Source organism: Oenanthe melanoleuca, chromosome 19, assembly GCF_029582105.1.
Source record: "Oenanthe melanoleuca isolate GR-GAL-2019-014 chromosome 19, OMel1.0, whole genome shotgun sequence".
Lineage (NCBI taxonomy): Eukaryota > Metazoa > Chordata > Aves > Passeriformes > Muscicapidae > Oenanthe > Oenanthe melanoleuca.
In genome coordinates this window covers 9,819,037-10,094,986 of record NC_079352.1, presented here as the reverse complement: position 1 = coordinate 10,094,986, position 275,950 = coordinate 9,819,037, and the positions used below count along the sequence as shown (strand labels likewise).

The 275,950-nt window shown below is 56.0% G+C and overlaps 6 protein-coding genes across 21 annotated transcripts; 4 read left to right on the top strand and 2 right to left on the bottom strand.

Annotated features, from left to right (window-relative positions):
• The first annotated feature begins 51,573 nt into the window (after positions 1 to 51,573).
• ELN (elastin) lies at positions 51,574 to 76,867 on the top strand. Of its 8 annotated transcripts, none has more exons than XM_056506527.1 (42): positions 51,574 to 51,754; positions 57,727 to 57,780; positions 58,230 to 58,256; positions 58,414 to 58,446; positions 59,831 to 59,875; positions 60,414 to 60,506; positions 60,836 to 60,895; positions 60,994 to 61,059; positions 61,142 to 61,189; positions 62,125 to 62,196; positions 62,348 to 62,374; positions 62,582 to 62,653; positions 65,211 to 65,237; positions 65,649 to 65,714; positions 65,971 to 66,015; positions 66,157 to 66,237; positions 66,326 to 66,385; positions 67,070 to 67,174; positions 67,258 to 67,302; positions 67,886 to 68,023; positions 68,107 to 68,148; positions 69,447 to 69,584; positions 69,668 to 69,709; positions 70,987 to 71,124; positions 71,208 to 71,249; positions 71,833 to 71,970; positions 72,054 to 72,095; positions 72,313 to 72,438; positions 72,520 to 72,576; positions 72,735 to 72,869; positions 72,955 to 73,002; positions 73,691 to 73,813; positions 73,979 to 74,032; positions 74,187 to 74,321; positions 74,487 to 74,534; positions 74,888 to 74,929; positions 75,132 to 75,170; positions 75,588 to 75,614; positions 76,003 to 76,044; positions 76,229 to 76,255; positions 76,349 to 76,399; positions 76,515 to 76,867. In XM_056506527.1, the coding sequence occupies exons 1-42, from the start codon at positions 51,676 to 51,678 to the stop codon at positions 76,562 to 76,564; spliced, it is 2,829 nt and encodes a 942-aa protein (XP_056362502.1). In that variant the 5' UTR covers positions 51,574 to 51,675; the 3' UTR covers positions 76,565 to 76,867. The 8 variants fall into 8 exon arrangements, with proteins under 8 accessions (XP_056362502.1, XP_056362501.1, XP_056362505.1 ...); XM_056506526.1 differs by having other exon boundaries at positions 66,154 to 66,237; XM_056506530.1 differs by lacking the exon at positions 59,831 to 59,875 and having other exon boundaries at positions 66,154 to 66,237.
• Positions 76,868 to 78,113: 1,246 nt separating this feature from the next.
• Positions 78,114 to 92,223, top strand: LIMK1 (LIM domain kinase 1). Of its 3 annotated transcripts, XM_056506547.1 has the most exons (17): positions 78,114 to 78,305; positions 80,452 to 80,548; positions 80,977 to 81,090; positions 83,376 to 83,514; positions 83,970 to 84,079; positions 84,155 to 84,346; positions 84,746 to 84,851; positions 84,930 to 85,114; positions 85,186 to 85,369; positions 85,449 to 85,535; positions 85,724 to 85,855; positions 85,965 to 86,024; positions 86,123 to 86,188; positions 86,290 to 86,446; positions 86,546 to 86,601; positions 87,059 to 87,216; positions 87,309 to 92,223. In XM_056506547.1, the coding sequence occupies exons 1-17, from the start codon at positions 78,248 to 78,250 to the stop codon at positions 87,457 to 87,459; spliced, it is 2,052 nt and encodes a 683-aa protein (XP_056362522.1). In that variant the 5' UTR covers positions 78,114 to 78,247; the 3' UTR covers positions 87,460 to 92,223. The 3 variants fall into 3 exon arrangements, with proteins under 3 accessions (XP_056362522.1, XP_056362521.1, XP_056362520.1); XM_056506546.1 differs by lacking the exon at positions 80,977 to 81,090; XM_056506545.1 differs by lacking the exons at positions 78,114 to 78,305; positions 80,452 to 80,548 and having other exon boundaries at positions 80,874 to 81,090.
• Positions 92,224 to 94,804: 2,581 nt separating this feature from the next.
• Positions 94,805 to 108,092, top strand: SEPTIN4 (septin 4). 3 transcript variants are annotated; one of them, XM_056506549.1, is made up of 12 exons: positions 94,805 to 94,882; positions 99,438 to 99,737; positions 99,947 to 100,040; positions 100,148 to 100,234; positions 101,033 to 101,156; positions 101,682 to 101,816; positions 101,898 to 102,015; positions 102,320 to 102,421; positions 102,796 to 102,892; positions 102,969 to 103,131; positions 105,192 to 105,291; positions 105,530 to 108,092. In XM_056506549.1, exons 1-12 carry the CDS (start codon positions 94,880 to 94,882, stop codon positions 105,587 to 105,589), a joined length of 1,383 nt encoding a protein of 460 aa, XP_056362524.1. In that variant the 5' UTR covers positions 94,805 to 94,879; the 3' UTR covers positions 105,590 to 108,092. The 3 variants fall into 3 exon arrangements, with proteins under 3 accessions (XP_056362524.1, XP_056362523.1, XP_056362525.1); XM_056506550.1 differs by lacking the exon at positions 94,805 to 94,882 and adding an exon at positions 98,869 to 99,192; XM_056506548.1 differs by lacking the exon at positions 94,805 to 94,882 and having other exon boundaries at positions 98,770 to 99,737.
• Positions 108,093 to 113,492: 5,400 nt separating this feature from the next.
• Positions 113,493 to 118,837, bottom strand: CCDC183 (coiled-coil domain containing 183). 2 transcript variants are annotated; one of them, XM_056506551.1, is made up of 14 exons: positions 118,613 to 118,837; positions 118,403 to 118,524; positions 118,187 to 118,258; positions 117,291 to 117,458; positions 117,079 to 117,183; positions 116,842 to 116,949; positions 116,098 to 116,226; positions 115,903 to 115,960; positions 115,720 to 115,820; positions 115,294 to 115,454; positions 114,812 to 114,971; positions 114,604 to 114,723; positions 114,338 to 114,434; positions 113,493 to 113,715 (listed from the first exon to the last, which is right to left on the bottom strand). In XM_056506551.1, exons 1-14 carry the CDS (start codon positions 118,710 to 118,712, stop codon positions 113,600 to 113,602), a joined length of 1,617 nt encoding a protein of 538 aa, XP_056362526.1. In that variant the 5' UTR covers positions 118,713 to 118,837; the 3' UTR covers positions 113,493 to 113,599. The 2 variants fall into 2 exon arrangements, with proteins under 2 accessions (XP_056362526.1, XP_056362528.1); XM_056506553.1 differs by having other exon boundaries at positions 114,604 to 114,720; positions 118,613 to 118,810.
• A 319-nt stretch (positions 118,838 to 119,156) lies between these two features.
• SBDS (SBDS ribosome maturation factor) lies at positions 119,157 to 125,273 on the bottom strand. The gene is made up of 5 exons (XM_056506560.1): positions 125,077 to 125,273; positions 124,273 to 124,402; positions 122,874 to 123,074; positions 122,169 to 122,333; positions 119,157 to 121,539 (listed from the first exon to the last, which is right to left on the bottom strand). Exons 1-5 carry the CDS (start codon positions 125,202 to 125,204, stop codon positions 121,411 to 121,413), a joined length of 753 nt encoding a protein of 250 aa, XP_056362535.1. The 5' UTR covers positions 125,205 to 125,273; the 3' UTR covers positions 119,157 to 121,410.
• LOC130260813 (S-adenosyl-L-methionine-dependent tRNA 4-demethylwyosine synthase TYW1-like) lies at positions 125,267 to 215,307 on the top strand. Of its 4 annotated transcripts, XM_056506542.1 has the most exons (17): positions 125,277 to 125,334; positions 126,996 to 127,079; positions 127,222 to 127,388; positions 127,986 to 128,126; positions 128,665 to 128,766; positions 129,642 to 129,836; positions 131,191 to 131,472; positions 132,338 to 132,445; positions 143,082 to 143,184; positions 155,295 to 155,347; positions 158,563 to 158,681; positions 166,876 to 166,985; positions 172,310 to 172,487; positions 176,568 to 176,703; positions 196,105 to 196,215; positions 201,871 to 202,038; positions 214,332 to 215,307. In XM_056506542.1, the coding sequence occupies exons 3-17, from the start codon at positions 127,254 to 127,256 to the stop codon at positions 214,551 to 214,553; spliced, it is 2,163 nt and encodes a 720-aa protein (XP_056362517.1). In that variant the 5' UTR covers positions 125,277 to 125,334; positions 126,996 to 127,079; positions 127,222 to 127,253; the 3' UTR covers positions 214,554 to 215,307. The 4 variants fall into 4 exon arrangements, with proteins under 4 accessions (XP_056362516.1, XP_056362519.1, XP_056362517.1 ...); XM_056506541.1 differs by lacking the exon at positions 126,996 to 127,079 and having other exon boundaries at positions 125,267 to 125,334; XM_056506544.1 differs by lacking the exon at positions 126,996 to 127,079 and having other exon boundaries at positions 125,272 to 125,385.
• The last annotated feature ends 60,643 nt before the right edge of the window (positions 215,308 to 275,950 follow it).

The window sequence follows — 275,950 nt, the reverse complement described above, 5'->3', positions numbered from 1 at the left end:
CAGCCGAAACCCCTGTTTGCAGTTGTTTATACATCGCTCAAAAAATATCCTTTTGGATTGAATTTGTTCATGCTTGATCTCAGCCCAAAAAAACGAAGAATTATTTGGGGATGGTTTGAGCAAAATCAGTTCGACTGTTTCTGTGTTATGTAAGCATCAGAATAAATATGTTTTCCTATTTTCAAACATTTTCCTCATCCTTACTAGCTGTCAGATAGCTCAAAATCAGCTTCACGATTTGGAGGAGTTGTACTTAGCCCATGCCTGGCTCTCAGTGAGAGACCAGCCTGTTCCTCAGCCAGACAAGCTCTCCTCAGGAGTGAGAAAACCAGGAAGGACTACAGCTCTTACATGTGCTGCTTGACATCCTTAAAGGTGATCTCCAGGGGCATTGGATCACAGCTGGGCATATTCCAAGAGTGTTTGACAAGAAGGGATTGGCCAGTGCCAAATGAGAGTTAAATAAACAGGTATTGAACAAGGATGTGGGAAAGAGCCATAAGTTTTTGGGAGAAAGGGAGGTGAGTGCTGTTCACAGACCAAGCAGCAAGAGGAAGACTCAGTTCCCACCACCTACCTCCCAGCTCCAGGGGAGCTCATACTCCACAGGTTGTGCTGGAGTGTGTTTTTGTGCTGTGCCTGTGCGTTGGTTTTGGTGGATCATGGTTTTGGGAGAGGAGAAGTGAAGGAAAAGGGCTCTTAGCCTTGGACAGACTCTTTGACTCCAAGATTGTGCCCAGATGCAGAGAGGTGATGGGTGATGGTCACTGCAGGAGGATGAGGTGAGGTGGATGAGTCAGATGTTGGCAAGACTTTGTGCCAGCATCACTGGGGTGGGGCAGAGCTGTTGGAGGTGAATTACAGAAATATCCTTGCAACCCAGCTCCAAGGCTGGAGAAGATCATTGTCCAAGTTTCAGGAGTTCACACTAAGCCTGTGGAGAGGTGACCTTGACCCAGGTTCTTCAGACTTCATCTCTGGAGGAAAGGATGAAGAGGCAACGCTCACCCCATTATGTGCTCCATGGAATGAGGGTCTCCAAAACCTTTGGGTCTCGCTGCTTCCCAGTGAGAAGAGGAGTTAAATACCTGAATGCCTGGCAGAGGCTGGGATGTCATTCTTCACCCAGCACCTACAGAAAACCAAGGAAGTCTGTCCAAGTGCTGATTCCTAACTCAGGGCAGTTGTTCAAGGAATGACATTCAGGCAACTACATACAAAGTGCTATAGCAACGAACCCTGAGTGCCAGGAACAGGAACTCCAGTGTCCTGTCAGTGTTCTGTGGATGAACCATGGGATAAACCATGGGAGAGGATCAAGAAGCTGATAAAAATGCCTGAAGCACAAAAGGAATTAAATTAAAGTCCTCCAGCTGAATGTAGAGGCTGCTTCAACATCTGTACAAGTCACAAAGGGCTCACAAAATTTAAGCGAAGAAAGAGGGCAGGAACAGGAATCACTTGAGGCCTGTCAGTAGTGAAAAGGTTTTGAAACCATGAGCAGGGAAAAAATTATATCAGGAGAATTGCAGAAACATCTTGATTTTGACTGAATTCCCCAACCTGGGTTCTGGGGAAGCAGAGAAAGGTGTCCATAGGCAAGGGGAGATCTCAGTGCCTCCAAGGGAAGCATCCTGGAGCTACTGTGAGCCAGAGATGGCTCCTTGGAGCAGTGGCATCACTTGGATCCACAGGATCCCCTGACACCTTCCAGCACCTCTAGTTTGGCTACCCCAGTGAGAAACCAGCATCTCCAGGGCCAAAGGAATTATTTAACTGGAGAGGGAGTGTTGAACACTGGCCTGGACTGAAATGGAATCATAACCTCTGCCTCCTTCCTCATTCCATTGGAAGATCCTGTCAAAGGCTACAGGGATAGAAAAGGATGTGTGAGCACCCCAGATTTGCTTTAGGGAAGCACCTGGAAACCCAACTGTATCCTTTGTAAAGTTCAGCTTAACTTTGTGCTGAAGCAGAGAAGCAGTGCTTCCATGATCCATCCCATGAGCAGGGAGAAATCTGTCCTTAAGCCATCCCAGATGTTTGCAGAGCAGACGTGGGTCTCAGTCCTGAGGTAGCAGAAGGAAAAGCGCTGGAACAAAATGAGACGTTAAAAAAGAAACTGCCAGATCCACGTGGTGGAGCTGAGACAGCCTGGGGAGACCAGGAATGCAGCAGCTGCTCTGTCTGCTGGAGCAGACAATTTAACATGGAAGCTACTGCTTTCCAGAAGTCTGGAGTGAAGCAAATGCTGTACTGGTCTGCAAAAACAGCAGTAGCAATGATCCTGGGAATAGTCCGGCAGCTTTTGTGCAGGAAAAGGCACTGGACGGAACAATCATGCAGGTTCTGATCAAACCACTCAAAGGGACCTTGAGACCCCACTGTCTTTGACAGTCTCGATGGGTAGGACAGTGGGAAAGTCAAGAGGGTGAACAGAGAGAGAGAGATATCAAGTCCTGAGTCTGGGATGGAGCAATCTGCACCAGGGGAGCCTGGAGAACAAACAGCACAGGTGGGTGAGCTCTGCAGCACAGAACATGGAGACAGGGAAGGGAAGCTGACCATGAATCAGCAGTGAGCTCTTCCAGTGAGGAAAGCCAACTGGTGTGCTGTGGTAGCCAACTGGTGTGCTGTGGTAGCCAAAGCACAGCCAATATCGGCAGGGAAGATGTGTGAGAAGAGACAGAAAGGTGAGGCTGTTCCGCCTGGAGGAGAGAGGTGGAAAAGGGGATCTGATTGTGTTTTCCTCTGCCTAAAGGGAAACTATAGAGGAGACAGAGACAGACTTTCCTCAGGAGTGAAGAATAAGGGAAAAATGGGCAACAAACAGGAGTTGCAAGCAAGGATGGACACAAAAAGTGTGTGCAGTCCTAGCACAGTTCAGATTGCTCTGGACAATTCCTTGATCCAATAGATTCAGCTGGAGAATTAGACCTGCTCTGACCACAGCTGACTGGAGACTTTGGATGTTACTCCAAAAATCAGTTATTCCAAGAAAATCAAGGAAAATCACTTTTCTCAGCCTGTTTTCTCAGCCTTGAGCAAGTTGGAAGAGCCACATATGGGGAAACACTGCAGTGTGCTCCCTCTGCTTTAGGGTGGGATTGTGCCATCACTGGAGAGCACCCAGAATTTCTCTCCAGCTCTGGAGAAGCATGTCTGTCTTTGATGAAGGTAGGACAGCAGATGATGTGCTCCCTCTACTGCATGGTGGGTTCCTCTTTGTGAGGAATACCAGAGCCCCAGGTTCTCAGATGCCCACAGAGGTGCTGCCATCCCACTGTTAAATTCCTCAAAACCTGTGGTCACAAACAGAGTTTCAGGAGATGCTCCATCCCAGGAAGAAGAAGGAAGGATACAGTCCCCAGGCTTGCTCTGCTTGGTGTGTGCTCAGTGTGCAGACAGAGGCTCTGGAAGAGCTCTGGCAGAGCCTGAGGAGCACTTGGCACCTCTGGGCAGCACAGAACAATCTCTCCTCTGAATGGCACCTCCAGGCTTCTTTCCCCCTGTTCAGATTTCTCACTTCTTGGGCAAGGTTCCCACCCCATCATCTTTCCTTTGCAACCCTGAACAGGAGCAGATGTGTCCCTGGGTGCCCAGCACAGCACAGCACAGCACCCAGCTGACCTGAACAGGTTTTGTTGAGGACATCCTCACTCCCCTTCACACACTGGGATGGCCCCAAATCCTCACAGACATCTCACATGTTAACTGTTGCTGGCCTTATCTCCAGGATCAAGACCATATTTTTCTTCTCGTTCCAGGAAGGACAAGTTTTAATAGGCCTGGAATTGGAAACAACTCTCTTTGCTTTCCATGCTTCCCACCCGGTTTTCATGTGGGGAGTTGTTTATCACAGTTATGCAAGCAGAGGCAGATGTCTGGGGTGACAGCCCTGGTCTGGGGGCACAGAGGAGGAGGAGGAGGGCTGGGGTGACAGTCCTGGTCTGGGGGCACAGAGGAGGAGGAGGAGGGCTGGGGTGACAGCCCTGGTCTGGGGGCACAGAGGAGGGCTGGGGTGACAGCCCTGCTCTGGGAGAACAGTGGGGCTCCCACTGCCCTGCACATCCACCCTGGCCCTGCACCCATGCCACACATCCTGATGCTGCTGGGGATGCACAAGTGAGCAGAGGGAGAAGGAAATGTTTTGCTACCTGGCCAGGGGGAACAGCCCTTGGGACTGGAAAGGATGAAAGCTCAAGGAAAAATTGTGGAACATGTTCTGGTCTCTGCAGAGGGGACACCCAGAGGTGGCTGAACTCCCCAGTTGTCCTCCTTGGATCTGATGGCAAGCCAGGGACAGTCACCATGACAGGTCAGCACAATGTCCCTGTTCCCTGCCAGAGGCCCACAGGGGCAGTGGTGATGGAGCAGGGAATGTGGAGGGGACATGGCATCTGTCCTGTGTGTGGTGTAGGGCTGGGCATGGGCTGGAAATGGGTCAGGGACATGCTGGCAGGAGTGGTGACCCTCTGGAGGTGTCCCCCCTTTGCACAGAATCTGTTGCCCATGCTGGGGTAACAATGGGGCAAGAGGCACAGGGGAGGACCCTCAATTCCCACAGCTGTGAGAACACAGCCTGGACAAGGATGCCCAGAGTTGATGGTGTCGGGAGAGGCTGATGTGGTGAGACATGAAAAAGAGGCAATGGAGACAAACTGTGACATGCTGTGACAAATCCCAGCTCCTACAGGACTGAAGACGATGGTTTCCATGACAGTGATGCAGGAGGACAGGAACTCTGTGGCATGGCAGCAGGTGGAGGGGACAGTGAAGCTCATGACAGCCATGAGAAACTGTCCTGGCTTTAGAGGGAGAAAAGAGTCCATGGGTGAAAGTTGCCTGAGCACACAGCTGGGCTTGGCACAGGAAGAAATGAATGTTAACAGCTCATGGATAATGATGTGGAAAAGCAAGTCCATGATGCCTTGGTGTCACAGAGCTTTCTTTAAGGAAATGTCCATTCAAGAGGAGGTGGCACTCATGGAAACCACTGAGTGGTGGAGGCAGGCTTAGGACCACCCTGGTCCCACGTTCCCATGAGTACAGGGCACAATTGGATGTGATGAAGGGACACTGGCCTCTACCCCTGTCATGGAGTGGGCTCTAAAGCACCCACAGGTGACAGGTCCCACTGGTGACAAGGACAACCTCTGCTGGTGTGCTGGCCAGATCATGCAGCCCAGCCTGCACTGTCTGGCTGCCAGAGGAGCCCAGTCCTGCCCCCTGTCCATGGCACTAACTTGTCCTGTCCATTGACATCTGCTCCATGGATGTCTCTGCCCAGCCCTGCCCAGAGGGTGGCACAGTGTTCCAGCTGTGCAGGGACATCATCCTTTCAGACATATTTTCCATCCATCTCTCACCTTGATGGGCTCCACTGGCAGAGCTCCCCGGAGTTCTCCTCTAATTGCTTCCCTTCACACCCCACTCCTGATGTGCTTTGTGCAGGAGGGTCCAGCTCTCCCACCAGCATCCTCCCCCTCCTGCATCCTGCCCACCCAGTCTTGTTGCTGGGGCTGCAGTCAGCCTTCCTGGAGTGGTGGCTCTTCACTTGTGGATGTGTTCCAAGTCCTGCTCCTGGAGGATCTCTCAGTCCCTCCTGCCCTGGACCAGGTTTCTCCCAAGCACAGTGGTCCACGTGTTGTTACAGGGAAGTTCTTGTGACACTGTCCCAAACTCCTGAGCTGAATGCTGTTTGCCTGACATCCACCTGGTTCTGGCAGATGAGCTGGTGTGGACATGGAGGGGTGGGATGGGCCAAGCCCCCCATGGGCTCTTTGCCTGTGGTTTTGGCTTTCTGGGTTACATCCACAGAGCTCAAAGTGGACTGGGCCAGGCTGACCTGCTGCTCCAAAGTGGGCTGCTGGTCCCCTGGGTGTGACAGCCAGCCCCTGTGTGACAGTCGGGGGCTGTGACATAGCTGCTCCCTCACTTCAGGGCACAGAGAGGGGCTGTGTTTGCAGCAGGAACTGACCCCCCTGAGCACAGTCTGTGAGATCTACGAGACTCTGTATGGCTCAATCAGGATTTTGGAGAAACCCCCCCACATTTCACACACCCACCCACCCTCCTTCTACCTGCAGTACACCCAGGGGTTTGTATTCTTATCCTGAATTTGTCCCAGTGACTCTCTTCCAGTCTCTCTGGCCAGCTCTGCTCTGGTGAGGGCTCCTGCAGAGTCCCTGTGTCTTTGCAGGGGTAGAGAAAGAAGAGAGCAGCCTGTGCCAGGGCAGGACTTTCTGCACAGCCTCGTGGGGACCATCTGGGACCTGCCAAGCTTCCCCCACACTCCTGCCCTGGGCAGCGTTCCCAGCTCCTGCTCAGGGCCACCAGCCCGGGAGGTTTGGAGGCTCCAGGCTCAGGGCTGATGGAGATGGTGCTGGTGCAAATCCTGCCATGGTGGGGTAGTGCTCGTGGATCAGGTGAAGGAAAGGGCAGTGGGATGATGATCCTGGTTGGTGCTGGTGCATCCTGGACCTGCAGGGACCAGCAGACAGGGTGACCCCAACCAATGGCCTCATGTCCTCAGTCCTGGCCTGGGGAAGTGAGCACAGTTTGGAGGACACTGAGGAACAGCCAGAGCTCTTGGCAGCCCTTGTGCAGCCAGAACAATGGCTGACGTCATTTTTATTTAAGAGGGAGAAGGGAAAAAAATTGTGACCAGAGGACTGTAGCCCTAGGAGAGATGGAGTTTATTTTTCCTGCCTGCTGCTTTCTCTCGCGCTCCCCCCAGCCCTGGCTGTGGCACAGCACATTCCTTTGCTGTGATCTCCTCCCTTCCATGCAACAGCACATTCCTCCTGCGCTGGCTGCTCCCCTCTGCTCTGGCCACCCCAGCCTGGCCGGTGTGGAGGGGACAGTGGCCCCTCCTCCCCTGTGCCCGTGCACTGCTGGATGCTCTGCTTTCACCTTTGCCAGAGCTCAGGCTCAGGCACTGTGTCCGTGTGCTGCCTGCTCATGTCCAGCTCCACCCTGGGCACAGGTGTCTGTCCAGGCACTGGCCTCTCCATCCCAGGACAGTGTCCAGGAGGGATGGTGGAGCCTCACCCTCTGCTGCCTCCAGGGCAGGTGCACTGAACCCGTGGCATGGAACCTTCCAGCAGGACTTCCCACACACCAATGGGCTTGGGAAGCATGGGGTGCCAAGCAGGCACCTGCTTTCCTGACTGGGTGGAGCAAGACCAGCCTGGGCTAGGGTCATCCCTTCAGATCCCAAACAGGCAGGAAGGAAGGTGTCTGCCAAGCCCTGTGAGCAGTGGGGAGATGAGCTAACACCTCGCAGGGCTGAGTTCATGGGGCTGGCACAGCTCCCAGTGCTGGGGCCACCCCAGGCAGGGCAGGTCAGGTCACCCCAGAGGGTTGGGCAGGCGTGGGTGCTGCAGCCCTTCACCCCAGGGTCATTGTCCCCTCTGTCCAGCACTGGTGTGGGGTGAGAGGGTCAGGCTGTGGGTGCTGGTAACCAGTGCATCCAGCACATCTGCACACCCGGCCCTTGTGCTCCTGCTGGCCTCCCTGGGTTTTGTTTGAGCTGCTGGGAGCCCAGGCATGGGCCTAGCTGCCTGCTTTGTAGCATTTTCTCGGTGCAATCAGTCTAAATGAGATGTTACCTTCCCTCAGGACATTTTCCTTTGCTTACCCCAACACCCCTCCCACGACTTTGTCTGACTCCCGACCACACAGGACACCAGCAGCACCCCCGTGCCCCCCACCCCAAGATGTCAGGGAAAGCTCCTTCCTCCTGGCTTTTTACCCATGCCAGAATTGCCAGAATGGCTGGGGCCTCTGATGAGGGCTGGGGGAGGCATGGCAGGGCCCTGGGTATGAGCAGGGCTCTGGTGTGAGCAGGGCTCTGGGCCTGGGCAGGGCTCTGGGTCTGGGCATGGCTCTGGGTCTGGGCAGGGCTCTGGGTCTGGGCATGGCTCTGGGTCTGGGCAGGGCTCTGGGTCTGAGCAGGGCTCTGGGTCTGAGCAGGGCTCTGGGTCTGGGCAGGGCTCTGGGTCTGGGCAGGGCTCTGGTGTGAGCAGGGCTCTGGGTCTGGGCAGGGCTCTGGATCTGGGCAGGGCTCTGGATCTGGGCATGGCTCTGGGTCTGAGCAGCGCTCTGGGTCTGGGCATGGCTCTGGGTCTGGGCAGGGCTCTGGATCTGGGCAGGGCTCTGGATCTGGGCATGGCTCTGGGTCTGAGCAGGGCTCTGGGTCTGGGCATGGCTCTGGGTCTGAGCAGGGCTCTGGGTCTGAGCAGGGCTCTGGGTCTGGGCATGGCTCTGGGTCTGAGCAGGGCTCTGGGTCTGAGCAGGGCTCTGGGTCTGGGCATGGCTCTGGGTCTGAGCAGGGCTCTGGGTCTGAGCAGGGCTCTGGGTCTGAGCAGGGCTCTGGTGTGTGCAGGGCTCTGGGTCTGAGCAGGGCTCTGGGTCTGGGCAGGGCTCTGGGTCTGGGCATGGCTCTGGGTCTGAGCAGGGCTCTGGTGTGAGCAGGGGTCTGGGTCTGGGCACAGCTCTGGGTCTGGCCATGGCTCTGGGTCTGAGCAGGGCTCTGCTGTGAGCAGGGCTCTGGGTCTGGGCAGGGCTCTGGATCTGGGCAGGCCTCTGGATCTGGGCAGGGCTCTGGGTGTGAGCAGGGCTCTGGGTCTGAGCAGGGCTCTGGGAGCTGGATTAGACCAAAGGGTAGAATGGGGCCACGTGTGCCCCATCTTCTGACAGATTGGGCTACACCAGGGTTAACCAGAAGGGTGGCTGGGAGCTGCCACATGCCAAGAATGTTTCCAGACTGGGGAAGGGCTGGACATGAATCACCCGGTGCCTCTGCCAGACGCTGTGTGCAGGCTGGGCTCTGCTCTGTGCTGTCCTGCTGTGAGTTTGGGGATCCAGTGCACACCAGGGCTCCATCAGCCCCACCAGCATCACCTGCTCAGGTGGCTCCAGCCTGATTTTGTGGCTCCTGGGGAGTCCCAGCTGGATGTGGCAGCCGTGTGTGTGCATCAGGCACTGCTTGTTTGGGAAACCCACGTGCAGATGTTGTTACAGCCACAGACTCGCTCCTCCCACGCTGCTCCAGCCCTTTGTCTCCGTCACTTGTGTGAGCCTGAATTTTCACAAGTTGTAACTCAGCCTCTGGAGATCTCCAGGTCTGTAGCAAGGTACTAGGCTGGCACCAGGACCCCACTCAGCCCAGTGCTGGCTCTCTCACTGGGCAGCTTGTCTGTGCCTGTCAGTGTGAGGGATGCTCTTCCTCCTCTTCTGAGGGACACCAGTGTGGTCCTGCTGTGATCCCAGGGAAATCCAGCAGCTCAGGAGATGGGGACCTGCAGCCTTCCCACAGCCAACAGGAGAATCAGTGCTGAGGAAAGGTTTGGCAGCCTAAGGAGCTCCTGTCCATGCCCAGCATTGCTGGGCTCCTGCACTGGCTGCCCTGGAATGTGGGTGGATGGTTTCACATCCAAAGACACCCACACCCCTTAATGCATCCTATATCCATAGGGCTGCAGCTTTGGGAAGACAGGCAGTCAGTCCATTCTTGCTGCTGGAATCCAATGACAGCAGTGGGGCAGCCAGAGTCTCCCCACAGCTTCTGTCCCTTGCAGATCCTTCAGGGCAAGAGTGGGAGGGGGTTAGGGCTAAGAATGAGATAACCTTGGGCTTCCCAGCAGCCAGAACCCAGCACAGACTCCACAGCTGCTCCTGGTGCACAGATGTCTCTAATTCACCTGCTCACCATGTGCAGGGAAAGGGTCTGAGCACCAGACCAGCCACAGGGACATCTGTGAGGCAGTGGCTGAATGGAGAGAGAAGGAAAACACAGGGAAGGAGGGCAGCGCCCCAAACTGCTTAGGCCTAAAATCCCAATAACTCCATTCAGAACATCTCCATTCCCATCAGGAAATAAAGAGGTTTCCACATCCCACATTCCTCCTGGAGCTGGAACCACTGTCCCTGTGCATGGTGCTGGGGTCCCTGCCCAGGGTGAGGGAAGCAGCATCATTCCCTGGCAGCACCAGGAGCGAGCGGCACCGGGACACGTGTTTCAAGCTTTGTGCAAACGCACCAGGCCTGACCTCCCTCCAAGGTTTCTGGTCAAGGATGTAATCTCAAGGGCAGTAATTTTCCCTTGCTTTCCCAACACTTTCCAAACAAGCACATCTGAAAGCCTTGACTCAAGGGTTTCAAGGAGCTGGGCTGAGCATGACACGCAGCCAGGGACCAGCTCAGAGGCTCAAGAAATAAACAATAAAAGGAGCAGAACTCAGAACATCTGGTGGAAAGTAGAAGCATGTTCCACAGTCTGGGTGTCTGAAGGATAAATGGGGCTGGACAGAGTCACAGCTCCTTTCTTGTCCACGTTGGGAGCAGGGCAAGCGTGATATTTATGGGCTTCAGTGATGCTGTGACTGCAACATCTTGGCACTTCTCCTTCACTGGCTTCGAGGGGAATAGGAACACATATGTGAAAAACATGTGTTGGGGCACAACAGCCCAGGCCCAAATGGCAGCAGATGCAAGGAGGGAGAAGCTCTGGGGACAAGCTCAGCTCTTACCCAAAAATGTGATGGGGTAGGGCCCCCTGTGCTGGGGATAATGAGAAGCTGTGAGCCTTGGAGAGCTGCAGCCACCTGGAGAACACAGAAACCAGGCAACAAGGAGCCTGGCAAGCAAGGCTTCCCTAGAGGTGGGTAAGGAATACGTGGGACTGACCAGGAAAGCTGTACTGAGCTTCTCACTGCTGTGCCTCATGGCTGGGCTCTGCACCTTCCTTGTTTTCATGGGTCTGGACAAAACAAAAATTAAATAAAAACAAACCAAGTCCTCAAAGATCTGTATCCAAGAAGCAGGACATGGGCTTTGGCATGGAAATCTGTAAGCCAGTGGTTCTGGTGATCCCTGCCTTGGAATTCAACGCGTGAGTGGCCCCACTGGTTCCACTTAGGGAGGAGTGAGCACTCTAAGTGCTTTGCTGGATGAAGGCCTAGGAGAGGGGAGGGCTGGACTCCAAGTGGAGCTGGGCAGGAAGGAGCCTACGCACTCTGCTGCAGTGGTTGGGATTTCCAGCCTGGACACAGGGAAGCCGAGCAGGCAGAGGGTGGAAATCCAGTCCCGGAATTCCAGGCAGGTCAGGGGTTGGAGCAGCATCTTGGATAGCCCAGCTGGTGTTCCCAGGGTGCCTGGGATGGGCTGGGGAGCTCTGGCTCTGCAGAATGATGGGGCCATGGCAAGATCCCCACCTCTGTGCGGGCCTGCACTGTGCAGAGGGGAAGCTGTTGGTGCCCTTGGCCTTGGCGGTGGCACTGACCTGTGCCCAGTAGTGCCCATCTCTTGGTGACCTTGGAGATGAGGTCCTGGGCTAAGGGCAAAGGAGAAGGAGGAGGAGGCAGCACTGCCCTGGGGAAGGGGCAATGTGATTTGAATGAGAGTGAAGGATGATGATCTGGTGTTTGCTGAGGTGGGACCAGGCCTTGATCTTTGGAAGTCACCCCACCCCTGCACCCAGAGTGCTTCTTGGAACTTCAGGAGATGCACCTGGAGCAACACCTCTGTCTTACAATCCCAGATCTGGGGCAGGGGTCTCACATTTCTCCCACAACCTGAAGGATGCTCTCTGCTGAGCCTCTTCCCAATTCCCCCTGCCCAGACTCCAGCACACCTCCAGCTGCCCCAAGGCCATGGACACATCCCATGCCAGGCAGGGGATGCCATGGCTGGCTCAGCCCTGTGCCTGCACTTCCTAGGAACCTGGCACCATGGAACCCTGCTCCTGAACCACAGCTCTGCTCATGTGGGCCAGGAGAGGCCAAGCCACTGACACAGCAAGGCTGGGCACAGGCAGGACACTATGCTTGGTGCTCCTGGTGGGGGTCACCAGGATTGTCACTGTGGAAGTGCAGCAAGTGCCCCAAATCACGGAGAGCTCCTCCACAAGAGGTCCACGAGCTCCTGAGTCCTCTTCAAGAGAGGGATGTTACCTGTGTCTGGACACTGCCCATGGAGAGCTGGACAAGAGCTCCTCTGACACATCCACCTTGGCAGGCACAGGATGGCCGTTCCCTGGACACCCGCACGGCCAAGGGCTGTGGATGGGGAGGAGGGAATGGCTCCTTGCAGCTGGGACTTGGCAGAGGTGAGGTCTCATGCCTGGTGCTGATACTCAGATATCATCTCTGGTGATTTATGGCCGGAGCACGCAAGCACCACTTTGGGAAGATCCTCATAAATAAATAGCTGCGGCGTGACAGAGGGCTGCTGGATAATGGAAAACCGCGGGGCCAGCCCCTGTGACAGCTCCGTGCAGTGTCTGGTGTTAACCCTGTCGTGACAGCAGGGAGGGGCACACAGCTCCAGCTCTTCCCTGTGGAGTCAGGGCCTTCGGCACCCCCATGCCAGGGCTCACACCCCACCTGCTGAGCTCTGCTGGTCACGCCATAGGTGCTGCCTTGCTTATCCAGCACTGCCACGTCCGCCTCTTTCCAGCCCCCTCCTGCATCCCATATGGATTTTGCAGTACTGAAGTGGAACAATTTTTGTCTGGAGGCTCTGCCACCTGTTATCAAAACTCACTGAAGCCTGGCTTCAGAGGAATTGGCTTTCCCTCAAATGCCAGACAGAAATCATGGAATGGGCTGGGTTGGAAGAGACCATAAAACCCATCCAGTCCCACCCCTGCCATGGGCAGGGACACCTTCCATTACCCCAGATTGCTCCAAGCCCCATCCAACCTGTCCTTGGACACTTCCAGTCACTGTGTTTGTCCCGTTAAGTCCTTTTTGAAAGCTTTTTGCTCCAAAGGTCACCTCCTGCTCCCTTCTGCCATCATGCAGGGATTGTCCTTTGCATGACTTGCACAGGACCTGTGTCTCCCTGCCCAGGTCCCCACTGACCTCCCTGTGCCACCTCCACAGGCTGATCCTGTGCCTGCACAGTCTGCCCAGGACTCATCCAGGTGTTCCCAGTCGATTTCCTGCTCATGCTGGGGAGTCCTGGGGAGATCCCACCACAGCTGAGCCAGAGCAAAAAGGGGAAACTGAGATCAGAGCAGTGTAGAACCCATCAGCCTTCCCTGCTCTCCTCAGAGCCGCCCTGCTCACCCCTCTCAGACATCCCTCCCTCCCAGCACAGCCCCATGGCTGATGCCAATGTCTGGGCTGGGCTGGGAGGGAGAGGAAGCCCGGGGAGGGGCACATGGCACATCTCTTTGACAAGGGGCACCCAGTGCCCGCTGGGCAGGTGCCCAGGCAGCCGGGCTGGGCTGTCACTGCTGGCTCTGGTGCTCGAGGACCAACAGATGGGATCCATTAGCAGAGATTATTTAGGTATCTCCAAAGGGCTCCGTCACAACCCATTAAACTTAGACAAGCAGACATAATGAGGGCTTAACACGCCGCCGGTGACATGCCTGGCACAGCTCCGCACCAGCGGAGCGCTCAGGGACAGCGGCACGGGCGGGGGGACCCGTCAGAGCCCAGGTCTGGATGCTCCACCCTGGGGTGCAGGTCTGGTCTGGTCCCCCCATGTGCACCTCCACTCCTGTGAGGCTCAAGTGCCTCGGGATGGGGGGACGAGCTCTCTGGATGTGTTCCCTGCTCCAGCCCCACCTTGCTCCCTCTGGCATCGCCCAGAGCAAGGGGAGGCCAGCTGCCAGTGGCCCTGGCTGGCTCGGATCCCAGGACCCCTCCAGCCCCGGGAGCCCATGTCCTTGACCGCCCCCCGACAGGCCCGGGTGCCTCCGAGCCCGGAGCCGAGGAGCGGCAGCTGCTGCGGGCCATTCCCGGCGCCTGCATCCCGGCGCGGTGCTGGGGCCCGCAGCATTCCCGGTGGGGCCGGCGTGCTGCTGGGCCATGCCCGAAGCCCCTGAGGCCCCGCTGCCGCTCAGCTGCGGCTCCTCCTGGTCCCCGCTGCCACTGACTAATTTCTGCTCCTTTGCTTTGTCACGGCCTGTCCTGTGCTCTGGGAATGCTGTGCTCTAGAGGGAGGTCTGCCTCAGCAGAGACGGATCTGTGCCCTCTGCCATGGTGGATTTGGCTGTCCCAGGAGATGGAAGTAGGGCAGGACGTTCCCTGGGGATTCCCGCAGAGGAGTGGATTTGTCTTCATTAACTCTGGAACTTAGAGCAGCCTTTAATCTAACAACAATTTGCAAACATCAGAGGAAAAAGGCTGGAAGGGATTGGATGGAGATCCACCACAGCACAGGGACAATCCCTTGAACCAGGGCAGTGCAGGAGCTGGTGCATCCCTGGATGTGTTCAGCGGGAGCAAGCTGGTCTGGTGGAAGGTGTCCCTGCCCATGGCAGGAACTGGATGGGCTTTAAGGTCCTTCCAACCAAAACCACTCCGTGTTGTGATTCCTACTCCCAACCCATGAGGGCACAGCTGCTGTCCCCCTGGTGCCACAGGGAGTTTTCCCCAGTGTCCTGCCCGGTGCTTCCCATTCCTGGTGTCTGCAAACCCTGGAGAGCTGTTTCCCACCAGCACGTGCCTTCTGCTGGCCCCTCCGTGGGGGTTTGTGGGGCTCCCCACATTTCGGCAGGGTAGGTTTTGGAACCAGCTCAGTTTTCTCAGCCTCTCTAGGTGAGGGCTGCAGTTTCAAGGCAGCTCTCCAGGAATTCAGCGGTGCTGAATGGGATCCGGATGGGAAGGCTCAGGTATCTGAAGGTGTCAAGCCTCCACTCAAGCATTTGACAGCGTTTTCCATGACCTCATTAGGCTGAGGCTCATTAGCCTGTTCTCAGAAACTGGAGCTCCTCCCAGGGAATTCTGGGCCATTCTTTGTCGCCAGCACAGTAGGTGGGTCATGGCTCAGAGTGCAGCTCTTTATGTGCCATTACATGGCTGGGCGCTGCAGTCTCTAATAATGCTATTTCTGGATTGCAGCGATGCTAATTGAGAACTAGTGTGTCATTAATTATACAAATGACCTGATGCCAGCACTGGATTGTGTCTCTAATTTCTGGAACTACTGTCCTCGTTTGTTTGGTTTGACAGCTCCTAGCACTCGAGGTCTTGCATTATTTGACATTTCATGCCTGGATGTGCATGTCCCTTATCCTGATCCCAAGCAGAGCCAGCCTGGGATGCCTGGAAGGATTCCTGTCTGTGAGCATTCACTCCCACGCTGCCAGGACAGGCGGCGTTACCAGGCTGGGCTCCACCTGTGCAGGGGCTCTGCTGCCACAGCACACAGTCCCCGTGCCAGGGAACACACCCTGCTGCAGTTCCCTTCTCCCTCGAGGCCTCTGATGGCTCTGAAAGGAGGATCAGCCAGCACAGAGGCTTTCCCAGGTTTCTTTCTTAGCCTGTGCCCTCTGGCTTGTTCCAGTAGCCCCAGCCCCGAGGCTCCCACTGTGGCTCCAGGGGCTGAGCAGAGCCTTGACTTCCCTGCAGAGGAGCAGCCGCTGCTGGAGCCTTTCCCAGTGAGTGACTCCATCCATTTCTGTACATTTCCAATGGGAATGAACTGAATCTGGTCTGGGATGAACCAGCAGGTTCAGGGAGCGTTGCTGGCTTGCACTGGCTGTGCAGATGGGAGACCAAGTGATGCCACCGGGGCAGCAGGTCTGGGTGGGCAGCTCAGGCAGCTCCTGGGGGCTGAGGCTCAACCTTCCCTCAACTATTTATTTCATTTCTTTAATTTGGAGGATTTGCCTGTTTTAAGTCCCTCCCAGAGCTTTTCAGGACTTTGGTTCTGTTCTTTTGGCATTTTTCCCTGTAGTACAATATGATCCCTGTGAACTCCGCTGCCTTCAGCATCCCAAATATTTGCAGTATCTTTTAGTGAAATATTTTGGATGCACAGCCCAGCCCCAGAGAGTCCCAGGAAGCACCTCTTAGGTTAGACATTAGGAGCATGCATGCAGGAAGGTTGGGCTTTGTCCAGTGGAACCGGTGAGGATCCAGATGAAAACATGGGAACATCTGACCTCTGCCACTTCTCCAAACCCTGTCCCTGGCAGGCAGAGCAGAACAAGCCATTTTCACACCAAACTCAATCTCAGACTGAAGAGTTCCCTTCTCCTTTGCACAGAGAGGCTCTGCAGTGCTTTGCTATCTCTGTCTCCCTGTTGCCATCTGGTTCCTCTGTCGGAACTGCTGCAGTGCCAGAGGGACATTTTTAGCTGCTCTTATGAAAGGACAATGTGATTTTCTAAAATTACATGTTACCCGGTATTTCCTAAGCTTCCCCATCCCTGTCCTCTCCTCCCAAGGAGGGCACTGGAGCCAGGTCCAGGCGTGGAGCGGGCAGCTGGGGAGCCGGGCTGGGTTCCCCCATGGGTTCCCCCCAGATCTCTGTACCCATCTGAAGGTCAGCACGGTCCCACGCTGCCATCTGGCATATTCTCCCCCCGAAATGTTTCCCAAAACAGCCTCCAGCAGTATCTTTTCCATGCTGCCTCTGTGTCCCATGCTGCAAGATCACCCCACATCCAGCTCTGACGTGGTTGTGCTCAACACGAGGAGTTTTTTCCAAAAGCTCCTTTCAGCAGCTTTTCCAAGCCTTCATCAATGGTCACCAAGGGGATTTTCCAGTCCCTACGAGTACCATTGCCTGGGTGCCCACAGGGAATCCTGCACTGAGAGATTTTCCTCTCTCTGAAGAGTCCTTCTTTGGCTTTTCTTTTCTTTTCTTTTCTTTTCTTTTCTTTTCTTTTCTTTTCTTTTCTTTTCTTTTCTTTTCTTTTCTTTTCTTTTCTTTTCTTTTCTTTTCTTTTCTTTTCTTTTCTTTTCTTTTCTTTTCTTTTCTTTTCTTTTCTTTTCTTTTCTTTTCTTTTTTTTCTTCCTCTTCTCTTCTCTTCTCTTCTCTTCTCTTCTCTTCTCTTCTCTTCTCTTCTCTTCTCTTCTCTTCTCTTCTCTTCTCTTCTCTTCTCTTCTCTTCTCTTCTCTTCTCTTCTCTTCTCTTCTCTTCTCTTCTCTTCTCTTCTCTTCTCTTCTCTTCTCTTCTCTTCTCTTCTCTTCTCTTCTCTTCTCTTCTCTTCTCTTCTCTTCTCTTCTCTTCTCTCCTCTCCTCTCCTCTCCTCTCCTCTCCTCTCCTCTCCTCTCCTCTCCTCTCCTCTCCTCTCCTCTCCTCTCCTCTCCTCTCCTCTCCTCTCCTCTCCTCTCCTCTCCTCTCCTCTCCTCTCCTCTCCTCTCCTCTCCTCTCCTCTCCTCTCCTCTCCTCTCCTCTCCTCTCCTCTCCTCTCCTCTCCTCTCCTCTCCTCTCCTTCTTCTTCTTCTTCTTCTTCTTCTTCTTCTTCTTCTTCTTCTTCTTCTTCTTCTTCTTCTTCTTCTTCTCCTTCTCCTTCTCCTTCTCCTTCTCCTTCTCCTTCTCCTTCTCCTTCTCCTTCTCCTTCTCCTTCTTCTTTTTCTTTTTCTTTTTCTTTTTCTTTTTCTTTTTCTTTTTCTTTTTCTTTTTCTTTTTCTTTTTCTTTTTCTTTTTCTTTTTCTTTTTCTTTTTCTTTTTCTTTTTCTTTTTCTTTTTCTTTTTCTTTTTCTTTTTCTTTTTCTTTTTCTTTTTCTTTTTCTCCTTCCCGATGTTTTCCCCCAAGCTATGATCTCCAGGCTGGCAGAACCAGACTGGCTTTGTGGGTGTTAAATGAACATTCCCCAGTCAGCTCCCTCACTTTGATTTTGGGATCCTCATTAATTCCTGGGCCTAATTAGAGCCCTGAATACTCCCCAATGCTGCCTTTGATCATTCAACAGCCTCCAGTTTGCTGCACATCTCCAAAGTTTCCTTCTCTCCAGGCTGCTCCTCCCTTTCCCCCCAGCACCTTGGTGCTCTCTGGATTCCTACAGTGCTGTCTCAGCCTCTTCCCTCTTTTACATCCAGAGCAGCTGCAGCTGCCCCTGGATCCCTGGCAGTGCCCAAGGTCAGGTTGGATGGGCTTGGAGCACCCTGGGATTTTGGGAGGTGTCCCTGTCCATGGCAGGGAGTGGTACTGGATTAACATTGAGGTCTCTTCCAACCCAATCCATTCTATGATTCCTTGATTCCATTATTCCCCTCCAGCTTTGTGCCTCCACCTCCACACACTTATCCTGGCAAGGAGACCAGTGAGGGGTCCCAGGAGAATCCTCTGCCCAGAGCTGATCTCAAGCCACTAGCCCAAATCTCAGGCACAGACTGCCCCAGGAGATCTGTAGCACCAGGAACACCTCTCTGGGAAGAGAGTCACTCTGCTGGGAAGGGAAGAGACTGGGTGCCCAGAGGGAAGAGGAGGAACTGCAGACCCTCCTGGAAAGAACATCAGGATTTCTGCAGGATCTAGAGGGAAATTTCTCAGTTCTCACTTGCAGGTTCTTAAAAAGTCCATTTTAAATATCAGCATGATGCCAGGATGTCCACTGACAGCTCTGCAGCCATGCAGGAAAAAATAACGTTGGAGAAGCAAATGGTTTCCAATGTGTTTTCTTGGGGTGCTCATCCTCAGTGGCTGAGACAAGTGTTTGGTGGCTGATGATGCCCCCAGAGGGTGCTACAGTGTCCCCATTCCAAATGTATGATCCCAGAGCTCTCATCTACCTCTCCAACCCCTCCACCTTTCTGTCAGCTCTATATAACCCAGCCAGGCTCCCATTTTCCCTGTGAGTGCTTTCTCTTGCTGTATCAACACAAGTACATGGCCTTACCAGCACTGCCTTCATGGATTTGGTGCAGTAGAAGTCAAAATCCTCAGTCTGCTGTCCCAGTACGATCTCAGAATCCAACAGTATTAAACTCTGGGCTGTCATGGTCAGGACCACCACTGCTTTGAAACCAATTTGTGCAACATCTGTCCAGAATAGTTTGAGATTGCATTGAAATATTCTCAAGAGCCCTTCAGCTGAGGCTTAAGCAGGAGTAAAAAGTGCACACCCTGATGTCAGATGAAAGAGAAAGCCCTTTGCCTATGGAAGGGAGGTGTGTAATTGCAGAGACATGAACTGGATCTGGTTTTAATCCCACTGGACAGACTGAGCACTGTCAAGTGCAGTTTCTAATCCCAGTCCCGCTCGGCTGTGTTGGAGTACGGCTGAAGGTGTTTTTCAAGTGTTTAGGAGGCTTTCCAAAGACAACAGTGTCATCTGGAGAACATCAGCCTGCAGGCTGGTTGCTGTGAACGGGACGCTCTTTGAAAAGCTCTCGGTGCTGATGCAAGTCCAGATGTCTGGTGTTGAACCTGGGGCTGGGCCATGTGCAGAACATGCCATGAGGTTCCTGTGGCTCCACCATGCTCAGCCTGTGAGCACAGCACAGGGGTGCTGGCCCCTTTCCCTGCACTCACAGGGCTTCTCTGACCCACAGATGTGCCCAGATGTGTCTCTAGGTGCAGCCTGCACCCCTCCAGGTGTCGCAGGTCTGTGTGCTGTGCACCTGTCCTGTGTGCAGCACTGAGCTTACCCCTGTCCTGCAGCACAGCACCAGCAGTCCAGGAGAGCAGGAGCACCGTGGGAATGGCTCAGTGTGGGAGTGGGATCCTCCAGGGACGTCCCTGGGCTTGAGGAGTGTGGGTCCAGGGGGTGCAGAGGTGGTGCTCAGTGTCAGCTCAGATCCAGGGAAGAAGGGCAGTTCTCTGTCCACTTCTCTTTTCCAGTGACCACTTCCAGGCACATGGAGCTCTCCCTGCCTTTCTCTCCACCTTCATCCCCACGACACCCCCGTGCCAGCCTGGGGGATCCCATCCTCTCACAGTCCTTCTCCATGGGCAGCTCTGCTCCTGCCCACACCAGTCCTGCTGGACACAGCAGCCACTCCTACATGCTCTAAGACCGAGGGCTGAGCCCACTGGGGGCATTCCACAGCTCCCACTGCCCCAAGGAAAGGCTCTGTGGCTCAGCATCCTCAGGCTGTGGGGCCAAGGGCTGGATCTGGCTGCACGACAGCATCACACAGCTGATCCTTGTGGGGAAGAGGATCTGTTTCTCTCCAAACAACTCTGAAGAGGCTTTTTCCTCTGTCCTGCTGATCCTCTCAAAGTCCTTATACTTGGCACAGCCCCGCTGTGGTGCGTTCCTGGGTTTCAGTTTTCCTTTTGCTGCTTCTGTAGCTCTTCCAGAGGTGAAGAGGTTTGGAAAAGCTGCGGGTGGAAATGGAAAAGTGCAATGAATACATATCCTAGACACACTGGATTTTTATGGGCCTGAAAAGTGGAGGGGAAGAAAAGAAAAATGGGTGGATATTCCTGTCTGGAAATTTCGAACTTGCGAGTAACAGGGAGGTGTTTGAGATCAGAAAAACCACCATGGTGGTGGAGAGTTATTTCTGACTGCAGTGACAGTGACTGCCTGTCACTTTAGAGAGCTCAGGCTCTGGGTCTGGCCAGAACAGGGGGGATCAGCTCTGCACACCTGGCGCTCCCCTGGAGCAGCAGAGCTCCGCTTTCCAACCAGCACCTGCATCCAGAGCACAGCAAGTGGAGCAAGGCACAGAGGGGCTCAGGTCAGACCTGCTGACCTGCCTGGGCTGGGCTGGACATTGGCCCAAGAGCATCGATCTGCTGGGACCCAGCAGCGCCAGCACAGGGAGCCCCTGGCTGGGATTAACCTCATGTCATTGGACCTGACCTGCCTTTGGGTCCCCGGAATAAATCACTCTCTGGGGAGCAGCTGAGTGAGACACAGGTCTTTGCAGCTTCCCTTCCTGTTTGCATCTGTTCTGGTGTGTCTCCCTACGAGGGTCTGGTCCACGTTTGCAGAGGACGAGGCTCAGAGGAGCACACATGGGCACCAAATGCTGCAGCTGCATAACTCATGGTCAAGCTCCTGGGAAAAGACTCCCAGGTGCAGATGCCAGCACTGCTGTCCCCATGGAAAGGTAGAGAGTGGATGCTCTGGTGCCTCTGACCCCTCTGCTGTAGCCAGGCTGAGTGCACAGAGCTACCCCCAGTACCCCTACCTGGATCCCACCAGCCTTTGAGCTGTTTGAGTTCCTCTGAAGCCTCCTGGAGCAGCACTGGAAAGTGCTGATGGATGCTCAGGAAGCACCCTCTGCCCCAGAGTTGCTCCTGTACCCAGATAAGGGACAAGTGACAATGTTGCAGTGCTGGCAGCCACCATCGACTTCTTTGGAGCAGCACCTGGAGCTCCCTGTGCCTGTCCTGGTGCCACAGCACCGTCACTGGGAGGGAAATATTTGGCCATCACCACTGCACCTGGAGCTCCTCCAGCCCCCTCTCCCCATAGGGGGGACCTGCCTGTATCCAAATCCAGCAGCAGTGATGGGTGGAAGAGCTAAATGCGAGGATGTGGCTGCTGCCATGGAGAACAGCAGAGGCAGGGTTTCCTAACAGAAATTAATTCAATTTTATAAGCAAAACTCCTATATTGCATTAGTAAAGTTAAGACATTCTGTCTCTTTCCTAACAAAATAAACATTTTTTGGCAAAGCAAATGAGTGTTTCCTGTTTAAGCTTGGCCTGGCACAGGAAAGTCTCCAGGAACTACAGCTGGATGCCCACCTGGCATTGTGCTGCCCCTGCTTCTTTCAGTCTGAGATAACCCAGACACAGCTTAGCAGGGGTAGAAATGAAGTTCAGAGAGTTTTCACCTTTCCCAGAGCCCACCATGGCCTCTCCACGGTGCCACTCCCGTGGCCCAGCTGGGTCTCACTGGGCTGACTCCTCACCATCCTCCACAGGGGTGGTGCCTCTCTGTATCTTCCTTCCAGCATTAGGTGCTGACAGCTCAAACCATCTCTTTTCCATCTGTCACAGGACCTGTGTTTGCTGCATTTGTGTCTTTAGCTCAGAGAGGAGCCTGTTCCCACTGCTTGGGTGATGTCCATCCATGAGTATCGAGGAGGGCCCTGCAGCGGGGGTGCCGGGCTGTCTGCACCCAAAGGTGACACCAGGTGGCTGCCAAGTGTCCCTGGGGACTGAGCAGCTCTGCTGGGAAGCCCTGGGCCAGGTGGGACATCCTGGGCAGCCCTGGCTCGTTGTCCTTGCTGTCCCAAGCTGTGTCTCTGGAGGAGGAGGAGGGCTCTGGGACGGGAGCTGCAGCACAGGCAGCCCCGGGGCTGAGAAAAGGAGGGGAAAACACGAGAAAACAAATCCCCTGCTGTGGCTGCTTCTCCTAATGAGGAGCAGGACTTTGCCCAAGCCTCAGGGCACAGAGGGAGGCCGAGCAGAGCTCCACTCTCCCTTCAAAGCCGGGTGGGGAGTCAGACAGACAATTTAGTTTGCGAGCCCCGGGGCAAACCCTGCTGGCTGCTGCTCCCGGAGCCGCTTTTCCTGGAAAGCAGCGGTGCAGATGGGCACGGTGTGAGCAGCAGTGCCAGCAGCAGTGCCGAGCTCTCTGCCGGCGGGGGGGACAGGGACAAGCTGCCAGTCCCGGGGGGTCCGATGGCTCTCGCAATTGTCCAGGCTCCGCTGCCTCCAGCCAGCACTCGGGCTCGTTGGAAAGTATTTCTGAATGGTTCCCAGCCATGGTTCCCATTTTGTTCTGTTTAAATTCTTCCTCCAAGACAATCTCGGTCGTAATTGTTCTCAGATTTAGGAAACTGGCTCTTCCTGAGCCCAGAAAGCACCGTTACTGGTTGGGATAGTATCCCTTATCCCTCTGGCTCACAGCGAACTCCCTTGAGCCACATTTGTGCTGCTGCAGCCTCCCAGGCCAGGCTGGGACCTCGTTTGTGCTGTCCCTGTGAAGTTCACACAGCCACCAAAGGCAGAAACCCTTTGGCTTCAGAATTGAACTGGCTCTTGGCAAGCCCCAGGCGGCAGGGAGAGCCCTGAGGAGCCGTGGTGTGGAGATTGGTGCCTGTCCCTCTGCCCCAGGAGTGACAAAACCTCTGCAATGTGACTCCTCCGGCAGAGATCACCCTGTGCCGGTCTGCAGGGAGGGGCAGAGCAGGGCCCAGGAAAGGCTGAGGGAGCTGGGGCTGCTCAGGCTGGAGAGGAGCCCCAGCTGAGAGGGACCCTCAGCCCTGGGTGTCCCTGTGTGCAGGGAGGGGCAGAGCAGGGCCCAGGCTCTGCTCCAGGGCCCAGCAGTGGCACCAGAGCCACGGGCAGGGACTGAGCCCAGCAGCTGCCCCTGCACAGGAGGCACAACTTGTGCCCTGGGCAGTGCCCAGCCCTGAGCAGGTGCCCAGGGAGGGGCTGGAGTGTCCCTCAGCAGGGATATTCCAGAGCCACATGGACACAGTGCTGTGCCCTGTGCTCTGGGATGGCCCTGCCTGAGCAGGGGTGGGTGTTGGACTAGTGACCTCCAGTGATTGCTTACAAACTCAGCCATTCTGGGATTGTGTGCAATATCCTGAGTCTTCAGCAACCCCGACCTGAGCTCCCCAGGCTTTGATTACACCAGGAGTAGCTTTCCTTTAAAAATGTATCCTGCCAGGATGTGGGCTAAACCAGCTGATAAATGGACTGAGGGCTATTTTACTGCTGCCCCTGTTCTCCTCACCACCACACCAAACCAGCCCACTGCTCCTTCGGTGGCTGCCAAGCTCTAGACAGGGACCTTGAGGGTGGTTGGACCTGAGGCATCAGTGTCCTTCCAGCCAACAGGTGCCAGGGGATATCAGGAGTCAGTCCCCAGTGTTTGGAGCCCTGTGCCTGCACCGATGGGAGCAAGAGCTCCTCTGTCAGCCCGTGGACACAGAGGTGCCTGGTGTCCCTCAGAGCAGTGGGCCCAGGAGGCTGCCCATGCTCCCTGCAGCACCACAGATGTGCTCGGTACATCCACTGGGCTGCTGCCAGGGTTTGTCCATCTGACCTTCGTCTGGCAAAGGGGGTGGGAAAGAGCTGCATGGAAATAGAGCAGAAAGGTGGGGAAACAGGGACAGAGGCTGGACTGTTGGATGTGGAGGAATTGGGAGGGAGGGCAGTAAGAGAATGTGCTGCAGGATGAGCTGTGGCTTGAAGGCAGGTGCTGGAGCTGGTCCAGAGACTGTGGCCTTGCTAATGGAATTTGATGGAGTGCCAAAAGGGAGAGATACCAGACACAGAGAATCAGAGACTCATGGAATCACTGAGCTTGGAAAAGCCCTTCAGGATCATGGAGTACAGCCTGTGTCTGATCCCTACCTTGTCCCCAGCCCAGAGCACTCAGTGCCATGTCCAGGCCTTCCTTGGACACCTCCAGGGATGGGGACCCCAAACCTCCCTGGGCCCCTTTCAGGGCCTGAGCATCCTTTCCATGGAGGAATTCCTCCTGATATCCACCCTGAGCCTCCCCTGCCCAGCCTGAGCCCGTTCCCTCTCCTCCTGTCCCTGTTCCCTGGAGCAGAGCCCGACCCCCGCCGGCTGTCCCCTCCTGTCAGGGAGTTGTGCAGAGCCACAAGGTCCCTCCTGAGCCTCCTTTTCTCCAGGCTGAGCCCCTTTCCAGCTCCCTCAGCTGCTCCTGGGGCTCCAGCCTCTTCCCAGCTCCATTCCCTGCCCTGGACACGCTCCAGCCCCTCTGGGTCTGTATCCTGAGGGGCCCAGGACTGTCCCCAGGACAGGATGGGCCTTGGCAGTGCCAGCACAGTGGGACAGGCACTGCCCTGGTCCTGCTGCCACTCTACCTTTGACACAGGCACAGAGAATGATCAAAATAGCCTGGAAGGGCAAGGTCAGCTATCTGCACAGTCCTCCAAGAGGTGTCCATGAAAGGTGAAACAGGAACGGGAGAGCAGTGTGGGAACACAGGAGCTGCCACCATGGCATCACCCTGTTGGCAGGGTGGTCACAGTGGGGACTGGCTTGTCCCCGTGCCATTGAGGGGGCACTGCCAAGATCTGGCCTTGCCCTGTTCTCCCACAGGCACCGTGAGGGGCAGAGGACGGTCAGGCAGGTGGAAGGAGAGAGGGTTTTAGGAGAGAACATGAAAATGCTAGGCTTGTTTAGTCTAGGAAAATGAAGGCTGGGAGAGAGCTGGTCTATAAATACATCTGGGAGTAAACAGCAGGAGGGATCAGAGCTATTTAGGCTGGAGGAGCGTGCTGGCAGAGGAGCAGATGGCTATCAGCTGGCCGTGAACGTGATTACACTGCAGAGAGAGGACCCATCTCCTCCCTGCTAGAGGCAACCCTGGGACAGCCTCTCCTGGGGTCAGCGAGGGCCAAACCTGCACTGAGCCAAAAACTGCAGCCCAGCAGCCTTGTCAAAAATTATCTTCAGAGGCTTCAGCACCTCCGTGTCACCAAGGAAGGGGACAAGGGTTGGTGAGCCCTTGGTGGGCTCCTGGGAGAGTCACCTGGAGCAACCCTGGGATGCTGCTCAGAGCCCTGGGTGCTGCCAGAGCTGAGGTCACATCACACTCCTGCTGGTGTGAGGCAGGAAGGGTCTGAAGGCTTCGATTCCCGGAGCAGCTGTGGGGCTGGGAAGGCTGTGGTGCACCGGAAACTTCAAAAAGCCCTGGTGTGGATCCAGCTTGGCCATGGCCCAGATTAAAAAAACAAACAAACACGACATTTCTGGTGAACTACAAACCCTGGCACGTGGCCAGCACTGCAAATAGCCCGACTGGTTTCAAGATGGAGCTTGAAAAATTTATGGGGAGGATTTACCCGGGCGGATGCCTGTGGTAGCAGGAATGGGAATGGGTCCCTCAGGAGCACTTCCCAGGCCGGCATTCGACCTGTGGCTGCAGCCTGGAGCACTGAGGCACGGACACCCTGCCATGGCAGGGCACTGGTGTCCTGGGCACCCTCCTGTGGGACCTCTCTGCCCCCTCCTGTGCTGCCCAGCCCTGCTGCACAGCCAGAGACACCCTGGGGGATCATCCCTTGGGAAGGAAGAGAGAATGAATCCTGGGTGGATCCCAGCTGTGCTGCCTGGGAAGGTGATGCTGCAGGAGAATCTCATATGCTGATGCTGCAGAGAGGCTCAGGCACAGCTGTGTGAGGGTGATGCTCCAGGGCACTGTTCATATCATTCCCACTCTCCTTGGTGCCATTTCATCCTCCACCTCCCTCCTCCCATCACTGCTTTGCAGAGCCCAGAGCCTCTTCTATCCCATTTTCCATCCCCACATGCCTGGGATCAAACCTCTCCTCCCTATCCCGCAGTGGCCCCACATTGGGGGCTCCCTCAGCAGCCCTGCTTACGTGCAGGGGATTCCTGCTGCTTCCCAGTCACCTCCAAGCCCTTTTCCTAGGTTTCCCTATTGCACGTTCTCCTTTCCCCTCCTGCCACCACAGCCACATTCTGGTGGGACATGGATAAAGCCCTTGGTGAAGGTAACCAGAGGTGCTGTTACCTCCCATGCCAGGATGCCCCAGAGCCACTCCCTGTCCCTGATAAGGGTCAGGATGAGGTTGTTACACTGCATCCATGGCTCCCAGCAGGTTTTTGGCAGGAATGCCACAGTCCTGCCAAAGCATCAGTACCCAAAGCATCAGTGATGCAGAGCTGTGGGGAGAGCCACACACACTGGCAGAGAGATCCTGCCCCAAATCCTCCCCCTGCCTGTCTTGGGTCAGGCTCATGGAACTGCCACTCACTTTCCTGGGCCATCATTACCCTTCAGCATTTTCAGTTACTCAGGTTTCCCGTTTTCCCCCATTTCCCCACCACATGGGATGACATCCTGCTCTGTTCCTGCTGCCCAGCCCCTTTGGATGGGCAGTGGGAGTAGAGAGCAGGGCACAGCCCCTGACAGGGGGTACAGAATTTGTGACACAACATGCACATCCAGCACAGGTGTCTGCACCTGCAGGCCCCAAGGAAGGAGCTTCCTACACCATTCCTAATTATACCCTCTCATGATGTGCTCCCAAGGGAATTCTCACCCAGCCTCCTGTTGGAGGAGTTGGACTTGATCCTTGTGGTTCTCTTCCAACTCAGCGATTAGGTTGCCCAGAGCAGGGAAACCTGTGGCTGGTCCTGGATCCCTGGCAGTGCCCAAGGCCAGGTTGGACACTGGGGCTTGGAGCAGCTGGGACAGTGGAAGGTGTCCCTGCCCATGGCAGGGGTGGGTTGAGATGGGATTTAAGCTCTCCCCAGCACAAACCATTCTGTGATTCTATGATTTGCTACCCGCAGATTTTTCCGTGTGACCCTTTTGCTTCACATTCCTTATCAATTTCCTCTTTCCTCCCAGCCCATTTGGAGGCTTTGTTCAGGCTCTCCCCTTCCCTGTCCCGGGAAGCTCTGGGAAGCAGGAACGAGCTGTGCTGAGGCTGGGCAGTGGGGATGGCTGCTGTGAAGTGTTTGAGGAGAGATGAGAAGCATCGCTCATGCTCGGGGAACTCAGGGCCTCCTTCCAGCTGCTTGGGCTTAGAGCAGGTTACAATTCTGGGAAATGGGGCCCTTTTGCAGTGTCAAATACACGGTGCTTTGGCATTCCCTGAGCACAGGAGATGTAAAGCTGCTCCCTGAGCACGGCACCACTCCTCTCCCCACGTCACAGCTCAGTGCCCTGGGACCCCTCCTCAGGATGGGCCTGCCTGTGCTGCATTCACAGCTCTGCAGAGTTCCCAGCACAGGATTTTCCCTGATACACTGGAAGCCTCTCTCCCCTATGTGGAAATAAGGATTTTGTCTCTTGTCAGCTCTCAAGCTGCCCGTAACCTGTGGCCATGTCCTTCCATTCCTGGGGGACCTTCAGGTGTCCCTGTCCTTTCCCTGCTGGATGTACTCAGCTAATATCCAGTGGAGAGCAGGGTGGAAAGGGGTCACAGACAGGTTTTTGAGTCACCAGGCTCTGCAAGCCCTGGCAGGGCACAGGAATCCTGACCCTCCATGTAGGGGACACAGTTACCCTTGGGGACACCCTGACACCTTGGCCCAGGCTGCTCAGGCATCACAACCTGGCTCCAAACCCCTCTGGCTCCGTGCAGCACCCGGGGTTTGGCAGTGCCAGCAGCACTAGTGGGTGCCCTGTGCTGCAGCACCCACTGCCCCAATGTCCCCAGCACCCCCAGCTCCTCTGGACTCCTGCACACCCAACAGGACCCTGGATGTCCCAGGCTCAGGGCTTGTCCCAAAAAGAGTCCTCTCTCCTCCATATCCTGAGGCCTGTGGAGAGGCATCAACCTGGGCTGTTCCCACACTCCAGGGTGCTGCAAATCCATCCCCTGGGGCGCTGGGCTGGTTGTGTCTGCTCACCACGAGTCTGAGTCACTGCTGTGCTTTGTCTGTCCCAGGTGGCCCTGCTGGATCCAGTTAGGGCTGTGCTGGCCTCACCTGCTTGGGAAAGCAATCACTTAAAGCAATGACTTGGTGTGGGCTGCACTGGGGCTGGGCAGGGTAATTTCAACCACCCTGGGACCAGGATGCTCTGGGAACACTGGCCAAGGTGGCTTTGACCACCCTGGGAGCTGTGGGAATACTGGCCACAGCACTGCCAGTGTTGCTCTGGGCAATGGGCCATCTTGGGTGTGCAAGGGCACATCCTAACCTCAACCCTACCACTAACCCCAGTCCCTGCTCCAGCAGCACTTCCCTCTCCTACAAAACTTCAGCCTCCCTTCTGGGCCCCCATCCCGCCCCAGGCACCTGGACCAGCTTCTCCTGCTGCCCCAAACACCAGCAGGGTGTGTGGTGGGTGCAGGAGAGGCAGCAGTGCTCGATGCTCATCTCTATGTGTGCCTGAGGACAGTGCCACCCCTGCCACAGCTCACTCGGGACAGGGCAGCTCCTGTCCCCACACACCAGTGACAGACACAGGTGCCATGAGAACCTGCCTGGGGTGTCCATGTAACACCTCTCAGCTCGAGGAAGTCATCTGCTGCTCGATGCCAACCCCCCTTTGTTATGTGCTAAGATGCAAAATATTTTAATCCACGTTTCTCTTTCGCGTTTCTTTTCTTTCCCATGCTGGATTCCTAGAAGACAGGGAATTTATGGTGTGAGTCTGCTCCAGCCGCAGAGAAAACCCAGCCAAGGTCAACACCACGAGACAGGCAGCTCCTGCCAAGGGGGGAAAGAGCGATTGCTTAGTGCTTGGCGGAGGAGGAAATCAAACCAAAACGCTTCCAAAAACATTGAGATATGAAACACCCCCCACCCCAAAACCCTTTGGTGGAAAAGGACCAAAAGCTGTAAGGACAGTGCCTGCGTTTCCCCCGGCCGGCCTCAGGCTGGCCCTGCTTTGCCTTGCCCCAGCCCTGTCCCCTGGCACTGTGCAGGGAGGCCAGCAAGCAGGGCTGGAGCTGGTGGCACGGGGACATCCCTGCGGTGGCACCGGGACATCCCTGGCCATCCCCAGCTCCAGCCCTCACCCACAGCTCCAACACCAAGACCAGCTCTTGCCACCACATTCCAGGAGAGCTGTTGTGTTCAGGGACTGCTCCTGGGTGGCTGTTTGGTTTAGCATCACTGCCCAGCACCTTTCCCCACATCCCACTGGTGCCAGATGCTGCTCCGTGCCTGTGGGGACTGCAGATTTCGGCTGCTCAGGCACTGCTGCCAGCCTGGCCTGGCAGGTGTGGGGAATTCCAGCCATTCCCATTAATGCCATGCTTTGGGGTGCTGCCCAGCAAACCCCCTCTGGTGCCCCCCTGGGGTGTGTGGGACCCTGAGCATCCTGCCAGGCCCAGCTGGAGTGACCCACACGTGTCAGTGAGGCTGCAGCGTGGGATGGGTGCCAGGACCCTGCCCGTGCTGCCTCTGCTCATGGCAGGGCAAGGAAAGCAGGGAAAAAGGGCATTGTCCCTTTTGGGACAATGGGATGGACAATGGACAGTGCTCTGGAGATTGGGATGCTGCTCACAGAGCCTTGGCAGGGTGGCTGTGCTGGTCCTTTCAAAGACGTAAAATAGCTCCAGAGGGGAAGGAACAGACTGTTCTCCTCTCGTGGCAGACAGGATATCAAATGGGCTTTAGTGGCAGAAAGTCAGGTTAAACACAGGGAAAAGCAGTCAGAGCAGAGCAGCAGAGCAGCTCTGCCAGTGAAGTGCCTGGGCCCAGGCAGGGGCAGGGTGATGGCAGAGCACCCAGGAGCCTCCTGTGCCATTCCTCTTGGATCCTGTGGGCATCCCTGGGCGCTGGTGTGGGCACCAGCTCTGCTCCAGTCCCAGCCTGGGCCATCTGCTTCGTCCCCCTGATCTCCTCTGCTGTGCCCACATTTTTTTATCCATCACCCCTTCCCCACCCCCTGTGAGCTGGGACAGGGTTTGTGTCTTGGCCAGGGAGCTGCAGGAGGTGCTTTTGTCTGGAGGTGATGGGGTGTGGAATGGGGCAGTGCAGAGGTCCCACAGCCATTCCAGCAGTGGCTGAGCCCACACTCCAAGGGTCACTGTGCTGGCATCACGCACCATTCCCAGTCTCCCTCCCTGCCTTCCTTTACCCCCTGCTTATGTCAAAGCCTGCATTTCCATCCCAGTGCCAGGCATGTCCCATGCAGTGGCCCAAAGCCACTCTCAGCTTGTGGGAGCTTGTTGGAAAATCTCAGCCTTGCCAAGGCCAGGCCAATCCCAGCTCAGTCCCATGTGGCTCTGGGACATTTCTGTGGCTGCCACATTTGCTTGCTCTGGACCCTTGTCACCATCCAGAGGCTCAGCTAGAGGGTGTCCACAGCTTGTGGGCCCCTGTGTGGCCCCAGCCCTTGGAGAAGGTGCCTGTCCAGGACAGAGGGGCTGCAGAGCCCTGATGGGCAGCATGATCTGCTCTCCTTCCACATTGGAGCTACCTTGTGCTGTTCTCCAGGGCTTGTCTGGGGACAAGCCCAGGGTGACCCACTGGGCAGGATTTCCACAATGTGCTCTGAAATACCAGCTCCATCATTTTACAGGAGGTGTTTTGGGGAAGTCAGGGGACACTGTTCTTCCTGTCTGCTGGGAAGGACAGAAGGAAGGACATTGAGCTGTTGGAGCAAGTCCAGAGGAGGCACCAAGTTGATCAGAGGGATGGAGCAGTGCTGATTTGAGGAAAGACTGGGAGACTGGGATTGTTCAGCCTGGAGAAGAGAAGGACTCAGGGTGATCTGACTGTGGCCTTCCAATTCCTGAAGTGTTTACAGAAAAGATGGAGAGAGGCTATTTACAAGGGCCTGGAGTGATAAGACAAGGGAGAATGGGTTCAAATTGACAGAGAGCAGGGTTTAGATTGGATATTAGGAAAAAAATCCTCCCTGTGAGGATGGTGAAGCCCTGGTACAGGGTGCCCAGAGAAGCTGTGGCTGCCCCTGGATCCCTGGCAGTGCCCAAGGCCAGGTTGGACACTGGGGCTTGGAGCAGCCTGCGACAGTGGAAGGTGTCCCTGCCCATGGCAGGGGTGGAATGAGATGGGCTTTAAGGTCTTTTCCAACCTAAACTATTCCATGATTCCAACCTAAACTAATCCATGATTCTCCAACTCTGCTGGGACATCCATCATCCTTCTCCCTGCCCAAACCAGGGCACACACAGGAGGAGCCCTGGTTTTCCTGGACTTCTCATGTACAAGCTGCACAGCAAGGGCTGAAGGTGTCCTCTGGCCATGGGGCTGCTGGGGACACAGGAGACACAGCAGAGAACCCTCCAGTCCTGGGGCAGAACATCAGGAGCTGAGTAAAGAGCTGAGGAAGGTTTCTGCTGGCTTCTGTCTGGCTCTGCTGCTCATACATGTGCTCTGCACCCAGCTGGGGACAGCCTGTGCCCAGGGCTGGTACCAGCCTATCCCTTGCACCTTATCCACAGGAAAAGGTGTTTCCTGTGGGTATCCTGCCCATCAGCTGCAATGACTCATGCTGCTGGTTTCCTCTCTCAGCCCCTTCTGCACCTCCTGGCCTCTCCCTCCCACTTCCACCCTTCCTTGGCAGGGAATGGTGTGAAATATCCAGCTTATCAAAGCCCTGCTCCCCAGGGATTTCAGTGCTTGTCCTGGGCAGGCACCTCCCTGCTCCACACCACAGGGATGGGGGATTGGGCAGGCCATGGGGCTCATCTGGCCACAGCCCTCCTGCTGCTCTCTGGGCATTCTGGGCATGCTGGGCACCCTGAGCACCTGGAGCACCTTGGGTACCCTGGGCATCCTGGGCATCCTGGGCATCCTGGGAATTCTGGGCATCCTGGAAACTCTGTGCATCTTGGGAACTCTGTGCATCCTGGGCATCCTGGGAACTCTGTGCATCCTGGGCATCCTGGGCATCCTGGGCATCCTGGGAATTCTGGGCATCATGGAAACTCTGGGCATCCTGGGCATCCTGGGAATTCTGGGCATCATGGAAACTCTGGGCATCCTGGGTATCTGGGGCATCCGGAGCCCAAGAAGCTGCTTTCCAAAATTGCCCTTTTGGGAAATCTTCAAACCTCGAGTCTTCCTTGGCCATCTCCTTAGGGAAATCCCTCCAGCGCAGCCATGCACCTGTAGATGCCCCAGCTGTGGGCTGGGGTGAAAACTGATTCCCCAGTTGATATTTTGGGCACAAAACATGCAGGTTTAGTGGCAAACATACACTACCCACCTGGCCAAGTATGCTCACTTCTCCTGGGGTGTCTTGTGGTGACTCCTCATTCCATGCCCATTTCCCATCTCGAGGAGGGGAAGGCAGAAAATTCCAGCAGTGAGATTCGTGTGGTATTGACACAATTCGTTTAGGGAAGAAAGAAGGAGGTTGTGGTTACAGGTTTGGTGGCTGAGACTTGGCTTCTTTCCCTGCCTCTGCCACGCTTCAGTCCCAGGGAGCCACACGGAACCCCCGGAAATGTCATGGAGCAAACTGCTCCCCATTGCCTCGGGGTGGTGACACCAGCACAGTCCCAGCTGCTGGGCCACTTGGGGTGACAGTCCCTGGGTCTGCCCTGGACCAAGGCAGGGCCCATTCCCTGTATTTACTCTGTTGGACTTCAGAAGCTGAGTGATGTCTCCCTGTTCGAGGCCCCCTCAGCTCGGCTCCATTTAAGGGGCTTAGGAAGAATTGAACATTGCTGGAATTCTTCTCTTGCTAACTTTAAACATTCATTACTTTAAATGCTAATCCCCTGGGATTATCCCATTGGAGAGAGCGATGTAAAGCAACGGGGGAGAGAACAGAGTGTCTTCTTGCCCGTTGCACACCACTCGATGGCTCTTTTGGGGAGGGAAGCGTGGAAATGCCAGTGTGAGCTTCTCCAAACCTGGCGTGATTTTTACACCTCAGTGTGGACTCTCAAACAAGCCAAGTCTGAAGTGTCTTGTTCCAGCTGGTTTTGAGTCGTACATGTCCAAAGTGTCTCCGTGGAGCACGAGGGGGAAATGTGTATTTTTCCATGTGTGTGACTCAGAAATGACTGAACCCAGTCGGTTCCAATTTCTTGAAAAATCCGCTTTTGGCTTGAACCCAAGAGTGGAAACTTTCAACCAAAAAGGAGTTGATTTGAGCTCTAAATAACATGAAAAAAGGCTTAGAAGGGAAACTGGATTTCAACCATCATTATGGCAATCACTTCTCATGGCCCTCTGACAGCAACAGCAGAGCAAGTAGTGAAAGTAATTCCCAAGGAAAATTCACTTGGATTCCTTGGGCAGATTGGGATTGGGCTGCAGATGCTTTGTACAGGCCGTTCACGAGCCCTTGGAATGGCTGGGGAACAGGAGAGCTCAGCTCCAAAGGGATGGAGGTCAGCCCTGGGCCTTGGCACAGGGCACCGCTTTGGGACAGAGGCACTGCCCTGCCCACCGAGAGGTCCTCTGCTCCCCTCCAGCTTGTGCCTTCCCTGCAAAAGGCCCTGTTCACTCAGGGAAGATTTATTTATTCCCTGAGAAGTGCCGGCATAATTTGAAGCCACAATTAATTAAAGACTGCTGCAGCCTGCTTGCAAACAGGAAGCGAGGCAGAGAAAAGGACACAATCTCTCAAAAACAGACATGTTGTGAATTAGCTCTAATCAGCCTAACAATGATGGATGCACTCCCCCAGTGGCTTTCATCTGTGAGCTGATTATGCTGATGGTTGTGAAGGCCCTACGGTGGATTGGGATGAGATGGACAAGCTGATAGCCTGGGTTTCTCCTGCCTTCGAGGATGCTGGATCTCGGCACGGCGACGCTGTCCAACTTGGCCGTGGTCGCACCAATAAATCAATGGCCGGGCTGTAACTGGCGATGTGGCTCCCTGGCTCTGAAGAGAGGCCAGCAGATTTCCCTGAAAGGAGCAGACTGTTTATATTTGGGGAAAAAAGTTCCTTTAATTGGAAGGAAAGCCAGGACCATGTGTTGCAGGACATTGTAGTATGGCACGGAGCTGCAGGCAGGGAGGGATCGCTGCCTCCGAGCAGAGCCAACTCCAAGGAGAGACCAGGTGGCTTTGGCCTTTGTCCAGGCCAGTTGTGAACATCTCCAAAGAGGATTTTCACCCTTGCTGTGCAAATCTTTCTTTTTCTTCACCTCATGCTGGATTTTCTCTCATCACAACTAGTGACGGCAGCCCCTGGATCCTTCTCACACCCCTGAGAAGAGTCTGGCCCTGTATTTGTAACTCATTAGGCAGCTGAAAACAGCAATTAGGGAGTCCCTTACTGATGAATCCCTCATTGTCCCCTCAGACACCATGTGCTCCAGTCCCTTCCCATGCTGGTGAGGACAGGACTCACCCCAGCACGTCACTTTTTACAGCCATCCCAACCCAAAGTCCCATCAAGAGTAGATCTGGGCATGGCACAAATTTGTGAGGGTAAAAATGGCTGTGACTGAAGTCACTCCCAGGTTCCTGCTCACAGCGTGCTCAACCAAGCACCCAGCTCAAGGGGACAAGGGGCTGGGCAGGGCTGGGCTTGGGGGAGGGCAAGGCTTATGGGGAAACGTGACTGAGGCCAAGCCATGAAGAGAGGTGTGTGCTGTAGCAGGAGCCCATGGAGCTCCTCACAGGACACCTGGCAATGTGAGAGGACACAGAGGATGAGTGAGGGCATGGGATGACCCCTGGGATGGGGAAAGCCACGCAGAAAACCAATCTATCAGTGAGGATATTCCAGAATCCTGCTCAGAGGAAAGGGCTTTGAGGGTTGATGTGCTGAGGTTTGACTGACTTTGGCTGCAGGCTCTGCTTTGGGAGGAGAAGTGTCTCCAGGACTAGAGACACTAGGTGGGAGAAACGGGCACCTCCAGAGCACAGTGGCTGCCTCCAGACTGGGATCTGCAGCTCGGAAAAAGGAGGCTGTGGACAGAAGTCCCTGGGGATGCTCAAGTCCACTTGGAGGCTGCTGTAGTTGCTGAAGACATCATGGAGGAAAAGTGGTGGATGGGATGAGGTCTGTCCCCATCCCCCAGAGATCTGGGACAGAGAGACCCTGTGGAGGGATGTCCTGGCTGAGCTGGGCTCAAGGGGCTGCGGAGCAGGAGCCCAGCACAGCCCCAAGGGGCTTTTCCCACTGGTTGTGCTCAAGTCCTTTTTAGGCCCTGGAGCAAGCAGTCTGCACATGTCCCTTGATCACAACTGCTCATAAATCTTGCTGTCACTGAGGGAACCTTTCAACTTCCAGATATAGATTGGAGAGCAAATGCTACTGGCTATTCTGGGATGTGGCAGCTGATAGATGGCTCCAGAATTTACTATTTTAGACTTGGACTTTGCTGTCGGGGGAACACGATGGAGAAGCCAATTGTGGAATGTGCACGTTGGCCACGTAGGATTCATCTAAAAGAGACTGAAGAATAATCACTGCCAGACCAGCAGTGCAGGTGGAGGATTCCTCTTTCCTGTATTGGGAGATTTTTAGGGATTCAAGTCAACTGAGCTGAAGAGCCCAGAGGCTGAAGGTGGTGGGGGATTACAGGATTTTCAAGGCAAAGGTTCAAAACCTCTCACAACACTGGCTTGCCCATTAAAATCACAGTGAGAATGAGCAGAGCTTAGAGAGACCAGGCAAATCTTCAGTGAAAAGTCTGTCTGAGGAGCTGGAAGTGCCCAGTGGAAATGAGAACTGCCAGAAGTCAAGCTGAGCTGGACCTTGGGAAGGTGCAAACAATGACAAACTCTGTGGCTGGGTCAATAAAGGGAAGGGGTAGATATGAGCAAAGAGTGGAGATGAAAGGTGATCTTAGGATGGCCCTACCCTAAATACATCACATTTCTTGTGACATCAACTCAGTCATCACAGGGTGGCTCATGGTGATGTCCCCAGGAAACCAAACCCAGCGGTGGTCTCAGCCCACCCACCCCAACCCTACAGGAACTGGCTCCAGTTCCCCATGGCTCCCATGGGAATAAGTCAGTGTGAACTGGTGAGGGCCAGCAGGGGTGGGGCTCCTCAGCCACCACCAGCACTGGGACAGGTGTCTTTGGAGCCCTGGGAGTCTCCTGACCCTGACTCAGGGGACTGGAGGAGCTCCTTGCAGAGCTGGGGGGATCGCTCTTGCAAGCTTCTGCTGGGGCATGCTGCTGGAAGAGGCACAGAAGGATTCAGGCTGGTGGAGAACAAGAAGGTAAGGGCTGGACCAAACCTTCCAGGACTGAAATGTGGGAATGGGAAGGACCATACCGTGGAGTGTGCTTGGTCTGTGGTACTGATGCTGCTGGGAGGCAGTGAGGTCTGGCACATGACATCGTGTGGATATTGAATCCATAGATTTTATTAGCATGGATTTTCCCTCTGGGGCTCATGAAGAACATGGAAATACTGACCTTGGAAAGGCCATCCTGAAGGAGCCAGCTGAGTAATGAATTTTAGCTGTTAGGGCAATAAATGGGAACACTTGGAAATCCTTGAGAAATCCAGGCCTCACCAGAGTGAGCATTTTGTAGATGTTGGGAGGAGGAAATCTGTTCTCAGTGGGCAGAAGGGAGAGGAGTCCTTGCTCTGGTTGTAAATGAGGTGCAACCTCCTCCTCCCTCCTTGGACCAGCTGAGCTCTGTCCCTTGACCTCAGTTCTGGCCCTTCCAGCACCCCAGAAGGGATTTCCAGTTCACCAAGACTTTCACTGCTGTCCCACCACGGATTCAGCCCAGCTTGCCCCAGGGTGCAGGCCTGGTCCTGTGTGGCCCCTGTGCACATGCACATCGCCTCCAAGGAATGTGCTTTCTTGGGTGGAAACTGTGTCATCAGAGAAATATTTCATATTTTCATTTGTTCACATTCCCCAAATGAAAAATGAATCGCGAAGTCTCATAAATAAGGGGCCGAGTTTCTCATTTACATATTTCTGTGGTTCTTGGAGCAGGGGTGGCCGTGGCCCTGCCAACCATGTCCTAAGCCTTCCCCTCGTGCACCTTGGCTCCTGCTGGCAGCTGCCTGCGCTCCCTGGAATGGGAAAGCTCGGAGCAGCTCCGCGTCGCTGAGGTCACTCTGCCTCCTGCCAATATCCCGTGCAGCTGCTGGCACAAACGGGGCAGGGAAGGCTTGGAGAAATCCCATCCCCAGGCAGGTTTTTGGGATGCAAAGCGGGGTTTGCATAGAGCAGGAGGAGGGAACCGCACGGCATGGTCCCAGCTGGGCTCTGTTGGCAGGGCCAGGTGATGGCACCGGCGAGTGACGGTGCGGGGCTGTGCCGTGCTCCCTCCTCGGGCACAGCCCAGCTGCACTGCAGCTCCATCTCCTCGGCCCTCTCCCCTCGCTCCTTGCACTTGGCAGTTTGCCTTGCCCATCCTCTCCCTGTCCCTGTGGGAGCTCTGCACCCCTGCAGTGGAATGTGGCCCCACATCCAAGCACCTCCTCTGAGCTGCAGCACCTGGCACAGGCAGGTTGGAGTGAGGAACGGAACCTCTGGGCATCCCCTGCCCAAATTGATTCCCCCAAAATGTTTGTAGAAAAATGTGTTGGGACTTCTGTCTGGGGCCAGTGTTTTCCTCTAAAGAGAGCAAGGGGCTCCAGGGAGTTCAGGCAGCAGGGAGCCATTCTGGGTGCTCCAGGAGACTATCCCAGGGTGTTCTCCTGGACAGGGAGGAGATCTCACCTTTGGGATGCTGCTGACCTCCAGCTGTGAACACCAGCATCCTGACCTTCTCCTGTGCACTCCTGGGTGTGGACATGGGGCTTGGCAGATGGAGATGCTCCACAGGCACCCGCTGTGGCCACAGCTGTCCGTGCCCAAACGCCAGGCCAGTGCTGGAGTTTCAGGTGGGCCATTTCCTCCTGGCACTGCAGTGAGAGTCCAGCTGGTGTCACCCAAGGGTTAATGGCAACAAACTGTGCTGCTAAAGGGATCTTCTGGTTTCAATTTAACTTAGCATTTGCGTGTGGATTACACTCCAGGATGTTCATACTCACTTAATAACCTCCCCACTCAGGCACTGCAGAGATGAGCGGTGCCAGCGCCTGGGGAGGAAGGACAACGTTTAACACTTGTCCCCCTGAAAGGTGACCCCACTTTCCCAGGCCTCAGGAGCAAAGAGAGCTGGACACCTGGCAGTGAAGCCATAGTGATGTCCAAGAAGGAGACAAGAGCTCAGCAGAACTCCTGTGCTCAGGAGAGACATGTCCATGAGCTCTCCATTGAGCTCTTCCAAGAGTGGATCAAAAGCAGGGGACATGGGGTGGCCACAATCTCTCTGTCCTCCTGCAGAGCTCCATCCATGATAGGATGCCCCAAGCCCTGGCAGTGCCATGTGTGAGGCATGGATTTTGCACCCCAATCCACTGGGAAAGGAACAAGAGGACCCCTGCTAAATTCAGGGAGGCTCAACACCAACATTGCTTGTGCTATCCACCTGGCCCAGGCACACACAGAGCCTGAGGCCTTGCCTTGGCTTTCACCTGTCCTCTCCCTTGTGGGGATTCAGTCATGCAGAAAAAAGGGTTTGGAGCAGGAGTGCATCCTGCAAAGTTGTCTAAACATAGCCCAAGGTCAGAGGAATGTACGGCAAGACCTGGGCACAGCAAAAATAGCCCAGGGCCTGCTGCTCACAGCTCAGCATCCTTTGGGACAGCCAGGTTCCAGGCATCTGGGCAGGCACAAGCAGCCAGGGCTGTCCTGGAGCCAGGCACTGTGCCAGGCTGGCAGGGACAGACTGTACAGTTCTCCCCCTTTCTCCTTGGCTGTGCTGGGGCTTGGGACACCAGTGGCCCTGGTGATCCTGAAACCCAAGGCAGAAAGGGCTGTAAGAGCACCAGGAATGTGCTGGGGCTCTGCTTGTTCCTCATCCCCTGCCCATTCCCTGTCTCTGACCCTGTCCCTGGAAGAGGGCAGGGCTGAGGTCCCCCTGCCCAGAGCCTCCCCAGCAGACTGGGGAACGTACTGGGGAAGTTCTTCCAGATACCAGTGGCAATACTGGGGCTACAGGAAAGGGAAGTCACAGTGCCATGGGTGTGCAGGAAAAAGACCTGCTGGGAGCCCCAGACAGGACAAGGAGGATTGGCTCCACCAGAGGAGTGTCCTGGCCTTCTTGAAGTGTCCCAGGGTACAGCTCCTCCCCTCTGTCCATCTAACAATGGGCCCTGAACCTGTTCCACCATGGACACAGTCCAATGGACACGATCCATGGGTGACTGGCTCCAGGTGTCCCTGCCCAAGCAGGGGGCTGGTGATGACCTGGCCAACCTCAGCCAGTCTGTGATTCAGTGACTTTCCCTCTCTTCAGCTACCGAACATCCTCTTCTCAGAGGCATCTCCCTTCTCCAATCCCAGGTTCCTCGAGCACTGACCAGCAGGATGCTCCTATCTCCCCCTATTTCTGTGCTTGGTCAGAGGACACAGAGCCCACATGGCCACTGGTGGACCCTCCCCAAGGTCTGTTCAGCTGGGCTGGCACACACATTTCCTTGGGGAGCATCTGGAGGGTTTTTCCTCTCAGTTTAGACCCCTTTGTAGATGGTCAGCAGGTCCCCAGTGCCAGTGACCTCCTCAGGCTGCATGGTCCCACAGCACTGGTGACTCTCCACATCCTTGAACTCCTGGATACAGCCCTGTGGGCTTGCAGGATGCTGCAGGCTCTGATTCAGCAGCTCCACAGCTCTCTGCTCACCCGATTTGCTCCGTGGCTCTGTGCCCAGGGCTGCACTCCATCTCAATATTCAAATGTGGGGTTGATGGCAGCCTGGATGTGCCTCGTGCCAGAAGGGACCTGATCAGATTAGGTGGTCCTCAGCAGAGCAGACAGGGTCCTCACCTCCCCGTCTGAGACTCTTTAAAGAAAGCAGAAAGGAGGAAAAGGGAGTTTTTAACATGAAACATCTGGCGAGTTGTTCTGCCCTGCACACCAGGATGGGAGGGAAACATGTCCTCCAGGCAGAGCTGAGGGAAGAGGAGCTCTGTGGATATTTACAGTGACAGGCACGAGTGCAGCTGGACCAGCTGTCCCTGTATGCTCACTGTCCCATGTCCCCATGTACCCCAGGATGTGCCCAAAGCCATTCTCGGGACATGCCCTGCACCCTGCGTGCTCAGGGAGGGGACAGGGGCTGCACTGTCCACAGACACCTGGAAAAGCCTGAAGCCATCTAGGAACAGACCTGCTGGCCACTACCACGAGCTGGCACCAGGCGAAGTCCCAGCTTTCCTTTGGGAGATGGAAACTCAGCACCCGGAGCGGGAGGGAGCCAGGAGAGTTATGCAGGGTCGGGCTGTAGAACACTGCTAGAGAACAAAGCGTGCTTGAGAGAGAGCTGTGAAATACTTGGGAGTCTCTCAAGGAAGCTGGCAGCAGAGCAGATTCAGATGGACTCAAACATCGCTCCCACCTGGTCTGAGAGCGGGCCAGGGAGCGGCAGGCGGGGCCGCGCCGGGCTCAGAGCCTGCAGTGACCCAGACTAATGCTCCCTTTTATCGCCCGGCTTTAAACACGCTTTTATGATGTGCGAGAAGGGGGCAGATGGTTCTCTAATTAACTCGGGAGTGCTGAGTTGTGAAGTGCTGCGAGGAAAAGCAGCTCCAGCAGGGATGGCAGGGCGAGTCAGCAGAGCAGCCCGAGGCTCTGCCGGGCAGCGCCGGTGCTGCCCGGGGGCAGGTGCCGCTCCCACGGGCACTGTCTGTCCCGGCACTCCAGCTCCGGAGCGGCTCTGCCGGCTGTTCCCTCTCAAATGCCACCCGAAAACCTCCGTCTCGCGAAAGTGATGCTAATCCAGGGGATGTTCGCATGCAGCACCCCCAGGGGAGCTCATATTGTCACTGCTGCTTCTTCAGCCTCGTCTTGCTCTTTGTTTTTGTGCTTGGCTGCTTCTCACATCCCCCTGGATTAAGGGCCCTGCAGCCCCTGCTGTGGGTGTCTCATCCATCTACACCTGTGGGGAGACACAGGAAGCCACCACACAACTCCCCATCGTCTCACCTGACCAGGCTGGAGCTCCCCAGACCCAACACTGGGGCGCCTCTGGGACTGGGAAACACCTTCCCTAAGCAATTCCAATGGACCTAAAAGCCTGATGCTTCTCAGTTTTACCTAAACACAGTATCTCTGTGATTTCTATCCCTGAAATCAAAACTGAATTCCTAATAATTTGGATTCAAAGTGAAAAAAAAACCAGTTTCAGCCTGAGATGCAATGACTGGGTTTACTTTATGTGTTCAGCCCTGAAATACAATACAGTTCCAGGATGGAACAAAAAATCCCCCAAATTTTCCTTTGAAATGGTGAAATATTTCATCAATGCTCTATTCGTCTGCAGCCTCTTCAGCGAGCAGCTCACCTGGCCCGAGGCAACATTCTACAGTCAAAGATTAATTGATTTAATTAAATTGAAACACCATCCATGTGCTAGTCACAAATGACATCTTAACTGGCCGAGTTGGCCCAAAGCATCACCCTGGGCAACGGGATCTGGGTGGCAGCGCAGAAACCTGAACGCTTTCAAACCCTCCATGCCTGCCCATCCCTGAGGCAGTTTTTGGCACAGTTTTTGGGGAGCAGCAGCTTCAAACACCGGCAGGCAGGAGCGTGAGGCAGGAAGAATCGCCCCTGTTCAGCCTCTGCTCCCGGGAATAAAAGAGAGAAGGACAGTGAAGCCTCTGTTATCTGAGCGGGGATGAGGGACTTGAGGGATGGAGATGACACCGCTTGAGACAGCAGGTGAAACTCGGCAGCTGGGAGGAAAATTTAGCGATGGTTGTGCAAGAGGGACAATTTGGAGGGAACGGGCTGCTTGTGTCTGACAGCGCGGGAGTTCTGACACTAGGGAAAAGCCCCAGATTCCAGAGGCTGCTGACGGGCGCTGGCGAAGAACGGAACCAGAATCACCCCAAAGCCTGGCGGAGGAGACGAGCGGCGCATCCGGCAGCGGGACCCACTGCAGCAATTCCCAAATTCCCGCTGCCCTTCCGTGAGGCTTCTCCCTGGCACTGCCAGCACCGAGCCCAGCCTTCCGTCACCCCTTCCCCGCAGTGCCTGCGCTGCCGCTCGGCTGCTGTCCTCAGCTGACTCCTCTTGGCCGGGCTGCCGGCAGGAAACAGCGAGCGAGAGCTGGGGCAGCGCCAGCGCTGCGCTTGTGCCGCAGCTGCTGCCAGAGCGCAGCGAGCGCCTGAGCCTGGGGCTGGGGCTGAGCCTGGGGCTGAGCCTGGGGCTGGGGCTGAGCCTGGGGCTGGGGCTGAGCCTGGGGCTGAGCCTGGGGCTGAGCCTGCGGCTGGGGCTCAGCCTGAGCCTGAGCCTGGGGCTGAGCCTGGGGCTGGGACTGAGCCTGGGGCTGAGCCTGGGGCTGAGCCTGGGGCTGGGGCTGAGCCTGGGGCTGGGGCTGGGGCTGAGCCTGGGGCTGGGACTCAGCCTTGGGCTGGGACTCAGCCTGGGGCTGGGGCTGGGGCTGGGGCTGAGCCTGGGGCTGAGCCTGGGGCTGGGACTGAGCCTGGGGCTGGGGCTGAGCCTGGGGCTGAGCCTGAGCCTGGGGCTGGGGCTGAGCCTGGGGCTGGGGCTGAGCCTGGGGCTGAGCCTGAGCCTGGGGCTAGGGCTGAGCCTGGGGCTGGGGCTGAGCCTGAGCCTGAGCCTGGGGCTGGGACTGAGCCTGGGACTGGGGCTGAGCCTGGGGCTGAGCCTGGGGCTGGGGCTGAGCCTGGGGCTGGGGCTGAGCCTGGGACTGGGGCTGAGCCTGGGGCTGGGGCTGAGCCTGGGGCTGGGGATGGGGCTGAGCCTGAGCCTGGGGCTGGGGCTGGGGCTGAGCCTGAGCCTAGGACTGAGCCTGGGGTTGGGACTGAGCCTGGGGCTGGGGCTGAGCCTGGGACTGGGGCTGAGCCTGGGGCTGGGGCTGAGCCTGGGGCTGAGCCTGGGGCTGGGGCTGAGCCTGGGGCTGGGGCTGAGCCTGGGGCTGGGACAGCCTGGAGCTGAGCCTGGGGCTGAGCCTGGGGCTGGGACTGAGCCTGGGGCTGGGGCTGAGCCTGGGGCTGGGACAGCCTGGAGCTGAGCCTGGGGCTGGGGCTGAGCCTGGGGCTGAGCCTGGGGCTGGGACAGCCTGGGGCTGAGCCTGGGGCTGGGACTGAGCCTTGGGCTGGGACTCAGCCTGGGGCTGGGACTGGGGCTGGGGCTGGGGCTGAGCCTGAGCCTAGGACTGAGCCTGGGGTTGGGGCTGAGCCTGGGGCTGGGGCTGAGCCTGGGGCTGGGGCTGGGGCTGAGCCTGGGGCTGGGGCTGGGGCTGGGGCTGAGCCTGGGCCTGGGACTGATCCTGGGGCTGAGCCTGGGGCTGAGTCTGAGCCTGGGGCTGAGCCTGAGCCTAGGACTGAGCCTCAGCCTGGGGCTGGGGCTGGGACTGAGCCTGGGGCTGAGCCTAGGGCTGCGGCTGGAACTGATACTGGAACTGGGGCTGGGGCTGGGGCTGAGCCCCGCGCTGCTCCCAGCCCGGACACGCCGCTGGGAACCGGCACACCGAGCCCTGGCAGCAGCGGGCAGCGGCTCCCAGCGCTGCTCGGAGCGAGCCAAGCTCCGGCGGACGGACAGAGTCACGGCTTCCCTTGGGAAGCTGAGACCTGGAGTGGGGCTTGCTGGAGTGAGACAAGGAATTCAGTGAAACAGCCCCAAAAAGGCTGGCCATCATCCCAAACGAAGGGGCTTCTCTCCTCCAGCAGTGTTTCTCTCCTCAAGCTCCAGGAGGATGCAGCAGCAGTTGGCTCTGCCCTTACACAGCCCTGGGAGGGAGACGGGCAGCTCGTGATCCCTGCCGGCTGTGCCAGGCACCCGTGGGGTCTGGAGATGTGGGGGGCTGCAGGCTGCTGAGCTGGCTCCCCTTCCCACGCCGTCCCTCAGAGGGTGGCAGGGGCTGGGACGCGCTGGGGAGGATGTTCCCAGCACAGGCACTGCTGGCCAGCGACCCCACAGCGATGGGCAGAGGCGGCCGGGGCTGGCCAGAGCCCGTCTGAGGGAGGATCTGGTTCTGCCGCTGCTTCAGCTCAGGGTGGACGATTGGAGAGCAGCATTGACTGGAGAAGAATGGCCAGAAACGGCCAGGAATGCACTGGCAGAGTCCTGCAGGGATGCAGCTCTGGAGGAGCCCAGGAGGTGTGAGGGAATCCTGGCTGGTGCTGGGATGAAAGCAGGAACCTCCCTGCTCAGCTCTGTGGCAGCTGCCGTTCCTGATGTCAGCCCATGCAGGGACTTTCGGGCCACCATCACCTCTGCTTGGTGTCACCAGCCCTTGCTCAGCCCCTGGCCCCTCTGCTATCTCTGGCACAAGGTCTCAGCTCTTCTTGTTCCCTTTTTTCCCAGCTCTGAGAGCTGTTCCCTTCCATCCCACAGGGTGTTTGACCTCTCCTCCTCAGTCTCCCATCTTGGACCAGACCCATATCCCTTCCTTGGTGACTACCCATCCCTTTCTGATCCCTCTTTTCCATCTTTCCCTCAATTTTGACACCTGGTCCCCCCTCCTTGGCCACTACATCTCTCCTGTATCCATGATCCCATTGCAGCATGTCAGTCCATGTGGCTCCAAATCATGTTCCAGCCCTCCTTGCCTTGGTCCAGCCACCTTCTCAGCCACTCCCTGTCCCCTCTGCCCTCTCCTCCTGTCCCCAAACTCACGTTGCTATGGAGACCCCCCAGCCTGGCAGTCCCCCAGACCCTCCTGCACCACTTCCCCAGGTTTCATTTTATTTCATTAAAACCATTAAATCCCACAGTCACATCTCCAGTTGCAGGACAGAGCCAGACCAGCTATGGACAGTGACCCTCCCCAGCAGCAGGTGCTTTCCCAAGTGGGAAAATAATGGGAAAACTGCAGGTCCCTGGGCAGCCCTGGGAGGGTGGCAGAGGGACCTGGCACCAGGGTGGTTGGCACCAGCCTGCACAGACATACCCAGCCGCAGCCCTGGGCAAAGATTTTTGTAGCTTTTTGCAGGGTCATTTCCCAGCAGAGAGACCACCACATTCCAGATCTCAGGATTGCAGGGCTTGTAATCACACATGCAGTGCCTCTTTGGGAGCCAAACAAGGAGGCTGGAGGTGGCTGCTGAGCTAGATCCCCACCTTGACAAGAGTTTTGGCACAGGGAACTCATTTCAAGGTCACCCCATGGCTGAGCTGGTCCCTTCCAGCCTCCAGGTCACCTCAAAGCAGGACAGGCTGGTGTGCTCCAACCTGTATGAGGAGTTACAGTTCCCCACAAGGGAGTTTTGGGAAAAGAACATCTGTGGATCCACAGCCTTATTGCCATCAGCAAATGCATCACTTGCTTCTCAGGTTCTCTAATCCCCATCTCCCAGAGTCCTGTGTCTGAGGGAGGCTCATATTTCACATTGCTGAAAGCCAAACTGTGAGCCCTTCTGGATGCACAGAAAAGCTGGAGGCATAAACCTCACAGCTTAAAAAGCAAAAAAGGTACCCAGTATGTGCTTTTTTTTTTTTTTTTTTTTTTTTTTTTGTCGTTTTGTTGTTTTGGTTTTTTTTTAATAATTCTTAATTTGAAGCTCTGCTCTTGATTTTTGGTCTCTGAGTCATAGTCAGAATTATCAGGGCTCTGGGAGCCATCGACTGGCATGTGCAGGGTGCACTGGGAGGGGAGGGAGGCAGCCCAGCCCTGCCTGCTCTGTTTCCCCTCAGCACCACAAGGATCTGGCTGTGAGATAACAGAGCTCCACCGCCTGCTCCTCAGGGCCCCTCTGTGCTGCAGACACAAACTGGAGCACAGGCAGTGTCTAAAGTTCATGTTCTGGCTGAGTGGAACCAGTTACATCTCTGGGCTCGGTTGCCCACGATTTGCTTCAGTTTTCCCCTTCTGGGTTGAGATTTTCCAGCCCTGCTCCCTGCACAAAGGAGGTCTGAGAGTCTCTTTGAACACACTTTGGCCATCGCAGAGCACACAGGCACTGGAAAGCAATATCTCCACGATAAACATACCCTGCTTTTTTTCCTTTCTTTTGAGAATACAAAACAATCTTCCAAATTTTAAGCGGATCTGCTGCCGAAACTGCTGGGGGTCAGAGCTGACATCTGGCAGGGAATCGGTGCTGACCGTTCCAGTAAACACTGAGTCTCCCTTGCTGAAAGCTCCAGCCACTCAGGCACAGCATGTTTTGCAGTGATGGTACCTTTTAATCAACACTTGGAAAGCCCCAGACAGTGGGAGCAGGATGAAAACAATCACTTGAAAGCTCCGAGGGCAGGTCAGAGCTGGGGATGGAGGCAGGCAGAGGTTTCACACCCAGGAGGGAGCAGCGGCCTGGAGTTACCTATGAGCAGCACATGTTCAGCTGTCCTTGAGAAGGACAATGTGAATGAGATGGAAGGAGCCAGGACCACTAAATCCCTCCTTGGCCAGCATCGGGTCAGAGACGTTCAATGATACATCACTGAAGGCTTCCCAGAACTGCAGAAATACCAGAGAGAATTTGATATAAATCATGGAAGGATTTAGGTTGGAAGGGATGCCTGGAGGTCCCCAGCCCAGCCCTGGAGCACGGGAACACTCCAAAGCTGGGTCAGGCTGCTCAGGGCTGGGCCAGGCACGTTTTGAACACGTCCAAGAATGGACATCCCACCACTGCTGTCCCACAGCTGCACCACTTCCAACACAATCCCAACCTCACACATCCACGGCTCTTCCCAGCACATGGAGAGCTGGTTATCCACAAGGCAAGGGCAGAGGTGAGAGAGGCAAAGCCTGCAGAGAAGGCACCACCACAAACATTGCTGTGATCAAGGCAAGGAGAGCTGGGACAGGGCTTGCAGCCAAGTGTGGCCAGAAGTGAGAGGGTCATGGATACAGGAGAGATATAGGGGGCCAAAGCGGGGACAGAACCAGGCACCAAAACTGGTGGAAAGATGGAAAAGGAGAGTGTCTTGGAGGGACAGGAGAGGGATGGGTTACCAAGGAGGAGATATGGGTCTGGTCCTGGTTGTTCAAAACAAAAACTTGGGATGGGGTCTCTACCAGGGGCTGGGGAAGGTGTCTCCCCTTTCCTCATGAGGAGACTCCAATGACAAGCATTCCCAAGAGATTTCAAGTGGCTCTCTGGTGCTGGAAGTGTGATGCTGTTTCCATTGGTCATGTCAAGGGAGAGCATCCCCCATGGCCCTGGGTAGCTCTGCTCCCTCCAAGCAGCATCCTTGTCTTGGCAAAATGTCTTCCCATAACAACCATGGCAAGAGACTGCCAGGGAAAGAGGAGCTCATGGGAAGTTAAAGATAGGTGAGGTACAGATGGGATCACAAGAGCCTTCAAACCCAACAGGCAATGGGACCTGCATGAGCCCCTCCAGCCTCCAGACAGCCACTGCAGAGTGGCAATGCTCCTCCTGCCTTGACAAACACCCCAGCACCAAGTGTACAGGGACAGCTGGGAAAATCCAGTCCTGGAAGTGTCCCAGGTCAGGCTGGACAGAGCTTGGAGCAACCTGGCATAGTGGGGGCAAGGGGATTGGCACCAGATGATGGTCAAGGTCCCTTCATGCCTTCAGGCCATTCCATGATTCGATGATTCTATCCTAGGATCCTGCCTGTGGCTTCCAGCCTCACTCTGAGGACAGGATGACTCCCTGGCTGTGCCATGTGGGTGTCCTGTGGGCTGTGGCATGGGCTGTGCACGGGTCGAATGTTCCCCCAGGAGAGATGGAGACCCCATTCCCAGAGCACACTCAGAGCACCCAGAGATCCCAGGTGTTTTAACATCAGGAGAGCCACAGGGACAACAGTGGGCTGGTGAAAACACCTCTGATTGGGGCACTTGGCAAAACGAAAAGGCTTCAATTGCTGAAAATAAGGCTGAGCAGATGTCCTGATTGTCAGGTACCACAGAGCCTGTCCGTGCCTCACAGTCTTCCTGCCCCATGTCCCTGGAGGATTTTCTCTGGGATGTCTGACAGAGATGTCCTTTTCAGACTGTCTCTCTAGCTTGGAGTTTCCTTCCTACAGCATATCCAGGGGTGATGATCTGTTGGTCAACAGTTAACAGTGGGGAACCAAGGCAGGAGAACCTAAGGTTACCAAGCATTGGAAGAGGCAGCTCCCTTGTCCCTTCACCACCTTCCCACACACCCCAAACACGGAGCATTTGCTCAGCAGAGACACAGGAAGAATAAGAACTTGAGGCCCTCACGATCGCGGTGAGTTTGGCTGTTCCAAAGCCACGTACCAGCCCCAGCTTCCCTGGGACAGTGGCGAGGCCACTCGGTGAGCTGCCCCTCGCACATACCTTTCCTTTGAGCGCATCCGGCGCAGGCACCGCGAAGCCCCGGCACACCCCGCCGGTGCCGTTTCCTATGACAACGCCGTCAACAGCGCCCGGAGCAGGGTTGGGGTGCGGGGGGCCGGGCAGGTGTGGGGCTCCTCGTAGCTATAGCGAAGGGGTGTTTACTTCTGTGTTTTGCATGTCGGTGTTACCCCCGGGACAGCTCCCCGCGCGTGTCACAGTAACGTAAGGCTCTTTGGCATTTCTCCCAGCAACTACGTCAGTGTTTGGGGGAGCCGTGTGTAACCTGCAGCTACCCCGATCGGCTGCAGGCAGCATCCATCCTTGCCGGGACTGCCACGGCCCCCAGGAACCGCCCGTGCCGGTACAGGCTGCGGTACAGGTGCTCCTGCTGCAGCCCTCGCCGTGGCTTTTCTCACCCCGCTATTGCACCATTGTGCAAACCCCTCTTTTCCGCACGGGCTCCTCTGTGGAAGCGTTTCCTGCCTTGCCCCTTTCCCGTCAGACCGTGCCCGTGTCTGTGCCTTCCCCGCAGCTTCTCCTGACACTTTGCGAGCTCGGGGGAGCGCTCCCAGCCCATCCACGCGGGCGGCTCACGGAGCGCTTCGGCCAAATCACGAAGGGTTTGGATCCCGCTCCCCGGCACAAGTGCCAGGGGCGGGGAGATCTTGCCTCACATCTATTCTTTCTAGGTACAAAACACGCATTCAAAAGTCAGAGCCGTTTCACTGGCAAGGGCTGGGAGCTGCTCGGAGCCGGCCAGCTGCCCTAGTTCTGATTCCCAGCGAGGCCGCTTTCCCAGCCCTCCTCTCCGCATGTTTTGCAGACGCTCGCATCGAGGATGCATCACCCGGCCAGCCCCGCGCGGGGGCTGCATCCCGCGGGCCACATCACAGCCCCGAGGCTGCCGGAGCCGCTGCAAAGCTGCCGGTCCCCGCATCCATCTGCTCCCGCATCGCTCCTCTGGAGCGGGGAGCTCGTGTTTAACGACCGCGTGTGTTTTCGCTCAAGCATTACATCACCTGGCAACGCCAGCGGACGGAGGGGCCAGCCCGGCTGCGCTGTCCCTGCCCGTGCTCGGCCCCTGTCTCGTGCCCCGGGTCCCCAGCCCGCAGCCCTTTGTCCTGTGCAGGTGAATAGAAAACGCTCCTCCATGCAGAGCCCACCAGGGGCTCATCACAGCCCTCCCTCCCCATCTCCTTGGCGAGTCCCAGCGCCGGGTGTGGAGGGCAGAACGCTGCGTAATTTCCACCTCACGGAATTCCTGCGGCCGTAGCCATCAGCACTTTCCCTAAAATAAAGTGGGAGCTGAGATAAGCCAGACAGGCAGGCTGCGGAGGGCCGGTCCCGAGCGTGGATTGAGCTCACACTTCTTTAAGAGGGCGGCCAGGTCGGGCCTTCGCACCTCCCCAGCCGGAGAGGAACCGGGTGGATTTGCTGATAATTGCCTGCCAATTTCCGCAGCGGTGGAAAGAGCCTGGGGAATGGGGGGAATGATGACAGGGAGCCCTGCGGGAAGGGGGTGCAGGCAGGACATTTTTGTGCACGTGCTCCCACTCCCAGCACATTGGGGTCACGAGGAGTCAGGTACTGGGATAAGCAGCATCTCAAACCCTTGGCATGTGGGGAAGGGGCAGGGCTGGACCTGCAGTAGAGAGGGTGATTTTGCATTCCTTGCCCTTCATCCAACAGCAGATTGTCATTCACGTCCACCCAGATTCTCCTCTTCTACTCTGGCCCACCTGCAGTGTTCTATCCACCTTTGGAGTCCCCAGCATAAGAAGGATGTAGAGCTGCTGGAGGAAGTCCAGAGGAGCCCACAGAGATGCTCCAAGGGCTGGAGCCCCTCTGCTCTGGAGCGAAGCTGTGAGAGCTGGGGGTGCTCACCTGGAGAGGAAAAGGCTACAGGGAGAGCTCAGAAACTATTCCAGGGCCAAAAGGGGCTTCAGGAGGGGACAGGATAAGGGACAGGATAAGGGCAATGGCTTCATATCGACAGAGGGGAGTGAGAGGTTAGATGCTGGGAAGAAATTATTCTCTATGAGGATAGGGAGGCCCTGGCACAGGGTGCCCAGAGAAGCTGTGGCTGCCCCTGGATCCCTGGCAGTGCCCAAAGCCAGGCTGGATGGAGCTTGGAGCAACCTGGGACAGTGGAAGGTGTCCCTGCCCATAGCAGGGGGATGGAATGGGATGGTCTTAAAGGTCCCGTCCAACTCAAACCATTTCATGATCCTGTGACTGATGTCACCTTTTAACCCACTGACACCCCAACTGCTCCCCAAGCCCTGTCCAGAGACACCCCTCGAAAAGGGGGATGAGGAGTTCAGTAGGGACACGCAGGGCCGGGTTTGGGCTCAGAGCTGATGGAACCCGGAGCCCCTGAAGGGGCTCAGCTGCCAGACCCCCCCTCATGCCCTGCTCTGGGGGTCGCGGGGGCCGTGCGTCCATCACCAGCCGCGGCCGGCCGGGCGCTGCGTGTCCCCAGGGCACCCCAGGGCACGTTTTCCTGCAGAATGCCCGGTTTTCCCTTCCTGCCGGCGGCCGCACACCCCGCGCCCGCCACCTAACGGCCACCGCCGGCGGACACCGGCATCGGCACCGGGATCCAGCCCCGGCGCGGGGATCAGGGCACTGGCACCGGCACCCGGGCGTTGGGCACCGCTACCGGTACCAGGATCTGGGCACCGGGATCCGGACACTGGCACCGAGACCAGGGCGTTGGGCACCGGTACCAACACCCAGACACTGGCACCTGGCACCGGGGCCCGGGCACCGGGCATTGATACCGGGATCCGGACGCCGGGCAACGGTACCGGCACTGGCACCGAGGTCCGGACTCCGTGCGCTGGGCACGGGCAGCGGGCACAGTACCGGGCATCGGGCCGATATCCCGTCCCTCGCGCGCTGCGACTGGAGCGACATCCCCCAAATTCCCGCCTGCACCCCCCGACACCACCAACCCTTCACCCCACCGGTCCCCACCTGCCCCCCAATCCCCTTTCGGGCCGATACCACCCGGGATGCGAAACCCCCCGTGTCACCCGGGATGAAAGGCTACTCAGGTGCCATCACCCGTGGTCCTCGTGCCGGTGGGCGCAGCCCCCCCGTCCTCCCCCACCGCCTGCCTTGGCAGCTCCCCTGCTCTTCCAGCTTTTTTGGCAGAGACGCGCAGTCTTGGAGAGAGCAGCGAAGGAAAAAAAAAATAAAAAAAGGGGTAAAGGAAAAAAACCCTCCCCGAGCAGCCAGCCCAATCGGCGGGAGAGGCTCGTGTGTGTTTGGCCTTTCCTCATGACGTAGTGTCCTGTGCCTCTCCCCCCCCCCCCCTCCTTTTCCCCTCCCTCTCACCCCCCTCCCCTTTCCCTCGCATCCTTGGAAGCAACAATTAAGCAGCTCTGGGATAAAACACACAGCCCGCGGGAGCACGGGGGCATTGCTTCAAGAGATGGCAAGGCAGGCAGCTGCACCCCTCCTCCCCGGAGTCCTCCTCCTCCTCTCCATCCTCCCGGCTACTCAGCAAGGAGGTAAGGAACGAAAGGCTCCTTCCCGTACCCCGACAGCGCTTCGCTGCGGGGACCCTCCGCGGGCACCGGGGCTGCGACACCCCCATCCTCCTGGCGACCCCTCGCCTGCCCCTCAGCTGCCCCTCGGCTCCCGGCTGCCTGGCCCCGAGCAGAGACAGTCATCCATCCACCTTGCCCTGCCTTGGGGACATCCCCGAGGGTGGGTGGGCAGGCCCCCGGGTGCCACCTCCGCCGAGGGCTCTTTTCTCCCCAAAGCGAGGGGTGGTTTGTGCCGTGCCCCGGTGGGACGGGATGTCACCGAAGGTGGTGACACGGGCAAGTCGGTAACGGCGCCCCTGCGCCATAGCACTTGTCAGGGGCAGGCTGCGAGGGGTGTCCTGGTGAGAGGCTTGGGGACACGAGAGGCTTGGAGGCACGAAAGGCTCAGGAATACGCAGGCAGGACACCGGGGGTGGCCACCAAACTCCCATGGGACCTAGAAGTGCGAGGGGCCGGGGGGAGGTGGCAGCTGTCACCGCGGTGCCATGGCAGCGGAGCTGGGTGGCAGCATCCCGCGGTCGCTGTGTGCGAGCTGCTGCTCAGTGTGTGGCCGCCACAGCCCCGGGGCTGCCGCAGCTGCAGAGCGGCCCGACCCACCCGAACCGCAGGCTGGGGGTGCCGGGGGCCCTCACACCGCCCTCATCGCCCTTGTGCCACCAGCGGGGGTCCCTGTCCCGGCGCGGTCCCAGGGCTGTGTGACAGCCCAGCCCAGGCGCACGCAGGTGCGGCACTCGAGGCCGGGGCGGGGAGGTGACAGCCAGCGCAGGGGTCCGTGTCCCAGCCGTGTGACACAGCCCGGCCAGCACAGCCGGTGCCCCTGCCTCGGGGTCAGACTGGGAGCTGAGCTCCCACCCAAGCGGAGGAAACAGCTGAGCACGGATTCAGAGCCCCCACTGCCGTGGCCAAACGGGGCAGAGTGCTTTGAGGAGGCGACACCACCGCCAGGGAGGGGACAGTCACCTCCGGGGAGCCGGGTGGTTTTGCCGAGGAGAGTGTGTGATGGGCAGAGCCGCCATCGGCCGCGGGTCGGTGCCGGGGCTGTCGTGCCGGGCTTGTTGGACAGAGAGGATTGAGGACCAGAGGAGAGGGGCAGGATACCATGGGCAGTGCCAGGCTGGGTGGGCACCAGGGCAGCCACAGCTGGGCCACCTGTCACCAAGGGCATAGCCCTCAGCAGCTCGATCTGCCCATGCCCTGCAGCTCACAGGACCCTGTCCCCAGGCTGGCTTGTCCTGGCTGTGCAGGCAGTGGGACCCCAGAGCTGCCTGGGAAGTCGAGCTGCTGTTGGTGCCTAATCCTGCTCAGGATGCTGGATGGGCTGTGCTCAGTCCTGGGCCGTCTCCATCTCTGGCAGTGAGACAGATGTGGCTTGCTGATCCAGGCTGGCTTTGTTCTGATCCTTCAAGCTATGGCCAGCTGGGACAGTCTCTGGAGGACTTTGGACCCTGAGTGAGACCCTGCAGCAGTTCCTGAGCAGTTCGGGACTGTTGGCCCCGCTCCAGGCCCTGGCTCAGTCCCCAGAGGTGTTTGCTGGTTTGGGAAGCAGCTCACAGAGGAGGTGAGCTGACCCTGGAGATAGTCCCAGTGCTGGTAGGACACAGGAGAAGGTTGTCCCATGGAGGACTGGGCATGTCTGCAGCCTGGTGTCTCAGCCCTGCTCCTGGCACGTCAGACCCTGGGGACGAGCTGGCACAGAGGCACAGTGCCATGGTCAGGGGGGTCCCAGGGTGCTGGAGACAGACAGACTCCAGCACTGGCTGCCAGTGCAGCTCCAAATCAACCTGGCAGGAGAGGGAACCCTGAGACATCCCAGGGTTGAGGGGTTCATACCTAGAGTGTCACCTCAAAGAAGTGCCAAGGAGCTGAGCTGGCAGCTCAGGAAACCCCCAGCAGCAGGTCAGGATCAGCCCCTGGGGATCTGGCCCTGGGAGCAGAGCTGTGCTGGCACTGTGGGGACCTGCACAGCCAGACACAGGTCGCTGCAGGGGAAGGTGCTGTGATTCCCCTAAGGTGCCGAGTACAGCCTGTCCCAGCATCTGGAGCAGGGCATCCATCCCTCAGTGCTTCCTGTGTGGAGCACAGGGGATCCCCTGGCAGTGACACCCCCGGGAGGGACAAGAGGGACCCCAAGGAGGTGCCAGCCCTGCAAGCTCTGGGCCCACAGGGAGTAGCTGGGGTGGTGCAGAGGGGCGGGCACTGGGTGTGCCAGCACCCAGCCTGGGGCTGTGGGGACCCTCTGAGGACAGCCAGGGTCCCCAGGGTGGGGCTGGGGTGGCATCTCCCCTTCCCAGCTGGAGCCTGGCCTCAGAGCTGGCAGGGTGCAGCTGTCTGCCAGCGCTGGGAGATGAAAGCTGGAGCTTCAGGGGGGCTGGAGAGCAGCCAGGCCCCGGCAGCAGCCCCGCTCCCCCCGAGCTGCTACCAGCCAGCTCAGCCCGGGATGCACACAGCTTCAAAGTCGCTTGGAGACTGAATGTTTCCATAACTTTCTCCCAAGAAAAAGAAAACAGTGGAATGAGGGAAGAGGGGAAATGGTGGTGGCTTTGCACTGAGGCTCCTCCGGGAGCGGGTGCTGTGGGCGCAGAGAGGGGCTGAGGTATGAGGGTGGTGGATTCTCCATGCTGCTCTTGGTCTCCAAACCTATGCAATAGAGAAACCCTCTGCACTTCTGGCTTCTGAAGGGAGCTGCAAGCAGCGGTGCAGAGAGAAATGGTGCAGCTGATCCAAACGGGATCGGAAGCAGCTCTGGCAGTGAAACAGCATGGATATCCACACCTGTGGATGGAGCTGTGGGGGAAACGTCACATTCCCATAAACAAGGAGACTGCACACCAGATCCTGAGCACCTCCATGGCTCACACCCTGACACAGCTGGGGCTGCACGAGTGGCTCAAATTCTCTGGCCCCTGGATTGCATCCCTGGGGTGGGATGCAGGCTCGCAGCCAGCCCAGCCCAGGAGACAGGCTGGGAGCCCAGGAAAATCCCCTTCCCAGGGTCCTGGCAGGCTCAGAGCAGAGGCAGCACAGAGCTCCTTCAGCTCTGGGAAGCTGCTGACTCAGTCTCCCCTTCCCTGATGTGCCAAGGGAATGAGTGGAGAGGACAAATGGGAGCACATAGACTCCAAACTGGGCTGGGGACTGCTGGCCCTGAGGCTGGGCAAGGGCAGAGATGGCCAGAGAGGGATGGCCAGAGCCCACTGTGGTCACAGTGTCACCAATGTTTGGGCTGTCACCAACGCCTGTGCTCGGTGGTGCTGCCAGGGGGAGGGACTGGGGGGATCTGGAGAGACTCCCCAGCAGTGCCTGCAGCAGGGAACAGCCCTGAGCTGGGCTCTGGGGGAGCAGCTTGTGAAGGAGTGTGCAGGGCAGTGCAAGTCCAGCCGTGCCTGGCAGCAGAGCTGGTCAGGAAGAGCTCGTGAGGGAAAGGTTTGTCTCCTTGGCATCACCATCCAGCCACCCATCCCATTGCCTCTGGGCCATCCCATCTCCTGCCAGGCCGTGCTGACCTGCCTGCTGCCCACTCCTGATCTGGGCAAGGAACAGCAGATAGACCACCAGAGCCTCTGCAACCCTCCCAAAAGTGTCCAGGCACGGAGCCCTGCCTCTGGGATGGTGTCTGGGAAGGGGGCAGTGACAGTGTCACCACAGTGGGACCCTCCTGGCAGGACCCCCAGTGCCCCAGGAGGGTGGTGATGATAATAAAGGGCTGAGTTTGGCAGCTGTGGCTGTGGGCAGGTGACACCTGGACATTTCTGTGGTCCCCACACTGCAGGGATGCTGTGAGAAATCCTTGTCCCAGCTTCCCTGGGGGTCTCCATCAGGCAGCACAGGCACAGGGTGGCAGAGGGGTAGGAGAGGTCAGCCCGGGTCCCCCATTGTCACCTCAGCACCAGGGACCTTGCCTGGCTTTGGGGGGCTGAGGCTGGGCAGTACGATGGGGGCTGAGCACCCTGTCTGGGGTGGGGACAGTCCCTGGCCGTGCCTCGGGGGTCCCTGGCTGTGCCTCGGGGGGGGTCCCTGGCTGTGCCTCGGGGGGGGTCCCTGGCTGTGCCTCGGGGGGGGTCCCGGCTGTGCCTCGGGGGGGTCCCTGGCTGTACCTCGGGGGTCCCTGGCTGTGCCTCGGGGGTCCCTGGCCGTGCCTCGGGGGGGGTCCCTGGCCGTGCCTCGGGGGTCCCTGGCTGTACCTCGGGGGTCCCTGGCTGTTCCTCGGGGGGGTCCCTGGCCGTGCCAGCACTGGCTCCCAGAGGCTGGACGGGGAACTGGCGGGTGCTTGGAGTTTGTTTGGAAACAAGGCAGGAGTTGGAGTTGTGTTTATCCAGCCTGGGGGCGGGTGGTGTGGGCGCGGAATGTGCCGGGAAAAGGAGCCGCTCTGTCACCCCCTGGCCGGGAAAAGGAGCTGCTCCGGACCCCCCTGGCCGGGCTGGGCTGGGCTGTGCCAGGGGGCTCAGCACATGTCCCTTCTATCCAAGGCACACTGGCAGAACCTCGGGAGGGGCACAGACTCCGGGGCTGTGTGATGAGTCCTGGCACGGCTCCTCCCCAGCATGTTGCATCCCCGGGGGTGTCCCGTGCTGCCACTGAGTGTCCCAACAACTCCTGTGCATGCACAGCCCCACACCCCAGTCACACACGGGTGTCCTGACACCCTGGGACATCCCTGCGGGGGGCTGGGCATCGCTGCCAGGCGCCCAGGGTGGAAGGGACAGGTGAGCAGGGCTCAGGGGACACCCTCACCCCTGTCACTGGTGGGGCACAGTGTGGGGGCACAGACACCCCCCAGTTTGCCCCACATCTGCGATGGAGATGTGCAGCACAATGTGCTCTACCGTGGTGTGCCAGCCCTGCCACCTGCCTGTCCCCCCGGGCTCTGGCGCTGCCCTGCCCAGCCCCTGGGCATTGCCCAGCCCGTGGTGGTGCTGCCAGGGCTGTGCCATGCATGCTCCCACCTCCCGGGCCCCTGGGGAGGCCACTGCAGGTCCCCAGGTCCCGGCCACAGTGTCCCCAGTGCCTGTGGCCCCTGGCTGCTGGCTACAGCTTCCCATGGGGACTGTGGCCATGACAGCCCCCCCACCCTCCTGTCAGCCCCCCTGCCTGGCTCTGCCCTGCAAACTCCACCACAAACCGTCTCCCTCTGTCAGAAGAGAAGCTTCCCTCTGCACTTGTGTCCCCAATCTAGCTGTCCCCAGCCCACCCATGGCCCTGGTGGAGCTGGGAGGCCAGCCAGGGGTGGCAGCCTGGTGGCCTGTAGAAGACATGTCACTGCCAGCATCCAAACCAGCCAAAAAACCTTGGCCAAAAAGCCTTGTGGCCTCTGAGCACAAGCTGAGATGCCCTGGAGAGCACTGGCACCCGTTGGTGACCCAAATGCCACACAGACTGGCAGAGGGACACAGGGGGTTTCCATGGGTCTCAGCAGTGTCCCCCCAGTCTGTCACCTCAGTCCCACTGGCCTGAGCTGGCTCTTCCCATTGGCACCTCAGCAGACAGGACACATCCAAGGATCCTTGGGGCAGCCCCAGAGGATGCTCAGGCATGGCTGGGACCAGCAGGGACAGTGGGGATCCACTGGGACAGTGCCAGGACCCATCCCCCAGAGCCACATGAGGCTGGAGGTGATGGAGACAGCCCTGGCTGTGGAATGGAGCAGGAGCTGGGAAGCAGAGCTGGACTGCAGCCAGCCCCACATCCCTCCCTCCCTTCTTTGCAGGGTCGGGTCCTGCTGACTCCACCGAGGTGCCATGCCTGGGTCCCAGCTGGGACCTCCCAGCCCTGTCACCACTGTCACCCTGGGCAAACAGGGATGCAAGGAAAGGCAGGCACCTTTCCAGTTCCACATCCCAAATCCTCCACAGGGAGCAGCAGGGGAGCCAGGAGCAGCCCCCACCCCCTGCCTTGGACCTCTGGAGGGATTTTAACAAGGGTCTCTTCTCTTGCAGGGGTTCCTGGTGCTATCCCAGGAGGGGGAGTCCCAGGAGGAGGCTTTTTCCCAGGTAAGGGGGTCCAGGCACCATTGGGAGGGGGCACCACCCTGTCTGCAAGGATGGGCAGGTGCCTGGAGGGTCTCAGAGTGCCTTTGAGACACCATGAAACGCTGGGGACCTGCCAGCCTGGATCAGGTGACATGGGGACACCCTGTCTGGCTGCTCAGCACGGACTCAGCATCAGCCCCACAGTTTGGGGACACGACTGGGTGGCAGTGCCAGGCTTACCCCAGGGGCCCCTAGCCCAGGGCTGGCACCTATGCCCTGCCCAGCCCTGGCCACAGGAGGCACTCAGAGGTCACAGCCCACCCCCAGGGCTTCAGCCGAAATCCTGGGGTCATCCCAGGGAGGGATGGCCCATCCTCTGACACCCGTGGGACCCTCCCCACCTCCCCAGGGACCCCTGGGAGCAGCTGAGTGCTCCCAGAGCAGTGCTCAGACTGCGCCCTTGCTCACAGGTGCTGGAATTGGAGGTTTGGGAGCAGGTGAGTGCTGGAACCCCTGCCAGGCTGGGCTGGGGAGAGGGGCAGGATGCCCAGTGATCTGCCTTGTTTGGGCAGGGGGTCTGCCAGGAGGCTGGCCCTGTCCCCCGTGTCCCCCTGCCGGGCTCTGACCCCTCTCCCTCCGCTCGCTCTCCCCTAGGACTCGGGGCTGCAGGAAAACCTCCCAAACCAGGTAAGAAGCCTTTCCCTGCTCTCACCACCTCCAGGCATGCCAGTGGCCAGGACATTTCACAGCCACTGCTGCCCTCACGCTGCTCCCCCGTGGCCAAGGGGAAGCCCTTAGGCCAAGGCACACCCAGCCCTGCCCTGCCACACTAATGCTGCTACAGCCTCTGGGAGCCTCCCAGCCCGCTTCGGCGCTGCCCTCTGCCCCCAGCCCCCCAGGCCACCCGCTGGGGGTGCTTGCTGCCTTAAAGCTGTGCCAGAGCTGCGGGAGGAGACGTAAAGCCGGGAGCCAGTGTCCTGGTGGGAAGCTGGCAGCGCCTCCGCCTGCCTGCCATCGGGCCAAGCAGCTTTTGCAGAGGCTCCTGCAGCCCACGCTGGGCTTTGCCCGGCCTAGGGATGCTGGGGAGAGGGGACATCACCAGGAGAGAGGGGAGATGCTGGCAGGAGGATGCGCAGCTGGAGAAGGCACAGCTGGAGCCTGGGGCAGCAGGGACTGAACATGCGACATCTGGGGCCAAGGGAAATCATGGAATCATAGAATGGGCTGAGTTGCAAGGACCTTAAAGCTCATCCAGTTCCACCCCCTGCCATGGGCAGGGACACCTTCCACTGTCTTAGGCTGCTGCAAGCCCTGTCCAACCTGGCCTTGGACACTTCCAGGGATGGGGCAGCCACAGCTGCTCAGGGCACCCTGTGCCAGGACCTCACCACCTCCAGAGCAGAGAATTTCCTCCTAACATTGAGTCTAAATCTCTCCTTTTTTGGTTCAAACCACTCCCTCTTGTCCTGGCCCTCTCTGCACGGTGCCTGTTGATCCCCATGCAGAAATGCTGCTCCATGTCACCAAATGCTGCCTGGGGTCCCCCCGTGCCCATCCCAGGGGTCCCTCCTGTGCCCAGGGCAGGGGCACCGATGCCCCCGGGCCCCCGAAGCGGCCGGGCTGCGCAGTGGGAGCCGCAGCCCGAGGCGGGGGCCAGCAGCCTCCGTTCGCTCAGATTTCAGCTCGTGGAAAGAAAAACAAGGCCCTTTATTTGGGCGTAATTAAAACCAAACGCGGGGCGGCTGCGAGGGCCCAGCCGGAGCGGTGTCCGCGCCCGGAGCCAGCGGCTCCGGAATTTGCGCCTGGAGGGAGCGAGGGCTGATGAGCCCCAGATGTTGGAAGGCAGCGCTGGCCGGAGACCCAGGGACTCATTCCTCAGCCATAAACATTTTGGTTCCGTCCCCTTGTGGCCTGGCAGGGTGGGGGGTGGGTGAGGCAGAAGAGATGGGATGAAGGACCCAAGGACATTTGTCACTGTCCCCGTGCCTGTCCCTGGGCTGTTCTCCCGTCCCCCACTCCTCTGTCCCTCTGGGCCTGGCCACCACCCCCCTCACCCCACTTCTCTTTCTAGGGGTCGGAGGACTTGGGGGACTTGGCCCCCTTGGCCTGCAGCCAGGTGAGCACTGACCACTGTCCATCCCTGCTCTGGGCCATCCCCGGGGCGATGTCCCCAGAGACCCACCTTGGGGGCAGCACATCCCCTGTCCCCATCTCCACAGCTCTCCAGAGTGTGCTGGATGGGCCTCATCTGGGCTGAGTGCCCTTCCCAGACCTGAGCATGTGCCCCAGCATGGTGACATCGGCCCCAGTGGGGTGACCCCAGAGGAGAGGAGGCACCTGGGGTCCCTGCAGGGCTGGCAGCAGAGGGACAGTGCCTCTGCTGGTGGTCAGCCAGTGACTCCAGGGGTGTCAGCACCCACTGCAGGGCTGTCAGGTGTCGTGTGTGCCAGGTGGGATGTGGATGGGAGCACGAATTTGGGGGATGCAGGACAGGGCAGTCAGTGCCTGCTAACACCGCCTTGCCCAGCCTAACGCCAGCCCTGGCACTGCCACGCAGCCCCCACAGCTCACCACCCCCGTGCCCACCGCGAGGGCAGGAGCCCCTGTTGGCAGCTGTTTTTTAGGGGTGCTGATGCTGGTTGTTCTCCCCACAGGTGCTGCGGGACTGTTCCCCGGAGCTGCCTTCCCCGGGGGCGCGTTCCCGGGAGCCGCCTCGGCCGCGGCGCTCAAGGCTGCTGCAAAAGCTGGTGAGTGCTGGGGGGGTCTGGGCAAGGCGGCCCGGGGCTCGGGCAGCCCCCAGGGACTCGGGGCCAGGACAGCTTTCCCCCGGAGCCGGGGCTGCAGGCAGGAGCTGATGCTCTCACTGGGCTCCCCAGTGACTCGGAGGGACCCAGGCGCGGGGGAATTGGCCAAACCTGAGCCCCCAGGAGCAGAGACCACCCCTGGGACGCCTCAGGGTGTCCCCTTCACCCCCAAGGGCCATCCTGAGTTTGTCCCTTCTCTGGGTCCGTTCCGGCCGGCCGCAGCCCGGCGGCGGCAGCTCCCCCTGGTACACTCCTCTTCCCAATGCCCCCAGGTGCTGGCATTGGAGGCGTGGGTGGAATTGGTGGTCCTGGTGGCCTCGGGGTCTCCACAGGTAGGAAGCACTCCTCGCCCCCAGCAGAGCCGAGCCTGGGGCAGAGCTGTCCCCGGCGTGGGCAGGAGCGGGGGCTCAGGGGTCTGTGCTGCCCGCAGGTGCCGTGGTACCGGGCGCGGTGCAGCCCGGCCTGGGCGCGGCAGGGAAACCCCCTAAAATACCAGGTAGGTGACGGCCCCGGCGTCGGGGCCGGGGCGGGGAGCGACTCCATCCGGCCCCTCATCCCCGCATTTCTTTTGCCGGCAGGTGCTGGGATTCCTGGAGCTTTCCCGGGCGGCGTGCTCCCCGGTGCAGGTGAGCTGGGGGTGCCACCCCACCGGCAGCACTCCAACCTCCGAGGGGGTCCTCACCCTCCCAGCAGCACCCCAGTGCCGAGGGGGTCCCTACCCCTCCGTCAGCACTCCCAAATGGTCCCTGCCCAGTGCCAGCAGCCCCCGTGGGGAGAGCACCCTGCCCCGCTGCCCGCTTGCCTCCCGCTGCTCCCTGCAGCTTCCAAACCCCTTGGCTGAGGTCACAGTGACATTTCCACCGTGCCAAAGACATGGGGGGACCCGGCACCTCCATCCCGTGCCAAGCTTGGCGGGAGCAGGCAGCATCAGCACTGGGAGAGGAGCTGGCACAGCCACCAGGGCTGGCAGCGTGGGAAGGAGGGGGAGGAGGTGGCGGGAGAGAGGAATTCCTCAGTGCAAAGTAATTTGGAGGAGGAAAACTTGTGAAAACAAGATGTTTCAACACTGTCCGAAGTGTGTTGCTGGTCAGGAATGTCTTTTCCATGTCTGAAAATCTTGAGCTGTAATGAAAGACATTTGTAAGAGGGGAAAAAGAATCCCAAACCAAAAGGAAATTCAAAACCCAAAATTCCAACCCAAAGGACCGCAAGGCCCTAACACTGTCTGCTACCCCTGGAGGGCTGGAGAGCCCCATCTGGCCCCAGGCCACTGAGCCTCACCAGGGCAGAGTGCACTGCCCGGGCCTGGCTGGGGCTTTGCTGTCACCAGTGAGACTCCTCTGGAGTGCCGTGTTCCCTGCAGGCTCTGTTCCACAGGCAGCTCAGGCCTCCAGCAAGCCCCTCCTGGCAACTGGAGGTGCAGGCAGCTGGCACAGGGTGGTCCCAGCATCCCTGAGGATGAGGGTGCTATGGGTGACAGGGATTTGGAAGCTGGGTAGGGGGGTGTTGGGTACCAGTCACATCCTGAGGCCCCAGCTCACCCCTCTGGTCTCTGCTCCAGGTGTTCGCTTCCCTGGTGTGGGGGTGCTGCCTGGAGTCCCCACTGGAGCTGGAGTCAAGCCTAAAGCCCCAGGTAGGTCCCCCTCAATCCCCTTGGAACACAGGGGTGGGTTCAGAGCTGGCACTTAGCAGGGAAGCCAACCTTCAGCTGAATTCACTCAGGTGGATTTGGGCCTCCAAGAGCAGCCCAGGATTCACACAGGTGTCATTGTGTTTCCTTTTAGGAGTTGGAGCCTTTGGAGGAATCCCTGGTGAGTGTCCCATCTCTCTTGCCTGTTGTTCTCTTCCTTCCCAAGCCTGCTCCTCACAGCCATGGTATCCCCACACCAGAAGATGCCTCAGGGCTTCCCAAGCCACCCACTCTCCTCTGCCAGGGTGCCCTGGGGCACTCCCCTCTGTCCAGGACTGGTGGCAGCCGTGGCGCGGGCTCCAGGTGAGAGTGTGCTGTTGGTTTGCAGGACTGGGAGGTTTTGGAGGTCAGCAGCCCGGTGTCCCTCTGGGGTATCCCATCAAAGCTCCTAAGCTCCCAGGTAAGCTCCACAGCCAGCAGAGTGGCTTCACTGCAGTGCAGGATCCCCAGGAGAAGGACCCGCCGTCCCCTGGGGCTGAGGCACGGTGCCCACTGGTCCTGCAGACCTGGCAGTGCCAGTGCTGGCCTGGGACAGCAGGACAGGGCCAGGAGCTCTGCTGTGCCCTGCCTGTGGCAGCCCCATGGGCAGCTGCTGGGGGTCTTGCCCCTGGCTCATGTGGACAGTGCTGTGGCTCTCCCCAGCTGGTGTAAGGTAGGAAGGCTCATGTTCTGGGGACATGCTCTAGGCCAGGCCACCCTGGGATGTCCCTGCCAGCTCCTGCTGGCACAGGGCACAGCCTGTGCAGGGACAGTCTAGTTTCTCTGGCTCCTGGGGGTGGGCTGGGCATTCACCTGGGCCAGGTGTCCTGGCTCAAGGAGCTGTAGTGAGCCCACCTGAGGGCTCCAGGCAGGTGTCCCTCCCCACTGCCCACCTGGATGGCACTCAGCTGCAGCCCAGCTCAGCCTAGGGGAGCTCAGCACCCCTTTCCCAGCCCAGGTTGCTCTGCACACATTCCTCTCCCAGCCCTGTGCCAGGTGCCAGCTCTGCCTGTGCCTGGGCAGCTGTGCCCATGGAGGGACAGTGGCAGGTTCTGTGCCCTTCAGGGGCCATGCTGCCACCCAGTGCATCCTGAGAAGGGGGGCAGCCACATCCAGGCAGGGCCCCCATCCCTGGGGTGCTGGGGAGAGCATTGGGGATCTGCAGGCATTTCCCATTCACCCAAACAAGTTGCTGGGGGCAGGAGAGCATCGGTGAGAGGAGCCCCCCAGGCAGCACATCCTAGCCCAGCACATCCCAGTCCAGCTCCAGTCCCATCAGCTCTGCTGCCTTCCCCCCAGCAGGGCTCATGGCCACAGGAAGCAGCAGGGATCCCTGGTCTGCTCTGATTTCCTGCAGTGGAGCAGAGTTATGATCCTTCAGAGACTCAGCCCTGCTGCTGGCAGATCCTGTCTGGGTCCCAGCCCCAGGATAGGGATCAGGACAGTGAGGGTATCTCCAGACCTCCCTGGGATTCTGGGGGATGCTGGTTTGTCACCTCTGAGGGCTTGGGGCTGGCAGTGCAAGGACAGACTGTGCTGCTGGCTGTGGAGGCTCCTGTCTTGATGCTGCAGGTGGATCTGGGGCTGCCACAGGTGGGGTGTCCCCTGCACTGTCCCCATTGCAGTAGGTGCAGGTTGAGAAGGGATGAAGAGACAGTGGGATAAATAACATTTTATGTGGAAAAATGCCTCTTTAGATGACTTGCTCCTGTGCTGTCCCCACCAGGAGGTGGCCCTGGGCCTGGTATCCACCTTGCTGGAGGTTCAGTCTGCAGCTGTGGCTGAGGTCAGGGTCCCGTTGATGCTGTAGGGATGGGGTGTCCAGCTATGCTTGGGTGGCATCAGTTTGTGCAGAGCCCTTCCAGTGTGTGCATCGGCCTGAGCCCCCCTGGCAGTGTGGGTGACATTCTCATGGGCACAGCCCCAGGGCAGGGGCTGCCCTCCCACCCAGCTGGGGGTGGTGGGGAGCTGGGCTTGGACCCGCCAAAACCCTTGGAGACTCAAGGTTTGGACTTCTGGCCCTTGGAGTCACCTCCATGTGTGTCACCCTTTCCCAGCTTTAGGGTTAGCAAGGTGCTGATAAGGTGCTCCTGGTTGGGCAGGGTGGCCCTCAAGGTGGGGGACACCTGACACAGCTCACTGTGAGCCTCTGTCCGCCGTGTGCTGCCATGGGACACCATGGGATAGCCTGGCAGGATGGAGGCAAACCTCGTCCGCACCTGTTGGCTGCTGGGATGGTGTCTGGTGCCTGAGGAGATGCTGTGCCATGAGTAATTCCATCCTGGCTGCAGGCAGCCACGTCCCTGCCCACGGCCCCCTTGCTGGAGGCACCCCCACCCTGCGTGCAGCTCGAGGTGTCCCCCCATGTGGCAGCCCGTGGTGTCGGGCTGCTGCCAGCAGTGATGGGAGCTGAGCTGCTGGCTGCCCAGCCCGCGGTCCCCCCTGAGTCAGGGGCATCCCCACGCCACTCAGAGTGCGGGGATCCGGCTCTTTCTCAAGGAGACGTTTTCCTGGCCACGATGTTCCAGCTCGTAATCCCTCCCCACCCCTTCACACCGACCTCCTAATGAGGTCACGTTTCAGCCGAGGCTCTCAAGCCCTGATTCCAATTAAAATCTTGCCTTCGGAGCTGGCCGGGGTGCAGCCAGCTGGGTACAGCTCTTGCCGTGGGGCTCCCGCGGGACCCCTTGCTGGAGCAGGGTCATGGGAGGCTCCTGCAGAACCAGCTTCAGGCGCCACAGCCCTCGGCCAGGGCTCCGAGGGGGCGGCTGCTTTCAAGGTGAGGGAGAACAGCATCTCCTGGCCCAGCTCCACCGCGGGGGTTTGTATCCCGGAGGATTCACTGCCACAATGGATGGAGCCCCTGGGCTGGTGCTGCACAGCCCTGGCAGAGCGGGGCCATGCCGTGGGGCAGAGGGGACAGGGCCAGCAGCAGCCAGGTGTTAACGCCCCCTTCTCTCCTCTCCTCTTGTCCCCAGGTGGCTATGGACTGCCCTACACCAATGGTAAGCTGTCCCGTGGTGAGTGCTTGTGTCCTCAGTCCTCGTGGCTCCACTGGCTGTCACCATGGCCTCGTGGCCACCGACCCTCGGGGTGGTGTGAGGGGTATCCCGCTCCCAGGGCGAGGTGGTCCCTTGGGGAACTTGTGCCTTGCCCTTGGTGGCTGTGGACCAGCCTGGCAACTCAACTTTCCTGGCATCCCTGGGAGCTGTTAATCCATAGGATACGTCCTGAGCCACTCCAGCTCCAGACAGGGATGTTTGAACGGGGATCTCAAGTGGGGAGGAGCTGGTTTTTGGCATCCCTCTGCATCCTCTGGCGCCAGGGGGAGGAGATCCAAGGGAGCTGCTCCGTCTGTCTCCTTGTCCTTCCCCTGGCCGGTGCCTGACCTCGCCCTGCCGCTGTGTTGATTGCAGGCCTCCGGCCCGGCGGGATAGGAGCCGGCCTCCTGGCAGGAAAGGCAGGATACCCCACCGGGACAGGTACTCCGCAGCCCCAGGGTGGGGACAGGCACGGCCACGGCAGCGGGCCACGCACCTGTCACCGTGCTGGCCCCTGGGCGGGGGTTAGGCACTGTCTGGGGACTGCAGGGACAGCCCGGAGGGGAGCGGCACGTCCCCCAGGAGAGGGGGACAGCTGCTGGCAGGAGTGCCGGGTCCCCAGTGTGCCTGTGGGTGGAGGAGCTGAGGTGGGAATGGTCTCAGCACCTCAGCTGCTCTGTGCCCGTGTCCTCCGCAGGGGTCGGCGCACAGGCGGCAGCAGCGAAGGCAGCAGCGAAACTCGGTGAGTCGCCCTTTGTGGCACAAATACCACCCACCTCCCCAGCAGGGAGCTGCTCCCTCCCTCCCTCGCTGCCAGCCCCGGGGATGCTGGCTGTGTCCCCGTGTCCCCGCACCACGCTGACCGCGCTGTCCCCCGCGGCAGGAGCCGGTGTCTTGCCCGGCGTTGGCGGCATCCCGGGAGTCGCGCCCGGTGTCGGTGTGGGCGGTATCCCAGGAGTTGGAGGTGAGGCGATCAGAGGGCTCTGCCCTGGCTCGGGGAGGGTTTCCTTCCCTTATCCCGCATCCCTGACTCTCTCCCGCTGTCCCGGCAGTCGGAGGACCGGCAGCGGCGGCGGCAGCGGCGAAGGCAGCGGCAAAGGCAGGAGCTTTTGGTGAGTTCCTGCTGCTCGGACAGATCTCGGCACAGGGAAGAGCCGTGCATCCATGCCAGGGGCTGTGTGGCTCCACAGCTGCCTCAGCAGCCCCTATCCCACCCTCTGGGTACTCTCCCTGCCCCCTGTACCGGCTCCAGCAGTGATGAAGGGCTGATAGGCCCCTCGGGATGCAGCAGCCTGGCACAGGGCAGGGCATGCCCATCACACGTGGTCTCTCTGTGAGATGTGGGTTTGCTGTGCCAGGTGCCAGTGGAGTCACCAGGGACGTGGTGTCTGTGCTGAGCTGTCCTCACATAGTGAGGGATGCTCCTGGTGATGCAGATCTCTGCTGCTCCCCCCTTTGGCTGTTCTGTGGGGGAAAAGTGAGGAGCAAACCACATATTGGAGTATTCAGAGAAAACGTGCCAGTACTGGGACAGGTGGGATGTACAGCCACAGCCTTGGGGGACCTTGAGAGTCATTGGCCACCATTCTGGTGGCCGGGCCCCTGATAGGTGTAGGGAGCTGGGAATCAAATTCCCAGGTCCATCCCAGGTTCCCTGAGAAGCTGCTTTAGGATGAGTGAGGAGCCCACCACAAAGCAGGTGCCCAAGAAACTCCTGTGACCCTGGAAGAGATCATGTCCCCACCAGTGGCAGAGTGGGATGTGTGAAGGTGTCTGACAACTCTGCTTCCCTCCAGGTCCAGGGGCAGTGCCCGGAGTCGGAGGTGTCCCTGGCCTGGTACCTGGTGTTGGAGGTGTCCCCGGGGCGGTGCCCGGCGTCGGAGCTGTCCCCGGGGTGGCAGGTGACTGTTCCAGGAGCCCTGTCCCCACGGCCCAGCTCAGTGGGGCCGTGGTGGCTGAGGGTCCGTGTCTCCCTTGTCCCCAGGGGTGCCGTCGGCAGCAGCAGCAGCAGCAAAGGCAGCTAAGTACGGTACGTGCTGCGCGGGGCCCAGCCCCGGGACCCCTGCCCGCCCTGCCCACCCTGACACACGGGGGGTGCCCAGCCCAGGGTGTCCCCTGGGGTCACTCCTGATGGGGAATGGGGAATGCTCAGCCCAGCTCCCGGCTGCTCCCACCTGGGCCTGGCTCCATCCCCAGGGCAGAACCTTCTCCCTGTTCAGGGGTTCTCCCAGCTGCTCTGTGGAAGTGAACAATGAGCACCAACTGATGGCTTTGGATTTATCTGAATTCTTGGATTTTGTACCCAATCCATTTTCCACCAGCTGATCTGTTGCAGGTTTTGGTGCTCAATGGCTCAGTGCTGCTTCCTTTAGGGCAGGGATTCCTGACATAGGGGCCACTGCCCAGGTCACCATTCTCCATAAACTTTCTGGGGTCCAGAAACAAATCAATTGGGTCTAGCAATCCCCGTCCTGCTCCGCTGGGGTCTCTCCTGGATGAGGCCATGGATGCTCTGCTCTCCAGGACACGATGAGCAGACAGAGCCATGGCAGGTCCCAGCTTTGAGCTCCTGCTGCAGCCAGCTCTGACTTGTCCCCTGGTGTCCCCGGCAGGCGCCGGCGTTCCCGGTGTCGGTGTGGGCGGCGTCCCCGGCCTGGTGCCCGGAGTCGGAGGTGTCCCTGGCCTGGTACCTGGTGTTGGAGGTGTCCCCGGGGCGGTGCCCGGCGTCGGAGCTGTCCCCGGGGTGGCAGGTGACTGTTCCAGGAGCCCTGTCCCCATGGCCCAGCTGAGTGGGGCCGTGGTGGCTGAGGGTCCGTGTCTCCCTTGTCCCCAGGGGTGCCGTCGGCGGCAGCAGCAGCAAAGGCAGCTAAGTACGGTACGTGCTGCGCGGGGCCCAGCCCCGGGACCCCTGCCCGCCCTGCCACATGGGGAGTGCCCAGCCCGGGGTGTCCCCTGGGGTCACTCCTGATGGGGAATGGGGAATGCTCAGCCCAGTTCTCGGCTGCTGCCACCAGGGCCAGGCTCCATTCCCAGGGCAGAACCTTCTCCCTGTTCAGGGTTTCTCCCAACTGCTCTGTGGAACTGAACACTGAGCCCAGATATATGGCTTTGGATTTAACGGAATTCCTGGGTTTAGTGCAAAATCTGTTTTCCAGCAGCAGATGTGACAGAAGGTTGGGTGCCCAAGCGTTCATGGCTGCTGCCATTAGGGCAGGGATTCCTGGCAGAGTGGCCCCTGCCCAGCGTCACCGTTCTCTTCAATGTGTTGGGATTGTTGGGATGGTGGGATTCATCAGGTATAACCACCCCAACAGAGCTCCAGTTGGGCCAGGATTCTTGGCTCAGCAGCAGGGTAGTCTAGAGCTTGGTCCCAGGGAGAAGGTAATATTGGCCTTGAGCTTTCACACAGCATTGGGGGTCAATGTTCTTCTACAAAAGGGGGAGCCAGCACTTAGCTCGCCAGGTCTCAGGACCTTTTTTCCCATTGTTACTGTGGAGCTCTGGGAATCTCCATGTGGAGCCTTGGGAGTCCCCAGGAGGAGCCATGGTCAATGGCAAGTCTCCATTGAGGTCTGAACCACTGATCCCCATCTTGTGGTTACTGTGCAGAAAAAAATCCCTCCACAGGCACAGGGAAGGATGGGATTCAGGAATTCAGGAGGGAACTCAGCAGTGAGTGCTCTGTGATGTGATGCCTCTGCCTAGCAGAGTGCCATGAGGACAAAGCCCTCTGACACTCAGCCCTTGCAGAAGGACCGCATGCTTATCTGTGTGGCACTAACGTGTGCCAGCAGGTGCAGGCTGCCAATGCCCTGGGCAGCTCCCCAGTCTGAGCAGTGCCCAGGCTCCCAGGCCTCGCAGACACCTGCTGGGGAGACCCAGCCCCTTCTCCTCCGTGGCCTGTCTGGCTGCAAGGCTTGATGTCCCGATGGCATGGAGCACCTTGTGCCTCTGTGAGGATGAGGGTGGTTGTGCTCCCTGTGCTGGTGACTGCCTGGCAATCGCTGGGAGAGTCAGGGGGCTGATCCCTGCCCTGCCCTGCTGGGTCTCTCCTGGATGAGGCCGTGGATGCTCTGCTCTCCAGGACACGATGAGCAGACAGAGCCATGGCAGGTCCCAGCTTTGAGCTCCTGCTGCAGCCAGCTCTGACTTGTCCCCTGGTGTCCCCGGCAGGCGCCGGCATTCCCGGTGTCGGTGTGGGCGGCGTCCCCGGCCTGGTGCCCGGAGTCGGAGGTGTCCCTGGCCTGGTACCTGGTGTTGGAGGTGTCCCCGGGGCGGTGCCCGGCGTCGGAGCTGTCCCTGGGGTGGCAGGTGACTGTTCCAGGAGCCCTGTCCCCACGGCCCAGCTCAGTGGGGCCGTGGTGGCTGAGGGTCCGTGTCTCCCTTGTCCCCAGGGGTGCCGTCGGCAGCAGCAGCAGCAAAGGCAGCTAAGTACGGTACGTGCTGCGCGGGGCCCAGCCCCGGGACCCCTGCCCGCCCTGCCCACCCTGACACACGGGGGGTGCCCAGCACGGGGTGTCCCCTGGGGTCACTCCTGATGGGGAATGGGGAATGCTCAGCCCAGCTCCCGGCTGCTCCCACCTGGGCCTGGCTCCATCCCCAGGGCAGAACCTTCTCCCTGTTCAGGGGTTCTCCCAGCTGCTCTGTGGAACTGAACAATGAGCCCAGAGATATGGCTTTAGTTTTAACGGAATTTCTGGGTTTAGTGCAAAATCTGTTTTCCAGCAGCAGATGTGACACAGGATCTTGTGCCCAAGCGTTCATGGCTGCTGCCATTAGGGCAGGGATTCCTGGCAGAGGGACCCCTTTCCCAGAGTCACCACCCTTCAAACATGGGATTGGTGGGATGGTGGGATCCATCAGGTATAACCACCCCAATGGAGTTCAGTGGAGATGAGGGACACGATCAAACAGCAGGGACACCTTGAGCTTGGGCCTAGGGAGAAGTGCAGAACTGGCCCTGAGGTTCCATGCAGGACTGGCTTCCACATGCTTCTCCAAAAGGCAGAGCCAGCAGTTGGTACCTGGCCAGGTCCCATGGACCTGCTCTTCCATCGTAACTGCAGAGCCTTGGGAGTCCCCAGGAGGAGACAGTGCCTGTTCTCCTTTGAAGTTGAAACCACTGATGCCCATCTCGTGGTTACGTACAGAAAAAATCCCTCCACAGGCGCAGGGAAGGATGGGATTCAGGAATTCAGGAGGGAACTCAGCAGTGGGTGCTCTGTGATGTGATGCCTCTGCCTAGCAGAGTGCCATGAGGACAAAGCCCTCTGACACTCAGCCCTTGCAGAAGGACCACATGCTTATCTGTGTGGCACTAACGTGTGCCAGCAGGTGCAGGCTGCCAATGCCCTGGGCAGCTCCCCAGTCTGAGCAGTGCCCAGGCTCCCAGGCCTCGCAGACACCTGCTGGGGAGACCCAGCCCCTTCTCCTCCGTGGCCTGTCTGGCTGCAAGGCTTGATGTCCCGATGGCATGGAGCACCTTGTGCCTCTGTGAGGATGAGGGTGGTTGTGCTCCCTGTGCTGGTGACTGCCTGGCAATCGCTGGGAGAGTCAGGGGGCTGATCCCTGCCCTGCCCTGCTGGGTCTCTCCTGGATGAGGCCGTGGATGCTCTGCTCTCCAGGACACGATGAGCAGACAGAGCCATGGCAGGTCCCAGCTTTGAGCTCCTGCTGCAGCCAGCTCTGACTTGTCCCCTGGTGTCCCCGGCAGGCGCCGGCGTTCCCGGTGTCGGTGTGGGCGGCGTCCCCGGCCTGGTGCCCGGAGTCGGAGGTGTCCCTGGCCTGGTACCTGGTGTTGGAGGTGTCCCCGGGGCGGTGCCCGGCGTCGGAGCTGTCCCCGGGGTGGCAGGTGACTGTTCCAGGAGCCCTGTCCCCATGGCCCAGCTCAGTGGGGCCATGGTGGCTGAGGGTCCGTGTCTCCCTTGTCCCCAGGGGTGCCGTCGGCAGCAGCAGCAGCAAAGGCAGCTAAGTACGGTACGTGCTGCGCGGGGCCCAGCCCCGGGACCCCTGCCCGCCCTGCCCACCCTGACACACGGGGGGTGCCCAGCCCAGGGTGTCCCCTGGGGTCACTCCTGATGGGGAATGGGGAATGCTCAGCCCAGCTCCCGGCTGCTCCCACCTGGGCCTGGCTCCATCCCCAGGGCAGAACCTTCTCCCTGTTCAGGGGTTCTCCCAGGTGCTCTGTGGGAGTGAACAATGAGCACCAACTGATGGCTTTGGATTTATCTGAATTCTTGGATTTTATACCCAATCCGTTTTCCACCAGCTGATCTGTTGCAGGATTTGGTGCTCAATGGCTCAGTGCTGCTTCCTTTAGGGCAGGGATTCCTGACATAGGGGCCACTGCCCAGGTCGCCATCCTCCAAAAACTTGCTGGGGTCCAGAAGCAAATCAATTGGGTCTAGCAATCCCCGTCCTGCTCCGCTGGGGTCTCTCCTGGATGAGGCCATGGATGCTCTGCTCTCCAGGGCACGATGAGCAGACAGAGCCATGGCAGGTCCCAGCTTTGAGCTCCTGCTGCAGCCAGCTCTGACTTGTCCCCTGGTGTCCCCGGCAGGCGCCGGCGTTCCCGGTGTCGGTGTGGGCGGCGTCCCTGGCCTGGTGCCCGGAGTCGGAGGTGTCCCTGGCCTGGTACCTGGTGTTGGAGGTGTCCCCGGGGCGGTGCCCGGCGTCGGAGCTGTCCCCGGGGTGGCAGGTGACTGTTCCAGGAGCCCTGTCCCCATGGCCCAGCTGAGTGGGGCCGTGGTGGCTGAGGGTCCGTGTCTCCCTTGTCCCCAGGGGTGCCATCGGCAGCAGCAGCAGCAAAGGCAGCTAAGTACGGTACGTGCTGCGCGGGGCCCAGGTTCATGTCCCTGCAAAACCTGGTGGGATCCTGGAATGCACACAAGGGTCTAGCACGACACAGAATTTATCCCCCTCCTGCCCTGGAAGTGGCTGTGGATATTCCACTCCAGGCCGCAATGATGAGACAGAAAAGGCCTGACCTTGCCACTGTTTCTGCATCAAGATCTGACTTCTCCTGTCTCACTCCCTGCAGGAGCTGGCGTTCCTGGCATCGCTGGCGTTCCTGGTGTTCCTGGTGTTCCTGGAGTTCCCGGTGTCCCTGGTGTCCCAGGTGTTCCCGGCGTGCCTGGGGTTCCTGGAGCTGTGCCCGGTGTTGGAGGTGAGCAGATGGGCTGTCACCAGCTGCTGTGGGGATACTGGTCTTAGCAGTGCCTTGACTGTGTCCCTTGTGTCCCTGCAGTGGGTGGCCCAGCAGCAGCGGCCGCAGCCAAGGCTGCGGCGAAAGCAGCAGCAATCGGTGAGTCCCCACTGTCTCCACCGTCCCACCACTGTCCCAGGGAGGGAGGAGGTGTATTGGCACGCAGGAGAGGAGGGGACACCCCGGTGCTGTGGAGGGCAGTGGGATTCCTGCTGTGGAGTCTGCCCCCTCGGGCACATCCCTGACCCTCTCTGCAGGTGCAGGACGCGTGCCCGGCGTTGGCGTGCCCGGCGTTGGCGTGCCCGGCGTTGGCGTGCCCGGAGTGGGTGTGCCTGGAGTGGGTGTGCCTGGTGTTGGCGTGCCTGGTCTGGTGCCCGGGGTCGGCGTTCCAGGTGAGATGGTTCCCAAGGGATGCTTGGATGTCCCCAGCAGTGCTTGCTGGACGTGCTCCTGACCCTCTCACTCCCTGTCCCTCAGGAGGTCCGGCAGCCGCTGCCAAAGCAGCCGCCAAAGCAGCCAAGTACGGTAAGCTGGCATCTCTCTGGGGTATGTCCTGTCTCCTGCTCATCCCCACTCCAGGCTGCTCCCCTGTCAGGGCTGAGGCCCAGCAGTGCATGGGGTCCCTGGGGTCGGGGTGAGGGATGAGCTCCCTGAAGGGCTGAATGTGAGATGAGGTTCTGGCTGTGTCAGGGCTGCTCTCCTGAGAGGTGAGCCCCGTGGAGCGTTCGAGTTCACCATCCAAACACCTTCTCATACGTTGGTCCATCCACACCCCGTTCTGCCCACCCACACCATCACCACCTCTGTGTCCATCTGTCCCCTTCTCTGTCCATCCCTCTGTACCTCCTCCATTCATCTATTCAGTCACTCCACATCCATCCACATATCTATCCTTTCATCCCTTCAACCATTAGTGCATCTCGTCATCCCTCCATTCATCCATCCATCCATTCAATCATCCATTCACACTCATCCATCTCACCACCCCTCCATCCATCCATCTTGCCATGCCACCATCCATGTGTCCATCTCACCATCCATCCAACCATTCATCCATCCTACCATCATTTCAACCACTCCTCATCCAGCCACATATCCATCTCATAATCCATCCACCCACCCCCTCCCCTAGCCTGCCATGCCTTCTCATCCAACTCCCTCTACCATGTTTCCTCCTGAGCTGAAGCTCCAGTCCTTCTCTTTCTCCTTGCAGGAGCAGGTGGCCTGGCTCCCGGTGTGGGTGGCCTGGTTCCTGGAGTAGGTGGCTTGGTTCCTGGAGTAGGTGGCCTGGTTCCTGGAGTAGGTGGCCTGGTTCCTGGTGTTGGAGGTGTCCCAGGTGAGGAGGAACGTGAGGGTGGGGGCAGCCTGCTGGTGAGGGCAGGACAAACTTGAGGAGAACCTCAGCAGTGTCCCCTGGGGGGATGCAGACAAGGCCTGAGGGATGGGCTCTGCCCAGATTTGCTGTGAGGCCTCCCCAGGGTCACTTGCTGTCTCTGCCCAGGTGTTGGAGGTCCAGCAGGAGCAGCCAAGGCAGCGGCCAAGGCAGCCAAATTTGGTGAGTCAGCCTGGAGAGCCCCTCAGTCTCCCTGCCAGCCCTGGTGTGGCACTGCCCAGTGCAGGGGATGCTGGTATGGGCACCCAGGCCTGGCACATCATCCCACATCATGAGCACGGGGATCACACCTGCTGCCTCACCCCTCTCTCCGCAGGTGCCGGGGTTGGAGGGGTGCCAGGTGTGGTGCCTGGCGTGGGCGGAGTGCCCGGAGTGGCACCTGGCGTTGGTGGCGTGCCCGGCTTGGTGCCAGGGGTGGGAGTACCTGGAACTGGCATCCTTCCTGGGGCAGGTACATGCTTTGCCCCACCCTGCTTGGGGACAGTGGTGGCTGGGAGTGCTAAAAGCCGCCAAGCCACATGAAGGAGTGGCAGGGAGGGGTGCGGGTGGTGGCACATGAGCGTGATGTGGGGGTGACTGTCCTGTCCTGACTGTGGTGTCCTCACTCACTTTGCAGGCATCCCCCAAGTAGGGGTGCAGCCTGGTGCTAAACCTCCCAAATTCGGTACGTACCCCTGCCCCTCTGCCCCAGGGCCACCTCGGACTGTCCCTGGGCCATCAGGGTGCTGATCTCTTTTCCTGTCCCCTGTGTGCCACCGTGCCCCGATGGCCCAGGCGTGGTGTCACCCACGGGTGCAAAGGGCCACCTGTACTCCCTGCCCTAGACTCACTGGGGACAGTTTTGTCCTTCATGTGTCACGCAGGGGCTGAAGCCCCTCTGGGTGCTGTGAGATGGGTGCTGGGGACTCCCAGCATGTGTGCCAGGGCCACCCCAGCAGGCTGGGCAGTGGCTGGGAGCGCTCCGAGCTGGGGGTCCAGGCTGGGCGGGGACAGGTGTTAATGATGTCTCTCTGGCAGGTGTTCCTGGGGTTGGAGTCCCAGGGGTTGGTGGCCTCCCAGGTAAGTGCTGGCAGGAACTGAGCCCAGGCAGGGGGATGTGCAGGCAGAGGGATGCTTACCCAGAGGGGTGGAGCAGGGGGGTGGTCCTTCCGTAGCGGGGCTGCCCGAGGAAAGACGGGCACACTGGGACTGGGTGTGGAGCGGGTCAGACACTGCCCTGCTGTCTGTCCCTGCTGCTACTCACCCAGGCTACCCCTTGTAGGTGGCCTCGGTGTCGGTGGGCTCGGAGTCGGTGGCCTCGGTGAGTGATGCTGGTCCCGGTGTGGGGCTCCCAGGGCTGGCTGCAGGGAGCAGCAGCAGCAGCGTGCTGGCAGAGCAATGAAAAGGAAAGGGAGTCTGTGGGTCACTTCTGTCCCTCCCGGTCTCACAGTACAATCCCATCCCGCACTGTCACCGTGCCTTGTGCCCTGTCCTGTTTGCCACCTGCCCTGTTCCCAGGGGTGATCCAAAGGGATTGCCATTGCTGAGCAGGGACCGAGGGCCATAGCGCCAGCCTTGCCCATGCCGTGTACTGTACCATGTCCCCAACGTGTGGAGATGCAGGTCCCTTCTGGGACCCTCCGGGCCCCTCCTGAAGGGTCTGGCTGTGGCCCTGGGGCAGTGAATCCGGGCAGGGGCTGCACTGGTGCCCCCTCTGACATAGGACTCTTGTATCCAGGAGCTGCTGGGAAACCTCCCAAGCCAGGTAAGGGACAGCCAGAGGGGCTGGAGGAGTGACTCCAGGCCCTGTCCCCATCCACATTCCATGGCTGTGCTCACGCTCCCCACCCTCACTGGGGCTCGCCCACCTGCAGGTTTTGGTGCTGGGGGGCTGCAGCCAGGTGAGAGCTGCAGTTTGGGGCTGGCACGGGACTGTGTCCCCTACCCTGCCACGCTCATCCCCGCTTGCTGTCCCCACGCTGCTGCCATTCGCTGCTGGGCATGCGGCTGCCTGGGAGAGCACTGGGAAGCCAGAGGGTGGGGACGGCGGCTTTTGCATCAGCTGCTGTCCCTGGAGTAAGCCAGGCTGTCGCCAGTCACGTTAGGGTGGCACTGCTATCACCGGCTGTCACTGGCTGTTGCTTTTTCCCCAGGGGTTGGAGGTCCCGGCTTCGGCGTATCACCGATCTTCCCAGGTACCAGCCCCGGCCCCAGCTCGGCACCTCGGCGCACCCCCGGGGGCTGTGTCGGTGCCTGGCGGCTCACGGAGACACGGCCACGGGCCGGGGAGGGACCCGGGGGGCTGGGCTCAGCCGGGGGGGTACGGGGCAGAGAAATGGGGGTGCTCCGTGCGTGCTGAGGGCTTCGCTCTCCTTTCAGGTGGGGTCGGCGGCCTGGGATTTGGTGGTGAGTATCCATCCTCCCCGCGGGACGTTTCGGGGTGGGGGGTGCGTGTCCCCGCGGGGGTCCCGCTGACGCCGCTCTGCCGTCCCGCTGCAGGGAAGCCCCCCAAGCCCTACGGAGGAGCCCTGGGTGCCCTGGGCTTTAGAGGTGAGCGCGGTGCCGGCCCTGCCCTGCCCTGCCCTGCCCTGCCCTGCCCCCCGCGGGCATCCCCGGCGGGGTGCGGGGCAGGGAGGGCTCATCCCGCATCCCCGCATCCCCGCAGGCGGCGCGGGCTGCGCGGCAGGGAAGTACTGCGGGAGGAAGCGGAAGTAACGCTCCGCCACCCATCACCTCATGAACTTTGGTGCTACTGCATGGTCCAGAATGTAAATCCGAAGCAAAGCTGAGACACCCCCTCCTCAAGCCCCCGGAGGGACCTCGCGTTCCCCGGCAGCGTCCGGCCCCCCCCGCCCCTCGGTCCCGGCAGGGAGCGCGGAATAAACTGCGGGGAGCAGCCGTCCCCCTTGGTGCTATCGCTCTCTGCGGGATTTGGGGGGGCCTGGGCTGTCGCGCCCCTCCCCAGCCCCAGAGCTGACCCCCAGGGGGGACACAGGGTGAGGGGCACCCCACATTGGAGGAAGGGAGGGAGGGAGGGAGGCAGGGAAGGGGATGCCGGCGGCGGGGGCTCTGCGGGGAGGGATGCTCCCGACAGCCTGGCCCCCACCGCGGTCCCCGCGGTCCCCCCGGTTTGGGGGGGCCGCGGGCAGGAGGGGCTCGGTCCCTTCATGTTGCTCACTTTGCTATAACTGGGTCGGACGCCCTCTACGGAGGGACTCGCTTCTGACAGACTAATAAAGGACAAGTTTTTAAAGGATTCTGGCTCCAGCCTGTGTCCCATGTCCCTGACCCCTCCCTGTGGCGGTGGCAATGATGCAGGGATTCACCCCAGCCCGTGGCACTGCACAAGCTGGAAATGTGCTGGGTCCTTGCTTCAGGGATGTCCCTTGTCCCACTGCATGGTCACAGCCCTGGAACACACGGGAGGGGTGGGGGGACAGCCTAGGGACCTAGGGGTTGCCCATACCTTTTCCCACAGTGACAACCCAGAGTCCCAAGGTCTTCAGTCTGTGCGCTGGTGTGAACTGTCGAGGACATCTCTGCCCTGTCTTAGTGTGACAGCCTCGGGACCCGGGAAAAGGTCTCTGATCTGGCTCACAATGGGGGACTGGGGGTGCAGGAAAACGCCCATGCCTTGTGCCCCGGTGACAGCTTGAGGACCAATAGGGCTGTGCCTGCCCTTGGTGACAGCCCGAGGGGTGACATCCAATTGCTGTTCCATGGTGACAGTGCAGGGAATGAAGGGGACGTGCATTCCCTCTCCCACAGTCACAAGCCTGGGATCCAGGATGAGGTCCATGCCCCTTGCCATGGTGGCCCGGGGATGCGGGAGATGTCCACGCTCTATCCCGTGGTGACAACGTGGAGAATGATAGGGACACCCATGTGATGCCCCACGGTGACATCCCAGGACAAATGGCGACACCTGTGCCCTGACCACAGTGACGGCCCGGGGCACGTGGGTACACCCGTGATGGCCAGTAGTGGGTGTGGCGACACCCGTGCCCTGCCCGTGGGGCTGGCCTGGCGTGGGAACACCGGTGACGGTCAGGGAAGGGTGAGCACGGCCCCATCGCCCCGCGCCCTCGCAACCCCCCGGGCCCAATCGTGCCCCCCGAGCCTCGCCCCGGCCCCGGCCCCGGCCACGCCCTGCAAACCGCGCCCACGGCCCCGGCCACGCCCACAGCCACACCCACGCGGCCCCGCCCCCGGCCCCGCCCCCGGGCGCGCAGGCGCGGTGCAGGCGCCGCGGTCCCGCCCGGAGCCGGAGCCGGAGCCGGAGCCGGAGCCGCAGCGGCAGCGGCAGGGCCGGGGGGGCCCGACCGGGGCTGCGCCCGCGCGGTTCCGCCAGCGCCTCCGCCTCAGGCCCGGCCCGGCCCGGCCGGCCAGCGCGCCTGCATGAGGTTGATGCTGCTGTGCTGCACCTGCAGGGACGAGCCTATGGGAGAGGACAAAGGTGCGTGACCACCCGAGCCCCCCCGCCTGACTCAGCGCTTCCGCCGCCGCTCGGGCCCCGGGACCCCAGCCCGGCTGGTGCGGACCCTCCTGCCGGCCTGCAGCCCCCGGCGTCCTGCCCGCGTCCTGCCCGCGTCCTCCCCGCAGCCCCCGGCCGGCCGCATCCTCCCCGCTGTCCCCGGGCTCCTGCATCCTCCTCGGCATCCCCATCCCGCCCCCTTGCATCCCCAGCACTCCCAAATGTCCCCGTGTCCCCCAGTTCATTCTTCATCTCCCCCCTGCACCCCTCACCCAGCCCGCATCCCCCACTGCATTCCTCGCTAGTCTGTGTCCCCCTTGCACCCCGACACTCGTGCCCCCCGTCCAGCCTGCACCTTCCCCACAGCCCCACTGCATCATCCTGCACCCCTACATCCCCCTCTGAAACTCTTCTCCTGCACCTTACATCCCCCGTGCCCCCCACACGTCCCCTGCATTCCCCAGCCACCCTGCATCCCTCTTGCACCCGCAAATCACCCCCTGCACCTCTCACTCATCCAGCCCACATCACCCACTGCATCCTCCACTGCACCCCTAAATGTCCCCCTGCACCCCTTACCCAGCCCGTGTCACCCCCTGCATCCCACCCTACATTGCTTCCCTGACCTGGATCCCCCTGCACTCCCATCCAACCTGCATCCTCCTCACATCCCCAAATGTCCCAGTGCAGCCTCTGTTCATCCTGCATCCCCTCTGCACCCCCCAGATCTTCCCTGTACCCCCAGTTCAGCCTCCATCCCCCCCATCCTTTCTTGTAGTGCCACCCAGCCTGCATTCCCCCCTGCACCCCCAAATCTCCCCCATCCTCCCTGTCAAGAGCTCTTCCCCCGTGCACCCAGCCTGCATCCCTGCCTGCATCCTCCCAGCACCCCACATCTTCCACTGCACCCCTCTCCAGCCTGCATCCCCTCCTGCACCTCCACATCCCCCCTGCACTCCCACACTTCTCCATCTCCCCCTGCACACTCCATGTGCCCCTTCCTGCACCCCCCATCCCCTCCATTCTGCATCCCTCCTGCACTCCCCAATCCCTCCAGATCCCTGCTGTGCCTTCCTTCCCCTCTGCACTCGCTGGGCCCCTCATCCCTCCTGGCACACCCCAAGAACTTGCACCCTCAGGACTTCTGCAGCCACCCTGCACCTCTGTGTCCCCCCATGCACTGTGCATCCCTCTGTGTCACTATATGCAGGGAATAATAACGACTGACGACTTTTTAGGCAAAAGAAGCAAAAGAAGCATTTTACTGAAAAACCAAACTAAATTTATAGAGTGGTTCACAAACCTCAGTAGTTTAGGACAGTAGTTTATCGGATAATAGGAGAAAACATCTACTGTATGTGCATTATGAACTGTCCCTCAGTCAACAGCAGGTGCTAATCTTTGTTTATTAATTCCTTTCTATTTACAAGAAAGCTATCATCCTGGGAAAAGCTCAGGCTGGAGCTGAGAAACTGTCTCAGCCTGGGAAACATCCTCTCAGTCTGAGAAAAAAAAAAAGAACTCAGAACCTGAGAAAAGGCCTGGCTAAAATCTGCCAAGGCTTCAGCTGTGTTCACACCTCTGCACGCCTCTGTATCATCCTGCATCCCCCAGCACCATCCAGCATCCCTCTCCGTGCTCCCTGTTCATCACCCAGCACCCATCCTGCATCCCTCTGTGTCTTCCTGCATCCTCCAGCACCCACGCTGCACCCCTCTCTGTGTCCCCTGTCCATCCCCCACCCTGCACCCCCTGTGCCCCCTGGGACCCCCCAGCATTTATCCTGCTGTTCCCCCACGCACCCAGCAGCCATCCCAAGCCCTGCCATCCTCCCTGGATGTCTTGGTGCACCCATCCTGCCCCTTTTCACCCTCCCTGTACTCTGTGCACCCATCCTGCCCCCTCTGCCCCCATCCTGCACTCACTGGGTGTCCCCATCCTGCACTAGGTGCCCCCATCCCACCCCTGCCCTGTCACCAGCCCTGGGGCCATGGGTGCCACGACCTTGACCCGTTGTGGGATCAATGGGTGCTGGATGGAATTCACCACCCCGGGCAGAGGATTTACTCCCTGGTGCTGCTGTGGGCCGGCTGGTGTGGTGACAGCCCTGTCACCTGGTGTTCTGCAGGGAGCCAGCTGCCGGTGTGTGCGAGCTGCGGGCAGGGCATCTTCGATGGGCAGTACCTGCAGGCGCTGAAGGCTGACTGGCATGCCGACTGCTTCAGGTGGGACCCCTGGGCGCGCTGGGCTGGATGGTGTTGGGAACGCTGGGATGGCGTCAGGGCTATCGGGATGGGTGGTGTCATGGACGTGGATGGGTGGCCTTAGGGACACCGGGATGGCGTCAGGGACAGAGGGCTGCTCTGCAGGCAGGGACATGCGTGAGGCCATGGCGGTGTCACTCACTGGAGCGTGGCTGTGGCTCCTGGAACCCGGGGGGGGCTGAGACCAGGCCTGGCAGAGGACTCTGCTGCCTGTCCCTCGCTGTCCCCTCCTGCCGGGTGACAGGGTGCGTGTGGCTGATGTCACCCGCTCCCCTCCCTCCCTGTTTCCTCTTTCACTCGAGCCCTCCCGGCAGCTCCGGCCGGAGCTCCGAGGAGCAGGAGGAGAAAGGGCCCGGGCCGGGGGCGCAGGGGTCCCCGGGACCTGACAGGTTCCCCTGGGGCCGGGGGTGCCCAGGGCTGTCCCCGGGCTGTGTCCCTGTCCGGTGGATGAGGATGCTGGCGGCGGTGCTGAGGAAGAGCCGCATCCTGAGCGCCGGAGCCAAGTGAGTGGGAGTGGGATTGCAGTGGGAGTGGGTCAGGACGGGCTGTGCCTCGGGGGGCTCAGCCTGTGTCCTCCGTGCTCGGCTTCCCCTCTCTGGGCCATCAGCCAGAGCGGAGCCACTGCGGGGCCGCAGCTGGATCCGGTCCCCTCGATGGGTGAGCGGCTTCCGGCAGCGCTGGACTCCCTCAGAGCCTTCCTCCTCCTGCTCCTCCTCCTCCTCCTCTTCTTCCTCATCTTCTCTCTGTCCCCTTCTTCTCCTTCCCCCCCTCCCCTTCCCCTTGTCCTCCATTTCCCCCTCCTTTTCCCCCTGCTGCTCTTCCTCCTCCTCCTCCCCGCCCCCAGACCAGTGGGGGTTTCGTGCTGCGCCATGGGGCGGGGGAGTCCTCGCGCGGTGACGTCATGGGGTGGGGAAACTCCGCGCCGTGACGTCACCGCTGGTTGGTATTCCACCTGCGTGGCTGGGGGCGGGCGGGGGGACTGCGACAGTCCCCGGCATCCCCTGCAGACTGTCCTGAGGCAACCCGACACCCTACAGCATCCCCGCACTGCAAATCCCCTACAGGAATTCCCCTACAGCACCCCCTGCACCCCTACAGCATCCCTGTACTTCAAATCCCCTACAGGAAACCCCCTACAGCACCCCCTGCATCCCTACAGCATCCCTGTACTGCAAATCCCCTACAGGAAACCCCCTACAGCACCCCCTGCACCCCTACAGCATCCCTGTACTTCAAATCCCCTACAGGAAACCCCCTACAGCACCCCCTGCATCCCTACAGCATCCCTGTACTTCAAATCCCCTACAGGAAATCCCCTACAGCACCCCCTGCACCCCTACAGCATCCCTGTACTGCAAATCCCCTACAGGAAACCCCCTACAGCACCCCCTGCACTTCTACAGCATCCCTGTACTTCAAATCCCCTACAGGAAATCCCCTACAGCACCCCCTGCACCCCTACAGCACCCCTGTACTACAAGTTCCCCTGCACCCCCTCAACCCTCTCCCCCAGAGGATGTCCTGCCTTGCAGCCTCCTGCACCCCTCCCACAAGCATCCCCTGCACCCATTCAGCACTCCCATAATAAAAAATCCTCTCTAGCCTCCCTTCTGCACCCCCAGCCACTCCCACACCCCCACACAAATCCTCTCTGGTACCCTCTGTCCCCTCCTGCACAGTCTGATGTGCACCCCTGCTGCTGTATCCCAAAACTGACTGGCTCATCTGCATGCCTGGGCACACCCTGCTGCTGTCACCCCCTGCACCCCCCAGCAGCTCCCCCATCCCCTGTGCCCCTTGCAGATTGTCCCAAGGCTGGCATGTCCCTCTGGCTGCCTGTGCCAGCCTGGGGTGTTTGTGACCAAGAGGGCACGTCCCTCTGTCCCTGACCAGGCTGGCATGTCTGTCACCAGGGTGGGACATGTCTCTGTGTATCCATGAGCAGGCTGGCACGTCCCTGTGTGTGTCTGTGACCAGGCTGGCACATCCCTGACCAGGCTGGGACATTTCTGTGTCTGTGCCAGGCTGGCATGTCTGTCACCATGGTGCCGTGTCTGTGGCAAGTCTGGCACATCCCTCTGTGTATCCATGACCAGACTGGCATGTCCCTCACTAGGCTGGCACATCCCTGTGTGTGTCTGTGACCAGGGTGGGACATCCCTCTGATTAAGGTGGCATGTTCCTCTGTGCATCCATGACCGCATCTGTGAGCAGAGTGACAGACCCATGACCAGGGTGGGATGTCCCTCTGTATGTCTGTGACCAGACTGGCACGTCACCCTAGTCATGGATAGGGGGACATGCCTTTCTGTGTGTCTGTCACCAGGGTGGGAGGTCCCTCTGTCCGTGACCAGGCTGCCACACTTGTGACCAGTCTGTCTCATCCCTCTGTAAGTCTGTGCCAGGCTGGCATGTCTGGCACCAGGGTGGCATGTCTGGCACCAGGGTGGCATGTCTGGCACCAGTCTGGTACCTCCCTCTGTGTGTCTTTGTCCAGGCTGACACATCCATGCAGGGCTGCCACTTCCCTTCTCATGCCTCTGCCTGCCCCACATCCCCTGTCTACCCCAGTGTCCCCACATGTCCCTGCAGCCCCAGCCTGCACTGTCACCCCCAGAATCACCTGCTGTCACCTGGGGATGGTGACACATCGATGCAGCAGCGCTGCAACTGTGTAGGAAGTGGGGGAAGCAGCTTGCTCAGAGAGCTGTGGAGTGGGCGAGCACTGGCTATGCCCCAGGGTGACAATGGGGACGAGGTGACAAGGGGATCCCTGTCCCTGCTGCAGGTGCTGTGACTGTGGGGCCTCCCTGTCCCACCAGTACTACGAGAAGGATGGGCGCCTGTACTGCAAGAAGGATTACTGGGCACGCTTCGGGGAGCTGTGCCACGGCTGCTCCGAGCAGATCACCAAGGGGCTGGTCATGGTGAGCACCATGGGGTCCTCAGGGTCCCTGGGCTGGTCATGGTGAGCACCACGGGGTCCTCAGGGTCCCTGGGCTGGTCGTGGTGAGAACTACAGGGACCCCAGGGGTGGGACATGCGGCCTTGTCCCATGGCTGAGCTCCTGGGGAGCAGAGAAGGTGGGGAAGGGGTGCAGACCCCCAGCATCACTGGGTGTGGTAAGGGTGTCCTCTACATTTTAGGGGACCCTGGAGGGCCATGCTGGGGTTGGGGGATGCAGTGGAGAAGCTCAGGGTGGTGGGAGATGTTCCTGCAACCACCCCCAACCTGGCAGCACTCCCGTCCCCACCATGCCATGGCTCAGCCTGCCCTTCCCAGGGCTCTGGTGCACCCATGGGTGCTCCCAGCCCTCTCTGAGCCCCAGCCCCGCCCTGGGTGCCCAGGCAGGGGGTCCCGGGGCTGATGGCATTGCCCGCAGGTGGCCGGGGAGCAGAAGTACCACCCCGAGTGCTTCAGCTGCCTCAACTGCCGCGCCTTCATCGGGGATGGGGACACCTACGCGCTGGTGGAGCGCTCCAAGCTCTACTGGTACGTCTGCTCTGGGGGAGCTGGGGGGGCACGTGCCCCAGCACACCCACCCACGCTCCCGCTCCGCTCCCGCAGCGGCCACTGCTACTACCAGATGGTGGTGACCCCGGTGATCGAGCAGATCCTGCCGGACTCGCCGGCCTCCCGCATCCCTCACACCGTCACCCTCGTGTCCATCCCCGCCTGCTCCGACGGCAAGCGCGGCTTCTCCGTGTCCATCGACCAGGGCTGCGGCAGCGAGCACCCCCGCACCGTGCGCGTCCGAGAGTGCGTCCTGCCCCCTCTGCCACCCCCTCCCCAGGGCTGGCCGTCTCATCTGGCTTCCATCCCAGGGACACCTTTTAGAGGAAGAAGGGTGGGGCTGGGTTGTTCCCTTTGTCCAGGGGTGGCCTGTGGGGACCTTGGTGGAGTGTCCCCAGCTGCAGGAGGGTTTGTGGGGGCTGTGCTGGTCTGTCCTTGGCCATGCTGGCATTGCCTCCTATGGCAGAGTGGGCTGTGGGTACCACATGTGTCCCTTTGTGGTTGGGGTGGCTTGTGGAGACTGTGCTAGCATGTCCCTGTCCAGGAGAGAGGGTGACAGTGGGGACTGACACAGCCGTTGGGAGTGTCCCAGCAGACCCTCCTGATGGTGACAGTGTTGGGGGTCTGACCCCACTGTCCCCACAGGGTGGACCCAGACTGCATCAGCCCTGACATGAAGAACTCCATCCACGTTGGTGACCGCATCCTGGAGATCAACGGGACCCCCATTGGCCACGTCCCCCTGGACGAGGTACTGTCCCCCTGTCACAGCCCAGCCAGCCCCGCCGCCATGTCCCCAGACCCACCCCATCGTCATTTCCCTCTGCAGATCGACCTGCTGATCCAGGAGACGAGCCGCCTGCTGCAGCTGACCATCGAGCATGACCCCCATGAGCCGCTGGGCCGGGAGGCAGGGCTGGCGGGCAGCCCCCTGCCCGCCCTGTGCAGCCCGCTGTGCTCGCCAGCCCCCGCGCCCTGCGGGGACCCCACTGCCGTGCGCCAGCGCGCTGTCACGTAAGGCCAGCCCCTGCCCCCGTTCCTGCCGGGCCCCCCCAGGCACTGACCTGTGCCCGCCCGTCCCGCAGGAGGAGCTGCAGCACGGACAAGTCCCCGGGCTCGGGCTCCGCGGGCTCTCCCGCGTCCCAGCGCAAGGACATCGGGCGCTCCGAGTCCCTGCGCGTCGTGTCCCGCGCTCACCGCATCTTCCGCCCCTCTGACCTCATCCACGGCGAGGTGCTGGGCAAGGGCTGCTTTGGCCAGGCCATCAAGGTGGGACAGGGGGCACGAGTCTGGGGGTCTCAGCTCCCCAGGATGGAGGGCGTGGCTGAGTTCCTGCACTCCCGGCCAGGTGACACATCGGGAAACTGGCGAGGTGATGGTCATGAAGGAGCTGATCCGCTTTGACGAGGAGACACAGAGGACCTTCCTAAAAGAGGTGAGAGTCCCCTGTCCTTAATCCCCCAGGCTGGGGGGACACGAGGGATGGGTCTGTCTGATCCTGGCCCCAGCTGGGCACAACCCCTGGATAGAGGTGACCAAGCCCTGTGGGTGCAGCCCTGTCCACTGAGCCCATGAGCAGCTCTGTCCAGAGTGTGTGGGAGCCTTGGGGTGCTTCTCCTGCAGGTGAAGGTGATGCGCTGCCTGGAGCACCCCAACGTGCTCAAGTTCATCGGGGTGCTCTACAAGGAGAAGAGGCTCAACTTCATCACAGAGTACATCAAAGGGGGCACCTTAAGGAGCCTCATCAAGAGCATGGTGAGCACTGGGGGGCTGGTTGGTCCCCCACGACCTCACAGCCCCAGTGGAGCTGGGGGACCCCTCTTCCTTTTCCATTCCCTGGCAAATTCCCCCTCCTGCCCCCCAGGATAGCCACTACCCCTGGAGCCAGCGGGTCAGCTTCGCCAAGGACATCGCCGCTGGCATGGTGGGTGCCACCATGGGATGGGTGGGTGGGACAGGTTCTGGTGGGTGGGGGGACCATGGCATGGGGGTGCCACTGCTCTCAGCCCACCCTTCCCACAGGCCTACCTCCACTCCATGAACATCATCCACCGTGACCTCAACTCTCACAACTGCCTCGTGCGGGAGGTGAGTCCCACCTTGCTGCTGGCCTCCCCTGGCCTGACGGGGGCTCTCGGAGGCCACACCCCTACACACCCCCAGGCCTCACCCCTACCTGTGCCCCCCAGAACAAGAGCGTGGTGGTGGCTGACTTTGGGCTGGCACGGCTGATGGTGGACGAGAAGAACCAGCCCGAGCATCTCAAGAACCTGAAGAAACCAGACCGCAAGAAACGCTACACGGTGGTGGGGAACCCCTACTGGATGGCCCCCGAGATGATCAATGGTGAGAGGAGTGGGGCCAGCCAGGGCTCTGTGCCCAGGCAGGGGATGGTTGGTGGGGCCAGGACAGGACGTGTGACCTGGCCTGACCCTGTGTCTACAGGGAGGAGCTATGATGAGAAGGTGGACATCTTCTCCTTCGGCATCGTCCTCTGCGAGGCAAGTCTGCTATGGGTGCTGGGGTCCTCGTGGTGTTTGGGGTCACTCCCCCAAGGTTGAGGGATCTCCCTGGGGGTTGGGGTGTTTCGAGTCTTCTCCTTAGGATTGGAGCCTCTTCCCTTGAGCTTGGGGTCTCCCTAGAGCTTGGAGTCCTCATTGTGTTTGGGTTCCCCTCCAGGGTAAGGTCCTCCTGCTTGGGGTTGAGGTCTCCCTTTTGGGGTTGAGGTCCTCAGTGTGCTTGAGTTCCCCCTCTTATGCTTGGAATCTTCCCTTGGAGCTGGGGCCTCTCCCCTTCGGTCTCCCTGCTGGGGTGTCTCCCTTGGGGTTGGGGTGTCTTCACTGTGTTTGGGCTCCCTCCTGGGATTTGGGCATCTCCCCCTTGGGGCTTCGGGGTCCCCTTTTGGGGTTGTAGCCCCTCCTTGGTGCTGAGCCCGCCTGTCCCTGCCGCTGCCCCCAGATCATCGGCCGGGTGAGCGCTGACCCCGATTACCTGCCCCGCACCACCGACTTCGGCCTCAACGTCCGGGGCTTCCTGGAGCGCTACTGCCCCCCCGCCTGCCCCCCCAGCTTCTTCCCCATAGCTGTCTGCTGCTGTGACCTGGACCCCGAGAAGCGGTGGGTAATGGAGACCCCCAGGGGTCCCTGGGGCAGGGGACAGGGTGGGGACAGCACCAGCGGAGCTGCCACGTGTCCCCCTCGTCGCTCAGGCCGTCCTTCGCCAAGCTGGAGCAGTGGCTGGAGACGCTGCGCATGCACCTGGAGATCCACCTGCCGCTGAGCTCGCAGCTGGAGCAGCTGGACCGAGCCTTCGGGGAGACGCACCGGCGGGAGGGGGGGCTGCCTGCGGCCCCGCGGTAGAGCCCCCGCGCCCCTCTCTCTGCAGCCACGGGAGGCGGAGCTGCGCCCGCCGCCAGCCGCTCCTGGGGCTGCCCCACCCGGGGCTGGATCCCGGGCCTCTGGACGCGCCCCCACCCCGCTGCCCACCCCGGGGAGCCGGCTCTCCCCGGGGCCGCATGGCCCTGGGCACCCCCACGCCGTAGCTCTGACCGCCAGGACCAGCCCGGCCGGCCGCACCGCGGGGACCGTCCCACGGCCCCGTGTCCCCCCCGGCTCACCTCCCCTTTGCACAGCGGGGCTGCCCCGCCCGAGCCCCGGGCTCCCCGGACAGAGCCGCGGCCTCGCGGCGGTGCCTTGGCTTTCCGTGAACTTGCACTGCGACAGGAGGGTCCCCGCGGCCCCCGGAGCGCCCTCGTAGCATCGCCCCCGCCCTCGGCCGGCCCCCGAGGCTGCTCCCGCCGGCACCCCGGGCTCGGGGGGCTGCCGGCACCCCCGGCCGAGTGCGGGGTCGTGGGCACGCCCCGTGGCGTGGGGACAGGCCCGTGGCGGTCCCTGCCGCCCCCTGCCCCGGGACAGCGCCGGCTGCTCCGGAGGGACGGGGGCTGCAGCTCATCTCGGTCCCCCGCCCCGGGGGCCCCGGGGGGTTGTGCCACGCGGTGCTTTTCATGCTCTTTATTCAGGTTCATTTTTCTGTAAGATATTTAAAGAGAAGAGTTTGTATTATTTTTTCATACAACGTAGCGTTTGCCATTTGTCACTGCCTCGGTTCTGCTTTCCCGAAGGGATCAAACTGTGAAGCCTCTCCGTGCACTTTTGCCCGGGAAGTCCAAGGCAATGTCCTCTGCGGAGGCGGGAAGGGAGCTCAAACTGTGATGTACCCCGAGCCGTGAGTCAATAAATCCTTCCTCACTCGCTGCCCGGCCTGTTGGCAATCGCTCGCCTCCCCTGGGGGGGCTGGGAGCTCCTGGGGAGACTGAGGCACGAGGGGACAGCCCCTCTGCCCAGGGTGGGGCTGTGGCACCAGCTGTGGTGGCACCCCCAGCTCGCTCACCTCCATGGGGACAATGCTGTTGTCCCTCTTGGTGCTGTCCCCACCCCACTGTGGGTACCCCCAGCCCTGAGACTGGTGCTATCCCTGCCTATGGCACCAGGGCCCCAAGCACTGTGTCCCCTCACTGGCCCGGTGGCCATGCCACTGTCACACCAGGGTGGTGACAGAGGTGACCATCGATGCCATGGAGCTGATTTGCATTTTGTGTCAAACCAGCCCCAGGGAAGAATGAAGTGGCTCATGCTGGGGTAGCCCATGGCCCTCCCATGCTGTCCCTCTGTCCTCAACACCTTCCTGGACCAAACTAAGGTCCCCAAGCTCTGTCATTGGGGGATGCTGAGCTTTGGAAGCTGGAGAAGACCTGGAACCCAAGGAGCTGAGAGGGGAGTGACAGGGAAGGGATGGGACTGGGGCGATGTCCCCAAGGATGTCCCCAGTGATGCTGCTGCTGTGGAAGGAGCCTGAAGGGGCCCAGGATCTAGGCTGGAACCCCCATCAGGGAAACTTCATGATTTATTGCTCTGGAGGGAGTGGCGGATGTAGTGACAGTGGCTCTGTCCCCCCTCCTGGGGGGACAGTCAGGACAGGCTCCTGACTGCCTGTTCCCCAGTACCCCAGTAGGGACAGGGACCAGCACCTGCCTGGTGTCACAGGCTGTCACACCACCCTTGGTGACACCACACTGCCCCTGCTGACACCCCACTGTGCTGATTCTTCGCTCTAGGAGCAGGACACTGTCACTCCCTGGGAACACTGGGATGAGGGACCCAGTGTGCCCTTCACACCTGGGAAACACCACAGTCCCCAGTCCCCTGCTGCCAGAGGACAGCAGCACCCCAGGAGTCCCCCAGCCCTGCAGTAGGAGCCCCCAAACCCATGGGACCTCCCCAGCCCCTCACCCAGCTGGGTGCAGCTGTGGCTGTGGTATGCCTGGTGGTGCCAGGGACACCACACCCACTGGGACACTTGCTGGTGGCCCTTGGGGCAGGAGCCAGCAGCTGGCCACAATGCCAAGTGGCCACCCAGTCACCCCCGTGACCAGCAGCTCATCCCAGACCAAGTCAGCAGCTGGGACACCCCCTCACCAGGCAGGGAGGTGGCTCTGGCACAGCTGCAGTGGCCCCAAGCTGTCACTGTCATGTGAAAGTCCCCTTCAGAGATGTGCAGCACTGTGCCCAAATCCAGCCCCAGTCCAGCCTGACCCAGTGCCTGACCCTCTTCATCCCATCACCGGCACCTGGCTGTCCCCTCCAGCCCAGGAGGGACAAGGCCACCCAGACCATGTCACAGGCCACTAAGAGCTGCCACTGCATCCACTGTCTCTGCCCAGGCCCTGCTCTGTGCTCCCCCAAGGATGTCTCTGGTAGAGTCCTGCCCATGCCTGTCCCCAGTCTGGAATGGTGGTACTTGGGAAGCCAGGTGTCCCCACCAAGGGGGTGGCCAAAGGCACCAGTGGCTCTGGTAGGGACACACTGAGAGCTCCAGCATGAACCATCAGCTGTGGGTTTGTCGCCTTCCTCATGGGGAAGTTTGGGGCTCCAGGGGAGAGGAGGAAGGGCAGGTTCTCCCAGAATCCTGCCAAGGTGGGCACTGGTGCTGTGGGGACCCTGCTGAGGGACATCTTGTGACAGGGGTAACAGGCAGAGGGCCCTCATGAGGCTTGAGATATGCAAGGAGAAGAGGTGATGGGGATCAGTCAGGACACCCAGCTCCATAGGGGTGTGTGGAGCTGGAGGAGGGTCACTGGGATCCCACCAAGGCACCCAGCTCCATAGGGGTGTGTGGAGCTGGAGGAGGGTCACTGGGATCCCACCAGGGTGCCCAGCTCTGTAGAGGGGTCACTGGGGTCCAGCTGGGGTGTGCAGCTCCATGGGGACTTGGGATCTGGTCACCATCCCTGGCCACAGCAAGACCCCCACATGAGGATTTTCCAGTGGTGAGCAGGCAAAGGCTCTGGGATCCTCTGGAGCCCTTTCCAGCTCAGCCAGAGGCTGGATTAGAGACATCCTGGAATCATTTCTGTCCTGCACCCCTCTGATCCCCCATCCTGCATCTGGCACATGGTTCTGCAGGGTGTCTGTCATGGTTGACCGTGTCCCCAGAGCTGCCTCTGTCCCTTGGGTACAGGATCCCTCCCTCTGGCTCAGGAATAGGGGCTTTGTGTGGTTCTGGAGCAGCCTGAGCCCTCCTTCCATGATTTGGTGTCGCTGTCACACCTCCCTGCTGCAACCTGAGCTGGGATAAGGAGCCACCTCCTTGGGTCATACACGTCACCAGGACTGGTGGCTGCATGGGGAACATCCAGACACCCAAAACTGGTGGAGCTCTGAGGCCAATGGTGAGAGGTCAGTGCCTGTCTGCCTCAATTTCCCTCAGAGCTGGAGCAGGCTGTGAGATATGAGAATGGGAAGCAGCTCCTGTCCCCTCTCCTGTGTCCTCTGGTCCCCAGCCAAATCCAGGCAAGAAAATCCTATGGGACACAGTTCCCACCTCATTTGCTAGCAGTTTTTGTAACTACATAAACGTGGCATTTATAAACAGAGCCCTGGGAATACAGTTCTGCCATCCTGCCCCTCTTTGCCAGCACGTGGGGCCCATCCCTGACCCACCTGCTGGTCCTGTGGGGACACAGGCACCTGGGAGGGGACAGCTGGGGGACCCTGAAAGCCTCAGCTGCTTCTGAAGGGAAAAGTGGCTCTCCTCAGTCCCACTGCCATCCTCCCCCAGCTCCAGCACAGCCCCTTCCCAGTGGGGCTCCAGACAGGGAGGTAAGGGATGGGTGCTCCTGATTCCCTGGTGCCACCAGGTCCCCAGGCAGGACCAGAGATGGGCAGCACTGACTGATGAGTCCTTTGTGAGGGATTTGGGGGCGGGTGACACGAGATGAGCTGTGGGAAGGTTCAGTCCAAGAAGGGAAGGGGGGCTTTGTATGGGCAGGGCTTGGTTGGGACCACCTGGGCTCATGTTTGGATGGCTGTGACCATGTCCCCACCGCTGTGACACCATCCATAGAGCTCATCCCATGTCCAAACCCCTCCAAGGGGCTGCTACTGCCCAGACTGGGGATTTTTGACCCTTAAAACCCCTAGGGCCCCCTACTCTGAGCAGGAGCTCTCTGCAGAGACAGCCCAAGGATGGAGAGACCCTGGTATGTGGGTTTGGGGAGCTGTGGGACCCTGATGTGTGAGTCTAGGGAACTCCCCTGTGTGTGGGTTTGGGGAGCTGTGGGACCCTGGCATGTGGGTTTGGGTTTGGGGGACCCCAGACTGTGGGTCTAGGGGCTATTGGTTGTCCTGCAAGACAAGCACAGGGAGCCCTCCAGGCATGGGCAGCCTTTCTGGGCTCACACCAAGGGAAGGAGGCCAAAAGGCAGGAGTTTCACCACACACCCCCCAACCCACCTCATCCCTGTGCTGGAGCAGATCTTGGGGAGCACCACAAGAGCCTGATGTGGCTCATCCTTTCCACAGTGTGAAAAATGAGTTTATTCCCAGCTTAGAGACTGTTTGGCTGCTTTGGAGAGAGGAGAGCAGAACTTCTGTCTGTGCTGTGGTGACTCTTGGGGTTTTGTGCCCTGGGATGTGTCACTGGGAGCAGCAGTGAGGTGCTCCACTCCATGCACACGGCATTGTTTGGCTCAGCCACCACACTGGGAAGGCCCCAAAACGGGACCAGTTACAAGAGAAAGAACTAAAAATAGAGATTCTCATGGTGGATGCAGGGAAGCATCTGAACACGTGGCCTCTGGGGCTGACCATCCCCATCCCCATCCCACGCCTGGCTGACACCCTGTGGTCTCTGCGGCCCCAAATTCCCCCCCGACCCTCCTCTGAGCCCCGAGGGCAGCCCAAGCCGCAGGGCGGTGCTGGGTGTGGGCGGGGGGAGCCGGCAGCCCGGTGCAGGCACTGAGGAGGTTAAGCTCCCCACGCCCGCCGGATGCAGCATCCTGGGCTGGGCTCTTTCCATCTTGTTTTGGTTTGGAGGAATAAAAGCTCTGGCAGCAGCAAAGCCGCTTCCCAAAATAACTCAGCCTCCCATGGTAATTATAGAGCTCCGGGCCCCGGTAGCAAGTGGAGACTTCCCAGCCGGGCCGGACCTGGGATCGCTGCTGCTGCCGGGCTGAGGGACCCCAGGGTGCCTCGGGGACCTCCCCAGCTGTGCCACCCTCCTTGGGTGTCACCATCACTCCCCTTTGCGTTATCTCCCAGGCAGGAATGTGCAGCCCCTGTGTCCCCTCCCGCTCTGAAGCTGATCCTTTCAGCTTTTAATGCTCTGTGTAAAGCCCAGGTTGCGGCTCCCCAGCCTCATGGGCACTGGGCTAGCAGAGCAAGGCCGTGGCAAGTGTGGCTGCTGCAGGCTGTGCCCGCTGGGCAGGCTGAGAATACCCAGCTGATCCTGGCAGCGGCGGGCTGAAAACGCCCGGCTCAGCCTGGCAGTGCCCTCCCGCCCCCGCGGGGCTCAGCGCTGCTCCTTGAAGGGCAGGGAGAGCCCGGGCTGAGCTCCTGGAGCCCCCGAGCCCCTAATCCCCCGTAATCCTGGAAGAAAGCGCTGGCTGTGGGGATTAGGGATGTAAACAGCCACCCTCACCTGCCTGCCCCTGCCTGCCCCTACCTGCCCCCTGCCTGGACCCCCCAGCCGACCAAGATGAGATGCTGGGAGAGTGGGATCCCTGCCTCGACCCCTCCAATACAGGGTCGAGGTGGCCACCGGTGCTCTCTGAGGCTGTGTTGAGCCTGTGATGGTTATTTATGGGAATAAAGGGAATGTGCAGCCATCTGGACACAGCCTGGATCTATAACGTCGGAGGGAAAGAGATTCCAGGCAGTGACAAGGTTGGGGACAAAGCCGACATGGTCCCCGTGGAGTCACACAGCTTCGGTCAGAGCCTGACTGGGGCTGGATCCGTCTTTTCCTCCTGGGGAATTATCACTGGCTTTTTTCATGGACAGGGAAACTGAGGCAAGGGAGGAGAAGCCCGTGAGAGTGATGCACTGGGAGTGCATGTGACTTCGCCAGCTCCCTGGCTTGGAGTGAGTTTGAGGTGGGACAAGGGCAGTCCTGAGGAGCAGCTGGGCCGGGAGACCGAAATCTGGGGAGGACTGAGCTCTGCCAGCTGCTCGCCACGGGGAGCAGCCACGGCGGCCAAGGCTTCCCCGGCCCCTTTCATGGCCGGAACACAAGCGCCCCGGCAACCCCGCCCGCTGTGAGAGCATCCTCCCTGCCCTCGGGGACACGGGGACACAGCCGCGTGTCACTGCCACTCACATGGGCTCGGGGCCGGGGGCAGCCCGGGAAGGCGCTGGGGAGAGTGGCACAGCCAGCCGGTGTCTGGGTCCCTTTGCCAGCCCGCCAGCCACGGGCAGGATGGCTCAGCAGCAGCCCCAGGAAGGGCTTCAGGAGCGGGAGGCAGGCTGGGATTTTGCAGACTGTGCACTGGGAGGCTACCCGTGCCCGGTGCAGTCGCCAGCCGGTGGTGTGGCATGTGTGGTGCTGGGGTGTTTTCCCGGTGCATAACACCCCCTAACTGGTGCCCAGTGCTCCCAAGAGCCAGGGCTGGTTTGGAACCTCCTGTGCAGTACCTGGTACCCGCAGGGCCATGCCCGATGCTGGTGACACTGCCAGGAGGTCACTCACTGTCAAGGGGGCCGTTCTCTCTTACCTGCACCAGTAACTGGCACTGGGGCCTTGTACCCACTGCCTGCACGGGGCCGTGCCAATGTGCAGCACCCAGCACTGGTGCCCTGCATCCCGTGCCCTGTCCCTGGTACTGCTGCCCTGTCCCTGCTGCAGTGACTTGCTCCTGGTGCTGGTGCCTCAGCGCTGATGCTGGAGCCCTGTGCCTGGTGCTGCTGCCCTGTGCCACCACCCCGTGCCAGTTCCCGGTGCCCGGTGAGTGCTGCCAGAACTGGAGCCCAGTGCACGGTGCCCGGCCCCTGTGCAAGCTGCCAAAGCAAGTGCCTGGGGCCGGTGCCAGCTGTTGATGCCAGAGCCGAACGCCAAGGCTGGAGGCTGATGCCCGGTGCCTGGTGCTGGTAACCCGTGCATCGTGCCGGTGTGCGGGGCCTGGTCCTGGTGCCCGGTGCCCGATGCTGCTGACGGTGCCCGGTGTACATCGCTCAGCCCCGGTGGCGGCTCCGAGTGCTGGTGCCGCTGCCGGTGCCCGCGGGCAGTGCGCGGCGCCGGGCGCTGTTCCCGGTGCCGGTGATGCCCGGTGCCGGTGATGCCCGGTGCCGCTGTCGGTGATGCCGAGCGGCCGCCCCGCCCGCCCCCCGCCCGCCCCGCCCCGGGGCCGCCCCCACCCCCGCCGCTGCTATTTCTGCTAATCCGCGGCGGGGCCCGGCCGTGCCCATCGGCAGCCGCCGCTCCGGGACGGCGCCCGGCGCCGCAGCCATGGTAAGGCCGGCGCGGACATGGGACCGGCCCGGCCCGGGCTGCCCCGCACGGCCCCGCAGAGCGGCACGGCCCGCTCCCGCAGCCCGGGCCCGCTCCCGCAGCCCGCTGCCCTCCGTGAAGGTGACGGTGCGCGGGGGCGGAGCGGACCGGGGCCGCCGGTGCCGCAGCGGAGTGCGGGGGGGACACGGGCGGCGGGGCAGCACCTGCCCGGGGGAGGCGGGGAGGCCACGGGCCCCTAACATGGCATTCGGAGGGCAGCGCTCGGGAGCGTTACCTGCGTGTCTCCCCGTCCTGCGCTGCCCCCACGGGTGTCCGTGCGTGGGCAGCGGGAGCTGCTCTGCCGCGGCTTCGTGCCGAACATCGGTCCCCAGCTCTCGGCAGGTCCCAGGGCTGCGGCGCTGGTGGCACCGCCAGCCTGGCCGGGCCCTCGGCCGGGACCGCCGCACGCGTGGAGCCGGCTCTGTACTCACCGGCACGGTCCGGAGCCGCCGCTGGCGTTCCCAGCCTGGGGGAGCTTGTTGTGCATCTCCCGTTGTGCCTCTCCGCCGCGGCGGCGGCAGGTCCTCACAGCCGTCCGGCTGGGCCACGTCTCCGCGGGGACCTCGGGCAGTGCCCAGGGTGGGTGTGAGAACGGAGAGCTGCGGGCGCGGCTCGCGTGGCACCGGCTGCGGCCGCTGGGACCGGTGGCCTTGGTGGGGAGCGCTGCGGCCGCGCTGCCCCGGCAGCCGCCGTGGGAACCAGCCCGGCACATTCCTCCGGAGCTGGACGCAGTGAAACCAGAGAGGAGGGCGGCTGGCGGAGCGTGTCGCAACGGAGCGCCTTCCCGACAGGCTCCAGGCTGTGGCTTTGGGATGCACACATCAGCTTGGAAACATCGCGGGGGGGACAGCAGTCACAGCTGGGGACCGGGGCCAGCTGGGCTCCCTCACCCGTGCACGTGGAGTGAGCTGGGGCTGGAGGTGCTCCAGAAGGATACGCAGAGGCAGAGCCAGTGTCCCTGCCACCGGTGCCACATCCGTATGTCCCCAAAGCAGTTCCCAGCTGGCCCGGAGGAGCAGCATGAGCACCAGGCCCCCCCGGGCTCTGCCCCTGGCTCTGAGTGGCTCAGATCTTGCCCAGCCCAGGTTTCCAGCCTGGACAGACCTCGCTGTCCTATCCCAGCTCACAGGGAGCCACTGCTCATGGTCGCATCCTGGGGTCCCCGCTCAGGTGCTCACAGGTCCTTCCAGATGAAGGATTCCCTGCGGGAGAGGGACTGGAGCTGCTGCACCAAGGGCTGTGGCTCTTATTCCCAGTGCTCCTCTGCCTGCTGCTGACCCCTGCCCAGGGCTGGGACCCACACCACAGCCTGCCCCACATCCAGAGGCGGGGCCGAGCAGGCACAGCCAGGTCCTGTCTCCCTGGGAATGAGCTGGCCTGGTCCTGCCAGCACTGGGCTTCGCTGGGGGCTTGTCCTGCGTGGGGTTCGTGCCTTTGGGACAGCGTTTGTGCCTGGGATGCTCAGCCATAGTGACACAGTGGCTGTGCCGCGGGTGGCATTCTGGGTGTCACCTTTAGAGGGCTTGGGAACGCTTCTGTCAGTCTGGCGGTAGGGACAGCACCTCGCCGGGATGTTCCCTTTCCTTTCCCTGCAGAAGCTGGGAAAACACCTCCCGTGGGAATGTGGCACCCGTGGAACCATGCTCGGGGCAGCCGGTGGCTTTTCTACGTCAGGCTTTGCCCGCTGCCCCCGTGCCCCCCCCGCCGCATCCCTCGGGCTGTCACCGCGCGGGGACGGGGCGATGCAGAGTGACAGGCGGGGACGAGGCGGCGCGTGTGGCCCCGCGCTGGGGCTGCGGAGCCGCTGACAGCCCGGGTGTGAGGCCGGCTTCACTCAGCCGCGTGTGTAATCTGCTTACGGGGGCACCGGCACAGCCCCGGGCTCTCGCTGCCGTAAATCCCTGCTCCTGCCCGGAGTGCGGGCCGGGACGCGCGGAGAGCGGCCGAGCGAGCCTGCTTCGCGCCCGAGCTGCTCTGATGCATCTCGACAAGCATCAAGGTGAATCACCGTCCCTGGTGACCCCGAAGTGACTGCTGGGGGCCCCTGATTGCCACCGACGGCTCCTCCTGGGGCACTGTTAACCCTTCGCCTCCCAGGGATGAGCCGGGAAAACCGAGGCAGGAATGCTGGAGCTTCTGCCTGGGATCCCTGTGGTGGGCAGCGTCCCTACTTCTCCTAGTCCAGGGCTAGGTCCTTTCCCCACCAGGCCCAGCTCCAGCAAGAGCTTGGAGCCACGTGGGAAAGCTTCAATTATCAGGCGCAAAAGTGTGGGAAAACTGGGTTTCTGACCTCAAAGAGGCTGTGGAGCCCTGCTGGGGAATGCTCCAGGTGGGCAACGGGAGTGGATGTGGTGTGCATTGGGATAGAGGGGCATTTTGTCCCGGGACGGAGGGAGTTTTGTCCCAGGATGGAGCGCTTTCTTGTCCTGGGACAGAGGCGTTTCCAAGGACTGAGTGTCCTCCTGGGCTGTAGCCAATCTGTGTGCTCAGCCCAGGGGTGCTGGTGATGATGGTGGTGGTCCTGCAGCCCACCCAGGACGTACCTTTGCCAATGGTGGCCGGTCCTTGAAATCTCCACAGCCGTGCAGGAGCTGGGTTCGGCTCTGCCCGGGGGTCCCTCTCCCCTCCCGTGGCCCTCGCAGGGGCCGTGCCTGGCTCCTGGGTGCCGCGGGCGCCCGGCTCGCAGCCTGCCCAGGGTGGAGTTATGCTAATGCTGCTCCCCAGCCCTCGGCGCAGCCGGTGCCACTCGGCATCTTCTGCTGGCCACGGGCGACACCGGCTGCGCCATGGCCACCTGCCCCGAGCTGCAGCATGGGCAAGAGGTACGGGGGCAGCGCCCGTGCCCGACGGGGCGAGAGAGGGGGCGGGGGTGGGGGACACGGACCACCCCGGTTCTGCGGGAAGGTGCCACAGCTGATCCCCTGTCCCTGGGACAGCCCTGCCGAGGGCCGCACTTGCTGCAGGACCCCCAAGAAAGCTGCGCAAACCTCGGTGTGGAGGCACTGCCGGGGTCATCGGGTTCCCCGGGGTTGGGGAACGAGGGCGAGCCCCAAAGCGCTGGAGCCCCCAGGGGTGAAGCGGCAGCAGGGCTGAAAGCGCTCGCCGCTGGTGGTGGCATCACCTCCCGTCCCCGAGCGTCCCCGGCCGGGATGTGCCGTGCTGGGGGCTGGCGTTGAGACCCCCCAGGTCAAGGGCGGTGAGGAGGAGGATGCTGCGGTCACGCAGACCCACCGAGCACTCGGGACCAGCTGGGGCAGAGGGGAGCACGGGGGTCTCGCAGCCCCTCGGTGGGGCCGCCTGCTGCCCCCCAGGCTGGCCCCTGGTCCCCGTGCTGTGGCCGCGGGGGCAGCGGGAGCGGGGCCCGGCGTGCGAGCGCTCAGCCCCGCAGCGCCGTGACCTTGTTTCCAGCCCGCTAATTCCGCGCTTCTCGCCCTGCCGCCGGCACCGCTGCCCGCCCCGCCAGCGAGCGGGGACACGGCGGAGGGGAGGACACGTGTCCCCACGGAGGGAACTCGCCTCCAGGCCGGCTCTGGGGGGACACTGACCCCCAGCTGGGACTGCAGGCTCACGGCTCCCCCGGCCGCTGCGTGCCTCCCGTTTGGGGTCTCACTGCCCGAGCGGCTGGGCTCGCCTGGCAGTTGCCTTGGGACCCTGGGGACATGGGTGCCTGCTGGCAGCAGGGCTTGGTCCCACGGGAGCCGCTGCCGGACGTGCCCTCGGGAGCGCGTCTCCTCCCGCCATCGCTTGTAAACAGGATGTGGAGCCATCCCAATCCCGGCGTTCCCGTCCCTCATCCCAGCCCCGCCACCCCACGGGGCAGCAGCTCGGGGGCAGCTGGGCCTGTCCCCTCCAGCCCCTGCCGGGCGCTGCTGCCCGCGCCGGCTCCGGGACGGGCAGAGCCCGGGGAAGGAGCTGTCGGGTCCTGGTCATGTCTCTGGGCCGGGTCCCTGCGGGGACGGGGCCCCTTGTGCCATGGCCCCTGCTGACACCCTGCGCACGGCAGCGGGCGGGGACACGGGCACCAGGGGACCCTGCCACCATCGGCCTTCCCCTGGCTGCAGCCCCGCTCGGGTCACCCCCCAACTGCTCTTCATCTCTTGGTGTCTCTGCCTCCTCCCGGCCCCTCCCTGTCCTCCTGGCAGGCCATGGGGCGCGGGGGGATCCTGGCTGCCCCAGAAGACCCCGAGGAGCGGCGGGGTGCCCAGGGGGAAGGTGCCCGCCCCTGTCCCCCGGAGTGCCAGGAGCTGGCTGCCGTCCCCACGCCACAAGTCGTAAGCGCCCGAGGTGCACGGGACCGCTGTCCCCACTGCCATCCCCATGGCTGTCCCCGTGGCTGTCCCCAGGGTGGTGGCTGGTCCCCTGGGGTGGCCGTGTCCCGTCTCTCCTCCCATCCCTGCCACCTTTAGGCTGCATGTGTCTGGCTGCTGCAGCTTGGGGGTTTGTGAGGCTGAGCTGGGTGGTGCCATCTCGGGCTGGCACTGCCACCACCAGTGTCACCTCCTCCCTTGGTCCCCAGATAAAGCGTTTCCTGAAGGAGGACTCGGATGAGGCTGAGCTGACCCAGTTCCTGCGGGATTGCCCACCAGCCGACAGCTCCAGGAAGGTGGAGGCCCCGGAGAGCCGGCGGGAGCCTGGCCACCCCTTGGGCAGCGTGGCCAGGGTGCCCCCGGACGAAGGCAGCGACGAGAGGGACGCCAGGATCTTCTCCCGCTCTCGGCCCTCGGATTTCCAGCAGCACATCGCTGCCCCCCCGCCCCCCAGCCCCAACCGCCCGCGCAGCCCCTGGGGGCAGCTGGACCCCTACGACTCCTCCGAGGTGCAGGACTGTCCATGGGGAAGGGGGACACACAGGTGGGATGAGGGGCTGTGGGATGGAGGGTGTTCCCGTCTTGTGAACACAAAGGCTTTGAGCAGGCATGGCCTCGTCCCCTGGAGCTCCAAGCCTGGGAATCCCTTTTAGGTTGGGGAGAGGGGGGCAGGGCGAGGCTCTCCAGTGTCCCTGTCCCACGTCCCCTCTGCCCTCAGGATGACAAGGAGTACGTGGGCTTTGCCACGCTGCCCAACCAGGTGCACCGCAAGTCGGTGAAGAAGGGCTTCGACTTCACCCTCATGGTGGCAGGTACGGGGTGCAGCCAGCCTGGGGGTGCTGACCCCACTCTGGATCCCAAACACCTTGGGGAGGGGGCCATACTGGCTGCCACCCTCATCTTTGTCCTGCTTTCTCAGGGGAATCTGGGCTGGGCAAATCCACCCTGGTCAACAGCCTCTTCCTGACGGACATGTACAGGGACCGCAAGCTGCTCAACGCCGAAGGTCAGGGGACAGCCACGGCCCAGAGGGGTGTTCTGGGTGACCTGGGCAGGGCAGAGCCCAGGGATGCTCCAGGGGTCTGCAGTTCCTCTCCCTGCCCAGCCAGGCTCCCCTGAAATGGCATGTGCTGTGTTGCTAGCTGCCCCCTGGCACTGGGGACCATTCTGAAGCAGTGGGGACCCCCCTGCACAGGATGGGAATCCCCCACAGGGCCTTTATTTCCATGGGGAAAACAAGCCTTGGCTTGTTGGTGATTGGCTGGAGCCGCAGCATTTCAGGGAGGCTGGGGACAGTCAGGACCTGGGGCACAGTGCCAGTTCAGCTGCAGCCAGTTTTTGAATTAAAATGGCCCAAACTTGCCCAAATCCCCTGGAGTGTGAGGGGTTTGTTTGATTTATTTCCGTTGCTTGGAGTGAAAGCCAGAACACACAATGCAGCAGGAGCATCCTTGGGGGTGCAGGGACATGGAGGGTCCTGGGGTGAAGGGGCACATGCAGTCTGGAGCTGTGGGGTCACCTGAAATGCTCCTGAGCAAAGCCCAGCCCCAGCAGAGCCCAGTGCTGCCTGACCTGGGGTCCTGGGGTAACACTGGCACAGCCACCAAGGGATGGGTGCACATCCATGGGGATGTGGAGACCACAGCATGGAGCATCCCCTCCTGGGCTGGAGCGTGGTGTGGGCTGGGACTGATCCAGCTGGGTCACCCAGCCCCAGGTGGGGATAACACCGGGGGTCACAGCATGTCCCCGTGTCACCTCCACCCTCCCTGGTGTCCCTCTGGTGACGTGTCCCTGCCCACAGAGCGCATCACACAGACAGTGGAGATCACCAAGCACGTGGTGGACATCGAGGAGAAGGGGGTCAAGCTGCGCCTGACCATCGTGGACACGCCAGGCTTTGGGGACGCCGTCAACAACACCGAGTGGTGAGTGCCATGGGCTGGGGACTGTCCCCAGGGTGGGTGGGATGGTGAGTGCCATGGGCTGGGGACTGTCCCCAGAGCAGACACCCCACGGTGGGTGGGATGGTGAGTGCCATGGGCTGGGGACTGTCCCCAGAGCAGACACCCCACGGTGGGTGGGATGGTGAGTGCCATGGGCTGGGGACTGTCCCCACGGTGGGTGGGATGGTGAGTGCCATGGGCTGGGGACTGTCCCCAGAGCAGACACCCCACGGTGGGTGGGATGGTGAGTGCCATGGGCTGGGGACTGTCCCCAGAGCAGACACCCCACGGTGGGTGGGATGGTGAGTGCCATGGGCTGGGGACTGTCCCCATGGTGGGTGGGATGGTGAGTGCCATGGGGCGGGACTGTCCCCAGAGCAGACACCCCACGGTGGGTGGGATGCCCATTGTTCCTAAGCTGGGCTTAGGTGCTGAGCCATGGGAGGTATTGAGCTGGGGGTCCGCAGAGAGCGGGGGGGTCCCACAGAGGACTCGGTGTCCCCGCAGCTGGAAGCCGGTGGCTGACTACATCGACCAGCAGTTCGAGCAGTATTTCCGTGACGAAAGTGGCCTCAACCGGAAAAACATCCAGGACAACCGAGTGCACTGCTGCATCTACTTCATCTCGCCCTTCGGCCACGGGTACAGGCAGCGCTCCCGTGCTGCCGGGGCAGGGCAGGGCAGGGGCTCGCCGGGATGGGGCTCACCAGGCTCCCCCCGCAGGCTCCGGCCCCTGGACGTGGAATTCATGAGAGCTCTGCACCAGCGCGTGAACATCGTGCCCGTGCTGGCCAAGGCTGACACCCTGACCCCCGCCGAGGTGGAGCGCATGAAGAACAAGGTGAGGGGGGGTGGGCTGGCTGGCAGCTGTCCCAGCAGGTCTCTGGGCATGGGAGTGCCGTGTTCTCTGCCTGGAATTTGCCCTGGGGCATTGTCCAAGCTCATGGCACTGTAAAGGACTGTGTTGCCCCCATGGCCACCAAGGACACACCTGCCCAGGGCTCAGCTGGGGGTTGGAGACACTGGGGGTGTCCATGACACCTGGTCTGGTGGGAACAGGCCCTTGGGGGCCATTGGCCCTGTGTGGTGCTTCCCACACCCTCCCCAAGGCCGGAGCCCTGCCCTCAGGGGGCTGTTTCCTCCAGATCCGGGAGGAGATCGAGCACTACGGCATCCGCATCTACCAGTTCCCTGAGTGCGACTCGGACGAGGATGAGGAGTTCAAGCTGCAGGACCAGGCACTGAAGGTGGGTCTGGCTCCTCCAGCACCATCACTGGAGGGGCAGAGCCCCATGGCTGGCAGAACACGTCACCCTGGGGTACCTGCAGGACCCTTTGGGACCGCACAAGCTCTCCAGTATGGAGGGGCTGGCACATATCTCACTACTCAGACAACATCACCAAAATCCCACGGGTGATACCTGCAGCGTGGTGGGGTGGGGCTTGGGTGGAGAAACCCAGGCCAGGACCTCTGCTGTCCCGCTGGGGCTCTCCACAGCTGGGCCTTTGGGACATGTTGGCAACTGGGTGCTGGACACAGCCGAGGAGGGCACGTGGAGGGGTGTGGGTCCTGGCAGGTGGGGGTCATGGCAGGGCCCCGCTGACCCCCCACCCCTTGCAGGAGAGCATCCCCTTCGCTGTCATCGGCAGCAACACGGTGGTGGAGGCCAAGGGCCGGCGCGTCCGCGGGCGCCTCTACCCCTGGGGCATCGTGGAAGGTAACGCTGGCTGTCCCCCGGCCTTTGGGGACAGGGACACGCGCTGGCCGTGGCCCTGACCCCGCCTCGCCCGCAGTGGAGAACCCGTCCCACTGCGACTTCGTGAAGCTGCGGACGATGCTGGTGAGGACGCACATGCAGGACCTGAAGGACGTGACGCGGGAGACGCACTACGAGAATTACCGCACGCAGTGCATCCAGAGCATGACCCGCATGGTGGTCAAGGAGCGGAACCGCAAGTACGGGCCGGGCCGGGCCGGGGGCTGCTCTCTTTGGGGTGACCCCGCCCGCTGCGAGCGCGGTGTCGGCGCGGCAGGGCCGTGCGTGGGTCCGTGGGAACCCCAGTGGGGAGAGGGGCCCCTCCCTGGGCTGGCAGTGCCTGGGGAGGGGATGCTCCGGCAGCGAGGGCACCCTGCATCCCCCGAATCTGGGTCTGTCTTTGCTGGGATGCTCGAGCAGTGTACCTGGTGGGACTGGGGGGTGCTCTGGTGGCGAGGGGGACCCTGCATCTCCCCAGAGCTGGGGCTGGTTGGAGGGGCGTGTTCAACAGAAAGGGGGACCCCATGTGGCCCCGGGGCTGGGAGCCAGGGGTGTACTCCGGCAACAAGGGGAGCCCTGTGTCCCCTCTGGGCTGGGTGTGTCTCGGGGGATGCTTCGGCACTGCGGCAGATCCTGGGGCTGGGTGCGGGGGGATGCTCCAACAGGGAGGGGGCCCTTGCATCCCTGCAGGCTCCGGCACCAGAGCAGGAGCCCAACAAAAGCTGGTGCTGGGGCTCTGCTCACGGGTCAGCCGAATTCACGGCACCCACACCCGCTTTAGCCACCCCGAGGTGCTGAGGAGCCCCCGGTGGGACCCTCCACCAGCTCGGAGCAGTGTGGGAGCGAGTGGGAGCTCTGTGGGTCCCGGGGGCTGGAGCCGTGCTGCGGGGGCTGGCAGTGGCTGTAGGCAGCTCTCCAGGCTCTCTAAGTGTCTCTCCCTGTGTGCCCCGGGGCAGGAGCCATCCCTCCGTGCTGAGGCTGTGCTGCGGGGACTGCTCCGCCGACTGAGCCGGGACTGGCCCCGCCCTGCTCCCCCTGCTGCCCCCTGCCATCCCTGGCCCCTCTATAAAGTGCTTGTTGGTACCCAACGCTGTCTTGGTCCTTCTGTGCCCATGCAAGGGCCAGGCAGCCACCCTCGGCTGAGCCGGCCCTGTGGCCACCCACTTGTGCCCCACTCAAGCTGGCCTTGGGGTGCCAAGGGACGCTGTGTGCTGGTGGTGTCACCCCGGCTCACCCAGGTTTGGGGGATGTGTCACTGCTTGGTGGCACTGAGCCCCCAAGGCTGCCCAAGGGAAGGGTGTCCCCGTTGTGCTGCCCTCCTGGGGATGCGATTTTGGGGTGCTGAGAGCCTGTGTTGCTCACCCCATTGACGGTGCCCAGCTCCAGCCCCGTGTCACTGCCAGGGCTGGCAGGAGCTCCACGTGCTGCCCAGGTCCCCAGGGCGAGAGCCAAGACAACGGCAGCGCCTTCCAAAGCGGCTCCCGAGGGGGCAAGCCCTGGCCCAGCCCTGGCCCAGCCCCTGGCACCCCGTGGGGCAGGGCTGGCCTGTCCTGCCCGTGTCACACCCATGCCTATCACCCTGTGCCGAGGGGCTGTGGTGGCTTGTGGCGGTGGCACGCGGCAGCACGCGTGACCCTGCCCGCTGCTGATGGTGTCCCGGCCTTGTCACCAGCTGGGCTGGCACGTGGCACCCACAGCGACGGGTGGGAGAGCTGCTCCCTCCCAGAGCCCTGGGCGTGGGAGAAGCCATCGATGGGCTGGCCCTGGTCCTGGGCGGTGGCGTGGCCTCAGGGGGATGCTCGTGGCTCTCCCCAGCAGGAACGGGCTGGAATGGGGACAGGGGCTCTGGAAGACGGTGTGGAGCATCCCTGTGGCTGGCAGGGAGGTGGAGGGCCTGGAGAGCCCATCCTGAGGCCAGGGGATAGAGAGGAGATGCCAAGGTTTTGATATGTTAAAGCAGCAGGGAAAATACTGGCCTAGGAGAGCCCAACTCCTGTGGGATTCTCCCCAAAGTGGGAGGGTGTGGAGGAAGTCCCTGGGTCCTCCCTTGGTTGATGCATGGCAGGTTGGGGGTGCTGAGGTTTGGGGGGTGGCTGGAACCACTCACATCTCCCTTTCCTGGAAAATGTCACTCTGATGGTGGCCATGGGGCCCAGGGGCTGTGCAGGGGGTGTGGGGACCTGCAGGGCTTGGGGCATCCACGGGGGAATGTCCCTGGTGGGGCTGGGGCTGCGTCCTCACCTCCTCTGTCTGCCCACAGCAAGCTGACCCGGGAGAGCGGGACAGACTTCCCCATCCCTGTGATCCCCCCGGTGCCGGATGTGGAGACAGAGAAGCTCATCCGGGAGAAGGATGAGGAGGTGAGTGTGGGGCAGCCCGAGCCCCCAGAGCCCCGGCCCCACTCCCTCCAGCCCCAGAGATGGCTCAGCATGAGGAGCCACTCTTCCAACCAGCAGGGTCTGGAGGTGCACCCGAGGGCTGGCTCCTCCCCAGTCCCTGGCAATCCCGGTTTGTGTGGGATGCTCAGCCCCAGCCCCACGTGCACGGGAGCTGCTGGGGCCCGGCGCCATCCCCGACCTCCCCTCTGCTCCCTTCCAGCTGCGGCGCATGCAGGAGATGCTCCAGAAGATCCAGAAGCAGATGAAGGACTCGCACTAGCCCATCCCTCCTCCTCCTCCTCCCCCTCATCCTCCTCCTGGCCCCGATCAGAAATGTTTACATCACACTCCCCCTGCCCGCCCTGCTGCCAGACTCGGCACCGACACCCACCCACCACCTCACGCTGCGGCATCGCCTTATCCCAGCGCCCAGCGCCTGCGGGGCACCAGGGGACACCAGGGACACGAGGGACACGAGGGACACCAGGGGACACGAGGGGACACGAGGGACACGAGGGACAGCGAGGGGACACGAGGGGACAGCGAGGGGACACAAGGGGACACGAGGGACAGCGAGGGACAGTGAGGGCCAGCGAGGGACAGCGAGGGGACACGAGGGACACGAGGGACAGTGAGGGACAGCGAGGGACAGCGAGGGGACACGAGGGGACACGAGGGACAGCGAGGGGACACGAGGGACAGTGAGGGACAGCGAGGGGACACGAGGGGACACGAGGGACAGGAGGGACAGCGAGGGACAGTGAGGGACAGCGAGGAGACACAAGGGGACACGAGGGACAGCGAGGGGACAGGAGGGGACAGCGAGGCACAGAGCACCCAACCCGGGGTCCCCTGCCCTGCTCCCCCTACTCACACCCTGTCCGGTCCACAGGCTTTGGTTTCCTGTTTCTCCACAGCTCTTGGAAGGACCCTGGCCCTGGTCCCCACAGCATGGCCCTTGTCCCCATGTCACCCCACGTTCCCTGCTTTATGCTCAGCTTGGCCCTGGCTTAAGAGAAGAGGAAAGGGGGACGCTGGTGCCAGTCCCCCTACGGCCCCAGCTGCCCTGCTATCAGGGACAGGGCTGCTTCCCTTGGCTGGCATGGAGGAGCAGCAGCTCCTGGGGACCACTGGGGACACAGGAGGGACAGTCACCATCCTGCTCCATGCCAGCAGCAGTGCAGGGGGACTGAAGCTTGCCAGTGTCCAGCCCTGTGTCCTCAGCCTGTCCCCACTGAGTGACAGCAGGGCTGTGGCATGGGGACACTGGGGAATCGATGACCCCAGGGAAAATCCCTTGAACCCCAAATCAGAGGCTGGGCACCCCCAGCCCTCTGTGATGTTGGCCCTGTAAAGCAATAACAAGTGTCCTGTGCTCATGGCACCTCTCACCCCATGGCAACAGCACCGGCTCTGGCTGGAATTTTGGCCCCTGCTGCCACTTGCTTGTCTGTGGTGTCCCTGTGTGCCCAGGATGTCCCTGTCCCTGCTGCTTCTTGGCAGCCCTGTGTATTCTCCAAGGATATCTCCATCCATGTTGCTTCCCAGCTAAGCACTGCTGCATGTCCCCATGTCCCCTGTGCTGTCCCCGTGTTCCCCCCGTGTCCTGTTGGTGTTGCTGCCCTGCAGAGCACTGCAGCTTGTCCCCCCCAGACTCCCCATCTGCGTTGCTTTCCCACAGAGCTATGTTGCATCCTTGTGTGGGATGTCCCCAGCCACGTCTCCACCCTGCAGGGCTCTGTGCAGTGTCCCTGTGTCCCCAAGGATGTCCCCAGCTGTGCTGCTCCCTGCAGAGGCCCACTGTGTCCCCAGGGTGAGCCCTGGCCACCTCTCACAGTGTCCGTGGAGAGATGGATCCCAACCCCCTCCTGCGTATGGGAGAGCACAGGGGAGTGAAAGATGCAGGACTGGGAGCACTGGGAGCAGTGGGATCACTGGGAGCAGTGGGATCACTGGGATCAGTGGGATCATTGGGAGCACTGGGGTCACTGGGATCAGTGGGATCATTGGGAGCACTGGGATCAGTGGGATCACTGGGAGCAGTGGGATCACTGGGAGCAGTGGGAGCAGTAAGATCAGTGGGAGCAGTGGGATCACTGGGAGCAGTGGGATCATTGGGAGCACTGGGGTCACTGGGATCAGTGGGATCATTGGGAGCACTGGGATCAGTGGGATCACTGGGAGCAGTGGGAGCAGTAAGAGCAGTGGGATCACTGGGAGCAGTAAGATTAGTGGGATCACTGGGAGCACTGGGGTCACTGGGATCAGTGGGATCATTGGGAGCAGTGGGATCACTGGGAGCAGTGGGAGCAGTAAGATCAGTGGGATCACTGGGATCACTGGGAGCAGTAAGATTAGTGGGATCACTGGGAGCTCACTGCTGTGGGGATGTGTCCTGTCCCCATCAGGGCCCCCGAGTCGGGGTGCCCCAGGTGGGGTGTGGCTGGCGGGGGCTGTGCCCAGCCAGGGCTTGGGGGTGGGGGCTGCAGGGTGCCAGGGCAGCGCCTGGCCTGTGTCCCCGTGTCCCCGTGCCAGCAGGGGGTGCCGTGGCCCCGTGGGCAGGGCCCCCCTCCGGGGCAGGGCCCTGCAGGGAATACTTAACGCTTTCCTTTTTTTAATCTCGCTATTTTCTTACAGAAGCCCCTCCCCTGGCATGACGGTCCTAGAGGCGTTTATTAACAGATCAGAGAGTATAGGTTTATAAATTCTTATAGAGTAGTGGAAATATTTTTATCCCTCCACAAACATTCTCAATAAATACGGCTGACCCGGCTTGTCTGCAACCCCGCGTGGCTTCCACCGAATGGGGGCACCCTGTGGCCCCGGGCATCCCCTGGTCCTGGGCATCCCCTGGTCCTGGGCATCCCCTGGTTCTGGGCATCCCCCATCCCTGGGCATCCCCTGGTTCTGGGCATCCCCCATCCATGGGCATCCCCTGGTTCTGGGCATCCCCGGGCATCCCTTGGTCCTGGGCATCCCCTGATCCTGGGCATCTCCCATCCCTGGGCATCCCCTGGTCCTGGGCATCCCACATCCATGGGCATCCTTCATCCCTGAGCATGCCCCATCCCTGGGCATCCCACATCCATGGGCATCCTTCATCCCTGAGCATGCCCCATCCCTGGGCATCCTTCATCCATGGGCATCCTTCATCCCCGGGCATCCCCCATCCATGGACATCCCCCATCCATGGGCTTCCCCCATCCCTGGGCATCCCCCATCCCTGGGCATTTTCCATCCCTCGCTACCCCACAGCCCTGGGCATTCCCCATCCCTGGGCACTCCCCATCCCTGGGCATCCCCCATCCAGGGGCATCCCCCATCCAGGGGCATCCCCCAGCCCTTGGCATCCCTCATCCCTGGGCACTCCCCATCCCTGGGCATCCCCCATCCAGGGGCATCCCCCATCCAGGGGCATCCCCCAGCCCTTGGCATCCCTCATCCCTGGGCACTCCCCATCCCTGGGCATCCCCCAGCCCTGGGCACTCATGTTCTGAGGCTGGTGGTGGCCACCCCGTGGCCTTCTGTTTCCTTGGAAAAGGCTCAAAATGGATATTGGGGATTTGTGCTGCACTCACAGGGACAGCCAGCTTGGGCTGTGGTGGGAGAGCCCCTTGGGATCAGCTGTGGATTGAGGGGCAGAAGGAGGGGTCTCCCCCTCTCACGTGCCTTAGGGTGCTGGGTGCTGCTGTGTGGGGCTGGGATGGGAGTGGGGAGGGCAGAGGCTGAGCCAGGGATGGAATTGTTCTCCATTCCTTGTGTTCCCCCTGGGGGGGGTCACTGCCAGGAGACACCACCAGTACCTGTGCCCAGTCACCCCAGTTTGGGTCCCCTGGAGCTGCTGGAGTGGAGGAGCAGGAGAGGTGGGCACAGCAGCACAGGGCTGCACCTGATGAGCTGCATCTGCAGCTGTGTCCCAGTGGGCATCATCCACCTGCACCCCAATAGCCCACCCTGCATCCCATTATCCCACCTTGCACCCCAATAGCCCACCCTGCACCCCAATAGCCTGCCCTCCATCATCCATCCATCCATCCATCCATCCATCCATCCATCCATCCATCATCCATCATCCATCCATCCATCATCCATCCATCATTCATCCATCATCCATCCATCATCCATCCATCCATCATCCATCCATCTATCATCCATCCATCCATCCATCCATCCATCCATCCATCCATCCATCATCCATCCATCATCCATCCATCTATCATCCATCCATCCATCATTCATCCATCATCCATCCATCCATCCATCCATCCATCCATCCATCATCCATCCATCATCCATCCATCCATCATCCATCCATCCATCCATCCATCCATCCATCCATCCATCATCCATCCATCATCCATCCATCCATCCATCCATCCATCCATCCATCCATCATCCATCCATCCATCCATCATCCATCCATCATCCATCCATCCATCCATCCATCCATTCATCATCCTTCCGTCAATCCATCCATCCCCCATCCATCCATCCATCCATCCATCCATCCATCCATCCATCCATCCATCCCTCCCTCCCCAGTCTGTGCTGGCCCTGGGATGTCCGTGCCCCAGCTCCCTGACCCTGCTCTCAGCTGGGCTGGATGGATGGATGGATGGATGGATGGATGGATGGATGGATGGATGGATGATGGATGGATGGATGATGGATGGATGATGGATGGATGGGTGATGGATGGATGGATGGATGGATGGGTGATGGATGGATGGATGGATGGATGGGTGTTGGATGGGTGATGGATGGATGGATGATGGATGGATGGATGGATGGATGGATGGATGGATGATGGATGGATGGATGGATGGATGGATGGATGGATGGATGGATGGATGGATGGATGATGGATGGATTTATTAAAGGAGGGATGGATGGATGGATGGATGGATGGATGGATGGATGGATGGATGGATGGAGACCCCCCACCCCGCTCTGCTGCAGCCACTTCTCCCCTTGCTGTGGCTCAGAGCATGGATCCCACCTCCTTGGGGTTCTTCCCTGCTTTACCAGCACTGCCTCACCCCCACCTTGCCCCACTGTGGCTGTGGTGCCAATTCCTGCTCTTCACAAGGCCAAACCCCCATCCCCCCCATGAAGCCTCTTATCAACATGGGTATGAAAAATGTTTGTGTTTCTGTGGCTGGAAGCAGCTCTCACCCCAAATGCAAACCTCCCACACCCCACCACTGCAGCTCCAAGAGGGATCCCCTGGCTGCTTCTCCATCCCCAGAACAGCCAACAGAGCCTCTGCTTTTGGCCCCAGCCTGGCTGATTCACCTGGTTCCCCTTTTCCCAGAGGATAAAACCCAGCACTGATACTCCAGTGACAGCCCCAGCTGTGCCCACCCTTCCCTGCACTCCATTCCATGTGATTTTTATCACACCTTTAAAAATAAAAAGGCCCAAACCCACTCAAACACAGTCTTCTCAAGGCAGAGATTGATATTTCCACATGGCAAATGCTTTTATGCAATTCCCCAATGTCCTATTTTTGGTTTCTCACCAGTCCTGGCACTGGTTGCAGCATCCGTGCTGGAGCTCCAGCTGAGCTCGGGGGAAGGGAATAAAGGTTTCTCAGGGCAGAAAAGAAAATCTCTCATCTCTTTCCTTGGAGAGGCTGTGCCACCCATGCCTGACACCTAATGAGATCTCATGGTGGCATCACTTCTGTTGTTTCCCTTTCCCTTTTCCCCTTCTCTTCCCTACTTATTCATTTGTTCCTTGTATAATTAATGATATTTTCCCCTATAGGAAAATGCAGCCACGCCTTTTTGCATCTTTTAAAATCCAGAAACCAAGGCACTGCCTACACTTCTTTAAACTCTCTCTCGTACCCCTTCTCCACTTGTCACATCCATTCCCAGCTCTGTCTGTCTCAGATCCAGGGGAGCCAGGAGCAGTCATTCTGATTGCACCCAGCTCTGTCTCTGATCCAGGGGAGCCAGGAGCAGTCATTCTGATTGCACCCAGCTCTGTCTCTGATCCAGGGGAGCCAGGAGCAGTCATTCTGATTGCACCCAGCTCTGTCTCTGATGGATCCAGGGGAGCCAGGAGCAGTCATTCTGATTGTGCCCTGCTTTGTCTCTCATGCATCCAGGGGAGCCAGGAGCAGTCATTCTGATTGCACCCAGCTCTGTCTCTGATGGATCCAGGGGAGCCAGGAGCAGTCATTCTGATTGTGCCCAGCTCTGTCTCTGATGGATCCAGGGGAGCCAGGAGCAGTCATTCTGATTGCACCCAGCTCTGTCTCTGATCCAGGGGAGCCAGGAGCAGTCATTCTGATTGCACCCAGCTCTGTCTCTCTCATGGATCCAGGGGAGCCAGGAGCAGTCATTCTGATTGCACCCAGCTCTGTCTCTCTCATGGATCCAGGGGAGCCAGGAGCAGTCATTCTGATTGCACCCAGCTCTGTCTCTCTGATGGATCCAGGGGAGCCAGGAGCAGTCATTCTGATTGCACCCAGCTCTGTCTCTCTGATGGATCCAGGGGAGCCAGGAGCAGTCATTCTGATTGCACCCAGCTCTGTCTCTCTGATGGATCCAGGGGAGCCAGGAGCAGTCATTCTGATTGCACCCAGCTCTGTCTCTGATGGATCCAGGGGAGCCAGGAGCAGTCATTCTGATTGCACCCAGCTCTGTCTGCGTGCCTGGGAGCTGCTGGCTGGGGGTGACAGCCCTTCCCCTCTCCTGGCAGCTGTGATGAGGGTTTGGGATGCAGTGTCTGAACAGATTCAATGGATGCCCCTGATGGAGCAGGTAGTCCTTGGATCTCCTGCTCAGGGCAGGAGTAGCTCAGAGAAGTGAAACCCCGTTGCTTCTCTGTCCCTTGTGTAAAGGCAGCTAAAACAGCCCTGAATTACCTTCCAGCCAGAAAATGGGCACAGGCTGGAGCCTCCAGCCAGCTACAGCTCTTCCATACCTTTTCCCACTTCCCTGCTCCCCACAGCCAGTGTGGAAAGACCAGACCAAGAGCTTCACACATTTCTCAGGCTGGGGGAGCTGGGGGTGCTCACCTGGAGAAGAGAAGGCTCCAGGGAGAGCTCAGAGCACTTTCCAGAGCCCAAAGGGGCTCCAGGAGAGCTGGAGAGGGACTGTGGATAAGGGATTGAGGGACAGGACAAAAGGAATGGCTTCCATTGCCAGAGGGCAGGGATGGATGGGATACTGGGAAGGAATTGTTCCCTGGGAGGGTGGTGAGGCTGTGGTGGGCACACAAGAGCACGACATGAACAGATGGAAGTGCATTTACAGCCTGGTCTTTACTTGCAGAAGAGCCCACCTGTGGCTGTGGATTCTGGGAAGCTCCGTGAAATTCCTTTACTGGCACGTGATGTTATTTCTGGAGCTTCCCTGAGAAACCTCACGTTGTGCTGTATTTTGTGAAGATAATGCCCATCCCACAGAGGCTGGGGAGCAGCAGCCGTAGCTGCGGTCGGTGGTGATGTCACCGATGGTGGCAGCACAAGCACGGGACCCAGCAGAACGGGCAGGGACAGGCTGCTCTGACGCCGGCACTCCCCTGGGGAGGGGACAAGGTGTCCCTGTCCCGGCTCCCTGCCCAGGAGCACAGGCAGAGCCCCTCGGTGCCGGCTGCTCTTGGACAAGCAGCACCATGCACTTGCAGCAGGGAGGAGACGGGGCCAGGTGGCCTCGGGGGCTGCGTGGCTGTGCCCCAGCAGGAGCAGGGACCCCGCCCTGCAGAGCAGCCCCGCTGTCCCGGGTCACACCGGACACTCCTGAATGCCAGACCGCCCTGCAGCCCACAGCTCACACCTGGGGCTTGCTCCGAGCCGGGGCAGGAGCTGCAGGAGGGGAGAGGGTCCAGGCTGGGGGCTCAGCTCAGGTTTGGGTCTGTCTTTCCCGGGCAGGTTCTGCCCTTTGGCTCCCATGCACAGACACGAGGACACCCGCCCTGGGGACCCCACAGGACTCAGCCATGTCCCCATGATTGCCTTGGACAGGCTCCAGCCCCTGGGGCATCAGAGATCCTGGGAAGGTGCTGGCTCTGCAGCAGCAAAGGGGAGCAAGCCAGGCTGGCCCCAGCTCTGCTCCAGGGGCTGAAGCTGTGCCTAACCAGCCCATCCCCACCTCCAAACCCAGCTCAGAACCCCTCAGGATGGACCCCAACGTGTTCTGAGTGACAGAAGTGACCTAGGACCACCTGTTCCAGCCTTACCATGGAACTGGGAGGAATGAAAAAGATCTGATTTATTAACTGCTGGGAAAAGGGTACAACGGGTGGCCTGGAGTCCTCAAAACCTCACATGGAAAAACTACTGCTTCTTCTTGCGGCGTCTGGTGTTCATTCTGATCAGATGCAGCCCCTGCTTCTTGATGTCCTCCCGGCTGGGGACGTAGTCATGGTCTTCATCCTCAAAATCCAAGGTGTCTGGAGGGGAGAGTGGAGAAGAGGGGCTGGGGAGGGTCTGGAGGCCACCTCTGCTGTGCCCATGTCCCTGGGAGAGCTGGCACATTTTGTCTGGCTCGTGGGATCCGGGAGAGTCCTTGTGGGCTTTTCCACCCCAGCATCCCAGGGTGACCTGTGGGACCTGGTGATGCCACTGTGGCCCCTCTCCAGTGCTGCTGGGGCTTCCTGTAAAGGTCTGGAGCTACAGTGAGGTGGGCACAGCTCCTGCTGTGCTGAAGAAAGGTGGTGAGCAGCCAAAAGCTCTTTGCCTCTTTCAGGAGCATCCATGGGAAGAACCAAGCACTGATTATTCTTCCCAATCAGGTGATTTTGAAAATGAGGGTGTCCCCTCTTGCCCCACAACATCTCTCCTTGTTCCTGCAGTGGCTTAGTGCTCATCACATCACCACCTGCCTTTGTTCTCCCACATCCTTGCCTGAAACCACCACCCGTGTGTGAAGCCTTGGAAAGGTCAGCCTCAAGACCTGGAGGCAATTTGTGAGTTTGTGTCTGCTGGGCCAGTGGGAGAGAGACAAGAATTTCCAAAAATCCCAGGGGGCAGGGGCTGGGACATTGTGGGACACGTCCCCATGTGCTCTCCTACCATCTTCCATAGCCTCTTCATCCTCAAAGGAAATCTTCAGGTTTTTGGTTTCTTCTGCAGTTCTTTTCTCCAGAAGGGTTCTGACCTTGGCAAAAGTCTGTGAAAGACAGCCTGGGTTAAGTGCTGGGTGCCACATGGAGGTACTCTATGGGTGGCTCAGCCACCTGGGGCTGAGCTGCTCCATGGCTTTTCCCTGTGGCCTTGCTGAGGAAGGGCATGTGAGTGCCCTGTGTGTGTCCCCAGGGGCACAGAGGGGACCCCTGTACCTCGCTCTGCTCGTCAGTGCTGTCCTCGGGCCGGGCTGCCAGCCTCTCCTTCAGGAACTGCATCTTCTTCTCACACTCCTGCAGCTTCTCCTCCAGCCCCACCGCGGCAGCAGAGCCCTGCTGGGGGAGACAGAGCCACCCTGGTGGGGACAGCGGGGCCCTGGTGGCAGTGGTGGCTGTGCAGGGGCTCCCTGGAGCCCCGTGGTACCTGGCCAGGGATCAGGATGCCCTGCAGGTAGAGGTACAGGTTGTCAATGATGTTCTCAAACTCGATCAGGCGCTTCTGGTTCTTGGACATCTGGGCTCTCATGTGCTCCAGCCGAGCCTCCTCCTGCTGCAGGTTCTGCCTCAGCTCCTCCTCCCGCAGCCTGGGCCAGCCACACTGGGTCACACAGGCACAGGGGTGCAGGGACACCCCAGAGCTGTTCCAAAAGCTGCTCAGGATTCCCCACCCCCAGCTACAGCCCAGCTCCTGCTGCTGGCAGCGCTTCCCACACCAGGCAAGGAGAAAGGGAGCTCAGGGACCCCAGTGGGAGGTTTGGGTGCTCTGCCAGCAGCAGACTGGGAGCTCAGAAACCCTCCCAGGGCGGGAGGAGTGGTGGCTGCAGTGGGAAGGTCAGGGTGCCTGTTGGGACATGTCCCCCCCAAGGACATAGCCTGGGTGGCACAGTTGTGTGAGGCCAGCTGCACCTGGTGGTGCTGACAGGCTCGTTAAACTTCAGTTTAGCCTGCTGCAACTCCAGCTCCTCCAGTGTCTTCTTCAGCTCCGTCTTCCTCTCCTTGCACTCATCGATGTGCTGCTGCAGGCTCCCCAGGGATTTCCTCTGGGCCTCGATGCTGCTGGGGATGTCCTGGCCAGGGGAGACACAGGGGCTCAGCCCCAGGTGCTCCCTCTGGAAGCAAAGCCTGGTGGGGTTTCAGCAGCACGGAGCTCTGCAGCCTCTGGCCACGGAGAAGGGCAGCAAAGAGGGGCTTTGGGGGCTCCAGGGACAGGACAGCAGGCAACTCCACAGGGAAACGGGGGGAGCAGAGAGCTTGCAGTGCTCCAGCAGCCCCAGCAGGCTTCAGCAGGGATGGGTTAAGGTTAGGGTTCAGCAGGGATGGCTTTGCCATTACCCAGAGGCGGGAGCACTGCAGGGCAGTCTTTGCCTTCTCCATCTTGTCGGTCACAAAGGCCTCGCGCTGCATCTTGGCCTTGGCAGCCTCCATGTCAGTGCCTGGGGCGGCAGGGAAGGAGCAGGGCAGGGTGGCAGTGCCTGTGCCCACATCCCCCTGCCCTGCCCCCTGCCAGGCACTCACCCACCGTGCTGTCCGAGGAGCTCAGGTCCTGCTCTTCAGAGAGCATGTTCACAGCTTGCTGCAAGGACACTCAGTGTCACCCCTGGGGCTCAGCCCTGCAGGCTGTCCCCTGCCCCAGCCCTGCCTGCCCCATGCCCCAGCTCACCTGTCCCACCCCCAGCTCACCTGTCCCCAGCTCCCCTGTCCCCAGCTCACCTGCCTCTGCTGCCTTTCGCTCTCCTCCTGCCTCCGGAGGCTCTCGATGTGCTTCCTCTGCTCAGCCAGGGACTGGTCCCTGAGCTGCTTCTCCGCACGCACCTGGGGTCCTGCCTCAGCCATGAGTTTCTGGAGCATAGCAGAGAAGGGAAGAGTTGCTGCCAAAGTCAGCTGGAGCTTTCTACAGATTGGTTATTAGGTTCAAGTGTTGGTTTAGACTGAGATAAGGAAGAAATTCTTCCCTGTGAGGGTGGGGTGGCCCTGGCACAGGATGGCAATGGCACAGAGTGCCCAGAGCAGCTGTGGCTGCCCCTGGATCCCTGAAAGTGTCCACGGTCAGGTTGGACGGGGCTTGGAGCAACCTGGGAGAGTGGAAGGTGTCCCTGCCCATGGCAGGGGGCTGGAATGAGATGAGCTTTAAGGTCCCAAACCAGATTCCATGAATCTGTGATGATCTACTGGGATCTACAGTGTCAAAAGTGACCCTAGTCCATGCAAACAGGCTGTGAAGGCGGGCTGGGGTGTGGGAACACACTGCCTTTGCCATGGCTGGTACATCAGACAGACTGACCCCAGCCCCAGGGGACAAGAGGGAGACCCAGGAGGACCTGTGGAGGCCTCTGGGTGCTGTGGGCAAGCTCAGCTCCATCTCTTTTGCCCATTGTGGAAGGAAGGCTCTCAGGCCCTGGTATGGGGTGTTGTCTGTGGGCACTGGAGGGTGGGAAAGGGCTCCAATTATCTCACCTTGATGACATTGTTGGCTTTGAGGCTACTCCGGGATGTGAGCTCCTCGTGGTACATCACAGTCATCCCACACAGGAGGTCCAGGTATCGAGGCAGGTACACCAGCTCCTGGCACACAGGGGCCACAGCAGGTCACCCACCGGGGTCCCCCATGCATGGAGGGGATCAGCCCCTTGGGCACCCTGGGCCTTTGCAGGGAGAGCAGGCGAGCCAGTGGCCCAGTGAGGAAGGGCTCACCCTCCTCAGGACCTCCTGCAGCCGCAGGTACAGGTTGGTCACGATCTCTCCACTGTGAATTTTCATGAGCATCTTCTCAATGTCGTTGCCCAGCTGGCGAATGGTCTGGGGCAGACACGGGGTGGGAAGACACAAAGTACCACGTGTGCCATGCAGGGGCTGGCTTAAAGCCCCCCATGGGTGTTGGCACAGCAGGAAGGGCTCCTGGGTACCTGCAGTTGTGGCTCTTGCCACTTAGGATCCACCTCAGCATCCTGCAGCTCCTGCAGGTGCCTCTGGCGCTCATCCCTGGCTTGGCTCCACTGCCTCAGCTGGTGCAGCAGCATGTCACACACCTTCACCTGCTCATGGACTTTGGCCTCGATCTTCTTTATGACCACCTGGATGGGCATGAGACCATTTTCCAGGCTGGATGCTGCAGGAGAAGGGAGTGCTGCCCAGAAAACTCCCCCCACGGTAGAGCTGGGGACATTGCAGCTCCAGAGGGGACACATGCTCCAGGATGTTGTCACTGGTTTGACAGGGTGGGGTCTGGGAGAATTTTGCTCTGGGGGCTGGCTGGAGTAAGGCAGAGGGGGACAACTGCTGATGGAAGGGCCGGGTTGGGCTGGGCTTAGAGACTCTGCATAACATGCAGGAGGACTGGGGATCAATAAAATCGATCAGGACCCAGATGGGGATGTTGTCAGAATGCAGCAGCACCACTCTATTCCTGCAAGAGGCCCCTGGGCAAAGGCAGCTCAATGGGCACAGTGCCTCGATCTCCATGGGTTTATAACCAGGGCACAACCTTGGGACAGACAGTGAAGGGCAGGGACAGCATCTCTCTGCCAGGGATGCAACTGGACCCTGTAGGAACCCAGGCAGTGCCAGGGACACGTGGGGTGGGACAGCCAGGATGTCTGCTGGGACAAGGGGCTGCATGGATGTGTTCCATGGTGGAAAGGGACCCATGGGACCAGACATGAACATTGTGTCTCTACAGCAGCCCTGTGGGGCTGTCCTGGTGGTGGCACCATGTCCCTCTGCCATGCACTGCCAGCTTCTTCCCAGTGTCCCCAGAGCCCCAGCCCCTGGGAGCAGCCCCTGCTCCCGGCCCTGCCGTTACCTCCAGGCTCTCGGTGGCTGAAAAGAGCTCCTGGCCCTCTCCGAACGCATCCTTAATGGGGAGTTTGTTGTACTGTGGGCAGGGGAGGGACAGAGACGGTCACTGTCAGCCTGGGCATGACACTTCCTTTGGCTGGTCTGAGCTGCCCGCTCCTGCAGGAGCTGCGGGTGCAGGGCCAGCACCAGGCAGGGGGCAGCAGGAGGGACCTGCTGGTACCTTCAGGACAAACTTCAGGACACTGGAATCCTCCTGCAAGGCCGCCTGCAGGCTGGGGAGCAGCTCCCTGTTCTGTCGGAGCTTTTCCTCGCAGGACTGAGCGAAAATCTTCCCGCCTTGCTCTGGGGGACATCAGGCAGATGTAGCAATGGCACAGTGCGGGATGCGGGGCCGGGACCCGCCCCGTCCCCGAGCAGCCCGAGGCAGCACCTTGCAGGCCCACCAGCGCTCGCAGCTCCTGGCTGCGCTGGCTCAGCTTGGCCTTGGGGCCCCGCGCGCTGCCGGGGGCCTCCATCCCCTGGCCCACCATTCCCAGATCCCTGCGGGACAGACGCCGAGGTCCGGCAGCCCGGGAGGCGTCCCGGCGTTGTGACTGCAGCGTTCCACCCGCAACTGTCACCGTGGCACTGCCAACTGCCACCGGCCACACGGCTCCTGCTCAGCCACGGCCCGGCCCCTCAACACAACACGCTAATTAACAGCTCGTTAACAACAATCAGCTCTTAGAGGAGGGCAGAGAAGCATTCCAGCTTTGTCTTCCATTGGCAGTGGCAGCTGTCAGGGACCATTCTGAGCCCCACCAGGAACAGGACAACTTCAGGGCAAACACATGTGCACCCCAACACACCAGCAGTGCTCTCCTGGAAGCTGCCAGCTTATTTAAATGCCCATCTATTTGGAAATTCCAGTTAATTACCAGGAGATGGTTGTGCAGGGAGTTATGCTCTTGTTGGAATGGGCAAAGACAAACAAGTTACCAATCCTGAGCTTTATTCTGATGCTCATCATACATTCTTGCTGAACTACAAACATAACAAGAAATGCCAGCATGTATCTTTATTTGTCCATAAATAAACTCAAGCTCGCTCTACCAGAGAAAATCTTTAATGTTTGGATTTGCAGAAAAAGACTTTATAAAGAAATTGCCTTCCAAGCACCGAGCTTACGAATCAGCTTAGATTCAGGTTCTGAACCCCAGATCTTTAACCTGCTGCCATCCTGTTGTGTTTAAGGTGTTAAACACAGCAAATCAGGGAATTAAAGAATTGTGAAATCATGTATTACTGACACAATATCCTCTGATGGTCTTGCTCAGCATCTCGTTTGCGTATTCATGAATGGCATGTTAGTGCTAATTGCCAGTGACAAACTAAATATCAACATGATCTCCTCAGTGCTTCCCAAAGTGTGCCTGGAGAGAGGGGCATGTGAAGGCAGCAGCTCAGGGTGGTACTCAGGGGGAGCCGCCTGTGCACACAGAGCTCTCCACAACGAGCCCTGTCTGCATGGCATATCCAGTCACTACACCCCTGCATTTCCTAGGTGGCACTTCAACCCCTGGGAACAAACAAAAGCGTTTTAAAATCCGTTCCACCTGCCCTCAGCAAACCTCAGGCTCTAGAGAGGCAGATCCTCCCAAAACACTGCTGAAGGAATTGATCTTGCCTTGCACGAGTGCACACTAATTAGCTGCTGCAGAAATCCACTCCCACGGGGCAGCCCTGGACTGAGGCTCCAGCCCTGCAGCCATCTCATATGCCAAACTTCCCTTTCTCTCCAAATGATTTCCACTCTTCCTGATGAAATTCCAGGAAATTCACAATGAGTTAAAGATGCAGAGGAAAGGTCAGCAGCACAAACCCAGCTCTATTTAACTGTCACATAAGGGGGGTGTCTCTGGAAGGCAACAGCAACTAACGAGCACCACGCTCACCCAGGAGAGATCTCCTCCTTGGCTGGCCCACAGCTCCTCACCTGCTGCCTGCTATCTGCATGCAAACAGAAATGTCATATTAAAGGCTCCTCCAATTCCTGCTGATTTAGCTTTTAGTCACTGAACCATATCTGCTTTGCCTGGTGGTTTGTATTTTTAGTATCTCCTTCCCCCGTTGTTGTCCTCTCTTCCCCTTTTCTTTGAAATACCCCGGTTCAACCTCAAATCATTTGTTTAACACAGCTGCAGCAAGATTTAACAGAATTAGCAAGAACTATATCCCATGCCCCAGGAGCTGGCTAGAAATTCCGTGCATGGATTAGAGAGCAGCAAGAAAAAGGACAGAGGATAAAGGACAGCTGCCAGAATTGTTCTGCTGCACTAAAAAGCAAAAGGGCACACACAAACAATTCCTGCTGGGAATTACTGCCCAACAAAAGCCTGTCTGGCTCCATGGCCAGAGGCCACCACTGCCTGAGATTCATTTTATCATGTGAAAGCAGCAGCTCCCAAGCACAGGCTACTCCCTCAGCCTACAAAAGCATTGCCACAGTTGGGGGTATCTCCTCCACTATTAGCAAAAATAAGTATCTTATTTCTTTCTGTATCTATAATATATAAATAGATGATAATTTGTTTTTATTAATGTAGCTAAATATATTCTACAAATAAGTTATTAGGAGAACATCATCCCTACACCAGCAAGTGCTGCTATAGCCAGTGATGGAATTCTTTATGAATGGTCCTTTGAAGTACTTTTAATTATCAAACAGCCAATTATGGAAGCCCACGTCAGTTTTTTACACTGCCAAGAGACTGATTTTTAGACATGATCCACACTTTGCACCTGTTTAGAAGTGAAAATGCAGCTCTCTTTTTTTAAGGTCCCTCTCCTCATATACAAAGCCACTCTTCAGTGACCAGTGCAATCTCCCACTTGACACTGACAACCTGAAGGTACAAACAGTTGGCACCAAACCACTCAAGCACTCTTCAACAGCAGCCCTGAAACTAAAGCAAAGCCAGAGTAACCTCCTTCCACACCCTAACTCAGTCCTTATTAGTGCAACTCTGACACAAAATCTTCTTACAGGCAAAGACATCTGTAAACCAAGCAAGTGTAAAATGACAAAAAAACCCCAACCAACACTGCATGGAAAAATCCCAAAGGATTAGTGTCAGAAAATATTTGGCAGCAAGAGATTGGAAAAAACCATGAAGGCCTAACAGAAGAGTGGCTACACCAGTCACTGCAGGGAAGTTGTTGAAGCAGATCTGCTGCAGGAAGGTTTTGTTATTCAAGCTTTTCATCTCCTTCCTCCACATCCTTCAGACTGAGCACTTCCAGGGATCCTTTCCCTTTTGTCTCACAGCGGATCAGCTCGTCGATCTCCCTGAAGCAGCCTGGGTCAATAAGGCACACCTGGAAAGTTCCACATTTCATCAGTCAGCCAAGAATGTTTGAATTTCATCAGCCCCTACCCAAGCCTAACGTTCTGTTTCATTAAAACAATCCTGGTTAGTTACTGAGGAGGATTCTGAAGAGTTGACAAGCTCTTTCTGGCAGCAATCTTTCCACAGACCTCTACAGTTCCAGTTCCCCATGCTGGACATGGCTTTTGCCAGTTGGGATTGCTGGATTCCAATCTGTTTGTATGAAGATTTTCATACCAAATTTTGCTTTACCACACACTGACTTTAAAAAAAATAAATTAATTACTCTTAAAATCCAGAGCCAAGCTACCAAATAAATAACAGTAACATTCCACATACGAGAGAAACTTGTCAGTGTTGCAGGATCACCACTGCTAAGAGGAATTGCACTGTGCACTCCTCAGCTTGGAGGAGCAACCTCTGGGTACCAAATGTTGCTTCCATGCACGTATCACTAGGATTGTGTGAAACTAAAAATTCCCAACTGCAGCTCTGATTAAGGATCTTTGGTAAGCCTGCAGTTTATCTAAACAACTTCCATCTATGAATTCATCTCCTAGCAAAATACACATGTGTAGTCAAATCAAGCCTGAACCCCAGGGACTGCTTTTTGCTTACCATTTCCAGCTCTTCCTGGAAGTCTTCACTCTCAATAACTTTAATCAGTGGCTTGAGCTTCTCTTTCAGCTTCTTGCCCTCCTTTGCTGGCAGGATAAACCTCAGCCTCATGTGAGCACGTTCAATCTGCATGGTCTCCTTCAGCTGCCTGATCACTTCCAGGGCCTGTTGGACAAGAAAAAGAGCATTTACACACCTGCTTAAAACCCAGCACCCAGATCCAAATCTTGAACCTTTTTCCCAGCTTCAGAGCCATCTCTCAGTGCTGGTCACTGCCACTCTGCTGCAGGGAGGTTGCCATCATGCTCTTTTGACAGATTAACAAGAAAAGGCAGACTTCTTGTTGTTTGTGATCACTTTGAACACTTAAAAGCTATCTGAAGTACAATTAAATAGCTATACTGCAAAACACCACAAACTCATGTGGCTCAGATGCAAACCTGATATACCACCTCAATTAGCATAAATCATAAACCTTTTATTTCTGTTCTAACTGTATCACTGTTGGGTTTTTGCCTTTCTTTCTCCCTTCCCTGAATTCTCAGTAAACAAATAGTTTCAGGGGTTGCTTCTCTCCAGCACCCAGCTGCCAGATGGCTGAGTAATCCCTGTGCAGGCCTCAGACCCCAGGGCTCTTCTGATCCCTCTGTGGCTGAGACCTGAGGAATTACACTGGATGGCAGTACCTCGGAGCAGGAACCTCACCTGCTGCTTGGTGCTCTTGTTGGGTTTGACAGAGTAGTGGATGTCCTTCATGGCCCTTTCGATGAGGATCACTGTGTAGGGCCGCTTCGTCTCGGGGTTGACGCACTTGTCAGCCACGATGGTGGCGATGTCTCGGAACATCTGCTCCAGCTGTGTGTGCCGCTCCTTGTCCGACACCTGCAGCTCCCCTTTGGATAAAATCTGGAAAACAGGGAAACCACTTAGTGACCATCCTGGATCTGAAGAGTGACAAGTGAAGTAACTTTGGTAAACTTGACAGTTGCTTGAAAGGCTGGGTGAGATCTGAAGTGCAGCAAACAATAATCAAATTAATAATGTGAGACATTAGAACAGACAGCATAGGAAAGGCTTCAGACAAAAAAAACTCACCACAGAAACATTAAATGGCAGCAAGAGAAGCACAGATTTCACAGAATCACAGAGTATCTTGAGCTGGAAAGGATCTCCAGGGGATCATCCATTCCAGCCCCTGGCCCTGCACAGGCACCCCAGCAGTCCCACCCTGGGCATCCCTAGGAGCTCCTGGAGCTCTGGCAGCCTCAGGGCCGTGCCCATTCCCATTTCCCTCAGGGAAAAAACCTTTCCTTAAAATCCAAACTAAGTCTGCCCTGGCACACCTCCAGCCATACCCTGGGTCCTGTCCCTGTTACACAGAGCAGAAATGAGAGCTGTCCCTTGGGAGGAGCTGCAGACCCTGATGAAGTCTGACCTCAAGTCTCCTCAGGCTGAACAAACCAAGTGCCCTCAGCTGCTCCTCACGTGGCTGCTCCAGGCTCTTCACCTCCTTTGTAGTTTTCTCTAGACTCGACAGCTTTAGATCTTTCTTACATTGCAGCACCCAAAACTGCCCCAGCACTGGAGGTGAGGCCACCCCAGCCCAGAGCAGAGCAGGACAATCTCCTCCCTGGCCTGGCTGTTGATGGAGGGCCTGGTAACCCCAGGAGAGAAGTGTCCCTCCTGGCTGCCAGGGCAATGCTGACTCAAGGCACTTACTGAAATCTCATCACCCACAGCAAGTCCACAGTTCATATCTCACCAATAAGGAGAAAGAAATTAAATCTGTTACTAACAACTAAGTGAACTCTCCAAAGTAACTAACTTCCCCTGGCCTTCTCCATACTCCTAATAACTTACCTTATGTGAGGGACTCTTCAGAGATGGCTGTGTCCAGACACATCTGTGCATGCAAGCTGTGTGTTAGGCCACACACAATGCCAAATTTAAAACCATAAAACAGAGCTATTGCTCCTTTTTACCCATTTCTTAATAAACAACCCTTCCACCTATAGCAGCATTCTATAAACACCCTTCAGTACAGACTGCCCTACGTGACTAAATCTTTTCACATCTTTTACAAAGCAAAGTGTGTGAAACTTACCATCTTACAGATTTCTGTTTGGTCATCTGTCCCAAATGCTTTAACCAGATCTTCCTTCTTTGCCACCTGGCCTTTGGAGACATTGACAAACACTGTGTGTGTCTGCAGGACCTCATCAAGATCTTTCTCCCTAGAGATTGAGACAAATGTAGAAAACTCAGAGTAACCCCATAATGGTGCCAGTGCCACCCCTGTCACGGGCACGGACACCTTCCACTGTCCCAGGCTGCTCCAAGCCCCAGTGTCCAACCTGGCCTTGGACACTGCCAGGGATCCAGGGGCAGCCGGTGCCACAGCCTCCCCACCCTCACAGGGAACAATTCCTTTCCGATATCCCATCTATCCATCCCTGCCCTCTGTCAGTTTGGAACCATTACTCCTTATCTTGACACCCCATGCGTTGCCCAGTCCCCCTCCAGCAAAGCGGCAATGCCAGGAGCACAGCTGTGTTCAGCGAGGAGAAACAGCTCCCGCTGCCCCGGGCTGAATCAGCACAGCCCAGAACCTTCCAGCACAGGTGTCACTGCCCAGGCACGGGCACGGTGCTCCCGTTACCGGCCCCGCGCCTCCTCCCGGGTCAGAGCTCGGGCCGCGCACGGTCCCCGGCCCACAGCCGGGTCCCACACGGGCCCTGCGGACTCCCCTCCCACACCCCGGGCCCTTCCCGGTCCTCACACGGGCTCCCCTCCCGCGTCACCACCGAGTCCCACACGGGGTGCCCGGGTACGACTCTCACACCCGGGCCCCACGCCGGGCCCTAGGCCGGGCCCGAGCCGCCTCCCCGCCGGCTCCCCGGGCACTCACGCTCCGCTGCGCCAGCCCATAACCTTGTTGCGGTAACAGGCAATCTCGAAGCGCTTCCCGGCGCGCCGTGCCCGCACCACGGCCACATTGGTGAGGCGGATCTGGTTGGTGGGGGTGAAGATGGACATGGCGGCGGCCGCCCGCTCCGCCCCCGGCCCGGCCCGGCAGTGGATGGCGGCCGCCCCGGCGCGGGCGGAAGGGGCGGGAGCGGCAGCGGCGCATGGCGGCGTGAGGGGAGCCCGGCGGGGAGCGGGACAGGTGGTGGCTGTGGGAGAGAGAGAGCCGTGGTGCGGGGAACAGAATAGCCGTGTGTGTGGGGTAATAGTGTGTGTATGGGCTAATAACTGTGTGTGTGGGGTAATAGTGTGTGTATGGGCTAATAGCCGTGTCTGAGGGGTAATAGTGTGTGTATGGGCTAATAACTGTGTGTGTGGGGTAATAGTGTGTGTATGGGCTAATAACCGTGTGTGTGGGGTAATAGTGTGTGTATGGGCTAATAACCGCGTCTGAGGGGTAATAGTGTGTGTATGGGCTAATAACCGTGTGTGTGGGGTAATAGTGTGTGTATGGGCTAATAGCCGTGAGGGGGGATATAATAACCGTGATTGTGGGATATTAATGTGTGTATGGGTTAATAACCGTGAGGGGGGATGTAATAACTGTGTGTATGGGTTAATAACCATGAGGGGGGATATAATAACCGTGTTTGTGGGATATTAATGTGTGTATGGGTTAATAACCGTGAGGGGGGATGTAATAACTGTGTCTGTGGGATATTAATGTGTGTAGGGGGTAATAACTGTGAGGGGGGATATAATAACTTTGTGTGTGTGTGCAGTTGTAATTGTGAGGGGGTGCTGTGGAGGGAGATGAGGGTAATGACTGTGGGGATATTTATTAACAATGAGTGGTTAATATGGGGTAGTAACTCTGTGGTGGGTGTGGGGTTAATAATTGTGAGGGTGGTGGGATGATAAGTGTGAGAGGCAGGGGAAGGTGGGGTAATAACTGTGGGGGGTATTTGGGGAGAGAGGGGCATTACCACGAGGATGGGGTGCATGTGTATGGGGGTGATAACCATGGGGGGGGGGTGTGTAGTTGTGTAGGGAATAATAGTGAGTGTGTGTGTGTATGTGTGTGTTTTGGAGCTAAAATTGTCTTGGATATGTGTAGCATCTGCTGCATTTGAGGGAATTGTATAGAAGTTAAGGGAATCCCTATATCTAGTTTGGGTAAAACTGGGAACACTGGGCAAGTGCTCTTGGCTCTTCTCCTTTGTGAGTCTCAGTGTTGCTGCTGGAGGGGTGAGGGACATCTTAAGTCTTTGCTCTGGTAACTTTAGTAACAGCCAGTATGAGTTTCTAGCCTCTTGGAAGTACTTGGATTCTTGACTGATATCTGCAAAAACAGGATCCAAGCTGCAGATGACAGTAAGGAGGGTGTCAGCTGTGTTCCTCAGTCAATAAGTATAACAAATAAGCCTTTTTGGAATGCCTGAATATTCCATATGAAATAGAGATTCCTAGGTATCACACAGGTGCATTCCTGGCTGTACCCTGGCTTACTGTGCCCTGAATGTTCTGAACCAACCTGAAATATCTCAGTGGTTCCAAATCAAACTTCACTTGCATCATACAATTCTGTGAAAGCATTTCCAATTGCATCCACGTTTCAGTCTGCCCTTGGAACTCTGTTTGTGGTCAGTGTGACATCTAATGTGTGTAAGCAAGGGTTGTGTTCAGCAGAAAGTTCTGTGCAGGTGATTTCCCCCGTGGACTGGAGCTTTTTCATTCCAAAGAGCTGCATTTGTTGGGTTTGTGTAAAACTAAAGTCAGTGTGATCCACTGGATTCTTCACAAGGACTTTTTCCTTTCAGGGACTTGGATAGCACAAGTATTTTCTGCTTTTCCCTGTAACAGAGCTGTCTTACCAAAGGAAAACCCAGAGTTTCCCTCTGACAGTATGGAATGCTAGTTTGGAGCTCAGCTGACATACCTGAAGAGGTGAAGGCTTCTTGATTCAATTTCAGTGCTTTGTCTGTAGCCAGAAGCTGTTTTCTGCAAAACCTGGGCAATAGCTGGTGATGTGAGGCTGTGGATACTCTGTGATTATTTTGTGTGTGCTCATTCTATATTCACTCTGTAGGAATCTGTGACATTCCAGATTGAGATGTCTCAATGGATACTTGGAGCTTCTTCCATACTTGCCTGGTGTCCATATGGCTGCACAGATTTTACATCTATTCTGCTATTGCTTTTGGGATCAGCCTTTGGATTGTCATTCAGTTCACCACCACCAGAACCAAAAGAAAGGTAACAGCCTGTCAGCACTTCTCTCTGAGAAAACCCCAAAAACCTGGGTGGAATGGGGTAATTCTGGATACAGGCACCTGCTGTGGGCCTGCTGAAGGTGTTGCAAATCCCAAATGAAGTTTGGTTATCTGGTTAGGATCCTCAGCCTGGATTGTTTGTGTCTGTGGGTCACTAAATTCTCTTGATGGGGCAGAGCTCAGCAGGACACTCCTCACACTGTTTCTGGGAGAATGTGTCCCCCTGGATCACTCTGTCACTCCAGGCAAACCTCTCTGCTTGTCCCCAGTTTGCACCTTCATGTTTTCATGATATTAATGGCAGAGTTGGGCTGGTTTTGGGATGGGAGGGAATTATGCCATTGATGAATTGAAAACCTCAGGACTTTGGAGGTTCAGCTGGGTCCTGTTACCTCCCAGAATGGGTATTGCAGCATGGCCTAGGTCAGGAAAGCAGGTCCTGGTGTGTTTGTCTGGATGTGAGAGGAACCAAAATGCTTTGACTGTTGCTGAGAGTGGCCCCAGGATTTGAATTTTAAATGTTCTTGTTTTGACAGCCCTTGGAGAAGGGACTGCATGTGACACAGCTCTTTTTTAATAGGGTGAGAAAGCCCATGGGAATCCCTCTTCCCCTGAGGGAACAGCAGACAAACTGGGAAATGGATGTGCCCCTCCTCAGGCACAGGAGGTCCATGTTGCTGGAGTGAAGATTTTCTATGGCTCTCAGACTGGCACAGCAAAGGTATCTGTACTTTTATTGCACATCTGTGAAACTGCTTTGAAATATTGTTGTGATCTGAGAACATCACTTGCCTTAAGACATTGCGCTGGGTACAGATGTGGGAGCTCATCAGCACATCCATCAGCTTGTTACAATCATTGCCCAACATGCAAGATAAGTGAAAAATTAAATAAAAATAACAATTTATCTCCTCCTTTTAAGCAAGGCGTGTAGTAGAGATTGATTATAAAGCTAAAAGATCACTCTTGCACTGTAATTTTAATTTTCTAGCAAGGCTTCATAGAGAGAAGTGCTGGTTTTGGTGCTTTCTCAAGAAGAAATGTAATTTGTGTGTGTAAGTGTGAAGTGATTAGTCATTATAATGTTGTAACTGTTAGCCAGTATACTCCATTTTTGTTTTAATGTGAGGAATTGCAGTGCTGGTGTCCAGGCCTCCTGTGTCATTTTTCTTCCTGTCCTGGGAGAAGTCTTGTGCCTGAGCAAAGCAGGGCTTGTGTGGCTTGAAGTAATTGATAACTTCTTACATTTCTTTGTTCAGAGATTTGCCAAAGCTCTGGCTGAAGCTGTTACTTCTCTTGATTTGCCTGTGGAAGTCATTAACATGGGAGATTATGATCCAGAAGATGGTTTATCTGAGGAGGTGGGTATGGCATAAACACCAGTAGTAAGCACAAGTTTTTCCTGGGGCTGTTTCCCTCCTGTATTTCTCTCCTGTTGTTCTGGAAATCCCCAAAGCTGTGTGTTGAATTGCTTCCCTACCTATGCAAATGTAGCCCATCAGCAGAAAATACATAAATTTTGAGAATTTCAAAGCACCAACTGGACATTTTGCTGTGACAGTGACTTTGTGTGAGCCAGTTCTGTGACTCAGGGATGAGCTGGGTGAGAGTGGCTGCTCCAGATGCCCTGTATACCTGGGCAAGGTTCAGAACCAGGACAGGAAGGTGGTGATGCCTCTGCAGCCTTTTTTTGAGCTTTTTTGAGTATTTTGAGTTAGAAACTCCTTGTGAGGTATATTTATGTGGAATAATCCTTGATGGGTTTTTCTTCTGCGAATATTGATAGTTGCTCCTTGAGAGTTTTAATTAATCCTAGCATAAAATATTGGTGGGAACTGTGTGCTGGGAATTCCTTAGGGTTTCAGTATGAATTGCCAGCATTTGATACTGCCCCTAACACACCTGTAAATGTGGGGTTGAGGAGTTTGAAGTATTTGTCCATGGAGTACTTCCCTGCTGAAGGACTTGGGTCAGGAAGCTGCTGATGGGGCTGGATGTCCAGTTTGCTCTGTCACTGTGTTCCTGTTCAGCTTGGCTTCTCTCTGCTAATTTAAGGTGCTGTGCAGATTGTTCAGCACCCTTGGGATTGTCACCTGCACCATCCCACCCCAAAGGGAGACAACCCTGTCTTTTGATTTCTCCCACCTGCCTGGATGTTGTAACTCTGCTTTAAGAGAAAGTTCTGGAAAATGCAGTGATTTTTTTTTTTTCTCTCCTGCCCTGTTTGTGTGAGCAGGCCAGCAGCAGGAACATCTGTGTGTTCCTGGTGTCCACCTACACGGATGGGCAGCCCCCAGAGAGTGCAGCCTGGTTCTGCCAGTGGCTGGAAGAGGCAGCCAATGATTTCCGTGTTGGGAAGAGCTTCCTGCAGGGTCTGAGATACGCTGTGTTCGGCCTGGGGAACTCGGCCTATGTGGATCACTACAACACAGTGAGTGTCCCTGAGCTCCCTGCTTGCCTTCTGCTCCTTGAGAGGCTCAGCTGCATGAAGTGCATCAAACCTGCATGAATGAATGAGGCTGGTGGTCTGTGTGGGAATTGCAGCTGTTGTGCTGACTGGTGAGGCACTGGTGTTAGGGCATGGGCAGAATCTCAGAGCCATTGAGCTTGGAAAAAACCTCCCAGGTCACTGAACTCACCCTGTGCCAGCCCCACCTTGTCCCCAGCCCAGAGCACTGAATGCCACATCCAGGCCTTCCCTGGGCACTTCCAGGGATGAGGACACTAAAGCTCCCTGGGCCCCTTCCAGTGCCTGAGCACCCTCTCCATGGGGAAATTCCTCCTGATATCCACCCTGAGCCTCCCCTGCCCAGCCTGAGCCCGTTCCCTCTCCTCCTGTCCCTGTTCCCTGGAGCAGAGCCCGACCCCCCCGGCTGTCCCCTCCTGTCAGGGAGTTGTGCAGAGCCACAAGGTCCCTCCTGAGCCTCCTTTTCTCCAGGCTGAGCCCCTTTCCAGCTCCCTCAGCTGCTCCTGGGGCTCCAGCCCCTTCCCAGCTCCATTCCCTTCCCTGGACATGCTCCAGCCCCTCAATGTCTTTCTTGGGGTGAGGGGCCCAAAACTGCCCCCAGGACTTGAGGTGCCTCAGCAGTGTCACTGCATGTGGACAGTCACTGCCCTGGTCCTACTGCCACACCATTGCTGGTACAAGCCAGTGCCTTTGGCCTTCTTGGCCACCTGGGCAGTTCAGCTTTGAAGCAATAGGATTTCAAATGGGAAATAAGTTCTACAGGCACTGGGAGGTGTGGTAACACATTTGATAAATCCTAAAAATGAGTTAATTTCCTAGCTTTGAAAGCTTTCTGCGATCACCTGAGAGCACAGCACTGTAAACTCTTGCTTTTGCTGCCTTTTAAACTTGGCTCATTTTTGTGATGTGTGTTTTGGCTTTGTTCCCTGATGTGAACTGTGGCAGTATCTCTGCCTGGTCACTGGTCTCATACAGAAAAATGGCATCACTTGTCCCAGGTTGTGTTCAGAGCTGGGGCTGTGTGTCACATGTGACCATTCTGACCAACAAGCACCACACAGAGCAGTCTGTTCCCAGAGCCCATCCCTTCACCCTGGGGTGGCAGAGGGATTTTGCAGTGGAGTCTGAGGGAGTGTGTAGCTGTTCAGGCTGCCCTGTGTCTGTGCTGAGCCAGCACCTGGGAGGAACTCCCCAGGTCCCTGCCCTGCAGTGCTGTGCAGCTCACTGGCTCTTCCCAGGGTGAATCCTTGCTTTTCTGGTTGGCTGCTTGCACTTGGGCTTGGTTGAATTTCCTTTCCAACCCTTCCTCCTGCCCTAGGTTGGAAGGAGGATGGACAGGTGGCTGTGGATGCTCAGTGCCAGCAGGATCATGACTCGTGCTGAGGGGGACTGCAACGTGGCCCAGAGCAAGCATGGCAGCATCGAGGCTGACTTTGAGGCCTGGAAAGGCAAATTCCTCACTCGGCTCCAGGCGCTCTGCAGAGGGGAAAAGAAACCCTGCAGTGGGAAGTGCAAGAAAGGAAAGTGCAAATCTTCAGGGGAGCAGAGCAAGGAAAGCTCAGACAATGAACATAGGACGTCAGAACATGAGAACACTGAGGTACAGCCAAAATCCTTGAGGCTTTGCTTTACATGGAGCAATGTTTGACTTCTCCCTTCCTTCCACAGAGGGCTGTCGTGGGAGCCTATGCTTATTCTGGAGTGGGGGGGAAGAGAACTGGGGTCTCATGGCAATAACAAGTAGAATGAGCCACCTGAAAGGTGGATCAAAGATTTAGTGATGGAGCCAGGCTCAATGGCATTTGTGTGATGAGGGAGTCTTGTTCCTGGCTGGGGACAGGTGCTCCAGAGAGCCAGGCTGGGTTCTCAGCAGAGCCTTTGCCTTGTCCCAAGGCCAAGGGGATCGTTCAGTTCTGTGTGAGTCATTAACCTGCTTCCACTTCAACCCAGTGAAGCTCAGCTGCTCTGCCTGCATTCAAGGGTTTTCCAAAGGCAGCTGGGGCTTGTTACCTGAGGAAGCCCTGTATGTCCTTTGTGTGTCTGCCTGTAATCATTCCTCTCTTCTGGAGTGTTGATTGATTGCTGATTTTGACTAAGAAATCCTCTCTATTGCTCTCCAGTGCAAGACCCAAGCTGCTATGGCACATTAATCCTCTCTTGAGCCATTTACTGTGGGCTGGAAGTTATTGCTGGGTTGAATTTTATAGGAAAGTAAGTGGTTCTTCTGGCTGGTTTTGGGAGCTGCAGCTGGCTGCTGCAGGGCAGGAGGAATAAGTCTTACTGTCAGCAAGGCACTTGGGTTTAAAGGGCTTCAGGGTTCCATATCCACCCTATAGGTTTTTGGTAGGCTATTTCTTGTTTTCACTGGTCTTTACTGATGAGGAGAGCTCATTTCCCTGGTTAGCTTAGTCTTGCATTTAATGTGAGCTAAATTCTTAATTTTTTTCCTCTGCTCTCTCCCACAGGCAGAGGAATTGTTTGAAACCAGTAGTGAGGAGGAAGCTGGAGGCACAGATTCTGTCATCGATGTTGAAGATCTTGGCAATATCATGGGCCACATGAAGAAAGCAAAGGTACTGCTGTTAGAGGGGGTATGGAGTGGTCAGGTCTTGGTCACTGAGCAGCTGGATTGATTAAAATGTAACTGGCTGGATTTGAATCTGCAGGGTTTGGTTAGAGGGAGAGTAAAATACGATCTATTGAAGAACCTGTCCCCAAAAAGATCTTCTTTAGAGGTGTGTTGGGTGTAGTCACAGACTGACTCTGGCTTGCTCACCAAGCAAATGCTGCAGTGGTAATCTTCCAGTGACTTCCAGTCTGAGGGAGGATTTATTTGCAGAGCTAACACTGGATCTGGCTGCAAATCTCTGCTCTGAGATCCCCAGTCCAGTGGCTGAACACAGGCACTGCTCCTATACTGCCTGTGGATTGTCACTGAATTGCAGGTGTGTGAGGACAGGGCAGAGCTGCAGGTGCAGCAGGAGCTGCCAGAGCACCTTGCCTTGCTCACTGCTGCCCTAGGGTGAGGTCTGTGCATCAGACACTGGGCCTGTCACACAGCCCCAGTTCCTGCTCCATCCCAGGCTCTTGCTGGCTCTGTTCCCAGTGGTTCTGTTGGTGTCCCTTTCCTGTGCTCAGTGTGAGCTGGGATGTACCACACTCACCTCACACAAAGGACTAGGGACAGGGAGCTGCTGCAGGGCTTTGCTCTGCTCCCCACTCTCTGCTGAGCAGTTGTTGCTCAGGGTGGAGGATGGCCTGTGATGTGCTCTGAGCCCTTCTGCTGATCCCCTGTGCTCTCATTGCTTGTGCACCCTTGAGCTGCTGTCCATGCCCTTCTCACCAAACTGACCTCTCTGTAATTACACCTTCCTCCCCTTGGGTGCATCTGCACTGTGGGGCTTGTCACAGCTCTTTCCCAAAATGGGGCCCTGGCCCAGGGTGCCCAGAGCAGCTGTGGCTGCCCCTGCATCCCTGGCAGTGCCCAAGGCCAGGCTGGGCAGGGCTGGGAGCAGCCTGGGACAGTGGGAGGTGTCCCTGTCTGTGGAAGGGATGTGGAATGAGATGATCTCTGAGGTCCCTGCAGATCCTGACTGCTCTGAGACTATGAAAATGCAGCAGTGTCCTTGGTCTGAGCTGAGGTGGCACTGCTGGGCTACCTGAAGCCAGGCTGTGGCTCACAGGAGGGCAGGAGCTTACAAGGGGAGCACGGGGATCTCTGTTCCTCCCCTTAGGGAGGGGAAGGAGGTGAATCAGGTGCTGCTGTTTGTAACCAGCTCTGTGAGGAGAGGAGCCAGTGATGGGGCAAGGCCGGCTGCTGTGGGAGGGCTCTGTGATCGGCCTGTGCTCTGCAGCTTGTGAGGGAAGGCTGGAGAGCCTCCTGGCTTCCCTTTGGAGGGACAAAGGACCGCGGTTGCTCATGGAGAGCATTGCTGCTGTCTCCTCTCTCCTGCGCTCACCACTAGAGGTCAGCGGCCGCAAGGGAACGGCCGGTGCTGCAGCAGCTGCTGGGCGGCGCTCCAGCCCTGCCGGGGAGCGCTGGCAGCAGCTCGTGTGAGGAATTGGGCGTTGAGCTTTCCCTGACTGACAGAGTATAGCAACATCATCATCGGGAGCAGTGTAATCCAGCAAAACCACATATCATAGGCCAGTTTACAAATAAAAAGTGGGCACAGCAGTAAAATACTCCCTGCTGTTTGCTGGAAGAAGTCAGTGCTGAGGTCAGTGTGGTATGGGTTTGTACACAGGCAGGGAAAGTTCACTGCTGTCTGTGCCTTTGCTGAGGCAGGATCCAAACTGCTTTCTCCTCAGCCTTCCTGGTGCTCTGCTGGAGCAGGGAGAGGCCTGGGTGTTGGATGTGCTTGTGTTCTGTCACAACTGTGACTCTGTGCAGATCAGGTTGCTGTGGCTGTGATCCAGGTGCCACCCTGATCAGAGGGGCAGCTGCTGTCTGAGCACAGACATTCACCTGGAGCTGGAACCTGCAGGTGTTGATCCTTTGAACCTTTTCCTTGGAGGAGCTGGCAGAGCTGTTGTGCTGTGAGAGTTGAACACTGCCCTCCTGCAGAGGATAAATCCTGAGGAGGCAAGTGTTGGTGTGGGCCTGAGAGCTGACTCTGAGTGTGCATAAGGGCACCTCTGTTGAAGTCCCATCCCCTTTCTAGGCTCTGAGTCTGCACTGAGAGGTTTCCTGTACCAGGTGAGCTGTTCTGCCTTTGGCCATTTTAGCCATTTTCCCTCTGGTGGAATGCTGAACTGTGTGAAATGGGTGTGACATTGTTGTTTTACCCTGAGCTAACCTGTTGTCCTGTAGGACTCCTTGCCCACACAACCAAGTCCTCTGGGCTTTGGGATCTGAGCTAGTCACACACTAGTGGGCAAGTCAGAGAGAAACTTGGGTATATTCAGGGTTATATCACAGACAGTTCCTCCTCAGAGTTCCTTGGGTTTGGAATGTGCCTGACACTCTCCAGCAGGAGTTCTGTGGGTCAGTGTTGGGTATTCACCCCTCAGCCTATGGGATGTGGAACAGCAGGTTCTAATTTGAAATGGTTTTGTGTCCAGCTTTCATCTCTTCTGCATGGATTGGCTCTTGTGAGACTCACCAGCAGGTAAGGCTGCTGTGCAGGCACAGATAGTCAGAATTCCTTATTGTTCTGCCTTTTCTGGGGTGGCTGTGGAGGTGATGTGAGCTTGCTCACATCTCTACAGGTCATCTTAACTTAATTTCACATCTCTCTTTTGTTGTTTATCTTGATGGAAATCAAGGCTGAGATTTGTCTTACAGCTCTCTTCCCCATATTCTGCAGGTTTGTGAAGTATTGTCAAAAGGCTTGAAGCAGGTACTGGTACCCTACAGCCCCTTAGGCCAGATGGATTCAGGGGTTCCAGGGGAATGCCAGAACCTCTCTGCCAGGTTGAATTATAGTTATTACAGGCTGAGTTAGAGAAGAGATGGATTTTTAAAGAGCTGCTGAGTGTGAAGTTACACAATTCATGGTGATGGTGCCTTCTGCACACTGAGTCTGAGCCCAAACTGACAAAAGGTTGGGTAGATATTGGTAATATATTCAAGTATATTAACTGGTAGCTGGTCCAACAGCAAATTCCACATGAGTTTACCAAATCTCATAATATGTGCTGATGGTTTTTAATGCATTTGAGAACAAGGTGGACATTGAGGTTTTGGAGTTGTGGCACACTTTGCCTGTCCTCCAGAGTTCTTCCCCTGATGTGGATTTGTCAGGGAAAGTGAACTCTGATGGTGTTTGTGGCCTGCAAGGTGCCATTAATCACAGGAACACCAGTTCTTAGTATGGATTATCTCCCCCAGCTGGGAGATCAGCTGAAAGGACAGATCTATCTACACTCATTCCCAGGGAATGGAATGACTTTATTAACCTTCACATTTATAAACTTCAGGCATGAGTAATAGCAATAATAATATCCTGATTCCTTGTTTAATGGGTTTGGAAGCAGTCAAATGAGCATATTTTGTTGATGCAATTTTGAGATTAATGCTCATGTTTTCTACAACAAGCAGTGTAATGATGATGACAGGCTCATTTGCAATGTAAAGAGAGGGGAACACACAGAGAGTTTCCAGGAACCAAACCCTGCCCCAGAGAGTTTGGTTTGTGTCCCTCTGTATCCCTGGGCCCCTTTGGCACTGAAAAGTCAGCCTGGTTTAGCCATGGTAAATCCTACCCCTTGCAGTGTTTCCTGCTGTGGAAGCTCAAACCTTGCAGGCCCTGGGTGATGGAGCTCTTAAGGAAGCAGGGTTTGGTTGGAGTTGGACAATCAGGTATTTAAGGCCCAAGGTTTACAGACCAAGGGTTATGTGCAGCTTTGTGCTACAGCTAGAAAATTTTTATATGTTAACCAAATGGAACAAAATTTGGGTATGTAACTTTCAGTTAAAACTGATGTGACAGCTCCAAAAGCTTCAGCTTTTAATGGGTGAAGGATTCCTTTATGAAAAATGTGCCCTTATCTGCAGCAGCTGCTCTGGGCCAGATTCTGACCTGTGCTGCTCTGGTTCAAATTCAATGTAAGCCTACATTTTAAAATGAGCTTTAAGAAATTTAATTTGACTTCTTGGGGACTACTTCTGTCATTAACAGCAGGATTTGCCATAGGGGTGTTTTACTCTTCTCCTTTCATGGGTTCAAACCTTTTTTCTCTAAACCATGACTGATGGAAAGGATTACAATTACTAAACAACTAAACAAAATTACAAGAGGTCTTGAGGCTTTTTCTGAGTAAGGCTTGTGAGTGATAAAAGGGAAAAAAACAACCCCAAAATAACTTTAATGTAACCTGTGTGTGGATGTGTAGTCTCTGGCATGTGGTGTGGCAGGGGCTTCCTTACAGAGTGAGAGCTGAGTGTTTATTTGCAGCCTTTTCCTGACCATGTCCTTTGGTGGAAATAGTCAGGACTGACCCTGCAGCAGCCCAGCCCTCCTGCTCACCATTTCTCACCAGCTTTGTGCTCCATTTCTGCTGTGGTTTTCTTTTTGCTGTGTGTTTTTAAAGTTTCCAGCATGTCTAATGACAAATTTGAGAAGACTTCACCAAATTCTACAAATCAATGCAAAACAGATCCCCAGCTATGGATCCAGGCAGGGAGAGCTGGGGGTGCTCACCTGGGAAAGAAAAGGCTCCAGGGAGAGCTCAGAGCCTCTCCCAGGGCCTGAAGGGGCTCCAGGAGAGCTGGAGAGGGACTGGGACAAGGATGGAGGGACAGGACACAGGGAATGGCTCCCACTGCCAGAGGGCAGGGCTGGATGGGATATTGGGCAGGAATTGTCCCTGTGAGGGTGGGCAGCCCTGGCACAGGGTGCCCAGAGCAGCTGTGGCTGCCCCTGGATCCCTGGCAGTGCCCAAGGCCAGGCTGGGCAGGGCTGGGAGCAGCTGGGACAGTGGGAGGTGTCCCTGCCATGGCAGAGATGGGACTGGATGGGCTTTAAGGTCCCTTCCAACCTAAACTATTCCAGCATTCTGTGGGATTTTTTTACCACCCAAAAAAATGCTGTTGAAATGAAATGTTCTTTTTGTCCTGAACTCCTTGGAAAAGAAAGAAATGGAGTGGAGAAGTCTTTACAGAGCCATTTAAAAAAGAGTCTGCAAAAGATGGCAGGAGTGTGGAAGGATGTGTGCTGCCCACTCTGTGTGTGAAAGAGCAACAGAGACTGAATGGAAAATCTTACTGGTTTGAATTTGGGCATTTGGGACACTTGTTAGACTGTATTAACTGGGTTTCAGTTGGGATTTTTTTGTAACACAGAAGAAAGAAATAAAATGTGAAAATATGTCTCAGTTTTCAAGTATAAGCAGTCCCTTTTGGGTGGACACAGACACATTGTTAGTTTTTACTCCTTTGGTGCCTTTGAAAATCAGTCTTGTTCCTGGCTTGTCAAGGAAGTCTCCCAAATCAAACAAACTCTGGCAGGGCCTCTCAGCAGTGTGTGAGTTGGAGCTGTGCTTCAGCAGCACCTTGTAAAAGCTGCCCTACAGCAGAGCAGTGCTGGTGGAGCTCAGTGCAGCACTCTGAACCCCCCTGCAGCCCTGCAGATACATTGCAAAGTTGTGACCTGGGAGCTTTCTTGTCCTTGAGGACTTGTGCTGATGTTGAACCTTCAAGAAAATGAGGTTGGTGGGATCATTTTTGCTTCTGCATTTCATGGGAGATGCTCAGTGCCCTTTCAGGCTGATACACTTGGATGGCAGCATAAGCTCTTGTCACTGCCTGTCTGCAGGAATTTGGGATTTTAAATTCTGCTCAGAAATCTCAGCACTGACTTTTCAGACAAAAGGCAATGGAAAATTCCCTCTGTGAGGATGGAGTTGCAGGTCTGTTTTCCATTGTTTGGGTGGGAGCTGGGGCTGCTGCCTCAGAATAGCACCAGGAACCTTCTGTTATCCAACAGCACTGGGAGGGAGCTGGGGATTCCACCTCCTTATTTAAATTTCACAGGGATTTCTACTTAGGGAGAGAAAAGTCCTGTTTCTGAATTTGGGTTTTTTTGGTCTCAGTCAGAACTTCTCAGGGACTTTCCCCATTTGGAAGGGAACCTACAAGGAGGATGGAGTGCCAGGACAGGGAATGGCTTCCCACTGCCAGAGGGCAGGGATGGATGGGATATTGGGCAGGAATTGTCCCTGTGAGGGTGGGCAGGGCTGGCACAGGGAGCCCAGAGCAGCTGTGGCTGCCCCTGGATCCCTGGCAGTGCCCAAGGCCAGGCTGGGCAGGGCTGGGAGCAGCTGGGACAGTGGGAGGTGTCCCTGCCATGGCAGGGGTGGAATAGGCTGAGCTTTAGAGTCCTTCCCAATCCATTCCATGATTCTGTGACTTTTGGGCCACTTTTTGAGAGCACTTGCCCCAGTTTTCCCTTCTGCCCCAGGCTGATGTTTTGATCATGGCCACGTGCTGCATTGCCCTGTTCCCATCTCAGCTCCTTGTGCTGCTCTCAGCTCCTTGTGCTTCACTGGGCAGTGCTGGGGTGGGTGTGTAGCCTGTGATTATGTAGGCTCTGGCAGCTGTTTTTAATAAGATTTTCTCTGTTGGGCTGTTTGCTGGTTCACAGCTCCCTCACTGAGTGCTCAGTTCTCCCTGCTGCAGGAGCTCCTGGCTGTCTCTGCTGGGGACTGACAGCAGCGAGGGCCAGGGTGCTGTGGGATTGACAGGGTGTTCATCCCTGGGCTCAGCAAATTGCAGCTCTGTCTCTGCCTGTCACAGCTGAATTGTGACAGCCACAGCTGTGTTCCTGCAGGAGGACAGTGCCCACAGTGCACCCTCTGCTCCTGTGCTTGTGTTCAGGGGTGTCTTTGTGGACTGTCCCCTTTTTCCCATGTGTTTCAGCCTTCCAGGCAGGTTGTTTTGTAAGGAAAGGAGCAGCGTTCCTGTGGGCAGCCTGGTGTCTCATCAGGTCCCCAAATCTCCACGTGCCTTCTGTCAGTGGTGCCCCTGCCAGATGAGGCTGAGCAGGGGCAGGAGCTGCCAGCATTGCTGGCTGTCCTGCTGCCCCAGGGGCATTGCTTCCAGAGCTCTGCTCTGTGAACTTTAACTCTCCTTCATATCATTCATGAACTTTAACAGTTCATTCCCCAGCTCCTGGGGAAGTGTTGCTAATCCTTCTTGCTGCCAGGCAGTTTTCCTGACAGCCTGGCCAGCGTTCCCTCAGTGCTGTTCTGTTCCTGCTGGCTCCAGCCCTGCTGTGTTCCTGTTTGCTTAATGCTCGTGCTTTTCATTTGGGAAAAGGTCCTGGAGCTTGTAGATGGATGAGGCTGTAAATCGTGGCAAGGCCAGGGGTTCCCTTTGTCTGACCCCTGGGAGGTTAAGCAGGAAAGAAGTTGAGTCATAATTGGGTGTAAATTTTGTTCTGAGAGTAAAAGCTTTTGGGGGAGCTTTTTACCCCCTGCCATGACACATCAGTAAATAAAGCCACGAGGCTAAAAGTGCTAAATTAAGTTAATTTAGGGAATCATAGAATGGCTTGGGTTTGAAGGGACCTTAAAGCTCATTTTGTTCTATGGTCAGGGACACCTCCCACTGTCCCAGCTGCTCCCAGCCCTGCCCAGCCTGGCCTTGGGCACTGCCAGGGATCCAGGGGCAGCCACAGCTGCTCTGGGCACCCTGTGCCAGCCCTGCCCACCCTCACAGGGAAGAATTTCTCCTTAATAACTAACTCTAATTTCCCCTCTGTCAGAGTGAACCTGTTACTGCCTGTCATGGTACTCCAGTTCCTGATCCTCTCTGGCTTCCAGTGTCCCCTCCAGACCCTGGAAGGTGCTGGGAGTTCTCCACACAACCTCCTCTTCCCTGGGCTTTGTGTGGAGTTTTGGTGCCTTTTTTATTTTTCTCTCCCCTGCACAATCAGTTTGAAGAGTGTTTGATGGATAAAGTGGGAAACACAGGGAGCTGTCAGGTACCTGGACATCCTGGAGAGAGCATTCCAGAGAGGAGGACAGTGGCAGGAGCACATCCTGGTGGGCACCTTTGGGGGGTGCCTGGGGCTGAGTTTGCAAGGCAGATTTGGAGGAAGCCCTTTGGAACACTGGCACTGGGATTTGTCCTGGGACAGGGAATGCTGAGGCCCTCACTTGTGCCAGGGGCTCTTGGTCCATGGAAGTTGTGTTTGCCTTGCCATGGGAATGTGTTGCCTCTGCCTGTTGTGCTGCCTGTGTGAGAGAGAAAGGGAGGGGATTCCTTTTCCTCTCAGCTGCCTTTTCCCCTCATACCTGAGTTCATCTGCCTTTATTCAGAACCAAACTCCTCCAGCCTGCAGTGGAGCTGTGCTGAGCCCTCTAGGGAATTGGGGTGTATCCAGAAGTTTTCCTCATCTCTGGGCTCACTCCTTTGTGAGCTGCACCACCAGTTTTTGGCTGAAATGAAATATTTCAATGGCCTGAAAAGCTGGCTCTTGTCACTGCTTGCTTGATTTGTTATGGAAAGACAGTGATTTGCCTTGGATTTACTGCAGGGCTTTCTACTAAATCACCACAACTGGAGATGTTTGCTGTGTGCAAAGTTAATTTTTTCCCTCCTTTCCAACCCTCAATAACAGATCTGAAAAGTTTATTAAGTAAATAAGTAAAAATCCCTGTGCAGTGAATTCCATTTCCCACCAGGAGTATGTGCAGCCAATCCCTTTCCAAAGTGAGCAGCTCAGTTATTGCAGGGCAGGGAAAAACCAAGCATGGCCTCACATCAGGGTGTGGGCAGGGAGAGCTGAGATCCCCCTCTGTGGAGGGAAGATGGTCACTGAACTCTATTTCTGCCCTGCCAGGAAGGAGTGGGATGTTGTTCTATCCAGGTGCTTTCCTCAGGTGTGCAGTGACAGAGGTAGAAATGCAAATGATTTCCATGCAGAAGGATTTTGTCTGTGTTTGGAGGCTCTTTTGGGTGGGGTCTCTCATTTTTAATTAAATTAATGGCTGCATTTTTGATATTAGGATGTGCTCCATGGTGGAGATGTAGTTCTTCTGGGAGGAGTGACCTAGCCTGAGATGGCAGAGCTAAGGCCAGGAGGTGTCCATGTTTAAATCCTGCTCAGGACCTTGAGGGGCTCCCAAATCACAGGAGCAGGGAGTGATTTGGGTGGGAAGGGACCCTAAAACTCCTCTGGTTCCACTCCCCTGCCATGGGCATGGCCTCAGTCTGTGCTAAGGCAGGGCCTTGCCTGAGCCCTGGGTTGAGTGATGGCTTGTGTCAGGACAAGGTCCTTATTTAACACTTGGAAGATGAAGTTTCTGTGTATTATCTCCTTCCTTTCTTATGCATGAAGCTTTCCCAGCAATATTAATATTTTACTGTTGAAGAGTCTTGCTGATAAATTAAGATCAAGGCTTAAGAAATGAGCTTTAAAACCTACTAAATGACAATTAATTATTAGAGGTAGGCTTCCAGGGGAGTTTTGATGTGTTACAGAAACCAATAAAGTCTTGCCTAAAGGCTGAGGAAGCTGAGTGGAAGGAAGCAGAAGGTGGATACAGCTTTCTCCTTCAGAAAGGACCATGTTGTGCTACTGACTGTTGAAAAATACATTTCTGAACAACATCCCTGAAACTGTGAGCAGAGTTTTATCCAAAACAAGTAGGGAAGGTAATAATCTCTGTCCCTAAATGTTTTACTCTCCTGTTTCCTTCTAAGTGTTAATTAGGAGCTCTGTTTTGTCCTTGAACCTCTCTGTGTGTGGGTTTTAATATTTAAATTTATTTTTCTTTGGAGACACCTTTTATTTTCTGAGCTGTTGCTCAGGTACAGAAGCAGTCTGTTTGTGTGCAGGAGCAGTCAGACTCCTCTCTCTGTTTTTGATGAGCAGTTTGGCGAGTCAGGAGCACTGGTTTCCTTAGTGATGCTGACAGTTGGTGCAGAGACTCAAACTGGAAGCATTTCCATTAACTTTTCCATGGCTTTGGCACAAAAGAGGCTTGGATGTGAAATAGCCTCAGTGTTGTCAAGACAAAATGTCCTCTGCTGGTTTTTGTTTGTTGTTTATCCATAATTCCTTCAATAAAAGCCATAAAGAACTGACAGATTACAAGTTGCATGAAATATCCAAGTAATTATTTCCACTTTGATGCTTCTTTGTGCAGACATGAAACAATAAATACCCATAAAGTCTCAGCTGTGACACTCACACAGCAGGGGAGTCACCACTTGTTACGTGCCAGGGTTTGCTTCTCCTGCCTATGACTTTATCCCAGTATCTGGAGCTCCTGCCCAGGGCTCAGCTGTGTTGGAAGCAGCTGGAAGGCAGACTTCCATGGGCTGCTGCTGGAGGGGGCAGGGGGATCAGCCTTTTCCTGCAGGCCTTTGCTGTGGCTGAATTTTGATGGTGCAGTGGCTCTGCTTCAGGGCTGCTCTGTTCTCTGAACTCCTGAGCTCTCCAGGCACACACTGGTTTGGTTGTTGTGCACCCATGAAACATTTTGGGCTTAAAACCTGGAGTCACTCTTGGATGAGATTTCACACCCTGGTTGTTAAATATCCGTGGGAATTTTATTGCTGTGTCAGTGGGACAGATCTGGTGTGCTGGAGGGTGTTCCTTTCCCAGATTACTGCCCTGAATGCCTGATGGGAAGAGGGATGAGATGCAGGATGGCAGGGAAGCAGGAACTGCTGTGTGGCACTTGGCTCAGTTTGGTCCAGCAGGTGTTTGGGGTGATGCCTTGTCTAACTGGCTGTATTTCATTGCCTTCCAACAGAGAGAGCAGGAGCTGCAGGAAGGAGCTGCTGGAGCTGGGAGGAAGGAGGCTGAGAGGAGAGAGATGATCACCCCAGCCCTGAGGGAGGCACTCACAAAACAAGGTGAGGCTCTGCCCAGAGCAGCTGGGGCACAGCTCAGAGTCTTGGTGCTGGCTTTGAGCAGGGGGAAGGGGCTGCCCTGGGCCTCATGGCAGGACACATGGAATGGCTGGGGCTGGAAGGGCCTCTGGAGATCAGCCAGCCCAGGGCAGGTGGCACAGGAATGTGTCCGAGGGGGTTTGGGGGGTGGCCACAGGGGGGCCTGCCCTGGGCAGCTGTTCCAGAGCTCTGCCACTCTGGGGGAAGGGGCTCTTCCTCATGGAGAGGGGGAATTTGTGGTGGTTTAGTTCATGGCCATTGCTCCTCATCCTGTCACTGATAGCACTGAACAGAGCCTGGCACCATCCTCTGATACCACCTGGGGATATTTTATGGATTGATGGGATCCCTCTCAGCCTTCCCTTCTCCAGACTGACCAGGCCCAGCTCCCACAGCTTCTCCTTACCAGGGAGATGCTTCAGGCCCCAGATCATCCTTGTGGCCTCCACTGGACCCTCTCTGGTAGCTCCTGGTCTTTCTTGAGCTGTGGAGCCCAGAGCTGGGCAGAGCTGCACAGGTGCCTCACCTGGGCTGAGCAGAGGGGCAGGATCACTCCCTGACCTGCTGGGATTGCTCTTCCCCATGCCCCAGGATCCCCCAGGACACTCTGCTGGCTCCTGGGCTCCTCATGCAGTGCCTGCAGCTCCCAGGGTTTGATGTACCTGCTGGGGCAGCTTCAGAGAGGTGCCAATGGTCCCACACTCTGCAGCTCCCACAGTGTAGGTTTGTCAGAGAATATTTAAAGATCAGCTTTGCATCTGTTTTGCATCTTAGGCCTTTGCTTTTATCTTGGTTTCAAACTCTGATTTGTTGCTGAAACACTGTTTCCAGAAAAGGAAGTAGTTCAAACTAATTTTAGCCATCCAGTAGATGTTTAGATCAGCAGCTCTCCAATGAGAGCAGCTGGAGTGGATTTAATGTCTTTTTTTAAAACAAAGGACCAGCATGAGGAGAGGCAGAGTGAGCCTTGCAGTTCAGGAGCCTCAACTGGGAGTGGCAGAGCCAGGAGGAGGCTGATGGGAGCTTCCTTTTGCTGCTGACATGGAGACTAATGGGATTTAGTCTGATTTCTTTTCTCTCTTGGGGTGGAGTGTGCTTGGTTTGCTGCTAAATCAGTGTTATAATGGCATTGTTAAGGTTGGAAAAGGTCTTTAAAATCATCAAGTTCAACCACCAGCACAACACCACCCCCATGTTCAGCAGTAAACCGTGACCTCAAGTGCCACCTCCTCACGTTTGTTCAGCACTTCCAGGGATGGGGATTCCCCACTGAAGCTCCTGGGACTGCCCCTGTGTCACTGAGAGCTGAGCTCTGGAGTCTGGCATGTCCTGGGTGAGTCCAGCTGTGCAGCCCAGCCCTGCTGCTGCCAGGCCTGGGCTGCTCTTTGGCCAAGCTTTGCAGTGCCTGGAATGCTCTGCCCAGAGCAGCCTGGGGCCACCAGCTTTGGTCACGGGGTTTGCATCAGCCTTGACACAGCTGGGAAGCAAAGAGCCATTCTTTAACTGTGTGGGTGAGGAATGACCCACAGCAAGGAGTGGCAGAGACTTTGCTCATGGCTCTCAGGGAGCTGCTGCTGGCTGGGGCCAGTGCAAGCCTTGGGCCAATCCATCTTTTTAGCCTCAGTCCTGAAGGCTGTGGTGTGGTGGCAGTTACTTTGGTTTTGTTTGTCATGTATTTGACTGTATTTTATTTATATTTTACTTCCTTTTGTGTTTAAGGTGGCAGCCTTTTGTTTTCTTGTATCCTTTTTATTAGTTACTGCTAAAGAAAGCAGGGGATGGGGGCAGTGCTCTGTGCTGGCCCTGTGCTCTGTGTGGTGGTTGGAGCATTTCCCCTAGGCTCAGTCTCACCAGTCCCTGCTGGTTTGGGTTTGGGTGTGAATGGAAGTGTGCTTTTGTACAAAGTGGCCATTTGGAAAATAAAGCAGTACTGGAGGCAACCAGTACCATAATTTTTTTGACTCAAGGCTCCCCAGAGAGCTCTGATGTCCTTGTGACACTCCAGGGACAGGAATTCATGATCTGGATAAGTGGGTCCACATTTCTCCCTTCCTGCAGTTCTTATGGTAGTGCCAGTATTGGAGCCACTGGTAGGATCTGCTCACATAAATCTGCACTTCCCAAGACTCCAAACTGCTGAGTCCTTAAAGCCTAGCTGCCTCTCCCAGCTCTCCCTCCTCTGCTGCTCACCAAATTCTTCAGTGGGCACTCAGCTGTGAAAAAGAGAAGCTGTGTTGGTTTTTTTTTTTTTTTTTTTTTATGTCGTGTAATATTTTCTTGTAAATAACACACCAGGAAGGCTTTTGTGGCTACAAGACTAAAACAATTCCCTTCTTCCCTTAGCATCATTCCCCCTAAAATAATAAGTGCAGTGTAGTCAAAAGATTCTCATTTATTTTGCACCAACTGGTTTCTTTGGGTGTAGGTTCAGTGTCTTTTCAAGAGTATCCCTGAGGACATAATTAGCCCAAGAGAAGGAAAATGAATATCAGTGATTCAGGGAGAACTGTTCTTTGATTCTGCAGTTGCATAACAGAGGTTTTCCTTGGTGCAGCATCTCCTCAGACCATGGCAGTGCTCGCTGTGGATTCAACTTCAAAGCAATTTACCTTACTGGAGGTAAAGGGAACAGTGCTTAAGCAAAGGTTTTTATTTTAGCCCTTGGAGCTGCATGCTTGCAGATACCTTGATAACAGGTACTCAGCAAGAGCTGCTTTTGAAAGTCCCAGCCAGAGACAACACAATTCCATTTCCATTTCCATCAGTGCCCAGCCCTGCCTGAAGCACCAGCACAGCCCTGAGGCTTTGGTGAGTGCCCAGTGCAGTGGGGGAGAGGCTGGCAGTGGTTGTGTGCTGGGTTTGCAGTGCTCCTGGTGGTGCTTCAGTCATCCTGTGTGTTCAGGTAGCCTGAAAGAAATGAAATGAACTGAAAATAGAAACTTTCCATGTTTACATTTCCTGTGGAGTTTAGGGAAGACAGCTCAATTTCACATTTGCTTTTTGGGGTTGCTTGTAAATTTTTGATCTCTTCTGGGCTGAAAGCTGCTTTTGCATGGCCTGGGTGCCAGGAGCATTTGATATAGTGTGAAGGACTTGTGAGCCTTTCCAGTGTTCCTGGTTTCTCAGGAAGTGCATTGAAATCCTTGGTGAGCTTTAGAGGGAGTCTCAAGCTGCTGTTTCAATAGGAAAGATGAAAGTAGAAAAACACAGTGGAGTTTTCTCTATCTGTAAAACAAACAAAAATCCAAAACACCCTTCTATGTGTCAAGAGAGGATTAGGGTGGAGATCAGGAAAGGTTCTTCCCCAGAGGTGCTGGCACTGCCCAGGCTCCCCAGGGAATGGGCACAGCCAGAGCTCCAGGAGCTGCCAGGGATGCCCAGGGAGGGATTGTTGGGGTGTCTGTGCAGGGCTGGAGCTGCACTGGGTGATCCTTGTGGTCCCTTCCAGTCAGGCTGTTCATGACTCAGGGACTGACCATGACTTTGTGCTCTGCTGGGGCTGGTGCCATCGTTAGTCACAAATGCTCCTGGATTTGCCAAATGTTTTATTGATCTGATGGTCTGGCTGAAGCCAACCACATCCTGCTGGGTGCTGGCAGCTGGGAGGGGGATTGTTCAGTGCCTGCCTGAGCTATTTGGAGCTCAGACATGATGAGTCTCAGTGCCAGCCAGCTCCACCAGCCCTGTCAGGTCACAGGGGTTGTTGAGCAGCCCTGGGTCGGCTCTGACGCACTTCCCTCAACGGGGCAGGAGTGGAACAGGGACAGTGAGCCCAAAGCTTTGAGAGATGAGTGTTTGCTGAGGAGGCCCCAGTGAGGAATGGCTTCCAACTGCCTGAGTGAGATGGGGTATTGGGAAGGGATTGTTCCCTGTGAGGGTGGGGAGGCCCCATGATCCCTGGAAGTGTCCATGGCCTGGCTGAATGGGGCTTGGGGCACCCTGGGACAGTGAAGGTGTCCCTGCCCATGGCACTGGATGGGCTTTAGGTCCCTTCAGGTCAGACCACTCCATGATTCCAGGATTTCTGAAGCTGCTCACACTGTGTTTCTGCCATGCTCTTTGCCTTGCTGTCTCCTGCTGTAACAGGACCAAACAAATCCGTGCTCTCCCTGCCTGGCAGCACAGTGGGAATGGGTCAATGATGCCAAAGGCTGACCCTGCTGACATGGGATAAATTATTCTGTCCCATAAGGACAGTTTGCTGCAGTCCAGTTGGTTCTGTCCTTACTGTTTAAGGAAGGCTACAATTTAGCCCCGGGGTGCCCAGGACACCTCTGTTTTACTTGTCTCCAAAGACAAGTGGTGCATTAAGAGACAGCTCTTATCTGAAATAGTGTCTTCAGCAGCTGTTTAAACTGTCCTGCTCTGACTTTGTGCTGCAGCTAAAGCTGTGCTTAGGCCTGTGGCTTTTAGCAGGGAAGGGCAGGCAAGAGGCTGACTTCAGAAAAATCCCAAAGACTGGGCTTTTCAGGGGCTCACCAACCTGGAGTTGAGGTTTTTAAAAGCTTTGGTGGCTTTTGCTGTCCCTTTTTGGGCTGAGGCTCCCAGTGCCTGCAGCTCTTGTTCCCAGCTCAGCCTGGCTCTCTGTGCTGAGCCTTTGGAGTGCCCAGCACGTGGAAATGGGATCCCAAGCCATGGCACAGACCTGGCACAGCTGGCTGAGTGCTTTGCAGGCTCTGTGCTCCAGGCTTTGGGAGGAGCTGTTTAACTGCAGGTGGCACTAGCAGCCCACAGCTGCCTCCAGGATTGGTGACACTGGTGCAGTCCCCAGAATGTGCCACAGAAATCAAATACTGGCTGTGGGCAGATTAAAAATTACTTTGCTAACTGACAAATTACTCGTGGTGAGCAGAATAAATACAGTGACCAAGAGAAGACTTGATCAGTTCCTTAGGAAATGTCTGTAAAGAAAAGGCAAACACACAGGTGACAGGAAGGAGTCCAGGCAGCAGAGGATGCTTAAGCCCCACTGTGTGAGAGCTGCCAGGAGCTGGTGGAGAGCTGACTGCAATTCTGATGTGCTGGCACAGCTGTACCACCTGAGCAGGAGCAGAGGAGATGGGAAAAATCACATTTGGGGGGCTGATTCTTCTCTCATGTGTTGCTAGAGCTGGTAGAATAACTGCATGTATAACAGAGAAAAAAAATAAACATATTTATATTTGAAGTGCATACTTTTTTTTTTGTTTGTTTTAGGTTTTGGCAGGGGTTTGGAGAGTATTGGGCTTTGAAATTAAGTCTAAGCTGGAACAAAGTACAGGATATGTTCAGGCAAGGATAAAATTTGCTGTCCTTTCTTCATAATGTGACACTTGCCCTACACAAGGGGACAGTTCAGACATGGAAATATGGAGAAGGGAATGTGCCCTGAATGACTGAAAAGTGTCTCAGGAACAGAGAACAGAAAAGAGATGCAGCTCACAGCAGTCAGCAGTTCTATCTGTTACCTTTGGGGTTTGTTCTGGGTGCTTCAGGAGGAGACTTGTGCAGGTGGAAGCTCCCATTCCACACTTCAGCCAAAGCTGATCCTGAGGTACAGCTCTTAAAAATGCCCAGTGCTTGCAGATTTCTTGAGTTTTTCTGTGAATAAAGAATTGCAGAATCCCAGACTGTTTTTGGTTGGAAAAGACCTTAAAGCTCATCCCATCCCACCCCTGCCATGGCAGGGACACCTCCCACTGTCCCAGCTGCTCCCAGCCCTGCCCAGCCTGGCCTTGGGCACTGCCAGGGATCCAGGGGCAGCCACAGCTGCTCTGGGCACCTGTGCCAGCCCTGCCCACCCTCCCAGGGACAATTCCTGCCCAAAATCCCACCCAGCCCTGCCCTCTGGCAGTGGGAGCCATTTCCCATAGGAATGGCTGAATCACCAGTGGGATTGGTTGATCTTTGAGGTCCCTTCCAACCCAGATCAGTCCATGATCCCTTTTTGGGAGTGCTCTGGTTTGGTGATGCTTTTGGGCAAAGGGGCCAGATACAGAAGGCTCATCTGCATTTTCTCTGGTGTTGATACAGGTGAGAGTATCAGTGATCTCCAAGGCTGCTTCTGGAAAAGGCATCATTTGACAGGAAATTATGCCTTTGGTTATGGCAGGTTTTATATTGCTGTGCTTCAGGGGGAAAGGTGCTCTTGGATGACAAGAGACATTTGGGTTGAAGGGAAAAGCCAGGCTTTGAGAATCCTTGAGGTCTCTTATGATTAGCTGGTATTTGTGGTAGCTCCTGGCATTCCCATCCCTGAACTTTGCCAGTCTCACTTTCCTGGCTCTAGGGTGGCTCTGGTTGCAGCTGCTGAATCCCTTTCACTGCCCCCAGGAGGCTTTTACTGTGTGTTAGAAGTGTTCAGGATGTTGTGTTGTGTACAGTGAGGGGGATCTGAGGCAGCTGAGGCCAAACCTCCCACCCCTTTGGGATGGACAGGGCTGCAGTCCCTGCTTCTGTCCGACTCCTGCTCTCAGCTCATGGCAGACATCCTTCCCAAATCACTGTTGTACTTTTAAATAGCCTTTTTTCAAACACAGAGACAATCTAAAATAGGTCTTGGTGGAAAGGTTGAGCAGTTCTAGGAGTAAACCTGGAGGTGTCTCTTGTCATGCTTGGGCAATCTGAAAAATTCCACTTCCCAGAGTCCCCTTCTTTCTAGATATGTATAAAATACTGATATAATCTGAATAGGTGCATCACCAGGGGCGTTTGTTGTTGTTATTATTACTGTTATTACTGTTGTTATTAATTTTCAAGTATTCTTTGTCTTTTGGTTGGTGACTCAGGCACAGCAGGTGTTTCAGTGAGGAAAATGGTCCTTCCAGGTGGTGGGGATGGATCCTGCTGTGTCACTGACCTTCAGCTCTGGCCCTGTTAAACTGCACTCTCCAGAACCACAGGAAATTGGGAATTTTTTTCTCTGTAAACCTTCTGCTAGTGTGAGACTGCCCTGAGCTGCAGCTCTAGCAGATAATCCCTGCCTCAAAGCAATGATTTTATTGCAGGAGAGTGCTGGATGGCCCCACACAGAGGTGTCAGCTGTACTTTGCTCCTCTCAGGGCAGCTCTCTGACAGGCAGCAGAGTTTGGGAGGCACAGGGAGGCCTTGGAGTGGCTTTCCCCAGCTCCTGGTGCCTGCACTCCTGGAAAAGGATGGCTCAGTCTTTTCCTTGGGGATTTTGGAGCCTTTAAAACCACAGATCTCCTTCTTTCTTTTGGTATTGAATGTTTTGCTTTGAGATTTTGGGTCAAAGCAAACTTTTGGTGGTGCAGAGATGTGAACTGGGAGATGTCAGCCAGGCAGGGATTGTCCTCTGTTCTGGCACTGCTGGGGCACTTCCAGTCCTGGAGGCAGTTCTGGGCCCCTCAGGACAAGACAGACCCTGGGGGCTGGAAAGGGGCTCAGCCTGGAGAAAAGGAGGCTCAGGAGGGACCTTGTGGCTCTGCACAACTCCCTGACAGGAGGGGACAGCCGGGGGGGTCAGGCTCTGCTCCAGGGAACAGGGACAGGAGGAGAGGGAACGGGCTCAGGCTGGGCAGGAGAGGCTCAGGGTGGGTATCAGGAGGAATTTCTCCTTGGGAAGCATTGCCAAGGTTTGGCAGGGGCTGCCCAGGGAGGTTTGGAGTCCCCATCCCTGGAGGTGCCCAAGGGAGGGCTGGGTGTGGCACTCAGTGCTCTGGGCTGGGGACAAGGTGGGCATTGGGCACAGCTTGGGCTCAGTGACCTTGGAGGTTTTTTCTAACCTGAGGGATTGAGTGTCTGTGAGTTCTGTTCTGGACATTTTGGCACCTGGGGGTAGTGTGCAGTCCCTGAAGGCTGCTCAGCAGGGCTGTTAGAGCTGTTCAGAGAGTGCAGGTGGCGTGACACGGCTCCTGATGGGGACATTTGTGCTTGTAGGAATTCTGCCCTGCTCTCAAAAATACCAGAATTGCTCAGTTATGGTCATAATTCATCCATGTCCAGGAGGTTGGAAAGACTGGATGTGTGTCTGGCAAACCACACCCAGAGCACCTGGATACTGGAATGTGCCTGGGGAATACAGACAGTGTTCTGGCTCAGTGCTGAGGGCTCAGCTGGGTCCCTCCATGAGTTCTTTGAGTTTCAGAGAAAGGACTGATAAACTCTTATTTCCAGGATGGAGTGGAAATGCTGCAGTGTGGTTCCAAAGAGCTGAGCACAGTCCTGCCCCAGCCTCTGGAGCAATCAGGAGCTGTGACTTTGGCCATCTCTCCAGCTCCACGTCCCTCTGTGCTCTATTAAACTGCAGTTGGCCTGTCAGGGTGAGCAATCACCACATGTTCCTCAGCCTGGTGTTACTGCCTGATAACACTCATTTCACCCCAAAGGTTGTTTAAAAGCTTAATTCACGTCTATAAAAGTGACACTTAATTTCAGTGAAGTTTGGCAAGCCTCTAGGTCATCTAAAATTTATCATCTAGAGCAGGATCAACTCCTACCCAGCCTTCAGATGGGATGTTCTTGTCCTTTATTTGGGAGCTGAGCTGATTACTGTGAGCCTGCTTATTCCTTTGCATATTAGACTGTGGAAATAATAAATAGATTGGTTTGTTCAGCTTTAGTGTCTGAAGGTACACAGGGCTGGGGAGCAGCAGGTCCATCAAACACTGGATTGTTTGGAAGGTGCTGTATCCAAATATCCACTTAGAGTTATTGGTCACGAGTCACAGCCCTTCAGAGCAAGGGGGGAGTGTGTTCACAGGGAGTCCTGGCACCCACAGCTCCAGACTTGGGGCCATCAGGAGGATTGGATTCAAGCACTCCTGGCCTTGGCAGAGCCACAGGGATGTTGTGGCAAGGCTGATGGAAGAGTGGAGCTGGCCTGAGCTTCTAGAAGGGAGGCTCAGCAGGAGCTGCAGTGTGGGAACAGGGCTGGAGACCCCCAGGCTGCCTTTGATCACAGTTTTTCACATGTTTAATTTGAAACTTTGCAGTAAGGATGTGCCTGGCCCCCTGTGCTGGCACTGCTGGGGTCACACCCCAATCCTGGGATCAGATTTGGTCCCTCACTGCAGAGGGGACACTGAGGGGCTGGAGCATGTTCAGAGAAGGGAACAGAGCTGGGAAGGGGCTGGAGCCCCAGGAGCAGCTGAGGAGCTGGAAAGGGGCTCAGCCTGGAGAAAAGGAGGCTCAGGAGGGACCTTGTGGCTCTGCACAACTCCCTGACAGGAGGGGACAGCCGGGGGGGTCGGGCTCTGCTCCAGGGAACAGGGACAGGAGGAGAGGGAACGGGCTCAGGCTGGGCAGGGGAGGCTCAGGGTGGATTTTGGGGAAATCTCTCACTGAAAGATTGTCCAGCCCTGGCACAGCTGCCCAGGGCAGTGGTGGAATGCCCACCCCTGGATGGTCACACCCTGCCCTGTGGATGTGGCACATGGGGACAGGGCTCAGTGCTGGGGAATGTCTGGGCTCAGTGATCTCAGAGGGGTTTCCCAGCCAGAACAGCTCTGTGATTCTGGGACACTCCCAGTTTCTTACTTAACCTTTTGTCCTTTCTCCCAGACTGCTCTGCTGCCACCTCCCAGGAGTGCAGCCAGTGCTGAAGGAAGGTTTTGCAGTGTTGTAGGTCTCTGCTCACCTGCAGCAGGGGTGGAACAAGCTCCAGCCTTGGGCTCTGGTATTTTCTCTCATTCCCAAGTGTCAGAAGCTTGCATTGGCCAGCACCAGTGCTGGGTGACCACATCTTCTCCCAGTTCCCTGGTGCAGGGCCCCCAGTTCTGTGGGTTTAGGAGCTCTGCACATCTCTGCTGTCTCTGTCACCACAGCTGGGACTTCTGGCAGTGACAGAGGTGAATAAGCCCTCTCTCATCCCCAAAGCTGGCTGGTGTTTGTAAGGCAGTTTGATGTTGAACATGTACAATTTTCTTGGCCTTTAAAGGAAGCTGTGGGTGCTCCACATGGTGGAAATTGATTTAAGGAACTTAAGAGAAAATGCTGGAGCTCTGGAGCTCGGCACCTTGCTCAGTTCAGCTGCTTCCTCTTCCCTCAAACAGCTCAGTAGCAGATCTGGGTGGGCATGTCCTATTTCCAGTGTAAGTTTTCTGCAAAACTCATTTGAAAGCAACCATGTTGCTGTTACTGACAAGTGATGTGTGAGAGAATAATCTTATATGACTGCTGGTGCTGGATTTGGAAAAATGGGAAAAGTAAGGCTTGGGCTGTTCTGGGTGACAGCAGCAGAGTGTGCCTTGGACAGCTGTATTAGAGGGAGGAGGAATGCAGCACCTTTTCAGCTCTCATCCACAAATCCTGTAAGGACACACAGGGCAGGGAGGTCTCAGCTGAGATTAGACCTTGCTGGACAAGCTGTTTGCAGAGAAAAGCTGCAGAAAGAGGCAGGACAGAGCTAGGGCAGGGAGGGGTTTGGTTCCAGCCACGTGCAGCTGGAACGTGTGTGTGGCTGTGCCCTGGAACCTGCACCAGCATCCTCTGGGTCTCAGCCAGTCTGAGGTAAAGGTCCCCAAGACTGCAGGTGGCTTTGGGGACTGTCTTAGAAGGGCTCTCACAGAATCCCAGAGTGGTTTGGGCTGGAAGGAACCTTAAAGGGACTGGGCAGGGACTCCTTCCATGTCCCAGCTGCTCCCAGCCCTGCCCAGCCTGGCCTTGGGCACTGCCAGGGATCCAGGGGCAGCCACAGCTGTATGGGCACCCTGTGCCAGCCCTGCCCACCCTCATAGGAACAATTCCTTCCCAGTATCCCACCCAGCCCTGCCCTCTGGAGTGGGAAGTCATTCCCTGTGTCCTTCCATCCCTTGTCCCAAATCCTTCTCAGCCTTCTTACAGCAGTGGTCACTCTGTCTGTATTCCAGTGTGAGGGGATGGATCAAACACCACCAGGTGCAGGGGGCAGAGGAGCCTGGGCAGGTCCCTGCTGGGCTTGAATGGCAGGAGCAGAGCATTGTTTGATCCCTGTTAGCCCTGTCTGTGTGCACATGGTTTAATTTCTGCCTGCTGCAGCTGGTGTGGCATCTGCTGCTGCTGTAATTCCTGTCTGGCTCGCTGTCCTTGCAGGTGTGAGGGGCTTTGGGATCACTTGCTCTTGCTGGGGCTTTGCTGTGCCAGAGCTGCTCAGGGACAGACAAGCAGGGCAGGGCACTTGTGCTGCTGCTCTGTGGAGGGGCTGAAGGCCAGTTTGCTGAAGGCTTTTTCCCAGTTAAGTTTGTGCTTGGAGGGAAGAAGACTTGAAAGTTATAATTAATCTTTTTCCTTCCCTTAAAAGTGTTAGTAAGAGCAGCAGGAAGGTGCAGTAGGCAGCTGAGGGGTGCTGAGTTTGGGGACAGTCAGGCCAGTGACGTATGAACCTCTGTCAGGGACACAGTGAGGTGTCTCAAATCCCTCTTATTTTTATGCTGATTTGGAAGGGACTTTTAATCCTTCAGACATATTGGCCTCTAAGCACTTTTCTCAAAGAGGAATATAACCCCAATTGAGCAATTTGGGTAATAATAGCACTTAGTGCTTAACATTGTGCAATTAATCCTCCTGGACCCATTGGAATGGAATTGTGTTGATCTTGGCTGGGGAGCGAGGAGCTGATGTGAGCTCAGCTTTCCTTTGGGTGTGGAGGAGCAGCTCCCTCACCCTGGCTGCTGCAGAGCCAGTGGGTGGAACTGGTGAAGCTCAGGTGGGGTTCAGGCTGAGCCCTGGTTGTGTTCCCCTCCTGTGCCCTCCCAGCTGCACTGGGACTCCTGTCCTGCAGGCTGGGACAGGGATCCTGGCATGTGGGGAGGGGGCTGTTCATGGCCTGGTTCCCTGTCCTGCCCCTTGGCTCTGTGAGCTGTCCCACAGCCTGGGTTAGACAGCTCTGCCATTCTGTCCATGCAGGAGTCCCCTGGCACCCTGATTCAAACCAGACTCAGCAGTATCAATACATGTCCCACTAAAAGAAACTATTTCCAGTTGGCTGAGATCCCTGGGGTGGCACTGCCATTACTGGTGGTGTCACCTTGGGGCCAGTGGGGAAGAGCAGCATTGAGTCCATGGTGTCAGTCACTCTGGGTACCACTTGGTATATTTTGTGTGTCAATTCCTGCAGGCTAAACTCAATTGTTTGATGAAGTGTGCTTTGTTTTCAGGTTATAAACTCATTGGGAGCCATTCTGGGGTGAAGCTCTGCCGATGGACAAAGGTATGCTCCGTTTCCTTTTCTAATTTCATAAATAAAAACAAAGTTAGAGACTTGCTCAGGTATTCCAATTTCCTGATGAAATATCATTTTAAAATCTGCTATTATTTGCACAAACCCAAATGCAGTCTTTCAAGCTATAACCTTGTATTTCCAGCTATTAAATCCCTCTGCAAAGAGTGAGAATACAGTTGAGCACAGAGCTGGGAACATCCTTTTCTGGTTTTTCCTGTTATTCTGCTGTCTGCCAAAACATCTTCTGCCTACTGAAATCCACGTGAGGGAGAAGTGGGAAGGTTGTATCCCTCGTGTGAGGTTGTGGAACAGGGATAACTCAGGGATAACTGAGCAGGCACATGAGGCTGTCCTGGGGCTGGGCTGTGACAGTCAGGGCTTCCCTGGTTCTCAGCATTTACCAGATCAGATTTCCACGGGGAGATGTTGTTAATGATTTCATTGTTGTTAATGATTTCCCTGCTCTGTGGGGTGTGTGTTCATGTGGCTGTGTACAGTACCTGTGGGTATGGGCACTCCTGTGTGCCACAGCCTCCTCCCAGCCCTGCACTTGGCTCTTGGAGGAGCTGGAACTCCATAGCTTTTAAGGCAGTTTCCAGACTTTAAAACATTCCCAGCAGAGGCACAGAGCTGTGGAGAACAAACTGCAGCCCCTTCAGTTTTCTGCTGTCCTTGGCAGGTCCCTCTGGAGCTCACAAGTCTCTAATGTTGTACATTTGGGGAGCAGAGAATCATTAAGAATGGAAAATCCCTCTGAGATCATTGAGTCTTACCCTTCCCTCAGCACTGCCAAGGCCACCACTGACCCCTGTCCCCAGGTGCCACATCCACAGGGCTGTTAAACCCCTCCAGGGGTGGGGACTCCACCCCTGCCCTGGGCAGCTGTGCCAGGCACTGACCATCTCTTCAGTGAAGGAATTGCCCCAAAATCCACCCTGAGCCTCCCCTGCCCAGCCTGAGCCCGTTCCCTCTGCTCCTGTCCCTGTTCCCTGGAGCAGAGCCCGACCCCCCCGGCTGTCCCCTCCTGTCAGGGAGTTGTGCAGAGCCACAAGGTCCCTCCTGAGCCTCCTTTTCTCCAGGCTGAGCCCCTTTCCAGCTCCTCAGCCCTTCCTGGGGCTCCAGCCCCTTCTCCCACCATGCTACAACATCTTGCACCCTTGGGCAACCCTGGATGGGAACCTCTGGAATCAGCACCTTGTTAAGATGCCAGCACATCTGTGATTCCTGTGTTGTGGCAGTGATCAGCCCTTGCTGTCTGAGCTCTCCTTTGCTGCCTGCTTAACTTTGTTTATTTTTGAAAGAGTCCTTAGGATGCCATCCCAGAGTTTTCACTGCAGTGCCTGGTGTCAGTGAACTGTTTCATCAAGAGCCTTGTTCTCCTGAGCAGCACAGAGAGCCCACTCTGGGCTGTCAGGAGTGCTGTGGGATGCACTGATCCCACTGCTGCTCTTCTGGTCACTCTTACACCCATTTCTCCCTTCTATCATTTTTAGTAGCAGACATGATCACAAAACCTTTAAAGAAAACTTGCCAAACTTCACTGTTTTGTCTGAGAAAGTCAGAGAACTTATTTTTATGAAAGACCCAGACTTTAATGCAGCACTGTAAGGCCATTTCACAAAATAAATAGCAGCTCTGTGTGCTTAGATGGGCCCACACTATTTTTAGCTTAAGCAGGAATTGAATGTAAAGTCTTCTAATAAATTGAGCTGAAATTGGTTCCAGGCAGTGGCTTTGCCTCAGGTTCACACCAGTGTGTGAGAGTCTTCAGGAGCCTTTTGGAGAGAGCAAAGCAGGAGCAGGGCTGGCAGGTCCAGTATTAAATATAGTTTCATAGAACTATCTCAGATGGAAAAGATTGGGTTCTGTCAAATTCCAGAAAAAACCAAAATCCTGTATGTTTTAGAAAGAGTCTGTTTGCGTTAGGAAAAGCCAAATATAACTTGCTCTCCTGAATTTGTGGGTCTCCTGAAGTCTCTAGCATTTGAAGAATGGGTAGAATCAACAGCATTTTCCTTGTAATTTAATCTTCCACCTATACAACCAGTTAGGGATTAGCTGTAGATTTTTCCCTGCTGCTCCTCTCTGTTGGATCACCAGGACTCTCCAGGAAGAGGAAGGCAGATTAAAAGGTGCTGTGTTATATTTCACATTTTCTCTTGAGAGTATTAGTTTCTTTCTCATTTATAATTATTTAACTAAGCTAATGAAAGACAGCTTTTTCTGCAAGCAGCCTGCATGATAAATAGGAGTTGAATCCTGTTGGGAAAGCTGCTGTGGCTGTGCTAGGAAGGGAAGTGCAGCATCCTGCTGGAGCCATTGTCAGCTGTGAATGAGGGTTTATAAGGTCAGGGCATTTATTTGATTTAGTGCTGCAAGAAATACTCTGTAAGATAAATGAAAATAATGGAGTATTCAGTAGGGACAGCCTTGAAATGGATCCTTACTGCTCCTGAGTGAGCTTTTCCAGGAGCACTTCCTTCAGCTCAAGAGGCTTCACCTGCTCTTCATGGGCTGAGTCTGAAAAGCTCAGGGGAGCACATTGTTGTGCTGGGTCTGCCAGAGAAGGGACTGAGTAGCTTAAAGTTCTTTCTCCTCTAACACAGGGATGAGTTTGACCTGCTAAATGCAGTGTGGCTGCAAGGATGCATGTAAAGAGTCACATAGGGAGCTGGGAATTTCTCAGAGCAGGTGCCACTGGTGTCCCTCAGCCCTGCTCAGGGCATTGCTGAACTTGGAACTGGAGTCACAGGTGGCTGAAGGGAGCAGATCCACAGCTGTGCCCTCAGTTTGGCTCCAGATGGGGAGTTTTAACTCTCCTGGTGTGTGGATGTGTGTGTCTGTGTGTGAGTGTTCCCCTGCCCCCAGCCAGGCCCAGGTGGGTTTGAACTCCCCTGGTGTGTATATATGTGTGTGTGTGAGTGCTCCCTGCCCCAGCTGCCCCAGAGGCTCTGAGCTCTGCTGTTCCCTGCCCTTAGCAGGCCCCAGAGGGTTTGAACTCCCCTGGTGTGTATATGTGTGTGTGTGAGTGTTCCCCTGCCCTCAGCCAGGCCCAGGTGGGTTTGAACTCCCCTGGTGTGTATATGTGTGTGTGAGTGCTCCCTGCCCCAGCTGCCCCAGAGGGTTTGAACTCCCCTGGTGTGTATATGTGTGTGTGAGTGCTCCCTGCCCCGAGGCCCTGAGCTCTGCTGTCCCTCCCCCAGTCGATGCTGCGTGGCCGCGGGGGCTGCTACAAGCACACCTTCTATGGCATCGAGAGCCACCGCTGCATGGAGGCCACCCCCAGCCTGGCCTGTGCCAACAAGTGTGTCTTCTGCTGGAGGTAAGGCACCCAGGGGCTCTGCCAGGGTGGGGCTCTGTGGGGCACAGCAGCTGTCCCTCAGCCAGCTGTGCTCTGGGCTGGCTGTGTTGGGTGAACCCCCCGGGGTGCTGAGCAATGGCAGTGTCTTTGGAAATGGGTCCATTTTCCATATGTAAAGTACTTCACCCCTACCAATTCCAGTGCTCTGAGCTAGTGAAAAGTGATCACTCAGTAACTGCTGCCTTCCTAAAACAGCTGATAAATCCCAGAATCACTGAGGCAGGAAGAGCCATCCAGGATCATCCAGTCCAAGCTGTGCTCGATGCTCACCTTGTCCCCAGCCCAGAGTGCTGAGTGCATGTCCAACCCTTCCTTGGCCCCTCCAGGGATGGGGACTCCAAACCTCCCTGGGCACCTCCTGCCAAACCTTGGCAATGCTTTCCAAGGAGAAATTCCTCCTAAAATCCACCCTGAGCTTCCCCTGCCCAGCCTGAGCCCGTTCCCTCTCCTCCTGTCCCTGTTCCTTGGAGCAGAGCCCGACCCCCCCGGCTGTCCCCTCCTGTCAGGGAGTTGTGCAGAGCCACAAGGTCCCTCCTGAGCCTCCTTTTCTCCAGGCTGAGCAACCTGTCCTCAACTCAATGACTTCCCATTGGTCAGGAATGTATCCTCTTTTCTCAGAGGACTGACTGTGTGGTGAATTCCTGAAGGAAAGGAGCTGTGCTGGATCTGAGCTGCTCTAGCACTACTTCCTGCCTTCTGCCTGGGCTTCCAAGGGAGGTGTGTGCCAGGCTGGGGGAGTGCAGGGTGGGGTTGGGAAGAGAGGCTGAGGCTCAGCAGAAATGCCAGCAGTGACGTGAGAGCACCCAGAGTGGGAGGACAGGGAGTCTGTGCTTTGAGCTCTTTTGTTTTCCACCCTGCTAAATCATCCCATGGGAGCTGTACTTCCTCTGGGACTTACACCTTACTCCAGGCTTCCAACAACACCCATTCCATCCCCAGCCTGGGGGATGGTGGTCCAGCATCCCAGTGAATATTCCCTGAGCAGCCTGAGCCAGTGGAAGGTGTCCCTGCCATGGCAGGAGGTGGAATGACATGGGCTTGAAGGTCCCTTCCCACCCAAACCATTCTGGGATTCTGTGATAATATTTACATGCAAAATCAGCCAAATTCCTCTAAGTGCTCATTTCTGTCTTTCATAGTCCTTGAGTTTTAATAATGCAGATGTTTCATGGGAGCATTTAAAGGTCTTCCCTAACTTGGAGGTTGCTTGAAAGCTGTCTCCCATGTTAAATATGATCACTGGGCATCCTGTGCAGTTTGCATTTGGGAGTCTATTCCAAAATGTTCCTTGGAGCTCTGGATGGGCTTTCCTCATACCCTGGCTGGTAAGGAGGCAGCAAATGGCACCTTTAATGTGCAGCTTCTGCTTTACTTCAGAGCAGGGCAGTGACTGGGAAGGAAAACCTTCTGCTGGTGTCTGTTTTCCACGTGGTGTGCATGGAATCCTGCAGTGAGACTGTGCTGGGAGGGACATTGCCCTGCCTGTGCTTGTCCCTCTGTTCCCACACACAAGGTACATCCTAAACAGCAAACAAGAACGTGGTCAGGATGAGGGGCTTTGTCCCTAGCATTGCTCCACAGAGCATTTCCCAGTTTCTCTTCCAAATGCCCTCATTCAGGATTTTTTGGCAGCAGCCTGGATGTGGAATAGGCTGAATCAGGGAAATCCAGCAAGTGTGACCTGGAGAGTGCAGAAACTGATAAATGAGATAGTACAGATTTATCAATAATTGATAAATCACTCCATTAATGTAGAGACCCAGAGAAGGTGGCACTGTTCCCTGTGTCTCTAACTCATCATGCTGTCACTGTCACCTGTCACTTCAGAGGGATCTGGCAGCAGCAGCCTGGTGACAAGTGCTGCAGTGCTGATTTTCCTGATGGCTGCAACCTGAATGCAAGGCAGCAGCTGCCCAGGGCACTGAGCTCAGAGGTTTTAGCATTGATTCATTTATTTCCCTGCTGTGGGTGAGGTGGGTGGCAGGTGTTGGACTCTCCCATATGGAATGCAGCCTGCTGTCTTCAGGCCTCCCCTGGAAACTGGAAGTTTAAGTTGGAAGGTGTAAGGCTCAGTTTGAGCTCATCCCAGGACTTTAAGCTTGACTTAAACCAGAACTGCTGCTGAAAGAAGGTTTCTTTATGGTGACTTTTCCAGCTCCTGTGCTGCTGCAGCCTTTATGTGGCTGTGAGAGGGATCTTGCCTCCCTCCTTGCCACACCCAATCCTACTGCTCTGTGCCAGCCCAGCTCCCAAACCCTGCAGTCAGGCCTACCTGCACTTGTTTTGTGCCCACACCCTGCAGGTTGTTCACTGCAGGCCCTGTGGCTGGGCAGGATAAACAAGGCAGCTCCTGAGCAGCAGGTGCCATCTGTGCTGCTGCAGACATGTGAAATCCTGGTTTTGATCTGCTGCTGGCAGAATGTTTTTTGTGCAGGTTTGATGCTGGGCTCCTCGTGCAGCTCTGCAAGCTGCTTTGCAGATAAGGCTGCTGGGATTCTTTCTTCTTGATCTCTTCTTTCAGGATTTTGACATTTGTAGATTCTGCCTGCACAACCACTGAGCTCTCCCCAGATGGCTGAAGGAAAGGCCAAGGAGCCTGTTTATTTTCTCTTCCTCACTTTGGCAAGAATGCTGCAGTTCAGCTGCTTTCCCTGGGAACTGGATGTCACTGGAGTTGGCTGGTCCTGACTGACACATTTTGGCCCCAAACCAGTAATCATGGAAACACAAACTGGTTTGGGTTGGGGCATTGAAGGGCATCAGTTCCAACTGCTGTGGGCAGAACACCTCCACTAGAGCTCATGGGTAGAGCCAGTATCCAAACACCCTCAGAAAATGAGAAGATTTTGTCAGAGATGTGGCTTCACTCTGCACTGGATGCTGTCCTTGTCCCCCTTGTCCCTGGGAGCTGTCACAGCTGCCAGGGCCCCCTCACTGGCTCCTGCTTCCCTGCCTGTCCCCTTCTGAGAGGCTGGAGGTGTGCAGGATTATGTGGCAGTTTTTTTGTGGGGACAGGAAAAGCAGAGTGGGAGATGGGAACAGCTGGGGCAGGCTCAGGCTGGAGATCAGGAAAGGTTCTTCCTCCAGGGAATGGGCACAGCCAGAGCTCCAGGAGCTGCCAGGGATGCCCAGGGAGGGATTGTTGGGGTGTCTGTGCAGGGCCAGGGGCTGCACTGGATGATCCCTCTGGTCCTTCCAGCTCAGGATATTCCATGATTCCCAGGATGGATTGTTTGGTGTCCCCCCAGGCAGCACTGAGGCTGTTCCAAAGGTTCCAAAGCCTTGAGGGGGACACCCCACACCTGAACTACTGCAGCATCCCTGTCATAATCCTGTTCTCCAAGGGAGTCTGCCACTCTCCATCCCTGCTCCCAGCTGCTCTCACTGAGGCTGTGTCTCTTTAGCTTAATTGCCTAAATGGAAATGTGCAAGTGACCAAATCTTTTAATCAATTAGAGCAAGTGTGGGTTTGGAGCTCTGTGACACCTCCCTGCAGCACAGGCACCAGGCAGAACCTGATTTGATGAGGGTTTTTGGCTCAGTGTCCAAAGCCCAATCAATTATTGTGAAGAGATGGAACAGCTAAATAAGATTTAAATTAATAGGGTTTATTACTTTTGCATCTGAGAAGGAGGCAAGCCAGACAGAGTGAAATATCCTGTGAAGAAATTGGCTCATATTTCTTCTGCTGTAACTTTAATGTTTATACCTGTGCTTGGAGGTTTCAGGTTTTGCTTGTAGATAGCAACTGGAGTTGAGTTCAGACACTAAATCAGTGGGTGGCCAAAAGCCAGGCAACACAGTAAGCCCTGCAAAATACAGAGATTAAAAATTAATAATTTCTCATAGGAGAAGTACTTAAGGTCTTCAAAAAATTAAGAAGAAACTGAAAACAGATGAAAACAAAAGCTTCTCCTCAGTAACTAACTCGATTGCAGAGGGTAAATTCCTCAGGGAAATGGGCAGTATTGGTATCAAACACTGCAGGTTTGGAGCACCTGGAAGCTGAACCTGAAAGCTCAGAGAGTCTCTGTGCATGTACAGCCACCAGCCCTGGCTCTGCTCAGCTGCTGCTCTTTTCTCCCAGGGTTTCAGTTTGGTTATGGTTTTGTTTCCAGCAGGGATCTGTTGTGACCAAGGTTCATCCCTCACATTGGATTATTCACTGGTTTGTTGAGTTTTGGGCCTGCATGTCTGCCAGGAGCTCTCAAAATAACCAACTGAATAGGGTGAGGAGAGCACATCTGACAGTGTGCTCAGTTCATGACCCTGGTTAAAAAAAAAAAGTAAAGAAAAAGAATCTTGGTGCCTTCATGTGCTGCCAGCTTTGTCATCTGAGGCATTTCTAGGAGAAAGTGTTCATGTGTGGGCTGAAATCTCTGATTTTCATTTTATAGCACTTTGTGTTCTCCTGGACTTGGACTTCCTGAAAGTCCTGGGACTTGTTACATTCAGCTCCCAAATTTATGGCCTCAGTAGTGAATATAAGCAGATTATGGGCTGTGAAATGTCCATGCTGGGCCTTGGGTGTCCCTGCAGGGGATGGTGCCAGGTCCAGCAGTCACTGATGTGGGACAGTCACTGGGGGCTTTGAAAGGGAATTTGCACTCTTGAGATCCAAGTGAGTTTTAGAATAGTCTGGGAAACTGTGCTGAGCAGGGTTCAGGGATGGGATGGAGTGGAGTGGGATGGGGATGATGGGATGGGGATGATGGGATGGGTGGACACAAGCACAGGACAGTGAGAATCACCTGCCTTTCAGGAGATTCTGCTCTTTTAAAAGGCAGCATCTCAGAGTTGGGATGAGCTTTTCAGCATGGGCCATCTTCCATTTTTAAGGTTTCAATTGGAAGAGAATCACAGAATTCCTTTGGTTGGAAAAGCCCTCTAAGATCCTTGAGTCCAGTTGTTCCCCCAGCACTGCCAGGCCACCAGACCCTGTCCTCAAGTGCCACATCCACAGGGCTTTTAAACCACTGCCCTCTTACAACCCATTCCATGAAGAAATTTCCCTTAATATCCATCCAGTCTATCCCTGACACCCTCTGATGCTGTCAGCCAATTTATCCACCCTGTCCAGGGTGACTTTACTCACCCTAGGGAAAGAAAACATTTCATTCAGATTCCATATCTTGGTCCTGGTCTCTGCTGCTCTCAGGAGGTGCAGAACAAAAGGTACAGCCAGGTTTCATTTTGTACCAGCAGGAACATTAAACATGGTTGGCTTGTGCATTGGCCAAGCTTTTTTTGTGGTCTCCCTCTTTCTCCTGCCATCATTCCAGGGAAAATCCTTGGGATTTCTTTTGTGTGTCCTTTCCTGATCATGGCTGATGTTTTGCTTCCCCTTTCTGCTGATTCCCCTGTGTTTTTGTGCTCTTCCTTTTGTTTGCAGCTGGAGGATCATGAGGCTGCAGAAGAGCAGATTGATTTTCTTGTTCTGTCTTTGCTTTTTATTGCTGCAGTTTGCACTTCTGTCTTAACAGGGCTTCCAAAACTGCCAGTTCTCCTGAAGTTCTTTTCCCTTAAGCTCTTCTCCTCTGGGATTTCCCTGCTGGCTCCCAGGGTTCACTGAGACTGCTTCTTGAACTCTTCTTATTTTTATTCTGCTCCTGCCCTCTCTGGGAATGTGTGCTCTGTCCTCTCATGTCACTGCCACCAGCACTTCCTCACCTTCCTCTTCCCCACCAGCTATCACCCTGGGTCAGTCAATAAATTATATTTTGTACCTGAGCTGCATCTGCCCTCAGAACTCTTAATAACCATTTGCAGAATGTATAAAGCAAAAGGTGATTTATTAAAATAGCCCCCAGGGGATTGAGGAGGCACATCACAGCCCCAGGGAAGCTGCACCTTCCCAGGGCTCCCAGGAGCTGCCAGGGACACTGGGAATGTGTCCCATGCTGCTGGTGGATCAGGGGTGTGCTGGGACTGCAGGGGAAGCTGGATAGGAGCAGGCTGGGGGGCTGGGGAGATTCCAGGAGAGCCAGCAGGTGCTTCCCATCGTGTTCCCTGGGACTGAGGTGTCTCTGAAGGAGCCAACCAAACCTGCTAAAATCAAGGTTTTCTGCTGTGTGTGGGTTTGGGTGAGATTCCATTTGACTTGTATTGTTTTGGGAAGGAAGGAGGGAATCCCTGACACAAACTGCTGCTCAGTACTGGTGCAGCCAGTGAGGTGGGTGATGGGAGGTCACAGAGCCTGGGGGCAGTGGGAAGGTGACTGAAATTCTGTCTGTGCTGGGGACTGGGGAACAATCTCCTGAGCCCAAGCTATTACTGCTTTATCCTCCTCTTGGCAGAGAACATCCTTTTTGCCAAATAAGCAGCCCTGTAGACTTGACCTGGTGTGTTTATTAAACAGTGGGATGTGTTTAAAATGCAGGGCCTGTTGGACACTAATAGCTGTCCAGGGTGCACCCAGAGCCTATTGACTTTCTGCCAGCTGGCCCTATTAAATATACAAGGTACAAGTTTTGCAGTTAAACATGGAAGAGTTTTATAAATGCCTTTTATAGCTGACATTCAGAAAACTTCTTATGTTGCCAGATGTGAAAATAAAGGGGAAATTCAAAGCTGTTTTGGCTTAAAGGATCCTTAAGGTGTTGAAGTCTGGGAGAGCAGTGTTTGAATCTTTGCTCTTGAAGTGAATGAAAAAAATGTTTGGGCCAAAAGGCTGATTTTATTGAGTCTGGGTTTGGAGTTTGTTTTTCAGCACTGTCAGGATGCAGCTGCAGGTGTTTTTCACTTGGACAATCCCAGAATCCCAGATGGTTTGGGTTGGAAGGAACCTCAAAGCCCATCCAGTGCCACCCCTGCCATGGCAGGGACACCTCCCACTGCCCCAGGCTGCTCCAAGCCCTGTCCAGCCTGGCCTTGGGCACTGCCAGGGCCATATTTTCCTGCTATCCAAGCCAAACCTACTCTCTTTTGGTTTGAATCCCTTCCCCCTCATCCAGAGGTCGTTGGGAGCCTTTGGTGATGACTGGACCAGCCCCTCATCCTGGGATCCCAGTCCCATCTCCCTCAGTGAAATGCTGGGAGTCTTGTCCTAATCCCCTGCAGCTGGAGGGCTGAGTGCAGCTGTACCCTCTCAGGTGTCCCAGGGCTGACTCCCAGGGTGGTGGAGAGGTGCAGGAAGTCACCTGGGAGTGTCAGGAGTGTGTTTTGCTTGGCCTTGTTTTCTTGTCCAGAGGTGAGTTAGTCCAAGGGCTTTTGTGAAAGATCCTGCACAATGTGCTGCTCTTAATGAACTCTGTGGGCAGCTCAGAGTAGGGAAGAACTTGAAGGGACTTTGGTAACATATTTTGGGATGAAACAGGAAAAGATGGAGAGGGAACAAGGAGGTGAAAACACAGAATTTCATTGACTTCCTTAAGATGGTATTTAAGGGCTGGATGATTCTCTCATGCTAATAAAGTAAGAAATGGGGAGGAACTCCATGGGTCTTCCAGATGCCTGGGTGGATTTACCTGGCTTGGCTTTTGCTGTTTTCCAAGAAAACAAAATATGGGGATCCTTTCCAGGCAAGGTTGGCTTCCCACCCCAGTGTGACCCAGCTGTTCTCAGATGGAAGATCTGGGACTTTTCCTCTGCAATCTGCTTGGCTCAGGGGGATTAAAATCTGGGAGATAACCCAGATTCCCCAGGAATGCATCCCTGGAACAGTGCAGGCCTCCTCCTGTCTTCAGGGGGTTTGGAGGAGCCTGCCCTCATCTGTCCTGGTACCAGAGCACCACACAAACATTGGGGCAGAAACAAATCCTGTGCTCAGGGGCTGCTTTGATACCTTTGAAATGGAACTAAAAATGGCCTGGGACCTCCCTTCTCCAGAGCTTTGTGTAGCTGTGGGCAGAAGAGGAGGCAGAAGCAGTTTCCCTTTCTTTACAGAGGTTTTTGCAGACATTATTTTAACTTAGAAACCTTTCACCTGTGCTTGAAAATAAGTGTATAAGTATTATCCACAAGGCTCATTCTTCAGAGCCTGGAAGGAGAGGGGTGTGAGAGGTGTTCAGAGGTGACACCCAAAGGTCAGGGCAGCAGCAGGAGGTTGCTGAGGATCTTTTGTTGCTTTGAGTGTGGTTGGTGCCAAATCCTCAGGTGGCAGGTGAGGTCCAGGTGGGTTGCAGGTGCAGTGAGTGACTGTCCCCTCTTCCCCCAGACACCACACGAACCCCGTGGGCACCGAGTGGCGCTGGAAGATGGACCCGCCCGAGGTGATCCTGCAGGAGGCCATTGAGAAGCACCAGAACATGATCAGGCAGTTCAAAGGTAACTCCTCTGCCCCCACCCCTGATGCTGTTAGAGGATAACCAGCAGTGACATCTTCAGAGCAGGTGAGAATGTTCTGGTCCCTTGGGAAGGAGGCCTGATGTTCAGGATATCAGGAAGAGGGGGGAGAAGAAACTGCTGTGGCACATTTAATGTTTTCTGAGATGAATCTCAGCCACTGAGTATGTGCTGCTGCCTGGAGGGAGTAGAGTGCACTTGCCTCTGGTGCATCCTGGTAGTTGTCAAATCCTTCCCCTTGGTGTGCACAGAGCCTTCCACAGTGGTTAAAGCCAGCCTGGATGATGAGGGATCCTGGCTCCTCTGGAAGAGTGAGGGCAGGTAGGAAACAGCAGCAATCAGCATCTTAGCTGATGGGAAATACACTGCCAGCCTTAGTACCCAGCTTTGTGTTAGCCATGGAACTTCTGGGTTGGTTTTGTCTCATGAATAACAGCAGCAAGCAGGGGATTTGGATTTTCAGGAATTATGCAGTACCTGTGGTTGTGACTGAAGCTGCAGTTCCACAGCACCTCTGGAAAGCACTGCACCTTGCTTCCCTTGGAAATTCCCTGGGAGTTTGATATTCTGTGTCTATAACTATAGAGAAGGCTGGAGGTTTTATTTCCCAAATGTGATGATCTGGTTACTCTGCCAAGGTCAGCTGTGTGTGCTGGCAGGGCAGGCCAGCTTGGCAGGACAGCTCCAGGGTTCTGTTCTTCCCAACTGCCTGTGAGCAGCACAGATGGAGTGGAACAGCTGTAAAACGTGCAAGATGAGCCCTGGCCTTGGCTAGCATTTTGGAAATCTGATTGTTTAGCCTGGCTGTGCTCAAAGAGAGTCCAGTGGATCCAGGATGTGACAGGCACAAAACCCTGCAGAGCAGAGCTGCTCTGTCTCAATCTCTGCAGCTGGATAATGGGTGGAAAAATAGCTCAGGTTAGGGCTCTGTGGGCTTCATTCTCCTCACATGGCTGGTTTGGAGCAGCAGCTCCAGGGAAGCTTCACTCCTGAGCCTGGGGTTTCTCTGGCACTCCCTGCCCCAGGGGATGGTGGTGCTGAACACCAGCTTTGCAGGGGAATTTGGGGAGGGTGAGAGGTGCACTCAGAGCAGGGCTTAACTCAGGGGCACCTGGAGAAACACCATGGTGGAGCCAGTGGATGTATGGAAGGGGCTGGAGCCCCAGGAGGGGCTGAGGGAGCTGGAAAGGGGCTCAGCCTGGAGAAAAGGAGGCTCAGGAGGGACCTTGTGGCTCTGCACAACTCCCTGACAGGAGGGGACAGCCGGGGGGGTCGGGCTCTGCTCCAGGGAACAGGGACAGGAGGAGAGGGAACAGGCTCAGGCTGGGCAGGGGAGGCTCAGGGTGGGTTTTGGGGAAATTCCTTCCTGAAAGGGAGGCCAGGCCCTGGCACAGGCTGTGCAGGGCAGGGGTGGAGCCCTCATCCCTGGAAATGTTCAATATTCATGTGGATGTAGCATTTGGGGACACAGTTTATTGGTGGCTTTGGCAGTGCTGGGGGAATGTTTGGACTTGATGATCCTGGAGATTTTTCCCAGCCTTAGTTATTCTGTGGTTCTGAGCACTGGGAGGTTCTGTAGGAGATCCACAACCTCAGATCTATTGTCCCTGTCCCCAGAACAAGGGACAGCAGACTTGGTTGCTGTTTGGGAGGGTCAGGTTACACATCAAAATGAGTTTGTTCAGCCAGGATGGGGCCTGGAGAGGTGAGGACCCTCCAGCCCTGGAGGCTTTCAAGTCTCTAGAGAAAAGCCATTATCGTCCTGGATTAAGGAATAACCTTCTCCTTCCCTGACCCTGCTTTCTTCTCAAAATGTATTGAGGAGAGGAAATTATTATGGATAGGCTTTTCAGCATCTGAAATGTCAGGGGGCCTGTCAGGACATCCCAATTCTCTCATTTTTTGGAGCCTATTTTCTGTTAAACAAATTCATAAATATTACTCACAGTGTGCCTGTGCATCTCAGCACAGTTACCCTTGCCCTGGAACTGTGAAAGGAGAAAAGAGAAAAGCTCTGGACCAGAACTGTGCTGTAAAGTGGGAAAAGAAAAGCTGGTTTATTTTTCTAGTGATAGATGGCAACATTCCTGTCCTGGCTGCTGTGAGTCAAAGGTTTATTAAGGAGAAGAAAAATTGGTAAGAAAAGCCCAGGAGCTCCTGTTCTATTTAGTGAATTTTACATCATTCTTCCCTCAGGTGTGTGGGGAAATGCTGTTAGGGTGGAAGCAGTGAAATCCAAATAGAGTAGGAGCAGTTGAGTGAACTGAGCTGGGGACAGACCAGAGTCCCCAGTGTGCAGTGCCAGGGCTGGGGCTGCCTTGGTCAGGAGCAGGAGTGGCTCCTCCAGCCAGCCCAGCAGCTCTGCACACAGAGCAGGGTGTTGATTTTGATTGATTTTGGAGAAAAAACCAGCAAAACCACAGGAAGCACCTGCTGGAGCAGTGAGGTGGCCCAGGTTGCTGTGGGGAATGCAGGACAGGTTGTGGCTGAGCTCTGTCTGGCACCTCCAGTCCTGGGCACCTCCAGGAAAGACATTGAGGGGCTGGAGTGTGTCCAGGGAAGGGAACAGAGCTGGGAAGGGGCTGGAGCCCCAGGAGGGGCTGAGGGAGCTGGAAAGGGGCTCAGCCTGGAGAAAAGGAGGCTCAGGAGGGACCTTGTGGCTCTGCACAACTCCCTGACAGGAGGGGACAGCCGGGGGGGTCGGGCTCTGCTCCAGGGAACAGGGACAGGAGGAGAGGGAACGGGCTCAGGCTGGGCAGGGAGGCTCAGGGTGGATTTTGGGGCAGTTCCTTCCAGGAAAGGGCTGTCCAGCCCTGGCACAGCTTCCCAGGGAGGTTTGGAGTCCCCATCCCTGGAGGGATTTACAAACTGTGTTGAACTGGGGGGTGTGGGGGAATGGTTGGGTTCCATCTCCATTTGCCAGCATTCTTGTGTCTGATCCTGCAGCACTGGCTGGGCACCCACAGGGACTCAGAGGTGTCCCAGCAGGGCTGAGGTGTTGGGCACTGGCTCTTGACAGTAGAACAACCAGTTTGGGCTTCTAGGGAATCAGTATGGGAAGTGTCTTAGCTAGGGAATCCTCAGGGCTGGAGTGTCTGGGGTGCTGTTCAGGTACTTCCCTGAGCCATTTGAATAAATTGGTGCTGCTCTTTGCAGCCCCAGTCCCACAGCTTTGCAGGTAGATACATCCACACACCCACGGGCCAGAGAAACTGGTGAGCTCATCTGGTGCTTTATTCATTCAACTCATTGCAGTAAAAATGAGATTTCCTTTGAAGGAACAGAATGCTTCTGTCCCTTTTTCCTTTAAGATACCCTACAGGATAGCCCTCTATGCTCTGGGAGCCTGGGGGTGATGATAAATCATCTTCTGCTTTAGTGTTGCCACAGTTTGTACTGGGTTTGGAGAGCACAGCCATTAAAGCCCCATAATTCTCTCTTGGAGTAAATGATGAGAGACTGATAGGGAGTGAGGCTGGGAAGTTTATTTGATGGATACATTTTTCTGGGGAGTGACTTGTAAATCTCTGTGCCCTTGCAAAGGGCACACACAGGATGGAAACATAACTCAGGAATGGGAGAGTGGGAATCTGATAATACAGAGAAAGAACCAAAGGGAAATGCATGACCTGTCCTAGGAGATCCTCAGAGTACCCACAGATCAGCATGGATGGAGCAGGTCCCTCATCCCCCTGCTCCCCAGGCTTGTGCTGCTGCTCAGGTCCTTACACCTCCCCTGGGTGCTGTGCCACGTGGTGCTGTCCTTTCCCAAGTTAGGGGAGCAGCTGCAATCAGCTTTTCCAGGGAGATGTGCTCTGCTGGGAGCTGGTGGCAGGAGCAGAGCCATAGGGATCCAGGAGAGTCCCTGCCCTCCTGCAGTACACCAGTCCTGGGCAGTTTATCCCTGCCTGGCTGGTGATTTATGTGCTGGGATGGTTGTGTACATCCTCACTCCCTCCTCTGGGTGGATGTGCCAGGTTTGGTGTAAACTGTTTTGGGAAAGTTCCACTCAAACTTTAGGGGATGCTGGGATTTTGTTCTTCTGCTTATAAAAATGGCAGGGTAATTATGAGGGTTCAGATGCAAAATGCTGAGAAAGAGAAATTAATTAATTCCAAAACTGACTTTAGGAATATGAAACTTAGTCCTTTAATCTCAGTGTGTGCTGAAGACACTGCTTTCTTCTCCAATAAAGCTCTCATTTAGTGCTGTCAGGTTTCTATGGAATAACCATTAGTCCTGTCACTTCCTCAGGACTGAGCCTGGCTGCCTGGAAATGCTTTGAGCCCTGCTCTGATTCCAAACCAGCTTTGCTACGTGAGGCTGGAGCAATATCCACAAACACCTCTTTTATCTGGGCTTTGCAGCACAGCTGTAATTTTCTGTGCTGCAGCATAAAGGCAACGAGAGGGGAGCTGAGGACCTGGATTCACACTCCAGGCTTTGGTTTTTATCTTTAAAACAGACCAGCCCCCAGTCTGAATCTTCAGATTGTATTCGAGTACATCAAGGCATGTCAGGGAAATGTGAAGTGACAGATTTGGAACAAAAGCTTGTTTGGAGGCAGCTGATTTCATCTGGGGTCCTGAGCACCTGCTCAGGTGTGGGTGGGCTCCCCCTCCCCTGGGCATCAGGAGTGGCACTCAGGTGGTGTTCTCACATGGACACTGCTTTTGAGCTCCTTGTGTTTTCCTTCTGAAAGATCTCTGGCTGTTCAGGACCATGCCATGTGCAGGGTTTTCTTTTGATCACATCCTCTGTGGAGCTGCACATTCAGTGTTTGCAGTCTGGGGTCAGTCCCTTGCTGTGTTTGGGGAGCTGCTCTTCCTGGAGGCCCCTGGGGACCAGCAGCAGCACAGCCATCACCTGGGCTGCTTTCTTAACACACCTGCTGGAAGTGGCTTTGAGTTGCCCTGTGTGTGTCTCAGCATTCAGCAGCATCCCTGAGTCTCAAATGTTTAATCTTGGCTCAGGTGTTACCAGCAAATTGCTCTCAGCAGTGCCCAGGGCACACCAGCCCCAGCCCTGGGTGCTGCAGAGCTGACCCTGGGCCCTGGCTGTGGCCTGCTGTCCTGTCTGCTTTGGGAAGCTCCAGCTGCTCTTCTCAGCCCTCCTGATGCCAGGGTGTGTTTGGATACAGATATTTGAGAGAGGGATTTGCTACAGAACCACAAAAGGGTTTGGGTTGGATGGGACCTTAAAAATCCTCTTGGTCCAACCCCTGCCACAGGTAGGGCCACCTTCCTCCAGACAGGTTGCTCAGGGCCCCGTCCAGTGTTGATTTAAGGCTGCTGTGGCCTTTGCAGGTGTGGCAGGAGTGAAGGCAGCTCTCCTGGAGGAGGCCCTGGCAGTGAAGCACTGTGCCCTGTCCCTGGTGGGGGAGCCCATCATGTACCCACACATCAACCACTTCATCAGGCTGCTGCACCAGCATGGCATCTCCACCTTCCTGGTCACCAACGCTCAGTTCCCTGAGGAGATCAGGTAAGAGCTGCAGGAAATCCCTCCTCAGCTTCCTCCTGAAGCATTAGTGTGCTGAGCTGTGTCCTAATCCCATTCAGTGGCCCGTCAGAGTCAGCTCTGCATGAGCACTCACAATGAAAAATCCCCCTCAGCATGTGATTTTAACCTCAGTCTCCCCATGCTCCTTCTCATCCTTTCTCCCCCCACCAGTCTGATTTTCTTTTCTGTACCTCCTTAACAAGCTGTGATTGCTTGTGGAAGTGGAGAGGATGGAATGTGGCACCTATGAAGGTGTGGCAAGAGGGGAGCAGTGAGTGAGCTGTGGTTTGTAGCTGGGGCAGGGATAACTCCTGTCCTGCCAGCCAGAGCAGGGCACTGAGCTCAGATTGCCTTTTGGGGCTCATCTTTGTTCTGACCCCAGAGGAGCAGCTGTAAAGGCTCAACCCAAAGCTCTGTCCAGCCCTGCATCCCCAGCAGGATAAGGAAGGCTGACAAGCACATGTTCATCACCAAAGTGGGATGCACTTAACCTCCCTCAGGGGGCTTGAGAGAAACCTACCAAACACTTGAATGAACTCTTTCAAGAGAATCCCTTTTGCTGATGCTTTGGAGCATCCATGCTACTGTTACCAAAGTGCAGAAAGGACGTGCAGCACGTGGGGAGATGCAGCTCCAGGGAGGCTGGGGCACCACAGAATCCCAGCAGTTCAGAACAGCAGCAAACCCAGCCCTGGAGCTGTGGGAGCTGTGGGCAGGGTGGCCTTGGTGTGTCACCCAGCTCTTTCCAGCTCCTTCCCTGTGTCACTGCTCCTGGGGCACCTTCATTTGCACTCCTTGTGGTCTGAATCTGGCACTGAGGGGGGCGACAGGCAGTTTGGGAGTGAGTAATTATACACTACAAGGGCATTCCAAATGATTGAATAATTGTGTAATCAAGTTACTTTAAGTCATGTATTATGTGCCTGGTAGATAGAAATTGCTCTTTCCTAAATATAGCAGTTTGAAAAAAGAGCACACACTCTATTTGGAAGCTGCACTTTTTGGATCTGCTGAATCCTTTTAAAAAGAAACAAAAAAGAAAGAAATAAAATGCTTGTCTTGCTGTCTTAAAAATTGCAACTGGTCGTGGCTCATCAAAGCAGATGATTTGCTTAATATGGGAACTGAAGTAGGCACCCAACTCACTTCTGTGCTGTCAGCAGAGGAGCTGTAGTCAAAAAGTTCAATGTGCAATAAGCAGGGTGACCTCTGGTGCAAGAGAGCTGAGAGGGACTGGGGACAGGGTTGGAGGGACAGGACACAGGGAATGGCTTCCATTGCCTCAGGGCAGGCATGGGAGGGGAAGGAATTGTCCCTGTGAGGGTGGGCAGGGCTGGCACAGGGTGCCCAGAGCAGCTGTGGCTGCCCCTGGATCCCTGGCAGTGCCCAAGGCCAGGCTGGGCAGGGCTGGGAGCAGCTGGGACAGTGGGAGGTGTCCCTGCCATGGCAGCATGAGCTTTAAGGTCCCTCCCAAACCCTTCTGGGAGAGGGCAGTGTGGCCTGGGGTGTTACTGGATTCAGGACAGGGGCTCCAGCAGGTGCCCCCTGTGCCTTCCTCTCCTCCTTCCTCTCCCCCTCCTCTCTTTGGGCTACAGCTTCACCTGCCCCAGGCTCACAATAAACTGAGGGAGGTTCCACACCCCTAAACTGAGCTCATATTGGACTCATAAGTGGCTCCTGTCTCTGATCCATGGCTTGAACAACTCCTGTGTGTGGGTTTGCCTTTATGATCAATAATAATAATACCAATAACGAGCAGATGATTATTAATGCTCACCAGCAAATGCTCATTTTTGATGTTGCTGTTCCTGGTCCTTGTGGGCTCAGTCCTGCATGCCTGGTGAAGCCACCCCAGGGCTGGAGGCCTCAAGTCAATTTATTTGAGTGGCACAGCTCAGCTGAAGATTTCAGCTCAGGATTTCTGCCCACATCCATGTGTAAATGCCATGGATTTGGTCTCCTGGGTTTCACCTCAGGTGTTTGAGCTAGCTGGGAAATTCACACCCAAATCCATCCTGGTACCACACAGCTGGATTTGCTGTAATTCTGCACTGGAGCTGCATCCCAGAAACACCAGTCTGTGTCCTTGTTCTCACTGCACCCATGGCTGCCCTCTCTCCTTATTTCCCCTTGGCAGAATGTGCCCAGCTCATCCAGGCTCGATTCCCAGCCATGCAGAGCCCTGTGCACCACTCCTGTTTGGGGCTGAAATCCCTCCTGGGATCAATTCTGATTCCTTCATTTCCCCTATGCTGACAGTGAGTCTGGCTCCTGCCTGTCCCTAAGTTTGAGAAGAGATGGTTTTTCTCAGCCCCTCTTTTGAAAAGCACCTGCTCCATCTTCACCAGGGCCCCTTTTAATTAAGCAAAGACAGCATTGAGTAAAGAAAGAGTTTGGCTCAGTATTCCTGGAAACTGAGCACTTCACTTAGGCCCAGAACATTTGGTCATTTTGAAATCTGTGGCTTTTGGTTGCCAAAACTTAGATTTTAACTGTAATGTTCAGTTTGTTCTGGGTTGTTTCAGTTTGCTGTCCAAATACACACACACAGAATGTGTTCTGACACTTGAGTGTCCACATTAAGTGGATTTTTCTGGTCAGTCTCACTCTGGCCAGTTCTTGTTCCTCTGTCACCTTTGGGTGACAGTGTATTTTTAGGTGGCACTGTTTGGCAGCTGAACAATAGCTTCCTGTTTCTTCCCATCTTCTCTGGAGAACCAAATGAAGCTGGGACTGGTGCCTGCTCATTGCAGACTTCACACAAAGCACTCCCAGAATGCTGCCCCCAGATGCTGAGAGCTCTGTGCTACACTGGGGTGTGGCTGTTGGTGCTGCAGCCCAGGGTGGGAGATGCCATGAGGGATGGGTGTGTTACACTCATTGCCTTTGTCACTTCTGTCAGTGACAGAAAGGGTTTGTCTCCATCCTGGAGGTGTGTCCCCACCCCTGGAGGTGCCCAGGAAAGGCCTGGACATGGCACTCAGTGCCCTGGGCTGGTGACAAGGTGGTGATCAGGACAGGTTTGGTTTGGTGACACTGAAGGGCTTTTCCAACCTCAGTGATCATGGGATTCTGAAGGAGCTCCTTTCTAGGTTATTCTTAATCCCTTTCATCCTTTTGCTGATGGACTGGGGTGTTGCTGCTTCTCCTTTATTCCCTTGGCACTTATGGAAGGGATCAGGCTCCACCCAGGCTCTCCCCACAGCACAGGAGGTTTAGTCCCTTCAGGAGTTCCCAGTGCTGGGCTCCCAGCTGCTGGGAGCAGCACTTGTGACCAGAAGGGCTCTGCTCCAGGATTTCTGTGCAATAAGAGCCTTGGCAGTGGAAGGAGAACAGGGTGGTGGTTTGTGCATGGGTTTATTTTCTAAACAGCTTTGAGGTCCCTTCAAAAATGTCATTGACAATCCTGCTGCAGGCCAGGGGAGTTCAGCATGTCCAGCAGTAGGAACTGGCTGAATTAGGGCTGAATTTAGAGTCACAGAATCCCTGAGTTGGAAAATCCCTCCAGAATCATTGAGTGCCAGCTTGATCTCCGCCTTGTCCCCAGCCCAGAGCACTGGGTGCCATGTCCAGCCCTTCCTCAGACACCTCCAGGGATGGGCACTCCAGACCTCCCTGGGCAGCCCCTGCCAAGGCCTGACCACCCTTTCCAGGGAAAATTCCTCCTGCTGTCCATTGCTGTTGAATGGGATTGTTTTCCCATGGGCCAAATGAATTGTGGAGAAAGGACAGAGCTTTGTGGATTGCAGAACCTCTCTGTGCCTCACCTGAACCCCTTTCTTTGGGGAGCTTTTCCCAATGTGTTACAGCTGCACTGGAGTGAAATCTGTTCTGGTGCAGGGAGGAAATGACAATGAAATTGTCAGCTAAGGGCTGTGTGTGTGAGTTCTCAGACTTGGGGGTGTTTGTTGAGGTTGTAACACCTTGCTGCTGCTGATGGTCACTTGGCAGAGGTGAACTTTCCCTGGAAATACTGTCCAGCTCCTGTTCCTGCATTTGTAGGAGAACACAAACTCAAGCAGCAGATTTGTGGAAGCAGCAATTCCCTTTTTCCCTTTGCAGGAGGCTGGAGCCTGTGACCCAGCTCTATGTCAGTGTGGATGCCAGCACCAAGGAGAGCCTGAAGAGGATTGACAGACCCCTCTTCAAGGACTTCTGGCAGAGGTTTCTAGACAGCTTAAAGGCCTTGTCTGAAAAGGTACCCACTTAAGAATGGACTTTTAAATGGCTTTTTCCTTCCTTCTACACTTTGCTGACTCACCACAGCTTTTTTCTCCCTTCTCACCGTACCTGCTTCTACTTTCTGCAGAAGTAGAAGACTTAAGAGGCTTTATGATGGACCATGGAGTGGGTTCTGGGTGTGTTGGGAGTATATTTCCATGGTTGGTACATTCAGGTGTGTGAAGTGCAGTAGGTTTGAGTAGTTTTCCAGAGCAGAATGTGTGTGTCAAATGGGGCAGTGAATGCTGTGAATAGAAGGTGCTGTGAGGGATGAAGAGATTATCAAATAAGAGATTCCCTGACAAAGGGGTTACACTAAAAACAGGCTGCTGAAGGAAAGCTGGGAGTTCAGGGAAGAGTTGTAAATCTCCTGTGTTCCTTTGCTCTGGTTCTCAGAGACTCTCTTGAAATGGCAGCACATAAAGGACATTAAAATGTGTGTGCTGGAGTTTGGTAGCTCTGACACCCTCCTGCTCCAGAGAAATCTGCTTTTTTCTGGAAGATTCACCCTGGGGATGTGAGCATAGCAGCAGGGGGGCCTTTGCCCTGTGTGGGTGGGACTCAGCTGAGCATGGCCTGGGGCCCTGGGGTGGTGTCAGCTCAGGCTCTGTGTGACAGGTGAGTTCTGGAGTAATTAGTGAAGCCCTCCTGAGCCCAGCAGCACATGAATGGATAAGAACAGTGCCTCACAAGCATGTCTGCCTCTTGTTCCTGCTCCTGGGCTCTGATGGAAGCCAGGGCTGTGTTTACTGATCTGCCAGACGTTGACACGTTACCTGCTGGGATGAACAGCCAAGAGAGACTGTTGCCTTTGAATAATGAGGTTTTGTTGGAATAATGAGTTTTCCTGCCTTCTCTGATGACAGTGTTGGACCATTCTCTGCCAAATGAACTTAGATTAGAGGATCTGTGAGACTCAGAGGAATTGAGTGGCACTTTCTGCTGCAAAGGCACGTGGGCAGCGTGGTCAGAGCTTTGTGTGTGGAAATACAGCTCTCTTGTGCAAAACCTCAGTCCACACTCTGAGGGTATTGAAATCAAGTGCAAACTGAATTCTCTGTGAGCAGGGAAATCGGTGGGGAGAAGGGGAGCTAAAATACTGAAGGCACAAAATGCTGCAAAAGCCTTTTGAGAAGTTGCTTTTGCCCATAATTCCTTTCCTGCTACCTCTCTTGACCCTGAGTGTTCATTACTGGGAGTTGTCAGAAGTTTCCTTGCAAACAATTGAAGGTGAAAGTATTGGCAAGTCTGTCCATACAGCTAAAAATACCCTGGTCAAGGTGAAGAGGAGAGGAGAAAGCAGCTCCACTAGCAGGTGCATTTTCTCCTCCAAGCAACTGCACTTTGAAGGGTCCTTGAAACACTGATAACACAAGAGCCAATTAATGGTTGTTCCAGTTGGTGAAGCCCTTCTCTGCCAGCCCTGCTCAGCTGCACGAGGCAGTGTCACACATGGGGACAGCAGGAGCTCTTGGGGAAGCTGCTGGTTGTTGGTTTTCTCTTAATCCCAGAATCACTGAGGTTGGAAAAGCCTTCCCAGCCCATTGAGCCCAAGCTGTGCCTGATGCCCACTGAGTGCCATATCCAGCCCTTCCTTGGGCACCTCCAGGGATGGGGACTCCAGACATCTCTGGGCAGCCCCTGCCAAGGCCTGACCACTCTTTCCATGGAGAAATTTTCCCTAATATCCAGCCTAAATCTCTCCTGGCACAGCTTGAGGCCATTTCTATTTGTCCCCTGTTCCTGGGAGCAGAGCCTGATCCACCCCGGTGTCTCCTCCTGTCAGGGAGTTGTGCAGAGCCAGAAATTTCTCTGAGCCTCCTTTTCTCCAGGCTGAGCCCCTTTCCAGCTCCCTCAGCTGCTCCTGGGGCTCCAGCCCCTTCCCAGCTCTGTTCCCTTCTCTGGACACACTCCAGCCCCTCAGGGTCTGTCTTGTCCTGAGGGCACAAAACCGACTCTGGATTGGCAGTGTCCCAGCAGTGCCAGCACAGGCACAGTCCCTGCACTGATCAAACACAGGATTCTGGTACCCAAAACCTCTGAGTGCTCCTGGGCAGCAGCACCTCTCTGTTCTCCTCCCAGCTGCCCTGCCCTGAGCTCACAGGACTTGTTCTGTAGGACTGTGAAATATGGGAGATGCTGGCAGCTAAAGCACCTGTGAATTCCTGGGAAATACAGACCCTTTTCCAGGATGCTGCATTGTGTTGGGAAATGATGTTAATATAGCTGGAAACAAATACACGTCCCAGTTTTTCCCAGTGCCTGACAAACCTTCCAGGCTGATTCAGTGCTGAGGCTGAGAGGAGCTGGCACTGCAGCTCCTCTGAGTCACTGCTGAGCAGCCATGGGCAGCTTTGAGCTGGGCACACTGCAAAATAACCGTGGGCAAAGGGAGCTTGTGGGAGCACGAGCTGTACCTGCTGTGCTCCCTCGGGGGCTTTGGGACGTGCTGCTCCTGCTCTCTCCTGCTGCCTGCCTGGGCTGTGGGGATGGATGGTGGGTGGCAGAGTAATCCTCTGGCTTGGTAATCCAGACTGAGAAGTGAGAGAAAGGAAGAGGGAAGGACATGGTTTTAGGTGAGAAAGGAGAGAGGATGTTTGTCTTGGCTGTTCTCTTTCCTCCAGCCAAGGCCCAGGTTTGTTAAATATGACAGGGTCTTCAAACCTCTTGCCCCAGGGAGGTGGTTGTAGAACCTCAGAATCCTGGAATGGTTTGGGTTGGAAGGGACTTAAACTCACCTCATTCCAACCCACAGGGAGCCCTTCCACCATCCCAGGCTGCTCCAGGCCCCATCCAGCCTGGCCTTGGCCCAGTTATGCTGGTAATGGATTCCATGCTTACAACTGACCTTCGAGACAAAGTTCTTTAGCCTCAGTCAAAGACTGAATTTACTAACAAATTTTTCCCAGTATTATCTGACAGCCTCATCCAACGTTTCTGGGATTAGTTGCTACATCCATTTTCAAAGGAAGCCCAGGAATACAAGATAAAAAACTTTTGTGCTATTTCTCTCTGCAGCAAACAACATGAACCCCCCCTCCCCTCTTTGTCCACTGCAACTTGGAGCAAGTTTAATCCTTTCCAGAGCTGCTCTCATTAAAATGATCTTCATGTTAAATTTTTTGTGCTGAGGAACTCTTTTTGAGAGAGGAGTTTAAATAGCAAGTGGACTCCTAAAGGCTCCTTTGTTTCTTGTCCTGAGTCCTCTACCCCTGAAATAAAGTGGAGAGGGAAAGGAAAGACATGAGCATGTGCAATTTGGACTGTGCCCTTCCCAAACACCACATTGAGTTTTGGAGCCTCACCCTCTGACAGCCTTGAGTTTGTGAGAATGATTGTGAGAGGTGACTTGGCTTTATGGACAGGTGCCTGGAGCATTGAGGATGTGAATCCTTATCATCAGGGTGAGAAATCACTGCTGAAAGATTCTTCTAGCCATTGCTGCTTCCTAATCCATATCCAATGAGGAATGGGGTGCAAACCTGTGATGAGGGTCCAGCTCAGGAGGGAAGGGGGAGATTTTCTAAACCTTGGAGGTTTTAGCATCAAGTTGATGCTGTTTTTCCAGAATACCTTTAAGCAGATGTGCTGAGCAAGAAAACAACCCATGGTCTGTGATGTCTCATCCTCCCAGTCAGATTCAGGATCCTCTGGTCTTTGGTTTGGGCTCTGTTTCCCTCAGGGTGACTGGACCAAGTTCTGCAGGCTGAGGAACTTTGGGAATTCGTCCTGGTTGTTGTCCATAAATCACCAAGTGCTTTTACAAGCAGTAGGGATGTTGGCTAGGACCAACTGGAACCCCATGGGGCCCATACTGAGAAATGGAATGGGGATGCTTATGGATTTCTACCCAAACTGGGAAAACAGCTGCATGGAAGATGGTGATGAACAGAGCAGCACATGTCCTATGTATGGTTCACATCCCTCGGCAGCAGCTCTGAGGGGGCTTTTTGCCTTCATGGAACCCCAGGCTGGGCCAGGCTGGAGGAGCACAGAGGGTCCCTGGTGCCACCTCCCTGCTCAGGCAGGGCCATCCCAGAGCACAGGGCACAGCACTGTGTCCATGTGGCTCTGGAATATCCCTACTGAGGGACACTCCAGCCCCTCCCTGGGCACCTGCTCAGGGCTGGGCACTGCCCAGGGCACAAGTTGTGCCTCCTGTGCAGGGGCAGCTGCTGGGCTCAGTCCCTGCCCGTGGCTCTGGTGCCACTGCTGGGCCCTGGAGCAGAGCCTGGGCCCTGCTCTGCCCCTCCCTGCACACAGGGACACCCAGGGCTGAGGGTCCCTCTCAGCTGGGGCTCCTCTCCAGCCTGAGCAGCCCCAGCTCCCTCAGCCTTTCCTGGGCACTGAGATGCTCCAGGCCCTCCTCATCCTCACAGCCCGTGCTGGCCCTGCTGCAGGAGCTCCCTGTGCCTGCTGTGCTGAGGATCCAGAGCTGGCACAGCACTGCAGAGCTGCCCCAGCCTGGGACCCACCCTGACCTGCTGGGAGTGCTCCTCCTGACCTGGGGTGAGCAAAGCAGCTCTTGAACAAATGACTGCTGCTCCATGGGTGTCCATGGGCTTGCTGAGCTCTAGGCTGAAGGTCCCTGACAAACAGAGTATGGTGTGGTGTCACCTCCTCTGTCTGTCCCTCCTTGAGTTCCTCATGATGAATCCTGTCCTGGGCATGGGCTGGCCTTGCAGGACTTGCTGTGCTGCCAGAGCTGGGCAGGCAGAGCTGAGCTGCTGGGACCTGGGGCCAGGTGCCAATGTTCTCCCAAACAGGCTGGAGCCATGCACAGAGCAGGAATCAGCCCTGCAGGTTAATGGGATGGTGTGGCACTGCAGGAACTGATGATGGAGCAGAACCTTGTCCTTGCTGTCCTTCCAGGAGGGTCACAAAGCAAAGGAGGCAGCTCAGTGGCACTGCCAGGAGCTCAGACTGTGCCTTTGGACATCACACGTGACACTGCTGCAGATCTGGGATCTAACCTTGCCCTCACTCTTTGTGCTTCAAGGGGATTAGGAGTTCCTGGAGAACCAGGGTCAGAGCTAGCTGGGAGGGGTGCAATAGTCACCTGGGTTTTCTTCTTTTATTGAAAAAAGATCAGGGAGGGAAATGGTTCCCTCTGCCTGTGCTGGGATATCACACACTGGCAGTGCCTGGGTTTGGTGCCTGGATGTTCCTTGCTGGCAGGAGCTAGGAGTGGTTTATCCAGGGGAAGGCACAAGGTGTAAAAGCATCTCCCATTACTGTCTCCAGGTCTGCATTTTCACACTGCTCACAGGTAGCTCCTGTTACATCCCTGGGTGATGAAGAGACCAGTTTGATATTTAAACATTCCCAGCCTTGCATCTGCTACTATTTACTTGACTCTTTGTTTTTCCCAGCATTATTCTGTCTTCCAAGTTACCCTTGTGCTTGTGTGATTACAAACAGCATAAATAGAATTGCATCCTCAGCAGGTTTTAATGCTGATTATTATGTAATAAATGACAGGAACAATTGTTTTTTATGAAAAGACACATTTGATTTGCAGGGAGATGATTTATGTGGCTCCTGGGGGAGGGGAGCCATGTCTGATGTTTCTGAGCTGAGGGACTTTTTAAGGAGAATTTAAATGTAAAATCTGCAACAGATGTTAAAATCAGTAATCAATTTTGCCACTATAAATTTAGAAGAATTTGACTCTTCTGCACAGTAAATGCTCTCACCAGCTGTGTTCTTGTTTTAATGGGGTTGCTAATGAGACTTGTGGTGAAAGCCTTTGGCAATGCAGCCTGAGGAGTGTGACACAGGTATGATGTTAATACAGAGTTATTGCTTCTGAAATCCCTCCTGTCCTTTCAGTGTCCTCACAGCAATCCAAACCAAGCTTCAGCAAGATGCTTGGCTGCTGAGGGAGTGAAATCTCATTTCTCTGGCTGTGTGAGTCCCTCCTGGTTTGCTTGCAGGCAAGGAAGGAGGGAAATGTTGATAACACAGCTCCAGCCAGAGGGATGTGTTATTCCAGCTGCTGCTGTCCTGGCTGTGCTGGGGAGGCTGAGGCTGGGGGAAGGGAGGGTTTTGTGGCCACCCAGGAGCTGGAGACACAGGGGGGTGGAATCTGTGTTCTCTCAGTCCCAGGTGAAGCCCCTCCTCTCATTCCTGCCTGGGCCTGGTGCTGTTTGCTCCTGGTGTGGCTGCAGAGGTGCCCAGTGCCACGTGGGCTGGGCCAGGGCACCCCTGCCCCCTCCCATGGCCCTGGGCAGTGGGACCAGCAGGGCCCTCCTGCTGCTCCCTTCCAGCTGCACTCATCCCTTCCCTCAGGCACATTCTCCAGCTTGCCCAGCTTTCCTGCTGCTGAGCACTAAGGGAGCATTTGCAGTTCTTACCCTCTCTTAAAGAGCACCTCTCCTTTGCCTTGAGCTCTTCTAGGAGCTGCCTGAGATGCCAACCTTGCTTGGGATTTAGGGAGCTTGGTTAAAGCCAAGTTTGTTCCTCTTCCAGGTTATTTATTGCCCAACCACCAGCCAAGGGCTGTTCCCTTCCCTGGGCTTGGCTCTGGAGCTGCCAGCTTCCCCAGCAGCCTCTGTGGCCTTGGGGACATTTGGTCACATTTTGGTTCTCTGGTTGTGAACTAGAGCAGTTTTCATGGACAGGCCTCCTGAGGAGGCTGAGCCTGTGTGTTTTTATGGGAACTCTCCAGAAGGAAAGAACAACCCTAAAATTCTATTTGTGGCAACCAGGGAAGCTCGGGGCTGCACTTTGCTTTCAGCCAAGGTTTTATTTCAGCCTATAGAGCAGAGCTAATAGGGCTGAAGGGCACAGGTTGGGCCCTGCAGGGCAGGGCACCATACTCCATTGCTAAATGCATTAACTCTGGATTTCTCTCCTCACTGACCAATTACCAACAGCTCTCACACAAGGAGTCAGCTGAGAAGCATTTATTGGGTTCATTGAATCCATTCCTTTGGATCCTTGCATTTGACATTTCAGGAAAGACAAGTTGACAAAGCATCTGTAGGAGTGATGTGTTTGCTCATCTGGGATGGGGAGTGCATAACTGAGACAGAAGCACTGCAAGCAAGGAAGGGGATTTTTCCTGTGCATTCTCCTTGGGTGAAGCTGTTGTTGGATTTGGCAATGGGAAAAATTCAGGAACTGCAGCACAGGAATTCAGAGTCCCCTCTGAAGCTGCAAAGCTGCTGGGGCATCTTTCACTGAGCTCTCAGAAACTCATATAATTCTGATTCTAATGTGGTAATTCACAGAATTCACCAGGGAAGATGTGAATGTGTTGGGGCAGGTCCAGAGCAGGCCAGGGAGATGCTCCAAGGGCTGGAGCCAGGCTGGGAGAGCTGGGGATGTTCTCCTGGAGGAGGGAAGCTCTGGGGAGACCTCAGAGCCCTTCTGGAGCCCAGGGGGACTTTCACCCAGGCAGAGGGGACAGGGCAGGGGACAGAACCTGTTTGGTGCAGGAGCCAAATGAGATGCAGTGCAAACCATCTCTAAGTGCTTAGGGCTAAACCCAACTGAGTGCTAAACCCAGCTGAGTGCTAAACCCAGCTGAGTGCTAAACCCAGCTGAGTGCTAAACCCAGCTGAGAGCTAAACCCATCTTAGTGCTAAACCCAGCTGAGTGCTAAACCCAGCTGAGTGCTAAACCCAGCTTAGGGCTAAACCCAGCTGAGTGCTAAACCCAGCTGAGTGCTAAACCCAGCTGAGTGCTAAACCCAGCTTAGTGCTAAACCCAGCTGAGTGCTAAACCCAGCTGAGTGCTAAACCCAGCTTAGTGCTAAACCCAGCTGAGTGCTAAACCCAGCTTAGTGCTAAACCCAGTTTAGTGCTTATCCCAGCTTAGTGCTAAACCCAGCTGAGTGCTTATCCCAGCTTAGTGCTAAACCCAGCTGAGTGCTAAACCCAGCTGAGTGCTAAACCCAGCTGAGTGCTAAACCCAGCTTGGCGCTAAACCCAGTTTAGTGCTAAACCCAGCTGAGTGCTAAACCCAGCTTAGTGCTAAACCCAGTTTAGTGCTAAACCCATCTTAGCGCTAAACCCAGCTTAGCGCTAAACCCAGCTTAGTGCTAAACCCAGCTGAGTGCTAAACCCAGCAGGTTGGAGTGTCTGGGGGTGATGAGCCCTGAACTGGAGAGTTGATGATCCGTAGTAATTACAGATAAGAGAAAACAACTGTTTACAGAGCTCTACAAGTGTGTGTGTGTTTGCATCATTGCTTTTATGTCTTTCTGGCTCAGGGTTGGAATTTTCTTAACAATCCTGGGGACGCTGATCTCCCTCTGGGCTTCCTGATCCAGCTTGCTGTGGGAGCAGCAGGACCTGAGGCATTTCATGGACACTGGGTCTCTAAAGGAATGCTGGAATTTGAGGTGTTGGAATTTCAGGTATCCCCTGGGGAGGCTCCTCAGGTGGAGCACACCTTACATTGTGAGTCCACAGACACTCAGGACTTGAGTAAATCCTTTGTTGGGATTTTTATCATTCCCCTGCTCTGCTCCAGCATCTGCAGGAGTTCTCTCAGCCCTCACCTATTTACCAGAATGGGCACTTAAAATGTTTAAAGCTAATAATTGTTGTTCTTTTAGAGCCCAGCTCTTGAATTAAGGCTTTACAAGAGCACTGGGTTTTCAAGGATTGCTTAATCAATAAGAGAAATTTATGTCAGACTCCTTGTTTACACTGCTTCTTGTGAACTAGGCAGGATTTTCAGCAATCCTGGTGGGGCTTTCAGATCTATTTTTAGATTATTTGGACAAAACCCAGAAGAAAAATATAAATCATTTGCTTCACAGCCTGCAAGAGTGTTTTTTAACGAGGCAATTATGTTTTTATGGCAGCTTAATCTCTGCTTTCATTGCTGGAAGTTGCATTGCTGGTTTGTTATTTCCCAGGATAACCAGTGTTACCATTCCCATAAATACAGTCACCCCTTCCCAGGCTGTGCCTGAGCTTGCCTGTGCCACCTTCACAGGAGCAATTCCTTCCCAGAATCCCACCTCACCCTCCCTCTGGCAGTGGGAAGCCATCCCCCTGTCCTGGCACTCCAGGCTCTTGTCCAAAGTCCCTCTCCATCCTTCCTGTGGAATCCTTCAGGTAATGGGAGGCCACAAATGGGTCACCCCAAAACTTTCTCTCCTCCAGGCTGATCCTGCAGTTACTCCCTCAATCCTTCAGTATTACTGGGTTGTATAAAATACACTTAATTCTCCTTTCCTGTATCCCCTATTGCTGAGCAAAACAGCAATTTTGAGGAATATTGTTTCAGGTCCCTGGGAAATCTCAGTGAGAAGTTGTTTTCCTGGCTGAGATTTCCAGCTACAGAGATCTGTGAGGAGGCATCCAAGTCTTTGGCTGGGTGTATAAATAATTGGGCTGGTTAAAACTCCTGAGCAGCTGGCAGTGCTGTGGGACAGGTTGGGCTCCTGCCCTGCATCCAGAGGGACTCTGGCAATGTTCAGTTCTGCCTCAGCCACAGCCTTTGAGCTGCTCTTCTGGAGCTGCTTTTCTCCCCAATTTCCTTTCTTTCCTGTGCAAATGCCACTCTCAGGCCTGACATCCCCATCTGTGTGTTGAGACACTGATGTGTTGTTAGAGGCCAACTTCTTCTTGCCACACAATCACTGAGGCTGGAAAAGCCTCCAGGGTACTGAGTCCAACCACTGACCCTGTCCCACATCCACTCAGGTTTTGAACCCCTCCAGGGATGGGGACTCCCCTGCTTCCCTGGCAGCTTGACCACCCACTCAGTAAAGAAATTTCCCCAAAATCCACCGTGCCCTCCCCTGCCCAGCCTGAGGCAGTTCCCTCTCCTCCTGTCCCTGTTCCCTGGAGCAGAGCCTGACCCCCCCGGCTGTCCCCTCCTGTCAGGGAGTTGTGCAGAGCCACAAGGTCCCTCCTGAGCCTCCTTTTCTCCAGGCTGAGCCCCTTTCCAGCTCCCTCAGCTGCTCCTGGGGCTCCAGAGCCTTTCCCAGCCCCTCAGCTGCACAGCTCCTCCCTTCCCAGCTCTGTTCCCTTCCCTGGACATGCTCCAGCCCCTTTTTTGGAGCTCCCTTGTAGTTTGTTCTTTAATATTGTCCTTCTCCTGCCTTCCCTGTGCTGCTGAGGTCTGACTGTGTCCTGAGGTGACAGGTTTGTCACTATGAGGTGACAGCTTTGCCATAGTGCCTCTCCAAGACCACCAAGGTCTCCCTCATCCTGGCCAGGGAGCCAAGCCTGAGACACCAGGTCATGGAGCATCAGCATGTGACTGGAGCTGTGTCTGGGACATTTTGGGAGATGTGGAAGGAGAGGAGGCTGGGGGAAGTGCCAGGTTTTGCCTTCAGCTCTTCCCCCTCTGAAGCTCCTCTTTCCCACAGCTGAGCACACAGGATCATTGAGCAGCCCTGAGGAGGTGGCACTTGGGGACACGGTCACTGCTGGCCTGGGCAGTGCTGGGGGAAGGGCTGAGCTCCACCTTGGAGGGCTTTTCCCCCTGACCCCAGTCTCTGTGCCCCTCCTGTGCCCTTCAGGAGGGTCTGTCCCAGCAGCAGAGGAGGAGCCATCCCTGTGGGCAGAGGGAAGGAGCTGGGGATTCTGCAGAGCCAGGGGAGGGAGAGAGGGGCTGGCTGAGCTGGGGCAGGACAAGGGCTGTCCCTGGGATGTGCCTGGCAGGTCCCTGCTGCTGCAGCCCAGGGACAGCAGAGTCCTGATCCCACTGCTCCCTGCCAGGCTGCAGCCCTGGGACAGGCACAGGGACTCACTGCAGCCTTTCTGCTGCTGGAAGGGGATTGTGCTCCCTCTCCCTGCCCAGGCTGGAGCCTGCCTGTGCTGTCCCTGTGGCACAGATGGGGGGGCAGCACCCCCAGCTCCTGCTGATGCTTTTCCTGCCTCTTTGGAGTTAAATACCCACCCTTTCCTGGGACAAGAACCATCTCAGCCTGGTTAACAGCAAGCTTGAAGTAGGTTTTGCTGCTGATTTGATGGGATCTGTTTTTTTGCTGTTCTATTTTAAGTCCCTTTGCATTGGGCTTCTTTTTCCCTGGATATAAATTTTACATGATTTCATGAAACTGCACTGGAAATATGGAAAAGAAAGAAATAATCACTAGAGTGTTGTTGGTGCTGATTTCCAAGGATAAGTGTGTTAAAACTGAGTCCATGGAAAATAGACAAAGAACAGTTATGGTTTGTATTTACTTAAGAACAGCCTTTTCAGCTCTCAAAACAAAGCTGTTGCTGTACTTTGTTTATTTCTAGAGATTTTTCAATAATCTGATTAATTTCTGCTGAAGTGTGAAGCAATAAAGTAGATTACAAGCAAGTACAGGAAGAGTGAGTGTGGAGGGGAGGGAAATTTGGTGGTTTTTTTCCTCCTTGGTTTCCAGTCCTGATCCCTCATTCCTGTGCTTCACACATCAGCAGGGCTGATGTTTCTGGTGTAAAATTCCAGCTTGGGAATTTGTGCTGATGAGTTCATCTCACTGCAGGACTTCCTTGTTCTTTCCAGGCAGGATTTCAGAGCTGGGGGGACACCAGGGCAGTTGGGTGATAAAAAACCTGATGCAGACCAAAAGCCCAACTTTGCTGTTTTCCTAATTATTATTCAGAACAGTTTTCATCTTATCTTCAAGGCCTTGGAAGAACAAGGAATTTCATATGGAGATCAGGCTTGGCTCCTCACAATAATTATACTTCAGAGAGACAATTTTGGTTCTTGCACATTTATATTAAGGCTGAAAGAATTAAAAACTACTTTAAAGGAGCTGCCTTGGGCTCCAGGTTCAAGACAAGATACACGACCAGTGCTCATCATGTGGACATCACTTTGTAGTTGTATTTTTCCTGATTCCCTAATTAGGTTTTTTTGCCTGATTCCCTCACAAGGAGCAGGAATGGCTTTTACATGGAAAAGTAGTGCCAGGTTTGTGTTTTGCTTTGGGGTTTATGTTTGTTTTTTTAATAAGTTGGGGATTATTTTTTAGAAACACCACGGTTTCTTTGGCATTAGCACTCAGCTCACAGAATCATGGAATGGGTTGGGTTGGAAAGACTTTAAAGACCATCCCTTTCCACCTCCCAGCCATGGGCACAGGTGCCACCCACTCCATCTGCTTTGAGGGAAGTTTTTAAATCTCAGCTAGGAAAAACTGAGCACTTAAAGAGATATTTTTGTGCTTAGACATACCTGAAACCACAAATCTTGGGTAATTTCTGAGCCCTACTTTAAATACCCATATTTGACATTTTTGTTATACCCATGTAACGAATTATTTTCTGATGGTGTTATGCATTAATAAAGCTGATTTATCCAAATCCAAAGAAAATCTCACTTTTGGAAGTGTAGTGTGACTGAAAACTCAAGGCGGACTCTCAAAATTAGAAATGTCTCAATTCCAGTTAAGCTCAGAGTTGAGAGTAACTTTTGGGTCACTGCAGGCAGGAAACCAGGGCCCAGTGATCCATCTCCAGGTTTTGAACCATCAGAAACTCCAGAATCATGGAAAATCCACATCCCCAAGGACTTTGGTTTTGCTTTTCCCCACATCCAGGAGGCACAGCTGAAATGTTGGGTGAGCTCCAGCAAGAGGGTGATGGTGGCAAGGGTGGCTTTGTGCCCATGCTGGGGATGACTTGGGGACAGCTGGGAGGTCCTGGGGGAAGCCCAGGGCCCTGGAGCTGAGCCTGGGTTGAGCACTGACTTCTCAAGCACTGAAACCCTTCTCTGAGCTGTGCTGAGGTTTCCCAGCAGTTAGTGTGTTAATTAGCCCATGCTAATGAGCACCTTTTTAGCACTGGAGACAAAGGCTGCACTTGCTCCCACCTGGGTATTAATAGCAGCTGCTGGAACAGTGCTCAGTGTCTTTGTGGGTTCCTGTGCAGCAGAGCCTGCTCAGGGTGTGCTTTAATCATCATTTCCCTCAAGAAAGGATTCTGAAAACTTCTGTGCTGGGTTCAGCTGGGAGGGGAGGAATCCCTGGTGTGCTGTGCAGTGTGCTCAGCAGGGACTGTCACAGGGGGTGGCACCTGCAGGGGTGGATGGGCCCTGCCTTCCTGGGCAGGGAAGCTGCTGCTTGACAGAAGAATGGATTCATCTGAGCCTTCCAAGGACACTGAGCCTTCCCTGATGGTGCTCTGGAGTGTGATGAGTCCTGCAGAGTCCAGAGGAGGCCACAGAGCTGCTCCCAGGTTTGGGACAGCTCTGGAGCCAGGCTGGGAGAGCTGGGGGTGCTCACCTGGGGAAGAGAAGGCTCCAGGGAGAGCTCAGAGCCCTTCCAGGGCATAAAGGGGCTAAAGGGGGCCAGGGGCTCCAGGAGAGCTGGAAAGGGACTGGGGACAGGGATGGAGGGACAGGACACAGGGAATGGCTCCCACTGCCAGAGGGCAGGGATGGGTGGGATATTGGGCAGGAATTGTCCCTGTGAGGGTGGGCAGGGCTGGCACAGGGTGCCCAGAGCAGCTGTGGCTGCCCCTGGATCCCTGGCAGTGCCCAAGGCCAGGCTGGGCAGGGCTGGGAGCAGCTGGGACAGTGGGAGGTGTCCCTGCCATGACAGGGGTGGCACTGGATGCACTTTAACATCCCCCCAACCCAAAATCATTCCAGGATTCTGTGATCTGCAGAGCTCCTGGGAGAGGCAGGAGTGACCTCCAGTCCTTTAGAGGGGCTCTGTCTCTGGGCTGAGCTGCAAGGCTTTGGAAAGCTGTGCAATCTGGGGGTGTTGGGATCTGAGATTTCCTCGGGCAATGTTTTGGATCTTTCCTTCCTGGTGAGCTTTCTGCATAAAGCAACTTCTTCCTGATTGTGGGGAAGAGATTTTGGCTGCAGGGGCTTTTTTTCCTGATCCATATCCCTGTGCCAAGTCCTTTCCAAGTGTGGAAATTGCTTTGATGTCTTTATTGAGCCCTGGCTCGCTCAGGAGCCGTGGCATAACCCGGGGAAGGGGACAGGCTCAGGCTGCACTCACCACCCCTTCTTGGACTGGCTTGTGCCACCATCACAGCAGCTCCTGCCAGCTCAGAAGCTCTGAGAATGTGTCATGAAGGGAATTTGCAAGTGGAGCCTTTCCTTGAAGACAGGAAGAAAATTCTGATGAAAGGAGCTGCCTTTGAAGTGGTTGCTGCTCCTCATCCAGTGCTGGCAGAGGGGTGTGAAGTTGTGTGAAACAAAGGGCAGGTTCTGTTTAGAGTTTGCACTGTCATTTCCTCCCCCCAAGAGTGATTTTTTCATCCAGCTGTGCTGTGTTTCTGTTGAGAATGTTGAGATTAATTAGCTTCAAAAATAGGGATTTCTGTGGAGGAGTCTGTGGATGAAATGGCAAGAAAATAATTTTATCTGTACCTAAGAAATGCATGTAAGTGTTCAGGATACCTGAGCCTAAGCCAGCAGCTGAAACAAAAGTCTGGATTTATTTCTATTTAGTTCTGAACAGGGGAACATTGTTACTCTGCCTGAACAAAACAGTGAGTTCAGTGACAGGATCCAAGGTGAGGACCTTGGAGATGCTTCCTTGCTCCCCTTGGAGAGGGGAGATCTTCTCCTGCCCCTCTTGGAGAAATGAGCTGCTCCCCTGCCCCAGCCAAGCCCCTGTCCCTCCAGCATCCTGCTCTTTGCAGGTGATGTGTTCCCCCTTCCTTCTTCCTCCTGACATTACACCTGGGCTGTGTCATGAAGAATAGTTACATTTGATCTAGCAAAAGATGAATGTTGAGGAGGAAGGAATTGAAAATAAATTATAAAAAAGAAGCAGGCCCAATCCCTCGTGGTTATTGGAGTGGAAGGGGAGCACTTTGTCAAAGTGAGTCCTCTCTGGAGGAGTCCTGGGCTCAGGCTGGGGCTGGGCCAGCAGCAAAGCAGGGACCCATTGGTACATGTGACAGGCCTGGCAGGATGTCAGGATGGCTTCCAGGGACAGTGTCCCTGCCTTGGAACAGGACCCAGAGTCAGTGCTGCCCTGTGCTCTGGCCTGGGCACTGAGCAGAGTCCCCTGGAGCTGTCCCCTGGAGCTGTCCCCTGGAGCTGTCCCATGGAGCTGTCCCCTGGAACTGTCCACTGGGAGCTGTCCCTTAGAGCTGTCCCCTGGAACTGTCCCCTGGAGCTGTCCCATGGAGCTGTCCCCTGGGAGCTGTCCCATGGAGCTGTCCCCTGGAACTGTCCCATGGAGCTGTCCCCTGGAGCTGTCCCATGGAGCTGTCCCCTGGAACTGTCCACTGGGAGCTGTCCCTTAGAGCTGTCCCCTGGAACTGTCCCCTGGAGCTGTCCCATGGAGCTGTCCCCTGGGAGCTGTCCCATGGAGCTGTCCCCTGGAACTGTCCCATGGAGCTGTCCCCTGGAGCTGTCCCTTGTGACCTGTCCCCTGGAGCTGTCCCTTGGAGCTGTCCCTTGTGACCTGTCCCCTGGAGCTGTCCCATGGAGCTGTCCCATGGAGCTGTCCCTTGTGACCTGTCCCCTGGAGCTGTCCCATGGAGCTGTCCCATGGAGCTGTCCCTTGTGACCTGTCCCCTGGAGCTGTCCCATGGAGCTGTCCCATGGAGCTGTCCCTTGTGACCTGTCCCATGGAGCTGTCCCTTGTGACCTGTCCCTTGGAGCTGTCCCATGGAGCTGTCCCATGGAGCTGTCCCTTGGAGCTGTCCCTTGGAGCTGTCCCTTGGAGCTGTCCCTTGGAGCTGTCTCATTCGAATGTCCTGAGCTGGAAGGACCCACAAGGATCATCCAGCCCTGCCCCTGGCCCTGCACAGACACCCCAACAGTCCCTCCCTGTGCATCCCTGGCAGCTCTGGAGCTCTGGCAGCCTCAGGGCTGTTCCCATTCCCTGGTGTGCTGAGAGCAGGATCTCAGATCCCCCCACTGGAAGGATTCTTTATCCTCAGGATCCTGCCCTAGGCCTGGTCAGTCTGTGTTTCCCTGGTGTCCTGTCCTGACACTGAAGGGCTGCAGTGCTTCCTGGGGTGGCCTGGAAGGATTTTGCCCAAAAGGAAAGGTTTGGGGTTCCCCTGGCTCGTTCTGCCCTCAGAAGGCTGAGCTGGATCCCCCCCCACTGAGTTGCATTTTTGGGACCCCTGGACTGCCCCTCCCTGCCAGGCTGGTCTGTGCACAGAGATAAACCCACACCTTCAGTGCCACCCATCTGAAGGGCTGTTCTGACCCTGACTCCTCTTCCTGTGTCTCCTCCTCATGGCTGGAGTGCAGCAGCTGCTTTTCCTGGAAACCCTGAGTGTGGAGCATCCTGGCTGCCTTTATATCCTGATGCTTTAGATCGTTACATTCTCACAGCTTAAGCTCTTTACTTCTTGTTTTGCTGTGCTTATGAGAGGATCTCCTGGGGCCCTATTTTACAACAAATACAAATAATCCATGAATAAAGCAGGCTGGCTTTTTGTGCTGCTGGCAGTCTGCAAGGATTGCTCCCAGATAACGTTTTGGGATATTACTCATTTTGATCTGTGCCTTCTGCCAGTGTTTCTCTGCTCAACAGCACTGCAGAGATGTTGCCCTCTGGAAGGAGGCTTCTCCAGATTAATTTCTGATTTTTCTACCTGTTTGCTGTCTGCCTGTGGCAGAGTTTCAGTCCCTGCTTTCCCTGCCCAGCCACGGTGAGTTTGTGCAGGTTTTGGGATAGTTCAGGTGCACACACAGAGGCTGCAGTTACTCCTTGTCACTGTTGCCCCAGGGGGAGAAGCCCTTTAAATTCACTCACAGCACATTTAGTTTTATGAAGTCCTTGACCTTAAACTTCTAAATGAGCTGGGATGTGAATTGGAGAGTAGTAAAATGAGATTTAAATGGGAGACAGCCACACTTCCCTGCCTGGGAGGATATGCTGCCCTTGCTGGGGCTGCTGTGAAACAGGACCAGTTGTGTTAAATATAAACTGGTATTTACTGGTGCCTTGAAGCTGCTGCACTTGTTCCCCACTGGGAGCTGCCCTTTGGGGAACCAGTTCTCATTAATTGGTGTCTGATCATTCCACAGGACTGACAGGGTGTGTGCACTGCAGGTTTTCCTCCTTAGATCTTTTTCCTGTTATGTCAAACACCATGTTTATTTTTCTGTATTAGCTCCTCTACTGTTCTGCTCTCTTCAGTAATTAACAGTTGATTTCCTACTTGTCTCTTGACCTTTCTTTTGCCAATCCATTCAAATCACAAGAATTTCTTGTTCTTTAAATAACTGCTTAAATGCCATGGGTAGAGGTCAGCTGCTTTAGTTCTTGACATATTTGGAAGAAGATGCTCCTGGTGTTCATTTGTTTCTCCTTTAGTTATTTCTTCTTCTTCCTTTCTGGAAGGTTTCCATAGCAAATGGTGTAGAAATGACTTTTCCCCCTGTGGAACACACAGGAATGAGTGGTAGGTGAGTGATACCTTGATTTTTATGCAGAGGGCAGAATTCTGACGTGGCAGTCAGAGGCTCTGAAGGACTAAAATGTTGCTTTTCTGGGCACCCTGTGCCAGGGCCTCCCCACCCTCACAGGAGGAATTCCTTCCTCCTGATCCTGTCCCTCCATCCTTTGTCCCCAGTCTCTCTCCATCTTTCCTGGAGCTCCTTCAGGCCCTGCAAGGTCACCCTGAGCTCACCCCAAAGCTTCTCCTCTCCAGCTGAACACCCCCAGCTCTCCCAGCAGAGCTGCTCCATCCTCTGCTCATCCTGGAGCCTTCTCTGGGCTCCTCCAGCAGCTCCAGCTCTGCCTGTGCTGGGCCAGGGCTGGGGCAGCTCTGCAGGTGGGGTCTCACCTGAGCACAGGGACAGAATCCCAATCCCTGCCCTGTGCCCACACTGGGGATCAGCATTAACATTTCCACAGTGTGCAGGGACAGCAAAGGGGTTAATCCAAACTGCAGATTTGCTGCAAAATTGCTCTATAAATAAAAATAAATTCCAAAAATAAGTGAAATAAAACATCAGTAGAGGATGCAGGGGAGGGGAAGGATGGAAACAAGCGGATGTGAGGAGTGGATTTGTTCCATGGCCAAGTGCTTGTGTTGAGAGGCCTTTTGTCACTGCTGACTCCTTTGGAGGGCAGCCCTTAGAGGGCAAATCAGAATAACTCCAAGCAGAGAAGTTCTGGGAGTGCTGTCTGCACCTCCCAGGAGGAAGTTTGGTCTGGGAACCTTCTCCACAACTCCCTGCCAGGAGGGGACAGCTGGGGGGGTCAGGATCTGCTCCAGGGAACAGGGACAGGAGGAGAGGGAACGGGCTCAGGCTGGGCAGGGGAGGCTCAGGGTGGATTTTGGGGGAAATTTTTCATGGAAGGGTTGTCAAACCCAGAAACAGGCTGTGCAGGGAGGTGCTGGGGGGATTTAACAGCCCTGTGGATGTGGCACTTGGGGACAGGGCTCAGAGGTGGCCTTGGCAGTGCTGGGTCAAGGCTGGACATGATATCTTGAAGGCTTTTCCAACATAAATCATTCCATGTGAGAGTCCCCAGTGCTGAGGACCCAGCTGGAGGCACTAAAACACCTGTGACTGATGGGGAATCAAAGCATTCTCCTTTGGGGAAGCAAATCCAAGAGACATTTCCTGCTTGTTTTGCCATGAAGTTAAACTCCTGTACAAACAGAGTCCCTGGGATGGGGGTCTGGCAGAGGGAGGTGCCTCAGCCCAGGGACTGCAGAGCAGATTTCCTGAAGGGACAGGCTTGGGGCTGGTTTGCTTCAATCTCTGAGTTCTTGGAATGCAAGAATGAATTTATTTCTTTCTCCTGTTTGAATCTGTGTGCAAGGCTGGAATATCTTCCCTGGGTCAGAATGGGATGTCACTGGGATTTCTCCTTTATTCCTGGGTCAGAATGGGATATCAATGGGATTTGTCCTTTATTCCTGGTCAGGATGGGATGTCACTGGGATTTGTCCTTTATTCCTGGGTCAGGATGGGATGTCAGTGGGATTTGTCCTTTATTCCTGGTCAGGATGGGATGTCACTGGGATTTCTCCTTTATTCCTGGTCAGGATGGGATGTCAGTGGGATTTGTCCTTTATTCCTGGTCAGGATGGGATGTCAGTGGGATTTCTCCTTTATTCCTGGTCAGGATGGGATGTCACTAGGATTTCTCCTTTATTCCTGGTCAGGATGGGATGTCAGTGGGATTTGTCCTTTATTCCTGGTCAGGATGGGATGTCAGTGGGATTTCTCCTTTATTCCTGGTCAGGATGGGATGTCACTGGGATTTCTCATTAATTCCTGGGTCAGAATGGGATGTCAATGGGATTTCTCCTTTATTCCTGGTCAGGATGGGATGTCACTGGGATTTCTCTTTTATTCCTGGTCAGGATGGGTTGTCAGTGGGATTTCTCCTTTATTCCTGTTCAGGATGGGATGTCACTGGGATTTCTCTTTTATTCCTGGTCAGGATGGGATGTCACTAGGATTTCTCTTTTATTCCTGGTCAGGATGGGATGTCACTGGGATTTCTCCTTTATTCCAGCAACAACGCACTGTTTATAGGCTGACCCTGGTGAAAGCCTGGAACGTGGATGAAGTCAAGGCTTATGCTGACCTGATCTCCATTGGGAAACCAGACTTCATTGAGGTCAAGGTGAGCTGCATGCAGCTGTTTTCATTTTTCCAGCAGTATTTTTCATTGTTTTGTCCCCATTTCCCCCCTGCCTTTCGTCTAAACTTTCTGAGTGAGTAAAATTCTTCTAAAGGGATGCATTAAAAAATCCTCTCTTGCTTTTAATATTAGTGAATAATAATTAATTACCATTGAGGTAATGTTTCCTAGTGTCCTATGTGTGCCTTTGGGTTTCCCTGTGCCACAAACCAAACTTTGTACCAGCCAGCCTCAATTTCTGCCCAAGAGAATCATCACTCTCTGGCCTTCTTTTGTATTTCCATGAAAACAAAGGAAAATAGATATTCCTTCTTTATATCAACTAACAGTTGAAACAAAATATTCCAGGTTAAGCTGGTAGTTTGGGGTAGGATTCTTCCCATCCTGATCTCAAATTTTGCCAGAGGAAAGGTGAAAGGTTCAGTGCTGTGGTTGTGTTTGGCTGGATTTGAGGGCTGCCAGCAGGATATGTGAGATACAGCAGGGTGAGAGGAGCTTTATCATTCTGGTAAATAGAGACTTTAAAAAAAGTTACAAACTTGTAAAAAAGACACTTTCCCAAGTGCTCTGTGCATTTTCACCCAGCAGCTCCTGCAGAGCAGCTCAGCTCCCTCAACTGTGTTTGTGCAACTCTGTTACTCCTGGACTCTCCTTTTTCTTTTCTCTTTTCCTTCTCTCTTTTAATTTTTTAAACTTTCTTTCAGTTATTCTTATTTTATTTTTCAACCTTTTTTTACTGCTGCTATGAAGAAACAGCCTGGATTTTGCTGTGAAGGTTTGATACCTTCTCTCAGCATGGAGAGTATTTCTCTCTAGGTGTGCTGTTGAAGTTGGGAGCTTCATCTCAGCTCGGGTTTGGAGTTTGGTTTGGGGAAAATCCCTCTGTTTTCCACCTTCCTGGTGTCTCCCTGGCTGTGCAGATGCTCCCAGGACAGGGATATTGATGGATCTCTGAGCCCAGTTTCTGTGAGCTGGGACAGGGATTTATCTGGATCTCTGAGCCCAGTTTGTATGAGTGGGACTGGGATATTGATGGATCTCTGAGCCCAGTTTGTGTGAGCTGGGACAGGTGTTTTCATGGATCTCTGAACCCAGTTTGTATGAGCTGGGACAGGGATATTCATGGATCTCTGAATCCAGTTTGTGTGAGCTGGGACAGGGATATTCATGGATCTCTGAGCCCAGTTTGTGTGAGTGGGACAGGGATATTCATGGATCTCTGAATCCAGTTTGTGTGAGCTGGGACAGGGATATTCATGGATCTCTGAGCCCAGTTTGTGTGAGCTGGGACAGGTGTTTTCATGGATCTCTGAACCCAGTTTGTGTGAGCTGGGACAGGGATTTATCTGGATCTCTGAACCCAGTTTGTGTGAGCTGGGACAGGTGTTTTCATGGATCTCTGAGCCCAGTTTGTGTGAGCTGGGACAGGTGTTTTCATGGATCTCTGAACCCAGTTTGTATGAGTGGGACAGGTGTTTTCATGGATCTCTGAGCCCTGTTCTGTGAGCCCTGAACACAGCTCCCCTGAGAGCTGGGTGACATGCCCAGAATCCAGCAGTGGGATGGTGGCACTGAAGATCCAGCCTCACACTGTGGTGGCCACACAGCATTTGGGGCTTGGTCATTTTCCCCAAAAAACTTGACATTTTTGATTAAAAGTCATTTTTTGTGTTCCTTTGAGAACGAAGCACATTTGGGATGAGGACAGGCCTCATCATTCTTTTCTCCATCCCCTCAGTGTGCCAGGGTATAAAGCCAAGGACCAGGTGGTGCTCAAAGCCAACCCACAAACAGTGATGAGGAGATTCTGCAAAGCTCTGCCCGAAAATGGGGCTGAGCCTGGGGATTTTCTGGTTGAAGACTTGGGATAAATGACATCCCTTTCAGATGAAGGGAGCTAATCCAGTGTTGTTCCAGAGAGAGGCTCACGGGGTGGATGGAGAGAGATTTTGATTCTGCAGGGCTTAATCCTTGTTCTCATTTCCATGAGTGCCTCACAGTGCTGTAACTCTGTGGGACCCCATTCTCCCACTTAAGCCAATAGTAAAGGGAGACTCAGACACTTAAAATGCATCAAATTGATTTATTGCCTTAATCTGTTCTAATGCCAGCATGTCACTGTCACATAGCTGATGGTTGTATTTAAGATCTGGAACCATATTACCCTCTTTGGGTTCTGAAATCCAGAGGTCTGTTTGATGTGCAGCATTTTTGTGTCCAGGGAAGGGGCTGGAGCCCCAGGAGCAGCTGAGGGTCTGGGAAAGGGGCTCAGCCTGGAGAAAAGGAGGCTCAGGAGGGACCTTGTGGCTCTGCACAACTCCCTGACAGGAGGGGGCAGCCAGGGGGGTCGGGCTGGTGGTCCTGGAGGACTTTTCCACCAGGATAATTCCATGTTGTGACTCTGGAGCAGAGGGGGTGATTCAGCTCCTCTCTCCATCCCCATCCAGCTCATCTGGAGGGCTGGTGAAAGGCTGGGTGCTGTGTTTGAGTTCAGCTTTCCCAGGAGGAGCTGCTTCCACTTCCAGGGAATCCCTGCAGATTTCCAGGCAGTGCAGCACTGCTGGGCCCTCAGCCACCGGTGTGGGGGTCTGGAGAGCTGCTGGGAAATGCTGGGGCTGTGCTGCACACCCAACCATCTCCAGCCCTCCCTGCAGACTGAAATGACACACAGGACTGATGGCATGTGCTAAATCAGCTTGAAAGTGATGATTAAAAGCAGTCAAGGAGCTGAATCCTGGCTGAATCCTCTGCAGCAGGAGCAGACGTGTGTGAGGCCTTGTGGCTGTAATTTGGGGAGTGCTGCTGCTCAGCTCAGGAGTGTTTTCATTGCAGACTGCAATCAACATGGCATTGAGGCTTTTTGTATTTGTCTGGGGTCATGGCTGCCCCAGATTTTAAACAGTGTCTCTGTCACTCAGCAGCTTGGCCCACACTTTGTTCTCTCTTAATTCGCACCAGCCTCAATTAAATTTATAATTTGTGGGCTTGGAGTGAAGAGAATTGTTTTGTTCAGTAATTAAATTGGGAAGTCTGGAGTATGAATGGAGGAACAAAGCACTGTCAGCTGTAGTTGTTTCCTTCAGAGCCCTGGGGATTGAAAGGAGTGCTGGCTGCCTTCATCCCAGGGTAGGAGCCAGGTCCTGGGGCAGGAGCCAGGTCCTGGGGCAGGAATGTGCTTCCTGTGCTTGCCACAGCACCAGCAGCCATCCTGCACAGGGCTCTGACCAATCCACTTGTGCTCACTCAGCTCCATTACAGCTGAAAATCAGCCCTGGCCCAGCACAGGCAGAGCTGGAGCTGCTGGAGGAGCCCAGAGGAGGCTCCAGGATGAGCAGAGGATGGAGCAGCTCTGCTGGGAGAGCTGGGGGTGTTCAGCTGGAGAGGAGAAGCTTTGGGGTGAGCTCAGGGTGACCTTGCAGGGCCTGAAGGGGCTCCAGGAAAGATGGAGAGAGACTGGGGACAAGGGATGAAGAGACTGGACACAGGGAATGGGAGCAAACTGACAGAGGGTGGATTTAGGTTGGATTTTGGGCAGGAATTGTCCCTGTGAGGGTGGGCAGGGCTGGCACAGGGTGCCCAGAGCAGCTGTGGCTGCCCCTGGATCCCTGGCAGTGCCCAAGGCCAGGCTGGGCAGGGCTGGGAGCAGCTGGGACAGTGGGAGGTGTCCCTGCCATGGGCTCTAAGGTCCCTTCCACCCCAAACTATTCCATGATTCTGTGATTCTGTAAAATCCAGAGCGTGCCCAGCACAGTTGCTCTGGATTCATCCTGGCAGAACCACCAAGAGCTGGGATGCTTTTCAAAGGCTTCTGCATTTCAAGGGACTTGGCCAGAGCTCTGTGGATTAGGCTGCTCAAAGCACCCTTATTAAGCAGGTAATTAAGAGGCAGCATCGTTGCTGTTCCTGCTGCAGGGAGGTTGGGGAGCAGCTCTGGGTGAACAATGGGATCCTTTCCTTTTTAATTCTTGATGTCTTAATAACTGTCTTCATGTATTACTGCACAGCAGAACGTGACCGCCCTCATCAACTCCACATGGGTTTAAGTGCTATCAGCTGTTAATTAACTCCAGTTTGAAGAAGTTGGGGAAGTTGAAAGCTGCTTTCCTTCGGTGTGCTGGAAGCTGATTCCCATTGATTTGTGCTGGGAATTAATCAGCCAGCCAAGCACTCATTTATTCCATTTGCCTCTGTGCTTCCTTTGCTTGTAAACGATATCTTTGTAGTTTACTGAGAGCATGAATCATGTTGGAGCTTCTGAAGAATTTCCCCCCTCTATACTCATACATTTTTCATGCTGCTCAAATCATAATCTGGATAATGAGTGTGGGGAGAATATTGCTGTGTGTCTCCAGCTGAACTTTGGGGATCCAAACCCCTGATTTGCATGGCTGGCTGCTCTGATACAACACTGACTAATAGAGAACGAAGATGTTTAAACTCTGGGTTCAGACTTACAGAGCTGGGCTAAAAAAGCCTGAATGTACATCCCTGGTGAGCACTCCCTGGCTTGTGCCCTGTCAGTCTTCCTCCAGCCTGGCTCTGACTTATGCTGCCTGGGCAGATTAATGGGGGGAGTACCTCATAAATTTATGGGTGAGAAAGTAATTGCTTCCAAAACTTGTACAGTTCCCAATCAGCAGCAGGCTGTTGCTCCTGCTGCCCTGTGTGTGCACTGTGCTCTGGTTGAAAGTGTTGGCAAAGATGTGTCTGCACATTCCATGTCCAGGGAAATGCAGGTAAAGCAGGGATTGGGAGCATGATGGCAGCTGGGAGCAGGTGCCATGGCCATGCCACACGTGAGCCTGGATGCAAATTCCATTGAAAGGAGGTCCAGGTGTTCTTCCCAGGGGGAAAACCACGACTAGGCCAGACACAACCATCCATAAAACTGTGTTGTAAAGGCTGGTGCTTGATGGGATTTTGTGACTGGAATAAAAGAGCTCAGCCCAAGAGCAGAGAGGCTGGAGTCACACAGAGAAGGGCAGAGGGGCTGGAAGCAGACAGAGAGGGGCAGAGGGGCTGGGTGGTGTCTGTAGGAAAAGCTCTTTGTGTTTGCCCTTCGAGTACCAGGGTTGTCACCAGCCCTGGGACCTGCTGTGTGATCTCCTCTCAGCCATGGCAGATTAGATTGGCTTTGCTGGCCACTAGCTGCAGTTTGAGTTGGAGCTTGGGAACCAGAGTGCTGCAGTTTGGGATGCAGTTTGCTGCTGGCTGTGCTGTGAGGAGGGGGGGACATGCAGCCATGCAAGGGACAGATAAGGTAAGAAGATGTGTGAGGACAGACAGGGTTAGCTGGGAAAGGGACAGGTTGGGTTTAGCCAGTCATAGAGGAGAGAAGGAGTCAGAGCTGTGTGGAGCTGCCTGTGAGGGAAGGAGTCAGAGTTGTCAGAAAGAAGTTCACTGCAAGAAGGCGCAAAACTTTTCTGATAAAGGACTGGTGGTGATGCCAGTCCAGTCCATCTTTACATAATTACTGCAACACTTTGGGGATGTGTCACTGCAGGAGGGACCCATTTTTGTGCCATCTCTGAATCTGTGACCTTCCCACGGGATCTGACTGGTGGGGCAGAGCTGGCACTGCAGGGTGTGCTGTGGGCTGGGAGGGCTGAGCTGACTGTGCTGTCCCTGTGTCCCCAGGGTGTGACATACTGCGGGGAGAGCTCTGCCAGCAGCCTGACCATGGCCAACGTGCCGTGGCACGGGGAGGTGCTGAGCTTCGCGCGGGAGCTGGCGCGGCTGCTCCCGGAGTACGGCATCGCCTGCGAGCACCAGCACTCCAACTGCCTGCTGCTGGCCCACTGCAAGGTGAGCCTGCCGCCGAGGGGAGGGAGGGGAGGGCACTGCCTGCTGCTGGCCCACTGCAAGGTGAGCCTGCCACCGAGGGGAGGGAGGGGAGGGGAGGGCACTGCCTGCCTGCCTGCCTGCTGCTGGCCCACTGCAAGGTGAGCCTGCCACCGAGGGGAGGGAGGGGAGGGGAGGGAGGGGAGGGCACTGCCTGCCTGCCTGCCTGCTGCTGGCCCACTGCAAGGTGAGCCTGCCACCGAGGGGAGGGAGGGGAGGGGAGGGCACTGCCTGCCTGCCTGCCTGCTGCTGGCCCACTGCAAGGTGAGCCTGCCACCGAGGGGAGGGAGGGGAGGGGAGGGGAGGGCACTGCCTGCCTGCTGCTGGCCCACTGCAAGGTGAGCCTGCCACCGAGGGGAGGGAGGGGAGGGAGGGGAGGGCACTGCCTGCCTGCCTGCCTGCTGCTGCCAGCCTTTTCTGCACTTGTTCAGCCTGGGGGCTTCCTGTCCAGCCTAGCAGTGCCAAGGCCACCGCTGACCCCGCATGCCACCTGTGTTAAACCCCTCCAGAGGCAGGAACTCCACCCCTGCCCATTCCAAAGCTTCTCCAGTCACTGGCCAGGAGAATCCATGCTGTGCCCCAGGATTGCAGCCCTTCACACCTCTGGATGCCACTTGGACCCAAAGGATGCTCTGTTGTTTTCCTGTTGGTCCAGAGGCAGAATAAGCACATTTGAATCAGAGAACCACAGAATCATTTGGGTTGGAAAAGCCCAGCCACTCCCCCAGCACTGCCAAAGCCACCACTGCCCAGTGTCCCCAGGTGACACATTCACAGGGCTGTTAAACCCTTCCAGGGATGGGGACTCCAAACCTCCCTGGGCAGCTGTGCCAGGGCAGGACAGCCCTTTCCTGGAAGGAATTTCCCCAAAATCCACCCTGAGCCTCCCCTGCCCAGCCTGAGCCCGTTCCCTCTCCTCCTGTCCCTGTTCCCTGGAGCAGAGCCCGACCCCCCCGGCTGTCCCCTCCTGTCAGGGAGTTGTGCAGAGCCACAAGGTCCCTCCTGAGCCTCCTTTTCTCCAGGCTGAGCCCCTTTCCAGCTCCTCAGCTGCTCCTGGGGCTCCAGCCCCTTCCCAGCTCTGTTCCCTGCCCTGGACATGCTCCAGCCCCTCAATGTTTTTTTTGTCATGACAGCTCTGAGCAGCCTCACCACCCTCATGATAAAAAATATTACCTTACATCCAGTGTAAATCGACCCTGCTGCTGTTTAAATCCATCAGCCCTTCCAGCAGGTCCTGCTGGAAAGGTTTGTCACCATCTCCTCTTCACGTACTGGAAAGGAAATGAAACAAAATACAAGGGAAATGCTGAAAAAAAATCATTTTAAAGGATGCAGGAAATTAAAAATAATGAGTATGTATTGCTTTCTGAGCTGCAGAAGAGATTAATAGAAGGACAGCAGAAAAAGATAAGTGTGCCAGTTGGGCACCTGATAAAGTTGTAGATTCCTGGAATGCTTTGGGTGGGAAGGACCTTAAAGCCCATCCCATTCCATGGCAGGGACACCTCCCACTGTCCCAGCTGCTCCAGCCTGGCCTTGGGCACTGCCAGGGATCCAGGGGCAGCCACAGCTGCTCTGGGCACCCTGTGCCAGCCCTGCCCACCCTCACAGGGAGGAATTTCTCCTGAATATTCATTCTAAATCTACTCTGGAATCTGCACAGGGAGCAGCTGGGAAGGAGCAGAGAAACCCAGGACCCCTGGCACTGGTTGTGTTTGATCTCACCTTAAATTGGCTTTATTTACAGTCTCACTCCTGGCTGTTGCCACTGGCAACTGTTCCTGAGAAAGCAAAATCTCCTTTTGCATTGTAAGGTCCAGGAAAGCAAACAAACAGATTGCAGAAACCTTCTTGAGGCAGAATTTAAGTAACACCATTAGCAAGGAGAATAAATTGGTACCTGCCCAGGAGGAATTCAGCAGCTGCTTCTCCTTCCACAGCCATTAGCAGAATGTGTCTGTGGGAAACAATCTGTCCTCGGTGCTAAAATAGCTAATAAAAAATAAATTTATTTCTATTAGGGTTTAATTTTTGAGTTTCAGGCTCTAGTGGAGAATAAAATCTCTCAGTGCCTATTATTTGCAGGAAAACCTGTGCTCTGGGATTGATCAAAGTGGAGTGAGTAATTACAAAATCAAAGGGGTCTTTAAAAAATTAAGGAGTTGCAGGAAGAGTGTAATAAAAATCATTAAGAAATGTGATTTATTTCACTGTGTTTTCCTAGGTCTGAGTTTGGAGGTGTTCAAGCAATGCTTCTGATAAATTTAATGCTGCCATTGAATGCCAGCCTGTAGGAATGATTCTGGGAATGTCAGGAATAATTCATCCTGCAGCTGCTGCCTGAGATGGATGGGACTCAGTGATTGGCACCTGCTTGTGATGAGTGACAGTTCAGGACTTGAGCTCTGAAGTCTCTTGAGTGCAGGGGTTTAGGGAGAAAAGGGATTTTTAGGAAAGCAAACTGCAGGGTTTGTGTCTGGTGTTGTTTTCTCTCTCTGGAAGTCACAAGGTGGTGCTGAGATGGGAACTGGAGCACTTGGGGGCCTTCAGGGTCCTAAAAATCTCCCATTCAGCCTGCAGGTCTCTTCCCACACCCACAGATCTCTCCTCCCAGCTGGCCAGCAGAGGGTTCTGCTCTCTGGCATGTCAGTCACAGAGGAGGTGCTTGTGGGAGCCCTCAGCACTCAGGGGATGATGGGTCCCACTTCAACCTCAGAGTTCAGGAAGTCCTAAAAACTGAATCCTCAGCAAGATGTTTGATTTCCACCTACCATTCCCAGAGAACAGCCCCTGTGCCCTGCTCCCCCTGCCCTGAGGATCCCCCAGCTTCTGGCACTTCCACAGCTTTGGGGTGATGGGTGTCAGCTCCTCAGAACCCCAGGCTGGTTTGGGTGGGGAGGGACCCCAGAGCCCACCCAGTGCCACCCCTGCCATGGCAGGGACACCTCCCACTGTCCCAGCTGCTCCAGCCCTGCCCAGCCTGGCCTTGGGCACTGCCAGGGATCCAGGGACAGCCAGGGCTCCCTTGGGGGGAGCTCCTCCTCTCTGCCCTTCCTGCATCCTTCTCCCAGCTTTCCCCTGGTTCCCAGCTCTCTCTGAGAGTTGCCTGATGTTTGGGCTCCATCCTCTTTGATTCTCTAGCAACAGTGCTGAATTCTTGAGTAATTCTCTTTGCTTTTGAGTAATTCCCATAAACCTGGTTGGGACAGTCAGTGCACCCTCAAGAGTCCCAAACAGGCTCCTGAGAAGGGGGAGGTGCAGCTGCCTCTCAGGGAGGATTTCTCTGAAGGAAATTCAATATCTTGGTCATTTCTGGCCTAAAGCCCTCTGCCCCACAGTGCTGGATTTGCTTTCCATGCATCCATTTGCTGGATTTTGCTTTGTGTTCCACCCTGTCCTTGTCCCAAAGCACTTCCTGGCACTTGCAGCCCATTTTGTTCATTAACCCTTCCCCCCCGGAGCAGGTGGTTGTTTTCCCAGCTCTCTGGGGTTTTACACCACCAATTTCTGGCCATTGTGCTGCTGCTGCCCTCAGCCAGGCTGAGCACTGGGATGCCAGAGTTCTGGGGTAGAGCAGGAGCATCCCTGTGACCCCAGGGCTGATTGCCATGTCACTGAGTGATGCACAGCTCAGGGAATGCTCCTGGAGTTCAGTGCTTGCTCTGTCTGGAGGTCTCAGCTCACAGGGTGGCATGAACAGGGTGGGCTCAGCACCCTGCTGCCATCAGCCCCTTCTGCCTTAATTAATCTGACAGGCCTGGGACTGGATGGAAAAGCTCTCCAGGATCATTGAGTCCAGCTGTCCACCCACAGCACCTGTGTCCCCTGGTGCCACATCCACACATCTCTGGGACACTTCCAGGTGTGGGGACTCCACCCCTGCCCTGGGCAACTGGGCACTGACCACCCTTTCAGTGAGGAAATCTTCCCTGATATCCAAGCTGACAATTTGGGATTGTTTCCTCTTGTCTTGTCACTTGTTCCCTGGGAGCAGGGACCAACACCCACCTCCCTCCTAAGTAAGTAAGCCTAAAGCAACGACTGCACAAGGAGAGTGTCCCTTCCTGGATCCAGACATTCCCTCCTGGTGCAGCTGTGTGCTCCAGCCCTCCCTTGCCCCACCAGCTGGATTCATTCTTTCCCTGTTGGATGTGGTCTGGGCTAGCATTGTGCTCTCCAGCATGGCAGGGTCACTTGGCATCCACAAAGGGAGAGGCTTTTGGGGACATGCCTTTAATGAGTTCATTTCCCATACCCAGACTCCCCTGTGAGGGTGGGCAGGGCTGGCACAGGTGCCCAGAGCAGCTGTGGCTGCCCCTGGATCCCTGGCAGTGCCCAAGGCCAGGCTGGGCAGGGCTGGGAGCAGCTGGGACAGTGGGAGGTGTCCCTGCCATGGCAGGGGTGGCACTGGATGGGCTTTGAGGTGCCTTTCCACCCAAATCTGGGATTCTGTGTGGCTGCAGCACTGGGGCTGTCACAGCATCTCCAGGGCAGGTGTTGGGTACAGGGAACAGCCTGGCCAGAGGTGCCCATCCCTCTCCTTCAGCCACAGAATCGTCCCAGCCAGGAGGGACTTGGCCTTTTGCTCCTGGTGTCAGTGCCATGGAGCTCAGGTGTGTCCTGGCTGTGCCCACAGGAGGCTCTGGAGCTGAGGGAAAGGCACTGGATTGTTCCATGCTGAGCATCCCATGCTGAGCATCCCAGCTATATTTAGGGAGGAGGAGGAAGCACTTCACTCCCAGCTGCACATCCCCTGATGAGGGGTAGATCAGGGACAAAGAGTCCATCACATTTAGTTCCTTCCTGCCTCAGTCCTTCAGAGTCCTTGTGATCCAGCATCCCAGATCCAGGGACAGCATCACAGGGAAAACAAGCTGGAGGCAGAGGGTCACAGAGAGGCAGAGCACCTGGGATCTGCAGCAGAGCAGGGACAGGGTGGAGCCCAGGTGTGCACAAGGTGTCTCAGCAGCCAGGCAGCCCCTGGGGCAGGTGTGAGCACGGAGTGCTGGAATTCCCCAAGGTTTTCTCCCTTTCCCTGTCCCGTGGCAGCAGGAAGGTGGCTGGATGTGTCAGTGGTTGGAAGCAGCTCTCCATTGTGCTGGAGTGACCCGGTCCCATCCCTGGCAAGGGTGAGCCCTGGCTCCAGGGGCAGCTGGGCTGTTCCACTCGGCAGCAGGCAGGGATTAAAAACCCCAAATCTGCCTTCCCCTGGAATAGCCCCCCAGGTCAGGGGGATCATCACAGGCTCCATGGGCTGTGGCACTGCTGGGATCAGCTCAGGGCAGTTCAGGTTGTCCCACTCTTTGGGAATCCTGAGCAGTGAATTCCATCTCCAGAGCATTCCATGAGCTCCTCTGGAGGTGTTCCCTGGGAGCAGTGAATTCCATCTCCAGAGCATTCCATGTGCTCTGGGCACCCTGTGCCAGGGCTGCCCACCCTCACAGAGAACAATTCCTTCCCAAAATCCCACCTAATCCTGCCTAAGAGTCCATTATTCCCATCTCTTACCTCACCTGCAATGTAAAAACCAGCTCAATTCCTTCCTAAAGCCTGAGGTTGGGACAATAATTCAAAAGGAGAAGTTTGCAGGTTTTTGCCAAAGCACTGTGACCCTGTTCAGAGTAATTGCTCCCAATATTTCTCCTTGTTTTGCTGAGTGACTCCAGTTCAGCCACTTCCCCTGTCAAACAAAGGGAGGCTTAAATAATTGTGAGCCTTGATGAGGTGAGAAAGGGGGTCATAATTCTGGGAGTTGTTTGTCTTGGAGAGGAGGTGCTGGAGGTGGGGAGGGTGCTGTGTTTGATGGCAGGTGTGGGAAAGTGAAAAGCTGCTGCTGTATCCCAGGATGGGCTCAGAGGGCAGGGGAGGAGCTCAGGGTGGAGCCACCCAGATCATTTTCCCAGGAGCATTTTGGATGCTGTGCCCAGGGGAGGGGCTGCAGGTGGGCACAGGGCTCAGGGCTGGCAGATCCCTGGAGTGGGATCTCATTCCTGGTCCCACCTGGGCACAGCATCACCTCTGCTCTGGCACCTCCTGTAATTCCACAGGGAGCTGTGCTCCCAGCTCAGGGGTGTTGCCTGTCCCTCTGCACAGCCCACGTGTGTGGCCATGTGGCATCCTCTGCCTGGGGCTCTGCAGGTGCCTCGGGTCACTCCAGGGACATTCCAAATGGCAGAAGAAAATCCAGGGATGTAGGGGTTAATGGCCAGGTGTGGCCAGGGTAAAAGCTTGGAGGGATGGATTTATTTGGGGATTTATCTATAGTATTCTCTGCTGTAGAACCTTTTCTAGAAGGTATAAATATATCCTTTTTATATACAAGAATATATATATATAATGTACATTATTTATATGTTTTTATGTATTTTTATATAGATACATAAAATATTCTTCCCTATGCCCAGAGAAGCTGTGGCTGCCCTTGGAAGTGTCCAAGGCCAGGTTTGGAGCCTGGGATAGTGGAAGGTGTCCCTGCCCATGGCAGAGGTGGAATGGGATAATCCTAAAGTCCCTTCCAGCCCAAACCATCCTGGCTTCTCTGAATAGCTATAAAAAACTATATATAAATACTCCTTTTGTATTTCATATTCATCTCTTCCCATATATCCATGGGAATATTCCCATCTCTCAGACTGATAGATCTCACTGTGTCTTGATGCTGAGTTATTCCAGCAGCTGGGAGGAGTTTTAGTCTGGTTTGGGGATTTTGGGTTTTTTTTTGTTGGTTTGGGGTTTGGTTAGCTTTTTTATTTGGTTTATGTTTTTTTGTATTGGTTCAAGGTTTTTTGGGGGGGGGGGGATTTGGAGGTTTTTTTCTGATATTTCATTTGGGTTTGGTTTTTTTTCTCGTTTTAAGGTGTTTGGTTTTGGGAATTTGGATTTCTAGGGCATTTTTTTGTTTTATTTTTGTTTATTGTGATTTTGAGGGTTTATCTTTTGAGGGGAGCTTTGTGGGGTTGTTTTTTGTGGTTATTTTTGTTTGGTTTGGAAGGGGCAGGTTTTGTTTGTTCTGGCTTGGGTTCTTTGATTTTTTTATGGGGCTGGTTCCCCTGCTGGCTGCTGATTGTTATTTTTGGTGTATGGTCTTTAAAACTCTGAAGATTGCTGATTTAACCATTAAATCCCATGCATCCTTCAGGGAAAATCAATTTGTTGGATTTGAGGACTTTGTATCCTTAAATCCCTAACAGGACAAGAGGGAGTGGCCTCAGGCTGGGCCAGGGGAGGCTCAGGGTGGGTTTTGGGGAAATCTCTCACTGAAAGATTGTGCAGCCCAGGGCAGGGTTAGTGTCCCTGCCTGGAGGGGTTTAACAGCCCTGTGGATGTGGCACTTGGGGACATGGGGCAGTGGTGGCCCTGGCAGTGCTGGGGATGGTTGGACTCACTGATCCTGGAGGAGTTTTCCAGCCCCACTGTGTGTGGGATTCTCACCAGAGCTCTGGGGTGTCTCCCAGTCCCCCTGTGCTCCCCAGGGGTGCAGCACAGCTCTGAGGGGAGTTCTCCACCAGGGATGGACCCTGTGCTTCCAGCCCTGGGGGCATGGGCTCTGCAGGAGCCACCACAGCCTTTTCTTCCTCTTCCTCCTCTTCTGCTCCACTCTGTCCTCTGCTGTTCAGCCCTTCCCTGAAGATCCTCTGGATGCTGGTGCTGCAGGGCTGGAGTGAGTGGCTCAGGAGGAGCCTCCTTGTGCCAGCATGGTTGGCTCTGAAGGAAATGCATTACCCTTGGTAGGACAAACTAATTGGTTTTAGCTGCCTTTCATTCCTCAGCGTTCCCTGTGTCACATCCCAGCCTCTCTCCCATATTTTATCCTGTTGGATACAGCTGGGATTATTTCTCAGCAGTGCTCATGTCTGGGGCAATGTAGTGCATGGTCCTCCTGGACTGTCCTCAATCTGTGTACATGTTCCCATCCCCAAAACTGCTTCTGCAAATGTGTTGATAAGAGAAGAAATCTGGAGCATGGCTCTTCATGTTGATGGATTTGGGGGACAGGAGCTGCCCCTGCTGCAGTGAGTACAGCTGCCAAAGAGAAGTGATAGGATTGTCCTGAGTTCAGGAGCAAAGGGAGGGCTCAGCCAGGCTCTGGAAATGCTTCCAGGGAACCTGGCTCTCCATTTAATGCCAGTTTCTGATTGGATATGTGGATATATCCCAGCTTGGATGTATGGAGCTATCCCAGTCTGGATGTATGGAGCTATCCCAGTCTGGATATATGGATATATCCCAGTCTGGATATATGGAGCTATCCCAGTCTGGTTACATGGATATATCCCAGTTTGGATATATGGATATATCCCAGTCTGGATATATGGAGCTATCCCAGTCTGGTTACATGGATATATCCCAGTCTGGATGTATGGATATATCCCAGTCTGGATGTATGGATATATCCCAGTCTTGATGTGTGGATATATCCCAGTCTGGATATATGGAGCTATCCCAGTTTGGATATATGGAGCTATCCCAGTCTGGATATATGGATATATCCCAGTCTGGATGTGTGGATCTCTCTGTGGGTACATGGATCTCTCCCAGTTTGGCTCAGGGCTCTGTGAGGTCCCAGGTCAGCCCAGTCCCTGGCAGTGCCTCTGTCCCTTGGCACCTCTCCTGGGGCTGTTGCAGCTCTGCTGCTGTGCTGGGGGGCCTGGGGACAAGGAGCTGTCCCTGGTCAGCAGAGAGCCCTGGGGGCAGTGGTGTCCTGGGGTTAGTGCATGGTTAATGGGTTAGCTGTCCTGACCCAGCAGGTCAGGGTGGGTCCCAGGCTGGGGCAGCTCTGCAGTGCTGTGCCAGCTCTGGATCCTCAGCACAGCAGGCACAGGGAGCTCCTGCAGCAGGGCCAGCACGGGCTGTGAGGATGAGGAGGGCCTGGAGCATCTCAGTGCCCAGGAAAGGCTGAGGGAGCTGGGGCTGCTCAGGCTGGAGAGGAGCCCCAGCTGAGAGGGACCCTCAGCCCTGGGTGTCCCTGTGTGCAGGGAGGGGCAGAGCAGGGCCCAGGCTCTGCTCCAGGGCCCAGCAGTGGCACCAGAGCCACGGGCAGGGACTGAGCCCAGCAGCTGCCCCTGCACAGGAGGCACAACTTGTGCCCTGGGCAGTGCCCAGCCCTGAGCAGGTGCCCAGGGAGGGGCTGGAGTGTCCCTCAGCAGGGATATTCCAGAGCCACATGGACACAGTGCTGTGCCCTGTGCTCTGGGATGGCCCTGCCTGAGCAGGGAGGTGGCACCAGGGACCCTCTGTGCTCCTCCAGCCTGGGATTTAAATTTTCCCCTCATTCCTGTGCCTCTTGTACCCCATCATTAATGCCTGCCTGGAGCAGTGCTCCTTGCCCTGGAGGATTCCTTCAGGGTTTTCCTTGCTGTGCATCCATGCCACACCTGTGGGGAGCAGTGGGTGGTGGGACCCTGGGGACCAGAGCTAAGGGGCTCCAGGAGCTCCAGGGACAGGCTCCTGGGTCACCCAGGGCTGAGCAGAGCCCTCAGGGAGGGAGGATTTCCCCTTCCAGCCCAGCCCAGGGCCAGCTGAAGGAGCTGTGACACTCTGTGATTCCAGCTTAGAGAAGAACCAGGGAGGGGTCTCAGCCATTTCTCTTGTGATGTATTCATCACCCTGAAGGGCTCCAGAGGCAGTGACCAATTCCCTAAAACACCTGCCCACATTAGGCTGGGACCCCAGGGGTGTTTAGGGTTGGCTCACCTGTTACATGGACGCTGTGAAGCTGCTTTGAGCCTTCAGTCTTTTGTTAGTGGTGGAACAATCCCATTGTTCAGTCCCATTGGGAATCTCGTGGGCAGGCTGTACTTCCCTGCTCTGGGTTTGGGATTTACTCCTCAGCAGGAGCCATTTCTCCCCATGACACACCTGTCCCTCTGTGTTCTACTTCATGGGCTGTGCTGCCACTGCACTAAAAATGGTAATTATTGATTGATCTGCTTTGGAATGGAACCCAGGTTGGTTGTTCTGGTGGGAGTGGGGTCACAGGATCAGGGAGTGGGTTGGGTGGGAAGGGACCTCAAAGCCCATCAAGTGTCACCCCTCCTTCCAGTGTCCCAGCTCCATCCAGCCTGGCCTTGGAGACTTCCAGGGGCAGCCACAGCTGCTCTGAGAATTCCATCCCAGCCCCTCCCCACCCTCACCAGGGAGAATTCTCTCCCAATATCCCACCCAGCCCTCTGGCAGTGGGAAGTCATTCCCCCTTGTGCCTTAAATGCTTTACTGGATCCTCTGGTTTGGGGTTTGCCCTTGTAGATGGATCAAACCTGGAGGGAGCAGAGTTTGAGCTGTGACATTGTCACCTCCCACCTCCCCACCCCTGGGGGAGCTCAGCTTTGCAGAGCCCAGGTCCTCTCTGGGATCAGGATTTGTGCTTTGCAGGTGACACCATGTCTGTGCCATTGCTTTTGTGCTGGCCTCACACACATCCCCACCTTGGCACCTTGACTTATGGCAGGACTGGTTCCCAGTGCTGTGACTCTGCAGTGTCCCCCCTGGCTCTGGCTCCAGCAGGGACGAGCTGTAATTCCATGGGCAGGGGTGGAGGAGCATCAGCCATGGCTGAGTGCAGAATTTCAGGGTGTCAGCAGTTTTCCCAACCAAAAAAGCTTTTAGCTCTTGGGCACAAAGTCAAGTGCCATTTGAAAGGCACAGCCATCAAGTTTGGGGGGGAAAAAATCCACAATAACCAAGGAGCCAGTCTGTTTTCCCTCTTTTTTTGGATGAAATGTGTAATAAGCTCTTAGCTGAGATAAATCCTAATTGAGGCTTCAGCCAAGGCTGGGGCTACATGAGCAGACAAATGCAGCTCCAGCTTGTCAAAGTGAGCCATTCTTCACATGCAAAGAGGATTTGTGTCATTAAAGCTCTTCATCTCCTCCCCCATTCCCAAACACAGCCCTCCTGCCCCTGTCCAGCCACCCAAATCCATCCCAGTCCCTTGGCACGTGGCTCTGCTGCTGCTCCCATTGTCCCAGGCTGGGCTGCCCTCACAGTCCCACACCTGGGGCTGGGTGACCTTGGCAAGGTCCCTCCTGGAGGGGCACCTGGTGTGGCCCCAAATCCACACCTGTCTCTGAGGCTGTCCCAGCTCCCCACACCACGGATTCCCTTGGCAGGGGCAAGGGCAAGAGCAGAAGGCCTGGGAAGGCTTTGGGAAGCATTTTAGGGGCCTCCCTCCTAGACAGTGGGGCTGAAGTGGGGGAGTTTGGAGGCTCCAGCAGAGCATCCAACAGTGCAGCCCTCAAGGAGATTCCACAGGATCCTGGGATGGGAAAGGACCTTCGAGCCCATCCAGTGCCACCCCTGCCATGGCAGGGACACCTCCCACTGTCCCAGCTGCTCCCAGCCCTGCCCAGCCTGGCCTTGGGCACTGCCAGGGATCCAGGGGCAGCCACAGCTGCTCTGGGCACCTGTGCCAGCCCTGCCCACCCTCACAGGGACAATTCCTGCCCAAAATCCCACCCAGCCCTGCCCTCTGGCAGTGGGAGCCATTCCCTGTGTCCTGTCCCTCCATCCCTGTCCCCAGTCCCTCTCCAGCTCTCCTGGAGCCCCTTTATGCCCTGGGAGAGGCTCTGAGCTCTCCCTGGAGCTTCTCCTCTCCAGGGCAGCACCCCCAGCTCTCCCAGCCTGGCTGCAGAGCAGAGGGGCTCCTCTGGGCTCACTCCAGCAGGATGAAGTTGTTCCAGGGCTGAGAATTCCAGAGCTGGGAGCAGCTCTGCAGGGGGGTCTCACAAGGATGGAGCAGAGGTGGAGAATCAGTTCCCTGCTGGCTCTGGCTGTTTATGCACCTGAGTTCCTTCTGTTCTCCTGTTAAAGCTCTGTCCTGCAGGAGCCTCTGGGTGGCTTCACCTGCACCTTGTGGTGCAAAATGAGAGAAACACCAGCTGGGGATCCGAGCTCATCCCTAGCATGGCCTGGGCTGGTGCTCCCTGGCACCCCCTGGCACCCCCTGGCCCCCCTGGCACCCCCTGGCTCCCCCTGGCTCCCCCTGGCTCCCCTGGCTCCCCCTGGCTCCCCCTGGCACCCCCTGGCTCTCCTGGCACCCCCTGGCTCCCCCTGGCTCCCCCTGGCCCCCCTGGCTCCCCCTGGCACCCCCTGGCTCCCCCTGGCACCCCCTGGCTCTCCTGGCACCCCCTGGCTCCCCCTGGCTCCCCCTGGCCCCCCTGGCTCCCCCTGGCCCCCCTGGCTCTCCCTGGCTACCCCTGGCCCCCCCTGGCCCCCCCTGGCTCCCCTGGCCCCCTGCCCCTCACTGTTGCTGTGTGCAGTTCCAGGTGGATGGCCAGTGGAGGACCTGGATTGACTTTGGCCGTTTCCAGGAGCTGGTGCAGGAGCACGAGCAGAGTGGTGGCTGCAGGAGCTTCTCAGCAGCCGAGTACACGGCCAGGACTCCTGCCTGGGCCCTCTTTGGGGCTGGGGAGGGGGGCTTTGACCCCCTGCAGGTGAGATTCCACAGGAGGAGCAAGGCACAGCACGTCTCGGGCTGCTGAGGCTGGGTGGCCCCTGCCCTTCAGCACTCTGCTCTGGGCTGAGCAGCTCTGCATCCATCCACCTGGAGCATCCTGATCCTTGAGAACCTGGATTCACCTTTCCCTCCTGCCTGCAGAGCTTCCCAGATGAAAGTACTGGTGACAATTTTGTCTCAAGATGAGTCAGAACTGGTTCAGCAGCAGTGCTGGGGTCTCCTCAGTGGGGAGTGTTTGGAGTGGGATGTGGGGCCAGAGGGTTCCTTGGACTCCTGTGCAAGGAGAGCCTGACAGCAAAACATTCCACATCCCTGGGGAAAAATGCCAGGGGATTTCAGCCCCACAGGGCTGGATCAGGGCAGGTGGGGTCACAGCCAGACCTCATCTCTGCTGGGAGCAGCATTTTAGGGACTTTGTTCAGGTATTTTAAACACTGGTGCCATTTCCTGTAAAAACCCCATTCCCAAGAAGCCAAAACTTGGGAATGGTGTAACAGCACCCCTGTGGATACCAGCTGCAGCTTCTGATGCCTCTCCAAGTGTCTTCCAGCCTCACTGCTTGGGAATGAGGTTTAGATGCAGTGTTAACTCACTCCCAGCAGCCCTGAACAGCAGGTCCAGTCCTTCAGTGCCCTGCCAGGCTCCAGCTGGGGGTGCCCAGTGCTGTAGGTGGAGCACCCCTGGGATGGGGATTCCATTTCTTTAAAAAAGCAACCTCTTTTCTTAAGCTGTACGAAGAGTTTCTAAAGCAGAAGGAAAATAAAGGAGTTTTGCCTAGAGAGCCTCTGGTGTGTGGCTGCTGAGCAGGGGCTGAGCAGGGAGGGTGGGAGGTGAGAAGCACAAATGTTGCATTGGAGCTCTTTCCTGACAAAGGTGGGGTGGAAGGGGGAGCATTGGGTGGGTCTGTGGGTGATGGATGGTGGGTGCCTTTCCTGAGTGTATTTTTAAAAAAACAGAGAATCCTGGGATGGTTTGAGTTGGAGGAACCTCAAAGCCCACCCAGTGCCCCCCCTGCCATGGCAGGGACACCTCCCACTGTCCCAGCTGCTCCCAGCCCTGCCCAGCCTGGCCTTGGGCACTGCCAGGGATGGGGACTCAAAACCAAGCCACAAGGTCCCTCCTGAGCCTCCTTTTCTCCAGGCTGAGCCCCTTTCCAGCTCCCTCAGCCCCTCCTGGGGCCCCAGCCCCTTCCCTGCCCTGGACACCAGACTCCAGTGAACCCTGAGCCATCAGCTGGGATTTTTTGGCCTGGCATATTCAGTGTCCACCAGGACCCACCACCTTGGCCTCAGTGGATCTCAGCCCTTCAGCCAGCACCTCTTCCTCTTCCCTAAATTCCCTCCATCCTGCACCCACCTCCCTGGCAGAACCCCCCAGTCCATCCCAGTTCCCTGCTGGCCCCCAGCACTGGCAGCTGCAGGAGCTGCTTTGGGAGAGGAGCCCCAGTGCTGGAGGATCCTGGGGCTGCCATGGGATCACTCCTGGTGTAAGGTGCTCCAGAACTCCCTGACCTGCCTTCCCTTGGGAACCTGGGGGCTCTGAAGAAAAGTGTGTTTGCCCTGTCCTTGGCATTTCTCCTGCAGCCCCCAGGACACCCAGCCCTGCTCTCCCACAGGGTCCCACCCCACTCAGGGCTTAGCTGGGAGGGGTCACTGGAGCTGAGAGACCTTTCCTGATCCTCCCTGTACCCTCCTGTGATCCCTTGTTCCCTCCATCCATCTCCTGACCCTCCCTGTGTCCTCACACTCCCTCCATCCTTTATCCTCCCTGTGTCCCCCATTCCCCCATCCTCTCCCTGTCCCCACACCCTCCCTGTGTCCCCCATTCCCCCATCCTCTCCCTGTCCCCACACCCTCCCTGTGTCCCCCATTCCCCCATCCTCTCCCTGTCCCCACACCCTCCCTGTGTCCCCGTTCCCCCATCCTCTCCCTGTCCCCACACCCTCCCTGTGTCCCCCATTCCCCCATCCTCTCCCTGTCCCCACACCCTCCCTGTGTCCCCCATTCCCCCATCCTCTCCCTGTCCCCACACCCTCCCTGTGTCCCCCATTCCCCCATCCTCTCCCTGCTCCCCACACCCTCCCTGTGTCCCCCATCCCCCCATCCTCTCCCTGTCCCCAGTCTCCCAGCTGTGGGCAGGGAGGGCAGTGCAGGGCAGTGTGGGTGACCTGGGGTCAGTGCCATGGTGTTCCCGTGGGAATTGGCACCTGCCACCTCAGATGGGGCTTTCCCTGCCCTGTGGGAAGGCACAGCCTGAGTGCCAGGCAGGTGGAGCCAGGACACACCTGGGCCACATCTGGAAGCTGCTCCCAGAGCAGTGGGCAGGGTTTGCTTCTGCAATTCCACTGGAATTGCCTCGGGCTCAGAGTGAATCTCCCAGTGCACAAATCCATCCAGGATGTGCTCACACCCTGCACTTCCAGTGGGACAGGAGAACACAAACCCCCAGAACTCAGTCCTCTGGCTGTCTGGGGACACTGAGCTGGGGACACACTGAGCTGGGGACACACTGAGCTGGAGACAGACAGAACTGAGCTGGGGACAGACAGAGCTGAGCTGGGGATACACAGAACAGAGCTGGGGACACACAGAACAGCTGAGCTGGGCAGCTGGGGACACACAGAGCTGAACTGGGGACACACAGAGCTGGGGACAAGGCTGGCACAGCTGGAGCTCCAGGATCCTGCTCTGCCCCTGCTCCCAGCAGGGATTTGCTGCCCTCCAACAGCAGCACCTCCTGCCTCACCTGGAACTGCTCCTGCTGAAGGAGAACGGGCTGGCACCCAGCCTGGATGGAGGGCTGGGATTGTGTTGGAGTCTGAACAGCAGAGTGTTGCTGTGGGGCTGGGAAGTGGTGAAAGAACACAGCAACAGGACTCCTCTTCCAAGCAGCAAGAAAGAGCAATTTATTGAACATTTATACAAGGGAGATCACAAAAACCAAAGTAGAAAAGAGTCACTGGTCAGAGAAGGCAGCAGCTCTTTGAAAACATCTCCGCAAAACATCACCAGGCACTCACACAGCTCAGTGCTCAACACCAGGTGTCTGTCTGGGTTTCCTTCCTACCTTCCCTTGTTTTGTCTCTGAAAAAGATCAGCCTGGGAAAGATCCAGGCTGGAGCTGAGAAAAGCCAACAGCCTGGGAAAAAACCAGATTTGGTTTCTCCAGAAGCCTTGAGCACTGCCCAGAGCAGAGAACTTTCTGAGTTCCTCAGAGAGAGATCAGAGTGCAGGAATTGAATTAAAACCTTTGGATGGATTAAAGTATATTAAGCCACTCATACATGAAATAGAGGTGTAAGCTTAAGTTTTAAATAAGTTAGTAAGTTTAAGTAAGAATATGTTTTAAGTGCCTTAGAAAGTAAAAGTCCTAGTAGAAAATAAATCTCAAAAAAACAAGTCTCAGTGAGAGCTCCAAAACATAGTTGTAGACATAATAAAAATATAGTAAGAATATTGCTTACATTTTCAGATAGAACAGATAGGCTATATACAGAGATTATATGTAAACCTTTGTACAAAAAAACTAGAATTCTAATAGGTTTAGAAGAAATGCTCCAGAATTGTGTTTTAACTCATTGGGTAATTTGTAAATAAGAATCTGTGTATGGGAGTGAGATCTCTCTCGCTCTCTTCCTCCACCACCATCATCATCACTACCACCACATGAAGAGGAAGAAGAAGAAGAAAAGAAGAAAAGACCAGGGAGCCCCTGCCTCTCGAGACTCTGTACCAGGCTGCACCTCCAGCCCTCTTGCACAGGAGCTGCTTCTCCTTCTAATGGGACTTTATTTCTGTTTGGGACTCTGTGCTGAAAGCTTTTAGCAGGGACTTTAAACACTGGGGACTCTTTGCCTTTTGAGACTGATGTGCCTTTACAATAAACAACTTTATAGCAACTAACAACTGCTCAGCTCTTCTGAAGAGAACAACAATCCTGACAGGATTGCACAGGGAGGCTTGAAGGGAAGGGGATGCACTCTGGGAAAAAGTGGCCCCAGTTCAGGGAGGGTTCCTGTCCTGCCAAAGGCAGATCCCACTCAGGCAGAGCCTCTCCAGTGCCACGGTTCAGAACCAGCCCATGATCTTGTGCTGCCCTAAGAGTAATCCACTCAATGACTGTCATTCTGTCCTGGTTTGGAGAGCAGGTGTCTGCTAAGAGAGGCAGGAGCTTCTCTTTGAAATGGAGAATGTAAACTCCACCCTCAAATTATTATAATTTTGAAATTAAGGGGCTCTCAGGCAAAGATATGGGAATTAGGAATAACAGTTCTTTACTAGGACAATTAAAATAGCAATGCAGTATTACACAGAACAATCCCAACCCTGCCAGAGTCAGAATCCAAGCTGACACCCGTCAGTCAGTCAGGGTGTTGGCACAGTCCCATTCAATGGTGGCTGCATCCTCCTGCAGGGGCAGATGTGGTTCAGCTGGAGCAGTGCTCCTGGAGAAGGTGCAGTTTCCTCTGAAGCTCCAGGGATGATGTGGAAAGGTCTGGCTTTCCTCTGGAATCCAGTGGAAAGAAGGTCCCTTGGTGTCCCAAATCTCAGTTTTTATCTGGGTAGGAAAGGCTTGGCTGCTCCCCTGGCTGGAGCATCTCCCAGTGGGATGATGGAATTTTATCAGTCATGCCCTGGGACTCACTGGGCCAGCAGCAGATGATATCTCCTGGAGGGAGGATGGGCTGTGGGAAGATAAAGATGATTGCCCAGCTGGTTTAAAGATGGCCCATGAGCAGATAATGTGTGCAGGAGATCAGGGGCACTGCCCCAGCTGGGGTAACAGATGGGACAAAATTCACATTTCTGGCCACATCCTGTATTGCAGCCCAAAACACATTCCAACCCATTTCCCACAGGTTTTGATCAGGATCACAGCCCATGGTGCTGTGCTCAGGGGGTTCCCCATCCTCCCAGCACTGCCCAGGAGCTGCCCCCGCTCTGCTCTGGGGGTTTTGCCCAAAGCCAAGGCACAGAGCAGGTCCTGGCTGCCACTCCCAGCAAAGGGGTCCTGGTGCTTCCAAACCAACCTGGAGATCCAAGAAGTTCCATCCTGAGGGGAGAAATTGGGCAAAAATCATTTTAACCCCTTAAAGCCAAGGAGAATTTGTGGAGCCCTGAGGACTCCAGTGGCTGGTCCAGTTCCCCCTTCCCTGGCACAGCCTGGCTCCCTCTGGTGCTCCATGGGCTCTTCCCAGCTGTGATCCTGCTGGATCCTGACTCAGGGGCTGACTCACCCAGGATGGGGGCTGTGTTTCAATTTTGAATGAGGATAAATATATTTGTTTCCAAAAAACCTCCAGCAGGAAAACATTCCCCCAAGCAGAGCATTGTCATCCATCAGCTTGGGCTTCATCTGGCTCTGCTCCTAAATCATTTATGGTGCTGGAGCTGCTGCTGTGCCCTGAGGGGAAAGGAGGAAGAGATGGGAATTAATTGAAGGAAGAGCATCATCCTCATTTTGTCACCAGCAAACTGAGGCAGAGGGAGGGACCCAACCCAGCCAGGACATTTCTGCTCCTTCACTGTGGGGAAGGGAGTCAATAAAGCCCAGGGAAGTCTTTCCAAGGAAGCCCTGGCCCTGCTGGAGCTGAGCTTTCCCAGGTGGGAGCAGGAATTGTCCCTGTGAGGGTGGGCAGGGCTGGCACAGGGTGCCCAGAGCAGCTGTGGCTGCCCCTGGATCCCTGGCAGTGCCCAAGGCCAGGCTGGGCAGGGCTGGGAGCAGCTGGGACAGTGGGAGGTGTCCCTGCCATGGCAGGGGTGGGATGGGATGAGCTTTGATGTCCTTCCAGCCCAACCCATTCTGGGATTTCTTTGGCCTGGGCTCTGCCTCAAGGATGTAGCAGCTCTGGAGCTGCTGGGATGGGTGGATGCCTCACCTGGGCATGGGGAGCCAGACCCCCAGGGCACATTGACTGGGGGCATCTTCCAAATACAAATTTTTAAACCAAAAAATCCCCATCTCTTCAGGACAGACTGAAATCAATGAGAAGGTTTGAAGGAATTACTCCAGGTGAAAAAAAAAAAAAAAAAAAAACAAACCAAAAACCAAACCAAACCAAATCCACCCAAACAAAACCAAACAAACAAAACAACAAAAAACAAACCCACCCTAAAGAAAGCCTTGAAAAAATTCAGAAAGCAGCAATTACTTGTAAAAAAGATGGTGATATCCTGATGGGAGAAATCCTCCACCCCTCCCTGTCTCTGCTGTTCCCATCAGCAGGACTTTTAGGGATGCTGATAACAAAATCCTCACCTCTGGGGCACCATCTGGGAGATCGAGCTCTGCTAAAGTCCCTCTCTGTGCCAGGGGCTGGGCTGGGCTCAGCTGAACAGGAGTTGGGTGGGAAGCAGGGAGAGCATCAAAGGCAGCAATAAACAGCTGCCCAACGAGCAGCCCGGGTGCCTTTCCCAGGAAAACTGGAGCCTCCTGTCAAATCATCCTCATCTCCTGAAACCTCCTGGGCACCGGGGGATCCCTGCATGGCGCTGGGGGAGGGGGGCACTGAACCCCTCTGCAAGGCTGGTCCCTGGGCACCCCTCAGCATCCCTGAGCATCTCTGTGCATCCCTGGGCATCCCTGGGCATCCCTGAGCATCCCTGAACATCCCTGAACATCCCTGAGCATCCCTGAGCATCTCTGGGCATCCCTGAACATCCCTGAGCATCCCTGAGCATCCCTGAGCATCCCTGAACATCCCTGAGCATCCCTGAGCATCCCTGGGCATCCCTGAGCATCCCTGAGCATCCCTGAGCATCCCTGAGCATCCCTGGGCATCCCTGTGCATCCCTGGGCATCCCTGGGCATCTCTGAGCATCCCTGGGCATCCCTGGGCATCCCTGAACATCCCCGAGCATCCCCGGGCATCCCTGAGCATCCCTGAGCATCCCTGAGCATCCCTGAACATCCCTGGGCATCCCTGAGCATCCCTGAGCATCCCTGAGCATCCCTGGGCATCCCTGAGCATCCCTGGCACATTCCAGAATTGTGGAAATGGAACCTGCTGGGAGGTTCTGCAGGGAAATGGGTTTGGTGCAGCGGCTGCTGTTGGTGCAGCCTGTCCATGGGATCCTCAACTCTGAATGTCCCCGGGGGCTGGAGCGTGTCCAGGGCAGGGAACGGAGCTGGGAAGGGGCTGAGGGAGCTGGAAAGGGGCTCAGCCTGGAGAAAAGGAGGCTCAGGAGGGACCCTGTGGCTCTGCACAACTCCCTGACAGGAGGGGACAGCCGGGGGGGTCGGGCTCTGCTCCTCTTCCCCTCCAGGGCACATCAGCTGCCCGCTGGTTTCAGGGATTTGGGGGCTCCCAGCCTCTCGGAGCCCCTCCCAAATCCATCCCAGCCCCAGTGATTCTGTGGCTGAAAGCCAGAGCAGTGCAGACGTGTTTGTTTGGGCATGGAGGTTTCACTTGGACTTTCTGTTTTATTTGCTTCTTTCCCAGGCTCAGGCTGGGCAGGTAAAACCTCAAGCCCTCTTTTCTCTTTCTGCCTGACCCCCACGCCCACCTGTGAGCCAAAATCTGCTTTCCCCCCGCTCAGCCACAAGCAGGGGCTGCTGGCAGCGTTGGGGTGATGGAATTTTGGGCAGATATCTTCCCCAGGGAATGGTCCAGCCCCGAGGATGCTAGAGCTGCCAGGGATGCCCAGGGATGCCCAGGGATGCTCAGGGATGTTCAGGGATGCCCAGGGATGCTCAGGGATGCTCAGGGATGCCCAGGGATGTTCAGGGATGCTCAGGGATGCTCAGGGATGCTCAGGGATGCTCAGGGATGCTCAGGGATGTTCAGGGATGCTCAGGGATGCTCAGGGATGTTCAGGGATGCCCAGGGTCGCCCAGGGATGCTCAGGGATGCCCAGGGATGCTCAGGGATGCTCAGGGATGCTCAGGGATGCCCAGGGATGCTCAGAGATGCCCAGGGATGCCCAGGGATGCTCAGGGATGCTCAGAGATGCCCAGGGATGCCCAGGGATGCTCAGGGATGTTCAGGGATGCCCAGGGATGCTCAGGGATGCCCAGGGATGCTCAGGGATGCACAGGAATGCTCAGGGATGTTCAGGGATGCCCAGGGATGCTCAGGGATGCCCAGGGATGCCCAGGGATGCTCAGGGATGCTCAGGGTGGGGCTGTCGGTGTGTCTGTGCAGGGCCAGGGGCTGGATCAATCTCCCAGCTCAGGAGACCCAGTGGCTGTTTCTGTGGCTGTGACAGGAAACACCTGCAGCTCCTCCCTCAGGTGTGGGTGCCCAGGAGCTCATTAAACACCCCCGGGAGCTCCTGCAGTCAGAGCTGCTCCCGTTCCCTCGTGTCTGGGTGCCACAAGCAGCTCCCAGAGGCAGCACTGTTCTCCTCAGCACTGTTCTCCCCAGCACTGTTCTCCTCAGCACTGTTCTCCCCAGCACTGTTCTCCCCAGCACTGTTCTCCTCAGCACTGTTCTCCTCAGCTGTGTTCTCCCCAGCTGTGTTCTCCCCAGCACTGTTCTCCTCAGCACTGTTCTCCCCAGCACTGTTCTCCCCAGCACTGTTCTCCTCAGCACTGTTCTCCTCAGCACTGTTCTCCTCAGCACTGTTCTCCCCAGCTGTGTTCTCCCCAGCACTGTTCTCCCCAGCTGTGTTCTCCCCAGCACTGTTCTCCCCAGCACTGTTCTCCTCAGCACTGTTCTCCCCAGCACTGTTCTCCCCAGCACTGTTCTCCTCAGCACTGTTCTCCTCAGCACTGTTCTCCCCAGCTGTGTTCTCCCCAGCTCTGTTCTCCCCAGCTGTGTTCTCCTCAGCACTGTTCTCCTCAGCACTGTTCTCCCCAGCACTGTTCTCCCCAGCACTGTTCTCCCCAGCACTGTTCTCCTCAGCACTGTTCTCCTCAGCACTGTTCTCCCCAGCACTGTTCTCCCCAGCTGTGTTCTCCTCAGCACTGTTCTCCCCAGCACTGTTCTCCCCAGCTGTGTTCTCCCCAGCACTGTTCTCCCCAGCACTGTTCTCCCCAGCTGTGTTCTCCTCAGCACTGTTCTCCCCAGCACTGTTCTCCCCAGCACTGTTCTCCCCAGCACTGTTCTCCCCAGCACTGTTCTCCCCAGCTGTGTTCTCCTCAGCACTGTTCTCCCCAGCACTGTTCTCCCCAGCACTGTTCTCCCCAGCACTGTTCTCCCCAGCTGTGTTCTCCCCAGCACTGTTCTCCCCAGCACTGTTCTCCCCAGCACTGTTCTCCTCAGCACTGTTCTCCTCAGCTGTGTTCTCCTCAGCACTGTTCTCCCCAGCACTGTTCTCCCCAGCTGTGTTCTCCCCAGCACTGTTCTCCCCAGCACTGTTCTCCTCAGCACTGTTCTCCTCAGCTGTGTTCTCCTCAGCTGTGTTCTCCTCAGCACTGTTCTCCCCAGCACTGTTCTCCCCAGCACTGTTCTCCCCAGCACTGTTCTCCTCAGCACTGTTCTCCTCAGCACTGTTCTCCCCAGCACTGTTCTCCCCAGCACTGTTCTCCCCAGCTGTGTTCTCCTCAGCACTGTTCTCCCCAGCACTGTTCTCCCCAGCACTGTTCTCCCCAGCTGTGTTCTCCTCAGCACTGTTCTCCCCAGCACTGTTCTCCTCAGCACTGTTCTCCTCAGTACTGTTCTCCTCAGCACTGTTCTCCTCAGCACTGTTCTCCTCAGCACTGTTCTCCCCAGCACTGTTCTCCCCAGCACTGTTCTCCTCAGCACTGTTCTCCTCAGTACTGTTCTCCTCAGCACTGTTCTCCTCAGCACTGTTCTCCCCAGCACTGTTCTCCCCAGCACTGTTCTCCCCAGCACTGTTCTCCCCAGCACTGTTCTCCTCAGCTGTGTTCTCCTCAGCACTGTTCTCCTCAGCACTGTTCTCCCCAGCACTGTTCTCCCCAGCACTGTTCTCCTCAGCAGTGTTCTCCCCAGCACTGTTCTCCCCAGCTGTGTTCTCCTCAGCACTGTTCTCCCCAGCACTGTTCTCCTCAGCAGTGTTCTCCCCAGCACTGTTCTCCCCAGCTGTGTTCTCCTCAGCACTGTTCTCCCCAGCACTGTTCTCCTCAGCAGTGTTCTCCTCAGCACTGTTCTCCCCAGCACTGTTCTCCCCAGCTGTGTTCTCCCCAGCTGTGTTCTCCCCAGCACTGTTCTCCCCAGCACTGTTCTCCCCAGCTGTGTTCTCCTCAGCACTGTTCTCCCCAGCACTGTTCTCCCCAGCACTGTTCTCCCCAGCTGTGTTCTCCCCAGCACTGTTCTCCTCAGCACTGTTCTCCTCAGCACTGTTCTCCCCAGCACTGTTCTCCCCAGCACTGTTCTCCCCAGCACTGTTCTCCCCAGCACTGTTCTCCTCAGCACTGTTCTCCCCAGCTTTGTTCTCCCCAGCACTGTTCTCCTCAGCTGTGTTCTCCTCAGCTGTGTTCTCCCCAGCACTGTTCTCCCCAGCACTGTTCTCCCCAGCACTGTTCTCCTCAGCACTGTTCTCCTCAGCACTGTTCTCCCCAGCTGTGTTCTCCCCAGCACTGTTCTCCTCAGCTGTGTTCTCCCCAGCACTGTTCTCCCCAGCACTGTTCTCCCCAGCACTGTTCTCCTCAGCACTGTTCTCCCCAGCACTGTTCTCCTCAGCACTGTTCTCCCCAGCACTGTTCTCCCCAGCTGTGTTCTCCTCAGCACTGTTCTCCCCAGCACTGTTCTCCCCAGCACTGTTCTCCCCAGCACTGTTCTCCTCAGCACTGTTCTCCCCAGCACTGTTCTCCCCAGCACTGTTCTCCCCAGCACTGTTCTCCCCAGCACTGTTCTCCCCAGCACTGTTCTCCTCAGCTGTGTTCTCCTCAGCACTGTTCTCCCCAGCTGTGTTCTCCTCAGCACTGTTCTCCCCAGCACTGTTCTCCCCAGCACTGTTCTCCTCAGCTGTGTTCTCCTCAGCACTGTTCTCCTCAGCTGTGTTCTCCTCAGCACTGTTCTCCCCAGCTGTGTTCTCCTCAGCACTGTTCTCCCCAGCTGTGTTCTCCTCAGCACTGTTCTCCCCAGCACTGTTCTCCCCAGCACTGTTCTCCTCAGCACTGTTCTCCCCAGCACTGTTCTCCCCAGCTGTGTTCTCCTCAGCTGTGTTCTCCTCAGCACTGTTCTCCCCAGCTCTGTTCTCCCCAGCACTGTTCTCCTCAGCACTGTTCTCCCCAGCACTGTTCTCCCCAGCTGTGTTCTCCCCAGCACTGTTCTCCTCAGCTGTGTTCTCCCCAGCACTGTTCTCCCCAGCACTGTTCTCCTCAGCACTGTTCTCCTCAGCACTGTTCTCCCCAGCTCTGTTCTCCCCAGCACTGTTCTCCTCAGCACTGTTCTCCCCAGCACTGTTCTCCCCAGCACTGTTCTCCCCAGCACTGTTCTCCTCAGCACTGTTCTCCCCAGCACTGTTCTCCTCAGCTGTGTTCTCCTCAGCACTGTTCTCCCCAGCTGTGTTCTCCTCAGCACTGTTCTCCCCAGCACTGTTCTCCTCAGCTGTGTTCTCCTCAGCACTGTTCTCCCCAGCTGTGTTCTCCTCAGCACTGTTCTCCCCAGCTGTGTTCTCCTCAGCACTGTTCTCCCCAGCTGTGTTCTCCCCAGCACTGTTCTCCTCAGCTGTGCTCTCCTCAGCTGTGTTCTCCCCAGCACTGTTCTCCCCAGCACTGTTCTCCCCAGCACTGTTCTCCTCAGCACTGTTCTCCCCAGCACTGTTCTCCTCAGCACTGTTCTCCCCAGCACTGTTCTCCCCAGCTGTGTTCTCCTCAGCACTGTTCTCCCCAGCACTGTTCTCCCCAGCACTGTTCTCCCCAGCACTGTTCTCCTCAGCACTGTTCTCCCCAGCACTGTTCTCCCCAGCACTGTTCTCCTCAGCACTGTTCTCCCCAGCACTGTTCTCCCCAGCACTGTTCTCCTCAGCTGTGTTCTCCTCAGCACTGTTCTCCCCAGCTCTGTTCTCCCCAGCACTGTTCTCCTCAGCACTGTTCTCCCCAGCACTGTTCTCCCCAGCTGTGTTCTCCTCAGCACTGTTCTCCTCAGCACTGTTCTCCCCAGCTCTGTTCTCCCCAGCACTGTTCTCCTCAGCACTGTTCTCCCCAGCACTGTTCTCCCCAGCACTGTTCTCCCCAGCACTGTTCTCCCCAGCACTGTTCTCCTCAGCTGTGTTCTCCTCAGCACTGTTCTCCCCAGCTGTGTTCTCCTCAGCACTGTTCTCCCCAGCACTGTTCTCCTCAGCTGTGTTCTCCTCAGCACTGTTCTCCCCAGCTGTGTTCTCCTCAGCACTGTTCTCCCCAGCACTGTTCTCCCCAGCACTGTTCTCCCCAGCACTGTTCTCCTCAGCACTGTTCTCCCCAGCTGTGTTCTCCCCAGCACTGTTCTCCTCAGCTGTGCTCTCCTCAGCTGTGTTCTCCCCAGCACTGTTCTCCCCAGCACTGTTCTCCCCAGCACTGTTCTCCTCAGCACTGTTCTCCCCAGCACTGTTCTCCTCAGCACTGTTCTCCCCAGCACTGTTCTCCCCAGCTGTGTTCTCCTCAGCACTGTTCTCCCCAGCACTGTTCTCCCCAGCACTGTTCTCCCCAGCACTGTTCTCCTCAGCACTGTTCTCCCCAGCACTGTTCTCCCCAGCACTGTTCTCCCCAGCACTGTTCTCCTCAGCTGTGTTCTCCTCAGCACTGTTCTCCCCAGCTGTGTTCTCCTCAGCACTGTTCTCCCCAGCACTGTTCTCCTCAGCTGTGTTCTCCTCAGCACTGTTCTCCCCAGCTGTGTTCTCCTCAGCACTGTTCTCCCCAGCTGTGTTCTCCTCAGCACTGTTCTCCCCAGCACTGTTCTCCTCAGCTGTGTTCTCCTCAGCACTGTTCTCCCCAGCTCTGTTCTCCCCAGCACTGTTCTCCTCAGCACTGTTCTCCCCAGCACTGTTCTCCCCAGCTGTGTTCTCCCCAGCACTGTTCTCCTCAGCACTGTTCTCCTCAGCACTGTTCTCCCCAGCACTGTTCTCCTCAGCTGTGTTCTCCTCAGCACTGTTCTCCCCAGCTCTGTTCTCCCCAGCACTGTTCTCCTCAGCTGTGTTCTCCTCTGCACTGTTCTCCTCAGCACTGTTCTCCCCAGCTCTGTTCTCCCCAGCACTGTTCTCCTCAGCACTGTTCTCCCCAGCACTGTTCTCCCCAGCACTGTTCTCCTCAGCACTGTTCTCCTCAGCACTGTTCTCCCCAGCACTGTTCTCCCCAGCACTGTTCTCCTCAGCACTGTTCTCCCCAGCTCTGTTCTCCCCAGCACTGTTCTCCTCAGCACTGTTCTCCCCAGCACTGTTCTCCCCAGCACTGTTCTCCTCAGCACTGTTCTCCTCAGCTGTGTTCTCAGTTTTGAGATCCCAACTTTAACCCAGGGAGGAGCAGCTCTGGAGGAATGTTGGCTCCACATCTCTAGCAGGTCTCCAGCTCACACTGGCTGCTTCCTTTGGACATTGGTGCTGAAATCCCTTTGAGAAGTGCTGAATAAACTCAGATTTGTAGCAAAATCAGTGTGAGACAGAAAATGAGTGTTCACATTGTTTAGAGATTCAGTCTTGGTTTTTATCAGTAATATTCAGGATTTTCCAGGCTGTTTGCAGACTTCACTCCTCTTTTGATAACACAGTGTGAGTTTTTGATGTTTCTTATTTTCCATCTAAAGCCTTCCAAGTGCCCAAGGAGCAGCGAGGCCCCCTGGGCTGTACTGGGGGCTGGTTCTGTGTTTTCCCTGTGCCTGGAGATCCCAGAGCTCCCCCAGAGCAGTGCCAGCCCCTCCCTGCTCCCTGCCTGGGGAGGCTGGAGGCTGCAGGCAGCTCTGGCTCTGGTGTGCCCCAGTCCCTGGAGGGTTCTGTGACCTGGACAAGCCCCAGAGTGACCAGGTGTGACCCCACTGCTGACCCCAGAGGTGCCCTCCACCCCAAATATCCAGGGATTGTTCATGGAGGAGCTGAGCTTTGTCCTGGGCCATCCCAAATGTCCACTCCTGGTTCCCACCATGGACTGGGGCTTTCTCCCTGTCCCCCAGTTCCTCCTGTGAAGACAAACCCACTCAGCAGGACCTTCCCCTTCTCCCACTGGCTCTTCTCATGGTTTTAGGGTGGTTTGGGGGGTATCTGTTTGTTTGTTTGTTTGTTTTTTCCTTCAAGCTCTTTAAGTTGTTATCAAAATCCAGCTTTCCCCGAGGCTTTCTGTGTCTAATCAGCAGCTACCACCCGATTATGAGGGGATGGAGTCACTACACTCCCCCAGCACGAAGCTTCTCCTTTCCCCAGGGGAGGACAGGCCTTCCCTCAGGATTATGGCATTAAGCAGAGCTTTAAGAGACAGATCTTGCATTGTGGCTTAAAGAGCTTCATCTGGAATCCCTCGGGAGCGAGTGGGGCTCTGCTGGGTGAGGGATGGGGCTGATCCCTGCCGGGCTCGGGTGGGATCAGCCCCGGAGCCCCCGGTGTCCTGCCCACACTGTTCTCCTGGGAGGAGCTCTGGCACAGCTGGATGGGCCCCTCCTGCCGGCTCCAGCCTCGGGGGGAGCCCGGACACCCCGACCCACCCCGATCCTGCCTCTGCCTCCCCCCCTGGAGAGGCTCCAGCACTCCCAGGAGCTGGCCAGGGGTGTTCGGATGGAGCTGCCCTGCCCAGATCCCACCCCAGGGATGCTTTCCCTGTTCCAGCCCTTCCACAGCCCCGGGGGACAGCAGCCAAACACCCAGCATCCCAAAGGAAGGTGGAAAATCATGGGGCTGCTCTGTGTACCTGCTACTTTTATTTTTATTTTTATTTTTATTTTTATTTTTATTTTTATTTTTATTTTTTAATTTTTATTTTTATTTATTTTAACTTTTTAATTTTTATTTTTTAATTTTTATTTTTATTTATTTTAAATTTTTAATTTTTATTTTTATTTTTAATTTTTTATTTTTATTTTTTATTTTTAAATTTATTTTTATTTTTATTTTTATTTTTTTTATTTTTATTTTATTTTTATTAAATTTTATTAAATTTTTATTTTTTTTATTATTTTTTATTATTTTTATGTTTATGTTTATTTTTTCTTTCCACTCTCCCAAGGCAGGAGCTTGGGAAACGCTCTCAGTTTTTTTCTCAGAGTTCCCAGCCAGCAGAGGAGCTGCTGCTGGATAATCCATCCAGTTCAGGCCAAAACACCCCAAAAGTGTTTCTGTCTCCTGGGCAGTAATTTGCCATGTTCTGCCACGTTCTGTGCATTCTGGCCCAGTGGAAGAGCTCTGGCTGTGAGCTTGTCCCACCCTCCAGGGCATTTCCCCCAGAGCATCTCCTGATGGAACATGGGGGCACAGCTCTGCCCCTCCTTCCCGGCCTGAGCCAGATCCAGCTGGAGCTGTCCCGGCTGCCCTGGGCTCAGCTGGGGATTCCTCAGCAGCTTTTCCTCTTCGAGAGGCTCAGGAGCAGGGCTGGGAGCTGTACGGGTGGAAATCTGGGAGGCGCCACCCAAGCCCCTCCCAAAATTTCCTCCTGTTTGTGTTTGTCTTTCAGCTGGTGCTCCCCAGGACTGTCACTTGTGCCACAAGGAATCTCCTTTGGGGGAACTTTTCTGGTCTGTTGAGCTGTCCCTGGGGCTGGGAGGGACCTGCAGCTCATCCCCAGCCCTGCCCTGGGCAGAGCCCCCAGCCTGGCCTGGGGTGCTCCCAGGGGCAGAGAAATGCAATGGGAATATCCAGCCTGGGAATATCGTCCCTTCCAGTGCTGTGGGGCAGCTGCAGGGACACCTCGGTGGCCTGTGGGTGCTTCAGCCCCAGTTCAAGTGCAGCTGGAGCAGGATCAGCACGGCTGGGAAGGCAGCACAGCATCCCTGAGCCTTCCCAGAGCTGGGAGAGCATCCCTGAGCCTTCCCAGAGCTGGGAGAGCATCCCTGAGCCTTTCCAGAGCTGGGAGAGCATCCCTGAGCCTTCCCAGAGCTGGGGGAGCATCCCTGAGCCTTCCCAGAGCTGGGGGAGCATCCCTGGCACCTCCCAGAGCTGGGGGAGCATCCCTGAGCCTTCCCAGAGCTGGGAGAGCATCCCTGAGCCTTCCCAGAGCTGGGGGAGCATCCCTGAGCCTTCCCAGAGCTGGGGGAGCATCCCTGAGCACTCCCAGAGCTGGGAGAGCATCCCTGAGCCTTCCCAGAGCTGGGAGAGCATCCCTGAGCCTTCCCAGAGCTGGGGGAGCATCCCTGAGCCTTCCCAGAGCTGGGAGAGCATCCCTGAGCACTCCCAGAGCTGGGGGAGCATCCCTGAGCACTCCCAGAGCTGGGGGAGCATCCCTGAGCACTCCCAGAGCTGGGAGAGCATCCCTGAGCACTCCCAGAGCTGGGGGAGCATCCCTGGCACCTCCCAGAGCTGGGGGAGCATCCCTGAGCCTTCCCAGAGCTGGGAGAGCATCCCTGAGCACTCCCAGAGCTGGGGGAGCATCCCTGAGCCTTCCCAGAGCTGGGAGAGCATCCCTGAGCACTCCCAGAGCTGGGAGAGCATCCCTGAGCCTTCCCAGAGCTGGGAGAGCATCCCTGAGCACTCCCAGAGCTGGGAGAGCATCCCTGAGCCTTCCCAGAGCTGGGAGAGCATCCCTGAGCCTTCCCAGAGCTGGGGGAGCATCCCTGGCACCTCCCAGAGCTGGGAGAGCATCCCTGAGCACTCCCAGAGCTGGGAGAGCATCCCTGAGCCTTCCCAGAGCTGGGAGAGCATCCCTGGCACCTCCCAGAGCTGGGGGAGCATCCCTGAGCACTCCCAGAGCTGGGAGAGCATCCCTGAGCCTTCCCAGAGCTGGGAGAGCATCCCTGAGCCTTCCCAGAGCTGGGGGAGCATCCCTGGCACCTCCCAGACGATTCCAGCACGTGCCCACACTCTGGCCATGAGTTAGTGCCAGCCCAGCCCAGCCAAGGCCAGGCTCTGCACATTGAAGTTTGATGGGTGTCTCCCAGGTTTGTGTGCAGGCTGCTCTCCTCCCTCCTGCCCTGCTGTGCATGCAACACGCACTGAAAAACTCCAGGGAAAGTGTGTGTGAGTGCAAACCAGGGCAAGGCAGCAGGAGAGGAATTCAAGGAGATCTGCAGCTCCCAGAAGGCTGCCCTAAAACAAGGCACTAAGCTGGGATGAATGATGCATGAGGTAAAAGCTGGGCACAGCAGGGAGGGGGAAGGAAGGGTGGTGGAAATGGGGAAATGGATGAGAGAGACGAGTGGAAGAGCCAGAAAAGCAGGGACAGCCTTTAGCAGGAGCAGTTTTGTGTTTGCAAGGGAAAAAAACCCATAAAATCATGAAGCCAAACCAAAAACCTCGTGGCAAAAGTCCCAGTGAGGCTCAGGGTGCCTTGTGGAGGGTGGGAGGTGGGATTGGTGACATGACCAGTGTCACTTGGAGCTGCTTTCCATCTTCCCAAGGGAGGAACAGTCCAGCAGCCCTGCAGGGCCAGGTCCCTCCAGCCAGGCCAGCAGGGGTGGGTCTGCTCCAAATGGGCTCCTCTGGGCTGTGGGAGTGGGAAGGGACAGGGAAAACAAGGGGACTGGGAGCCCTTGGGTGCTTGGAAATCGGTGAATTGAAAATGTTGGATCTAATCTCTGTTAATGATGTGGATTTCTGGAGTGTGGGAACACATTAGTGTGCAGGAGCTGGGGCTGGGAGGGCTCCCAAAGCCCCTCTCCTCAGGGACCTGAGCCCAGGGATGGGGATGGACAGCACAGGGGCTGGGAATTGGGGAGAGGAGGGGATGGGCTGGGGGTGCCACTGGTGCTGCTGGGCTGCAGAGAGGGGCTGGGGGAGCTGGGCCAGGGCTGGGGCTTTGCTGAAGGGTCTCAGAGCCAGGGAAGGAGCTGCTGAGCCAGGAGGAGGAGGAGGAGGAGGAGAGGCAGTGCCTGTCCTTGCCGAGGACAGGGAGCTGTGTCCTTGCAGGGCTGTGCAGATGAGGCTGTAAATCTGCTGTGCAAGGAGAGGCAGCTCCAGGACGTGCAGCAGCTCCTTTTGCACGGGGCAGGAGCCCATAAACACCCCACACAGCCTGGGGTGGCTGTGGCTCCAGGTTATCCGGGGTCTCACACACTTCCCATGCAGATCCAGCCTGGCTCCAGGTGCTCCTGGGGGATGCTCCAGCTCCTTGGGCCCAGCTCTGCCTGCCCCACTGCCCCAGTGTGTTTCAGCCCAGGAATGGATCCAAACAAAGCAATTCTATGAGATTTTAAACCTTTTGTCTGGATTCATTCCTGTGCCCTCAGTGCTCCCTGGAATTCTGGCCGTGGATTTGTTCTGCTGCTAATAAACCTGGAACACCAAACCCAGACTTTGGGAGAGAGGGCTGTGATTCCGTGGTGTGAGTGAGGAAGCAGCTCCAAAGCTGGGTCTGCCTCTCCCACCCTGCTGGGCTTTTCCCAGCCCATCCTGGAGCCCCTGCTGGCAGGGATGCTCCCAGCCCCAGGGATCCCTGCGGGACCATCCCAGCGCTGCTGTTCACCACCTGCATTCCCGTTCTGTGGCCAGGGCAGGATCCCCAGCCCTGCCCTCCTCTCCTGGGCTGGAGATTTTAACGATGGGGACAAGAGGAGTCAAGTGGCCGCGTTAATTATTCATCAGCTCCGGGAAGGGCGGCTCTGTCTGTCTGTCTGTCTGTCTGTCTGGGGCTGGCTGGGGCTGGAGCCGCAGGTCCAGCACATTCTGCACTAATAAACCACGGCGAAACCGAGCTCCCCTCCAAGGCAGCTCCTCCAGTGAGAGCTCTTTGGGGCTAATTTTGGTGCCTGGCCAAGGGATGGGGGCTCCCTGGCCCAGCTGTGCCTGCTCTCATCCCCACTGAAGTGAGGGGCCAACGCCCCCAGCCCTTCCAGCACAGCCTCCCCTTTCCCTGGGAAATCCAGCAGCTCCAGAGGTGACCTGATTCCCTGGAAACAAATGGAGCTGAGCCCTTAGTGCACCCCAGCCTGGGTTAAATGTGCTCACAGCAGCAGCAAAGCAAAGGCAAAACTCTGCCCAGGGGCCAGGAACCAACTTTTTATCACTCTGCCTCCTGTTGGAAGGCTGGAGTGATAACTGAGGCTCAGCACCACATGAGCTGAGCAGAGCTTTCCTGATAACCCCACACTGGCATGGTCCTGAAATCCAACAGAACTCGGGGAAAGAGGAAGAACACTCGGATTGAAAACTGGAAATAGTGCAGCTGGCACATGCAGAGAAGGCAGGACTGCTGTGCACACTCAGCCTGGGCAGCTGGGGCTCCATGGCAGATGCATTTGGGAACTTGGGTTTAGGGAATTCGTGGTGTCCTCCCCAGCACATCCTCCTGTGCAGAGCAGGAGGAACATTTCTGCAAAGCCAGATGTCCTCCCTGCTTTGAGAGAGGTGCTTCATGCCATGCCTGAGCTCGGCTGGAGGATGAGGGGCTTTGCTGTGAGCTCAGCAGGTTCCAGCCCACACTGGAAACCAGGGATAACAGGAGAGGGTCACCAAGGAGAGCCAAGAGAGGCTTTGGGCTCTTCAGGGTAACCAAGGGAGTCCTGCTCTTCCTGGTCCAGGGCTGCCACCTGAACCCAGCACCTCCCTCCCCAGTCCCAGTGTCCTGCTGGTCCTTGGGGAGGGGACAGCTGGGGAGCTCTGTGGGAAATACAGCTTGAAACAGAGCCAGCCCCACCTGGAGAGGTGCAGGGAGCTGGGAAGGACAGAACTGGGCCATGGAGAGCCTCCCACTCCTCACAGGTGCTCTTGGGTGGCAGCTCATTGTCCCCTGGTGTCACTGATGATGGCAGGGCAGAGGGTGACAGCCACATCCTGGGTGTCCTTGGGACACGTGTCCAGCACCTTCAGCTGGTCCTTGTGCAGCTGGAAAACAGGGAATACAGCCCTGACCCACTGCCCTGATTGCTGCTGCCTGGGAGAGGATCCAGTCCCTTGGGAGAACAGGAAAAGGCTCTGCAGAGCTTCAAAATGAGGAACTTGAGTCCAAAGTGCCACACCATCAGCACTGCAGAGATCCTGGGGATGGCAGGAATTCTTCAGGGAAACCTTCACTGGGGAGAGAAAACTGGGCCTTTCTCCAGCTGGGACACCCAGAGGCCTTGGCCAGTCCTTCCTGTCCTGTCCTTTTTTAGTCCCTTGCTCCATAGGCTCAGGTCTGGAACCACCCCAGGCTCCTGCTGCAGAAAAGGTGTCCCAGCCCTTTGGTTTTCCATCTCTTGTCCTTTCTGATCCCTGGCACTGAGGTGCCTGGGGCTCCTGGAGGGGTGAAAACTGGGCAGGGTGACCTGTGGTGGCCTGGGCTCTGTGTGGGTGTCACCCCTGCCTGGGCTGGCACTGCCCTGCATCTGCTCAGGCACAGGGATGAGTTTGATGAGTTTAATGAGTTTGATGAGTTTAGTGAGCTGGGCTGAGCCCCTGCTCCAGGGGGCTCGGTGGGAGAGGATCCAGGTGGATGTCCAGGCAAAGCTGGGAGAGTGGGAGGATCCCACTGGAGTGAGCAGGAGCCCAGTGAGGCTGGAGAGCATCAGGGGAAGGGATGCAGGTAAGGCAGGGAGGGTGTCCTGGTGTGAAGGACAGGTGTCTGCCAATAAAGGCAGGAGCTTCTCTCTGAAATGGAGAATGTAAACCCCCTCCCTCCAAATTATTATTGTAATTTTGAAATTAAGGGGCTCTCAGGCAAAGATATGGGAATTAGGAATAACAGTTCTTTACTAGGAAAATTAAAATAGCAATGCAGTATTACACAGAACAATCCCAAACCCTGCCAGAGTCAGAATCCAAGCTGACACCCGTCAGTCAGTCAGGGTGTTGGCACAGTCCCATTCAATGGTGGCTGCATCCTCCTGCAGGGGCAGATGTGGTTCAGCTGGAGCAGTGCTCCTGGAGAAGGTGCAGTTTCCTCTGAAGCTCCAGGGATGATGTGGAAAGGTCTGGCTTTCCTCTGGAATCCAGTGGAAAGAAGGTGCCTTGGTGTCCCAAATCTCAGTTTTTATCTGGGTAGGAAAGGCTTGGCTGCTCCCCTGGCTGGAGCATCTCCCAGTGGGATGATGGAATTTTATCAGTCATGCCCTGGGACTCACGGGGCCAGCAGCAGATGATATCTCCTGGAGGGAGGATGGGCTGTGGGAAGATAAAGATGATTGCCCAGCTGGTTTAAAGATGGCCCATGAGCAGATAATGTGTGCAGGAGATCAGGGTCACTGCCCCAGCTGGGTTAACAGATGGGACAGAATTCACATTTCTGGTCACATCAACCCAGCACAGGTGTTCTCAGCACTGCTCCTGACTCAAACATCCCCCAGCCTCTCCCCTCCCCCTTCCAGGATCCCCCTGATGGGGGAGGCTGCAGGGAAAGCTGGGTCACTGCTGGCTGTGCCTGGGCTGAGCCCACAGCTGGCTCTGTCCACCCAGCTCCATCTCCAGCAGAGCCCCAGGGCTGATCAGAGGTGATCTCTCCTCCCTGGGATGCCCCAGTCTTGGCAGTCCCTCCAAAATCCAGAACTGTTCTGTGCTGCCTGCTGCCAGCTCTTCCGTTCCAAACAGCTGCTCCTTGCTTTTCCTAAGGAAGGCTCCTGTTTTCCCAGCACTGGAAATCCTGGATCACAGTATTTCCTTGTGCATGAGGGGTTTGCACACCTCGTTCTGTTCTATTCCTTCTCTGCACTTTGCTTCCACATTTTATTCCAACATCCCTGCTGTGCCTCAGGAGGTTCTGAGCTCTAATAACAGTTGTAGGGGTAATAAAATAAATCATCTTGCTGCTACCTGCATATGCCTGGTTACTTTCCTTGCATTTCTAATAAGAGCTGGACTGGATCAAACTGGGGGTTTGGGCATTTTCCTTTGAGCTCTCCGTGTCTGTCACTCCCAAACCTGTCACAGCCCAAAGAGCTCACCAGGTGCCATCAGCCCAGGACAAGAGGCTGAGGGTCCTCACTGAGGCTTTTTTTATGGGTGAAATCCCAAGGGATTAAGGGCTGGCTGTTCAGAGACCCCAGGCTGTGACAGCCACTGGGTGAAGGTGCTGAGTCAGCACTAATGAGTTTAGGATTACCAGGGTGGAAACACCCAGGAGCTGGGAAGGGGCTGGAGAACTGCTGAGAGGGCTGGGAAAGGGGCTCAGCCTGGAGAAAAGGAGGCTCAGGAGGGACCTTGTGGCTCTGCACAACTCCCTGACAGGAGGGGACAGCCGGGGGGGTCGGGCTCTGCTCCAGGGAACAGGGACAGGAGGAGAGGGAACGGCCTCAGGCTGGGCAGGGGAGGCTCAGGGTGGATATCAGGAGGAATTTCTTAACTAAAAGTGTGGTTGAGCCCTGGCACAGCTGCCCAGGGCAGTGCTGGAGTCCCCATGCCTGGAGGGGTTTCACAGCCCTGTGCATGTGGCACTTGGGGACACGGGTCAGTGGTGGCACTGGCAGTGCTGGGGTGGTTGCACCTGATGATCTCAGAGGAGTTTTTTAATCACAGTGGCTCTGTGATTCTGTGATTTGTGCAAGAAAAGCCTTCAGGCTCTGTGACTTTTTCAACCATCTCTGGCCACGGCAGTTTCCAATTTTAAAACAGAAGAGCAGCAAAAATTTAGGAGCAGAAGGAATCCTTCAGAGCTGCCCTTGCAGGGGGCACAGGGACATGGGAGGGGTTGATTCTTGTCCATTTGCACACCAGGAGCAGTGCCTGAGACACAAACACCATTCCCAGAGCAGCAGTTTGGGACTGCAGCCACATCCTCCCTGCTCTGCTGCAATGATGGATGGGAGATGTTCCATCCTCACCTGGAGGCACCAAAATATGGAGTTTGGGGAGGCTGATGTGCTGGCTGGTGAGCTCAGAATGGAGCTTTATCCCTCCCAGGGACTCTGGGCTGTGTCACCAAGGGATAGAGGAAGGTGGCACAGCCAGACCTCCCCTCTGAGCCCCAGGGATTCCCTGAACAAGCCCCACCTGCACAAGTGTGAACACAAAACCTTCCAGAGCTGAGGGGATTTGCTTAGTGAGGAAATGGCAGGAGAAGGAATATTCTTGCTTTTTCCTTTCCCTTCAGTGTCCCAAAGACAGAAGGAAGGAGGCATCAAGGCCTTACAGCTCCTGGGAAAGTGTTTTTTAGGCTTAATAAGAGTGGAAAAACCCATCCATCAATCCCTTCCTGCAGCTTCCAGGTGCTCAGCCACACCAGGATTTATGAAGCAGCACATTTGTGATGTATTCAGGTGCCTCCAGAGCTTCTCTGCTCATTCTGTATTTTTGGGATGAGGAAATAAAGCCCTGGCAGGAACCAGGACAAGGGGGGGAACTGCTCTGAGCCAGCTCCAAGCCAGAGCCAGCCAAAACCCCGGAGCCCCTGAAGTGAGGCCCATTTGATCCTTTGCTTGGTTTGCCCCCTGTGCTCCCTGAGGAAATGCAGGGATGGCTCCACACCCTGGAACCCTGGGCAGCCACACACCCACGAGGGTCTCCTGGGGATTGGGGGGTGTCCCATTGCAGGGGGATACTGGGACCATGAGTGAGGGGCCAAGGGCTTCCCTGGGGAGTGTGGTGGGGAGCTGGTGCTGGGCTGGAGTGAAGGACTGGGCAGCACTGGGCAGTACTGGGCAGTAATGGGCACTACTGGGCAGCACTGGGCAGCACTGGGTGACACTGGGCAGCATTGGGCAGAACTGGGCAATACTGGGCAGCACTGGGCAGCACTGGGCACTACTGGGCAGCACTGGGCAGCACTGGGTGACACTGGGCAGCACTGGGCAGTAATGGGCAATACTGGGCAGCACTGGGTGACACTGGGCAGGACTGGGCAGCACTGGGTGACACTGGGCAGCACTGGGTGACACTGGGAGCACTGGGTGACACTGGGCAGCACTGGGCGACACTGGGCAGCACTGGGCAGCACTGGGCAGCACTGGGCAGCACTGGGCAGTAATGGGCAATACTGGGCAGCACTGGGCAGCACTGGGCAGCACTGGGCAGAACTGGGCAGCACTGGGTGACACTGGGCAGCACTGGGTGACACTGGGAGCACTGGGTGACACTGGGCAGCACTGGGTGACACTGGGCAGCACTGGGCAGCACTGGGCAGGACTGGGCAGCACTGGGCAGCACTGGGTGACACTGGGCAGCACTGGGTGACACTGGGCAGCACTGGGTGACACTGGGCAGCACTGCACAGAGCATCCCTGGGTACCCTGGGCCTTTGCCAGAGGGACCCTGGGAGGAGAACGTGCCTGGGAGAATGGACATGAAAACTGGAGTGGGATGTAGAGGCTGCACTGTCCCAGTTCCCTGGGCTGGGTTATAAGGGGAGATCAAATGGATGTGGAAAAGCTTCCTTGGCTGCAGGAATGGGATTAAAAAGAAAAATCCCTATCAAAGAGGGGTTTAACTGTTCCTGCTGGCAGCATCACAGGGAGCTGCTGTGCTGAGGGTAGGAGCCACCTGGGCCCTGGAGCAAAGAGCAGAGCCTGCTCCCTCCCTGGACACCCATGCTGAGGATCAGGGATCTGGAGTGCCCTTCCCCAGCCCTGCCCCTCCTGTCCCCAAACCCTTCTCTGCTGTCCCTGCTGTGTCCCTGCCCTGACACTGCACTGTCCCTCAGTGTCCCTGACACAGGGTCTGCAGCTCCCTCCACTGCTCTCTTCTCAATTCCTATGTTCTGTGACCCTGCTCTGTGCACATCCTGCTCCCCTGATCCCCTGCACATCCTGCTCCCCATCCCCTGCACATCCTGCTCCTCATCCCTGCACATCCTGCTCCTCATCCCTGCACATCCTGCTCCTCATCCCTGAACATCCTGCTCCTCATCCCCTGCACATCCTGCTCCCCTGTTCCCCTGCACATCCTGCTCCCCATCCCAGCACATCCTGCTCCCCATCCCTGCACATCCTGCTCCCCATCCCTGCACATCCTGCTCCCCTCATAACCCCTGCACATCCTGCTCCCCTCATCCCCTGCACATCCTGCTCCCCATCCCTGCACATCCTGCTCCTCATCCCCTGCACATCCTGCTCCTCATCCCTGCACATCCTGCTCCCCATCCCTGCACATCCTGCTCCCCTGATCCCCTGCACATCCTGCTCCTCATCCCTGCACATCCTGCTCCTCATCCCCTGCACATCCTGCTCCCCATCCCTGCACATCCTGCTCCTCATCCCCTGCACATCCTGCTCCCCATCCCTGCACATCCTGCTCCCCTCATCCCCTGCACATCCTGCTCCCCATCCCTGCACATCCTGCTCCCCATCCCCTGCACATCCTGCTCCCCATCCCTGCACATCCTGCTCCCCTGATCCCCTGCACATCCTGCTCCCCATCCCTGCACATCCTGCTCCCCATCCCTGCACATCCTGCTCCCCTCATCCCCTGCACATCCTGCTCCTCATCCCTGCACATCCTGCTCCTCATCCCTGCACATCCTGCTCCCCTCATCCCCTGCACATCCTGCTCCCCATCCCTGCACATCCTGCTCCCCATCCCTGCACATCCTGCTCCTCATCCCTGCACATCCTGCTCCCCATCCCTGCACATCCTGCTCCACTTATCCCCTGCACATCCTGCTCCCCTCATCCCCTGCACATCCTGCTCCCCATCCCTGCACATCCTGCTCCCCTGATCCCCTGCACATCCTGCTCCCCATCCCTGCACATCCTGCTCCTTATCCCTGCACATCCTGCTCCCCTGATCCCATGCACATCCTGCTCCCCATCCCTGCACATCCTGCTCCCCTGATCCCCTGCACATCCTGCTCCCCATCCCTGCACATCCTGCTCCCCTCATCCCCTGCACATCCTGCTCCTTATCCCCTGCACATCCTGCTCCCCTCATCCCCTGCACATCCTGCTCCTCATCCCCTGCACATCCTGCTCCCCATCCCTGCACATCCTGCTCCCCATCCCTGCACATCCTGCTCCTCATCCCCTGCACATCCTGCTCCCCATCCCTGCACATCCTGCTCCCCTCATCCCTGCACATCCTGCTCCTCATCCCTGCACATCCTGCTCCCCATCCCTGCACATCCTGCTCCCCTCATCCCTGCACATCCTGCTCCTCATCCCTGCACATCCTGCTCCCCATCCCCTGCACATCCTGCTCCCCTGTTCCCCTGCACATCCTGCTCCCCTCATCCCCTGCACATCCTGCTCCCCATCCCTGCACATCCTGCTCCCCTGATCCCCTGCACATCCTGCTCCCCATCCCTGCACATCCTGCTCCCCATCCCCTGCACATCCTGCTCCTCATCCCCTGCACATCCTGCTCCCCATCCCTGCACATCCTGCTCCTCATCCCCTGCACATCCTGCTCCTCATCCCTGCACATCCTGCTCCCCATCCCCTGCACATCCTGCTCCTCATCCCCTGCACATCCTGCTCCCCATCCCTGCACATCCTGCTCCTCATCCCTGCACATCCTGCTCCCCATCCCTGCACATCCTGCTCCCCATCCCTGCACATCCTGCTCCTCATCCCCTGCACATCCTGCTCCCCATCCCTGCACATCCTGCTCCTCATCCCTGCACATCCTGCTCCCCATCCCTGCACATCCTGCTCCCCATCCCTGCACATCCTGCTCCTCATCCCTGCACATCCTGCTCCTCATCCCTGCACATCCTGCTCCCCATCCCTGCACATCCTGCTCCCCATCCCTGCACATCCTGCTCCTCATCCCTGCACATCCTGCTCCCCATCCCTGCACATCCTGCTCCCCATCCCTGCACATCCTGCTCCCCATCCCTGCACATCCTGCTCCTCATCCCCTGCACATCCTGCTCCCCATCCCTGCACATCCTGCTCCCCTCATCCCTGCACATCCTGCTCCCCATAACCCTGCACATCCTGCTCCTCATCCCTGCACATCCTGCTCCTCATCCCTGCACATCCTGCTCCTCATCCCTGCACATCCTGCTCCCCATCCCTGCACATCCTGCTCCTCATCCCTGCACATCCTGCTCCCCTGATCCCCTGCACATCCTGCTCCCCTGATCCCCTGCACATCCTGCTCCCCTCATCCCCTGCACATCCTGCTCCCCTCATCCCTGCACATCCTGCTCCCCATCCCTGCACATCCTGCTCCTCATCCCCTGCACATCCTGCTCCCCATCCCTGCACATCCTGCTCCCCATCCCTGCACATCCTGCTCCCCTCATCCCCTGCACATCCTGCTCCCCTGATCCCCTGCACATCCTGCTCCACATCCCTGCACATCCTGCTCCCCATCCCTGCACATCCTGCTCCTGATCCCTGCACATCCTGCTCCCCATCCCTGCACATCCTGCTCCTCTCATCCCTGCACATCCTGCTCCCCTGATCCCTGCACATCCTGCTCCACTCATCCCTGCACATCCTGCTCCCCATCCCTGCACATCCTGCTCCCCTGATCCCCTGCACATCCTGCTCCCCATCCCTGCACATCCTGCTCAGGGCTCCTGCTCCAGATGAGTCCTTGGCCAAACCCAGCCCTGTTCACTTGCAGAAATGGGATTTTGGGCCAAGCTTTCAGTCTGCCTCCAACCCCATTCCTGCAGTGGCTCAGGTTCCTGGGATGGATCTGCAGGAGCCTGGCCAGAGGCTTTGGAAGATTCTGGTCATGCTGAGGGACTTTTCCAGAGTGAAAACCTTCCATCCTCAGAGCCTGAACTGTGTTTGTTGTATTTAAATATCCTGAAGCCAGGTTCTCTGTAGCTCAGATCTCACTGGCAGCCCATGCAAATTAAAGCCTTGCATAAAAGGGAATTTAAGCTTCCTAAACCACTCTTGAAAATGTCTTTACTTGCACCTTTATTGCTGTTTCCTGGACTCTCCATGGCACATTTGCTTTTCTGCCTCTCCCAGCATCTCCAGGCTCTGTTCCTCTCCTTTGAGGTGTTCATTATTTTCCTCACAGCATTAAGTGCTGCAGTCTGTGAGCAGCCTGGTCCCTCTCTCTCCTTCCCACCTCCCTCCTACTGAATATTCCTGCTCCTTTGGCTCACTGCACCTTCCACCCTGTGCCAGCCCCAGCGTCCCAGGAGCTCTGTGCTGCTCCAGAAATCACAGAATGCTTCTGGAGCTGAGGCAAAAAATTCTGTGGGTTTTCCCTGCTCTGCTGAGGCTTCTCCAGGAGAGGCTCTGCAGCCAGGTGTGGGTGCTGAGGAGGTTTGGGGGGCTGGGCAGAGCCTGGGGAGCTGTGGGACACAGTTCCTCACAATTCCTCACAGTTCCTCACAGTTCCTCACAGTTCCTCACAATTCCTCACAATTCCTCACAATTCCTCTCAATTCCTCACAATTCCTCACAGTTCCTCACAATTCCTCACAGTTCTTCACAATTCCTCACAATTCCTCACAATTCCTCTCAATTCCTCACAATTCCTCACAGTTCCTCACAGTTCCTCACAATTCTTTACAATTCCTCACAATTCCTCACAATTCCTCTCAATTCCTCACAATTCCTCACAATTCCTCACAATTCCTCACAATTCCTCTCAATTCCTCACAATTCCTCTCAATTCCTCACAATTCCTCACAATTCCTCATAATTCCTCACAATTCTTCACAATTCCTAAAAATTCCTTACAATTCCTCACAGTTCCTCACAATTCCTCACAATTCCTCTCAATTCCTCACAATTCCTCACAGTTCCTCACAGTTCCTCACAATTCCTCACAATTCCTCTGCTCCTGGAGGGATCCACAGCCCTGGCTGACAATCCCTGGGTGTCTCTGGCAGCTCTCCATCATTTTGATCTGGATTTTGACACCGTGTCTCTCTCTCCAGTCCTAACAGAATAGGAAAGGAAATTTGTGTATTTGAACAAATCACAGCACTTTGACAGGAGCCAGGAGCAGTTTTAATGAAGTGGATTTTTTCCTTGTCTCATCCCTCAGACTGGTAAATTCAGCTTGACTTTGTCCCTTTAAATAACAGAAATCTGTGATGTCACATCTAATGCTTCATCAGCGTCTGTAATGCCATCAGTCACAGAAGCCATAATATGACATAGATATTTTTTTAATGATAAATGGCTTCTGTCATTCTGGAAAAGATCCTGCCTTAAATGGATTGAGGTCGTGCAAAAAAAAAAAAAAAAAAAAAAAAATCCTTTGGATTAGTTTAGAGTTTTTTACAATTTAATTGAATTGGCTGGGAAATTATGTTTGTCAGCTGTGATCACCCGGACACCCTGCAGCCCGGGCTGGGTTCATTCGGGTTCATCACCCGGACTCCCTGCAGCCCCGGCTCACGGAGGGGGCACACGGGGCCAGCAGCTCCTCGCTGCCCTGGCTCTGCCCAGCTCCCCTGGCTGTGCCATCCTGGGCTGGGGCAGCCAGACCCCTCGGGCTCTGAGTCCTTCCCCACCCTGTGCCCTCCTGACCCATCTCTCACCCACTGGAGCAGCTGCCTCCAGCAAAAGCTTCTGGGGAGGAGCATCCCTGCTCCAAAACCGGCACCACATCCACGGGAGAGCTGCTGGGGGCTCTGAGCCCCACCGGGGCACTGCTGATCCCTGGGACAGGGACAGAGGGAGCAGCTGGGGCTGTGCCAGGGCAGGCTCAGGCTGGATTTAGGGAAAGGTTCTTCCCCAGAGGTGCTGGCACTGCCCAGGCTCCCAGGGAATGGGCACAGCCAGAGCTCCAGGAGCTGCCAGGGATGCACAGGGAGGGATTGTTGGGGTGTCTGTGCAGGACCAGGATTGATGATCCCTCGGGGTCCCCTCCAGCCCAAGCTGTCTGTGATTCCATGACTGGCACTGTCCTCTGCTCCTCAATCCATTCTGTGCCTGCTCATTCCTCAGGATGCCCCTCACAGGAGCAGCCCCAGCTTTGGGATTTGTTTCCCTTTCATTTCTTCTAAAGTTTTCTATTTTTTTTCTTTATTCTTTTCTCTAACATCTGAGCTCATGTGTGATGTTGCTACCAATTGATTTCTTTCCCCCTAAACTGGTGCCCTCCACCTTTCTGGGTGTGACTCCCAGAGCAGAGGGGTGGTCATGACTGGGAGTGAGAAGAGGTGGAAACTGGAAGAGCCCAGGAATTTCCACTGTTGGTTCCACCTGGGGAATGTGTTTTCTGTGGGTGAGGGGGGTTCTGGCAGGTTGGTGCCAGACAGGATTGCACTGCTGGGATGGCCCAGTGCAGCTTGCAGGTGCTGCCTCTCTTCCCTTGAGCCTGAGGATTCCTGCAATCCAAATAAACCTGCAGGAGCAGGTTTGTGCTTTTAGCAGCCACAGTCCTGCTCTGTGCAAAGCCAGGCTGCCTCTGGAGCTGCCAGGAATTACACAGGAGTCATGGAGCTGGAATCTGCTCCTGCACCTGGTTTTTATTTCTGGCACAGTCCTGAGACCTTTTGTCACTCACTGAACAAGCAGAGGAGGAAAATCGCTCCTGGGGAGGAGGTGTTAGTGAGGGCTGTCCTGCTGAAGTCTCCTTGGATCAGCCTTTGGAGAGGGAATTCCTGTCTGTTCTGGAGCAGGCCAGGGGAGCATTCCTGAGCTCTGTCCTGGCTGGGGGATTTCCTGCATGGAAAGATGTGCTGGTCCCTGGGAATGCTGCTGCCTGGGCCCCTGAATCCTCAGGCTGGGCTTTGGGAAGGAGCAGCAGGGCTGCCCAGGGAGCAGTGCCCAGCTCCTGCCTCATTTCCCACCCCTGCTGATCCTGAGCCTCCCACCCCACCCACCCCCAGAGCCCCTTTTGCCCTGGGAGTCCTTCCAGGCCCAGCTAAGGAGGATCCCTCTGGAATTCCATGGGGAATTCCCTTCCCTGAGCTCCTCTGCCCCGCTGCCCCTCCTGGCTCTCAGGGAGTCTCTCTCCGTGTTTCTGTCACCTTCCCTCCCAGCAAGGCCACCATGAAATCACCCCAAAGCTTCTCCTCCCCAGTGAACATTCCCAGCTCTCCCAGCCTTTCCTCCTGGTGCCTCCTCTGGGCTCCTCCAGCAGCGTGAGCAGGAGTTCCACAGGTGGAGACAGCTTGGAGAATCCTCTGACCAGCAGCTCCCCAAACCACGACTCCACATGTGTCCAGAGGCATTTACCAAAATTCCAGATCTGCCCAAAGGCATTTACCAAAATTCCAGACGTGTCCAAAAGGCATTTTCCAAAATTCCAGATGTGCCCAAAGGCATTTTCCCCAATTCCAGCTGTGCCCAAGGGCAGTTACCCCATTTCCAGCTGTGCCCAAGGGCAGTTACCCCAATTCCAGATCTGTCCAAGGCATTTTCCCCAATTCCAGATTTGTCCAAATGCATGTACCCCCATTCCAGATGTGTCCAAAGGCATTTACCCCAGTTCCAGATGTTCCCAAAGGCAGTTAGCCCAGTTCCAGCTGTGCCCTAGGGCAGTTACCCCAGTTCCAGCTGTTCCCAAAGGCAGTTACCCCAATTCCATTTGTGCCCAAGGGCAGTTACCCCAGTTCCAGCTGTGCCCAAGGGCATTTCCCCCAGTTCCAGCTGTTCCCAAGGACATTTCCCCCAGTTCCAGCTGTTCCCAAAGGCAGTTACCCCAGTTCCAGCTGTGCCCTAAGGCAGTTACCCCAATTCCAGGTGTGTCCATAGGCATTCACCCCAATTCTAGATGTTCCCAAAGGCAGTTACCCCAGTTCCAGCTGTGCCCTAAGGCAGTTACCCCAATTCCAGGTGTGTCCATAGGCATTCACCCCAATTCTAGATGTTCCCAAAGGCAGTTACCCCAGTTCCAGCTGTGCCCTAAGGCAGTTACCCCAATTCCAGGTGTGTCCATAGGCATTCACCCCAATTCTAGATGTTCCCAAAGGCAGTTACCCCAGTTCCAGCTGTTCCCAAGGACATTTCCCCCAGTTCCAGCTGTGCCCAAAGACATTTCCCCCAGTTCCAGCTGTGCCCAAGGACATTTCCCCAGCCCCTCCTGCCCCCCAGCCCCGAGTGTCCCACCGGGGGCTCGGTGGCCGTGCCGAGGGTGGCACTGGGACACTGTCCCCCCTGCCCTGCCTTCCTCTCCATTTTCTTCCATCTCTCTCCAGTTTGCTGCGCTCCTGTCCCCTCCCTGCTGCCCCCAGGCCCTGGCAGGACCCCAAGGATGCCGAGGGACGGTCCCTGTGCTGCCCCCAGGTCCCTGCAGGGAGGATTGCCAGGGTGTGCCAGGTTAACCCACGTCCTCACCAGGGATGGATGTGATCCCACCTGCCACGGGAGCCTCTCCATGAGGATACTCGTCGTTCTCACGTCCTTGTCCTTCAATTATTTGATTCGTTCACGTTTAGGATAAATACAGGATTAACCCCAAATGAGGTTTTAGGAGGGAAAAGCTTTTACTCTTTAATTTTAATCTAAAATTCATTCAAACAATTCCCTCTGGTGATTGAGGGGAGGTGATTTAGGGAAGGATAAAGGCAGGGAGCAGCCTGGGGGTGGATGGGACAGCACAGTGTCTGCTTCAAACACACAAACACATCTCTTTTCTTTCTCCTCTCTCTTCCAAGAGCCCACAATAAGCTCATCCTCCCAAATTTGGAGGTTTAGCAGACTTTTTTTTTTCTTCCCCTCTCAGGACATCTCTCCCCTGTGGGCTGCATCTCCCTGCAGGCCAGGTGCAAGGTGAAGAGCCTTCATCCCATCCCATCCCATCCCATCCCATCCCATCCCATCCCATCCCATCCCATCCCATCCCATCCCATCCCATCCCATCCCATCCCATCCCATCCCATCCCATCCCATCCCATCCCATCCCATCCCATCCCATCCCATCCACCCCTGGCAGGGCTGAACGAGGTGTTTTTATCCGCAGCGTTGCCTGCGGGGTGTGAATGTTCGCTCCAGGTGAAGCCTCCCCTGCTCCTGCTCCTGCTCCTGCAGGGAGGGGCGGGCAGGGCTCGTGTGTCCCCCCGGGCAGCGCTAAATCCTGCCTTGGGCAGAAAGCTGAGCTCAAAGAGAGCGTTAGTGACCGGAGGAGCTGCTCCTCTGCCAGGGAGAGATCGTGGGGCAGAAAGGAGCCCGAGGGCACAGAGCCTCTGCCATCCAAAACCCACCCAAAGTCACAGCAGAGGGAAGCACAGAGGGGCTGGAATTTGATTTAAACCCCCACCCTGTTGTCAGGATGTTATGGAATTACAGAATTCTGGAAAGGTTTGGGTTGGAAGGGATCCCAAAGCCCTCCCAGTGCCACCCCTGCCATGGCAGGGACACCTCCCACTGTCCCAGCTGCTCCCAGCCCTGCCCAGCCTGGCCTTGGGCACTGCCAGGGATCCAGGGGCAGCCACAGCTGCTCTGGGCACCCTGTGCCAGCCCTGCCCACCCTCACAGGGACAATTCCTGCCCAATATCCCACCCAGCCCTGCCCTCTGGCAGTGGGAAATCATTCCCTGTGTCCTGTCCCTCCATCCCTTGTCCCCAGTCTCTCTCCATCTTTCCTGTAAGCTCCTTCAGGCCCTGCAAGGTCACCCTGAGCTCACCCCAAAGCTTCTCCTCTCCAGCTGAACACCCCCAGCTCTCCCAGCAGAGCTGCTCCATCCTCTGCTCATCCTGGAGCCTCCTCTGGGCTCCTCCAGCAGCTCCAGCTCTGCCTGTGCTGGGCCAGGGCTGGGGCAGCTCTGCAGGAGCACAGGGGCAGAATCCCAATCCCTGCCCTGTGCCCACACTGGGATCAGGGTTTGGTGTCTCTGGGCTGCTCCCAGTGCACATGGGTGGCTGTTTGCCTTCTCTTGTGCACTGGGAGCCAAACCCTCCTCTCCTCTGGGGACACTCCCCCAGCCAGGGTGGGGTGCTGGGAGAGGATCCCAGTGCTGGGCAAGCACCTGAGCCTGGTACCAGCCCCTTTCCTTGGCTCTTGGTGGGCTGGAAAACATGGGGAGGCCAAGAAAATATGGAAACTTCTTGCCAGATCCCTTTGGTTGGTGATTGATCTCCGATGGAGGGGCTCAGGGACTGAGTTCCCCAGTGCTGAGGGTTCCCAGCTCAGAGCCAGGTCTGTCCTGCACTGCCAGGGCCACCCAAAGCCCAGGACAGGGCTCCTGGAGCTGGGCAGGGGCTGGCTTGGCCCCACTGGATGGAGAACTGGCAGTGGCACTTGGAAAAACCACACACAGGGGGATGTGGCTGCTGGGCCTTGTAACAAAGTCTGGCTCACTCCATCCTAAATGTGGGCTCTGTGTCCTCCTGAAAGAGCAAAAGAGAACAAAGTGACCCCAAAGCCTGAAAAATGCACCAGCAATAGGGAATAGGCAGGATGGGCTCTTGGCTGAGGCTCTCCTTGGCTTCCCCCTGCCTGGATGGATGGATGGAGGGACGTGACTGGGCTGGGAATTGCTGGGATGGAGGAGCCCTGCAAATGCAGCCAGGCCTGTCAGGAGCAGAGCAGACTGCAGGGACAAAACTTTTGGGGGTTTTCATTGAAGGTTTTCCTGATGTGAGGCAATTTGGAATTTTCCAGCTGTGTCTGACTCAGCTGAAGGCAAGAAAACACAGTCAAACAACTCTGTGGGCAGCAGAGCCAACAGGACCTGCTGTGTCTGGAGTTACAGCCTTAAAATCCTCACCCTGCACTCTCAGCCCCTTCCCTCAGCCTGGCAGGAAAACTTTCCCTGGGGAAAGGATTGCCCAGCCCTGCCCAGGGCAGAGGTGAGTCCCCAGGCCCAGAAGGGTTTGAATCCCACGTGGTTTTGGTCTCACTGAATCTGTGATTTTGGGGATTGAAGCCCCACGTTTGGGCTGGGCAGTGCTGCTGTCTCTGCACATGACAGAGCTGAATTTGTCTCTTCCTCTCACAGACTTTATTTTGGGCTTATTCAACCACTTGTCCCGTTGGAAGAGCAGGTGCTTGGGATCTGTGCTGCAGGGTGGAGTCTGAGCTGGGCAGTGTGAGCAGAAGGGAGCAGGAGGGGCACTCCAGGGCTTGGGGCTCAGGTTCTGTGACCTTGGCTTCTCCAGAGAGGAGCAGCAGTTGGTGAAGCTGTCAGCTCACAGCTCCTTCATCCTTCCTTGACATTTGGAAAACCTAAGCCAGCCCATCAATAAGGGCTCTTCTGTTCCCACTGTCAGTTAGAAACTGATTTATGTCCTGGAACTGAATGATTTAGGTCTCCTTCATATTTTTCTTCCAAGCTGCTTGCCACTGGAAGTGGGGATTCCCATCATTTATCATGGACAGTCCCCTCTGGGTCCTGCTCAGCCCTGGCTGTCAGCTTGTCTTGCACAAAATATCACCCACCAACTGTGGAAATAAAAATTCCCTTTTTTTCCATATCTGGAACCCAGATACTGCTTTTTGTCATTATCATATTCCCTTACAGCAGGCCTGGTAAAGATTAGTTTGATGCTGATTTCTGCCTTTCAAACCCAGGTGAAGCTGGGGATTTTTTGCCAGATTTGCAGCTTTTGAAGGGGTCTCTCCTTTGAGGACAACCTGGCACTGAGCAGGGTCAAGATCAGGCTGAAGCCTCTCCTGGGCTGGGCAGGATCAAGGAAGGCAGAAGCCATTGATGAGAAAAAGTCACATCCATGCAGCAGGAATGCAGTTTAATTCACAAATCTGGGGGGAAAAAACAATAATTTGTGATTATCAGCTCCCCCATGTTTAACTAGATTTTTGTTTGTTTCCAAATTCCTTTTGAAGTTCTCCAAAACAATCCCCCTGTGCAAGGGAACAAGGGTTTCAAAGCTTTGCCTTTGGATTCAGGAGACCAACCCCAAACCTGCTGGGGTCAGGAATGGGAAAAGTTAACACAGCTGGGGTCAGGAATGACAGAAGTTAACACAGCTGGGGTCAGGGATGACCAAGTGAACACTCTGTGGCTCAAGAGTGGAAAGCTCAGCTCTGCTGTGAGCTCAGCCACTCCTGGCTTTCCAAGCAGCCTGGTTGGGCTGGAAAAGGAATGGAGCAGGAACATGGTGTCGTGTTTGGAGCCAATCCTGCCAGCTCTGCTCCACAGGGATGGGTTTGTGCCCCTCCCCTGGCTGGGTCAGGGGATGTCCCTGCCCTGGGGCCCTTCCCAGCCCTCCCCCAGGCCTGGGGAGGGGGGCTGAGCTGCTGGGAGCAGGAGGTGCCTGGACAAGCAAAGTCTGGTGCTCTGGGCAGGGCAGGTGCAGCCAGGGCTGATCCAGCCTCTGCTTCAGCTCCTCTCACTGCAGTGCCTCTCCCTTGGTGCTTTTTGGAAGTCTCTAGCTCTGTCTTTCCACCTGATCTGCACAAACCTGATGTTTCCATGAGAGACAGTCCTTGAGCACCCTCAGGGACAGTAAAATCAGTGGTGCCACTTCCATGAGGAGAGCAAAGCCCAGCAGGAGTGAAGGGAGCCCCTGCAAGGCTGGGGGAGCAATGCTGACACCAGCTCCTGCTGGGCTGGACATCTGCCCAGCTGCAAACCCTGCCTGGCCTCAGGGCCCCATCTGGGCCACCTGCAAGATTTAGGGTGGAGGACAACTGCAAGATTGATGGGCTGTGGAAAAGAACACAGGAGAAAACCTTCCACGAGCCACACTCCACATTAGAGGAGTCCAATGAGCCCAACACCAAAGCTGTGGCAAAGGAGACTTTGAGCTCACTGCACAAGGAGGATCTGCTTGTTGTGGCCATGGATCAGCTCATTTGAAAGAAAAGGGAAAAACCAAATACATCTGTCAAAAGCCAAAAATTCCACGAGTCCAGAGTGGCATCATGAGGTTCATTTGCCCCTCACCACACACTCCCAGGCTGACTAAAGAGAAGGAATAAATGCAAGGTTCACTTCAGGAGCACAAGGAGTCAGCTAAAAACACAAACAAGGCTGAGGCTCTTCCCAAAGTGGAACAGCTCAGCCTTTCCAGCCTGGCCAACTGCAAGCCTGAGCCTGGCTGTGTTTGATCTGGGAATCAGATTTAGCCCACACCATCCCAATGAAAAATATCACACGTGGTCTGCACTTCAGGCTATGTTCCAATATCTGAAGGAAGGGATCTTTTAATTGAAAACCTTAATGTTTCTCGTTATATTTAAAATTAGAGCAGAACGGCAATAAAATTGGTCATGGGATTGAGACAAGTTTTCAGGGAGGGAAAGAAATTTCTTCTTCATTTTTTACATGGAGGCATCCGTTAAAAGCTTGGGTACATCTGATTACGTCAATGCAAGGATTAATAATTAAAGGAACAACAACCACATGCCTTGGAGAGACACACGAGATGGCAGCAGCTCGGCCTGGAGCCTCTGAGGACACCCTGGTTTTGTTGAGTCTCACCCCTGCCTGTTCCCCTCAGTATTTAGAGAAGCTCTTTCCCACCAGGCTCTGCCAGGCGATGCCTTTCCCAGGAATTTTCAGCTGGTGCCTAAACCCAGAGAAAAGGTACCAACACTTGGTATCACATTGATTTTGAAGGAAAACTGTGCTGTTCTCACAGTGTATGGGGGGTTCAAAGAGAAGAGTTTGGGGTGACACCCTCCATCCCCCAGCAGGAGCCCTGGCAGATGGTGCTGCCCCAAAAACCCCAGAGCCCCGAGTCAGCATCACCCAGGACTGATGGAGAAGGAGGCTCCAAAGCCTCCATCCCTCCCCAGAGCTGGATGGATTCTGCGGGCTGGGGCTGGACATGGAGCAAGCAGAATCCTTGGATCGTCCCTGCGGATGTGCCCCAGGGCTGGGAGTGCCTTCCCGGGCACTGCAGGCAGCTCAAAGCCTTGCACTGAGGGACGAGTCTCCGACCCCGACACGGTTTTCCCAACCGGGCCCAAATGGCGCTTCCCCTCCCTCCCCATCCTTCCTCCCTCCATGGTGGGAATCTTCTCGTTCATTAATGACCTGCTAATTATCCCAGCAGCTTGGAGCTGGGTTGCAGCACGGAATTAGAACCAGCTTTTCCTTTTGGCACCCACCCCTGGGTGTAATTAATGAGGCGAGAGGAAGCCAGAACACGCGGGTCAGCCTGAGAGCACGGCACACATCGATCGGGCACCAGAGCGGGATGTTCCCAGCCGGCCTCGGGGAGGGAGGGCACGTTCCGGGGTCAAACCGGGCAAGAGAGGATAAAGAAGAGAAGAAGAAAGATGTGCTACTTGTTTCCTTTGGTTTTCCCCAATCCAGCTCAAAATCTGGACCAAGGAAGGCTCCATGGAAACCCTGCTCTTCATCCCCTCTTTCCTTTTTTTGGGAAAGCTGGATGGGAGGCTGGCATGTGTCTTGGCCATCCCTGCCCTGCTGAGCAGCCTGAGGGGCACGGAGAGCCCAGCACGGTTGCAGACGAGTGTTTCCATGGAGGTCTGGAGAGCGCCTGGAGCTGGAGAGGGACCTGGAGCTGGAGGAGGGATCAGCGTCACCCGCACGCCGCCAGCGCCAGGTTGTCTCCGCGCTGCCTTGGCACCAGCAAGTGGCCTCCAAATCCAAATGGAATTGCTTCCCTGCTCACGGGACGTGGGCAGGAGGCTGAGGACCCCGTGTTGCAGAGCTGGGCTGGGGTGACGCAGCCCGTCCCCGTCCCCGCCGCCCTGGGTGACGCAGCCCTTCCCAACAGCCCCGCTCCACCCAGGGCTGCCACTGGAGGGGCAACGCCTTGGGGCGCTGCCACGGGGTGGTGGCATCAGCAGGACAGAGGGACACGATCCTCCTCCTCCCGCTTCCCTGGAGCGCTGCTAGAGCACAAACTTTGCTCGGGCTGCCCTCGCCCGCCCTGCTGCCTGTGGGATCCCCTCTCGCCGCGCCTGCTGGAGGCAGCCTCGCTTCCCACCTTGCTGCTGGTGCCAGCGCAGCCCGGCGCTGCCGGCCCGGCCCCGGGGCTGCCAGGATGCCCCCGACGGGCGGCAGGAGGATGCTGGCGCTGGCAGGCCCGGGCAGCAGCGCGGCGCTCGGGGGGGAGCAGCAGTGCCAAATTGGGGTTCTAGCCCTTTAAATCCGATCCGGTACTGCAAAAAAAAGGACGAGCGAGCAGGAGAGAGCCTTCAGACTCTTTTAATTAAAGCTTGTACCATATTCTGTATTCCCAAGTCGCGGCAGCCGCCCGCGCTGCCCAGGACAGCTCGGCTCGGTCTGCGGCGCGGCATGGACGGGCACGGCGGCTCGGCGGGCACCGGCGGCTGGAGGTACGCGGGGACGGGGACAGCGGGCTCGGCTTCTGCGCTCCTGCTGCCAGCTGCGAGCATCCCCTGCCTGCTGCCAGCTGCGAGCATCCCCTGCCTGCTGCCAGCTGCGAGCATCCCCTGCCTTCCCCCCGCGTTTTGCTTTGCCGGGTGCGAGCCGAACGCGCCGCTGTGGCTCACGGGGCCGGTGGCAGCAGGAGCCTCCCACCGCGCACCTGCGGCCCGGGGCTGCCTGTCCTGCCACCTCCGCTCCCTTCCCTCTCCCCTCCTTCGCTTTTCAATAATTGAGTGCATGACCCAGAGTTGTGGCTTTCCCCCCCACCCCTCCCCTCGCTGCTTAAATCCCGGCGCTGCCGTTCAGCAGAAGATAAGTTGGGATGCCTGGCCCATAAATCACGGCAGAAGTTGGTCCCCGCCGCGCTGCCGCCGCTCGGCCCCTCTCCGTCCCCCGTCTCCCCCAGGTTAGGGGAGTTTTACCACATCCTTCCATGCGCACTGCACTCGCAATGCAGAGCAGTTCTGGAGAGCCTCGCGGAGCGAGTCCCGCTTGTTGGGAGCGACAGCGTTGTTCGCACGCCGGAGTCTCCCCTCCCCAGCACTCTCACCCACCCCAGCCTCAGCTGGGCTGATAAATCGCCCTTCAGCAGGAGCCCTGTGCCCAGAGAACATTTAACTGCGAACTGCCCCGCTCAGACAGTGATTTTCCTCTTCCCCTCTCCTCCTTAACCGAGTGACTCTGTTTATATTTCCACGCAACGTGGCTTTTTCCTTAAATTATGGATTGCCGTTCCTTTGTCCCCGTCTCAGGTGGGTGCACCCTTAAGGTGCCCTGACCTTACTGAGAGCCCGTTTGAGTCTTTGCAGCCGGGTCCCAGGTGAGCCTCTCTCCTGCATGGAGCCCGGAGGGAAAGAGGCTGTGCCAGCAAACATTTATCCTGGTGCCTATCGGAGGTTAATAACTCTTTTGACAAATAGCAGCCTCCTCGAGGCTTGAAATAGGATTGGAAAAGCAGCCACTAATCTCCTTGAGAAGTGCTCGGTGGTAGCCACCTCTCAGGAAATCAGGAGAGAAGCTGTTTACGTTCTGCGTGTTGAGGCATTAGCACAGCAAAAAAAATCCCGTTTTTCTTAATCCACCGGGAAAAACTCTGCCTCGCCTTCATCTCCCGGGGCAGAGGGCTTGGGGAGGGAATCCTGTCAGCTCAGCACGGCCCAAAGCCCACAGGACCGTGGGGCTGCACAGCTGGGTCAGGAAAATGGGGTTTTTCTCCTCACCAACTCATAAGTGAGGGAGAGACGGGACGGGGAACTTGGAGCGAGCCGGGAGAGCGGAGCCGTGGGTCGGAGAATGAGCGTCCGAGCAGCAGCCTCTGCAGGGATCGGGTGGTTTGTGGGCAGCAAAACACTTCGCCTTGGGCAGTGAGGGAGTGAAACTTGGAGAGGAAGAGGCACAGAGCCCGCAAGGAGAAGCAGAGGTGCCAGGACAGGGGGAAACCCCGGCAGGCTCCGTGCCGGTCTCACAGGGCGCGGGGCTGCGCGGGCACAGCGGTCTGGGCACCCCAAGGCTTGGAGCTTGTTGGTTTTCCCTCTTTCCTCGGCAGTTCCCAGCCCTCGGCAGTGCTTTAGCCATCTGTGACTTTGGTGACATTAGGAAGGAGCCTGTCCCCTGTGACCGAGAGGTGGGATAATGGCTCCATTGTTCCCAGCTCCAAGGGAAGAAAATGACCTGGCAGGGAAACCTGAAAGCGCCTGAAAGTGAAAAAGCCCCGTTCCCGTGGTCTGAGCGGGGCTGCAGGCAAACTCCTCTCAGGTGAGGCCCCTGGAACCTGCTCCCTCCATCCTGCGGAGCTGGAGAACACCGAGCAGGGTTTGCAAACCACCAAAAAACTGTACAAGCAGTGTGTTGAAAGATGAACAAAATGTGCATCTTTTTTTGAGCAAAGCAGCTCAAGCACACGGAGGGTGGGGAGTAATTATTTATAGTGCCATCAGCAGAAATAATAGAATGAAATGAAGGGCTGAAAAGTTTTGCTGACTCTCAGGGAACGCGTCCTGGCATGGACGGATCATTCCCGGGCCCAGCCCTTCGCATCTCCAGCGCTCCCAAGAGAAGCCTGGAGACACAGCAGAGCCTGGGATGCAGGGAGAGCGGCTGGGAGCCGATCCCAGCGGGAGGATGGAGCTTCTGTGGCAGCTGCCGCGCCCCTGCCGAGCCCCCGGCGCTGCCCGAGCCCGGAGCTGGGTCCCGCTGGAAGCCTGAGCAGGGAAGGAGCAGCGCTGCAGGGCAAGGGCGGGCGCCCAGGTTTGGCTTTTCCATTTCATTCTGGGAACACTGGGAATAAGAAGGGGGGTGAGGAGATGATTTGAGATCGGCAGTTAGTGTGAGCTGGTGTTTTGTGCTCTGTAATTAAGCCCTTTGTGCCGGGTTTCAGCCACTCCTGCAGCCAGGCGTTGGGAGGATTGGCAGGGACCTGCTCACCTGGAATCCATCACTCACGTTAAAGGCGACCTGCACCAGGGTTTCTTTTCTAAAAGGAGATAATTGAGCTTGAACTCCTCTTTGTGGGGATGAGAAAGCCTCTTTGGCATTTCCCCCCCTTTTTCTTCACCCAGGAATGGAGAGTAGTGCCAAGCTTGTCCCTCCCCATCTGGGGGCTGAGGCTGGTGTAGGTGGGAAGGGTGAATTTGAACCCTGATTTGAGCCCAGCTGCAGGCCCTGGGCAGGTGTGGCAGAGTCCCCGGGAATGCTCTGTGGGACAGGTTCTGAGCAGCCCCAGAGCCCTTTCCTCCCCCTGGTAGCTCCTTGGGACCATCCCCAGGTGGGTACAAAGGGCTGGGTTTAAAGGTCCCACCAGGCCATTCTCTCCATCTTGCCTTGTCTGTCCATCTCCAACCAGCCAAGATTTTCCTGCTCCAAACCAGAGCTGAATTTCTGAGGAAGAGGCAGAAAAATAATTCTATTTTTATAGTAGGCAATAACCTTTCCTACTTCCTTGACTCTGTAGAGTGGAAAGAACCCAGCACACAAGGCAGAGCTTTCATTTCTGCTTTCCCTTTGCCAGTCACCTTTAAACAAAAGGAACCCAGCAGGGTGTCTGGAGCAGGAAGGGACCAATATGGATCTGACGGAGATAAAACCTAAATTTACTACTTTGAGCTGCTAGAATCTAATAGATTCTTCTATTTAGAGCAAAGGATGTTTGTCAAGCTCATTCTCCATCTCTGGCAGGGTATTGCAGTTGGAATTAGTCTGATAAATTAAAAGCAGTCTAAAGAAGTCTGAAATGGGAAAAACACAGCATATGAATGAAATTGCAGTTATTGAGGGAAATGCTGGAGGGACAGACAGCAGCACAGTGTGCCAGGCTGGGGGGTGGCAAGTCACAGCCAGGGGATGGCAGGATCCAGCCATGGAGCTGCAGGGAGGGATCATCCTGACCTGTTGTGGTCATCTGGGGGGCTTGGCTGGGCTTGGGTGGCCTTTCAGAGCAGGTTCACCAACCTCAGCTATGCTCTTGTCTTCTTTGATGTTTTTACCTTTTTTCCCCCCTCCTTCAGGGCATGTTTTAGCCTTTTGAACAGAAGCCACTCTCGGTGCATTATTTTAATCCCCCACATGAATGGAAGGAGGTGAGAGGCTGCCCAGACAATGCAAACCTTGTGTTCCATGGTCACCAGAGACTGCCAGAAATCAATGTCTGCTGGTCTTTAAATAGAGTTAAACCAAATCGTGTCAGGAGCCCTGGGGATCCTTGAGAGCAGATTTTCAAGACAGTCATGTACAGATGTTGCCCAGTTTGATGCAGCTTTCACCCTTTAAATCCTCTTGTGCTCAGAACTGACTCTGGGTTGCTCCTGGCTCCAGCCAAAGCCTGGACTCCAGTTTGAGAACTGCCCAAGCGCTCTGGGAGCCTCAGGCACAGTTTCAAAGGGGATTAATAAACCCTCAAGAGCTGCTGATGCTTCACTGGGAGTTGGCGGGAGGCCCCTGCTGATTCTGGAAAGGTTTCTCCTGGAGGCTCCACTGCAGGAGCAAAGGCAAGAAGGAGCTGGCACCCCCAGACCTGCAGATGAAACAGGAACCTATTCAGAGTGTGGTTTTATTTTTGCTGCCTCATAAATCCGCTGTGGCAAAGCAGCCTATGGAGCTGGGAAGGGATTAACTTGGGAAGAGGAAAGGTCTCCCAGGGGTTAAGCACAGGAAAGCTGCTGGTTCTTAAGAACAAGGAGCTGCCATGGAGCTGCTGCTGCTGTGGAGGAGTCACCAGGCAGGGCTGCCCTGGGATGTTTGTGCCTTGTGATGATCTGACACCTCAGCTGGCTCCAGGCCTGGGGCTGTGCAGGAGGAGACAGCAGGACAGGGTCACACAACCCCAGAATCCCAAAATGGTTCAGGCTGGAGGAGCACAGAGTCCCTGGTGCCACCTCCCTGCTCAGGCAGGGCCATCCCAGAGCACAGGGCACAGCACTGTGTCCATGTGGCTCTGGAATATCCCTGCTGAGGGACACTCCAGCCCCTCCCTGGGCACCTGCTCAGGGCTGGGCACTGCCCAGGGCACAAGTTGTGCCTCCTGTGCAGGGGCAGCTGCTGGGCTCAGTCCCTGCCCGTGGCTCTGGTGCCACTGCTGGGCCCTGGAGCAGAGCCTGGGCCCTGCTCTGCCCCTCCCTGCACACAGGGACAGCCAGGGCTGAGGGTCCCTCTCAGCTGGGGCTCCTCTCCAGCCTGAGCAGCCCCAGCTCCCTCAGCCTTTGCTGGGCACTGAGATGCTCCAGGCCCTCCTCATCCTCACAGCCCGTGCTGGCCCTGCTGCAGGAGCTCCCTGTGCCTGCTGTGCTGAGGATCCAGAGCTGGCACAGCACTGCAGAGCTGCCCCAGCCTGGGCACAGGGGCAGGATCCCTCCCTGGCCCTCTGGCAAAGTCTCAGCAGGGCAGGGATGGATTGTGGATGGTGGCTCCTGGGAAGGACAAAGTCCCTCTGTCCTGGTGATGGACACAAGGGTGTTATGAGGTGTGACTGTCACAGTGTTTGCTGCTGCCACGTGGAGCTGTGACAGTGCCAAGCAGCTTCTGTGGGGTGGCACTGTCCCTGGCACCTCAGTCCATGCAGGGCTGTGCTGGTTTGGTTAAGTTCCTCTCAATGAGTTCACATGCAAAATCCCATTTTCTGGAACAAAAGGTGCCGATCCCAGAGCTGTTGTAATGCAAATATCACCAGTGGGATTAATCCCATCCCATCCTGGCCTCAAAGAAAAACCCAGAGAAAAGCCTGATGGGGCAGGACCCCGTTCAGCTGCACCCTGGCACAGCCCCCTGCTCCCACCACAGCTGTTCCAAGCCCTGGTGAATACTCAGGAGATCCAGGCACTTTGGATAATCCAAAAAAAGTAGCTGGTAGAGTGGATGGATTCTTTTCTCCATCAGGTTGTGCCATGGATTGAAGGTGCAGTTTTGTCCTGTGACCTCATTGAAGCAGCAGTGCTCTCTTTGGGATTATAGACAAATATCCTGTTCCCTCCTGGAATGGGGCTGTGAAAGGGGCTTTCTCTGGGATACAGGAAGGAGCTGGATCTGTGCACAGTGCTGTGCCTGCTCTTTCCAGCCAAGCTGAGCCGTGTGAGAGGGTGGATGATGAGGTGATAAGGGCTTATTCCCGTTCTGGCACAAAAGACAAGGGGCTCCACGCAGGGTCTCATTTAATGCTTGAGGAAACCAGCGCAGCTCAGAGAGGCTGGGAGCAGCCAGAGGCAGCAGGAAGCCCTGGACAGCCCTGCTGATCCCCTGGGAGCACTCACACACCCAGCAGAGCTCCGGCTCTGAGCTGGGCTCGCAGGCTGCTCCAGGCTCAGTGCCAAGGCCAGAGCCACGGTGGGGACAGTGAAGGTGTCCCTGCCGGGCACGGGTGACTGAGGTGGGCTTCTCCAAGCCAAGGCAGTCTGGGGTTCCTGGGAAGCCTTGGCAGTGTGATGATGGCTGGGGGAGAGGAGCTGCTGTGTCCGTGCACATCCATGCACAGGTGGGACAGGACCCCTGGGGGCTCAGGGGACCTTGTCCAGCCCCAGGCACTGCTGTGCTGCTCCTGCTGGATCCCCAAAGGCCAGGGGGATTGCTGTGGGTTGGCAGTCTGGGTTTCTAGGGGAGGGCTGTGGTGCCCATGGGAGCTGCAGGCAGGAGGTGCAGGAGGGAAAGGAGAGGGGAGCCAGAGCCAGAGAAGCTTGGCAGTGGGGCTGTGAGGAAACACAAGGTTCCTGATGGCCCTGTCCTTGTCCTAAGGAGAGAAAACACCACCCTAAGGTTTGTTGATAAAAACTGCTGGCAGGGTGGGAGAGGGAGCAGTGAGAGGAGTACAGAGCTGAGCTCCAGCCCCAGGCAGGAGATGGAGATGCATCAGGGATGGAGAGCATCCTCTGCACGGGTGTTTGTACAGCACAACAGGCTCTGCTCTGGCAGCCAGAGCTCCCTCTGGCACCTGCAGAAACCAGAGTCTGCCTTCCCTCCTCCCTCCCTGCCACTACCCAAGGCAAGCTCATGCAAGTCCCTTAAAGCTATTGATTTTTGGTGATGCCATGCCTGAGAGTCACCATAAAGGGTTTGAAAGAACAGATTAGCTGAGTTTAAGAGTGTGAATTATGAAGAGAACCTGCTCTGTGCAAAGCACAGGGTCACCAGTGATGGCTCACTGGGCTTTTCCTTGACCATTAGTTAAACACTTTATGTCCAAACTGTGATCCACATTAAATTGCTGGAACGTGTAGGTCTCAGTGTCCAGCAGCTCTAGAGGGAAATATTTGCTTCTCTGGCAGTAGGAAAAAAGCCATGGAGAAGGAGGGACTTGGGACTCTCTCTCTAGGGAGGACAAATTCCCCTCTCACCTCATCTCCTGGAGAAGGGCAAGTGCAGCCCATTCCTCCTCCAATTTCCCAGCTCCTCCTGCTGAAAACTTCCTGAGCTGAAGGCTGTTTCTCATTTTCAGTGCATTATTTTTTTCCTCTTTTGAGCATTTGATGTCTTCCAGGAAAAATTCAACAACATAATTGGGCACTATTTGCCTTTTTCTTGTTTTGAAACGACTTCTTGGTAATTTCCTTGGGTACCTCTTGGGTCTGGTGCTGTGAGAAACAGCAAGTGCTTGTTCTCTATTGCCTTTGCTCCATGGTGGTGAGGATATGATTAAACTCTGCTTTAGTAGGTGTCTCCCACATCCCTTTCAAGCATCTCTTTGCCACTGAAGGGCCCTGATGTGTCAGTCTGGTTCTGTGCAGAACTCCCTCTCTGTCTCTGGCCTTTCACTCCTCTCACCCTTCCTGGTTCTGTTATCTCCCTTCCCAGTGCTCTGAGCAGGATTTATTCATGCTGCAGGTGCAGACAGAGCCAGGCAGCAGCACAGCTCCAGCTGGTTCTGTTTGACAGAAATCTCTCACGTTGGATTTTCCAAAGCAGCCTCCACACCCCCAGTGACTCCTTCCTGGCCTGCACTGCTGAGTGCAGAGCTCTGAATTTGGTAAGGAGACCGTGGGGCCTTTTCTCCTGAGCAGGATTTGGCTCTGGAATTCAGCTCTTTAGACCTCAGATGCTGGGTCTTGTAAGGTTTTTGTGCAGCTGTTGCAGCAGTTTGGGGTTTGCTCATCCTGCTTGACTCTGTGCCATTCAGGAAAGTTGTCACTGCACTCACACACCTGCAGTCCCCAGCTAATTCCCCAGTAAGTGACTGGGTCTATTTTCCAGGGCTCTCTGGGGCTGCACTGGGAAGTTGTTTCCATGATGAGAACTGACTGCTCATCTTTGTTTCTGCCTCCTTTTCCCATCTCCCCCAGAACAAAAGGAATGCAAACAATTCCCTGCTCCTTTCAGCCTGTGCTGGGCTGTGCTGGGGCTCACCCATCAGCCACATCCCCCTGCACAATTCCTTCTCCTGCTGCTCCTGAGGAGGTTTTGGTGTCTCCTCTTCAGCCAGTTGTGCTCAGAGCCCTTTTTGGCCAACCCCTCTGCTGCAGTCCCAGCAATTTGTCTCACCCAGGGACTTCTTTCCTCCCTAAATACAGGAGCAGTGCCCTTTAGCTCTCCTGCTTTGCTGGATGCTGCACAACCTTTTTTCCTTTTACCTCTGGTTGGTTTGCTAGTCTGTGATTATTCCAGAGAGTTTAAAGCAGTTATTTTAATCTTTTAACTTCTCCTTTTTTTTTTATATTTCTATTCAGGCAGCCTCTCAATTTTTAATGTGTTATATAATTTTAAAATTATATAACAATCAATATATTGTGTGTTTATACATGAATACCTTTCTATAATTAATGTAAAATGTATGTATTTATATATATTACACAATACATATATTTAGAGTCAGGTGTGTACACATATATACATGGTTGTGTTAGTTTGGTATTAATTGGTACTTAGACAAAGGTATTCACAGAAGTTTTTTTCTTGAGAACTTTCTCTGTGAGTTAATGGAACTAATTGGAGGCTGGTTAGCTTGAGAAACTAATTAAAGAATTTGGTTTGTTTTTCTGAATTTACATTTTAAAGTCAGCAAACCTGGTAAGAGTTTGTTTTTTTTTTAATTTTAAACCTACCTTACTTTTACTCCTAATCCTATCTCACAACAAAAAATAAATACATTAAAATTAACAACTCTAAACCACTACAATAGTGTATCCATATTTGCACTCACAGGAGCAATTGTGACACCTTGGGTTGCTCCTGGCCATCTCAGAGCCAGAGTTGTTTTCTGCTTCCAGAGTTGATGTTTTCACATCCAGCAGTTCTTTATTGTTCCCAGCACTGCCCCACATCCCAGGCACCAGGGCCACTCCTCTCCCTGGGCAGCTGTGCCAAGGCCTGACCACCAACCTGGAAGGAATTGCCCCAAAATTACCCTGAGCCTCCCTGCCCAGCCTGAGCCCGTTCCCTCTCCTCCTGTCCCTGTTCCCTGGAGCAGAGCCCGACCCCCCCGGCTGTCCCCTCCTGTCAGGGAGTTGTGCAGAGCCACAAGGTCCCTCCTGAGCCTCCTTTTCTCCAGGCTGAGCCCCTTTCCAGCTCCTCAGCTGCTCCTGGGGCTCCAGCCCCTTCCCAGCTCTGTTCCCTTCACTGGATGTGCTCCAGCCCCTCAATATCCATCCTGGAATGAGGGGCCCAGAACTGACCCCAGGATTTGAGTTTTGGCCCCACCAATACTGAGTAAAGCCATAATTACCCATCACCACCCATTCATTGATGGCAATTTCAAACCCCTTTCATTCTGAAGTCACTCCTGCATTGCTGTGACAGTGGTCAAATTAGAGGTGGCAGGACTATTCAAGCAGGCCTAAATTAAGTAATAATTGAAGTGTTTGAAGGAAAATGAGAATGGTTGTCGGGGTCAGCCTTAAATATGTTTTGCTAGCAGAAGAATTCTGATGAAAATTGCAGTGCTGTCTGAGAGATGATTGGGTTTTATTTTAAAGTAAATAAGTAGAACAGGAGAGAAAGGGGGAGGACACACAAGAGCACAGTTAGTAAGATGCATAATCAAATTAAAACTTTTGCACAGTGATATTGCATGAGGTAAAGCTGCAGAGTTTAAATACGGAATGGATTTTGTTTACCAAAACCCCAGAATGTTTGAAAGCACATTGGACTAATTTTTACATCCCATACTTTATGGAGTATTTATTTAATTTGGGGAAATGAGGCCCCTTTTGATAAGTAATAGCTCAAAGTGCTGCTGAAAAACAACAGCAGCATAGAAAGAGTTATTTTAGAGATCTCAAGAGCTGCCAGCCAAGTCCTGTTTTAGAAAACCATGTAAATTCAAGTGCAGTGACTTCAGTCAATGGCACAGAGCACACACTGAGGTGAAGAGACTGAGCCTGGTTTTCTGACAAATCCCTACATCTGCTTTGCTGAGCCAGGAGACCCTGGTTAGCTCAGGAGCCCCAGGAGCTCAGCCCTGGTCACTGAAATCCCCTGGCACTCGCTGCTCCGGGCTGGGCACAGGTGGGACCTGCTGGGCTTCAGGTCCTGCCCAAGCCCAGATCCCATCAGTGTGGCCCTGGAGCACAGAGCCACCTTCAGAGGAGCACTCTGAGATGCCAGCACAGGTGACAAGGGTTTAGGTTCTCAGCAGCTGGATCCCAGTGCTTCCTGTGCTCCCAAGGGCTGGGGTCAAGCCTTGGAGCTGCCAGAGCCCTGGGGCAGTGACCTGTCCTGGGCCAGCAGGGAGGGATTGTCCTGCTCTGCTCTGCCAGGCCAGCCTCATCTCACTTATGGATCCTTTAGGAGAGCCATGGATCCTCTAGGGAAGCCATGGATCCTTTAGGGAAGCCATGGATCCATTAGGGAAGCCATGGATCCTTTAGGGAAGCCATGGATCCTTTAGGGAAGCCATGAATCCATTAGGGAAGCCATGGATCCTTTAGGGAAGCCATGAATCCATTAGGGAAGCCATAGATCCATTAGGGAAGCCATGAATCCTTTAGGGAAGCCATGAATCCTTTAGGGAAGCCATGAATCCATTAGGGAAGCCATGGATCCTTTAGGGAAGCCATGGATCCTTTAGGAGAGCCATGGATCCTTTAGAGAAGCCATGGATCCTTTAGGAGAGCCATGGATCAATTAGGGAAGCCATGGATCCTTTAGAGAAGCCATGGATCCTTTAGGGAAGCCATGAATCCTTTAGGGAAGCCACGAATCCTTTAGGGAAGCCACAAATCCTTTAGGAAGCATCCAAAGGAGACCATGAAGAAGGTGAAGGGCCTTGAGGGGAAGAGGAGCAGCTGAGGGCACTGGGAATGATCAGCTGGAGCAGACTGAGGGGGGATTCATCCCAGTTCCAATTCCTCATGATGGGCAGAGGAGGGGCAGACACTGATCTCTGCTCTGTGGGACAGGGACAGGACCTGAGGGAGCAGCTGGGGCTGTGCCAGGGCAGGCTCAGGCTGGATTTAGGGAAAGGTTCTTCCCCAGAGGTGCTGGCACTGCCCAGGCTGCCAGGGAATGGGCACAGCCAGAGCTCCAGGAGCTGCCAGGGATGCACAGGGAGGGATTGTTGGGGTGTCTGTGCAGGGCTGGGTGATCCTGGGGGTCCCTTCCAGCTCAGGATATTCCATGACCCTGTGATGTGTCCTCACCTGGTCCCACCCACACCCTGCTCATGGAGCCCAGTTAAGCTCAGCCTCCTGTGGGTTCCTTTGCTCCCACCCTGTCCCTGCCCCTCCACTGCAGCTTTGTTTTCATCTGCTCCTGACTGAGCTTTTGGGTGGAGCTTGGATGAAATTCCTCCCTTTTCTCTGAGCTCAGCAGCACTCAGCTGTGCTCAGGGAGTTCAGGACTCCTTGGGGAGGCACTGCCTGCACTGAGCCACCCTTGGGCCCTGCTCTGGCCATTCCCACCATGGAGCAGATCCCCTCTGCCCCTCCCTGAGCCGGCATTCCAGCCTGGAGCCTCTCCTGCTGGGTCAGTGCCACCATGGGCACAGTGTGGGCTGGGGTGCTTTGGCTTCCCTGCTGGAACCTCCAGGAGCTGCTGCTGCAGGCAGGAGAGGATGTGGAGGTGGGATGGGAGAGCCCCCCTTGGCTGGCTGAGCACAGCTGTGCCCTCCCACTGCTGCAAAGCCCTGTCCAGCCCTGGCACCTCTGAGAGCCCAAAGTCTGCTTTGTGCCTCCCCTGGCTGGCAGAGCCTGCAGCTCTGTGCATCCCCAGGGCAGCTCTGCCATCCCCAGGGCAGCCCTGTGCCATCCCCAGGGCAGCTCTGTGCCATCCCCAGCTCTGTGCCATCCCCAGCTCTGTGCCATCCCCAGAGCAGCTCTGTGCCATCCCCAGCCCTTTCCCATCCCCAGCTCTGTGCCATCCCCAGAGCAGCTCTGCCATCCCCAGCCCTGTGCCATCCCCAGCCCTGTGCATCCCCAGCTCTGTGCCATCCCCAGCTCTGTGCCATCCCCAGGGCAGCTCTGTGCCATCCCCAGCCCTGTGCCATCCCCAGGACAGCTCTGTGCCATCCCCAGCTCTGTGCCATCCCCAGCCCTGTGCCATCCCCAGCTCTGTGCCATCCCCAGAGCAGCTCTGTGCCATCCCCAGAGCAGCTCTGTGCCATCCCCAGCCCTGTGCCACCCCAGGGCAGCCCTGTGCCATCCCCAGACCTGTGCCATCCCCAGCCCTTTGCCATCCCCAGCCCTGTGCCATCCCCAGCTCTGTGCCATCCCCAGCCCTGTGCCATCCCCAGGGCAGCTCTGTGCCATCCCCAGGGCAGCTCTGCCATCCCCAGCTCTGTGCCATCCCCAGAGCAGCTCTGCCATCCCCAGGGCAGCTCTGCCATCCCCAGGACAGCCCTGTGCCATCCCCAGCCCTGTGCCATTCCCAGCCCTGTGCCATCCCCAGCCCTGTGCCATCCCCAGCCCTGTGCCATTCCCAGCCCTGTGCCATCCCCAGCCCTGTGCCATCCCCAGCCCTGTGCCATCCCAGGGCAGCCCTGTGCCATCCCCAGCCCTGTGCCATCCCCAGCTCTGTGCCATCCCCAGCCCTTTCCCATCCCCAGCCCTGTGCCATCCCCAGCCCTGTGCCATCCCCAGCCCTGTGCCATTCCCAGCCCTGTGCCATCCCCAGCCCTGTGCCATCCCCAGCCCTGTGCCATCCCAGGGCAGCCCTGTGCCATCCCCAGCCCTGTGCCATCCCCAGCTCTGTGCCATCCCCAGCCCTTTCCCATCCCCAGCTCTGTGCCATCCCCAGCCCTGTGCCATCCCCAGCTCTGTGCCATCCCCAGCCCTGTGCCATCCCCAGGGCAGCTCTGTGCATCCCCAGCCCTGTGCCACCCCAGGGCAGCCCTGTGCCATCCCACACTGCTTCCCTGGCCCTCCAGCTTGGCCATCCTCACAAACACCTGCTGGAGCCTGGCTTTGAGCCAGACCTGCCAGGCCTGGACCTAAACCTGCTCCTCTTTGCTTCTCCTGCTTGTGCTGCATTCCTGGCTGGGCTCTGAGCACAGGAGCCTCTTGCTCTGCACACACTGCTGTTCCACCTTGGCAGAGGCATTTCCAGGGAATGTGCTGCAGCACTCGGCAATTATGTGACGGAAGTTGGGTGAAAGGGAGCAGGAATAATTTGCAAATTCTGCCAACAAAATCTCATTCATTTTTGTTGTTGTTTTTTTCTTCCCCGTACCTTGGCAAGATTCTTTCCTGTTTTTCTTTCATTCCGTGGCAAGTGCACAATAGGAACAGGAGGTCAATCACTTGGAATTGTCAGTTTATAATTTTTCTGACGTTGCCAGTTGCTTTTTCTAAAGACAGTGAGCAGTGTGTGAAGCCCTTGTTGGGTAACAGAAATAATTAGATGATTTCTAAATTTCCAAGAGCTGTTAGGTACTCAGCACTCTCCTTTCCCAATATCCTGTGGCTCTGTATTTGTGCCAATAAACAGAATTGTTTAAGTTGCAGTTGAACTCTAATTGTTTAAGTCAAATTGACCCCAGAATTCCCACCCTGCAGATATTGGGAACAGGATATAAAGGCAAAAATAGCAGCTGGAATGGGAGATTCTGTGAAAGAATCCCAGGATGTCAAAAATAGTATTTTTGTCCAAATCCTTCCAGCAAAGCTTAGAGGATCAGCCCAGGTACAGGATAAGGAATAAGAAATGATTGTTACAGATCCAGGAGGTCAGATAAGTAAGGCTTGGTGAGCAGGGAAAATATGCCTGTAAAAGTAAAAATGAGTGAACTTTCAGCTGGGTGAGGATGAAAAAGGTGGTTACAGGGAGGGAAAAAAGAAAATTTGAGTCAAACTCTGCTAAGTTGACAGCTCTTTTCCTCTCCTGGAATGGTCCCTTCTAGTTTGGGTGAGGAAGCAGTTTAGATTTGGTGATTTCAGATTTAGAGGAATTGTTCACTTGGTTTTTTTTAAGCAGATCACTTTAGTTTGCACGGGAAGCTCTCCAGTGGGGAGAGTGGAGAGATGAGCCCACCCCTGGGCTGGGAACAAGCGAGGCAGCAGAGTCTGGAGATTCCTGGATAACCCCAATCCCAGCTCCAGGTCCTGTCCATGCTCCCCTTCCCAGGTCTCCCTCTGTGCCCCGTGGTTCTTGACCCATGGAAATTGCAGTTTGCATCTTAGGCTCAGCGTTGGAGCAGCAGTGGGGCAGAAGCTGGGATGTTTCCCTGCTCCTTTGGAAGGAGCTTTGGCCAGGGCTTTTCCCTGGCACTGGAGTCACCCCCCAGCTCCCAGCCTGTCTCTGGGGGTTCCCTGCTGTGCCCTGTGGGAATCACTGGATGTTCACTGAACATGGAGGAAACCCCAATTCCTACCCCAATTCCACGCAGTGGGGTGAGATGTGTGAGCTGTGCACTCATTCCTCGGGGTGTTCAGGCATTTCCTGGAGCAGGAGCAGCTCCTGATTTCTGACTGCTGCAGTTCCAGCCCTGCTGCCACTGCTGCACCCAGAGTGGCTCAGAGTGCCCAGGCACCCCTGGGCTCTGGTGACCTCACCCCTTCTGGGCAGAACTTCCCACCTTTTATCGGCTGCCAGGAAATGGAAAGGTTGTCCCCAGTCCCCATGGTTTGTCAGGTTTGGTTTGCTGCCCTGGATTAAAGCCACAGAGGGATTTGAGACTGAGTCAAGATGAATTTTGGGTTCTGCTAAGACCATCAAGAGAGTGAGGAGATCATTTGTATGATCCACTTATGGATCCCTGGATGGGCTGGAGGTTTTTGCCTCTCCCTTTGCCTGATCTGAGTGTGGGTTCTGTGTCTGTCCTGGTTTGAAGGACAGGTGTCTGCCAATAAAGGCAGAAACTTCTCTTTGAAATGGAGAATGTAAACCCTCTCCCTCCAAATTATTATTATAATTTTGAAATTAATGAGCTCTCAGGCAAAGATATGGGAATTAGGAATAACAGTTCTTTACTAGGAAAATTAAAATAGAAATGCAGTATTACACAGAACAATCCCAACCCTGCCAGAGTCAGAATCCAAGCTGACACCCGTCAGTCAGTCAGGGTGTTGGCACAGTCCCATTCAATGGTGGCTGCATCCTCCTGCAGGGGCAGATGTGGTTCAGCTGGAGCAGTGCTCCTGGAGAAGGTGCAGTTTCCTCTGAAGCTCCAGGGATGATGTGCAAAGGTCTGGCTTTCCTCTGGAATCCAGTGGAAAGAAGGTCCCTTGGTGTCCCAAATCTCATTTTTTATCTGGGTAGGAAAGGCTTGGCTGCTCCCCTGGCTGGAGCATCTCCCAGTGGGATGATGGAATTTTATCAGTCATGCCCTGGGACTCACTGGGCCAGCAGCAGATGATATCTCCTGGAGGGAGGATGGGCTGTGGGAAGATAAAGATGATTGCCCAGCTGGTTTAAAGATGGCCATGAGCAGATAATGTGTGCAGGAGATCAGGGGCACTGCCCCACCTGGGTTAACAGATGGGACAAAATTCACATTTCTGGTCACATCAACCCACGACAGTGTTTTAGGAATATCCTGTGTGTCCCAGCCACAGCCTCACCTTTACCTGCTGTGTCCCACCTGGAAACATCAGGGAGCAGCCAAGGCACCATTCTGGTGTGGAGAGGAGTGCCCATGGAACTGCCCTTCCATCCCCACAGGGACAGAGCCACAGACAGCCCTCCCTTCTGAGCAGGTACAAGGCCTTCCTTCAGCCTGTTCCTCAAGTGAGAGGGCAGCTCAGCATTCAGGATTCAATCCTGGCATGGAAGTGCTGCAAGTCCCTTGGACATCTTGGAAGTGACTGAGTGACCTGGGAATGGAAGTGCAGCTGCCAGGGCTGAGGTTTTTTCCCCAGGCTGCCACAGCAAGCCTGGATAAAACCTTCTGAATGGGACAGACTTTCCTGGCTGCTTCAGGCAGAGGCCAGCCACAAGGTCCTTAGGTGCAAGCAAGGCCTAATGTTTAGGCTATCAGCTCTTTTGTGATTCCATTTTGCTTGCAGGACCTTCTTAGCCAGCAGGGAAATAAAGATCTGGGAAAGCTTTATTTCTACAAAGGGGTCCAGCAGCAAATCCGAGTACATGGAATATATCAAAGGGGTTTTATAGGGTTAGGGTGGCTTGAGAAGTGCACCAATAAAATTAGAGATTGAAAAACTATCCATCTACTTTAAAGTTTTAGGTGAAAGAGTGACCAATTAGTTAGAGAATTGAGAAAAGACCAATTAGGACGCTAAGAGATAACACGGGGGTCTACAGGGGTTGAACATTTCTCTAGCATGAGTCATCCTAAGGAAGGATTTCTTATCTAAGGGATCATTTTCCAGGGGGCCCCTGAAAGGGTATCTGAATCATCCACACTGAAATGTTCTGGGATGAAGGGTGCAATGACCCACTGTGTCCCTCCCCTCCTCTCTGCTCTTCCCCAGCCCTCTCTCATATCTGTGATCCTCTCCACCATTCTCTGCCTCTCCTGGAAAGAAGAATGAGATGTGGAAGGAAAGGAGCACTGGGGGAAATGCGGGGATGCAGCTGTCTCAGCAGCAGTCCAAGTGTCCTTTCTGGCTCGCCAGGAGGAGCTGAGGTGGGAGGGAGCCCCGAGCCCCTGCCAGCCCCGTGCCTGCTCCCAGCCCCTTCTCCAGAGGTGAAGTCTGGAGCAGCTGCTCATTCTCATTTCAGCTGGGGGGTTTGTGCTATTAATAAGCCTGGAAAATAGCCACATGTTCCCTGAATTATGTAACAGATGTTAAATTCCCCGAGATGAAGAGGTGTCAGCCTGATGGAAGAAGTGATGTGAGGACTTTTCTTTTTCCTTGGAGCTGGGTTTCTCCTCTCGCCAGCAGAACTGATTTTCTGCCAGAGGAGAGGAAAGCAAGCGGTGTCACCCCGCTCTGGACAGAGCCCCACCCTTGTCTGTGCTCCTCCTGCCTGTCCCCAGCAGCACGTTTTGGAGACGGGTGTCCCCGAGGGAGGATGTGCCCGAGGAGCTCCGTGTCACCGTCCTTGGCTCGGGGAGGAGGAGGAGCAGAGCGACCCCAGGGCCAGGAGCTCCCAGTGCTGGGCTGGGCGGAAAATGCCTTCCCAGTTAACCCTTTCAGGGATACAGCGGCCCGAGGTGTTCCCAGCCTCACTGGGAGCTGGGCTGGAGGTGAGGACAGAGGAGGTGTCTTAGGGAAGGGGTTAGAAAGGGTTTCATTCAGTATTATCTTTGATAATTTTTGTTTTTAGGGTGGTTGTTCCTAATCTTCCTCGAGCACTCCTGGGGAAAGCACCTCAGCAGTTCAGGGTGGTGCTTACCCACGATGGAGCTCTTCCTAAAATCCCTGCTATGGCACCTGGCATAAAGATTGAGGACACACCTTGAGGATGAGGCACCTCCAGTCTTGTGTCCAGTTCTGGGCTGCTCCAAGGAAGACCCCGAGGGGCTGGAATGTGTCCAGGACAGGGAATGGAGCTGGGAAGGGATAGAGCCCCAGGAGGGGCTGAGGGAGCTGGAAAGGGGCTCAGCCTGGAGAAAAGGAGGCTCAGGAGGGACCTTGTGGCTCTGCACAACTCCCTGACAGGAGGGGACAGCCGGGGGGGTCGGGCTCTGCTCCAGGGAACAGGGACAGGAGGAGAGGGAACGGGCTCAGGCTGGGCAGGGGAGGCTCAGGGTGGATTTTAGGAGGAATTTCCCCATGGAAAGGGTGCTCAGGCCTTGGAACTGCCCAGGGAGGTTTGGAGTCCCCATCCCTGGAGGTGCCCAGGGAAGGGCTGGACGTGGCACTGAGTGCTCTGGGCTGGGGACAAGGTTGGACTGGATGATCCTGGAGATCTTTTCCAGGCTCAGTGATCCTGGGCCTGGGAGATGGAGGGGAGCTGTCAGCAGCTGCACAAACAGCAGAGCAGTCCCTTGGGAGAACTGTGTCGGGATGGGGATTGGAGACCTGGGCCCAGGGGTGCCACGTTTTCTGTTTGTGGAAATACCAGAGAGACAGAAATCAGAGGCACAGGGACGGTGTGCTCCAGGAGGAACCACTGGCTGCTCCCTCCCGGGGTGACTCTGCTCAGGCTTCATTTCTGCTCAGTTCTGTTCATTTCTGTTCAGTTTGTTCAGTTTGCTCAGTTCATTTCTGTTCATTTCTGCTCATTTCTGTTCATTTCTGCTCAGTTCTGTTCAGTTTGTTCATCATTTCTGTTAATTTCTGTTAATTTCTGTTCATTTCTGTTCAGTTCTGTTCAGTTCTGTTCATTTCTGCTCAGTTCTGTTCAGTTTGTTCAGTTCTGCTCATTTCTGTTAATTTCTGTTCATTTCTGTTCATTTCTGTTCAGTTCTGTGCATTTCTGTTCAGTTCTGTTCTGCTCAGTTCTGTTCAGTTCTGTTCATTTCTGCTCAGTTCTGTTCATTTCTGCTCAGTTCTGTTCAGTTCTGTTAATTTCTGTTCATTTCTGTTCATTTCTGTTCATTTCTGTGCATTTCTGTTCATTTCTGTTCAGTTCTGTTCTGCTCAGTTCTGTTCAGTTCTGATCTCCACAATCTCCTGTCTCACCATGGCAGGACAGCAGGGAGGCCCCGCTCCAGCACCGTGCCTGCTCCTCCTGGGAATACAGCTCAGCACAGCCAGGGACAGGGACAGGTCCTGGGGATGGGGACAGCTCCTGTGGTGGGGACAGGTCCTGGGGATGGAGACAGGTCCTGTGATGGGGACAGGTCCTGGGGATGGGGACAGGCCCTGTGGGTGGGGACAGGTCCTGGGGATGGAGACAGGTCCTGTGATGGGGACAGGTCCTGGGGATGGGGACAGGCCCTGTGGGTGGGGACAGGTCCTGTGGTGGGAACAGGTCCTGGGGACAAGTCCTGTGATGGGGACAGCTCCTGTGGTGGGGACAGCTCCTGGGGACAGGTCCCGTGGATGGGGACAGGTCCTGTGGATGGGGACAGATCCTGTGGGTGGGGACAGATCCTGTGGTGGGGACAGATCCTGTGGTGGGGACAGCTCCTGGGGACAGGTCCCGTGGATGGGGACAGGTCCTGTGGATGGGGACAGATCCCGTGGATGGGGACAGATCCCGTGGGTGGGGACAGATCCTGTGGTGGGGACAGATCCTGTGGATGGGGACAGATCCCGTGGGTGGGGACAGATCCTGTGGTGGGGACAGATCCTGTGGGTGGGGACAGATCCTGTGGTGGGGACAGATCCTGTGGGTGGGGACAGATCCTGTGGTGGGGACAGCTCCTGTGGATGGGGACAGATCCTGGGGATGGGGACAGATCCCGTGGATGGGGACAGATCCTGTGGTGGGGACAGCTCCTGTGGATGGGGACAGATCCTGTGGATGGGGACAGATCCCGTGGATGGGGACAGGTCCTGTGGATGGGGACAGCTCCTGGGGACAGGTCCCATGGATGGGGACAGATCCTGTGGTGGGGACAGATCCTGTGGATGGGGACAGATCCCGTGGATGGGGACAGGTCCTGTGGATGGGGACAGATCCTGTGGATGGGGACAGATCCTGTGTTGGGGACAGATCCTGTGGATGGGGACAGATCCGGTGGGTGGGGACAGGTCCCGTGGATGGGGACAGATCCCGTGGTGGGGACAGATCCCGTGGATGGGGACAGCTCCTGGGGACAGCTCCTGCTGTAACTGTGGCCATGCCCCACCACCACCATTAATGGCCCTGCAGGGAAGGGCCCTCCTGGGTCCTGCTCTCTTTTTCCATCCTGCACGAGGCAGGGGCAGGAATGAAGGCAGTGACCGAGTGCCAAGTGTGGAAATCAGCAGGATTAGGATGTGCAGGGAATCTGTGGAGCACAGACACCTGATCTGGCCGGGTTGTCACAATGCTGGATCCCCCAGGCAAAGAATTGGCTGTTGGCCACTTGGCAGTGAAAAATAAACGTGTGGGGATCAGGGGAATGGATTTTGGGTGGTTTTCCCATTTCTGCCCAGTTCCCCTTCCCTTGTCCTTCAGGAACAGTGACAGCCGTGCACTCGGTGTAATTCACTGCTCACCACTGATTAATGGGCTGCTAATTGCGGGAGACTCCTGGACTCTTTGTATCAGGGTGGACGCGAGGAACAAGACTCAGACGCTCTGTAAATGCTAAAAGCTACAGTTGCAGTTTATTATAAGGGAGTCTGCAAGGAGCTGCCCGGCACAGCCACGTGCAGATTAAAGAGATAAAAAGGGGGAGAGAAAGAGAGAAGAAGGAGGGTAAAGAGAGGAAGAGAAGAGGAAAAGAAAAGAGAAAAGAGAGGAAGAGGAGGAGAAGAGTAATGGGATAAAAGGGTATTGGGGTAAAGGGAGAGGGAGAAGAGCAAGGATTAAAGATAGGAAGAGAAAGAGAGAAGAGAGGAGGAGAGGAGAGAAGAGGAGAGAAGAGGAGAGGAGAGGAGAGGAGAGGAGAGTGACTTCCCGTTTGCAACACAACAAATCCACTTCCATCATGAATATTCTAATTCCTAAGAACCAATTTAATACAAAATACTAATTCTATAGCATTTACATATAACCTATAGGAAATCTTACATTAGCATAGCATGTGACATTTTAACTCTAAGATCTAATCTTTGGGTGCAGGTCAGTCTTTTGTGTCTTTTGGCCTTGCCCTCTGGCCAAAAGCATTGTTTAGTTAAGAGTGGATTGGCTTCGGTGAGCCATCCCATTGTATACCTGGTTATTCAGTAACTAGGGCTTGGTATCTCAAACGTGGCTTTCATTTCAATTTCATCCATGGTTTCTATATTCCCAGAATCTGAGCATTCATATTTGCAAGATTCCTCAGTTTCATCCTCTCCAACAGCTAATGGCATTACTTATTTCATTTTCCAATCTGCAAGATCAGTCATTATCTAGGGAAAAGGAAAGTCCATTTCTTACTGGCATTAAGTGGTTGGCTGGCAGGGTAAAGTGCAAGGTTCACATATAGGAAGAGGAGCAAAAAAAAAAATTTCAGGAAGAAAATTTGCACTGAAAGTCATCTCCGTGTTTGTATTACCCAAAGAGTGGAGCTCAGATATCAGAGGAGGTGTTGCAGATCACAGAGATAAAAGAGGTAGCCCAAAACATAGAAGGTGCCCTCAGAGGGCTGGGATAACAGTACTGGTAGTAATAATAATAATAAATAATAATTCTAATTAATAATAATCCGCCTTGGAGGTCTGGGTCAGAGCTCAGGTGCTTGAGCTGTTGTGCAATTGCAGCCAAAGAAATTGTTGCTTCCAATTCTCCTTCCACAAAAAGGGCGAGTGAGGCCAGCTGGCGAGTGACAGATGGGCAGGGGACAGCGGGGAGGGGACAGCGGGGAGGGGATGGCGGGGAGGGGACAGCGGGGAGGGGACAGCGGGGAGGGGACAGCCGGGTCGCGGCCCCAGGAGCGCAGGAGGCGGCTGGCACGGGGCCGGTGCCAGGCAGGATAACGGGGGGCACGTGTGGGGCACCCAGGGGCGCCGGGAGCGGCAAAGGGCGAGGAACAAAGGGTGTGCCAAAGATTCGTGGAGTAACCTAAGAGGCAGGTGTCAGGAAAATGAATCCACAAACGCCAGAGGTGTATGTCCAAAAAGGAGTCAGAGGAGTCCTTTTGCTTTATTCAAATAAAGGGAGAGGCCATGGGCCATTCCCCTGGGGTCTCTCCAATTTTTGGAGGACACAGCCTCCCTTTTTATCCTAATTTCCCGGCTGTATTTCCCTCTTTGTTCCCCCCTTGGCTGAGGTACTTGAGAGGCACAGACTTCCCAAACACCTGATACCTGAGATTCCCCTCTGATGTATAACCCTCCCTTTTAATTTTTCATTCTTATGGAATTCATAGTTTTTCCCCATTGCTTATTTCAATACCCAATTTCATTTATCAGCAAAAGTACAGTTTGTTTGTAAAGGCAAATCTCTTTTTGGTGGAATCCTTCCCATTGTTTCTTTTATCTCTCAGTGCTGGTTTTATCTACCAGCAGACCCAGAGCTCATTTGTAAAGACAAATCCCTCATTGCTCTCACAAGGATCCACAAGGATCATGGAAATCCAGCTCCTGGCCCTGCACAGGACAGTCCCTAAACCACACCACGTGCCTGGGAGCATTGTTCAAACGCTCCTTGCCCCATGAGTGATGTCCCAAAAGGAGTGGGGACGGGGTGGGAGCCAGGTCTGAGCCACAAGGAGCCCTGGGGTGGCCACGAGGAGCCCTGGGGTGGCCACGAGGAGCCCTGGGGTGGCCATGAGGAGCCCTGGGGTGGCCACAAGGGGCCCTGGTGTGGCCATGAGGAGCCCTGGGGTGGCTACAAGGAGCCCTGGGGTGGCTAAAAGGGGCCCTGGTGTGGCCATGAAGAGCCCTGGGGTGGCTACAAGGGGCCCTGGTGTGGCCACGAGGGACCCTGGGGTGGCCACGAGGGACCCTGGGGTGGCTACAAGGGGCCCTGGGGTGGCCATGAGGAGCCCTGGGGTGGCTACAAGGGGCCCTGGGGTGGCCACACTGGCCCGTCCTGGCCACAGAGAGGAAGGGGAGCTGTGGCTGTGGGCTGGGAGTGGCCACAGGGCGCTGTGGGGTCGGAAGGAGCTCGGTGACACCCCACAGAGGGGACAGTCAGGCTTGGAGGTTTGTGTGTCACCACTGGAGAGGTGACCCTGGCTGAGGGGACACCCCGGGGTGGCACAGCTGG

What these genes read in the sequence shown, in the direction of transcription:
- SBDS (XM_056506560.1), bottom strand. Translation starts at nt 125,204, where the DNA reads ATGTCCATCTTCACCCCCACCAACCAGATCCGCCTCACCAATGTGGCC. An exon ending in ACAAGAGCACCAAGCAGCAG is followed by an intron (nt 122,334 to 122,873) that starts GTGAGGTTCCTG and finishes CTTGTCCAACAG; the next exon opens with GCCCTGGAAGTGATCAGGCA. An exon ending in TCCAGGAAGAGCTGGAAATG is followed by an intron (nt 121,540 to 122,168) that starts GTAAGCAAAAAG and finishes GGAACTTTCCAG; the next exon opens with GTGTGCCTTATTGACCCAGG.
- LOC130260813 (XM_056506541.1), top strand. Translation starts at nt 127,254, where the DNA reads ATGGATACTTGGAGCTTCTTCCATACTTGCCTGGTGTCCATATGGCTG. An exon ending in CCACCAGAACCAAAAGAAAG is followed by an intron (nt 127,389 to 127,985) that starts GTAACAGCCTGT and finishes CTTTTTTAATAG; the next exon opens with GGTGAGAAAGCCCATGGGAA. An exon ending in TGCTGCTGGCCCACTGCAAG is followed by an intron (nt 202,039 to 214,331) that starts GTGAGCCTGCCG and finishes TGCTGTGTGCAG; the next exon opens with TTCCAGGTGGATGGCCAGTG.
- CCDC183 (XM_056506551.1), bottom strand. Translation starts at nt 118,712, where the DNA reads ATGGTGGGCCAGGGGATGGAGGCCCCCGGCAGCGCGCGGGGCCCCAAG. An exon ending in CTCCTCGGACAGCACGGTGG is followed by an intron (nt 115,821 to 115,902) that starts GTGAGTGCCTGG and finishes CTGCCGCCCCAG; the next exon opens with GCACTGACATGGAGGCTGCC. An exon ending in GCACTGACGAGCAGAGCGAG is followed by an intron (nt 114,435 to 114,603) that starts GTACAGGGGTCC and finishes TGTCTTTCACAG; the next exon opens with ACTTTTGCCAAGGTCAGAAC.
- ELN (XM_056506526.1), top strand. Translation starts at nt 51,676, where the DNA reads ATGGCAAGGCAGGCAGCTGCACCCCTCCTCCCCGGAGTCCTCCTCCTC. An exon ending in AATTGGAGGTTTGGGAGCAG is followed by an intron (nt 58,257 to 58,413) that starts GTGAGTGCTGGA and finishes GCTCTCCCCTAG; the next exon opens with GACTCGGGGCTGCAGGAAAA. An exon ending in AGCAAAGGCAGCTAAGTACG is followed by an intron (nt 68,149 to 69,446) that starts GTACGTGCTGCG and finishes TGTCCCCGGCAG; the next exon opens with GCGCCGGCATTCCCGGTGTC.
- SEPTIN4 (XM_056506548.1), top strand. Translation starts at nt 98,850, where the DNA reads ATGTCTCTGGGCCGGGTCCCTGCGGGGACGGGGCCCCTTGTGCCATGG. An exon ending in CTTCACCCTCATGGTGGCAG is followed by an intron (nt 100,041 to 100,147) that starts GTACGGGGTGCA and finishes CTGCTTTCTCAG; the next exon opens with GGGAATCTGGGCTGGGCAAA. An exon ending in TGCAGGACCAGGCACTGAAG is followed by an intron (nt 102,422 to 102,795) that starts GTGGGTCTGGCT and finishes CACCCCTTGCAG; the next exon opens with GAGAGCATCCCCTTCGCTGT.
- LIMK1 (XM_056506547.1), top strand. Translation starts at nt 78,248, where the DNA reads ATGAGGTTGATGCTGCTGTGCTGCACCTGCAGGGACGAGCCTATGGGA. An exon ending in TGGCATGCCGACTGCTTCAG is followed by an intron (nt 80,549 to 80,976) that starts GTGGGACCCCTG and finishes GGGACCTGACAG; the next exon opens with GTTCCCCTGGGGCCGGGGGT. An exon ending in GGCCCCCGAGATGATCAATG is followed by an intron (nt 86,447 to 86,545) that starts GTGAGAGGAGTG and finishes CTGTGTCTACAG; the next exon opens with GGAGGAGCTATGATGAGAAG.